Below are 281,846 nucleotides of genomic sequence, written 5' to 3'. Positions count from 1 at the left end.
ATCTGAGGGGGCGGACACAGGCAGGTCTGGGGGCGGACAGACACAGGCAGGTCTGGGGGGGACAGACACAGGCAGGTCTGGGGGGGCACAGGCAGGTCTGGGGGCAGACACAGGCAGGTCTGGGGGGGACAGACACAGGCAGGTCTGGGGGGGACAGACACAGGCAGGTCTGGGGGCAGAACAGGGACGGGGAAGACACAGGCAGGTCTGGGGGGGACAGACACAGGCAGGTCTGGGGGGGGAGGCAGGTACGAGGGCAGGGTGGGGGGGCAGACACAGGCAGGTCTGGGGGGGGGCAGACACAGGCAGGTCTGGGGGGGCAGACACAGGCAGGTCTGGGGGGGGGGCAGACACAGGCAGATCTGAGGGGGGCAGGCACAGGCAGGTCTGGGGGGGGCAGACACAGGCAGGTCTGGGGGGGCAGACACAGGCAGATCTGAGGGGGCGGACACAGGTGCAGGTCTGGGGGACGACAGGCAGGTGGGGCAGACACAGGCAGGTCTGGGGGGCAGACACAGGCAGATCTGAGGGGGGACAGACACAGGCAGGTCTGGGGGGGACAGACACAGGCAGGTCTGGGGAAGGGGGGGGCAGACACAGGCAGGACAGAAGGGAAAGAGGAATGTGATAAGCTGTTTAAAACAAAAAACTGATCCAGGATAATTTACAGGGCTCGAAGGATACAGCCCATAATTATGTGAACTGTCGGACTTCACAAATTAGTTCTTGGTCTCGGTCACTCATTTCTCAGGCTCTGCTCGTTTTATTCTCCTTTTATTATTTATTCATATTCATTCAATCCTAATGGACCAGCTCCACATGCACAGGGAACTCAAGCAGGTCAAACCCAAGAGAATCACAGCAGTGCGCTTCACAGAGCTGAGCTTCACAGCAGTGTGCTTCACAGAGCTGTGCTTCACAGCAGTGTGCTTCACAGAGCTGAGCTTCACAGCAGTGTGCTTCACAGAGCTGTGCTTCACAGAGCTGAGCTTCACAGCAGTGTGCTTCACAGAACTGAGCTTCACAGCAGTGTGCTTCACAAAGCTGAGCTTTACAGAGCTGTGCTTCACAGAGCTGAGCTTCACAGCAGTGTGCTTCATAGAGCTGAGCTTCACAGCCGTGTGCTTCACAGAACTGAGCTTCACAGCAGTGTGCTTCACAAAGCTGAGCTTTACAGCAGTGTGCTTCACAGAGCTGTGTTTCACAGCCGTGTGCTTCACAGAGCTGAGCTTCACAGCATTGTGCTTCACAGAGACTGGAATAACTCCAGGGTCACCGCTTAAGGAAGCACAGGGAAGGCGGGCGACCGTGTCCATGCCACACATTCACTCGTCTCTTCTCTGCAGTAATTCTTTCACTGCACCACATCCAAGATTAACACGGAGACACTGCGAGTGCTGCTTTTTCCAGTGATCGTCGTGGATATCCATCAGACTAATGACTCATTAGCATAGCGGCGGCGGCGCCAGATGCTCAGGACGTGGTTTCTGGCGGTAAGTGGCCTCAAGGGGATAGTCAGGCAGCGGCGCAATTAATCGCTTCCCGCCAATAAGACGGACGCGGGGCGAACGGAGACGGACGCGGGGCGAACGGAGACGCCCGCGTGACTCACCTGCAGCATCAGCACGACGGTCTTCACCGTGTTCCACTGGGACTTCCTGCCGTCCACGATCACAGTGAAGCCCCTGGACTTGCACTTCTCACTGGAGACACACGGACAGGACGTGAAACACGACGTGCACAAGGTCGCGGGGTCGCGCTAGCGTCAACATAGCTGCTCAGGAAGGCACGTTTCCTCTGACACAGACCACAGGGAGGCGCTGCATCAGCCACAGAAAGTTCCCGCCTTCCATTGAAATGAATCAATTTACAATGAAGATGCTTTTTAAAAAATTACTGGTATGAGAGTAATGTGAGGGGTACCATACAAATATACAGAGATATGTCACAATTCAAGGCAAATGTGTTCCAGGAAGACCTACTCTAAACTCTGCAGGATGGATATGACAGACACATCGTTACACACAACCTCATCCCTGAGCCAAGGAGCTTTGCTGTGACATCACTTCCTGTAATGTGCAAATTAGTTCTTCTGCTGCTAACTTGAGCCTTTTAAAAAGACATGGGCCTTTGTAATTCTCCAAATAGGGGAACACACATTTCTTTACCTTACATAACCATAAGTTTAGCCTTGAAAATACTCGGTTTTAATAGCCAAACTGTAAAAGACAGACTGACATTAGATCATCAATTTGCTTACTTAAGTTACTTAGTTTGCTTAGCTGTAATTTGTAACTACAGGATGTTTTGAAATAGATACAGGGTTCACTGATGAACAGTGTCTCAGCGTCGTACACACTAAAGGTATCGTAGAATGTGAATACAAACACAGATAATACTACGGTGTGGTGCTGGAGAAAGACATGGTCTAGGCATGGCATTCAGTTTAAACGGACAGGACTTCCTGCCTGTCTGAATCAGTCGGGGGGGAAAGTGACATTAGAGCTCATTACAAACCCCCCAGCCCCCCAGAGGAGGCCAATCTTCTGAATGTCAGAGTTAAGGCTCAGACCTGCCACGTCAGCGATGATGATGATGATGCTCTCTGACGTGAACACTGAAGAGACGGCGCTAAGCCCTCATAAAACTCTACCCCATCTCTACCCCATCGTTTCTGGAATGTGTTCTTAATTGGTCAGCAGAAAAATCCCAATAGAGCTCTAGTTTTTAGTATTTTTTAAACAATAATAAAAACATTAGCAGACCACCTAGATGTTTGAGGGTGAGGTAGGGGTGAGGGTGGGGGTGGGTTTGTGGGTTGTCATAGATCACAATATGAAAGCGCCCCCCCCCCAATGAAAGACAGATGCATGAGCCCAGGCACAGAGGTTAGTGTGACTCCAGTGTGCTCCATCCATGGGACCTGCACTTCCATTGAGCACACAATCCAACGAGGGTGAAGTGACTATCAGAGCGCTTTTCCCAGAGCCAAAAAGCCTTCCAGAGACGCCACAGATCAATTTGGCTGCACGTGCAGACCTCCCTGCTTGTCTGATGAAAGCTTTCGAACTCCATACAGGGTTCTACTGTCACAATAAACAGCCGTATTTAATAAAAATCAATGAGCAGAGATCTTAGCAGCGTACTTTTCCCTTAGTCTGGAGCACTACAACGACTGCCTGTCTACAGGCGCGTGTGTGTGTGTGTGCACGTGTGTGTATGTGAAACATTAGGGTGACATGCGTGGCAAGGAAGTTAAATTTCCCATGAATCACCTGGGGATGCTGAGTAGGTAGTCGAGCGTAGAGCTGAGCTCCTCCATGCTGGTGTGCTCTGTGCACAGCGGGATGGTCAGAATCAGGCCACTGCGTCTGTCTTTGCCCCCTGAAGCCCGAAAAGCAGAGAGACACAGATAAACCAGCTTCACACACAGACAGACAGACTACAGTACAGCAGAGCATCCCAGGACCACACAGGAACTCAGTACAGCAGAGCACCCCAGCACCACACAGGAACTCAGTACAGCAGAGCACCCCAGCACCACACAGGAACTCAGTACAGCAGAGCACCCCAGCACCACACAGGAACTCAGTACAGCAGAGCATCCCAGGACCACACAGGAACTCAGTACAGCAAAGCATCCCAGCACCACACAGGAACTCAGTACAGCAAAGCATCCCAGCACCACACAGGAACTCAGTACAGCAGAGCATCCCAGGACCACACAGGAACTCAGTACCACAGAGCATCCCAGGACCACACAGGAACTCAGTACAGCAAAGCATCCCAGCACCACACAGGAACTCAGTACAGCAAAGCATCCCAGCACCACACAGGAACTCAGTACAGCAGAGCATCCCAGCACCACACAGGAACTCAGTACAGCAGAGCATCCCAGGACCACACAGGAACTCAGTACCACAGAGCATCCCAGCACCACACAGGAACTCAGTACAGCACAGTATCCCAGCACTGCACAGGAACTCAGTACCACAGAGCATCCCAGGACCACACAGGAACTCAGTACAGCAAAGCATCCCAGCACCACACAGGAACTCAGTACAGCAAAGCATCCCAGCACCACACAGGAACTCAGTACAGCAGAGCATCCCAGCACCACACAGGAACTCAGTACAGCAGAGCATCCCAGGACCACACAGGAACTCAGTACCACAGAGCATCCCAGCACCACACAGGAACTCAGTACAGCACAGTATCCCAGCACTGCACAGGAACTCAGTACAGGTCAGATGCAAGCCAAGAATACAGCCCTCACCCTAGAGAACCGAACCCTCATTAACAAAAAAACAAAAGAAAAAAAGGAGCCCCTCTGACTCAAATGGAGTTAAGAGCAGTTTGGAAACTTGATGTTTGAGTCAGAGGGGCTCCTGGAATATTTCTGTGCTGTGTTCCTTCCTTACAGCAAAAGGCGGTAACATTTACTTCATTTTGCCACTTTAACAGAAGGGAGCCGTAACTCTGTGATGTCACCGAGTGTGAACAACTTTACATAGATATGTAGAGAGCAGGTCGGTACTGATCCAGTTCCAGCTGGTGCAATTCAATCCCGTCGTTAAGAGGCTAGTTAACCGGGCAGTGCTCTCGTGCACAGTTGGGTTGTAATGTGACCCACACGGCCTCTGAAGAGAGGTGTTGTGATCTGCACAGTTGGGTTGTGACCCGTATGACCTCTGAAGAGAGGTGGTGTGATCTGCACAGTCGGGTTGTGACCCGTACGGCCTCTGAAGAGGGGTGGTGTTCTCAGGCACAGTCGGGTTGTGACCCGTACGGCCTCTGAAGAGGGGTGGTGTTCTCAGGCACAGTCGGGTTGTGACCCGTATGACCTCTGAAGAGAGGTGGTGTTCTCAGGCACAGTCGGGTTGTGACCCGTACGGCCTCTGCAGAGAGGTGTTGTGATCTGCACAGTTGGGTTGTGACCCGTATGACCTCTGAAGAGAGGTGGTGTGATCTGCACAGTTGGGTTGTGACCCGTGCGGTCTCTGAAGAGGGGTGGTGTTCTCAGGCATAGTTGGGTTGTGACCCGTACGGCCTCTGAAGAGGGGTGGTGTTCTCAGGCACAGTTGGGTTGTGACCCGTACGGCCTCTGAAGAGGGGTGGTGTTCTCAGGCACAGTCGGGTTGTGACCCGTACGGCCTCTGAAGAGGGGTGGTGTTCTCAGGCATAGTTGGGTTGTGACCCGTACGGCCTCTGAAGAGGGGTGGTGTTCTCAGGCACAGTTGGGTTGTGACCCGTACGGCCTCTGAAGAGGGGTGGTGTTCTCAGGCACAGTCGGGTTGTGACCCGTACGGCCTCTGAAGAGGGGTGGTGTTCTCAGGCACAGTTGGGTTGTGACCCGTACGGCCTCTGAAGAGGGGTGGTGTTCTCAGGCACAGTCGGGTTGTGACCCGTACGGCCTCTGAAGAGGGGTGGTGTTCTCAGGCACAGTCGGGTTGTGACCCGTATGACCTCTGAAGAGAGGTGGTGTTCTCAGGCACAGTCGGGTTGTGACCCGTACGGCCTCTGCAGAGACGCTACACTTGGGAAGCCCTCTGTTTTCCAGCATCACGCCCCCGTGCGTGCGGATCCGCTCCCGCTCACAGAATCAATGCGCCCCATTCAACAGAGCCGTACGTCACCACCAACACACGCTGACACGAGCGGGGTGGGAGTCATGTGACCCACGTGCGCGGCAGGGGAGTCTGCAGTCGCACACACTTGCTTGTCCTGCACCTTCAAAAGGGGATTGCATTAATTAACTGATGCTATAATTACATTACCAGGAGGATTCTACACCAATTCAGCGCTGACTCTGTACGGACTGTATCGGACAGGTCAATCTGCTGGGTGAACCTTACTGTGCATATATTTTTTATGACTCCTGAAATGAGGGTTATGTTTTTTTTTTTTTGGCCTATCCCAGATCCTGCGGTTTGGTTCATAAAACACTGGCACAACACAAGGGAATGTAAGCGATCATGCAGACTAGGCCAGCTGACTACTTAATAAATCCTGGTCTACAAATAAACCAATCCACATATGACATAGTCTTTCTCTAGTAATGCAAAGATAAAATGAGCCCCTTTAAAATGTGAGAAACATTATGGGATCAGGGATTCGAAATTTCAGAGCAAGGGAATATATATATATAAAGATATGTTTAACAAAGGGAGCCCATAGTTTGTTATAGCTCTGTAAAACCAATGCTTAACTTCCTTTTGTAAAAGCCCAATGTAAACCAGCAACTTTAAGTATCAAAGCAGGACACGACACAAAGCACATATCTTCCAGCAGATTCCCGAGGCCCTGAGGCCACCTTCCGCACGTCGCTCAGACTGACCACCTTTCCAGGAAAGAGCTTGAAATGACCTGCCTTACTGCAGCCACACTGTGAGCTCTCCTTTACATGTGAGCTCTCCTTTACGTGGGTCATAGCTGGCTTTCACCCCTCAGCCACACTGTGAGCTCTCCTTTATGTGGGTCATAGCTGGCTTTCACCCCACAGCCCATGTCCCACATTTCATTTTAGTACATTTTCACAAAGCGTTCTTTTGCAAATAAATTATGGTCATTAGGTTTAGTCCATAGTCAGCAGGAAGCCCTGTGGTGGGCATTCACATCACAAGAGGAGGGCTTGATCATTCTCCCAACACAAACAGCACTGCGCTCTAAAATAAGCACAGCAAGGCTTGGAATGCCCTTTGGCAAGTGCTCCCCAAAGATAACTTAACAAATTCTTCAGAAAATAAAGCCTCTTCGAAATGTGCATTCACTGATACACAGAGCCAACAGAAACAAGTAAGAAAAAAAAAAAAAAAAAAAGTTAAAACCATAAACCAGCCATTTTCATTTGTAGCCATTCAGGGGACCTTCCTCCGCCCCCTCCTGAGATGCAGTGTGCGTTTTATGTTGCTTACCTGAAAGAAAGGCCAGTTTTTTCTTCAAGACAGACAGAATGATTGTGGCCTCCATGCTTCTGGGTTTCAACCTTAAAATCCTAAAACTGGAAAAAATATAAGTTCTCACTGAAACATCCTTTTCACAGTGACTGTTTTTTCCAGAAGAATCCACCATGACACCTCACTGCTCTGTCCTAAGTAGGATATCAATCTTCATTTCCAGCTCATTTTCCAATGTGAGTAAACTGATCAAATCTCTTCCGAAGACTTTAAACACAAATCGACATACTTCATGCAGGTGAATTTAAATAAATCTGAGATGTCTCTAAGACTGATCTTGGGTGTCATTTGTATGGTCTAAACACATATGTACAATGAAGAGAATGCAGGAATTTGTTTGTATCACTGCACTGTAATCTGTGCAAGATGGAGATCTTGGAGCAGTAAGAGTGCTCAGTAGGCATGTAATATAGATATATTTCTAGTATGGAAAAGGCAGCTTTTACACACTAATGATGAAATGACTACAGCATTTGCACCTTTCACATGAGCCCTTTTACTTATGTATTAAAATATCTAGAATTTATTCAAGCATCCAGATTCCATCATTTTGGGAGTGTGCAAGTAAATTCTTGCAATAAGTACGTCCATTTGTCAACCAACATGCCAGTGGTGCACTGTATTCTGTAGAATGTATTTCAGGCATGGAAAATCGTCAATTTGCTACAAATCTAAAGACTATTTAAAGATTATTCAAAGAGCCCCACATGCACCTCAAAAAAAGCATCTTCATCAGCAGAAAGCCCCCTTACCTGTAACAGCAGTCCGAAAGTGCACGCACCTTCTCCTTCAAACATTTTCCTCCAGTCCCATATTCTAAAAGAGGGGACACAACCAACAGAATCATAACTCACCATAATAATAATAACAATAATAACAATGATAGAGCTGCACACAGCTATGACGGGGTCCAAGTTGCAGATCCCCAACTGCAGGCGCAAGCAACTCGAAGCAATTCCTAACCCCACAAGACCATAGGAGCACAAGTGGCCAGAGATCATTTGTTCCCACAAGGGATCTCCCAAGTAGATTTTGGGCCAGTGTCCAGAACAGTGAAAATGTAGCCCCATTGGTATGTTAGGGTGTATCTGAGTCAGCCACAACTGCTACTCTTGGACAGGCACTGATTTGATGGTATTTATTTGGAGCTTGTTTCTTGTCGTATGTGTGTATGTCAGTTGCATTGTGCCACAAGTGTATATTAGTTTGCATACAGTGTCCAGAATAGTCCAAATATGGCCCCATTGGTGAGTTATAGGTGCACTCGAGAGTCAGCCTGCCCCCTCCCCCAAATTCACCAATGGGCACTGATTTCATAGTATATATTCACAGACAGGATCTTGACAAGTGCATATGTGAAAAAATACAAAATGGTGGGAAAATGATCCAGACAGGAAATGACATAGCATCCGTGAGAGGTCATCTCGGAGGGGGATTTTACAATCAGACATACAGTTCCCAAGTTATGAGCCTAGACGTATTAGAGTGCTTTTCTTGCATAGCACACAAAGTGTTTTACACAATAAAAGCACATATAAAATACTAACATATACCACCACTGATTACACAATCAGTTTCTGAACTAGTTTTCTTGTGCAATTTAAAACTGTGACCTCAAAAAAAGGCAGACAATTTTAAGAGGACAGAGGAGAAGCCCTTTCTAACGCAATCTGCAGCTACACATGACATGGCTTCAGACTGGACAGCAATCATTAGGAGCTGTCGAACAAGGTGATTTATAAAAAGGGCAACGTGATCTCCAGCTAAACTCCTTAGAATGCAGATTCCTGTGAGAGCCTCCAATAACCAAATCGAACGCACATCAAGCCTGGCACACCAGCCCAGCCATTACTGCTTGGGTAAGACAAGACGAGTAAAACACACAAAGTACTACAGGAGGAAGAATAGCCCCAACCAGCTCTCCCAGAACGCGGGGAACTGTGCAGTGGACGGCCATTATGCCCAAGAACATGCAGAATGACTCTGACCACCTGACCAACTGAAGCAAATGAAACATTATCCACAGACATGAGCTAAAACATCCTCAGCTGTGATTGCACAGAACATGTTCCAGAGGATTTCTTACAGCAGCTGGCCAATAAAAGGCCAAAGTTTAATGCATCCAGCGTAACTCAGAATGGCCCAGGTTTGGATACACTGCGTTTAACCACTAGCAAATCACTGCTAAAATCTGCTGTGCTCAGAAAATTATTTATTTGAGGTGAAATTTAAATTCTGGATATGGCAGAGGTCATGCATGTCATCTAGCCTACATAAGTTGGTCCTCTGGCCTGGGTGAGAGAGAAGACTTTGCTGTAAAACGCAGCAACAACAACAGGCACTGTACAGAGGGGATTCTCAAACAGCTGTTCTTTCATAACCCCTGTCTAAATCCTGGAGGACAAAGCAGACTTTGTGACATACACTACCATTGTATGGTAATATTTGTGACAAAGTTGTTCCAACAAACTTGGCAAATTAAATGCCAAACATGATTCAGAATTTGGCATCAACAGATACTGTCTGTCATTCGCAAGCAGATCACCTAGATTAAAGGCCTGCAGGTAATTGGTCAATCGGTCTCAAAAACCAGTTTATTCTCCTCCCCATTAACCAGAGGACTACGTATTTATACTGCGGTTATTTTGACCACATCTATCATGCCTTGTGTGGGTTTCTCCTATTGAGTAAAATGGTGTTATACGGTACGTACAATTGTCTATCGATAACGTCACGGCTAGATCTAAATGAGCACACATTCTTCAGAAGGGAGCCGTTTCAAATGATTCATTATTAGCCTATACATCTGCCTTTGTCAAATATCTGATAATTAAACAAACTGTCGTTAATGTCTTTCAATAAACATTTCTGTAGCACACACGATACATTTGTATCAAAAGACCTGTGCCTATAGTCGGATTGACGGAAGGGCGCAGTAGCCGCGGAACAAAAGCCGCTGTGTGCCGCTAAAGACCCTCCTCCTCCGCCAACTCATTAACAGAATCGTTCAAATTTCAACAGTAAAATGCCCCCAGACCGTTCCAGTGCGCCCGTGTAAAGGGCATAATTGTGCGAAGCTAAGCCGCTACAGCATGGAAGCAGCACTTCCCTCTGGAACACGAGGTTTAACCACTCCACTCCGAACAGCCATACAACAGAAACCAATTTCACTGGTGCAGCATGCAGACACACTGACCTACATTCTGCCAACTGCGCTTACCATTTTCATTTTCATCGGCAATGTGACGAATAGGTTAACACGGAGGCCAGGTAGCTGTTCGGTTATGCACATACCTCGGACGGCGTGGTCGTTTCTTCTTTATAGAATCTTCCTTTACGTGCCGTGTTAGTTTGGACTGGCTTTTTGTGCGGATACGATCCCGTTTCCTCTCCGCTCTATTCCGCAGAGAATATCTCTCCAGTTGTCAGGCGTTACTTATATTCGCTCGTTTCAAATGCTAATGTTATCATTTTTGCAGACAGGGACAGTGCTGTTTTCACCTCAGCCTGGTCGTAGATACTGCTACTGCAGATGTTTTGTTTTTTTCTAGGGGGTTGGACCCGTCCGATGAAGCCACTCCCAAATGGACAATGCAGGCGTGGAAGCGGCGAGGTTGGGGTAGGAGGAGGATATGTGAACCGCTGGGTCCTCTTCTTGCAGTCCTTTGTTTTTGTAACAGAAACAGACTACCAAAACTTTGGAGAGGAGCTGCATACTAAATGATATTTCAGTTCCCATAAAATCAGACCAGTTACTATTAGTCATGAAAATAGACTGAAATAAAAGTATTTCAAAAAACATATTGCTGATAATTGATTTTAACGACACGTTATCTATTGTATTTAATAACTTACAGCGCATTCAAGGGGAAAAAAGTAAGGCCGTTCCAAGCTATTTACAAAATGCAACTGGTTTGTCAGAATGCATTCCAGTGCATGAGCAAGTTATTGCAGTCTTCTTGGAACTATTTCAGAAATCTCTGGATAGTTGTTCTACAATAACTGCAAGTTCCAAAGTCCTGTAAAATAATTATCAAACGTGTTTTGCTTTGGTTGTATAACACTAAACAGTGTCTTTGTGTATAAGTGTTCCAGCAAACTAAAGTGACCCTGGACCAGCCTTCATTACAAAAATGTTCTGTTGCTGTCTGATCTGAATCAATGAATAACAATAACAGGAGAGTATATGTCTGAAAACTGAAAAACTCATTTGAATGTTATTTTTGTTCTGTGGGACATCACTCCCAAAGACAGTTCATAGGAAAATTGGGAAAGATCAAGCCTGAAGCCCCAAAACACCAGAAAGTTGAAGAAACTCTCCAGAGGCAAAGAAAAAACACAAATAGGAGGGAGAAAAAACTCCCCTGAGATAATAGATAATAAAGGTATTCCTCTGTTTGCCAGCCTGGGGTCAGTAATTAGCACTAGGCTACATGGTAATATGGAGCTACTGGGTAGGCTAATATATGTTATGCAGGTCAGAAAGGTAAGGCAGTGCAGGCCTCTAGGATGCATGATGGTGTGGGCTTGAAACCTTAGAGTATATAATAGAGACAGTAACGCCAATGGAAACCTATGGGGAGCACATCAGAACCAGGAATTACATTTTTTTTTGCTCAACAGACATGCTCAGTTGTGTCCTTGGTCACATGCCTAAATCATGTGTACAATGAGGATTGGCAAAAATAAATAATAAATAAAAAAATTAATATCTTTATCTGTGTGGTAGGAAAAAAATATTTTAACTTAGAAAAATAATAAGTAATTTTTATTCCTAATATTATTCATAGAGTTACCATCAATATTTGAGTGGAAGTATTTAAATTCTGCTGTCAAAAATAAATGGAGCCCAATAGGGAAACTTGCTTTTTGATTGACAATCATCAGCAGGGGGCAACATTACATCCGGTACGGGGGTTGAGAACCGAAAGGAGGCCCTGTCACGCCAAATTTCATCCCCCCTCCAAATTGCATCCCCCTGTTCTCTTCCGGGGTTACGTTTTCAGTTACGTTCGCTGAATGCGTAAGTTAGCGTCAACTTTACTACCTTGCCTGTGTGGTTTCCAAGCATTCTCTGCTGTTTGTTACCGACAGTGAGCGATCACTAGCTAGCTGGCTAGCTAGGAAGATAAGCTATTATATAAGTCCAAGAGAAATCAACTGAAGTCTTTTTAAAGCAAAGTTGTATTGAGGGTGGCTTGGGATGGCGGGGGGTGAGGGAACAGGAGAGGATGTGTGGAAGTGATCATCTGAAATGTCTTTGTTTAAATCCTAGAAGTATAAAACATACATTTATGGAACTTGAGGCTGCTATGAATAGCGGAGGCTATGACATAGTTTGTCATGGTTCTGTGTTTCTGTTTCTGTGTTTCCTTTTGGGCCACCAGATGGCAGCACTTCAGTTTGTAGTTCTGTTTCTTTTCCCTGTTTAATTGTATTATTGCTTTATATTATTCAATAGGGAATGGGAATCGTGGAGCATTCTGGGACGGCTCCACCATCTTTGGAGAATACGAGTTTAAAGGTCTGTATCTGTCAGCCGTGATCTGTCACTGTCACCAGTCATTTCAAATAATTAAATAAATATTTGTTTTAAATAAATGTATAAAGAACATGAAAAACTGAAATGTCTGTACAGGGAAAAGCTCACGAAAGAGGCAAGGGAGCGATATCAGCAAAAACTGTTATTAGTAAATAACATCGACTCGTACGAGTTGCCAAGTTCCGAGTGGTCGACAAATCTTGACAGCTTGCCGCTGATTAGTGTGACCGATGTCGGCGCCTATCTAGTGTTTGGCATTAGCGCCTACACTTGTCAGCAATTAACAAATTTAAATCCTTAGAGGCGCACGTCCAATTCACCAACAGGTGGGTGCAAGACCTTCAAATCCACTGACCAAATGCTGACTATGTCATCATCCGGACAAAGGTAACATTATGTGTATACTTATGCTAGCTAACTAGCTAAATCCCCCATTTAACGTCCATGTTGGAAATGCGTGAAATGTTATTCCATTGTCCAGTTTAAGTTTGGTTAGTTGGTCGTGTGAATGACCGTTGCAGCCAATTACACAGCAAGTTTTTCCGACCATGGTGTGAAGTTGAGTAACAGATTTTTTTTGTCAACAAAAGACTAACGTTAGATAGCTAGCTACTCACCGTATTCTCCAAAGACGGCGGACTTGCTGTTGGTGACGTCACATTCCCATTCCCTATTACTGGTTCTGTTTGCATCTCGTTATCCCTTCCCTGTCTGGTATTATTGTGAATTGTTCTCACCTGTGTCTGATTAGTTTCTATGCCCATCTAAGTTCTCTGTTTCCCTGACTCGGGTGCTGGTTCCTTGTGTTTCTGCCTATGTGTTTCCGCCTGTGTGTTTCTGCCCCGCCCGAGTTCTGTTTCCGTGTTTTTTGGTCTTTTGGAATTTTTGCTGTTTACCCTTTCGAGGAAGTTTTTGTTTTTGTGAGTAGCCCTGCGTGGCTTTGTTTTGGTTGCCTGCTTTTTTGTTACCCTTTTGTGATTAAAGTCATTGTTTGGATTCACCTTTTGAAGTTTTGAGTATTTTCAGACTCTGCATTTGGGTCCTGGTCTCCGTTACCTGACATAATTGGGATTACAAAGGCATAGCTTGGGGAGGAGGGTGGGGATGAATTTAATATCGAAGGGTACAAACTCATTAGGAAGGATAGATCCAGTAAGAGAGGTGAGGATGTAGTTCTCTGTGTAAAAGAAAATTTCAATGTGCTGAAAATTCCAGAAATTGACCAGCTCATACCTAGTGAGGATATCTGGATGAAGCTCATAGGGGAAAATGAAAAGGGCCTTACAGTAGGAGTGTGTTACCGGCCGCCATCTTCAGACAGTAGTGTGAACTCAACACTCTTTGGAAAAATAAAACATGGTTGTCAGGATTGTGAGACTATTATGGGTGACTTCAAATACTCTGCTATTAACTGGGAAATGATGACAGGACAAGGAAAAGTGAGGAAGAATTTTTAGATGTTGGAAATGACCTTTATTTGGCACAGTATGTCTGTCAGCCTACAAGACGGAAATCAATTCTGGATCTGCTGCTATGTAATGATCCAGGCAGAGTTTGTAGTATAGAGGTAATTGAGCCACTTGGGACTATTGACCATTCTGCAGTTAGATTTGATGTATTAAATTAAATTAAATTAACTAGGCCTCCTCTATGACCAGAATTTTAAATTTTAGGCAAGCCAATTTTAACAAGATGCAAAAAAATGTAAGTAATATTGACTGGGTGAAACATCTTAACTGAAAGTCTGAATGAAAAGTGGGGCAGGTTCAAAAGTTGAAGAAGTGCTCTCCCCAGTGGATAAACAAAGGTATATGGGAGAGTTTGAGAAAAAAAAAACTGTAAGATATCATTACAAAATCTTAAGTTTGCGTTTACATTTGTGTTTACATTTGTTACTTTTGCGTGTGTTTCTTTGTTCCAGTCGTCATCTGATTGGTCGTTTCTGTATCTGGTTGCTCGCCTTTAAAAAGTTGCCGTTTACCGCCTACCAGCGAAAACTAGCACTTCGAACTCATGGTTGGTGTATTTGGTGATTGCTTCATTTGACTTTGCGTATTTGACCCTATCTTTGTTTGACTCCGATTCCCGTCTAGCCTTTCTGGTTTGTTTACTGATTTGATCTTGTGTAAGACCACTGACTTGTTTCTTTCAACTCCGATTCTTTCCTTAGCCTGTCTAGTTTGCTTGCCTCGTGATTTTGTGTTTCTGACCATTCACTCTCGTATTCAATTCCGATTCTTGCCTAGCCCCTCTGCTTTGTTTGCTGATTGGATTTCGTGTTTGACTATACGCTCGTTTTTTACCTCGACTCTTGTTTTTCCCTCTGTTCACCATATAATGCTAGTTGTGTTTCCAGCTAGACTAAAAATCCTTCCATCGGGACATAAGTTTGTTATTTTGCTTCGTAATTTTTCCTTTATTGTTTTTGAAGCTACTCTGGGTGGAGATCTAACGCTCGGTAAGGGGGTACGCTATTCGGGCTTTTAGGTTCCGATTATCAGCTAACTGTCCGAAGTTCAGCGTTGAAAGCCACCCCGTGCCCAGTACCCTTCGAAGACTAGCCAGCATTCAGTTAGATATGGATAGGCAGATAGGGACCGGAGTTACTGGTCAGTTTGCAGTTTGTTTCCCTGCCCATTTCCCTTATCATTCACCCTGTTACGGTCTGACCCTAGACCAGGTTGTAACAGATATATAAAAATGACAACACTGAGAGTAATCAGGCGGAATATTGTAATATGTTTGCTAAGGTTAAAAAAGAACTACAAGAAGCCAAGAGGCTCTTTGACAGGCCTAAGATGCAAAAAGTAATTCTAAACATTTCTTTCAATAGTGCAGTAGGGAAAGGAAAGTCAAAGAGGATATCAGGTGCCTCAGGAATGAGGGAATGTTGCTTTCTAAGAATAAAGATATTTCTGATGCCTTAAATAGTTAAATAGTTATTTTGTTGAGAGTTTTACTGGAGAAGAGGTTACTAATAGACTGGAAGGCGTATTCACTACTCAGAATGTCTTATCAGATATTGAAACAGAGGATAAAGAAGTACTGGATGAATTACTTAAAGTAAAGACATATAAGGCAGCAGGCCCTGATGGCATATACAGAAGAGTACTCAAAGAGTTAGCTGGGATAATTTTTAAACCACAGACAGGTATTTTTAGACAGTCTTTAGAAACTAGAGAAATACCTGAGGACTGGAAGCAAGGTAATATAATACCAATATATAAGAAAGGGGACCCTACTGATCCAGCAAAGTACAGGTCTGTCAGTTTAACTCACATCACATGTAAAATACTGGAATCTACCATTAGAGTTGGAAGTATTTCTTGAAAATAGCAACATTGAAAGGGATAGCCAGTATGGTTTTCATAAGGGAAAGTCATGCCTGACAAACCTTCAATTCTTTGAAGCTACCAAGTTTTTTGATTATAACAAGGCACATGATATTATCTACTTAAATTTACAAGGCATTTGATAAGGTACCACATGAGAGACTTGTGTGTAAAATGAAGACAGAAGAAATTAGAGGATGTATTTCACAGAGGATTCAGAACTGGCTGCTGGGTAGAACACAAAGAGTAGTAATAGGAGGGATATTAGCTGAGCACGGAACTGTTGGAAGTGGAGTCCCACAAGGATCGGTGCTGGGACCACTGCCCTTCCTCATTTATATCAATGACCTTGACAGGGACATAGAAATTACATTAGTCAAATTTGCAGATTATACAAAACTGGGAGGCCCAGTTAATGGTTTGAAATCTACTAAAGTAATCCAAGAAGATTTAAATAAAATCCAGAAGTGGGCGGCTGGTAAATGAAATTTAATATTGCCGAATGCAAAGTGCTACATGTGGGAAATAAAAACATTAGGCATGATTACTTTATAGGAGGAACAAAATTGGAATGTGCTCAGTTTGAAAAAGACTTGGGAGTGACAGTTGGTCAAAGCCTTTCAAGTTCTAGGCACTGTGCTGTAGCAGTAAAAAAAAAGTCCAACGGGATGGGATATGTAGCCATAAATACTGAGTATAAATCCAAGGAAGTTATACTTATCTTATACAATACATTTGTTAGACCACACTTAGAGTATTGTGTGCAGTTCTGGGGACCATACTACAAGAAAGATATAGAGGCTCTGGAAAAAGTTCAAAGAAGAGCAACCAAACTGATTCCTGGTATAAAAGATAAAAGCTGAGGAAAGATTTAAGATGCTTAATCTCTTCAAGTTTAGTAAAAGGAGACATGGGTGATCTGACTGAGGCTTTTACATTCATGAAGGGGATCAACAGCGTGAACTACAAGAGATTCTTCAGGTTGAGTTCTGTGTGTAGAACAAGGGGACATAAATGGAAATTTAGCATTATATAAATTCCATACAGACATTAGGAAGAATTATTTCATGCAGAGTAGTCAGTCTGTGCGTTTACATGCACAGTTGAAATCGATCTATATTAATAACTCGATTTGGCCAAATATGAGATTTAATTGGATTACTGTCGTTGTCCCAATATACATGACTTGGAAAGAATCGATTTATTGACCGAGGTGTGTCTGACGAAGGCTTCTTATAAATCCTGCTTCCTCCAATTTTGTTGCAATTTTTTTGAATAGTTCGCCATTCCGCATTTTCCTTCCATCCATGTATTTTAGGATATTTAACTCCTTTAGTTGTGATAGCATGAAGTTGGTCTCCTCGTCCGTCCAGAAATGTGTTTTTTTTCACCATGATACTAGGGAGGGCAAAACGGAGCTTTAGAATGTCGCCAGCAGTGTATGCACGTGAGCTCGACAATGCATTTCTCACAGAAAAGGTCGTTTGTCACCTTTTTTAAGTGCATTACAGTGGTGATAGAAGTGACAATACTGCTTGCAAACTGGGTTGGTCTCTCTGAAAATTCTCTAAACTGGTTTCGAACCTACATAACTGGTAGAACTTTTCGTTAGCCTGGGCGACTACGTGTCTACAACACATGAGTTACCCTTTGGTGTAGCTCAGGGAAGTTGTTTTGGTCCCCTGCTATTCTCACTGTATATGCTTCCATTAGATCACATCATCAACCAGTACAATATAAACTTTCATAGTTATGCAGATGATACCCAACTATACATCTCTGTTGAGCCAATGGAGCCCGACCCAGGTGGCCTCGCTAACTAGAATAGAATTTCTTTATTGTCGTTGTACTGGTGCATACAACGAAATTCAGGAGCACTGCCTGAGCAGAGCTCAAATACAAGATAAAACAAGGTAATAAAAATATGAAAGATAAAAAAAGGAATAATAAAAAACTACATACAGCTCACACGCGTGCACTCACGTGTACACACTCTGACACACATGCACACAAATTCACGCATACCCACTATGCCTACATATGCACTGAATAGCACAGAGTACCTGAATATGCACAGAATAAATATCAGTGTTGCTCAGATAAATATGAATAAATATCAGTATATTTATTCATAGTAATAACTGCCTGTTTGGTGGCTATAAACAAATGGATGAGCGACAACTTCCTAAAACTAAGTGAGGAGAAAACAGAGATACTGTTGCTAGGACCAAAATCTAAGAGAGAAACCCTTTTTCCTAAGCTCAGGGACCTCGCTCCCCAAACCAAAACAGAAGTTAAGTCTGGGTGTCATCTTAGATTCCGACGTAAATTTTAAAGCCCATATTAGCAAGGTGACAAAAACAACCTTCTTCCACCTGAGAAATGTTGCTAAAGTACAGCCGTTTTTAACACAAAAGGATGCAGAGAAATTGGTGCACACTTTTATTACTAGCAGACTAGACTAATGCCCTCTTTGCCGGACTGCCAGAAAAATCAATAGAGAAACTTCAGCTCATTTAGAATTCGGCTGCCAGACTTCTAACAAAGACCAAAAAGAGAGAGTACCTTGCACTGGCTCCCAGTTTCATTTAGAATTGACTTCAAGGTATTTTTACTCACCTTCAAAGCTCTAAATGGCACAGCACCCACATACTGTCACGGTTCGGGTGCTGGGACCCAGGCGCAGAGTGGAAAAAAAAACATGAAACTCAAAGGGGAAAATTAACAAAGACTTTACTAACAACAGGCAAACAAACAGGGAACAAACAAGGCCACAATGGGCAAAAACACAAACTCATAAAAAATCGAAATAACAGAAAACAAGAGGAACTCACAAACACGGGCAGGGCAGAACACGGACAGGGCAGAACACGGGAAGGCAGAGCACAAGGAAAGGTCAAACAAAACACAGGCAGGTAGATATGGTGAAACAAACAGATGTCGGGAACAAACACAAACAGGTAAAAAAACACAGGCAGGTACAAAGGGTCTGAAACATCGGAAACAAACACAGGCAGGTACATACGGTTTGCAACAAACAGAATTCGGGAACAAACACAGGTCAGGAACAAAACAGATCTCTGGAGCAAACACAAGTCAGAACAAACGCAAGGAACCAGCACCCGAGTCAAGGGAACAGAGAACTTAAATAGACAGGGGTAACAAGACACAGGTGAACTCAAAAAACAATCAAACCAAAAAAGGAGGGGATAACAAGACACAGGTGGGAACAATGATAGAATAACGAGACAACAATAATACAATTAACAGGGGGGAGCAGGACACAAAACAGAAGTTCCGCCATCTGGCGGCCCAACAGGGAAAACACAGACAAGAACACAGGACCATGACACATACATCGCTAACTTTCTAACTTTGTATGAACCAACAAGAGCCCTCCGGTCCTCAGGTGCTGACCTTTTAACCATTCCCAAAGTAGGCTACTACACAAAATGAGTGGGGAAGCCGCTTTTAGCTATTACTCCCCAAAACTGTGGAACACCCTACCTAGACACATCAGAGATGCAAGCTCTGTGAACAATTTAAAAAAACTGCTCAAAACCTACCTGTTCAAGCAGGCTTTCAATTAAGTATTTGTTCCACGGTTTTCTGGGCCATCTTTGCCTTTGCTCTTAACTATTGAACTTTTATTACTTTTTAATGTATTTTATGTATTTGTACTGTGTTTTCTTTCCATGTACCTTAAAGGCTTTTATTTATGCACTTTTTAATTTTATTTATTTATTTATTTATTTATTTATTATTTTATTTATTTATTTATTTATTATCTATGCACTTTTACCATCTTAATTGATCTTTTATTTCAAATTTTTAATGTATTTTCTTTTCATGTACATTAAGATAGTAATAAATGCCTCTATCTATGCATTTATTACTATCTTAATTTATCTATATTTTTATGTTATTCAATGTGAAGCATTTGGGCTGCATTTCATGTATGAAAAGTGCAATACAAATAAAGTTTGTTGTTGTTATTATAATTATTATTATAATTATTATTATTATTATTATTATTATTATTATTAAGTGGTACTGTGCTGTTAGCCTTTATTGATCGCTGTACAAGGTCAGTGTGAAGTAGCTAGCACAATCGGACAGCACTAACCCATGAAAATGTACTTTGAATGGTACTTGCTCAATCAAACGGTAAATGTGAAAAACATTCGATTATAGTCAGCGGCACCAAAATTTTCTGTCACACCCTCAATAAACGGCAAAAGTCCCAGTAGAAGATGGAATTAAATCTTTTAAAGTTATATATTTTGTGAAACGTTATCGTTTCTGCTTGGCCACCGTAAGTGTATAGTTACTATGTACATTACGGAATATGCGCAGAACGCCTAAGCCAATTTTTGGCCTATTGAAGCATCTACATGCCATAGTAAATTGACTCCCAACCACATTATCCAGGTATGTTATTCCAACACTGAAAAATTTCAGTTGGGCTACAATGTTTACATTGTACACATTACAAGTCCAGTTTTAGCCAGACTAAAACAATAAATCAACTTTTTCAAACATCATGTGTGGAATAGCCTGCCAGATCACATAGTAGAGGTAGAAACTCTGGGGATTTTCAAGAATGGGCTTGATACGGTGTTAGTTTCTATCTAGTCTGTAGGTAATCCGAACACTGATTTAGTCAGGAAAATGGCAAGCATTGTTGGGCTGAATGGCCTGTTTTCTTCATTATGTTATGTTATGTGTTATAAAAATATCATTATTGTTTTATGGTAAGGTCCGGCACAGTCTTTGGAAAAGGAAGGCAGGGGTAGTCCATGCCTTTATGTGCCACAAAGAGGCACAAGCATTTTATAACACTGATGCCTCTGTGGCTGCTGCGTGCAAAAGGCAAAATTTGGGCGTCATGACAATTGACGTATAGAGGAACAGGCAGGGGCAAGCAGAGGAGGAGGAGCAGCCAGAAGAGGAGCAGCCAGTGGAGGAGCAGCAGGAGGTACCACATGCCTAGGATGTGGACAGGAAGAGGCACTGCCTCATTTGTCCCGTGTTGCTCAACAAACTTTAATTACCAGCCCTGGCACTTCTATGGCATTAGATGATGCACTTATGATAGCCTACTAGAGAATGTATTATTTCGTTGTTTCTTATGTTTTATGTTGTTAATGTCAATATGAACAGCACATGTTTAATGTTTTTATGTGCATGCTTATTGTGCAAAGCAAATTCCTCATGGAATGGAGGCCAAAAGTATACACAAGATGTATATATACAAGATATACAAGAAGTAGCCTTATATACACCTAGGCTAAAGACATTCAAATTCAATTTTTTACAACACAATTCATGTAACCACACATTTCCTGTGTTAAGTCAATTAGGGTATCTACTTTATTTCCATCAGAGGTCATTTCAAAATAATAGCTAACAAACAGATTTATTTCAGCTTTTAAGTACAGATATCAGATTTTCAGTGGGTCAAAAGTTTACATACACTTTGTTAGTATTTGGTGGTATTTCCTTTTAATTGCTTAACTTGAATCAAACGCTTGGGTAGCCATCCACAAGCTTCTCACAATACTTTGCCAATTTTTTTGTCCATTCCTCCTGACAGAACTGGTGTAACTCAGTCAGGTTTGTAGGCCTCCTTGCTCAGACATGCTTTATCACTCCACAAATTTTATATGGGATTCAGGTCAGGGCTTTGTGATGGCCACTGCAATATTTTCACTTTGTTGTCTTTAAGCCATTTTGTTACAAATTTGGAGGTATGCTTAGGATCATTGTCCTGCTGGAAGATCCAGTTGAGACCAAATTTTAACTCTCTAGCTGATGTCTTGAAGTGTTGCTTCAGTATTTCTAGATAATGATCCTCATGATGCCATCTATTTTCTGGAGTGCACCCATCCCTTTTCCAGCAAAACACCCCCACAACATGATGCTGCCCCATGCTTCACAATTAGGATGGTGTTCGGAATAAAAGCCTCCATACCCTTTTTCCTCCATACATAGCGCTGATCATTATGGCCAAACAGTTAAATTTTTGTTTCCTCTGACCAGAGAACACTCCTCCAAAAGGCTAGGTCTTCATCCTGGTGATCGTCTGCAAACTTCATCCTGGCTTTTTTATGCCAGTCTTGGAGTAGGGGATTCTTCCTTGTGCGACAGCTTTTCAGGCCATTACCATGTAGGATTCTCTTAATGGTGGATGTAGATACTTTGGTACCTGATGCCTCCAACTCCTTCACCAGTTCCTTTGTTGTTGTCTTGGGGTTCATTTGAACCTTTCGGCCAAAGTTCGCTCCTTCCTGAACGATGCAGTGCCTGTGTGGTCCCAAGTTTTTTTTTTTTATATTTGCATACAATTGTTTGTACAGATGCTCATGGTAGTTTCAGTTGTTTGGAAATTGCTCCTAAGGAGGAACCGGACTTGTGGAGGTCCACTATTTTTGAGGTCTTGGCTGAGTTGCTTGGATTTTCACATGGTATCAAGGGCAAAAAGGCAGTGGCTCTAAAGGCAGGCTCTTAAATACAGCCACAGGTGCCAATTAACTCCCAATTAACTACCAATTATGACAATTAGTCAATCAGAATCTTTTAAAAAGTCATTACATCAATTTCTGGAATCTTCCAGATTGATTGAAGAGACAGTCAACTTGGTGTATGTAAACTTTTGATACTTTTGAAACTTTTTGATTCTGTTACAGTGAATTGAAGCTGAAATAAATCTGTCTCTTATCGATTGATTTAAAATGACCTTTGATGTGAACAAAGTAGATGCCCTAATTGGCTTGCCAAAAGAAATGTATGGTAACATGAAATGTGCAGAGTTGTGAAAAACTTTTGGCCTCAATTGTATACATATATACACATATATTTAGTCAGATATGTAGTGCTTAGATTATGGCCTTAGAGAGGGGAAACAGTGAATTTGATACAATATTATATTGTTTCTAAGAATGTGGTCTGACCTCCCCATCGCAAGGATCAAAACAAATGTGATTGGGGCTATTTAAAATCCACTGATACCCTAATCTAGGAAGACAATCAATGGGTCTCACCTCCTGCAGAGGTTGTAAATGACAAGGACTCCTACACCTTAACTCGGAATCACCCAATCAGGGCAAACATCCTCAAGCCATGCTGGGTAAGGTATTTAAGATGGCCACAGGAAAACGTGTTGTGTTGGTGTTGGTTTCGGAGCCTTGGAGAAGAAGAGTTTTTCTCTTTTCATTTTTGTGGTGGTTCCTTGGTTGTGTGTTTTTAGCTGGTTTCCTTTCATCCTGTGGCACTTAAACTGGAAGTGGGTAATACTTTGGCAAGGTCTGGCTTATCCATCTCGCTCTCTCTTTCCTGATATTTCCAAGTTAATTGTTCAATGTGATGTCTTCTGTTATTATTATTAAATGAAATCGCATAAAATATATTTTATGTGTAGGTCAAGTGAGGGGTTCTAGCACACAATATTGCTTGTGTTCAGTATTCAGAGTGCTGAACATTTTGAGAGAGAGAGAGAGAGAGAGAGAGAGAGAGAGAGAGAGAGAGAGAGAGAGAGAGAGAGAGAGAGAGAGAGAGAGAGAGAGAGAGAGAGAGAGAGAGAGAGAGAGAGAGAGAGAGAGGTCATGCTTACAATGAGCTCCTGAACCTCTAAATAATTTGTTTGTTTTAAATCAGATAAACAGTTGGAATATACGGTATAATTGGTTAAAAACTAGTAAAGAACAAATCCAAAATAAAATATAATGACAAATTGAGACAAAATTATAGGAAAACAACTTTTACTGACCAGACAGCTAAAGGAAGCTAAGAGAAGCTAAAGCCAAAGCTCAAGCTAAAAAAAAAAACCAGAAAGAAAAGAATAAGAGTATAAAAGGAAAAGAAAAGAGGACATAAGACCTGGGTAAGCCCTCAAATCAAATACTTTGAAAAAGTGCAATTTAATATATTTATTGGAAAAGAAGATAAAGAAAACTAATAAAAATTTAAAAAACTAGCCATTAGCCATTGTTAGCAGCTAATAATATAGTGCAGACAACTAGCCTCCAAAAAGTGCCAGTTGGGCTACCAGTGGCCGTTTAAAATTGTTACATTGTAACAGTTCCTCAGAATGGCTGCAGCAGCAGCAGCAGCAGAGCCCCTCCCCCATCCATTTGAAATTATCTACCCAGAGACACTGACCACTAAACAGGCCAGAAAGAAGTACAAAGACAAAGTACTGAGAAGCTGCCCTGAGAAACTGGCTGCAGATCACGTACAATATGAAGACAGGAGTGTCATCTCAAACCTGCTGTTTTATACACAGCACACAGACATCTGGCATCATGCTTTTAAGCAGTTCTTTAAATTCACTTTGCTGAGAGGCATTTGCAAGGGAAGGCAAATTCTGACTTTTGAAGATGAGGAAAAAGACCCACAAAATCCTAAATTAGCAATAAATATATATCACAATGGAACCATTCTGATTCAGGGCAGCGAAAAGGCTCTCTGCTCATTTGCAAATGACTTTAAGACCATAGCAAAGAGAGCACACACAGATACAGCCAAACAGAGACGCCTGACCCACACCAAATCACCCAAACACTCCATAAAAACCAAATTTGGCCCCAGCCCCAGAAGCCCAGTCCAACCCTCCCCTGCCCGTGCGGAGGATGAGCCCGACCCAGAGAACCCAGCCCAGTGCAGCCTCCACAGCACCATGGCCCAGATGAGGGAGAGCCTTTCCCTGCAGGAGGTGGAGCTAGTGGAGCTGAAGGAGCTGGTGCTGACCCACCTCACTGCCAGCAAGGACACAGAGCACCTTAAAGAGCAGTTCAGCCAGATGAGCAGGGAGCTGACAGAGACACAGAGAGAGGTGAGGGAGCTGAAAGAGGAGGTGAGGGCGCTGCAGGAGGACAGAGAGACTGTAGAGAGGGAGCTGTCCACAGTGAGGGAGGAGCTGCAGCACAGTGACAGGACTGTACAAAGCCTGGAGGAGCAGCTGCACTCCGTTACCATATCCAACACAGTTCACATGGAGAGCAAAGAGGCCCAGACTGAGAGTCCCCCATCCACAACCAACTCCCCCCCACCAGCAGAGTCCCAGGTAAACGCAGAGACAGCCACCAACACAAGCACGCGTACACCAGCTAGCACTGCACCTACCTCCCCTGACCCACACACCGTTCAGGATACAGTCACAGCTGCACAAACCCCAGCAACACAGAGCAACCAGGGCACAACCAAAGCAACTCCAACCTGCACGGAGATTGCTATATTAATTGACTCAAATGGGAAATTCATAAATGAGGAGCAGTTATTCCCTGGCAGAGCTGTTTCAAAAATCTGGTGCCCCACAACAAGAGAGGCCCTAAAGATACTTTCCCCATCACAGCTCGGCAGCCCCAGCCACATTATAATTCACACAGGGACCAATGACTTGAGAGCACAGCAGGAGAGGGTGGCTGGATCCATCAGGAGAGTGGCAGAGAGGGCAACAGAGGCCTTCCCAAACAGTAAAATTATAATTTCCACCCTCCTGCCCCGGAGAGATTTCCATCCCCTCACAGTCCACAAGGTGAACGCTGAAATTTCACGAGGTTGTGCTCTTATGGCCAACGTACACCTGGCACACCACTCTACCCTCGGAACCTACGACCTCCACGACCATGTTCACCTGCACAAACAGGCAGTTCCCATCTTTGCCAAAACGCTAAAGGACACAGCTTTGGGCAGGCCCTCTATTAACACCCCCCGGAACAACAGGAGGCCGCCCAGCACTCATTCCCCTGGACCCCACATCGCCGGACCGCCCAGAGGTCAGCGTATCCTTCCAAGGCCGGCTGCAGCTCGGAAAGCCCACCTACAGGATCAGCAACACCAGCCCAGCCAACCAGGGACGTCTAGAGCCTACCCATCCCACCCACAACATCAGCAACACCAGCCCAGCCAACCAGGGACGTCTGGAGCCTACCCATCCCACCCACAACATCAGCAACACCAGCCCAGCCAACCAGAAACATCTGGAGCCTACCCACCGCACACACAGCATCAGCAACATCAGCCCAGCCAACCAGGATCGCCAGGAGCCTACCCACCGCACCCACAGCATCAGCAACATCAGCCCAGCCAACCAGGATCGCCAGGAGCCTACCCACTGCACCCAATACCCTGGCAGCAGAAACCAGGTCAGCCCAGACCTGGGCTAACACAGCCTCCCCCCGGCCCAGCACAGCAGCGGTACCCCAGCTACGCAGCGGCACTCAGGGCCCCAGGGAACACAGAGGACCTGGGTGAGATAAAAAATCTCCTAAGTCTCATCTGCACTAGGCTGATGAGCTAAAAAAAAAAAAAAAAAAAAAAAAATTTAATTTATGTAATGTACCAATTTTCTTTGTAATTGTTAAAATCACGTGTAAAAAAAAAAAAAAAAGAGAAAAGAGGGAAAAAAAAAACATATATATATATATATATGTTTTTTTTTTTTTTTTTTTTTTTAAGTAGATTAATTTAGTATAAATATTAGTACCGTATCAATAATTATATAAATAATTCATATATTCCAACAATGTTTGCCTGTTTTAAAACAAATAAGTTCCATAAGTAAAATAAATGCAGAAATCATTTTCCATTAGCATGTGGAATATCCAGGGCCTGAACTCCTCTGTTTTTGGCTTAAAAAGTTCAACCCTGGAATTCCAAGAGAGGATAAAAAACATTGACATGATAATCCTTCAGGAATCTTGGTGTAGAGCCGATACCGTTACTCACTGTCCCCCAGAATACCAAGAAACAATTGTCCCGTCAATTAAAATGCCCCTAACTAAGCGTGGAAGAGATTCTGGTGGTATACTAATTTGGTTCAAATCAGAGTTCAAAAATGACATCACAGCAATAAAAAAAATGGAATCACATATTTGGTTTAAAATAAGCAAAAAATTAATTGCATCCAAAAATGATCTATATTTATGCGCAATCTATGTCCCACCCTCTGAATCCCCTTATTACAAGGAGGACATGTTCCCCAACCTCCACAGTGAAATCAGCCATTTCCAGGCCCAGGGAAATGTGCTGATCTGTGGAGACCTAAATGCCCGAACAGGCACACAGCCTGACTACATCAATGAAGACGGGAACAAGCACATATTTGGACAAAATCTCCTAAAAAATGTAACAAACCTACCCAGAAATAACTCCGACCACCACATAAATAAAAATGGAAGACAGCTACTGCAGTTCTGTCACGACCTGAGTCTATATATTGTCAATGGTAGGATACGAGGCGACTCTTTGGGAAGATACACCTGCAGCTCACCTCTTGGTAACAGTACAGTAGACTATATGGTCACAGACCTAGATCCATTCTCTCCAGAGCATTTACCGTCAAGCCACTAACCCCTCTGTCCGACCACAGCCAAATCACAGTCTATCTCAAAAGGACAGAACCTAACACCAGCACCCACAACCCTCCCAGTAAGCTGTACAACATCAACCAATCATACAGATGGGAGACAAACAGCAAGGAGGAATACCAGAAAGCAATCAATAATCAAGAAATCCAGACACTATTAGATACCTTTCTGGTCACTACATACCCTCAAAGTAAAGAAGGATTAAAAATGGCAGTCAAAAATGTAAACAACATATTTAAAAAGGCAGCTTTAATATCAAATTTAAAAAAAAGCATAATGCCCTAAAAAGATCAAAGCAGAAACATGGTTTGACAAAGACTGCAAAGAAATAAGGAAAAAACTTAGACAATTATCTAATCAGAAACACAGAGATCAACAAAACCCAGATTTACGCCTTGCTTACTTTGAGACATTAAAACACTATAAACACCCCTCAGAACCAAAAAAGAACAGCACAAACAGCACAACTTACAATAATTGAGGAGTCAATCAATTCCAACAAATTTTGGGAAAACTGGAAAAAACTAAATCAAACAAAACAAGAGGAATTGGCCATCCAAAATGGTAAAATATGGAAAGATCATTTTGAAAACCTCTATAAAAACATACCACATCAAAATCACCTGGAACAGAAAAAGATCTGTGAAAAACTAAACAGACTTGAGTTAAGCATAAAAGACAATCAGAATCCATTAGACACCCCAATCACTGAGCAGGAATTGACTGACAAACTTCACGTGCTCCAATCTGGAAAAGCCAGCGGACCAGATGGAATTTTAAATTAAATGCTAAAATACAGCAACCAAAAATTACAAAATGCAATTTTAAAGCTACTTAATTTGGTTCTGAGTGTGGGTTATTTCCCTGAAATCTGGAATCAAGGATTAATTACCCCTATATTTAAAAGTGGAGACAAATTAGACCCCAACAACTACCGAGGCATTTGTGTGAACAGTAATCTGGGGAAGGTTCTGTGTAGTATAATAAACACAAGACTCATAGACTTCCTTATTGAGCACAATGTCTTGAGTAAAAGTCAAATTGGATTTCTACCTAAACACCGTACAACTGATCATATTACACCCTACACACATTAGTAGAAAAACATGTCAACCAAAATAAAAACAAAATTTTTGCCTGTTTCATAGATTTCAAGAAGGCATTTGATTCAATTTGGCACAATGGTTTGTTCTACACACTTATCCAAAGTGGTGTAGGGGGTAAAGTATATGATATAATCAAATCAATGTACACCAAAACAAATGCGGAGTCAAAATTGGAAACAAAAGAACAGAATTCTTCTCCCAGGGGGGGAGTGAGGCAGGGCTGCAGCTTGAGTCCCACTCTGTTCAACATTTATATCAATGAACTGGCCAAAGCGCTGGAACAATCTGCAGCACCTGGACTCACCCTTGATGATAAAGAAATCAAATTCCTTCTCTATGCAGATGACCTGGTTCTGCTATCGCCCACAGAACATGGACTGCAGCAGAGCCTGGCTCTAGTAGAGAAACACTGTCAAGCCTGGGCCCTGACAGTGAATATGACTAAAACCAAAATTATGATCTTTCAAAGAAGATCCAGATTTCAGGGAAACAAATACAGATTCAAATTAGGAAATAAAACAATTGAACACAGTAACAATTACAGTTATTTAGGTTTAAAAATAAGCTCAACAGGAAGCTTTAACTTGGCGGTAAATGAACTGAAGGAGAAAGCACGCAGGGCATTCTATGCCATAAAGAAAAATACTCAAATTATACTGCCTGTCAAAATTTGGCTTAAAATATTCCAATCAGTGATTCAACCAATTGCATTATATGGCAGCGAAGTGTGGGGTCCGCTCACAGAGCAAGATTTTGCAAAATGGGACAAACACCCCATAGAAACCCTGCATGCAGAACTCTGTAAAAACATCCTCCATGTCCAGAGGAAAGCACCAAACAATGCATGCAGGGCAGAATTAGGCCAATACCCACTATTAATTAACATCCAAAAAGGGCAGTTAAATTTTGGATTCACCTCAAAAACCGCGACCCCCACTCTTATCATTACAAGGCCCTGAAATACCAAGAGATGAGCCCAAAGAAGAGTCCCCTCAGCCAGCTAGTCTTGAAGCTTAGTTAATTAACCCCTACTAACACAAAGCAGCCTCAAGACAGCAACATACAAACAATTAGAGTCAACCAAATTATAGCAAAACATAAAGAAAATTACATCACCTATTGGGACACACAAACAAAAACACAAAGCAAATTAGAATGCTATCGGGCCCTAAAAAGAGAGTACACTGTGGCAGATTACCTGACCACAGTGAAAGATTCAAAAACAAGGAAAATATTGACAAGATATAGACTCAGTGAACACAACCTGGCTATCGAGACAGGTAGACACCGGCAGACCTGGCTGCCCAGAGAGGACAGGTTGTGCTCACTTTGCGACACTGAAGAGGTGGAGACAGAGCTTCATTTCCTCACAAAATGTGAGAGAATTGCCACATACTGATGACTTTTTCTGTCTTTAAGACGTCAGCAGATGGCAGTAGCCACCAATCAATGTGAGATTCGCAGGCAGAGGAAGTCTTTCTTAACTCGCTTGTCCACTGCATGGTACCAACTCAACTCGATTCGACTCTACTCAACTTTTTTGGTTTTCCATTGGGCAAAAGTTTTTTTTTTTCCTTTTTCTTTTATTAAAGATGATTCATTTACAAACATCAAGGCATATAGATCATAACGATAATAAACATCTCTTAACATACAAGACACACTAGGTAAGAAAGATAAATTATATAAAATAATATTATAATAACATAAATAATAGAGAATAGAAAATAAATAAAAAATAAATTAATAAAATAGAGAAAAAATGCTTTTAATAACAAGTCTGTACTCTTCCATAGTTGTTCTAGGGGTCATCATGTATTTTCAGTTCTTCATAAGATCTGAGGAGAGACTTTGCATGTTTTCCTTTCATTAGTTTTAAAGCACTGAGATGATTGTCCCTTTTAAAGACAAAAAAGAGGTTTAATTTTCCTCCATTTGGATAAGTGGATGAAACATTTCACCAGGAGTATCAGGTTGTTCAATATCAGGTCACTCTTAATGTCCTTCATGTCAATACCAAACACAATATTTTCTCTTGTGAGAGGAGCAAGTAGTTGGATTTTGATTGACAGCCAGTCCTGTAAATCCTCCCAGAATGTCACAGAGTACATACAGTGGAAAAACAGATGATCAGTAATTTCAGTTTCAGTATCACAAAAGCTGCAGTTATTTTGAGTAACATTAAATCTCAGTCTTAGCAGTTCATTGGATGGATAAATATTTGAAGTGGACTTCTTTTGTCTTGGGGCTTACAGGATAAGTAATGTAGTTAGTTCTCCATTTCTGAATGTCTGAATCTGAAAACAGTTGGATGATGGAGTTTCTATTTGATTGTATTGGGTACAGTATATTGTTCAGGTGATTACGTACCAATTTGTTTGAATTTTTCTCACCCAGAAAACCATGCCCATTAAATTAAAGCGCAGGTAAATATATCACACACAACTGTTTATCTATGTTTTGGACTAATAGTCTAACTGAAACAGGGATTGCTTTGATCACTCTATCAAACTGAGCACGTGTGCAAAACTATGTCGTATTTCGAACAGAGGTTTTCATAAGACAGCCAGTGTCCCTGGTCGTTAATTAGATGGGTTATTGACCAAATATTTTTTTCTATCCAATGTTGTAAGTAGAGAGATTCGCCATTACACCACACATATCGGTTGTTCCAAATGGGGTTTGATGTGGGGTGAAATTATGCATGTACATGAGCTTCCAGCATAACAGTACCGGTTTGTGAAATAAGGACAGTTTGATTGGCAATTTTTCAACCTGAAAATCACATTTAAGAACAAACTCTATACCACCCATTTTTTTGAACAAACCTCTGGGGAGACAATACCAAATACACTTATTGTTCAGCAAGAAAGATTTTAGCCATTTTGATTTCAACAGGTCTTACACTACTCTTATATTGTTATGTATGGACCTGCTGTTTACAAATCCTGTTTGTATTTTGCTAATTATTTGATTCAGTCCCCTTTTTAATCTGTTAGTATAAATGTAGGTTAGTAATTTATAATCATTGTTTAAAAGTGAAATTGGGCAAAAGTTATCTAAAATCTTATTATCTTTACCTGGCTTTGGTATGAGTGTAATTATGCCTTGTTTCATGCTAACTGGTAGTCAGAAATTGGTTGTAGCTTCTCTAAAGACTTGGGAAATAAAATTTCTAAGCAAACCTCAAAAGTGTCTGTAGAAGTTAGCTGTCAGACCATCGGGGCCAGGAGATTTATCTCATTTTAAGTGCATGACTGCTTTGTCTCGTTCATCCATAGTAAAATCCTCATCACATTCTTCCCTGAAGTCACTGTCAATTTGAGGAATAAAGTCTTTAATTTTGGCCAAGAAAAAGGTAGAATCTGCTATAGAAAAGGATGAGCTGTACAGATTTTGATGGAATGTACTTATTTCTTTTGCAATTAATGTTGGGTCTGTGCAATCCATACCATTAATTGTAAGAGTTTTGGTAGAATTCCTCTCCTGTCGTTTTTTTTTTTTAGTCTATAAAAATACGCAGAATTTTTCTCTCCTTCTTCAATCCACTTAGATCTTGACCTGATATATGCCCCTTGAGATTTTCTTTCATAAATTCTACCAAGTTTGGATTGTAAGGAAGAAACTTTGTTTTTGTCATTCTCTGTTAAAATTGGGTTTATGGTAATCAAATGTATTTCTTATGATATTTTCTTCTTCCAAGCCGTTTATATTCTTGATATATTTGCTGAAGTAGATTTAATATTGGCAGATTTTGTATTTTAAAAGCTCCCATTTCTGAGTATATGATAATATGGAGTCGTCCTGTAAGACTTCTTGAATAAGGTATTTAATTCCATTACAATATTCATTATATTTTAGAAGATTGGCATTGAATTTCCAATATCCTTTTTTCCTGGCAGACTGTATTAGAGGTGTTATTGATAAATCAATACAGCAGTGATCAGTAAGTGGTGCAGGGGATATTTCACAGTTTGATATTTGACTAAGCATTGTATCTGCCACTAACCAGTAATCTATTCTAGATTTGATTGAGGCATCTGGTTTGAACCAAGAAAACTGTCTATAATTAGGATTTTTTTCTCTCCAAGGATCAAGAAGGCATAAAGTGTTGCAGAAGTTAACCAGTACAGCGTTAGGATGAGGGCCTGTACATTTGTTGGGAGATCTGTCAATCCACTCATCCAGAACCATGTCCCAATCACCACCTATTAATACATTTTCTGTAGCATATCTTTCTTTGAGTTGTAGAACTGTTTCTTTGACATCTACAAGACGGTTTCTATTTTGCGTTGTGTTGCAATAACCATAAATATTTCCCAGAACTGATGAGGAGTTGTCCATATAACACACAGAGAATCCAATGACCATCATTACTAGATTTAGTTGTCACTACTTTCCCCGAACAGTTACTAAACAGAACTGCAACTCCTGCAGATCTAGATGTACCATGTGAAAAGAGAATTTTATCTCCCCCCATCGGGCAAAAGTTGTGGATAGTAGCTGAGGCGGTACCAAAAGGTGACGTGAAAACACTGCAGACCACTGATTGGTCAGAGAGAATCGTCACTAGAATCATCACTACGTCATTAGCGCGCGACACGGGGCATCCTGCACAAACCCGCAATTTTTAAATAGCCAAGCTACTATTATTTATTTATTATATTTAGTCACTGGACTACTCGATTAAATGGCAACCCGCAAAACCACGCCGTGGTCAGTTGAGGAGGTGCAGACATTCCTCGGTTTGGTTGCCGACGAAAGGATCCAGCGAGAGCTGGATGGAGCAACGCGTAACGAGAAGGTCTACCAAGAAGTCTCTGAACTGTTGGCCGCAGACGGCTACCAAAGGACATTCCAACAGTGTAGGGAAAAGTTAAAAAAACTTAAAAGTGACTACAGATCTATCAAGGACCACAACGGCCGGAGTGGTTCGTACAGAAAGAGTTGGAAGTGGTTCGACCAGATGGACGCTATATATGGCCATAGACCGGTGAGTAATGGGAGGGAGGGCGGCCTCGACCCGGCCACGGCTTTGTTGGAGCCCCTGACGGAGGATGGTAAGTTTTTTTAACGTTAACTCTGTGCTCTGCTTGAAATGAAAGCTTTGTTTTCTTTAGTTGGCTGGCTATTGGAAAGGTCACTTCTAACAACCAAGCATATTTTACTCTTAAACGTGTAAAATCAACATGTCGCCGACGACTGCTGTATGCCAACACAAAAGCAGATAACATTAGCTAGTGCTATCGTTGTGCTATGTGCTGTTGTTTACGTTCATTTTTCTATTGTTGTTGTTGCTATTTCGTGTTGTGTTGCAGTAGTTCGTGTAATTAACAAGTCATTTGTATAATCGTTTTGTTCAAGATGACGTTTCGATAAGCGAGGAGGGTTCAATGACTCTCGATGACGCCCCGTTGGTACCAGCAGCAGCACCGACACGGGCAGCCTCCAGCGCCAACATGACACCGCAGCGTGTATTCACAGGTAGGCATGGCAAAACACCTGGAAGTGTACCATTTTACCAGTACGATAAGATCAATTAAAGAGCACAAATTGCAGGCAATAGCGGTATACATACAGTACCCACAACTAGTGTTGTACTTGAACTAATAATGCAAGTCAGCAAAGTAAAAGTAAAATGATACCGTCAGATATAACAGTGTACACCAGAATCTTATATAATATGATTGTGTACTTATACTTAGAGTTGTCTGTATTGATATTGATATAACATCATACATCATCATTTCTCTATGGTACATTGGTTGTTCTCAGACCAAACTCCAATGTAGTTAATATAACAGGAGAAAAAGCTTCAACTCTTCTGGCCTGTAGTCTGTGAATCTATTTTCTGCACTAAAATTAAGAACCTGTGGTAATTGAACATAATATACTTGCATAACAATGCTTTGATTGAAAAGTTAATTGTTTCAAGCTCCAAATTTAGGTATTTACTAAAAAAAAAATTGATAAACGTGCTTTGGTTAACCACCTTTGTTTTTTCTTCATTATTGTCCAGGCAAGAGGAAACGGCAACGGGAACAGGAGCATATGACTGTCCTGAAGGAGATGCAGGCAGCAGATGTGGAGCAGCAGGAGCTGACCCGGGCACAGCGTGAGCGGCATCTCCAGATGGCCCTCGATGATGCGGTACAAGCAAGGGAGCTGGAAGCGGCCTTGAGGAGAGAGGAGAATGCTGAAGCCGCAGCCTTTAATCAGGCCTTCCTCGCTACGCTGAGCCAGCTTGTGCAGGCGTTGAGTGGCCGGCGTGACCCGGTTCCTCCGTCCAAGCATGGCGCCCCGTTGGGACCAGCAGCAGCACCGACACCGGCAACCTCCAGCACCAACATGACACCGCAGCGTGTGTTCACAGGTAGGCATGGCAAAACACCTGGAAGTGTACCATTTTACTTTTATGATAAGATCAATTAGACTCTAACCCAAATTACAGGCAATAGCGGTACACATACAGTAACCACAACTAGTGTTGTACTTAAAATAATAATGCAAAAATACCGTCTCAAAATACAAAGTGACAGTGGTGTGATCAGTAGCAGCAAGTCAGCAAAGTAAGAGTAAAATGATACCGTCATATTTAACAGTGTGCACCAGAATATTATATAATACGATTATGTACTTATACTTAGAGTTGTCTGTATTGATATTGATATAACATCATACATCATCATTTCTCAGTGGTACATTAGTTGTTCTCAGACCAAACTCCAATGCAGTTAATATAACAGGAGAAAAAGCTTTAACTCTTCTAGCCTGTAGTCTGAATCTATTTTCTGCACTAAATTGGAACATAATATACTTGCATAACAATGCTTTGATTGAAAAGTGAATTGTCTCAAGCTCCAAATTTAGGTATTTACTAAAAAATAATTGATAAACGTGCTTTGGTTAACCACCACTGTTTTTTCTTCGTTATTGTCCAGGCAACGGGAAACAGGAGCATGTGACTGTCCTGAAGGAGATGCAGGCAGCAGATGTGGAGCAGCAGGAGCTGACCCGGGCACAGCGTGAGCGGCATCTCCAGATGGCCCTCGATGATGCGGTACACGGGGCTGAAGCGCCTTGAGGAGGAGGAGAATGCGAAGCCGGCCTTAATCAGCCTTCTCTCGCTGAGCAGCTTGTGCAGGCGATTGAGTAGCCGGCTGACCCTTCCTCCGCCCCTGGACTAGAGCTTCGTGCGGTTCTCCGCCGACAGACCGGCGGACTGACCCGGCTCCTCCGCCCCTGGACTGGAGACCGGGTTCCCCCCTGACTAACCCGTTCGCCGGACTAGACCCGGTTCTCCCCCTGGACTAGACCGGGTTCCTCCGCCCCTGGACTAGACCCGGCGGCTCCGCCCCTGGACTAGACCCGGTTCCTCCACCCCTGGACTAGAGCCCTCATGCCTTATGTATATAGTTTGTACTTTGCACTCATTTGTATTTGCATATAACATATATACATATAACATTTAACTCATGTACATAGTTTGCCGTGTTGCTCTGATTTGTTTGCATTTGAAAATTTACATTGTTCTATTTATGTATATAGTTTGCTTTTTTATTTGCATTGTTTGTTAAATAAACTGTTTTGTTACTTGTTACACATGCATTTTCATGATGGTTTCCTATTTCAAGGGCTTTAGCATTTAATTTAACAAATAGTAAATCCTGATAACCTTTAAAAAAAAAACAGTTTGACAAAAACATGGGGGTACATTTATATGTGGAAAGATAGTACAAAAGATTTATGTTCAATACAATTTACAACATGTTAAATACACATGACAGGAAAGACAAAATTAATATTTAGCTATTCAAGTAGTGCATCAGACCCTCTCGTACATCCCTGCCCTCCTCCTCTACACCCTCTAACAGTGCCACCACAGGCTCTGCTGCTGCTGCTGCTGCTGCAGGTGCATCCCACTCATTGTCATAGGCCTCTCCCTGACTCTCGCAAAGGTTATGCAGAGCACAGCAAGTCAGCACCATAGATTTCACCAGTTTGACATCACAGTCATTCCTTTTCATGAGGCAACGCCACCTTCCCTTCAGTCTACCAAAAGCATTTTCAACCACTACTCGTGCTCTGCAGATTTTCTTATTGTAGATCTGCTGTTCTGCTGTCAGCTGTCCAGTGTCAGGGAATGGTGTTAAGAGCCAGTTCTGCAAGGGATAGGCAGAGTCTCCTAGGATGTAGTAACCAATATTCACCCCACCAATGTTCCTGGTGTAAGCTGGAAAGTGGTTGCCACGGCTGGCCAAATCCCACAATGTGGACAGTCTCAGAACCTGAGCATCATCCAAGCTCCCAGGCAGTCCTGCAAACACATTCCAGAAAAGTCCCTTTCCATCTACAACACCTTGAAGGATGATGGAGTGCCACCCATTACGGTTTAAATAGTCACAGTGGTACTCCTGTGGTGCCAAGATGGGTATGTGTGATCCATCAATAGCACCAATACACTGTGGGAGCCCCCACATGTTCTCAATGTAGGCAGCCATTTCTTCAAACTTCTCCTGGTCTGGGAAACGAATTTGTTCCGGTACCAACAACGTCTCTGCAGCAGCACTGAACTCTTGCACACACCGGCACACAGTTGTTATGCTTACTCCGAAAAGATGGCCGACGCTTCTGTACTCGGAGCCGGTCGCAAGCTTCCACAGTGCGATGGCCACTCTCTTCTTTAGAGGTACACACCCGCGGAAGTTTGTGTCCTGTCTCTCCATCACTGGACGCAGTTTGTTGCACAGGTAGATAAATGTTTCCTCGGACATTCTGAAGTTCTGCAGCCACTGAGTGTTAGTGAAGCCGGGAACAATCACATCCCACCACTCGGTAGCTCGGTTGAACGCCCAAACAGACGGTCGGCGGCGGCGACTTTGCAAATAGTGAAAGATCTGAAATACACATACACAGCATACGCATTTTAATACGTAACAGTGGTAGCTAAAAGTTCATTAAATACTTTGTAATACTGGACTGTTAGTTAGTATATAGTGACTGTGACCCTAAACACATATGCTAACGTTAGCTACCAGGTTAGCTTACCATCTTGCGTCGCCTTTGAGAAACCAGAGTCGTCTCGTCGTCTGAACTCTGATGTAAGATTTCCCAAACTCTCCTGTTTTTTTCAGCAGTCTTTTGTCTTACTGCCTTCAGCCTCTTCTGAAACAAAATGTGTCTCCTCGTTGTGACAAACAGCCACATACCGAGAATCAAGAACACCATCCCTTCAATATCCTCCATTGTTCCTGTGTGTCGCGTTGCAGATGACGTCACGGCAGTTTCGGCGGCGTCGCTATGACGACCAGCCACATCGACGGGGGTATTTGCAGTTTAAAACAAAATACCTGGTACCAAAAGCAATTTGAATCTCTTTTCCAAAAGTACGACGGAGTATTAGGGCCACATTGAGGAACCCCCCCCCAGTCTGCGATTGCAATGTCGGTCTGCTCACTCCAGCCAGCTGACAAAAGTTGGCAACCCTGGTCATAATATTTCAAGAACAAAAGACGTAATATTACGAGAATAAAGTCGTAATTTTACGAGAAATATCATAATATTGCGAGAATAAAATCGTAAAATGTAGAGAGAAATTTTTTTTTAGGAAAATATATTACCAGCAACCAACAAAACGGGCGAGAGGACAGTCTAATAATGGCAGCGTGAGCCTGCTTCTGGCTGTTTGTCTCAGGCGTCGTGCCGTATAATGCCACACACATCAGTCAACAGGTAACTTTACTTAATCATCTTATCATTAAACGTTTGATAAATGCGGGTTTGCTTGTTGAGCAAACACAAGTTCACAGCTTCGTTACTCGTTATTTAACGCTACTTCCAAATACGTTAGCTAAATTATGCTAATTTGTGTAGGCTAACTTACATCAACATTGGACAACTTAGCCCAGACGTGTTCCTCGTGTATTACAATTTCATCGAATGTATGATACAAAGAAATGAACTCAGGCTACGGTCAACGTTTGTTGTCATTGCTTGCCCAAAATGAGCAAGACAAATCATGGTATCGTCGTATCCTATCTGCCATGAGCATTAAGAGTTACAATAAATTATAAAACGGGTAGCTCAAATAAAGCAATCTGATTGGTTCATAGCCGTGGTATATTAACCATATACCACGGCTATGATGTTTAATTCCTTTGCACAATTCAGTATCACTCCGCGTCTGAGGAAGGAAAATTAAACAAAAAAAACTGGAGTCCAGTTTAAATTGGAGTGTGTCTATTACTTTCATATTGCCATACTTGGTGGCCGTTTATAAAAGCAATAGCTCACTTCAGGCCGTGATTAATTCATTATAAAGGGACACCTTGTGTTACCCTCCCTTTTTCAATGTCCAATTTCGCAAGTGATGCCAACGCTGAATCACGGTTCTAGTTAGGCTACTGGCTTCATTTAGGAATGCCAACCATACCGCAAAATATGTAGTCGTCCCTTATTTTGACAGTACAATAGGTGCTACGGGACGCATTTTCATCCGTATCTTTGTAAACGATTGCGTTTATATTAACCACTGTTTTGAATACAATTCAATAGATAGCTAGCCGGGATAACAAGTATGTCGTGAGACCATTCTGAGCTAAAACCCAGAATTTTAATATTGGCTAGGGACAAGTGACGGTGAACCTATCATAAAGCTAACTGGCATTCAAACCCGGTTTGGGTCTTGGAGAAGCGTTATGTCTGCGAGACCGCAGCATTTTAAAAAGGAAGACGGCTAGGGAGATTAATTTGATTGAGTTATGGTTTCATGCAGTTTTCTTAAATAATGTAGTGTAAAAAAATGACCAACATTGGTGCTAATTGTATGGTATAAAATGAGAAGGAACTATTTTTCTCGATGGAATCGTTGTTTTCATAGAATTAACAACCAGAGGTTTTTGCTTAACAATGGTGGAAATAGAACGACCAACCAGAGTTTTTGAATAACAACGGTCCAAATAGAACTACCAACCAGAGTTTCGCTTTACAACGGTAAAATAATTGTACTTTGCACAATTCAGTATTTAAAAACTATTTAAATTGGAGTGTGTCTATTAGCCTACGTTCATACTGCCATACTTGGTGACCGTTTTATAATAGCTCTCTTCAAGCAGTGATATATGGTTATTATATCACAGCTAAGGGGTTGTCGACAACGCCAATTAGCTGTGATATAATAACCATATAGACGCTTTCATCGGACGCACGCGCATTGCCAAGGTTATGCGCTTGGCCCTAAGTTAACTTCCGGTCTGTGTTCGTTTATTATTGGGTTTGTGTTTACTGGCTAATATGGCACCAATTACAAACGGAGTGAAAGTTAAACTGATGAGCAGACTGACGTTGGGCTCAGGTTGTTGTGCTGTGGGGTGCAACCTGGAACAAATGCCATTTCGAAAATTTGTAAAAATACATTTAACTTTGTAACCCAACTAGGGAATTGTGAAACGAATTGCTTGAATCCCTGGAATTATTATAGCTGGTGCTTGCCCATTGTTACTTTGTATTTTTGAGAAATAACTGGACATCGTTATCTATTAAAATGTAAGTCCTGTAAAAATACACATAATAAACTGTATAAATAAATAAACCAACTTCATACATACACATTTAGTAATACTATAATACAGCCTTATTTACTATATCAACTTTAAGACAAGCAACACGCTCGTAATTATCTCATCGTGACCCATTAAAGCCAACAATGGCGCAGACGTTGCTTCACACTTTCAAACTGCTTTCCCAACGGCTATTTTGCGTCCTGCGACTTGAGTTACAACAGTGAATATGTACGGATTCCTAGACGTGCTGATAGCGACCACCCTTTCTCATATTAACCTCAAATACGCAAGACAGGACACTTATACAGTATGCTAGCAAATTTATGTTAAGTTCCATTCATTTAGGGTTGAGGATACGCGTCCCCTTAGCAACCAAAAGCTAGCGCTGGACCACCTCTGACTTATTTGCCGGCACAGAATAGAAATCGTGATTTGAAGTGTTGAAAAAATAACCATGGGAGGATAACAAGGACATTTTTTCCTACTTAACTAGGTACAGGTTGTTACCGATATTTCACCTATTTCATATATAGTTGCAAATCAGTTTACGTTTTCCTGTCTGTCGAACGAAGGTGGTCGAATAGGTGCTCTCACTGTAGCACTGACTTTGTTTCAGGTAACAAACTCATGATAAGCGATAGCTAATAGCTAGCTGACCAGTAACAAGCCTTCAATAGTTATGAACAATTAGCTAACTAAATTGATTGTAGCTAGCTAGCTAGCTAGATAAACGTAGCTAACATTGTATAAATTATACACAGAAACGTTAGATCAATGCTAGTAGTTGATACGCTATAGCTACGTTTTGAACGAACATTGTGATACCTGTTTCCAATGACTTGACATTACATTGCCTGATCATTTTTTGTTGTGATAACCTAGCAAGATGACCCAAACTATTAGAGCCACAATGTTTTTCCATCAATGCATGCTATACAAATAAATACCTATAGTAATTGCATTGGCTACACATGCTGCCCAGCACTAGCCCCATTTTGCGTCTCATGTAATCATCGTTTTTAAGCAATGTAATATAAAGAGTGCACGTTTTACACAAGAATGTGCATGTAACCAGAATAGTTATGGATTATGCAAGGAATGTATGATGCTCCGCAAGGTGCAATACTGTCAACAGTTATCTGTTTCTGTCGCTTGTTTTTCTGGTAGTGTAACGTTATCGCATTTGAGTTTGGCCAAGTAACGGTTCTTTTCTTCGACTGGTAACCCCAAATAATACTGGCTTGACATAGTTTTAACTAGCTAGCTAACATAATTTACTTGTTATTTATTTTGCTTGTTATCAGAAATAGTCTAAAGAGACTCTGTTGTTATTGATTGTCTGCTGAAGTCTGCCGGAAGTTCAGTTAGGGCCAGAACAACGCACATGCGCAGTAACGTTTGTTTATGTTGTTACCGTTGAAAACGTCTATAATCTCCCACAGATTTAACCCTTTCCTCTGCCCTTTGTGCTGCTGCTCCTTGCAGCATTTTGCCTGGATGGCGAGCAGTGGCGAAGTGGTTAATCACCTCCAATGCCTCTTTTCCACCAACGCGAACCTAGTTCTGGTTCTGGGCTGGAGCTAGTGCTGGCTCGCAGTTGGTTCAACTTGCGAACCTTCTACAAACTGGTTTGCTTTTCCACGAGTTAGAGAGCCACGTCATTACGTCACTGTATACGTCTCCGCTTTCCCAGCAACATTGCTACCTATTAAAATGTATGTCCTGTAAAAATACACATAATAAACTGTCTAAATGTAAAAAAATAAAATTAAAAAAAACCACAACTTCATATATATACATTGTTATATTATTATCGCCTTATTTAGTCGCTCTAGTTTTTCGCGATTCGGAATTTTCGGAATTGAACACAACATCAAAATGCCGCATTTTCCCCAACGCTGCATAATTTGTAAAAATAATTTGCCGTTTTAGGAATTGCAGCGTCGGGGAAAATGCCGCATTTTGTTTGAGTTGTGTTGAATTCCGAAAATTCTGAATTGCGAAAAACTCGGAATTATCTCATCGTATCCCATTAAATCCAATGGCACAGACGTTGCTTCATAATTTCAAACTGCTTTCCTAACGGCTATTTTGCATCCTGCAACTTGGGTCAAAGCAGTGAATATCAGATTCCTAGACATACTGATAGTGACCACATCGCAAGACAGGACACTTAAACTGTATGCTAGCAAATTTATGTAAAGTTCCATTCATTTATATAGGGAGGTCGATACATGTCCCCTTAGCAACCAAAAGCTATAGCGCTGGACCACCTCTGACTTATTTGCTGGCACAGAAAAAAATCGTGAAAGTACTGAAAAAATAATCACTGGAGGATAACAAGGACATTTTTTCCTACATAACTAGGTACAGGTTGTTACCGATATTTTGCCTATTTCATATACACTCACCGGCCGCTTCATTAGGTGACAGGAGTGGCACCCGGTGTGGTCTTCTGCTGCTGTAGCCCATCTGCTTCAAGGTTTGACGTGGTGTGCGTTCAGAGATGCTCTTCTACATACCTCGGTTGTAACAAGTGGTTATTTGTTTTACTGTTGCCTTTCTATCAGCTCAAACCAGTCTGGCCATTCTCCTCTGCCATCAACTAGGCATCAATCTTCGCCCAGAGAACTGCCGCTCATTGGATATTTTCTCTTTTTCGGACCATTCTCTGTAAACCCTAGAGATGGTTATGCCTGAAAATCCCAGTAGATCAGCAGTTTCTGAAATAGTCAAACCAGCCCACCTGGCACCAACAATCATGCCACGTTCAAAGTCACTTAAATCACCTTTATTCCCCATTCTGATGCTTGGTTTGAACTTCAGCAGATCGTCGCTTCCTATCTTGCAGATAGGTCCTACCAGGTCACCTGGAGGGGGTCTGCCTCTGCTTCTCATCCCCTTGTTTACGGGAGTGCCTCAGGGATCTGTACTGGGTCCTCTGCTGTTCTCCTTATACACCAGATCTCTTGGTTCAGTTATTAATTCACATGGCTTCTCCTACCATTGTTATGCAGATGACACACAACTTTCCCCCCCTTGGCCACACAGGTCAATGATAAGATATCTTCCTGCCTGGCTGACATCTCCACCTGGATGGCCAGCCACCATCTGAAGCTCAACCTCAACAAAACTGAGCTGCTCTTCTTCCTGTGCAAGACCTCCTTACTTCGTGAGCTCTCAATCACGGTTGATGGCACCACAGTGACTGCCTCTCACTCTGCCAAGAGCTTGGGGGTGGTCCTGGATGACCAACTGGACCTCAAGGAGCACATCAAGGCAACATCACGGTCCTGAAGATTCCTTCTGTACAACATCAGAAGGATTCGACCATACCTGACGATGCACTCCACCCAGCTGCTCGTCCAGGCTACGGTGACCTCTCGCCTTGATTACTGCAACTCTCTCCTTGCAAGCCTGCCAGCTTGTGCCATACAGCCACTACAGATGATTCAGAATGCCACTGCCCGACTCATCTACAACCTTCCCAAATTCTCCCACGTCACTCCTCTGCTGCAATCACTCCACTGGCTACCGGTTGCTGCCAGGATCCGGTTTAAAGCACTGACCCTTGCCTACACTGCTGCCAACAGGACAGCCCCCATCTACTTGCAGGACATGACTCGATTCTATGTGCCTGCTCGATCACTCCGCTCTGCGGCAGCAGGGCGCCTTGTAACCCCTCCAACCCGCCCAAAGGGATCACAGAGCTTCTCCACCCTAGCTCCCCAGTGGTGGAACGAACTCCCCGTCCCCCTCCGAACCTCCCTCTCACTACCCATCTTCCACCATGGCCTGAAGACTCATCTCTTCAGACTATACCTAGACTAACCACCACCACTCTGTATATTTCACTCTAAATCTCCCCCCCCCCTTTCATGACACTTGTTACATGTTGCCTCATCCCAGCACTTTTTGGTCATTTGTATTTGTCCTAATACTGTAGCTTATTCTTCTGCCTAGTTGGCTTTGCAGAGGTTATGTCTGAATAGTGTTCACTGTGTGAACTAAACTGTGTTCTTGGCTAGAAATAGCTGTACAAAATAAGTATTGTACCTTACTGAACCTGTGTTTAGCAGTTGTCTATGACCATGAAATGCACTTTTTGTACGTCGCTTTGGATAAAAGCGTCTGCCAAATAAATGTAATGTAATGTCTTGACCATGTCTACATGCCTAAATGCATTGAGTTGCTGCCACGTGATTGGCTGATTAGATATTTGCGTTAACGGGTGCAGTTTGCAGTTGAAGGTAGGTAGACCTAATGAAGTGGCCGGTGAGTGAATAGTTGCAAATCAGTTTACGTTTTCCTGTCTGTCGAAGGAAGGTGGTCTTACTCTACCTGGTGGTCACAAAGTTTTAGTTGGTCTCATTTATCACGATAATCCCGCCCTCAGCCCCTGATGTAAACGGTTCTTGGTTCTAGACATTACATTACATTACATTACAGGCATTTAGCAGACGCTCTTATCCAGAGCGACTTACACAACTTTTTACATAGCATTTTACATTGTATCCATTTATACAGCTGGATATATACTGAAGCAATGCAGGTTAAGTACCTTGCTCAAGGGTACAACGGCAGTGTCCTTACCTGGGAATCGAACCTGCGACCTTTCGGTTACAAGCGCAAGGACCAGCTAAGAGTTGGTGCCACTTTTGAACCAGTTTTCCTGGCCGAGAGCCGGTTCTTTTGCTGTTGAAAACGGAAGAACTGGTTCGTAATTAGGCACCGGCTCCAAACCGGCCCTCGAAATGCCTTTGTGGAAAAGGGGCACAAGTAGAGCCGGTGGATGAGATCATTCTCCTGCACTCTTCCTGAGAGGCAGGTACTATGCTATTTTCTTAGGATAAAAACCTGGGGAGGTTCTGCTTTGCAGAGAAATTGAGCAGATGTGTGGGTTGGAAGCTCCCACACATTGCATTGGGATTTTAAAACCCAACTCATAAGAAATGTGTGTAATGCTGCACCTACATGCTCCTGAGCAGCTGCGATAGAGCCAGCATGCTCGCTTCAGCCTCTAGCACTGAGGGGTATGTGTGTTGGGAAAAGGCTGCTGGAGCTGGAGAAACGTCTTCCTGCAGATACGAAAGATACTTTTGCATGCTTACGCTCCAATCCTGATTCTGTCTAGTCCACTATGATGTCATATAACCAGAAGAGGGTTTTGGATAGCTTAGGATATGACAGAAGGTTTGATTCAGAGTCAGCAGGCTGAGGAGATCTACAGGAGGAGTTTGAGATGAATTCATTAGCTAACATGTGAAACCACTCCCTCCACCTGCCATACCACAAGTGCAGTTTTCTAAAAATAATCTATTGTCCTCCATGACTAAATAAAAAAAAAATGTAGAAAATGGTTTAGAAGTTTGAAGGGCTCGTTGCAGGCAATTTTGGGTGAACAATTTAAAAGTTACTTACTGTTCAGTATAATCACTAGATTGATTGACCGCAATTCACCATTACTCTAGAATTCTGTTTTTTCATTGCTAAAATAGCCACTATTTGGGCAAACCCAGGGTAATATGGGTGTATTAACTTTCTGGCTAGTTTGATACTGTATATGTGGTAGTGATATTTCTCATGAGCAAACAGAAAAAAGCAGTTTCTTAAAACACTAAATTTAATATTGTCTGTGTTCCCCCCTCCAGCCCCACACCAGAGTCTGGTCTCTTTCCTGGGCCTCCACTGAGGCCTAGAGGGGATGGACAGGGGGTGTTCAGTTGGGGGCAGCAGTATTTTTGGCCAATCAATTAAGATTAAGTTAACCTTAAAACAATCTAACTTTCCTTCTTCAAACAGCTGAGGTTGAAATAAGATGTTATTGTCCACGTGGGAGGATTGTCATGTGACTGATGCCTTTTATGCTCTTTCAGATGCAGCGTTGCCTGGCAGCTGACATGCCAGGGATTCTCAGCCCCAGGGAATGGTCTGAGATTGTTTCTCTGTCCAGTAATAAAACCTGTTGCTTTTTTCCCAAACATTTTATCAGAATAAAAATTTCATGAATTAAACTGTCCAGGATTCATGTTTTTCATACAAGCAGATTTCATAGTCTTTGTTTTATATGCTTTGAAAATTGGAGCCTAATTTTCATTTTGTGGACCAAAACTCTGTAGTTATCCTCCGCTGATACTGTTCAAAGAGGTAATATGTGCTCTGAACACACAAAGGGGTGCCCCTTGCCACCGGTACTATTTGCACTGGTAATTGAAAGCCTGTCTGCTCTCTGTACTGTAATCAGCAAGTGCAGGATTCTACCCAGAAGGACATGAAACATAGCTCTCCTTTACATAGACCGTCTTCTTCTGTGTCTCAGATGCCTCTTTTCACACTAGCCTGGCTGTTTCTGAATTAGTTAATTCTCTACATAATCTGAATTTCAACAAGAGTAAATTGTTCCAGATGAATGGCCATGAATCAATGACTCAGTATACAGGATTTCCATTTAAGATGGTGAAGATTCACTTATCTTATAATATCAACCAAGGTATAAATTGACTTTTTAACATCAGTTGAAAGTAAAATGAATGTGATCCCTAAATCATGCTGCCTTTCCAGTCAGTCATAATCGTCATGCCGAATCATTTTTAAACATTTTGGTTCCTTTGCTCCTTTGCTTGATTGTTTGTCCGTTACAATCAGTACAATCATTTTCCCCAAATAGTGGCGAACTGATGCGGGTCTGTGGAAAAGTTTGCCTCCGGTAATGTTTTCCGGTGCACGTTTCAGACCACGACTGGCCAAAACACTCTGATTGGTTGGGAAAATACAACTATGGTTGTCTCCTTCGTTTATGCCTAGAAAGTCAAGGCATCGGCCAGGCTCTATTGGACTGTGAAGTGAAGTGGAGAACTGGGCAGGTGTCTTGGTGAGTGACCAGCGTTAGCTTATAGATATTTAAGCCATAGCTCACGACAGGCCATGGTATATGGTTATTGTATCATAGCTAAGGGGCGTTGTTCGGGCAGACGTGAAGCGGAGGGCCGACAGTCCCTTAGCTGTGATATAATAACCATATATCACGGCCTGAAGTGAGTTATTGCTTTTATAAAACGGTCACCAAGTATGGTAATATGAAAGTAAGACACTCTCCAATTGAAATAGTTTTAAAACGTTTTTTGCGGAGTGATACTGAATTGTGCAAAGGAATTAGACGTCATAACTGTGGTAGGCCTATGGTTAAAATACCACGGCTATGAACCAATTAGATTGCTTCATTTGAGCTACCCGTTTTATAATTAAGCAATAGCTCACGAGAGGCCGTGGTATATGGTTTTTATATCACAGCTAAAGTAGGCAGTATACTTTGTATGAAGTATAACTTTTTGAGCAAAACGAAGCAATCAGAACAACTGACGAACAAAAAGACAGTGTTGTGTGTTCGTACGGTGCAGTGTGCGACGGCCTCCAGGGGTTACGTCACGGTTGAGAGTTTAGAGGGCTGAATTCACATGCTAATGTACGGAGAGTCAACGCCAATCTCTCTTCTGTAGAGATGGGAATTCTGTGAGCTCCCGCATGTTTGATGAATGGTGCTACTCGTTTCAGCAAGTCATCAAAACGCCTAGCGCACATTTGGAAATAAGAGAAAGTGGAGCCCCGGGTCTAAACTCGCATTTGCCGAATGTACAGACAAAACTCTCCATTCTCCGTCCTCCTCTGATTTAGAGGGCAAATGTGCCATCTTCTTCACCTTTTCTTCTTCTTTTGCATAGCTAGATTAACTAAAGCCACTTTAAACTTTTTGTTTTGTGTTGTGATCTCACGTAGCCCTTCTCTTTATACATCCATGGCGTAGCCATGAGACGGAGGTCTGGTTGAGATTCCAGCCCCGGTTAATAGCTGCCTCGTAATTATTCACGCCCCAGTGAAGTGGAGTGACTTTAAACGGTGCGGTGTTCTCATTGAGTATACCGACAACAGTGTTCGTGGGCATTTTCACCGGTGGTTCTCAATCCTGAAGTTCTTTCTTCTTACTTAGTATACTGCCAGCTTTAGTGTGTGTTAGTGTATGTGGGGAACTAAGGCTCAGGACCAGCTGAGTGAGGGGATTGTTTGCTTTGCTCAACTCTTGGTATTGCAGGGCTTTGTATTGATGTGAGTGGCGGTCGCTTTGTTTTAGGTGCTTCCAAAATTGATTGACCTTTTTTGTATTTTGATAAGTAATGGGTATTGGCCTAATTCTGCCCTGTATGCATTGTTTGTTGTGTTTCTATGTAATTTCAGGATATGTTTACAGATTTCTGCATGCAGGGTTTCAGTTGGATGTTTGTCCCATTTGCCAAATTCTTGACTGATGAGTGGACCCCACACTTCACTGCCATAAGAGCAATTGGTTCAATTACAGCTCCGAAGATTTTAAGCCAAATTCTAATTGGAATCTCTACAGAAATTTGTCGTTTTATGGCGTAGAATGCCCTGAGTGCTTTCTCCCTTGGTTCATTCACTGCAGTGTTGACGTTTCCTGTAGAACTGATTTGTAGCCCTAAATAATTGTAATTTGAGGAATGTTCAATGTAATGTGTTCCTAACATGAATTTGTGTTTTGTTCCCTGAGATCTGGATCTTTTTTGGAATGTCATAATTATAGTTTTGTTAAGGTTTACTGCCAGGGCCCAGGTCTGGCAGTATTGTTCTAGCAGATCTAGGCCTTTCTGTAACCCCTGTTCACTGGGGGAAAGGAGAACCAGGTCAGCTGCATAGAACAGGCACTTGATCTCTGAGTTGTGTAGAGTGAGACCAGGCACTGCAGCTTTTTTTAGTATGTTTGCCAATTCATTAATATAAATATTGAAAAGAGTTGGGCTAAGGCTGCAGCCCTGTCTCACTCTACGCTCCTGAGAGAAGAAATTTGTTCTTTTGTTGCCAATTTTTATGCCGCATTTGTTCCCTGTATACATTGATTTTATTAGATCATAGGTTTTACCCCCTACACCACTTTCAATAATTTTGTAGAATACCCCTTGATGCCAAATAGAATCAAATGCTTTTCTAAAATCAGTAAAGCACGCAAAGATTTGTTTTTTGTTTTGGGTTACATATTTCTTAGTTAGGGTGTCTAGGGTGTAAATGTGATCAGTTGTGTGGTGAGTTGGTAAAAATCCAATCTGACTTCTTCTCAAGACATTGTGTTTAGTAAGGAAGATTAAAAGTCTAGAATTAATGATACTGGAAAGAACCTTCCCCAGATTACTGTTCACACAGATGCCTCGGTAATTGTTTGGGTCAAATTTATCTCCACTTTTGAATATTGGTGGTATAAAATGTATCCGGGTAGTAACCTACACTCAGAACCAAATTGAATAATTTTAGGATGGCCAGTTGAAATTTTTTTCTTTTACATTTTAATATCTCATTTAAAATACTGTCAGGTCCAGATGCTTTTTTAGGTTTCTATTTTTTGATTTTATCTTTAAGCTCTTGTTCAGTAATCGAGAAGTCCAATGGATTTTGATTATCTTTAAAAGCCAAGTCAAGTTCTTGAAATTTTTTATTTATATGGTTTTTGTCAGGATTTGCTCCTAATTACACTTTTATTAACAGTGTTTGAAAATGGTTTGTCCAGATATCCCATTACATTACATTACATTGTATTACATTACATTACAGGCATTTGGTCTTATCCAGAGCGACGTAAAACAAAGTGTATAACCATAACCAGGAACAAGTGTGTCGAAAACCCTAGAGAGAAGTACCGTTCCAAGTGCAGGGAACAACCGCATAGTTCAACTTGGACCCTGTAGGTTAAACTGATTAACACTGACACAAACGAGAACAGCAACAACGCAGTCTATGCAAAAATACAAGCAGTAGTTAAGACGAGTGCATTAACTAAGTTACCTACGAAACAGCTACCTAATTACAACCCTAAGCTTACAGTCAATTTAGAGATTACAGGGAGGTCGGGAGGGATGGGGAGAGGTGCAGCCTGAAGAGGTGAGTCTTCAGTTGTCGCTTGAAGTGGGTCAGTGTCTCAGCTGTTCTGACCTCCACGGGGAGGTCATTCCACCATCGTGGGGCCAGAAAAGACAGGAGACGTGTTTGGGAAGTGCAGGTGCGAAGAGGGAGAGGTGCCAGGCGTCCTGAGGTAGCGGAACGGATGAGTCTGGCTGGCATGTAGGGTTTGAAGATCTTGTGGAGGTATGCTGGGGCTGATCCCTTGACTGCCTGGTATGCTAGGACCAATGTTTTAAATTTGATGCGAGCCATAACAGGCAGCCAGTGGAGGGTAGTGAGCAGGGGAGTGACGTGGGAGTGTCTGGGGAGGTTGAAGACCAGACGAGCTCCATCATCCTGTTGTCCATCATATAAGCCACGGTGATGGAACGGAACTCACTTAAATGAGCCAGACTTATTGAAATAAGCCAGGCTTTTCCTTTGTCCGGCTTGATGGAATACCCCCCGGCTGTAACCAGCAGTTTCTTCACAGTTTTCACCCACGCTTATGAGCCAATAACTGGTACTCCACCGCCTTTGTGGTGTCCTCCTGCTGGTGACACTATGCTGCCGTGGTTACGCAAGTCACTTCTATACTAATCAAAATTACGGCTGTCAGCTGGTGATTAACAAATGTACAAAGTATTTTAATAATGATCTGCAGGTGTGTAAATCTGACACTGCACTTTGTGAAAAGATTTTCACCTGGTGCATGAGCCCAAAATAATGTGTATTGAATTTCTAATTATTTGTTTTTTCTTGTAGATTATCAAAACCAATGGAGAAAAGCTAAATGCTCTTGTCGGTCTCTTAAATGCTAAAAACATGTTCCTTTCTAAATGCCAGTCTTACAATGATGGTTAATTTGGTTAAATTCTGTGTGTATGATTTCACCGTGTGTTGTATGTTATCCAGCAAATTAAATCATAAACCTTAAGACTCTTAATTCACTTTGTGAAACTGAAAATTCTGCAGTTTATCCCAAAATCGGGATTATAGTAGCTTTGTCACATCCGTGAAGCATGGCCCAGACTGACAAGCCGTCAAACACGTTTGACAGATTGAATATTTGCCGGTTAGTGTTAGCCGAAGTTGCAAACTGTTTTAGCATACTGGACTATCAAACATTGGCTAGCAAATAAGCGTTAGCTGATTACGCTTTCTGCCAACTAATTATTTGATTAAGTAGGCTAAAGGAAATAGTAAAAATGACTTGGCTACCAAAAAAACGTAAGAGGAGGATTATTTTATGGTCGATCAGTGCAGCTGTAAGTAGCACACGCCATAATGAAATCACTACAAAATGGGATGCCTGCATTTTCTGACTTCGCACAGGTGGACCGTGTACGATGAGTTGGAGCCGCAATGTCAAGGCCAAGAGGTACCACCTCCCACCCCAGTAACCATAAATTGTAGCCCCTACTGTAGCTTAGTCCTCCGCAGTAATCAGGAAGTGACGCAAACTGTACCTCATTGGTCCACAACAAATAACAGTGCCCAAATGACACAATAAATCATGAAATCGGCCCATGGACAGTCATAAGACAAATAAAATACACATATTTTGACAATTTGTTCTTGTGAGAAAACTTTGTATTGACTTTGTATTTTGAGTGTGTCATTGGCCAACAAACTGTGTCTGTACTGTTTTAATTTGAGATTTTTTTTTACCTAATGCCACCATGCTGTCCTGTGGCATGAGACGTATTCAGCATTACATCATCGATTTCTGCACCAGCAATGACCTAATATCACAAAGATCACAAAACCATGTATTGTAAAACTATTTTCTTGAATTAAAGGAAACAACTGAATCAATTTCCACATTTGTATTTCTAAATTATAGCAGTTTAGTTATGTAGGCTAAGGGAAATGTATGACGTCATATTACGGGAACACTGAGAAAAGCAGTAAAATGTGCATGACAAAACACAAAATGGAAAACGCGGTTACAAAGTGCAATATTTTTATAAATTTATGTAATTTCTTTGGTCATAAGGAATTCAGCTAATTTCTCCTTCCCCTCCCAAGGAGTATGCTTTTACATAGCCTACGCTCCAGCACTGTCGCCTTATCAGTTTCAGAGAGAACACACACAATCTCATGCAGTTGTCATGTAACTTCTCTATTCAGTTTATTCAAAGTCTCAGTTTCAGAGAAAAACAGAATTATATCGGTGGTCTTATCTCCACGGAGTTCTAAGCATCCATAATTATTGATCCCCACCCGCAAGGCTTTATCAGCGTCATCACATGATTGCAGTGAATGGATTTCATGTGATTATATGTGCAAAATGAGTTTTGATAGTGAAATTTGTATCAAAGTGGGGGGGGGGGGGGGCTGGCGGGTGTTGGCACAAGGAATACACACAAGTTATACATTCAAATGACAAAGCGCTTCTCGTCACATTAATACCGCTAATTTCATCAACCGGCAGTAAACTGTATCGGAGAAATTAGCCTTTTCAACCTATCATGACACAAAACACTGCACATAAAATTTATTGCCAGTCATTTCAGTGTCACCCCCCTCTGATGGTGTCACCCGGTGCATTCCGCACCCACCGCACCCCCCTAGTGACACCTCTGCAACAAGTTGCCAGTAAAGAACTGGCACTGACCTCTAGGAGAACAGGACTTTACCCCAAACAGCACTAGGACTATGTGTGTGTGTGTGTGTGTGTGTGTGGGTGTGTGCGTGTGTGTGTGTGTGTGGGTGCGTGTGTGTGTATGCGTGTGTGTGTTTGCGTCTGTGCGTGGGTGTGTATGTGTGTGTGCGTGTGTGTATGCATGTGTGTGTAGTGTGTATCTGCGTGTGTGCGTGTGTGCATTTGTGTGTTGTGTGTTGTGTATCTGTGTGTGTGTGTTTCTGTGTTTGCACATGTATTTGTGCTTGTCGGGGTTATGGCCATGAGGACTTCCAGTAAAGTTGCTTAAAAATGTATACAGTGCCAGAGTAATCTAAGGTCAGGCATTGCACTTGATCACATTTCAGCTGGCAGTTCCAAAGGCTGTGAATATTAATTAATCAATTCTGCTTTTCATTTTTCCTGAACATTGGAATTTTTTGTAGAAAATTTCTTTCCATTTGACATGGTGCCACCTGTGTCAGAACAAACATCTGTGCAAATTATCTCTCTCTCTACCTGTCAGAAAAAACATCTATGCAAATCAGCTCTCCCTCTCCACCAAACAAACATCATTTAACTAGGAGGAAGGCAGGTCATCACCTCGCTATATATTAATCAGTGGACTCAAGCGTTAGAGATCAGTTGACTCTGCAAGCCTACAGATGGTAAGATTTCTGATTTCTGGTTATTTACTAGTAGAACAGGGGAGGAGTGGGATTCCAAAATGTCCTTCCTGAAAGTGCCCTCACTATTTTAAGACATCATCATTTCAATTTATAATGAAAATTTAGTCTTAGTACTTTACTTTGAAATGACTTACTTCCAGTCTATTAACCTGTATATTAACTTATGAGAAAGTAGGCTACATTTTACAATGGCTTTAAACAATGCATTTGTGAAGCGTTGCCTACTTTCTCATTGGTTAATACACAGATTAATAGGCTGGCACATTTTAAACCTGTGTATTAACATTGAGATTACTAGTATTACTAGAATTAGTATTACTAGTGCACAATAATACAGTTTAAGTATAGAATTGTGATAAAAGTTTGGCCTGTATTTAACTATCACAGTACAGTAGAGTATTATTGTACACTTGGAAGTTGCAAAACCTTTACATAGATTACTACACTGGATTAAGACCAGTTTAGAGTATGGTGAATCTGATGAACTGTATTTAAATGTAGAAATTAGGGTGTTGAATTTAGGGGTTATGTTGTTCAGCTTAGGAACGATGATTTACAGGGGATAATTTACCAATTACTAAGAGTTCAGGGCTTGTTCAAGAACTACAGTTAACCTTAGAATTGCTTTTCCTTAGCTGAAGTTTGCCAAGGGGATGAAAAGCAATGTGGAGTTAGCTTGTTTTCTGTTGGACCTGTGAATAAAGTTGCATCTAGCTATCAGGGTTGCTAGACGTCTGGTTTTCAAATTATTTGTACATGTCCTGTTTGTGGTCCTGACTGAACAATGTAATGTCAGTCCGAGTAATTAATGGGAAAAATTTACCTGTCGTTTCTAACAATTTTGCGTGTCCATGATTCGGTTGAGTACTTGGGAGTAAGTGGGTGGTGTTGAAGACAGAGGAAACGTCTTTGATAGTAGACACAGGCTTAAAAATCCTGCATAGTATGCCTTTAAAGATACAGACCGATGACAAATTAAAGGAAAACCCTGAATAAATGAGTGGAGAAACACAACAAAAGTGGATGCTTCCCTAATGGTGTACTGCATGATACCATTAAGCTATTAACATCCTATCATGCTCTGTGGCATGTATAAAACTGCCGAGCAGGCCCAGTTGACCTCAATTTTGGCTCAAGATAGCAAGAGGGAAAGTGACTGAAAGAGAGTTCATTATTGGGGCATGGATGGCAGGAGCTTCAGTCACAAAGACAGCTCAACTATGGTGTTTCAATAGGAACAATGAGTGTGACTAAAGTGACATCTGAATTTAGATCTATGGGAAAGACATCAGTAAATAGGGTTGGATATTGTAGTCGAAAGTGCACATTTGATGACTGTGTTGCTCATTCATTAGTGCGATATGTAAGGAGAAACAGAAGAGAAACTCTTCCTCAGGTGACTGAGAATGTCAATGCAGGACCTTGATCAGACTGTGTCAGCAAGCACAGTCCATCGACAACTACATAGAGAGGGATATTACAGTGGCGTTTCAGTGCTCATTACAAAGTCGCATGCATATTTGTGAGTTTAACAGCTTGTTAAAATTCTGAGATTGCAACTGTCGCTGGAGCGAAAACCAGCATGCACAGTGGGCCCCCAGGACTGAGGTTGAGAACCACTGCCTTAGAGAGAAGGGTCACTGCAAATCAATACAAACTCATTCAGAATGTTCACCTTTAATCTATGATGAAACATTTCTATCATGATGAGAATGGTCTCTTCCAGGATAACCCTACCGCAGGGCACGAGGGGTCACTGAATGGTTGAAAATGATGTGAATCATATGCTATTGCCTTCCCAGTCAGCAGATCTCAACCCAATTGAACACTTATGGGAGATTTTGGACTAACATGTTAGACAGCGCTCTCCACCACCATCATCAAATGAGGGAATATCTTTTGGAATAATGGTGTTCCCTCCCTCCAGTAGAGTTCCAGAAACTTGTACAATCGATGCCAAGACACATTGAAGCTGTTTGTGGTGGCCCAACACCTTACTAAGACACTTTATGTTGGTTTTCCTTTCATTTGTCACCCGTCTGTAAATAGCAAATGTAGCACTTTGCCAATGGTCAATGTACTTTTGAACCATGATCTCTATTGTTAAGGAATGAATAATTGATAATTCCATTAACTATATAGCTCACCAATAAAAACACGAGTGACTCAAGAGGCAATACTTTTCCTAACTCCGGACTTTGTGAATGGGTTTCTACCAAAATATGAGAGCACAGAACAATATTTGTTTTGATGGCTGTTAAATTTGGACAAAAATGCTAAATTATCAACACGACCAAGAGAATTTAAAGCCTCTTCCTTATGCCTGCTACTCTTCAGTTGTCTGTACATAAAACATAAAAACAGTACAGATGTAGCCCAAGTCTGCATGCGTGTTATAATAATTGAATGAAGTTTTGTCACGGTTATAAAATAATATTGTAAATTAATCCCACTGGGCATAGGGCATAGGCAAGGCAAATGGAACACAGCAGTAAACTTTTGAAACTGGTTAATTTATTCTTCATGGAAGCATAAAATCATCTTTATCATGCATGCCTATTTCTGACATATTGTGGCTTAAGAGGGTAAATAATTCCTCTAAATATGAAAACCACCTAATTAAGAAATATTAACAGCTTGTTAAAATTCTGGGGTTGCAGTTGTGGTTGGAATGAAAACCGGCATACACAGGGGGCCGCAGGACTGAGTTTGTGAACCACTGCTTTACAGACATGGCAGCAACAACTGATAAACAGAAGAAATGCACCATAGACCTGTCATGGAGTTAAAATCAATAATTAGATGAATTTGTTGATGAATCACACCATATTGCAAATGCAAATTGTTTGGGTGATAGCAGTCATATCTGAAATGTGCATAATGCAGCATGTTGCAGAATAAGATCATGACCTCAGTCAACTTTGCTTGGATAAATAAATGTTAAATATTGGGCTCTTGGGGTGAATTTTTAGGCTATGGATAAAGTACCTATTTACCTACCTAGCAAAAGCATAATTACGTGGTTGGACTACCAGTGTAAGTCCAGCCATTTAATGAAGAACTCATTCCATACTATGGCACTCAACTCAAACTAAAAGAGCATGTGTCCCCAGTCAACCTTCCCTGGATATATGAAGGCTAAATACAATTATTCCGCCTTTCTCCGCATACACATGAAAAGAGAATCTACCAGAGTGATCATTAGTAAATGCAGTCATCAGTCTGTCTGAAGCTGATGTGTTGCTCTTATTGTTCCCGGTGTGTTTCAGGAAGTCATGTGGAGGGTGGTACTCACAGTTAGTCTCCTCTGGTGGGGTATCTGCTCCTCTGAGGCCAAAGTCACCTGCAAGGATAAAAACGACCATGAGGTGGACTGGTAAGTGAAGGTTTTGAATTCTCGCAACAAAGGAAATACCTTTATGAGGACTTTGGTCAGTACCTGTAGTGTAGATTTTGTGTCTCATCCACTGATTTTTCATGTAGACATGCACTGCATTCCAGTAATAGAGAGATGGTACTACTGCAATGCCATCATGTCATGAAGGTTATTGTTATGGGACTTGTGTTTGATGACACACTATACAGCAGAGACAAACAGGAGAGGTGGGTGGGGGGTGAGGATCCTGTTGCACATTACGTTACATTACAGGTATTTAGCAGACGCTTTTATGCCTGAAGGGTTAAAATAAGTTTTGATTGATTGATTTTGATTGATAGACAGTCAGAAATCTGAGAGGGAGACAGACTAGGGGAGACACAGGAGAGATAGATCTGGAGGAATGAGAGAGCAGGGGAAAACCAGGAGAGATAGATCTGGAGGGATAATATAATATAATATGATATAATATCCTTGCATTCATATAGCACCTTTCCAAATGCTCAAAGTGCTTTACAGTCAGGGGGAACTCACCTCACCCACCACCGATGTGTAGCACTCACCTGGGTGATGCATGGCAGCCATTTTGGGCCAGAAAGCTCACCACACATTAGCGAAGGTGGAGAGGGAGAGAACATATTTTAGCCAATTAAATCTGGGGATGATTTTGGTGGCAGTTTGCAAGAGCCAGATCGGGGATTTAGCCAGGACACCAGGGAACCCCCTACTCTTAGCGATAAATGTCATGGGATCTTTAATGACCACAATGAGTCAGGACCTCGGTTTAACGTTTCATCCGAAAGACGGCATCTCCTACAGCACAGTGTCCCTGTCACTGCACTGGGGCATTGGGGTTTATTTGACCATTTATTTGAGATTTCCCCCTGCTGGCCCACCAACACCACTTCCAGCAGCAACTCAGTATTCCCTGGTGGTCTCCCATCCAAGTACTAACCAACCCCACACCTGCTTAGCTTCAGCCATTTGGCAGGAGCAGAGCGCATGGAGGTATGGCTGCTGCCTAATGAGAGAGGTGAGGAAGGAAACACAGGAGAGATAGATCTGGAGGGATGAGAGAGTAGGGGAGACACAGGAGATATAGATCTGGAGGGATGATAGAGGAGGGGAGTCAGACCATTAGGGATACATTTTGGCTTGAGAGGTTAGAGTCTTAACCACTACCCCATTCACAGGAACAAAGATATGTTTTTGAGGTATTGTGATTCCTGGCAGAGATGCATTCCATCTACAGATGATTATGTCATCATGGTGCATTTAATAACTTTGCTGATTTATTAAAAAGCAGCAAATTCAACAAAATTCAACAGGTAAAGCTGAATGGTGCCAAAAGTTTTACCTCCACTTTATTCTCCCGTGATGTTCTTCTCTTGTCTGAATGTTCATTGTCAGGTATATCCTATACAAGGTGCCCAAACTGAACAACAAAGCCCTTAGTGGTCTGGAGTATTTCTACATTGATTCAGCTAAAAATGAATGGCAGTACCCTATCAACAACCCTAAAGGTGTCCTGGCAAACACTCTGCAGCCTCTCCTTGCTCACAAAACTCAAGTGAGAATAATTTTATTATTGTAATTTGTTTTATCTGTTTTTCTGAAAATAAAATCCTTGCTTTAACTGAAGAATAGATATGAGGGGCTGGTACTACTAAGGAGGCCACTCAGAGAATAAGGTCACATCTAGCACATTGAACACACACAAACACACAGACACACCCCAACACACACACACACACACAAACATTACAGTAATGAAAACAAAAATTCTCTGAAACATCCTACCTCTCACATCTTTCCCAGCACCAGGATTGTTTATAGTTTAATTAATCGTATTCCCATTACCTGTTATTTATTTATTTAGTTGTTTTTGTCCCATTCTCTTGAGTTTTGAGGTCATTTAGTTTCTGTTGTCCAGTTAACCCGTGTCTCTGTTATCTGGATTTTTCTCTTTATTTTTCTTTTGGGATGAGATGTTTTAAGGTCCTTGGGGATTTCCTTCCCTCAGTTTCAGTGTTTTATAATTTGTATAACATCAGCTAAAGTTAAACCTAATCCAAAACACACAAGTCAGTAGGCTAGATCCCATCTCCCACAAACAATTGCATGGTTTCTCTCTTTTCCCTATAAAGCAGATCATGAAAATATTTTGTTGTTACTGGAAGTTGCTGTCTCCCCATGAATGTTTGTCATGGGATCCTGCACACTACTAAACTGCTGTTACAGTATTTTTCCTTATGTTTCTTCTGCATCATTTGTAGACATCAGACTTTGGATTCATTTCCTACAATGATCAGCCTGCAGGGTGTACCGCTGACCAAGTTTTTGGCCACAGTAAAGGTAGGTAGAGAAAACATCATTTAAAGGGGAACAGAAGCACTTGGCATTTGGCTCTGGTTTGTTTGCTTTTTTACCTTATATCAGATATGACCCTGCGTTCAAATCTGAAATGACCTGTATTTGCTAGAAAAATAAACTAAAGTTCACTCTCTTGCACAAGAGTGCAGCCATCTTGAAACAAGCCTGGCTGTAATGTAATGTCTTGGCTGCTCAATATACTGCTGTTGCTAGATGACTGACTTTCAAGGTGCTCAACCACTAATTGTTTGGAAAGAAACAAAACAAAAAATGCAAGGATGGTCATTTTGTATTGCCTCGGGATGTTAAAATAAATAAATAAAAATTCCCATAATGTTCAACGGGAGATGGTAGACAGTTGTATGTACACTATATAACCAAAGGTATCTGGACACCCCTTGGTCTTGGGCTGTTTTTCATGGTTTGGGCATACAATCTAGACTGTCAACAGTTTGGGGAAGCCCCTTTCCTGTTTCAGTATGGCAGTTCCCCCAGGCACACAGGGAGGCCCATATAGAAATGGTTTCGTCAAGAATGGTATGGAGGAACTTGATCTACACAGAGCCCCAACCTCAGTACCTTTGAGATCAATTGGAAAGCCAACTGTGATCCAGGCCTAATCGCCTAACCGGTGCCCGACCTCACTAATGCACTTCTAGCTGAATGGAAGGAAATACCTGCAGTAATGCTTCAACATCTAGTATAAAGCCTTCCCAGTAGAATGGAGGTTGTTATGGCAGAAAAGAGTGGACTTACTCCATATTCCCATTATTTTCAATGAGATGTTGGATGTCAGGTATCCACATACTTTTGGCCATATAGTGATTCTGGTTCAGTCAGAAGATCTGCGGTTTGTGGAAATGCTGTCTAATTGTTCATGTTCCCTAGGGGTTGTGATGATGGATAAAAAGGATACTGGGGTCTGGCTGCTACACAGCACACCAAATTTCCCCTACGATAGAAAACAAGGCAAACTCTGGCCTGAATCTGGAGCACAACATGGTCAGACCTTCATCTGTGTAACATTCACCTACAGCCAATTCGATCAAATAGGTAATGTGCTCAGATTAAGTCTTCATAGTTATATATGTATTTTAAATCTTTACAGTGGTTGAATTGAATGTTAAATATCTCCCTTGCTTTACTGTTTCCAGGTAAACACCTCCAGTACATCAGGGCTTTCCCATTTGATTATTTCATCCCAGATGGCTTTCATCCAGTGCTCAACTCTGTTGTAAAACGAGAAGATCTCGAACCAAACAATCCTTTCTGGGACCAGGACCTGATATCACATGGTGACCAAAAGTTCAAAAGCTTTGCAAAATACAGCTCAAAGTGGACAGATGGTGAGATTTCTGCATGTTATTTAAAAATTACTTAACCTTGGTTTAATAAATGGTAATGTATGATAGTTTGGCATATTAAGGTTTAAAATCCTCTTCTGTCTTTTCAACCTCATGTCATGAATGGGGGCGACATAGCTCAGGAGGTAAGAGCGCTTGTCTGGTAGTCGGACGGTTGCCGGTTCGATCCCCCGCCCTGGGCATGTCGAAGCGTCCCTGAGCAAGACACCTGACCCCTAATTGCTCTGGTGAATGCGAGGCATCAATTGTAAAGCGCTTTGGATAAAACGCTATATAAATGCAGTCCATTTACCATGAATCTGGTCAAAACATCATTTTTGCACCATAGAAATATTGCTTGCCTTTGTCCTTCACTGTCCACCTCCATTGCTGTATGCTTAATTCATGATTTTATTACCTCCTGCTTTGACTTCTGTGATTCTCTACTTTACAGCCTCGCTAATACCCTACTGACTAAACTGTGGCACGGTGGTGCAGAGGGTAGCACTGTCGTTCTTCACAGTAAGAAGGGCGTGGGTTCTCCCCATGTCTGCATGGGTTTCCTCCGGGCACTCCGGTTTCCTCCTACAGTCCAAAGACATGCAGGCCAATTGGAGACTCTAAATTGCCCATAGGTATGAGTGCCTGAGTGAATGCTGTGTGTGCCCTGTAATAGATTGGTCGCCTGTCCAGGGTGGATTCTTGTCCCTCTCACCCATTGCACGCTGGGATAGGCTCCACCGTCCCCCATGACTCTGCTCAGGATAAGCGGGTATAGATGATGGACAGACATGCGAGAATACTAACTCACACTAGAACCCGGCAACATATCACACCCACTTGCCTACACTGGCTTCCCATCAAGGCACGCATCAATTACAAAAAATTTTTACTCACCTACAAAGTTCTCAATGACCTGGCCCCTCCCTGACTCACTCATCTGCTGACTATGTACACTCCACCGCGCACCCTCCTACTCACCATCTCTAAGACCCATATTTCTCTGTGGCTGCTCCCTCTCTGTGGAATGCTCTTCCAATGAACATCAGGGAAGCAGAGAGTCTTGAAATTTTTTAAGACCCATAAGTTACATAAGCATAAGTTACCCTTAGCTTCTCCTTTGACTCACTTCGTATCTTGCTCTCCCTTCTGTTCTGTATTACTGTCCTATGTATAGTTTTTGCCATCTGTATTTACTGTATGTACTGCTTTTTACCCTGTAACTTTGTTAAGCCACCATGAACTCTGGAAAGGTGCTATATATATAAATAAAATTTGCTATTGTTATTATTATTGAAAAGCGTAAGGTTGTTTTTTATTGAAAAAACCTTACTTGGCCATGATATTGCCAGAGCAGCAATATTCCATGTGCTTAGGTATGTGATTCTGTGTACTTTCCATTGATGAGGGCTCACACTTAAAATCAGTGCTGGGGATTCATTCTGAGATCAGGTTTTTGTGTTATGAAAGTTGCTGGAGTTTGTTAGATGTGTCAGAACGCCAGAGGCAGCTGTGTGTGTAATTAGGAGATCTCTAGTCTTGTTAGCCTGCTGCACGTTCAGTCGCTGGAGTTTCTCATCTAAAGTCAAAGATCCCAGTTTCAATCACTCTCCCTGTTGATTCTAAAAAAGGGTTGTTGAGGTGGTGAAAATAATGTGAGCTCTTTGGCTGCATTTTTTCGGCTGTGGTTGAATAAAGTACCTACCTACTTGCCTACCTACCAACCAATCTACCTACCAACCTACGTACCTAGCAGTGCCAACCACTTAAGGACTCAATGAGATACTAGCCAATTCCAAAGAGATTCTACAGCACTGAACAAGATAAACATTCTTAATGTCCTCAAAAAAATTTACCAGTACTTCCATAAATTTCTGCAATTATTTCTGCTAAATCGCTGGAAATAATTTTTGTTTTGAACATTATTGTAACTGTTCACTCAACGTTGTGTTTTTACTCTTGTTGCAGCCCAAGATCTCTATTTTCATATTGCCAACGACTTGAAGAGTGACCTGGCTGGACAGAGCTGGAGGGGACGCAGTCATGATAATTCAGACTGTTCAAAGGGGGACAGGGCCGTTAACACTATTGATTTTGTAACGATGACTCGGAACGGAGTGAAGCTTGAATGGAACGACTGCCAAGATCATTCCAAGTGGTGTGTGACTGAAGATCATAGCAATCCATGGACCTGTATTGCTGATTTGAATAAAGCACTAAGCCAGGATGAGAGGCCTGGGGGGGCACTATGCATCAAGAACTCAGATGTAAGAGAAAAGTTCAAGGGGTTCATTGGGCATAAAGAAGACTGTCCACGCAAACGACCTAAACCAGGCTAGCCTTACCAGTCTGCATCACTCTAAACCCTGGTTTCCTCTCCATGGTTTCCTGTCTTTCTTGATTTATCAGCTTTTAGTGATTTTCAATATTCTGCCAAATTCTGAGACCAGCAGTTATCAAAAAGAGGCCAAACACCTATCTGAGTAGAATGAAATGGATGGAAACCTATTGTAACAGTTAGTCTCTTGTTAATGTGATATAGCCTATAGGAATTTATAACTCCTGGAGTATTTTCACTGTTAACCTGTTGTTAATGGGCAATAATGAAATGTAAGTCATGTACTGCCACTGTCAGCCATAGTTTCACCTGAGTGAAATATTGCTCTGAGAGGACCCAAAGGATCCGTCTTGTATGAAATTAATGAAATCTGAGAGAACCACCTCCTTGTCCTCTGAGTTCTGTTCAACTGCACATCACTCTGTGTGTTTCATAACACAGGGTGACCTCCAAATTCCACGGGTCATTAGAGTGAATTTATTCTATTCTATTCTGTTCTATTTTGCTCCTATTCTAAATTCTGTCTATTCTGTCAGCAGACAGCACAGTACAATCTCTCAAAGCGACCCACAGAGACAGGGAATGTAAAAATGATGATGCTGATGTTGGGAATACTCCACGGCGAGGTGTTTGTGAAAGGGTTTTAAGGCACAACATGGAGGCAAAGGTGTGTGTGAAAGGGTTTGAACGCACTGCAGCGGTGTGTGATGAAAGCCTTCAACACACCTCGGAGTGGATTATTCCACTTACACCACCGTCATTTGCTGAATTTATTCATAATTTAATACTGTGGGGCAATTTGCCCTCAAAATATAAAGTTTTTTTAGTGGAACTAATTACAAAGTTGTTTATCAGGCTTGCTACTGTTTCAGCATGTTTCTATGGTTACATAGAAGTTAGTAAGCTGGCCAGGCAGTATATGAATTTAGAATGATGCTTGAACTTCCTCAAAATACTTGAGTAAAACAGCGTTAACACACACCTTCCAGCCAATCTGAATCGAGCATTCACCCAGACCAAGGTATAAAATGATGATAATAATGTGACTTGGTCAGGAACTCAGGAGTGAGTGGGTGGGGTGGAAGACAGAGGAGGAGATTTCTTTGGTTGTAAACACAGGACCACATCAAGGCTAAAGATTCTGCGTAGTACAGCTTTAAACTGCTATTCCCTGACACTATGGGGCACAAAGGAGGATCCCCTGTAGACTTGTGGATTTTGGGAAGATAAAACACCGGTCAAATGGGGGTGTTGAGTAATTAAAAATCCCTTTAATTTTTCGTGATCCAACCCACAGACAGAGCATTTTCTATGGTGGTGTCAATTTCAGACTTAATTTGTTCTGCGGAGTTGGGGAGTAGGGGTAAATAAATTCTTTTATTGACTTTTTATCCCCTTATCGTACTGCTCAAAAGACTGAACCACTACTGCAATGCTTTTGTCAGCATTGCAATGACTAAATCGGGTCGTCTGTGGATTTTTCAAGTTTTCAAGTTTCTTCAACCTGCTTTTTTCCTCACTAATAATTGTCTATTACTTCTCAATTATTGCTTTTGCACCACATCTACCCGCCGTTCACCAAACATGTACACTGCATTATGATGTACCATACACGTACAGTTAACCGGCTACAATATTGCAAAGTCATATGGATTCAACGGGAGCTCTTCTATTATTACCTAAAAAATTTTCTAGTTTTACCAGCTACTCAGTTTGTGGCATAGTGGTAAGTCTCACTGTCTATGGATCATGAACTCACAGGTTCATGCCCTGCCTCAAGCAACTTGTTAAATGTGCTTTTTTGCTCACTAATAACTCTCTATTACTTCTCAACAATTTGCCTTTGCACCACATCTACCCTGCATTCACCGAACGTACACACTGCATTATGACATACCATCTGCACGTTCACTTAACCGGCTACAGTATCGCCAGGCCATATGGATTCAACCGGAGCTTGGCTGTGCTTACTGGCCTGTGTTCTTCTTTAAAACCACGGACAGGTTTGACTATGAAAACAACTGAGGAAACATTGGGTAGCATTGCTTTGGAATACAGCTTATTTAATTCCGATGAGGCAAGATAGCCTATTGTTTGTAGTACAGTAACTTGGCGTCATTTTAATATCAATACGTTTAATGGCAGGGCTAGATTTTGCCGGTTTTAATGAATGAGATATAGACAGTGTATGTCTTGTATGTGTGAGTAACTTGGCATTTCTGTACGTTGAAAACGTTTTTTATGAGATAGATCTTTACTTAGGGTGAGATAACATGGTTCTGTTGGTTGTATCAAATCTTCAAATAAAGAATGTGGAAGTAGCGACATAGCTCAGGAGGTAAGAGCGGTTGTCTGGCAGTCAGAGGGTTGCCGGTTCGATATGCCGGGCATGTTGAAGTGTCCCTAAGCAAGACACCTCACCCCTAATTGCTCCCAACGAGCTGATTGGTACCTTGCATGGCAGCCTTTCACTGCTGGTTTGTGAGTGTGTGTGTGAATGGATGAATGAGAGGCATCAACTGTAAAGCGCTTTGGATAAAAGCGCTATATAAATGCAGTCCATCCATATAATAGTTGAACACAAGACTGCAACCCGCACTAAGAATGTGGACTATGCGATTGTGCGGCATTATGCAGGAGCCAATCATGGTTCCGATTCTTGTTTGAAATTTTTGGGTATAGAAAGAGTGACTGTGTCTTCCAGAGGTGGGGATCTCATTAATCAAATCAAATCAAATCAAATTTATTTATAAAGCACGTTTAAGTTCAACCCACGTTGACCAAAGTGCTGTACAGGCAGGTAAAATCACAAAGTAAGAACAAATCACAGAATAAAAACAGAAACACAGAGTAAAAATCACAGAGTAAAAAGCATCAAAACACACATATAGGCACAAATCTACGAATCACAGGCATAGGCACGCTGAAATCACATCAGGAAGATCCAAACGCTACAGAAAAAAAGTATGTTTTCAGCCTGGACTTGAAGGACTCAATGGAGGGGGCAGATCTAATTGAGTGGGGGATGCTGTTCCATAGTCTAGGGGCAGCAACAGCAAACGCGCGGTCACCACTGAGCTTAAGTTTTGCTTGCGGGACAGCCAGGAGCCCCAAGTCAGACGGCCTGAGGGACCTGAAGGTGGAGTAAGGGGTTAAAAGATCTGAGATGTATGAGGGAGCCTGCCCATTTAGGGCTTTAAAGACAAGCAGGAGAACCTTAAAATCAACTCTAAACCGGACTGGTAGCCAGTGGAGAGAGGCCAGAATAGGGCTAATATGGTCTCTCTTCCGGGTACCCGTCAGGAGCCTGGCTGCGGCGTTCTGGACCAGTTGCAAGCGGGACAGGGACGACTGACTAATTCCAGTATACAGGGAATTACACTATTCTAAGCGGGAGGATATGAAGGCATGGATGACTTTCTCAAGATCTTTGAATGACAGAAAAGACTTGATTTTGGCAATGGAACGAAGCTGAAAGAAACTGGCTTTAACTACTGCATTGACCTGCTTGTCAAATTTAAAGGCGGAGTCAAATACCATGCCAAGGTTTTTGATATAGGGTTTGACAAGGATGGACAGGTTGTCTAGGCTGCTAGTAATCAATTTGATGGAGTCAGGGGGGCCAAATAGGATAATTTCAGTCTTGCTCTCATTCAGCTGCACGAAGTTTTGAGCCATCCAGCACTTAATGTCCTCAAGACAGTCCATGAGACTGTTGAGTTTGCACTGGTCATTTGGTTTCAGGGGGAGATAAAGCTGTGTGTCATCTGCATAAAGATGAAAGAAAATGTTGTACTTTTGACAAATTTGACCAAGGGGAAGCATGTAAATAGAGAATAGAATGGGACCTAGGATGGAACCCTGTGGGACCCCCCAGGAGGGGCAGGCTGGAGGAGAGGAAGAATTTATCATGTTGACGGAGAAACTTCTATTGCTGAGGTAGGATATGAACCAGTTCAGGGCAGTGCCACCAACACCAACCCCACATTGGAGACGGTCAATTAAAATGTCATGATCCACTGTATCGAACGCTGCGCTGAGGTCAAGAAGAATCAGGACGGCACAGTCACCGAAGTCAACAGAGAGGAGCAGGTCATTAGACACTTTCAGCAAGGCAGACTCTGTGCTATGGTGAGCCCTAAAACCTGACTGAAGTGTTTCCAGGATGTTATTTTGGTGTAAGTGGGGCAGCAATTGACCGAGAATGACCTTAGACCTTAGACAGGAACGGAAGTTTAGAAATCGGTCTGTAGTTACTCGACAAGGTGGGGTCTAAATTTGTTTTTTTCAGGAGGGGCTGGACCACTGCGTGCTAGAAGTAGGTTGAACGATACCTGTGGCTAGAGAGCTGTTGATTATAGATAGGATGCTGGGACCAGCTATGTCAAAGACCTCCTTCAGGAGAACAGTGGGGACAATATCAAGGGAGGTTGCAGAATTCATGGAAGAAACTATCTCTGTAAGGGAGGGTAGCATAATGGGTTGGAACCAGTTCAATTCAGATGAACAGGCCAGAGAGACAGCTAGGTCACGAGTGGAGGGGGAAATGTTCATTTTGATGTCCTCAACTTTGCTAACTAAAAATTTTAAAAATTCTTTGCACTTAATTGGAGGCACATCTAAGCTGGTACTGGGGGCGGGACGGATAACAGAGTTAATGGTACTGAATAGGACTTTAGGATTATGAGAGTTATTAGAGATGAGGTCAGAAAAGTATTTTGTTCTCACAGCCTTAACTGCTTCCTGATATTTGAGAAGATTGTCCCTCAAAATGTCAGAGGAAATATGATGTTTATCACGCTTCCACTTCCGCTCTGCTTTTCTGCATTCCCTCCTTAGGGCTCTGGTGGTGTCATTAAGCCAAGGGAGACCTTTAGGCTTGGGCTTTTTCAATTTAAGGGGGGCAACAGAATCCAGAATAGAAAAGCAAGTGGTGTTAAATAAGGAAATAAGTTCTTCAGTGCAGAGAACGGGAGGAGAAGCCTCAATAGTGTAGGTACTGGGGGCAGCTATGAGGGCCTCGGAGAACTTATTGGCAGTCGAAGAGTTAATGTAGCGAGAGTAACGTACAGGGAGATGAGATTTAGCGGGTGAGAGAGGCAAAAATGAATCAAATACAACAGCACTGTGATCCGAAAGACAAGCATCAATTATTTCCATATTGCAAATCGGAAAACCAAACGATAAGACTAGGTCTAGTGTATGGCCTAGCTTGTGCGTAGGGCCAGTGGTAAGCTGAGCCAGATTAAAATATTCAACCAGATGCATAAATTCAACCACAAGAGGCTTAGAGGGACGGCAAACATGAATATTAAAATCACCAAGAACCAGGACTCTATCAAAGTTAGGCGTGGTATTTGAAAGAAAGTCCCCTACCTATTTTTCCCCTACCCCTATTAATGTAACAGTGAATATATGATATGTTATTATAATTATTCGAAGTATGTGGTAAATTGTGCAATGAATTATGGGACTGATGGGAGGGTATTTATATTCCCCCCTGTGCGGTCCTCATACTTGTTTCATTGTTCCGTGGAAACGTCAGTCTCCCAGGTTCATTAAACAGTGAGCTCAGTGCGCTCAGTTCCTTGTTGCAACTGGCCCACTACAAGGTGAGATACCTCAGGGCTGTGTGTGTCAAACACACAGCAGTGTGTTACACACCTTACAGCACATTCATATAAACTAACAGGGCTGTGTGTGTCAAACACATAGCAGTGTGTTACACACCTTACACACATTAATATAAACTAGCAGGGCTGTGTGTCAAACACATATCAGTGTGTTTACACCTTACAGCACATTAACATGAACTAACAGGGTTATGCGTGTCAAACACATAGCAGTGTGTTACACACCTTCTACAGCTCAATATAAACCTGCATGGCTGTGTGCGTCAAACACATAGTAGTGTGTTACACACCTTCTACAGCTCAATATAAAAGGGTTCTGGAAGTAATCATCATTATTTAACAGAATGAACAGCTTCTCAAAAAGATGTTTTGTCAAACTGATGTCAGATTTAAAATGTGTTTCTACCAAGAGGAAGAACAGGAAAATGTTGCTTTATTTCTGCGAAGAAAAATAACTATTTTGCTTATTTTAACCTTCCAAATATTAGTAATATTAGTAATATTTAGGCATTATTAACATTAGTGTTGTATTTAGTCACATTGGAGCCCTTTATAATTGAAGGGGTTTGTGTTTGTGCTCACACCAGTCTCTGCAGTCCAGCAGAGAGCGCTGTCAGTCCTGAATCCTGCAGCTTGTTGTCTCTGAGCTCCAGATCTCTCAGCTCTGAGTGAGGAGAACGCAGAACTGAGGCCAGAACATCACAGCAGCCCTCTGTGAGATTACACCAACCCAGCCTGTGGAGAGACCCCACACACACACAAACACATACACACATACAAACACACGTGCACGCACACACACAGCAACATCGTTACCTATTAAAATGTATGTCCTGTAAAAATACAGATAATAAACGGTCTAAATTAAAAAAAAAAAAAACAACTTCATACATATACATTTAGTTATGTTATTACATCCTTATTTAGTCCCTCCAGTTTTTCACGATTCGGAATTTGACATTTTGTTGAAGTTGTGTTGAATTCCGAAAATGTCACCACCCTCTCCCCCTCCGGCCCCACCTGAGCCAGCACTCCCCCCGCATCCATATTACTAGCGTCAGTGTCCAGGACGAAGGGTAGGGTAGGGTCGGGGGGAGAGAGCACCGGGGCCTCGGTGAGAGCACACTGCAGGGTGTGGAAGGCAGCCTGGCACTCCCCTGACCACACAAACTCTCTATCCCTCTGCAGCAGGCGGAACAGAGGAGCTGCCACACAGGAGAAGCCCCTCACAAACCTCCTGTAATAAGAGGCCAAGCCGAGGAAGCTTTTCAGCTGCCGTGTGGCCATGGGGGTGGGCCAGTCTCAGATAGCCTGTACTTTGCCCTCCATAGTGCTGATGCCCCCCAGGAACGTCACCTCTCTCTGCATGAACTGGCACTTGTCCGAGTGAAGCTTCAAGCCGGCTGCAGCCACTCTCTCCAGAACCCGCCACAGTGTCAAGGGCAGCCTGGAAGGAGCCCCCGTGCACCAGTATATCGTCCAGGTAGACGATGCACTCCTGCCGGGGGATGCCTGCCAGCACTCTGTCCATCAGCCTCTCTAACGTAGCAGGAGCGTTGCAGAGAGCGAATGGGAGGACCCAAAACTGCCATAGTCCTCTGCTGGTGCAGAAAGCAGTCTTGGGTCTGGCTGCTGGGGAGAGGGGCACCTGCCAATAACCACTGTGTAGATCCAGGGAGGAGAACCAGGACGACCCTGCCACCACATCTAGGGCCTCATCAATGCGTTGGCAGAGGGTAGGAGTCTTTCCTGGTCACCCAATTCAGCGGCCTGAAGTCTACGCAGAACCTCCACTTGCCCCCCTTCTTAGGTACCATTACCACTGCCGCTGCCCAGGGGCTGTCTGACGGCTCGATAAATTTTACGACAACGTCGCCATGGCAACCTTTTTGCCTTTGTTTCAGCTATCCAATCACAGCTGCGCGACACTTATGACGGCGTCTGCAACCTTACAAAAATCAGCAGGTATGCGACACCCGTTGGCTTGACGTCAAAACTGTCAAATTTGCATCATTTTTGTCCCGCGACATGTCGCACGACACTTTGTCTCCAGATCGGCTGCGCCAGCATGTCCGCCTCACCACACCCCGCTCCCTCAACGAGGCTCTGCTGGAGGCAGATTGAGCAGAGAACATCCTGGTGGAGCAGCCCAATCCACAGGAAGCCCGGGACCCAACCCTCCTCAGTCAGGCGAAGACCCCTGCGCCCAAACCCAATCCAGCCCTACCCGCCCAAGCAAAAATTGCAGCGGAAAAATTCCAGCGGCAAAAAGAAGCCAGCGTTTTGTACCTCAGCTGCTGGTTTGACAGGCAACCCTGCCAGGTCCTGGTCGACACGGGGGTCACCATCTCTCTGGTGCGGTCAGGGACGCTCCCGAAGACCATGGGCCCACTCTCCAACACCTGGGCGCCGGCTACCACCCAACTGCTGTCGGTACCGGGCGAGAAGTTGGGCATGCGAGGCCGGAAGCTGGTCCACATGAGGGCTGGCAACCGAGAGGAGGTGCACGAGTTCTGGTTAGTCGACATCCAGGACTCGTGCATCATTGGCCTGGACCTTCTGACCCGCTGGGGTGCCCGTGTCGACGTGTCAGCGTCCCCCATCTCCCTCGGCACAGAGACCATGGCCCTCCAGCCAGGCAGGAAGAGCACGCCCTCGCTAACCTCCATGATGTGCTCACTGTGATTCGCCGGGCTGGGCTACGGTTGAATCCGCAGAAGTGTGAGCTGCTCCTAAGGGAGCTTTCCTCGAGCACGTCATGAGCGAGCGGGGGTAGCCCCTGACCCAGCTAAGGTGGCTGCTGTGCGGGATTGGCCGACGCCGGCGAGTGTGGGCGAGCTTCGTAGCTTCCTGGGGTTGGCCAGCTACTACCGGCGGTTCGTCCGAAGTTTCGCCTCCATAGCCAGCCCCCTCCACCGCCTGACAGACAAGGGGCAGTCCATCGACTGGACCAAGGAGTGCGCAGAAGCCTTTACTCGGCTCAGGGCGGCCCTCACGGAGGCCCCCGTGCTGGCGTATCCTGACATCCACCGCCTCTTCATAGTGGACACCGATGCCAGCAACGTGGGGGTCGGGGCTGTCCTCTCCCAGGGCAGCGACAACGGGGAATGTGTCGTTGCTTACTACAGCCGTGCCCTGAGTCGAACGGAGCGCAATTACTGCATCACCCGACGTGAGCTGCTGGCGGTGGTCAAGGCCCTGGGGCACTTCTGACCCTACCTGCAAGGCAGTCACTTCCTCCTGTGCACCGACCACGCTTCGCTCACCTGGCTCATGAATTTCAAGAACCCGAAGGGCTGGGTGGCACGTTAGCTGGAGGCTCTGCAGGAGTACGACTTCCTAGTCCAGGCGGGGCGACACCATGGGAACGCGGACGCCCTCTCCCGTTGGCCCTGTGCCACCCTGGACTGTCGGTACTGCAGGCGCCAAGAGGACAGAGTGTAGCACAGTGGGTAAGGAACTGGGCTTGTAACCGAAAGGTCGCAGGTTCGATTCCCGGGTAAGGACACTGCCGTTGTACCCTTGAGCAAGGTACTTAACCTGCATTGCTTCAGTATATATCCAGCTGTATAAATGGATACAATGTAAAGTGCTATGTAAAAAGTTGTGTAAGTCGCTCTGGATAAGAGCGTCTGCTAAATGCCTGTAATGTAATGTAATGTAATGTAAAGAGGAGCAATGTCAGGATGTCAGGAAGTCCGGAAGTGGCGGTCACCCAGACCAACGGCGAAGCAGAGGAGTGGCTGCCGACCACGCCACAGCAGCTGTGTCAGGAACAAGCGGTTGACGCAACCTTGGGCAAGGTGAGGGGCTGGCTGGAGGCGGGACAACAACCGGCATAGGCTGAGGTGTCGGCTGAGGGGCCCGAGCTCAAGGCGTACTACAGCCAGTGGAGGAACCTTGAGCTGTAGGACGGACTGGCGTATCGGCAGTGGCAGGCCCCCGGGCTAGGAGGCGACCTCTCTCAGTTATTGGTTCCCAGGACACCCTGCCCCCAAGTCCTCGGGCTAGTGCATGGCTCGGTGGGGGCGGGACATTTCGGGAACACCAAGACCCTGTGCCGTCTGAGGGGGCGCTTTTACTGGCCCGCGTGTCGACGGGACGTCAAACTCCATGTACAGTGCTGTGACTCCTGCATGGCACAGAAGGGGCCCACAAGGCACTCTCATGCCCCATGCAGTGCTATATGGTAGGGGCCCCAATGGAGCGAGTGGGGGTGGATGTCCTCAGCCCCTTCCCGGTCACCAAGTCCGGGAACCGGTACGTACTCGTGGCTATGGGCTACTTTACAAAGTGGCCCGAGGTGTATGTGGTGCCGGACCAGAGCCCGGTGACCACAGTGGAGAAACTGGTCGCAGAAATGTTCACCCGTTTCGGGGACCCTGCCGAGCTACACAGCGACCAGGAGCAGAACTTTGAGTCACAGGTGCTGGCTGAGATCTGCAGGCGCCTGGAGGTGGCGAAGACCCGGACAACGCTCCACCCCCAGAGCGACGGGCTGGTGGAACGCTTTAATAGGACATTGTCCACTCAGCTCGCCATCCTAGCCAGCCAGCACCAGCAGGACTGGGACCGCCATCTACCCCTGGTCCTGTGGGCATTCTGGACTGCAGTGCAGGAGTCCAGCCTGTGCATACCTGCCGCCCTGATGCTCAGGTGGGAGCTCCCGACATCTGTGGACTTGGTGTTCGGGGCCCCACCTGAGCCCGACGAGCCAGCTTGTACAGAGGCCAGCTACTTCCGCCAGCTGCTGGACCGTCTCCAAGTCGTCCACGACTTCACCTGCCAGGCACAGGACACCGCAGGCCTGCAACAGAAATGGGTCTGTGACCTGCGCTGCAAGGGACAGGCTTTTGCACCGGGGGACCGAGTTTGGATCCACTGCCTGGTCCGGAAGAAAGGCCTGTCCCTAAGCTGCAGGCACACTGGCAGGGGCCTGGCAAGATCGTGGCACGGCTGGGAAATGTCAACTATATGGTAAATGGACTGCATTTATATAGCGCTTTTATCCAAAGCGCTTTACAATTGATGCCTCTCATTCACCAGAGCAGTTAGGGGTTAGGGGTTAGGTGTCTTGCTCAAGGACACTTCGACATGCCCAGGGCGGGGTTTGAACCGGCAACCCTCCGACTGCCAGACAATCGGTCTTACCTCCTGAGCTATGTCGCCCTCTATGTCGCTCTCTATAGGGTACGTATGCCGGACCGACGGCACTTGGTAGTGCTCCACCAGGACCGGCTCGCACCCTACCGTCCTCTCGCCACTACTGCAGCTGGCGGGAGAAATGCTAGCGGCTCTGTCCCCTCAGACCAACCAGAAGCTGAGGCGGCGGCGCCGGAACCAGGGAGCCGACCGAATCGACAGCGGGACTACGAGGTCAGTCGTGGGTGGACTGCGGGGTCGTCGGAGACTGTTGACCCCTTGGGTGGGGGCTATGTGGCGACCCTAGGGTAGCTAGCTAGGCAGCTAGCTATGATTGCCGTCGCTGGCGCCATGTAAATACTAGCTTGTATATAGCTGTGTGTAGCTAGGTGTAGTTAGCGTGCTTTTGTGTGTTAAAAGTGTAGATATCCATGTTACGTGTGCTTGTACAGTTTTGTTGCGTATCGCATCTCTTGTAGTTGTTGTTGAGTTTCCCCCTTGTTCCTTGCTCCTCGTCTTGTGTGTGTGTCGCAGCTTGGAGCCGAGTAGGCAGGAGCAGCCGCGGTTGGCTAAAAAGTTAGAGCTAGGAAGCCAATCAGCGGCCGCTCTGGCAAGTAAACCTTATTTGCATAGCCCAGTCGATATAAGGGGAGACTCCGAGAAGGGTGAGTCAGTGTGTGTTGTGCCTAAGTGCTGTAACCGTCTGAGAAGTAAACCAATAGTCCTTGTTAGGACTGGTAAAATAAACCGAAGCTCTGTGCGAGCGATTCGTAAACTCCAACTCCTGTCTCTGCCTCCATTTGTCAAGCGTGCCACGATATTGTATGTGAAGCTAGCTATCCTAATATTAATGTAACGTTATACCAGCGACGTTTAGTGTACAGTAACATTACCACGACTACTCTCTTGTTACTACTATAAGCTAGCTCACAGCTGTGTTATTACAGCAAATAGTGGTAAGTTAGCTATAGACTAACTTAGCTATAGCTATAGCTTATAGCATACAGCAGTTTTGACGAGGGTTAGCTAGGAAACCAAACAGCCAAGCCCTTGCTTTGAATGAGCAGTAGTGATATTTTACTATTTGTTTTTCTTCTTATCTATATCTTGTAACTGTTATCTTTGAACGTGTAATAAACTATTTTAATGTAACATTAAGTGTGTTCTCCTTTCATTGTGTTGTACGCCAACAATTTATAGTGTTATTTTATCAATAGCTGATTTGATAGCTCTGCATAATGTATGTATTGTATTTTATACCTTTATTTTATATATTTATTTATTTATTTTATGCATCTTATTTTTACTTTCTATTTTCTTTGCTGAAGTGATTCATTGTACAGCACTTTGGTCAACTTTTGTTGTTTTTAAATGTGCTTTATAAATAAACTTGACTTGGGCTCAATTTTGATTATCGTTTAGTTGGACAAATTCTTATTTGTTAAACGAAAAAACAAAAAAAAAGAAACAACGTATGATCATTACATTTGGCCCACATACAAAGTTAGCAGTGTTTTGAACATGCTGTCCTGTCACAACGGCGGTCGTTTGTTCGATGCATCCTTGCAGTGCGCTGTTAACTTTTGCATTTCGTTTTCAGTATAACTTTTGCTTGTCGGCTAACGTTAGCTAAAGCAAAGACTCTGGCTAAAATACATAGCTAACTGATAACAAAATGTTTGTAAGTTAGCTAACATTAGTGGTAGCTAACGTTATTACTTTTATAATGTTCATGTTTTTAATTAATGAAGGTATGGATTTCTCACACTCATCAATGCTTGTCTATTGTTTCACATCCTGTCAGTTTTGCTAGTAGCAGCGCCATGGCTACTGGCAGATGTAGCCATGGCTACAAGGACGAGTTCTTTTGAATATTCACATATTTACATTTTCAAGGGCAAAAAAAAGCTATGTCTGCGCATGTAACTCCATTGGACTACAATCAGACTCGTCATAAGCAGTGTCACATGGTCCGGGTGTCTGAAAACTGGACTCCGAGCGTTTCTACAGAGTCCACCATCTTCGTGTATAAATATTTTTGGTTGTTGTTGTTGACCAGAATAGTTATGACATCACATTCTAAATAGCAGTTCACTTCCGTGTTTTGGTACAGTAGTTTTCACACCTGATGCAAACCATACCGGAGTACACATGAACCGTTCTCGAGACCACCTTTTCAAGTGGACCCGGGCATGGTTCCTTGATCTGTGCCCGGGTACGGTACACAGTGTTCACACTAATCAAACAAACTGGACTTTGGGGTCAAGTGTACTCGGATCCGTGCCCGGGTACGGTACACAGTGTTCACACTAATCAAACAAACTGGACTTTGGGGTCAAGTGTACTCGGATCCGTGCCCGGGTACGGTACACAGTGTTCACACTAATCAAACGAACTGGACTTTGGGGTCAAGTGTACTCAGATCCGGGCCCAGGTCCCTGATGTGAAAGCCTCCAAAGAGCTTGTCACCACCTGAAATATTGTCTCATTTTCATTGTTTACAGGAAAAAGTACAATATACCCAAAGACAGCCTTTTGATATGATTTAGCTGTTCTGTAATGCTGTTAGTCCTACTATCTTGAACTTTGGTACTGACATAGCTAATCTAAGCAGTACAAGGAGGAAATTATTCAAGATGTCATTGCCTAGTGCTGATAAAGTGCCCACCTCCCCTTCCCTTAAGTGGCTTTTGTCGCAGGCCGCCATTGTAATTAAGAATTTGTACTCAATGACTTGCCTGGTGAAATAAAGGTGAAATAAAAATAAATAAAATAAAAATAAAAATACCCCTTCACTTAAAAACTGTCCCGGTTAATTGTGCTTTATGTTTGCGTGTTTTTTAAATCATGAAATACACTGTGGTGTGGGGATGGCTGGTTTAAGCAGCCACACCTGCCCTGGGTCAAGCTAATTAGACCTGGCTAATTAGATAATTGGTTAAGAATCAGATAATTGGTCAGGCTATATGGACCCGGGACAGGGGTGGCTGCACCTGTGTGTAGCGAGGCAATCAGTGCGCACAGGTTAAATCTGCCATCCCCACCCACACAAAGGAGAGCCTCCCTGTCATGACAGTGCAAACAATAAACAATAAACAGTGCAAGGGAAAAAGTGTTATAACAATATGTACAAGTACTATATGTCTATTTGGTGTCCATGGGGGTCAGGATAACAGACAAGGTCAGTGGGGGACCCGGGCCTTGTTGATGAGGCCAGCTGCAGTCGGGAAGAAACTGTTCTTGTGCCGTGAGGTTTTGGTCCTGATGGACCGCAGCCTCCTGCCGGAGGGGAGTGTTTGAAAGAGTTTGTGTCCAGGGTGGGAGGGGTTGGTCACAATCTTTCCTGCCCGCCTCAGGGCCCTGGAGGTATGCAGGTCCTGGAGGGATGGCAGGTTGCAGCCAATCACCCTCTCAGCAGAGCGGATGATACACTGCAGCCTGCCCTTGTCTTTGGCAGTGGCAGCAGCGTACCAGATGGTGATGGAGGAGGTGAGGATGAACTCAATGATGGCAGTGTAGAAGTGCACCATCATTGGCATTGGCAGGTTGAACTTCTTCAGCTGCCGCAGGAAGTACATTCTCTGTTGTGCCTTCTTGGTAAGGGAGCTGATGTTCAACTCCCACTTGAGGTCCTGGGTGATGATGATGCCCAGGAAGCGGAAGGACTCCACAGTGTCGACTGGGGAGTCACACAGGGTGATGGGGGCGGGTGGGGCTGGGTTCTTTCTGAAGTCCACAACCATCTCTACTGTCTTTAGAGCGTTGAGCTCCAAGCTGTTTTGGCCGCACTAGGACACCAGATGGTCAATCTCCCACCTGTAGGGGACCCCCACCAGAGATTACCCCAATGAGGGTGGTGTCATCTGCAAACTTCAGGAGCTTGACTGACTGATGACTGGAGGTGCTGCTGTTTGTGTACAGGGAGAAGAGTAGAGTGCTGATGGTCCGGGAGTCAGGGACGTGTGTTTCCCCAGCTTCACGTGCTGCTTCCTGTCAGACAGACATTAATAATATCAAAATTACAATATGATCAAAATAGTAATGGCAGTGGATTCTTGTAATCGTAGGTCAAGATTTAATGCTGGGCTTATTCTGATACATCGGTTCCGTGCAGGCAACGCTCAGTTCAACCCTCAGTATGGATGAGTCAATCACAATCTCCTACACGTTCATTCGCCGGTGTGCACGTTAAAAGCAGTTGCGCGCAGTGTGACGTACAACCATTCAGACCAAATTGGAACGAAATAAATATTTTATCTTCTTCTGTGGGACTCAGAAACAAATAGGTGCCTGGAGAGTAATTAGTTTGATGTCAAGAAATTTTAGAGCTTAAAAGTACTGTCCAAAATAATTTAATTTGGCCTGGGTAAATTCCTAGTTTTAAATGGACTTCAATGGGGAAATTTTCGTTTTGGCACCAGCGGCTGATTAAACTGCAATACCTCGAGTAACCACTGGAGTGTATGAGCTTCACGGAGAATAGCAATCCCTGGTCCCCAGGTCTGGGGCACTCCGACCGTCACGGCATCCGTAGAGCAACAGGAAAAATGGCGGCGCAATCCAACGATGCTGAAGTTGAAAATCTGATTAACTCTGCTTCAAAAGAGGAGGTAAAAATTAAACATTTGATTAAACTGAGTTTCTGAATTACACCTTTAACATTGCAAACTATATACTCAACAAGTAAGATTGTATATGCAGTATTAGTATTCATATTGTATATGGTCATTACTGAAAGCTTTAATTGTCCCATGTGTTTATGGGCCTTCTTCCCTCAGAGCGAAGTAAGGCCTCGGTTACTACTTTTACACGGCGATCTACTGAAGATGCTGCTGCAACGGCGTATTTATTCGTTGCGTGTCCGTAAATATATTGCAGACAGTTACATGATTAACTATACTACTAACTGCTAAACTAGGTAGATTACGTTAAGTCGTATTATAGCTTTGACCCGTTTATAAAGTTGTATGTCTTAGCTAGCCAGGTCTAGCTGCATTACTCTTTCAGCGCTGCATGTCAACCAGCCTTAGTTGGCTAATAGTTAGCTAGTTAGATCAGTTGGAACGAGCCCATCGACGTATTTATATATACCTTACTGCCATAAATCTAACGCTATTTGGAGAAGTACACAACTGTGACTACCATAGTCTTACTTCCCATCTTTCTCGAGTTTAGCCGCTGTAGCCAGGCAGATGTAGTTAACTACAACAAGCAAGTTGGGTCTGTGTTATGTTAGCGAGTGACGCTATTTAACACGAAAACAGCAGTTAATAACAAGATTTCCCAGTATTTATTTGTTGCATTGTTGACGCTGAAGATAACGTTAGCTCGCTCTTGGTCGTTGTGGGTTATCAGTCTGTACATGGTAGCTAGCTAATGATGCTGTACCATGCAAACGCTATTACTGCGTTTATAACTGCAATAACTGGTAGTTGACAATATTGACGCTGAAACAATAACTTAAGTTTTTATCACTATTTTTGCCAAATAGTGAGTGATTGCGATTGAGTTTGGTTTGGCTTTTCTGTAGGTAGTGAGCGCGACACACGGTTACGCTGTTGATGTGCCTTTATGCGTGCGACATGTCTTCTCTCGCCAACAGGGTAACGTTAGAATGAGCAAATCGACCTGCGGTAAAAAGAAAAGAAAAAAAAAAAAAAACTACATGCAAGAAAAATGTCTAAATAATTGAATGTGCACCGAAATGAATTAGTAGACAAAAATGTGTGTTTCTGCATCCATTTAATTATTTTTTAAAAATTATTCATTTCTGTATATATTTATTTACCGATTTATATTTTTTGTCCTTATGATAACACGGGGGCTGTCAATCAAAGTATCTCCTTTAGCTCTTGAAAATTTAGTATATTATTCCGAGTGTGTTCTAGCGGGAATTGGATTCTTGGTGACCAAGAAAAACAACAACAACAAAAAAAAAACATCATGTCCCCATCTCTATAAATGTAGCCTAACAGCTGTTAGAGTTATGCTGTCTTTGACTGAGTTACGATATCAGACGTGCTTTTTTCTGTTGTATGTTTCTTAAGAGAAAATGAGAGGGTTGATACCCATGGAGGTCATGGGGACACATGGGGTCAGATTAGGGACTCTAGATGGTGTCAAAAACCATATGCATGTAGTGTCCTTTTGGGGAGACCTTTGACATTTTAAATGGTGTATAATACTTACAAAGAACTACATTTTACGCATCAGTGAATTTGACTTTAAGTTCAGCGGTTTATGGGAAATATGCTCAGCTAATTTGCTTTCTGTGTTGACATGAAGATGCTCCAAGTGAAAAAGAAACAGCCACCCGGTATTGATAATAAGCACATATTAGATTGGTCTGTATCATAGGCTATTTGCCTTGTAAAAGCTTGCTTGGTTGTTGACAAACAAAAGCAGCTTTCTTAATCGTTTTTGATGTTCCCATAACTTAATTCATGGTAAGGCTGCATTCACACCAGATCAGGCAATCCGGCACTTTCCCGCAGGGTTGTGCGGAAGTGTGGGCGTGTCACAACATGGCCCATTTGTGTGACGTCGTGTTGTGAACTTTAACCCCCCGACCATTTCCTGTCCGCTAACTCAAACAAATGTACACAAACTGAAGGAAGCTTCTTGCTATCGTTATTTTGCAGCGTAGACTGCAAGCCAGATGCAGACGTTGAAGCTGGGTACATGAAATAAACCAAGCGAGGACACAACTGGGAGAGTATCATCGTTTGGTCCATGAACTCCATAGTGCTAGGTACAATAAACTAGCATGCAAGAACTGCTAAATAGCTAATCTTTTTTATCCAGCTTAATTCCAACGTTCAGAATTGATATCTAGCTAGTAACTATTGTTTCGGTACTTGTCCCATTACCCGGTACTGTCAAATCACGAACATAAAATCAAATCTTAGGAAATGAATCACATCAGTAATTCATCTGACAGTTGCTCGGTAAACAGCGGACTGGTACGTGGTAATTTGAACAACTTACGTGATTGGCCACCACAGCATGACTCAGGTTGCGTTACGGCAAAAGTTGATTCTGGTTCTACTTCCCGCAGGCCGCTGCGTGTTTTTCTGCACCCCTTGCGGTCCCCACTCCCGCAGCCTAAATGCACTACCCCCATTCAAATGAATGTAAAGACTGCTGTTTTTGCCGCATTGCCTGATCTGGTGTGAATCCAGCCTGAGTTACAAAGTTGCCTGTGCCTCAATGTTTACCTACTGTCTTTTTCACGAATAAAGCCCCTTGTTTCATAATCTGAGAATTTGGCTGGTCTCACATTGGAACCATGTTTCCTTGATGTATGTGCAGAAGTAAACCTGTAAACACACATTACACAGCTTTTACTGGTACAGTTATTCCCCACCTCTATTACAATGGGTATGAATGCAACACCGGATTGCGTGTACTTTGGTTTTAATTGTATCCGACTCCATTAAGTTATAACATAGCAATAACATAACAAGAACAGGCCATTCAGCCCAACAATGCTCACATTTTCATGAGAAAATTGTACCTGGTGCTCTGATTACCTACAGACCAGCAGTGTGTAAGTTGTTCAGTGTGTTGTGCAGTGCGTGAGTTGTGCAGCGGCAGCAGTGTGTGAGTTGTACAGTGTGTTGTGCAGTGCGTGAGTTGTGCAGGGGCAGCGGTGTGTGAGTTTTACATTGAGTTGTGCAGATTTGGCAGTGTTTGAGCATGCTGTCTCATGCAGTCAGTGGTTTGAATGCAGCGACTGTGTTCTGTGTCTTCCAGCCTCCTGCTTCTGTGGCCATGGAGCAGCTCCAGAGGAGCCGGAGCCGGAGTCGCGATGGGAGTCGGAGTCAGAGCCGGGATCATAGCCGGAGTCAGAGTCTGGATCGGAGCAGGAGCCGGAGCCGAAGCAGAGGCCGGAGCCGGAGTCCCTCGGCACAAGGAGACGGTGACAGAATGAGCTGCAGTAAGATTGGTGAGCCGTGGTTTGAGGCGCAAAGCTCTAAATGAACTCTCTCCTCCAGCTGGGGATTGGTTCGTAGTCGGTCGCCTTACAAACTGCACCACACAGTCTGGCTTTAAGTTAATTTTTGATCATAAATGGATGTGTCCACCACTGATATAGGGAAAATGACATATGACAATATATTAGTATAGTCATTCATTGAATAGGGGTTTAGTGGCAGTGAGTGCATGAGGGTTATGGGAGTTGAATAGGGGATGAGTGGCAGTGAGCGGAGGTGGGTTGTGGGAGTTTAATAGGGGTTGAGTGGCAGTGAGTGCTGGAGGGTTATGGGAGTTGAATAGGGGATGAGTGGCAGTGAGCGCAGGAGGGTTATGGGAGTTCAATAGGGGATGAGTGGCAGTGAGTGCAAGAGGGTTATGGGAGTTGAATAGGGGTTGTGTGGCAGTGAGCAGAGGTGGGTTATGGGAGTTGAGTAGGGGTTGTGTGGCAGTGAGCAGAGGTGGGTTCTGGGAGTTGAATATGGGTTGAGTGGCAGTGCATCTGCTTCTTTTTGCTGTACTTTATCAGTCTGCCTTCATGAGTCACACCAGCACACACAGCGCTGCTGCTTTTCAGGCGAAAACGCCTCATAAAAAATTGTCTCTCTTATCACTAAATATGCCTCTGCACCCATATTCAGTCTGTGTTACAGCGACTGTCCAGAGGTTTCAGTGCCCTTTATCTGTCTGTCTGTCAGTTGCAGAAAGCGGGGTGGGCGGCCAGGCTAGCCCGGCAGACGTGGGGAGGAGTGGGAGCTCCAGAGGGGGGTCCGGGCCCAGCGACTCGGACAGCGATACCAGCGGAGATACCGACAGCGAGGAGGGCGAGGGCCGCAGGATGAAGAGCAGCGTGGCCCAGATCAGGGTGAGCAGTGGGGCCGCAATGAGTGTGTGCTGAGTGCTGGCAGTGCTGGGTGGTAGTCCTGAGTGTGTGCTGAGTGCTGGCAGTGCTGGGTGGTAGTCCTGAGTGTGTGCTGAGTGCTGGCAGTGCTGGGTGGTAGTCCTGAGTGTGTGCTGAGTGCTGGCAGTGCTGGGTTGTAGTCCTGAGTGTGTGCTGAATGCTGGCAGTGCTGGGTGGTAGTCCTGAGTGTGTGCTGAGTGCTGGCAGTGCTGGGTGGTAGTCCTGAGTGTGTGCTGAGTGCTGGCAGTGCTGGGTGGTAGTCCTGAGTGTGTGCTGAGTGCTGGCAGTGCTGGGTGGTAGTCCTGAGTGTGTGCTGAGTGCTGGCAGTGCTGGGTGGTAGTCCTGAGTGTGTGCTGAGTGCTGGCAGTGCTGGGTGGTAGTCCTGAGTGTGTGCTGAGTGCTGGCAGTGCTGGGTTGTAGTCCTGAGTGTGTGCTGAGTGCTGGCAGTGCTGGGTGGTAGTCCTGAGTGTGTGCTGAGTGCTGGCAGTGCTGGGTGGTAGTCCTGAGTGTGTGCTGAGTGCTGGCAGTGCTGGATGATAGGCTGGAGTTTGTGCTGACGGCGTTTCTGTGTCTTTTACAGCGTGGGTCTGATGACGGCAGCAGGAACCGACGTAGGAGCTCCTCTGCAGAGTATAGGTACCTGTGAGCCTTTCATCTCCCTGCTCTTCAACCCTTACACTCCTGCTTTCAGTATGTGTTCTTTGTTCCCCTGGATATTATAAATTAGTTAGAATTATGATGTTATTGAACTATACAGAACACCACACAGGTAAATCCATACAGAATACCTCACAGGTAAATCTATACAGAATACCCCACAGGTAAATCCATACAGAATACCCCACAGGTAAATCCATACAGAATACCCCACAGGTAAATCCATACAGAATACCCCACAGGTAAATCCATACAGAATACCCCACAGGTAAATCCATACAGAATACCCCACGGGTAAATCCATACAGAATACCCCACAGGTAAATCCATACAGAATACCGCACAGGTAAATCCATACAGAATACCGCACAGGTAAATCCATACAGAATACCTCACAGGTAAATCTATACAGAATACCCCACAGGTAAATCCATACAGAATACCCCACAGGTAAATCCATACAGAATACCTCACAGGTAAATCCATACAGAATACCCCACAGGTAAATCCATACAGAATACCTCACAGGTAAATCCATACAGAATACCCCAGAGGTCAAACGAGGTTATTGTTTGGTAAAAGTTCAGCATTGGTGAATGTAGTGATGGGTGTGTTCCAGACACAGAGAGCGGGGGCGGTCCAGGTCCAGGTCCAGGTCCAGGTCCCGGTCCCGGTCCCCTCACAGTCAGGACAGGGAGCGGTCTGAGGAGCGGGGGCGTCGTCACGGCAGAGGTTACTATGGCGCCGGGAGAAACCGTGACAGGTGAGAGGGATTGCATTCTGAGACTAAACGTGGGCCCGTCTTACACTCGGCCAGTGTGTCCCAGCCCAAGTATAGCAGCCCACTATGGTCCAACTCATAATTTACGTTACGGACAATCTGCCCTCCGTCTGCGTTTCTCACCTCAGCTTTATTTGGATGGGGTTATGGGGAGAGACGAGATCACAGTACAGAGAGTACCCTGGTGGGGGGGGGAAGGGAGCGAGCCCTGGGCCGCACAGGGCCGGGGGGGGGGGAGCTGGCCCGTCCTGGGGCCCCGTCCTGGAGCTTCATCCTGGAGCTCTGTCCTGGGGCCCCGTCCTGGAGCTCCGTCCTGGGGCTCAGTGCACCGCCCTGAATGGTGGCAGCACTCTCGGCCCTTTGGTCATTGACAAACGTTTAAAATGTGCGCTAAAAGTATGGCACCGTCCCCATCCTGCCTACCTCCCACTAGGGAACAATGAGCAAGTGTAATGTTCTAACAGCACCACAATGTGGTTCATGCCTGCTAGCACACTGTACTACTATTTCTAAACTGTTTGCACACACTTAATACACACTTATATAAATGGTTTGTGGGGAATGTTGGATCCATTTGCATCATTGAAACAGGAAAAATAAAAACCCCTATGAAGAAGTTGAAGAAGCCGCTGTAGACTGTAGGTGAATGGCTGAGCTAGATGTGCAGTTCTCCCCGTTGTGTAATTATTTTCTGCCCTGCTGTATTGGCTGTTCCCACCACGCTCTGTCTAATCAGGTCGAGGGGGCGGTACTCCAGCAGAGAGCGGTATCGGGAGCGCCGCTCCAGCTGGGACAGGGAGGCAGAGCCTCGGCGGCGGGGCCGCTCGGCCTCCCCCGCGCAGAGGGACGACCCCCCCGTGGAAGAGCCCCCCGTCAAGAAGAAGAAGGAGGAGCTGGACCCCATCCTGACCCGCACGGGTGGGGCCTACATCCCCCCCGCCAGACTGCGCATGATGCAGGCACAAATCACCGACAAGAGCAGGTCAGCCAAGATACTCCACTCCATTCCAACACTTACGAGACCACACTATCAAGCACCCTACAGTATAGCATGCCCGCTCTCAGGCAGAACATCTATACAACTTTAAAAAAGACAACCATTTCTGTAAATTAACTTGACTGTTTCCTTAAAACATCTCTAGTGACAAACATTAACAACCTGTTAACGTGCGAGACAGAAACTTTAATGATCACATAATGTTACATTGCCACGGTAGACATGAAACACGTCGCTGCATAATCCTAGCTTACCACTGACCACTTTCTGCGGAGCAAGTTACGCATCACAACTCGGAGTGCGCTTCTTTGTATAGAGGACAACCTTACTGCAGTGCCACTAGCCTTCTTTTCTACCCCGTGCAGTAACTATTTATTCATTCATTTATTTATTTATTTATTTATTATGATTTCTTTTTTGTTGATTTTCCGGAGTTTTCATTGGCCACAGTACAATGATGACATGCACCGAGAACAATTGCATTATCTTTAAAAAGTTATCTAGGGCACATGATGTCTTGTTGTAGACTTTTCGTTCACGTTTAAAGTTTTCACTTTGAAGCTAGCAACGCTATCAGCGGTTGTGCAAATGCACTACATGGCTAAAAGTGTGTAGACACCTGACATTTAAAATCTCATCCAAAATTACGGCCATTAATATGGAGCTGGTCCACCATTTGCTGTTATAATAACCTGCATTGCTGCAGGAATTTGCTTCCATGCAACCAGAATAGCATTAATGGGCAGAATGGGCACTAATTGGGCAATTAGGCCTGGCTCGCAGTCGTCTTTCCAGTTGATCCCAATGGTGCTGGATGGGGTTGAGGTCAGGGCTTTGTGCAGACCAGTCAAATTCTTCCACACCGTTCTTGACAAAACCATTTCTATATGGACCTCGGTGTGTGCCCAGGGGCATTGTCATGTTGAAACAGGAAAGGGCTTTCCCCAAACTGTTGGGGAAGCACAGAATCGTCTAGAATGTGATTGTATGCTGTAGCATTAAGATTTGCCTTCACTGGAACTAAGGAGCCTAGCCCAAAAAGGTAAACCTTTCTATAAATTTAGTATGAATTTATTTAATTAAATTTAATGTAGGCAGTTCTTACCAAATGGAGTTGGGAAGTGTGGCAAAAACTAATGTCAAACCCTGCATTTTTTTATTGGTAAGTAAATTTCCTTTTGAACACATTTGCATTATTCAAAGAGGTTTGACTGAGGTAACTGGAGCTGCGTTGCAATTTGGTTTTAGGAATGGAAAGAGATTTGGTTCGCCCCGAAAGAGATTCAGCTTGAGGCGTAGCACCCCTGCGGAATTGAGCTGAATATGAGAGGATGTCTTTAACGGAGGGGGAGTGGGTGTTTTAAAGGACGCCCTGCCTTATGCTCTCGGGAGTGTGTGAGAAGGACGTTCCCTGTCGGCATGCATTAATAGAGGTTAAATGCTCTGGGTGGCTCGGTGCTTTACATTACATTACATTTATTTAGCAGACGCTTTTATCCAAAGCGACGTACAAAAAGTGCATATTATGGTCATTGGACAACTACAAAACACAGGTTCAGTAAGTTACAATACTAATTTTGTACAACTACTTATAGCCAAGAACACAGTGGACAAACACCTGAGGTCCATACGATTAACATGAGCTCAGCTTCTCTGTCCTCATTTTATTACCCTACAGTGCGTTCATTTAGCTGGTGCTTTTACCCAGAGCAACTGAGCTAGACCTGGCTAACAAATGTGTCCAGACCAGCCAGGGTCAGCAACATCAGTAAAGCACTAAATGCAAGTTAACTTGTGCAGACAGGCTTGGAACTATGGGAGGTGGAGGGAAAGGGGAAATGAGTGCGCGCTTCATCTTTCAGGATGAACCTCAAAATGGGAACATTGCTGTCGTCACACTAAATTTTGTTCCTGCATGTATACGGATGGCTAATTTAGAAAAATACTAAGCTAATGACAGGTTTCTCTAATTGCTTGAATGCCAGTGTGTATTTTCTATTAAAAAGGAGTGGTTTTCCTCTCATCTAAGTTATCGGGAATGATTTGTCCAAATTGTATATGCGCTACCCTGTTACGCATATTGTAGTCTGGGTATTTGTGTTCCCGTCAGCAGCAAAAAACGTTTTTTTTTGGGTGAATTTTCCTCTGAGGTCTTACTTAGCCAAGCAGATATAGAGGTGGTGAAGCCCCTGCAGCAATGTGTCCTCGTGATTTAAAAACTCGTGCCTCATTGAAAGTGGTTACGTGTAGTCATTCCATTTCTCAGTTTACATTTTCATAAAAACCCTTATTTTCAAAAGACACATTGTGTCTGACGTTACGTTTTTTTTGGTCATGCTTCTTGTGGTTCTTTGCAGTCTGGCTTTCCAAAGAATGAGCTGGGAGGCACTGAAGAAGTCCATCAATGGTCTCATTAATAAAGTCAACGTGTCCAACATTGCCAACATCATCCACGAGCTTCTGCAAGAGAACATCGTGAGGGGCAGGTAGGTGCTAGCCCTGTTAGCTTCCCATTCTACAGAATCCTTACAGCGCTGGCCCTGTTAGCTTCAGGGTAAATCCCATTCTACAGAATCCTTACAGCGCTAGCCGTGTTAGCTTCAGGGTAAATCCCACTCTACAGAATCCTTACATTGCTAGCCCTGTTAGCTTCAGGGTAAATCTCAATCTACAGAATCCTTACATTGCTAGCCCTGTTAGCTTCAGGGTAAATCTCAATCTACAGAATCCTTACATTGCTAGCCCTGTTAGCTTCAGGGTAAATCTCACTCCATAGAATCCTTACATTGCTAGCCCTGTTAGCTTCAGGGTAAATCTCAATCTACAGAATCCTTACATTGCTAGCCCTGTTAGCTTCAGGGTAAATCCTATTCCAGAGAACATCCTTACAGCACTAGCCCTTCGGGGTGTCGTATTCTGCAACTCAAAACTGTTTCGGTCTCTGTCTGAACAGTGCACAGCTGGTGTGTTTTTGCCTTTTGATGAGTTGTTTTAAAAATAAAATGTTTTTACTGCTTAGCTTTTAGAGTGGTTTAGTGCAGTGCATTGTGATCCAGAGCAGTTTGTTCCGGGGTGCATGTGCATGTGTATCGTGTAATGGATTGTGATCCAGAGTGGCGTGTGCACGCTTGTGCACGTGTTGGGCAGTGCATCCATTGCTTTGCATGTATACACGTGAGATGATGTGTGTCCTGCAGTGTGGTTCATAGCACTGTGTGTGTATGTGTGTGAGAGAGCGTGTGTGCGCGTGCGCGTGCGCGTGCGCGTGCCTGTGCGTGTGCGTGTGCGTGTGTGTGTGTGAGCGTGTGTGAGCGTGTGCCCATGTATACGCTCCCTTGTGTGTGTGTGTGTGTGTGTTGTGCAGTATATTGTAGTTCAGAGCTGTGAGGGTGCAGTTTGTGTGTCTGTCCTGCAGGGGGCTCCTCTCTCGGTCGGTTCTCCAAGCTCAGAGTGCATCCCCCATTTTCACTCACGTCTATGCTGCTGTGGTGTCCATCATCAACTCCAAGTTCCCCCAGATCGGAGAGCTCATTCTGAGGAGACTCATCCTGAACTTCCGCAAGGGCTACAGGAGGAACGACAAGGTGAGGCAGAGCTAGCCGCTGCAGGGATTTCCACTGCAAAAGTCCACACTAACGTGCTCACTGCAAAATCCCCTCTAACCTGCTCACTGCAAAATCCACACTAACCTGCTCACTGCAAAATCCACACTAACCTGCTCACTGCAAAATCCACACTAACCTGTTCACTGCAAAATCCCCTCTAACTTGCTCACTGCAAAATCCACACTAACATGCTCACTGCAAAATCCACACTAACGTGCTCACTGTAAAATCCACACTAACGTGCTCACTGCAAAATCCACACTAACGTGCTCACTGTAAAATCCACACTAACCTGCTCACTGCAAAATCCACACTAACCTGCTCACTGCAAAATCCACACTAACGTGCTCACTGTAAAATCCACACTAACGTGCTCACTGTAAAATCCACACTAACGTGCTCCCTGCAAAATCCCCTCTAACCTTCTCACTGCAAAATCCACACTAACGTGCTCACGGCAAAATCCACACTAACCTGTTCACTGCAAAATCCCCACTAACCTGCTCACTGCAAAATCCACACTAACCTGCTCACTGCAAAATCCCCTCTAACCTGCTCACTGCAAAATCCACACTAACGTGCTCACTGCAAAATACACACTAACGTGCTCACTGCAGAATCCCCTCTAACCTGTTCACTGCAAATTCCACACTAATGTGCTCACTGTAAAATCCCCACTAACCTGCTCACTGCAAAATCCACACTAACATGTTCCCTGAAAAATCCCCTCTAACCTGCTCACTGCAAAATCCACACTAACATGCTCACTGTAAAATCCACACTAACCTGCTCACTGCAAAATCCACACTAACGTGCTCACTGCAAAATCCACACTAACCTGCTCACTGCAAAATCCCCACTAACGTGCTCACTGCAAAATCCCCACTAACGTGCTCACTGCAAAATCCCCACTAACGTGCTCACTGCAAAATCCACACTAACGTGCTCACTGTAAAATCCACACTAACGTGCTCACTGTAAAATCCACACTAACATGCTCACTGCAAAATCCCCACTAACTTGCTCACTGCAAAATCCCCTCTAACCTGTTCACTGCAAAATCCCCTCTAACCTGTTCACTGCAAAATCCACACTAACGTGCTCACTGCAAAATCCACACTAACATGCTCACTGCAGAATCCCCACTAACGCGTTCACTGCAAAATCCCCACTAACGCGCTCACTGCAAAATCCACACTAACCTGCTCCCGGTGAAATCCCCACTAATGTTAATGTGCTCACTGCAAAATCCACACTAACTTGCTCACTGGAAATTCATCACGGCATATTTCCACTGTAAAATGCTCACTGCAGATTCATCACGGCATAATTCCACTGTAAAATGCTCTCTGCAAATTCATCATGGCATATTTCCACTGCAACAAGTTCACTGCAAATTCGTTGCCAGAGTACTTGCTGCAATGTCACTGCAAAACTGCAATTTCTTCATCATTTACTGCTCTCTGTGGGTGGCAGTGTAGTATAATGGGTAAGGTGTTGGTCTTGTAACCCAGAGGTTCGATTCCAAGGTAGGACAATAGTACCGCAAACTCGTCAACAGGACAACCTGCAGTTGAATCTGAGACCCTTCTCCTTCTCCTTTTTCAGCAACAATGTCTGACAGCATCCAAGTTTGTGGCTCACCTCATTAATCAGAATGTGGTAAGTGTTTGCAGTCCCTCTGACCTACACGCATGAGGGGATGATTCACACGCGTGGCAGGTTTTGAGAAAAAATAAGTGCTTTTTCTTTGTGGGAAGAAAGGCATGCTAACAAGGAGAAACCTTAATGTGCAATTAGGCATTATAGTTACCCAGCATCTGTGCATCAACCGATGAGATTCTGACACGTATCAAATAACATTATAATGCAAATATTATATAATTAGGCATTATAGTTACCCAACATCTGTGCATCAACCGATGAGATTCTGACACGTATCTCCTCCAGTCACATCAGTCAAACTTATTTCAGGGGAAATTATTGGTCAAGTTGCATGACCACCAAGTTTTATCAGTTTTACTAATTTTACTGCTAACTTTTTTATGCTCTGTTGGAGGCTATGCCATAGAAGGTCAGTCGATGTCTCAAATTCCCATGTTCGTGTTAAAGTAATGTTTCACACTCTTGACACGGTTATAACGATAATATTTTGTCTATAAAGTTAGTATTTTATATCGGTAGCTACAATATTGGTTCGTTTCATGTTTTTTCTTTAATTTCCGTGCGATATGAGTTGAATTTACATGCTTTTCCCACCTCAGATTCTTTGTATGCAACACTGATTTTTACTTGGAAAGTTTTTAATTTTAATTTTAATATGATTGAATGTGTGTGGCGGTATTAGCATTAGCGGAAGCAGCCCTAATGATTGAATGTGTGTGGTGGTATTAGCATTAACGGAGGCAGCCCTAATGATTGAATGTGTGTGGCGGTATTAGCATTAGTGGAGGCAGCCCTAATGATTGAATGTGTGTGGTGGTATTAGCATTAACGGGCAGCCTAATGATTGAATGTAAGTGTGTGCGGTATTCAGCATTAGTGTGAGCAACCCTAATATTGAATGTGTTGTGGTATTTATTAGCGTAGGCAGCCTTATGATTGAATGTGTGTGGCGGTATTGGCAGTAGCGGAGGCAGCCCTAATGATTGAATGTAAGTGTGTGGCGGTATTAGCATTAGCGGAGGCAAGCCCTAATGATTGAATGTGTGTGGCGATATTAGCATTAGTGGAGGCAGCCTATGATTGAATGTGTGTGGCGGTATTGGCAGTAGCGGAGGCAGCCCTAATGATTGAATGTAAGGTGTGGCGGTATTTCATTAGCGGAGGCAGCCCTAATGATTGAATGTAAGTGTGTGGCGGTATTAGCAGTAACAGAGGCAGCCCTAATGATTAAACATAAGTCTGTGGCGGTATTATCATTAGTGGAGGCAGCCCTAATGATTGAATGTAAGTGTGTGGCGGTATTAGCATTAGCGGAGGCAGCCCTAATGATTGAATGTGTGTGGCGGTATTAGCATTAGCGGAGGCAGCCCTAATGATTGAATGTGTGTGGCGGTATTAGCATTAGCGGAGGCAGCCCTAATGATTGAATGTGTGTGGCGGTATTAGCATTAGCGGAGGCAGCCCTAATGATTGAATGTAAGTGTGTGGCGGTATTAGCATTAGCGGAGGCAGCCCTAATGATTGAATGTGTGTGGCGGTATTAGCATTAGCGGAGGCAGCCCTAATGATTGAATGCGTGTGGCGGTATTAGCATTAGCGGAGGCAGCCCTAATGATTGAATGTAAGTGTGTGGCGGTATTAGCATTAGCGGAGGCAGCCCTAATGATTGAATGTGTGTGGCGGTATTAGCAGTAGCGGAGGCAGCCCTAATGATTGAATGTGTGTGGCGGTATTAGCATTAGCGGAGGCAGCCCTAATGATTGAATGTGTGTGGCGGTATTAGCATCAGTGGAGGCAGCCCTAATGCTTGAATGTGTGTGGTGGTATTAGCATTAACGGAGGCAGCCCTAATGATTGAATGTGTATGGTGGTATTAGCATTAGCGGAGGCAGCCCTAATGATTGAATGTGTATGGTGGTATTAGCATTAGCGGAGGCAGCCCTAATGATTGAATGTGAGTGTGTGGCGGTATTAGCATTAGCGCAGGCAGCCCTAATGATTGAATGTGTGTGGCGGTATTAGCATCAGTGGAGGCAGCCCTAATGTTGAATGTAAGTGTGTGGCGGTATTAGCATTAGCGGAGGCAGCCCTAATGATTGAATGTAAGTGTGTGGCGGTATTAGCAGTAGCGGAGGCAGCCCTAATGATTGAATGTGTGTGGCGGTATTAGTATTAGCGGAGGCAGCCCTAATGATTGAATGTGTGTGGCGGTATTAGCATTAGCGGAGGCAGCCCTAATGATTGTGTTCTCTGCGGTGGATGCTCCACCCCAGGCCCACGAGGTGCTCTGTCTGGAGATGCTGACCCTGCTGCTGGAGCGGCCCACGGATGACAGCGTGGAGGTGGCCATCAGCTTCCTGAAAGAGTGCGGCCTGAAGCTGACCGAGGTCTCGCCTCGCGGCATCAACGGTACGCCCCACAGCCTTTGTATAGCGCCTTTCATTTCGGGAATCTCACCTCAACCACCACCAGCATGTATCAAGCAGCCTGTAGCGGGACTGATTGATGCCACTGACATCCCACCAGTATGCAGCTCTGAAGGACACTGCAGCCTTTTTTTATATCTGCTGTTCTATAATAATGGTTCCTTAACTTTCAGTGTGTCCTTTCTGTTTTTAGCAATTGCTGTTAATGCTTTTTCTCTGTATTTTATTGAATTCTTTCTTTGCTTTCTCCTGCATGTTTCTATAAATTTTTTCACTAGTCATCTTGTTGTATTGATTGTTTCTCTGCAGCCATATTCGAGCGTCTGCGTAACATCCTGCACGAGTCAGAGATCGACAAGCGCGTGCAGTACATGATAGAGGTGATGTTCGCCATCAGGAAGGATGGCTTCAAGGACCACCCGATTATCCCTGAGGGCCTGGACCTGGTGGAGGAGGAGGACCAGTTCACACACCTGCTTCCTCTGGAGGACGACTACAACCAGGAGGATGTTCTCAGTGAGCTCCGCCCCCTGGGCTGCCCTGCCCACATTTCCCACTCAGCTCTGCCCGCAGCCCCCACCCCTCAGCTCCGCCCGCAGCCCCCACCCCTCAGCTTCCCCCACAGCCCCCACCCCTCAGCTCTGCCCGCAGCCCCCACCCCTCCGCTCCGCCCGCAGCCCCCACCCTCAGCTTCCCCCAAGCCCCCCCCTCAGCTGCCCCCCACCCCCCCCCCCCCTCAGCTGCCCCCACAGGATCTCTGGCCAGTCAGTAGTATTAATCAACTAATCAGTTAACTAAATTGAAAACCCTGTGGAGAAAAAGCATTGGAAATCTGCCAAGGGAACCCAAGGCTCCAAAATGCTGACTGACTTTTAGGGCTACGAACTGCAACACTCTTTTAGTCATGTAAACTGAACTTCCGATGCCAAGGTCGTATTAGCTTTTATTAGTGTTTGTTTTGCTTGCTTGGTGGCCATTTTCTCTGTGTGGCTCCAAAGACAAATGTGTTTAATGTACATTAAATGAAATGTCCATTAGAGACTGTTTGGGTGTCGCGGTTATTGCTAGTTATTGTCGTAATAATGGCAATGCTTAATGCTAACACTTATTGAATGTGCTGTTATGGGAAATTGACCCTGAGTACATCTCACTCGCAGTGGCTTAATTGCTGTAGAATGTGTGCTCCCTAAAAGCAACTGCTTTTTTTCCCCCAGATGTCTTCAAGATGGACCCTGACTTTCTGGAGAATGAAGAGAAGTACAAAGCGATCAGAAAGGGTGAGGGGAAGTTGGGCACGCACGCTTCCAGCAGCGGCTGTTGGCGGCTCGCACCGGTTGCTTCACTGTCGTCTCTTCTCCCTTTTGCACTTTTAGTTTGAATCAAGCGGGTAGTACGTGATGCTTTCACCACACGCATCACAATGCTGCCTGTTTTTAGCGGAAAGAATGGCGGCATTCTGAACAGAGCTCGTAAGGGACTGAGCGCCGTGTGAAGTTCACTGTCGGGTTGAGCCTCAGCCGTTCTGTCCCTCAGTGCTCTCTTTTCTGTTATTAAACTGTGGAGGAAAAAAAAAAATGAATCTTGATCTTGGTTAGCGAAACACGTTAATGTTTACGTGATTGTGATATTTCAGATGGAGTAATAATAATTGTCATAATACTGATGAACCCTGCATTTCTCTGATGTGCAGAGATCCTGGACGAAGGCAGCTCTGACTCGGGCTCAGGAGACGAAGCTGACGGCAGTGATGAAGAAGAGGGCGACGAGGAGGAAGAGGCGGGCGAAGACGGTATGTGCACACTGTCGCAGTGAAATTGTGTTTCTCTCCATGCTTCTTGTTCTGCAGTCTCTGGGAGGGGCCTGCACACTGCTAATTGCTACAGGATGGAAACCTCCCTCGCAGAGATTCAAAATGACTCTCCGAGAGACTAGCCTCCTGCAGGAGAAGTGCCATTTTCAGCGATGCACACTATGGACATTGTGGAGCCGATGTCAATTAAGCGATATTAGCCTTTTGATATTGGCCAGTGCTGATGCCTCCCTGTTTTGCACTCAAACAAATGACACTGCAGCCCAAGCATCTGCATACGTGGAGCTAAGAGATGAGCAGTGTCAACTTACAAAGAAAAAGTATCAATTTATTTACGTAACAAAGTATGTCCATTTTTTATGCTTTATTATGAAGCAGGGTCTAAAGAGTCGTGGTATAGCTTTGCTTGTGAGTTTGACTGGTGAAATAAAAAAGATAATTTAATATGTACTAAAAGATGTTCAGTTGACTGTGATTGGGCTGCTGTTTGAGCTTGACATTTTCACTTCATTTAGAGCATCAGTGATCCATGAATGTTGGGTCATCATATCAGCCATGATCTTAGCCGATTGGGTGATACCCATAAGTTTGTTTTAAACTATTTTCGTCTGATTCTCATGCTGATAATGTTATGCACCTGCAGTAGTTTACTCTTTCTCCTCAACATTCTCCCCTCATGGTCTGTATTGGCTCTAATTTTTGTTTTGCAGATCAAGAGAAGATCACCATTTTTGACAAGACTGAAGTGAACCTGGTCGCGTTTCGTCGCACGATATACCTGGCCATCCAGTCCAGGTGTGTGTGTGGCGCAGATGTGTCAGCAGGGACTGTGACGTGGCCACGAAGGCGTTATTAGAGGGCGCTGGTAAAGGTCTGCTCCGAGCCTAAACTGAGCCCTCAGTCAACATTCAGTTCCTGCTGAAGAATTTCTTGCCCTATTAGACAAACATGTTTACGTTTTTTGGAGTTTTACATTGGAACTGGTTAGACGCATAACTTTTTAGAGTGGCCTAATAAGACATGTACATTTAGAGTGGCCCATAAATAATGGGCTGGCAGTGGAAACCTGAAATAGAGGTGTACTTATACTGTAGTCTGAGGGGTGTAATGGGGTGTGTTGTCTGAGGGGTGTAATGGAGTGTGTTGTACTGTAGGCTGAGAGCTGTAATGAAGTGTGTTGTACTGTAGTCTGAGGGGTGTAATGGGGTGTGTTGTACTGTAGTCTGAGGGGTGTAATGGGGTGTGTTGTACTGTAGTCTGAGGGGTGTAATGGGGTGTGTTGTACTGTAGTCTGAGGGGTGTAATGGGGTGTGTTGTGCTTTAGTCTGAGGGGTGTAATGAGGTGTTGTACTGTAGTCTGAGGGCTGTAATGGGGTGTGTTGTCTGAGGGGTGTAATGGAGTGTGTTGTACTGTAGTCTGAGGGGTGTAATGGGTGTGTTGTACTGTAGGCTGAGGCTGTAATGGGTGTGTTGTACTGTAGTCTGAGGGGTGTAATGGGGTGTGTTGTACTGTAGTCTGAGGGCTGTAATGGGGTGTGTTGTCTGAGGGGTGTAATGAGGTGTTGTACTGTAGTCTGAGGGGTGTAATGGGGTGTGTTGTACTGTAGGCTGAGAGCTGTAATGAAGTGTGTTGTACTGTAGTCTGAGGGGTGTAATGAGGTGTTGTACTGTAGTCTGAGAGCTGTAATGGGGTGTGTTGTGCTGTAGTCTGAGGGGTGTAATGGGGTGTGTTGTACTGTAGTCTGAGGGGTGTAATGGGGTGTGTTGTACTGTAGTCTGAGGGGTGTAATGGGGTGTGTTGTGCTTTAGTCTGAGGGGTGTAATGAGGTGTTGTACTGTAGTCTGAGGGGTGTAATGGAGTGTGTTGTACTGTAGTCTGAGGGGTGTAATGGAGTGTGTTGTACTGTAGTCTGAGGGGTGGAATGGGGTGTGTTGTACTGTAGTCTGAGGGTTGTCACTGTAGTCACTGTTCCTGTAACCTATGGGGATGTAATGTGCTGTGCAGAGCGCTAACTCGCCCAGCTCTTCTCCAGAGGTACGCCATAGCCTCTCAGCTGTGCTGAATCGATTAGCCCACTACTGGTTCCAGCACGCCCTAACTCTCAGCTGTGCTGAATCGATTGCCCAAACGCCCACTCTGTCCACAGGTCCCATAGCCTCTCAGCTGTGCTGAATCGATTAGCCCCACTAACCTGTCCAGCACAGGCCCATAGCCTCTCAGCTGTGCTGAATCGATTAGCCCCACTAACCTGTCCAGCACAGGCCCATAGCCTCTCAGCTGTGTTGAATCGATTAGCCCAGCACAGGCCCATAGCCTGTCTCAGCTGTGCTGAATCGATTAGCCCCGCTGACATGTCCAGCACAGGCCCATAGCCTGTCACAGCTGTGCTGAATCGATTAGCCCAGCACAGGCCCATAGCCTGTCTCAGCTGTGCTGAATCAATAAGCCCCAGCACACGCCCATAGCCTGTCACAGCTGTGCTGAATCGATTAGCCCCACAACCTGTCCAGCAGGCCCATAGCCTGTCTCAGCTGTGCTTGAATCGATTAGCCCCAGCAAAGGCCCGTAGCCTGTCTCAGCTGTGCTGAATCGATAAGCCCCAGCACAGGCCCATAGCCTGTCACAGCTGTGCTGAATCGATTAGCCCCAGCACAGGCCCATAGCCTGTCTCAGCTGTGCTGAATCGATTAGCCCCAGCATAGGCCCATAACCTGTCTCAGCTGTGCTGAATCGATTAGCCCCAGCATAGGCCCATAGCCTGTCCCAGCTAAATTGATTAGCCACACAGGCCCTTAGCTCACTGAGTTAGACTGCATTAGTGCTGGTGGAACATGAGGAGAAACGCATTGTGGGGGAAAATGTATTTGTCAGCGTGTTTGACAGTAAAATGGCATGAGGAAGCGTATGGTCTGTACAGCAAGGCTGCATTGTTTGTGTTGTATTGATTTGCTTGTGATGGCTGGAAAAGGTTGGGGGGTTGGGGCACAGGCTGGGAAGTGTGCAGACATGCAGAATGGGCCTCATTCACAACCCCGTTTGAGTGTAAACTGTGTAACAATGTTTGGGCAAACATTTCCGCATTCGTCATTTTTGTCTTATCTGGATTTGTTCATGGCTGTTTCCTTATGCTAATCATATGAAGAGGATTGCACATAAAATTTACAAACCGAGCATTCATCATCTCATACACCTGGGATATGCACAAAAGGTCTGCACATGCATCATGAATCCCATGTAGGGGCATTTTTAAGAACAAAAATAATTATAATTTAAGAGGTTTTGTGAATGACTGGAAAAATTATAGGAAAAATTACTGTCGTGATGAATTGCAAATGTGTGTACATAAGTGGTGCTCATAAGGCATATGATTAAATTATCATGTTTAATTTTGTTTCCACAGCTTGGATTTTGAAGAATGTGCTCACAAGTTAATAAAGATGGACTTCCCAACGTAGTAGCCAAGTCGTGTCAGCTGTTAAAGTCCCTGCTCTGTTAGGTAGCGATTCCACTGTTCCTAGCTGTGTTAGCACGTCCTCTGGCCTAGCTGTCGCTTAGCTGTGTTAGCACCTGTCCGCATGTCTAGCTGTGTGTTAGCGTTACGTCCCTGTCCTAGCTGTGTTGGCACGCCTGTGTCCTAGCTGTGTTGGCACGTCCTGTGTCCTATCTGTGTTAGCACATCCTCTGGTCTAGCTGTTCTAGCATGGCTCCTGGCCTAGCTGTGATAGCATTTCTTAGCCTCAGCGGCTGCTTGCAAGGCACTGTCATTTCACAGCATAAAGCACTTTACTGAAGCCGTGTTGCTTGTAAGTGTTTAAGAGGGTTAAAGAGTTTTTTGGTTTCTTAACTGGCAGCTTTACCATGGGGGACCTACATTCGTAGCAGCATTACATTACATCATTACATTACAACATAACATAACCATTTTACATTACATCATTACATTACAACATCACATTACCACATTACATTACAACATTACATCACATCATTACATTATCTTAAGTCATATTACATTACATTACATCATTACATTACAACATTGTTACGCTACCATATTACATTACGTCATTACATTACATTATATTGCGTCATTAAATTACAACATTACATCACATCATTGCATTACCATATTACATTACACCATTACATTACATCACCATATGACATTACATTCACATTTCTGATGCTCTTGTCCAGCATGATGTACAGTACTGGAGAATATGAGTATTCCTCTCAGGAAAACAAAATGTGACACAGAGGCCCATTTATATTAAATAAGTATAATTTCACCCTGACACATGACAGTTTTTACTGTAACACCAAGTACCCCACTAATGTTATGGACACTAAGTGTTTTCACTTAATTTTGCAATGTAGATTACAGATAGTCAAGTTAATTATTTAAAATTGAAAGAAAAATGACATCATAAAACTATGCTCCAGCATTGTGCTGAAAATTGTAGGCTAAAGCTGGCAATAAGTGTGCTCGTCTGTCCCGTGGAATGGAGCTGCACTCTGGTGGATGCAGGATTGAGACTGAGGGTGTGCGGGTTTGTAGTGCACTGGACTACTACACACTGCGTTAGGTCGGGGGTTGTCAGTTCCATTCTTTTAGTGCCTTTAGTGCCTGTGTGTGTGTGAAGGTCATTTTTGCAACCAGCTACCCCTGGCCCAATTTAGTTGATTACAACAAAACTAGTTTAACCATTGAGTAGACCATAGTAAAATATTTAAATGTCAGAACACAAAGTTTACCAGCTGTCATTCCTGGGTATATGAGGAAATTGGCTAAAATTTCAGGTCATGTAATTATTGGGCTGACTAATGAAATAAGAGCACAGGTGTGAGTGGATATTGTCTTGTTCACTCCTATTTTCCCTTCTGTTTATAAGGGGATGAGAAAACTAATAAAGAGAACTTGGTTACAAGGCTAATAAACCAGAAATATTATAACCAGCGATATCATGGCCTCCGTAAGTGTGGTTTGGCAGAACTGGCTTCCGCCACTAGAAGGCGCTATAGTAGCATGTTGTGGGGAAGCTGGCTGAATGACCTTGTGTCTGAAGGTCATTGGTGCCTGTGGGAGAGTGAGGGCTGAGTAGGTGAGTAGGATAGTGTGCGGCGCCTGCTGTGGGGGGGTGCAGGCTGTTTCCGGGCTCCCGGTGCGGCGCCGTGTGCCGGCTCTGCAGCAGACCAGCTGGTGCATTTTGGGTTGTGTAACCGCCCTTGTGACGCTACGCCGCTGTGCCTGGGGAGGGAACAGAGGTGATACTTCAGTCACCAAGCAACCGGATGCTGATTGATTGACATTTTGGGCATTTGTGCCAATTGTTTGACATCTGTGCTGCCTTGACAGTTTCCCGTTTCTTAAACGTCTCTGCCTTTTCTGAAACGGTTTGGGGGGGACCAGGGCCTGAGCTGGATGCGTGGGAGATTTGTAGAACTCGGATACTCGTAATGCAGGAAGGCAGTAGACTGGTGTTAAATTAATGACAAGAGCTTAATCTACAGAATTTGCTTTCCAACCTATTTTTTAAAAACAACTTCATATTCAGTCATATAAAATGCTATTTAAAATGTATCCCTAATGGATATCAGGTTTTTAAATGTATGCTGTCAAACTGAAACACAGTAAACTGGTTTGGAGATCAACCTTTCTGACAAGAAGCAATGTGAAATTTGCCTGAAAGTCAAATGTTTGTGCACAAAATCTATTTGCTGTAATAGCCGCATTTTTATGTTACAGGTGAACACATTTCTGGGAAATTATATGTAAAAACTGCAGAGATGAAACGGATTCCTTTGTAAACTTAATATATAGTTTGTAGGAAAAAAAAAAGTGTACTTATGATCAGAAATGTTAACAGGCTGAACAAACTAGAATAAAATGTCATAGCAATCAACATGCATCTCCTTTTGCATTATGGAATTCCTTTGGGGCCAGTATGGCCCTGTTAAATCTGAACCTAGCCCTGTTAAATCTCAGCCGGTAAAAATAATTTCTACACACATTGAGAGGCATTGAATAGGCTCGCACATAAATGCGGAAAATGTGGTTTTGAAGGATACTGTAAATATCTGTGGAACATCTCTCCACACGATTACACCACATGTCCCAGGGTGCCTATCCTTTAGCTGTTACCCTGCTGCGCACTTCTGCAAACCAGTCAGCGCTTCCTGGCCTTGGAGAATTAAAGTGAGTTAAGAGGTATAAACCCTTCCATCCGTTCTGTGCTGTGCTAATGGGTAGCAAATGGAGGGCATTACACTTAAGCCACTTTTTAGAAAGAGCAGCTGCTGAGCAGCGTGCTCTCCATTAAAGGCTTCTCATCCCGGCATTAGACCAGCTCTGCTTTCTTCGTGGCATCACAAGCGCTAAGCTGAGGACAGTGCTGCCGTCCACCTCTCTGAAAACCGTGGCAAACTTAGACGGGCGACAGTCCTGTTCAACCCGTCCAGGATCGACCCACGGTGGTAGATATGAGCCGTGTTCTTCTGGACCGGAGCCAGGCCACCGAACGTGTCCCATCAGCTGGTGCTGTTTGGACCTTGGGTCAGACAGGGAGGGGGAAGGGGCGAAACTTCAGTTTATTTGCATTTTAAATTGTCAGTGTTCAAACACATTTAGCCTGTCAGTAAGAGAACCAATGTTCCGGCACTTTGACCCTTCCCCAGATGAGTGTGTTATGCACTGTGACAGTAAATGCAAATAGGGTTGTCTTCCTATTGTCAGAATACCTTTTTGAAAGGATAGAATTTTTCCCCCTTCATGTAAGAAAAGTGATTTGACACACTGGTGGACTTGTGGGACTTGTTTTTGCTTGTTGTCTAGTGCCGTTTTGTGCAGAAATGGTAATGAGCCCAGTGCATTCTGGGAGTTGTGCGGGGCCGTGTCTGAGCCTGCAGTGAGTCTCTAGGGGGGTGGAGCTTGTTCTGGTGGTTTGAGCGGGTTTGGGGCAGAGACAGGCTGTGGGCATTCAGAGGACCTGACCTCCTGTACTTTGTCTCACACTTTGATCCATTGGTTTTGGGTCCAGCGAATTCCTGACCGTTCATGGTTTGAAATGTTGTATTTATGCAAGTTGGCCGCCTGCTGTAGTGGAACAGATCTGATCGCAGATTCGGTATAGCACACATCTTCCAGTTACGCTTGTATTGAGCCTCCATCAACCCACTGCTGAGCTTGTCACTGACTTCTGAAGGAGCCTGGCTGTGCTCCCTTAAAAGGAGGCCTGACTGTGACATGCCCTTTGAAAGGTGGGCCTGACTGTGACTCCCTTTGAAAAGGTGGGCCTGACTGTGACTCCCTTTGAAAGGTGGGCCTGACTGTGACTCCCTTTGAAAGGAGGGCCTGACTGTGACTCCCTTTGAAAGGAGGGCCTGGCTGTGACCTTGTTTGAAAGGAGGGCCTGACTGACTCCCTTTGAAAGGTGGGCTTGGCTGTTCGCGGGACTGATCACATGCCCCTCCCATGGTGATGGCCGCTGTTATATCACCCGCTGGAGTGTGTGAGCTCCTAAGGCGGAGGTGTGAACAGATGGGCCCGGCTTCACACAGCCCCAATAGCGCAATCTACCAGCCCAGCGCTAACGCACTGCTTCAGCCCCCCCCTCTCTAACGCACTGCTTCAGCCCCCCCTCTAACGCACGCTTCACCCAAAGCACGCTCGCCCTCTAACGCTGTTCAGCCCCCCTGCTAGCCCCAACGCCTGCTTCGCCCTCTAAGCACTGTACCCCAACGCCTGTTCCCCCAGCACGCTCGTCCCTCTAACGCTTCACCCTCTAACGCTTCAGCCCCACGCCTGTTCACCCTCCTACGCACTGCTTCACCCTCTCTACCCGCTCACCCTTCCATTCACTCTCTAACGCACGCTTCAGCCCTCTCTAGCCTCTTCAGCCCCACCACTCTCGCTCCCAAACACGCTCAGCCCTTATGCTTCAGCCCCCCCTAACGCACTGTTCAGCCCCCTAACGCACTGCTTCAGCCCCCCCTCAACGCACTGCTTCAGTCCCCCTCTCTAACCACTGCTTCAGCCCCCCAATGCACTGCTTCAGCCCCCCTCTAACGCACTGCTTCAGCCCCCTCTAACGCACTGCTTCAGCCCCCCACGCACTGCTTCAGCTCCCTCTAAAGCACTGCTTCAGCCCCCCCAACGCACTGCTTCAGCCCCCCCCTAAGCACTGCTTCAGCCCCCTCTAACGCACTGCTTCAGCCCCCCCTCTCTAACGCACTGCTTCAGCCCCCCCAACGCACTGCTTCAGCCCCCTCTAACGCACTGCTTCAGCCCCCCCTCTAAGCACTGCTTCAGTCCCCCCCTTAACGCACTGCTTCAGCCCCCTCTAACGCACTGCTTCAGCCCCCCCTCTAAAGCACTGCTTCAGCCCCCCTCTAAGCACTGCTTCAGCCCCCCAAGCACTGCTTCAGCCCCCCCTCTAAGCACTGCTTCAGCCCCCCTCTAACGCACTGCTTCAGCCCCCCCCTAAGCACTGCTTCAGCCCCCTCTAACGCACTGCTTCAGCCCCCAAGCACTGCTTCAGCCCCTCTAACAGCACTGCTTCAGTCCCCTCGCACTCCAGCCCCTCTAAGCACTGCTTCAGCCCCTCTCCCCCCTAAGCACTGCTTACCCCCTCTAAAGCACTGCTTCAGCCCCCCTCTAACACTCTTCACCCCCTAGCACTGCTTCAGCCCCCTCTAACGCACTGCTTCGCCCCTCTAGCCTGCCAGCCCCCAACGCACTGCTTCAGCCACCCTCCCCCTCTAACGCACTGCTTCAGTATCCACCCCCAACGCACTGCTTCAGCCCCTCTAACGCACTGCTTCAGTCCACCTCAACCCACTGCTCAGTCCACCCCCAACGCACTGCTTCAGTCCCCCTCCCCTCTGTTACATCAGAGCTAACGTTTGATGTCTGCCCTCTCAGAAACACTGGATGTGTTTAGTTAGACTCCTCATGAAAAGCTGTCGTGTCGCTTGTCCTCAGAAAGACCCGATGTGTTTAGTTTGACTCCTCATGAAAAGCTGTTGTCTCGTTTGTCCCCTCAGAAAGAGCTGTGCAACATGATTCTGGACTGCTGTGCCCAGCAGAGGACCTACGAGAAGTTCTTCGGCCTGCTCGCTGGGGTGAGTTCAGCACTAATGCCATCCTCAGAGCTGCGCTGGTCTTTCAGAGACTGCGTTAAATAAAGATGGGGAACACAGTGACCTGTCTGTTTCTCCTTGACAATTGCGCGAAAGATTTGAAAACTGTGGCAGTTTTCTTTCTCATTCATGCATCGTTCCCTCGTTCTGATCTGCCTTCTGGTGCATTGTGTTTGCAGAGGTTTTGTCTGCTGAAGAAAGAGTACATGGAGAGTTTCGAAGCCATATTCCAAGAGCAGTACGAGACCATTCACCGCCTCGAGACCAACAAACTGCGTAATGTGGCCAGAATGTTTGCGCATCTCCTGTACACAGATTCCGTCCCATGGAGTGTGAGCACCGGCCCGATGTTCAGTGTTCCTCGACTGTTACTTATCCCGTGCATTCACATCTTTCTTGCACCATTTAACCTTATTTAGTTCTGAGATCGTTGGTGTTTTAAATATCACTTGGCATTTGCATTCTGTTAAATTGCGTGGCTGAGCAGCAGTTTCTGTCCTACAGGTCATGGAGTGCATCAAAGTCAGCGAAGACACGACTACGTCATCCAGCCGGATCTTTGTCAAGATTCTGTTTCAGGAGCTGTGCGCCTACATGGGCCTTCCCAAACTCAACGAGAGGCTGAAAGATGTGTGAGTCCTGCTCTCCTTCTATTGGGGTTAGCGTTCCGCGCCGTGGCTCCAAGAGGCGCCATTTTTAAGAGCTGGCTGGATGTGAGGAGGTTCCCTGGCACAACTGATTCCTCGGTTGTTTTTATTTTACAGTACATTGCAGTGCTTCTTCGAGGGCCTCTTTCCTCGAGACAACCCCAGAAATACAAGATTTGCCATCAACTTCTTCACCTCCATCGGCCTGGGAGGTCTTACGTAAGTGCTGCACCCTTCGCCTGGGGATGCCCCCTGGACCCCGCTTCAGCTGCTCTCACACTCTCTCTCTCTCCTGCAGAGATGAGCTTCGCGAGCACCTCAAGAACGCCCCCAAAATGATCATGACGCAGAACCAGGAGGTGTCGTCGGACTCAGACTCCTCCTCTTCCTCTTCAGACTCCTCCTCTTCCTCCTCGGACAGCGAGAGCAGCAGCGACAGCGAGAGCAGCTCTGACTCCTCTAGCCAGTCAGACTCCTCCAGCAGCAGCTCAGGTACTGACCAAGCGGCCAAAACCAGACTTCGTTTTTGAAGCTCATTTCCTGGTCTTGTTGTTCCTGGTTGCTCACTAGCACCACTGCAGTTGGCTCCAGTATAGGTGTTTTCATATCTGGCATCCATGTAAGTCTACAGTACAAATGCGGTCAAAATACAAAGTCAATAATTTTTTCTCACAAGAACAAATAGTCACAATATGTGTATTTTATTCGTCTTGTGGCTGTCCATGGGTCGATTTCATGATTTATTGTGTAATTTGGGCACTGTTATAATATTTGTTGTGGACCAATGAGGTACAGTTTGTGTCACTTTCTGATTAGTGTGGAGGACTTAGCTACAGTACGGACTACAGTCTATGGTCACCGTGGTGGGAGGTGGCGCCTCTTGGCCTTGACATTGTGGCTCCGACTCATCGTCCACGGTCCACCTGTGCGAAGTCAGAAAATGCTGGCATCCCATTTCGTAGTGATTTCGTTATGGCGTGTGCTATTTACAGCTGCACTAGACGACCATAAAATAATCCTCCTCTGAAGTTTTTTCGGTAGCCAAGTCATTTTTACTATTTCCTTTAGCCTACGTAACCAAATGTGACAGGTGCTGGTGTTTTGGTCCTCAAGTAGGGCAAGGTCATTTTTCAGTTTTTCACAGATTATGAAAGTGCAGATTATAAACTTTCAAATGATGTTTCATACGTTGAAATCTGAAAATAGTTGAAGATATGCTTATTTGCATGTTGGTACTCCTAAAATCAAGTATCAGAGAAAATCCCCTTGAAAGATCTTGAACTTTTCACACTTCTCACAGGGAGATAATGGGTGGGAACAATAGCTAGTTAACTCCACCCCAACCACTCCCCCACTAGAGTACCTGTCAATCCTTGCCCATTTAGGGATTACCCTATTTGAAGCTTTATAACTCCAGATGTGAACACCACAGAGACTAGAAAAATGTCTTAAATGAAGCAATACATTTGTACCATTTATAATACTAGCTTAGATTACTTTATATTCATAATTTTGTAAGAAATAAAGTGCCACAAATGCAATGGTCAAGGCAAAAAATCAAAAATGAATTTACTCCTTTTTTTTGTTTGCAATGAAATACTGGGAGATTACGGGTTAAAGTATACATGTCCTGGATCAAAAACTTCTTGACCACAAGTTCATAAAATCTAAGGGTGGATATGTAGAACTACTAAAGATCTATGAAGCAAAAACTAAGCAGTGTACCCAGCATCTCCAAATCTACCCAAAATGTCTAAATTATTAACACTGGTCTAAAATAGCTAAGGGTCCAGAAACAAATCCAAAATCTCTCCAAAAATTGTAAAGCATATGAGCCCCTTATGAAGGTTTAAGATGAAACATAGATATAATTTAAACATAATACAAAATTATAGTCACACAATGCTGCACAGTACCTAAATGTGTAATAATTAACTCTTGTATGTATTTCTATACTCTGTACACTCCTATGTTTTCTTGTATGGGAATGGGACGATATGAAAACAATTTTCAGCCGTCCACCACGTTTTGGCAATGTTTCAGCACTCTCCTCATCACTGTTGTATGCGTCACAAAAACTATTACACTACTAACTAACACTTACATTACAGTGTGAAATATCCACATTACGTAATGCCACTAACCTATTTAAAGACACTCAATTTCTAAAATAACGTATATAACCGACATATTTTGAGCAGTAATACTTACATAGCAATGATGAAATCTTATCTATGTTCAGTAGATGGAGACAGACAGTAAATCAATGACAGTTCTATCCGCTTCTGTTTTGCTCCAGAAAACGATGTCAGATAGGTCTATCAGCAAACATATGGCTTAGCTATGCCCAGAAGTCCTCAATAATAATGGTATTTTCCAAGGAATTACGAAAAATCGTTGACAACGTTTCGTTAGGTGCAACGTCTTTTAATGCTACCATATATAGAGCGAATGCCATGGTAAGAAAATGTTTGGTTACGCTAACCTATAAAACGCTATTCCAAAAGCAAAATTAGACATGTTATACATCGTTAGAAAGCTTATACTCTCACCTACTGATTGAGCATCCACCATTGTAGCAACCTCACAGAGTAAACAAACATAGGCTTCTACCACACGGCTTTATTTATGGGCGGTGGCTTGACCGAAACAAAGTGACAATAGCCAACGAAATCAAACATGCTAATTAAACTGCACCTCCATCACGCCTCCAAAACCCGGCTGTAAGAATCACTAAAACAAGCCGACTTTGCTGACAAATTATAAGTATTTAGTGACCCTAAAAATGTTGTTTATTCTATTGAGTGACTTCTTCAACACTTTAACTTTCATAATATGAAAAAAAGGAAAACCGTAAAAAAAAAAAAAATTTTAAAAACCTTTTTTTGCCTCCTAACGCGATTTCAAGATTTGCGACTTGCGGACCTTTTCTCCAGCACCCGTAACAAATAATTAGTTGGCAGAAAGCGTAATCAGGTAACGCTTATTTGCTATATTTGGTAGTCCAGTAGCCTATGCTAAAACAGTTCGCAACTTCGGCTACCAAGCCATTTGACTAGCTAGCTAACGCTAACCGGCAAATATTCAATCTGTCAAACGTGTTTGACGGCTTGTCAGTCGTGTACATTCCGTAAATGTCTACCTGGGCCATGCTTCACAGATGTGACAGAGCTACTATAATCCCGATTTTGGGATAAACACTGCAAAATTTTCAGTTTCACGAAGCGAATTAAGAGTCTTAAGGTTTATATGCTGGATAACATACAACACACAATGAAATCACACACAGAATTTAACAAAATTAACCATCATTGTAAGACTGGCATTTAGAAAGGAACATGTTTTTAGCATTTAAGAGACCGACAAGAGCATTTAAGCCAGTAGTTCTCAGAATCGGTCCTGGGGGCTCCTCATATTGGTGTATTGGCTTTTCTCCATTGGTCTTGATGATCTACAAGAAAAAATAATAATAATTAGAAATTCAATGTACATTATTTTTGTCTTCATGCACCAGGTGGAAAACTTGCTCTACAAAGTGCGTTGTCATATTTACACGCCTGCAGATCAGTTATTAAAATACTTGGTAGATTTGTTAATCACCGCTGAAAGTGTTAATTTTTATTTGTTTAAAAGTGACTTGCGAACGATCGGTCAGCTAGCATCACCCAGCAAGTGAACACCACAAATGGCGATGGAGTAGCAGTTACTGGCTCATTAACTGACTGTGGCGAAAACCTATGGTGATAACTTGCTCGGTTAACAGCAGGTCTACCAGACAGTTAGTTATATGAAAATTAGCCTAGTCAAAAATCACCAGTACGCATCTCTGATTGATTGACCATTAGTGTAGTCAATGTTCTTCCCCTGTGGTTCATATTGCTAATGCGTGAGCTAATAGCCTACCTAGCTCACTGGCAAGCTATGCAAGCTAAGCATATTCGTTTTGCTGAGAAACATAAATTGAAGATAACTGAACATAATTTTATTATTAATGTCTTACATATAACGTGATTACATGACACAGTACAGTCATGGATGGAAATTAAACTCCATAAACATTTGATAATATATCTTAAAGCATAACGGCAGACAGTCAGCTAGCCTGACTGTCATAATCCGTTCAGGTTGATGGGCTTTTCCGCACCGGACTGTCAATCACATTGTAAAAATCACAGAACCGCTGAACTCTATGATTTTGGCTCCAAATCGACAACATGGCCGCGCACGCCACTGAGCTTCAAAACGTGTTTTAGAGACCCACGGAGAGTCAATGCGTGACGTCACAGTAGCTTTGTCCATATTTTTTACAGTCTCTGGTACTGACCCACTGCTCAGGTACTGACCAACCCCTCAAGTACAGACAGACTTGTTAGGTATTGACAAACCCCTCAGGTACTGACAGACTCCTCAAGTACTCACCCACCCCTCAGGTTACTGACAGACTCCTCAGGTACTGACCAACCCCTCAGGTACTGACCGACTCCTCAGGTACTGACCGACTCCTCAGGTACTGACCAACCCCTCAGGTACTGACGGACTCCTCAGGTACTGACCAACCCCTCAAGTACTGACAGACTCCTCCAGCAGCAGCTCAGGGACCCCCCGCCATCCTCATACGGTTCTCTTCCTCAGCTCTGCCAAGTTGTGTTAATTAATCGCCCCGTCATCCAGGAGCTAACAGCGCACAAGTGCCTCAGAGGGATTTGTTCTTTCACTTAGTTTAAATACTGAATCCTTATTTGGAAACCAATCAACTCTAATTACACCTCACCTTTATGACTTTAATTAGACTGTGTCCCAAAATGAGTGATTGTTCTCCCCTATTTCACACATCTCTGTGATCACTCTGCACTCTGTGTGTGTGTGTGTGTGTGTGTGTGTGTGTGTGTGTGTGTGTGTGTGTGTGTGTGTGTGTGAAAGATGGTAAATGGACTGCATTTATATAGCGCTTTCATCCAAAGCGCTTTGCAATTGATGCCTCTCATTCACCCATTCACACACACTCACACACCAAGGTACCAATCAGCTCATTGGGAGCAATTAGGGGTTAGGTGTCTTGCTCAGGGACACTTCGACACTCCCTGGGCGGGGGATCGAAGCAGCAACCCTCCGACTGCCAGACAACCGCTCTTACCTCCTGAGCTATGTCGCCCGAGATCACTGCACTGTGTGTGTGTGTGTGTGTGTGTGGAGCAGGGCACTGTGAGCTTGTGTGTGTGGAGCAGGGCACTGTGAGCTTGTGTGTGTGGAGCAGGGCACTGTGAGCTTGTGTGTGTGGAGCAGGGCACTGTGAGCTTGTGTGTGTGGAGCAGGGCACTGTGAGCTTGTGTGTGTGGAGCAGGGCACTGTGAGCTTGTGTGTGGAGCAGGGCACTGTGAGCTTGTGTGTGTGGAGCAGGGCACTGTGAGCTTGTGTGTGTGGAGCAGGGCACTGTGAGCTTGTGTGTGTGGAGCAGGGCACTGTGAGTTTGTGTGTGGAGCAGGGCACTGTGAGCTTGTGTGTGTGGAGCAGGGCACTGTGAGCTTGTGTGTGTGGAGCAGGGCACTGTGAGCTTGTGTGTGTGGAGCAGTGCTTGTATGAGAGAAATATTCCTCGGTATTTCTAAAGGATCCCTCCTTGTTTCTAAAAAAATGAGATGTAATTACATGTGTAATGCATAATTAACAATAAATCACACATGACAAAGAGAGCAGTGTACTTCTTTATTTCTCCTGACAGCATGGAGGTCATCTTGTGTGTAAAACAGGCTCTATAAACTCCTTTGCTTTGTTTTCCTTTTCTAGCATAATCTGAAGTTTGTTCATAAACAAAAGCTGCATTGTCTGACTTCTGGTTTCATGGTCCCTGGTTTCAGGGAGACACTTTGGTTTATTAAATTTTTAGGGTTGTTGCTCATTCGAACGTACATTAGTTTTTAAAATAAGAATTCATGTCATTTCCGACTGTACAGTTCAGTTACAAACTTAAGTTATAAACTCAACTGTAGGTTTATTTTATCTGGCAAGACCATCCCCATCTTTAGGAAATATTTCATTGTCAGGTTTTGCCTGATTGTCTGCGTGTCACAGATCTACGCTTCTGTAGTTTGATTATTTTATTTGAATTCATCAGGTAGATGTAGTTCTGCTTTTTTGGCTGGACCGCAACAGCGGGGCCAGCCCTACAAATGCGAATGTCTGTGACTGAGTGAGTGACTGAGTGAGTGATGAAGTTACACCATTGGTCGGCCGAGTTATGAAGTTAGATGAAGATGAAGATATACTTTATTGAACCCCGTGGGGTAATTTGTCCTCTGCATTTGACCCATCCTTAGTTACCTAGGAGCAGTGGGCAGCTGCCTCTCTTGTGCTGCGCCCGGGGGCCAACTCCAGTTCTGAGGCAAGTGCCTTGGTCAAGGACACTTGCAGGAGCGCACCTAACATGCATGTCTTTACACCGTTGGTCGGCCGGATGAAGTGTGTCAGGTCGAGTCATATACTAGGTTTTGACCCGGTCTTGTTATTGCTGACTTTGCAAACGAAGTCCAGATTTTGCAAGCCTTTCTTTTTTAGGTCTTAGTTTGTGTACATGAAGCACAGCAGTGCTGTCCCTGAGGGGGCCGAACCGCACCCTGGGCTGAACAGCTTTCCAGCACCACACACCTTCATGGCCTTTTCTTCCTTGTGCAGATTCAGACTCCAGACAGAAGCGCAAAGAGCAGAGCTCCGGGAGGAAGGACAAGCGCCCGGGCAGGATGGCCCGTACGGAGGAGCGCCACGCTGTGAGACAGGAGGAACCTCACGGACCCCTGGACCGTCGCAGAGAGCCCCGCCCCAGCGACCACGACCGCAGTTCCCAGGACCGTGACCACAACCCCAAGGACCGAGACCGCAGCCCCAAGGGCCGTGACCGCAACCGAGACCGCAACCCCAAGGACCGAGACCGCAACCCCAAAGACAGAGACCGCGACCGAGACTTCAGCCCCAAGGGCCGAGACCGCAGCCCCAAGGGCAGAGACCGCAGCCCCAAGGACCGAGACCGCAACCCTAAGGGCCGAGACCGTGACCGAGACTTCAGCCCCAAGGGCCGAGACCGCAGCCCCAAGGGCAGAGACCGCAGCCCCAAGGACCGAGACCGCAGCCCCAAGGGCCGAGACCGCAGCCCCAAGGGCCGAGACCGCAGCCCCAAGGGCCGAGACCGCAGCCCCAAGGGCCGAGACCGCAGCCCCAAGGGCCGTGACCGCAGCCCCAAGGACAAAGACCGCAACCCCAAGGACAGAGACCGCAGTCCCAAGGACAGAGACCGCGACCGAGACTTCGGCCCCAAAGACCAAGACCGCAACCCCAAGGGCCGCAACCGTGACCGCAGCCCCAAGGACCGAGACCGTGACTTCAGCCCCAAGGACAGAGACCGCAACCCCAAGGGCCGAGACCGTGACCGCAGCCCCAAGGACCGTGATCAGAACCGGAGTCCCATAGACTGGGACCGCAGGCCCAACCGGGAACAGAGTGACCGCCAGTCAGATCCCGCCAAGCGGCAGGACAGGGCGAAAAACGGCTCCCACCCCGAGCCGGAGCGAGAGAGACGGCAGAGCCCCGAAGACCGCCGCACGGACAGGTCACCATCTGGAGATAGGAGGCGCAAGGAGACAGACCCCAGGGAGGGGCACAGGAACGGGCTGGAGCGGCGGGCAGAGAGAGCTGATAAGGAGAACAGGCATAGAGACTCCCGAAAGGCAGAGAGGAACAGCGACACCTCCCCCAGGAGGAGGAGATAGCTCCGCTCTGAAAGGGAGGCCCGAGTGACCCGCATGTGGCATTTTTAAAAATCATCTTCATTTTTTTCTGGTTCTTTGCTTTTGAACTAAATCAGGACCATTTTCTCTCACTGAAATGATTTGGTAAAGCCTTACCAAAATGTTTTCTCAGAAGTGGAACCTTCTAGCCATAAGGGTGTTTCTTCTACCATTTTAACTCCTTTCTTTTCCTTCTATATAATGTTTTTGTTGTTTATTTTGGAGATATGTAAAGTTTATGAGTTGGGAAGACTTATCATGTATTTGTAACACAATGCGAATTTGTATGATTCATGCAAATACATTTAGTGATATTTTTGTGTTAGTTAAAACAAGCAAAAGGTTTAACTGTTGGTTGACATGCTGAATTTATTAAAGCTGAGATTTTGTAACTCGTCAGTACCAAAAATTCTTACTGATAATTCTGAATTTGTTATATTTGAGCATTTAACAGGTACACTTGCCCAGAGTGATATTCACTGATGGAAATTTTTACATACCGACTGTTTGTACAGCGTATTTCAGAGTATTTCACAGAAGCAGTTCAGGTTAAGCGTAGAACAGCAGTGGGAGTCAAACCTGCAACCTTTGCTTTACAAGCCCAGTTCCCTACCCACAATACTACACTTCTGCCTGTTCATGGTTGTGCCTGTTTCACAATTCTTTCAGACCAGCCTGCCACCCCCAGACTCTCCATACTATTTCAGACAGAAGCAATGTGCAATCTTTCTGATGGGTATGCTTTTGATGGGTATGGTTTCTTTATGCTTTCTGATGGGTATGCTTTTTGCATGCTTTCAGTATACTTTCTGATGCGTATGCTTTCTGATGGGTATGCTTTCTGGTGGGTATGCTTTCTGATGGGTATGCTTTCTGATGGGTATGCTTTCTGGTGGGTATACTTTCTGATGGGTATGCTTTCTGATGAGTATGCTTATGCTTTCTGATGGGTATGCTTTCTGGTGGGTATGCTTTCTGGTGGGTATGCTTATGCTTCTGAGGGTATGCTTCGGTGGTATGCTTTCTGATGCGTATGCTTTGAGGTAGCTTTGTGGATACTTGATGGGTATGCTTTGGGGTATGCTTTCTGGTGGTATACTTCTGATGGTATGCTTTCTGATGGGTATGCTTTCGGGTGGTACTTCGAGGTATGCTTTCTGATGGGTATGCTTTCTGGACTTTATGCTTATGCTTTCTGATGGGTATGCTTTCTGGTGGGTATGCTTTCTGGTGGGTATGCTTTCTGATGCGTATGCTTATGCTTTCTGATGGGTATGCTTTCTGGTGGGTATGCTTTCTGATGCGTATGCTTTCTGATGGGTATGCTTTCTGGTGGGTATACTTTCTGATGGGTATGCTTTCTGATGGGTATGCTTTCTGGTGGGTATACTTTCTGGTATGCTTCGTGAGTATCTTACTTTCTGGGTATGTTTGGGTATGCTTCTGTGGTATGCTTTGGAGTAACTTGATGGGTATCCTGATCTTTCTGATGGGTATGCTCCTGTATGCTTTCTGATGGGTATACTTTCTGATGGGTATGCTTCCTGTATGCTTTCTGATGGATATGCTTTCTGAGAGGAACACATCTCCTGGTCTTTAGGTCACTTTAGGTCTGGAGGCTTATGAATGTACCTGTAAGTTCCAGCTGTTGGGCTTCACTCTTTTTTTCTTGTTTTGTTGTATTTGTCATGAAATCTGAGGAAGAACAGTTCTCTGATGGTACACGGTGACGATGCAAGTGTTTATTTTGCTGTATAATTTGATAATGTGAAAATGGGACTGATCTTTAAACTGTCAAATAACATGCTTTCATGTCCTAATGGTACATGACATCATGTTTAAGTAGTTTTTCATCCCTCGTTCTGGTTCTGGCTTGTCACAAGGAATCTGAAAGATTAGCTACAGAGCTATCCCCACAGGTTTTAGGTAGACGATGGACCGTTGAACACATTTCACTTCTTGTTGTGGCTGAGTGGGAATTAAGTCGGGTCCAACTGAACTCTCATTGGTCCACAGAAAACCAGGAGGAAATTACAACGAAGTGAATTCAATGTTGGTGCTGGGTGTTGAGCACAGCGACTGCAGAAATAGGGTTTGTAGGAGCAGCATACATGGCTAGGGGTCAGAATGATAAAGCCATTACCTCAGTGGATCCCAACCTGCCACATTCCTGGTTGGCTGATCCACTGCCCATTTGAATTGTGGAAGAATGTAATATGTCTGTTCCACTGTTCAACTGTGTTTTTGTTCTTTTGGGAATTAAATGGTTTCTGTGTCTCATTTCTGTATTGTGTTCCTATCTCTCTCTCTTTAGTACAGTAGTACCCCTAGAAACTGAACCATGCATTTTCCAGGGTTTGTTTTTTTACACCAAATGTATGTTTTTTCCTGAAGTTATTGTTGGTAGTTTTTAATGTAAAATTAGCAGTGAGTAACCTGGCCTTACTCAGGTCTTGCACCACTGTGTGCAGTGTTTTTGTGTAAAATTAGCAGTAAGTAACCTGGCCTTACTCAGGTCTTGCACCACTGTGTGCAGTGTTTTTGTGTGAAATTTGCAGTAAGTAACCTGGCCTTACTCAGGTCTTGCACCACTGTGTGCAGTGTTTTTGTTGTGACGGAACTGGGATTGTAGGTACAGTCTGGCATCGCTCCTCTAATGAAAGACGGACGTCATAAAGATGCAAGTTTTTATGTGGCTGTGGGGTGCAAGTGGGGATGCAGGAGAAGTCTGTTTTCTGTTATTAAGGCAGACTTCCCTTTCAGAGGACTATTGGAGGCAATTAGGGACTGTTGCCGTGGGCAAAAGTCTAGCCTGCTCCTGACTGTGCCCTGAGGTGACCTCTACCTGTCCAATACTGCGGCTCACAGCTCACCTGACACCTTCCTCAGTCACCCACTTTTCCTGGACCCAAGGGCATTTCAAGCCCGTTCTCGCCTTGAAGGGAAACTTCACTTTAACTTCAATTACCTCATACCAGTCTTTCAGGTAAATGTCTTTCATCATGACAACCTCTGCAGCTAGAAACCGACTCTTCACTATAGATGGGTATTCTTCAGATTTTCTGGATACGGCTACTAAAATGATATTTTTAAAATGGTATCTGTGCCTAAATACTGCCTGAACAGATGCATTTTGTCAAATAGAGAAAATGACAATAGTAAAGAACATTAAAGAACAACTTTTTTACTTTTTATTTGAAAAGGCAAAGAATTTGAACAATTTAATTTGTTCAATTTCGCCAGCCTGGGCGTAGTTACGGCCTGGATGGCTGTGGTCAAGACCAGGCTGTGTGCAGTTAAGACCAGGCTGGGCATTATTAAGACCAGGCTGTGTGCAGTTAAGACCAGGCTGGGCATTATTAAGACCAGGCTGTGTGCAGTTAAGACCAGGCTGGGCATTATTAAGACCAGGCTGTGTGCAGTTAAGACCAGGCTGTGTGCAGTTAAGACCAGGCTGGGCATTATTAAGACCAGGCTGGGTGGAGTTAAGACCAGGCTGTGTGCAGTTAAGACCAGGCTGTGTGCAGTTAAGACCAGGCTGGGTGGAGTTAAGACCAGGCTTTGTGCAGTTAAGACCGGACTGGGTGCAGTTAAGACAGGGTTGGCTGTAATTAAGTGCATGCTGGCCTAGGGGTAAGAATAGGCGGGTTGCAGTTAAGACTAAGCTGTGTGCAGATAAGACCAGACTGGGCGTAATTAAGACCAGGCTGGGTGGAGTTAAGACCAGGCTGTGTGCAGGGAAGACCAGGCTGGGCATTATTAAGACCAGGCTGGGTGGAGTTAAAACCAGGCTGTGTGCAGTTAAGACCGGACTGGGTGCAGTTAAGACAGGGTTGGGTGTAATTAAGTGCATGCTGGCCTATGGGTAAGAATAGGCGGGTTGCAGTTAAGACCAGGCTGTGCGTAATTAAGACCAGGCTGTGCGTAATTAAGACCAGGCTGTGTGTAATTAAGACCAGGCTGGGTGGAGTTAAAACCAGGCTGTGCGTAATTAAGACCAGGCTGTGCGTAATTAAGACCAGGCTGTGCGTAATTAAGACCAGGCTGTGCGTAATTAAGACCAGGCTGTGCGTAATTAAGACCAGGCTGTGCGTAATTAAGACCAGGCTGGGTGCAGTTAAGACCAGGCTGGGTGCAGATAAGACCAGGCTGGGTGCAGCTAAGACCAGGCTGTGCGTAATCAAGACCAGGCTGGGTGCAGTTAAGACCAGGCTGTGCATAATTAAGACCAGGCTGGGTGCAGTTAAGACCAGGCTGTGCGTAATTAAGACCAGGCTGTGTGTAATTAAGACCAGGCTGTGCGTAATTAAGACCAGGCTGTGCATAATTAAGACCAGGCTGTGCGATTAAGACCAGGCTGTGCATAATTAAGACCAGGCTGGGTGCAGTTAAGACCAGGCTGGGTGCAGATAAGACCAGGCTGGGTGCAGATAAGACCAGGCTGGATGTAATTAAGACTAAGCTGGGTGCAGATAAGACCAGGATGGATGTAATTAAGACCAGGCTGGGTGAGGGTTAAGACCGGATGTTTGTACCTTGATCTCTTCGGTCTTCATTTGTCTGATTAAATAAATCTCTTGTGGGCTGAGATCACCCAAAGGAGCAGAAGTACAGAGGGAACTTACTGAACGCACCAGACGCTTTTACAAAGACTCAGAGATGCTTTCATTTCTGGACAGAACATGATATCCATTTTTAAAGTAGATTTCCACAGCCGGTTCTTGTCATCCATCCATAAACTCTGCAGTGGATTGACAGGCAGATCTGCCCACTTGTGGGGGAGTTCAGCGGTGCAGGGGGAAGAGGTGAGGGGAACAGCACCATCCATTCGAGCTCTGTGCCCTCCAAAGCCTGGAAGTCTTCATCCTGCAACCAGAGTCGGCTGCGATTGTGTCTGCGAGAGGGAAGTAAAAGGATAATATCGCTGCCTTTCATAAAATTTGCTAAATAAAAATGTGCTTACAGGACAAATGCAAGTGTCCTGAAAGATTTACACTGGCCCTCATTTGACCCTAAGAGAAAATCCTGGTTATCTCTAATGACTAGGGCAGGCACACAGTGGGTTTACATGATGTTTGAAAATCGATTTATTGTTTTAGTCCGGCTAAAACTGGACTTTTAAAAATCACGTAAACATTGTAGTCTGGCTAAAATCGTACTAAGTCAATTTTTTCAGAGTCGGACTAAACCAGATAGATGGGCGATATCGGCATAGGTGTTCCTGTACTGGACGTACTTCTTGGGGTTCATACTTTCTGGTATGGTTAACACTGTTGACGCTTGTAACGTCGCAAATGCTGTAATGTAATATACATGCTTCAATAGGCCAAAAATTAGCCTAGGCGTTCTGCGCACGTCCTGAAAGGTTAGAGGTTCCTCTGCGACAGGTAATTAACCCGGAAATCGAACAGCGAGCGCATAGTCGAGGAGGTATCATGGCGAAAAAAAACACATTTCTGGACAGACGAGGAGACCAACTTCGTGCTATCGCAACTAAAGGAGTTAAATATCCTAAAATACATGGATGGAAGAAAAATGCGGAATGACGAACTATTCAAAAAGGTTGCGACAAAATTGGAGGAAGCAGGATTTATAAGAAGCCCTGAGCAGATCCATGTACGGTGGAAGCACCTCGTATCATTTGTACCAAAACTAAAACGTATAGAATGTATGAAATGTACAGTGCTGTAAAGTTGTCCATTTTGTGTCTTTAATCCAGGCACAGACAACATAGCACAGAGGAAACCAACAAAAGTCCGCCGTTCGACGAGGGCGCCGCTAGCTACTAGCTACCTGTTGTTTTGTTTTGGTTCCACTATGTGACGCAAAAGGTCAACCAGAAGAAAGTCTAATAAATCGATTCTTTCTGAGTCATGTATATTGGGACAACGACAATAGTCCCATTAAATCTCATCTTTGGCCAAATCGAACTATTAATATAGATCGATTTCAAATGTGTATGTAAACGCACTGACTGACTTCCGCCTTATATTGAGCTGAAACTGTCGGACTAGGGAGAGAAACAGATCATCTAGCATTGTGGGTAATGGAGTAGGCCATATAACAAACTCCTTTGGGAAGGGGGGCTCCAGGAAGAGGCAGCAGATGCACTCTTGACACTGCCTTCCAGTGTGTGACCGGTATACGAATCTCTTCGGTTCGGCCCTGCTCTTTCTCGCCGAGAATCTATGCATGCCCCAGTCAACTGGAGTGATTTCAGAAATAAGCAGCAGGACTATTTCTTCACTCATGGATCCATTCCCTCAATATTTCACATCTTGCCAGCTTATCTGTTTATTCTCAGTTAACATGTTAAAAATAGGAAAAATAATAATGAGGCAGTGAAATATTAAAGCTTTAAATAATCAAATATTTTGCAACAGCTCAGTAAGGGATTTCTGAAATTTCATGGAGATCAGTCAATTGAACAGATGAATAAAATTGCATTATTTTCTTTCAAGAAAAAATGAACCTAGGCTATCATAACATTAACATGTTTTGTGTGTGTGTGCACGGTGGGGGGGGAGTTTTTCCAAAATAAATGCCAAGAAGCAATTCCTGTGTCCCAGTATGGTGAAAGTAACATGCTGTAGATTGGGACAGGGAGAAACTTTAAATTATCTGTTGGTGCTATTATTTTTGACCTGACATCAAGCATTAAAACTAGGCCTGGAACAAGCCCTCTTTTTGTGCTAGTATGCCTTGGAGAGGAGAGGAGAGGGGGAGAGAGGGGAGGGGAGGAGAGGGAGAGAGGGGAGAGGAGGGAGAGAGAGGGGAGCTGTAAAGGGATGTAACACTTCAGCGCGAGGAGTTAATTTCAGTAGCTGAGAGCCATTCACGCCCATTGTCTAATTGACAACTCTGACTAAAAATAAGCTGTGCTATTTCTCAGCCTTCTTTGGTGAAACCTGTTTACAATTCCCCACAATTCTAAATATGTAAAAAATTTTCCCCCCTTTTTGCCACTTTGAATGTTGAATTGACTCTTCTGTTTCCTGCACAGTTATCCAAAAATGCAGTAATTCTATACACTGAATAGAGTGGTCATCTTGTCTTCGACATTGTATAACCCTGTGTCACCCTTGTGAAGTGTAGTTACCTGAAACCTGGAATCTCCTGCTGAGGCTTAATGAACAGAATACTCTCTCAGATCTGCACTGACCTGGGGGGGGGCACATAAGACGCTTCCCTGCTGCCTGACAGATTGCACAGCCCTGGGTACCTAAATCATGCAGCCTCCTGCCTTCAGTTCTCTATCCCTCATCCATCTAAAACACCATTAGTGTGTTTTTTAATTACGCCCCTGGCTATTAAAAGGACTGCTTCACATCACCTCTTTCCTGAAAGGTGGCGATCTGATAGATAAGGCCTGAAAACGTGCAGATGATGCTGACAACAGATTTTACTCAGCTATTTATTGTTCATTTTATTTTATTTTTCTTTTGGTGGGGGGGTGGGCTGAAAGATGAAAGAAAGCAGTGATGGTGTAGTGCCACCACAGGGGGGAAACTGCAGGGTGTGGTTGGCCTTGCACAGCCCTTCATTTACACTCTAAAAAGGTCTTTTACTGGGTTACCATGACTGCAGCATGCAATTAACGGCACAGACCTACTTCAGAAAGGGTTCAGTGCGCACAGTACTACAGATGTGCATTACAGCTGTCTGACAAGCTGTAGCTTCAACAACAATAAAGAAATCAGATTACGAGAAAATTTGCAGAAGTGGCCAGTATATGAGTCATTGGTACAGGGGAGTATGACCCTTTATGCAAGATCCAAGCTGGTCAGTGTTTTAATGTCCAGTATCGTGTAATGACTGGTTACTGAATAGTCTTAATCCAACTCCCCCGATAGGCCTATTACGTACATATTAGCCAGCTGCTTTGAGGAATAGCTTGCATCAGCGCCCAGCGTTATCTAATCGCCATCAGCGCTGTTAGCGATCTACTGTGCTCACCTCGCAATGAGTAAAATATACAGTGAGCACCATAATTCATTGGACAGTGACACATTTTTTGTTATTTTGGTTCTGTACTCTAGCACTTTGAGTTTGAAAGGATACAATGACAATGAGGTTGAATTGCAGACTGTCAGCTTTAATTTGAGGGTATTTTCATCCATATCAGATGAACCGTTTAGAAATGACAGCACCTTTTGTACATGGTCCCCCCATTTTAAGGGACTACAAATATTTGTTGAATTGGCTTCACAGATGTGTTTCATTAGGCAGGTGTATTCATTTGTGTCATTAGTGAATGCAGAAGAGAGCTGTTGATGTCTACTCTTGATTCTAGACTTTGCAATTGCCTTTGGAGATTGTTGTTGGGGTGTGACAACATGAGGAAGACAGCAGTGTCGATGCAAATTAAGCTGGCCGTCATAAGGCTCAGAAATGAAAATCAATCAATCACGAACGTTGCAAAAACCCTGGGCATGCCCAAGTCAACAGTTTGGTTCATCATTAACAAGAAAAAAACAACTGATGAACTCAATTATGTCAAAAGACCCGGTAGACCGAGGAAGACCACTGTAGCGGATGACCACAGAATACTCTCTATGGCGAAGAAAACCCCCCTGACAACAGCCCAACAGATCAAAAACACTCTCCTGGATGAAGGTGTAGATGTGTCAAAGTCTACCGTACATAGAAGACTACACCAGCAGGACTACAGAGGGTACACTACAAGATGCAAACCACTGATAAACCTGAAGAACAGAAAGGCGAGATAACAGTTAGCTAAAAAGCACCTAAAAGAGCCCCAAGAGTTCTGGAACAAAGTCTTGTGGACAGATGAGACAAAGGTTAACATGTACCAGAGTGATGGGAAGAGGGAAGTGTAGAGAAAAAAAGGAAGTTCCCATGATCCAAGCAAGTTGGACATTTTTCCTACATAACTAGGCACAGGTTGTTACCGATATTTCGTCTATTTCATATATAGTTGCAAATCAGTTTACGCTTTCCTGTCTGTCGAACGAAGGTGGTCGAATAGGTTCTCTCACTCTAGCACTGACTTCGTTTCAGGCAACAAACTCATGATAAGCGATAGCTAATAGCTAGCTGACCAGTAATACGCCTGCAATAGTTATGAATTAGCTAACTAAATTGATTGTAGCTAGCTATCTAGCTAAACCTAGCTAACATTGTATAAATTATGCACAGTAACGTTAGATCAATGGTAGTAGTTGATACGCTTTAGCTACGTTTTGAACTAACGTTATGATACCTGTTTCCAATGACTTCAGTGTTACATTGCCTGATCATTTTTTGTTGTGGTAACCTAGCAAGATGACCCAAACTATTAAGAGCCACAATGTTTTCCCAGCAATGCATGCTATACAAATAAATAACCTACAGTAATTGCATTGGCTACACATGCTGCCCACTACTAGCCCCAGTTTGTGTCTCTAATCATCGTTTTTAAGCAATATCATAGAAAGAGTGCACTTTTTACACAGGAATGTGCATGAAACCCAGAACAGTTATGGATTATGCAAGGAATATGATGCTCAGCAAGGTGCAATACTGTCAACATCTGTTTCTGTCACTTGTTTTTCTGGTAGTGTAACGTTATCACATTTGAGTTTGGCCAAGTAACGGTTCTTTTCTTCGACTGGCAACCGCGGCTTCGCCTCGGCCGCATCACCACCCCCGTCGTACATTATTTCCCAATAACAGGACCGCCCATCGTGGTTTATTCCTTACATATCATATTACAATACAAAGGTGAATATAAAAAGGGGCCAGGTGAACAGAGGGAAAGACACATAATCACTGCGGGCTCTGGATGGGAATGAACCTCGTGTATGCGTAATGTGTCACTAGCATTTTTGATCATGGTTATCTGTGGACCTGGTCGTAATCTTCACCTCACTTTTGCTGCGTAATCCAAACTGTGGAATGGCTGTGACAACAAATAATCCACAAGATGTTCTTCCCCATCCCACTCTCTGTGTCTGTCCATGCCTCTCTGTAACCCCCTCACTCACACTGCCGTTAATTGCCCCGTCAGCTTAACAGTCCTTCAGGGCTACAACAAGTTAACTGTTGCGTTGGCTAACGCAAGTAGCTAGCTACTGCTCGATAAAAAAATGGAAACGTAAATCCAAAAAAAGGACATTTGGACAACCTCCTCTGCCTCTATGGACCAGCCTCCTCTGGTTGAAAATGTCTAAATAAAATGTAATTTTTTGTGTTTTAAAAGTAGTTCGCAATTGAGCAACCAGGAACAACAAGACCAGGAAATTAGCTTCAAAAATGAAGTCTGGTTTTGGCCGCTTGGACAGAGCCCGTCCTTCTCTGCCCCCCACCACCATAGACACCACCACTTCACACAGACTGCCCTCTTGCTTCCCCTGCAGGGGTCGCTGTTGAAGCATCAGAATTTCAATAATGTATTTTTTCCAAAGAAAGAAAAAATATTTTATAAATGATACTGAGATTCTAATGTACACCTAATTATATTTTAAAATATATATATATCTCTTGCTTAAATAGATAGAAACTCTCTTCTCTATAAGCTACTTGTTTGTTATGACTAGTGTGATGTACTTTAAACTAATGTGTTTTCCGAAATCTGCTCTAAAATACTTCAAAGCTCGCGTTAGCGGTTGCAGCTGTGTTGGAGAGAGTTGCGCAAAGCACTGTAATTCCTCACTGACCAGAGAACTAGCGCAACAGAGCCAGGCTCTACACCGTGAAGATGAGAAAGTAGGACATGTTCATGCGTTCAGGTTGCCCCTCAAGGCCCCGGGATGAGCATGCGTGAAGAGAACCACGACTAACCAGGACAGCACACACCGCTGTCAAACATTCGGAACAGAGTGGCAAGGGGACGCTTCTCTGCGCTACTTGGAAGGAACAAACTCTGTTTAACTCAAGTAGTCAGCGTTTGCACCGTATTTGCGAGAGGTAAGAGGTAAAAATAAAAACAGATCAACCCGGTTTTAATTTTTTTTTTTTAAAAGCAAACTGTACTGACGTTAAGTTGGGGCAGCTGGCTGCGAAGCGGATTTGGACATTTTTTTTAATGAAATATAAGTATAGGCTGTAACAAAGGATTTTTTTTACAGATAGGCTCTGTTTGATGCACAACAACTAAGATGACACTGATAAATATGCTAATTGTTTACTGAAGTTGTTTTCGAATACGTTGGTTATCTGGCAGAAGAATGTGTATCATTGGAGGTCTAAATGTTCTTTTACGGGCTGCATGGACACTAGCCAACATAAATGGCCTTTAGGCTTGCCTACATGTGCATATATCTTGGATCATAAAGAAAAAGAATTGCATTAATCACGACGTAATCTTTCTGAGGACTCGTGACTTCCGCGCGAGCAAATCTGTATCAAAATGATAATGAATTTCGCTCCACCCAAGTTGTCTGCAAGTTGTATGTGTTCCATGTGATTTAAAATTATTCTGTTTAGACATTTCCTGTTTCAGGTATGTAGCCTATCTTATGTGTACATTTGTTTGCGATAGAGGGTTTTAATTAGTTTTGCTCTTTAAGTTTGAATGCGAGCTAAACGTAAAATGTTGCACGTGTTGTTCTTATGATTTCACTGTAATGTTAGTTAAAACTTCATCGATTGCTGATACAGATATGAAAATATTCATTCCGTTGAATTACATTTCGCGATTCGTGGATTTAGTCCACCGTTTTTCTTTTTTTTTCAGTGAAACCGTAATTCCTTCACCATTAAAATCCCAGTATATATTTTCAGTTTTATTTAAAATATTCAAATACGGATAGAAAAAAAAAAAAAATTCGGAGTCAGCTCCCTCTGACAAGCGAGTGGAAGCCGGTTTCCTACCTCGTTCCATATCTCATCATCCGTGATCCGGGGTCGGGCGTACCGCTCTTTCTATATATAGTGAGGGATGAAGCAAGGCAATGTGACCTGTCTTTAAAACCCTTCCTGTTCGGCGTTCATACGTGAATGTACGTGAAACTTTGCAAGCTTACCTTGTTAACTCAAGAATGCTAAGATCGTTGAGTCCGACAATAAAACACTTTGTTTGCTCGTACTGGGTCTTGGTGTAAGCCCCAGAAAATCCATTATAGTTCTGCTTAGACCTGAACAGGCACGTGCTGCCTCATTCACTGAATTGCACATACATTTTCCTGGCACCGTGGATAAGTGGAATGGCTTTGCGCGGCAATGTCTCTGCGTTATCTGCATTATGTGTTGAACAGAAGAGGTAGGAAAATATACTGGCAAATGCCCATTGCTTTTGCAGTTACCTGTGTGAACGTATGTCTGCGAGAGGGTAAAACACAACCTTACATGACCTTGTATGGTTCACACGCTGTTTTGTTATATTTATTACGTTTCTACTTTTATCTGCTTTATTTCAGCGTAGCCTATTAAAATGCGCGTACTTACACAAATTTAGTCAGTTAGCATTTCTCTTTGTATCTGAAGTGTACAATGATAAAATCAGCTGTGTCCCCCGCTACTTATACGTATATTTGGCATCCTAGTTAGTTAGCAATGGATGCAGATTCAATTACAGATTCAACATTGTTCTGTTTGTCAAAAAACATATGTTGTTGAATAGCCTGGTGTGATGTTTATTTTTGTTTGTATTGTACTAATAACTTGTGGGAGGGGCAGTGGGATATCTCACGTGATCACAGTGGCTTTTCAGTTCTCCATGATCCTTATGGGACTCAAGCCCAGACCATCTTCGGCAAGCTTGCCAGCTGCTCAGTTTTGACTGTTTTACTTCATTTTGCTCTGCATGGGACCTCTGGGGTGATCTGCATTCTGAACTTGCGTACAGATTTAGCAGCTATGCGTCACCTGCTCTGCATTTAGCATGTTTGCAGGTTACCTTGAACTGGAACGGAAGCTGCTTGTTATTTGGGTGAAAATGTGATGCATTCAATTGCGTGCAATGGCTTCTCATGAACTTTTAGGCAGGAGTAAAATGCATGCTTATTTTAACATTTAAACTCAATTTTTAACTTAAAGTTTCATTTTCTGTTGCACATCAATACAATGCCTGGATCAATTAAAAAAGTGATCTGGTAAAAATGATCTTAGTTGTGATTAGTTGTTTTCCATAGGCTGGTGAAACCATAGAAAACAGAACAGATTGGTTGCGATTTGCATTAATTGTCTGGTCCTGGTAGCTTCCTGCAAAAAATACAGACATACAGCTGCAACATGAAGGTGCTCCAATGGGATAGCTGCTTCTCTGAGATATTTTGGAAACTGCTGTTCAATTGGACCGCACAGCTTTCAGTCTCTCCACGTTTGCTTTCAGTGAACTTGGCAGTTTTTGCCATTTTTTGCTTCTGAATTATGGGCGTATGTTTCAACATTGTATGTTTATCCACCCGAGCAGCATTGTAAGCACATTTAGTATATGTAGAGTAGTAGCATCATGTGACAGGTGATCTGGATGAAGGAGTTCTGCAATCCACAGCACACAGAAGTGTGTCTATTGGTAGAAACGCAGCCAGCTCAATGTTTAGTGTTTTAAAAGAGTAAGCAGCCACCGAAATAAACCTGACGAGTTCTGCTGTTCGTTGCACAAGGAGTTCGGATGAGACCGAGTGTACACCTCATTTAAAAAAATAAACAACTTGTATACGCTGCCAACTTCATGCCTGTTTACAGTACGTATGAAGGAGGTATGTATGAAAGAGGTGCCCCCTTCTGCAAAAAAAAAAAAAAACATTTAGATTTTTGTACCAATCTTTTGAAATGTTATCTGAAAAAGTCCATTACAAAAATAAGTTAGATGATATAAGTGCAATGATATGTGTTTAAATTTTGCTAATGAAAAAGGGTATAGGCCTGAATGACTGGCTGAGATGCAGAATAATCCTCTGTGCTGTGAGGGGATGTTTTCTCATTAACTGACAAAGTTCTGGAGCACAATTCATCAATTATTTTATTATATTAATTTATCAGATTTGACTTTCTAGATTGTTTCAGCCCTGTGTTTTTGCAGTATAAGATTGGTTATCATTCTGTGACTGTTGCTTAGTTTAGTTTAGTTTATTTGCACGCAGTAAAAGAAAAAAAAAAACACAAAATACAACAAATAAAAGGTTGCCCTTACTATTAGCTGTGTTAAAGGGTTTACCAAATTATACATAGAATTATATATTATAACCACTCTTAGTGAGTCAATCAAAGATCTGTGGTTTGAGGGAATGAGTGGGTCCCGTGTCTTCCTATCGCCACCCTTCCCTCGGATTATTTGCAGTTGCTGAGTTTGCGGTTTTCAACCTTCATCTCTATCTCTCTCTCTCTCTCTCGCTCTCTCTCTGTCTCTCTCTGTCTCTCTCTCTCTCTCTCTCTCTCTCTGTCTCTCTCTCGCTCTCTCTCTCTGTATTTGTATTGGTGCAGTTGCAAGATACAATAGTACAGTGTATCTTGTGTATGGGCAAGTGACTACGGGGTGCAGATATCCTGAGTTCTATGTGTATGTTAGGACCCTGAAACTGCTAGGTGTGCAATGGTTTAGAGTCAAAGAGGAATTCTAGGTTAAAGTGAAAGCAGTTTGTTCTACAGTGTGTTCAATAATAGCAATTTACCATGGTGCACTGCAAAACGTTAGTGAAAATGGCTATATGCAAATGACGTGCAGGCGGTTGTATTGATGAATCTCCTCAAACCGTTACACTTTTCTCCTTATATACCCAAGGATGAAAGAAAAACCCCAAATCATCAATGAAAGACACAATCGCAACAAAATAACAGTCACATCAATTACCCTGTTTACATTATCTCTGTTAGCCAATCAATGTATGGTGACCCTGGTAGCAAAGCTGACTCGATAACAGAAATGTATTCATTTTGGAGTGGAAAAAATCCAAATTGTCTTATTAAGAACAGAATGAGTTGCTTGGAAATGAATGTGTCATTTACAAAATGTGTGTTCCATTAACAGTGAGATTTTCTAACTGTTGAAAGTCAGGTTTTTTTTCACAAGACGCCTGCAAGCCTCGAACTGAGGTGGGACTGTCTGTCTTTTCTCACACTGACAGCAGAAGGCAGGTTTGGACTGAGGGGGTCGCGTCTTTCATTCACGTGCCTTGTGTGTGACTGGAGGGCACATGGATCATTTATGGAGGCTTACATTTTCATGACTGTAAGACTGCACATTAATTAGCCATACAGTCATACCTTCATTTGCTTATGAATGGTGCCTCGGAGGAAAGCCATGTCACCTGAGCCCATGTAGCATTCTTTAATGGACTTTGACTGGAATGCCTTTGCTGGGTGTAGTTAAAGTGAAGGGAGAGGGGGATAGCAGATAGTCATTATCCCAGTCAATTACACATGTATTACCCTTTAATGGTTATGGCAATGACAAGGTGAGAAATGACTCTCCACATTTAGTCAGGCATGGTGCAAAACTGAATAGTGATCATACTTTTAAATGTAATTTTGTCACTGATGTTACTCAGTGGTATTCTCCAATGCGTCTACCAACTCACTCATATTTCTCTGTTGCAGCCAGTTGTGTGCTAACATGAGCGCTGGCTATGCTCATTGTGTCTGTGTGGTTTAGAGACGGCAGGCTGTTCTGTGTGATTTATGCAGGACGAGACCGGAAGCTTCCATCAGTCTAGCTGCCATTTTTATATTTTAGGTTTTTCAGCCGGTATTCAGAATCAGAATCAGAATTATTTATTCGCGAAGTATGATGTACAAATTTGCCTTAGTGCAAGGTGTCAACATACAATCCAATACAAAAAGCTTAAAAAATAGCTTAAAAAGAGCTTAAATAAATAAAATAAAATAAAAAATAATAATAAAATACAATGTAATAAAAATACAATACAATACAATATAATATAATACAATACAATACAGTACAGTGCCAATATACAGATACAGAACAAATAACTGGGTTATGTACACAGTTAAGGTGCAAGAGTGTGCAAATGGGCAGAGTAAAAGTCACAGTTAACAGCACAGTTAAAGTGCGGGTGTGCAAGTGGGCAGGGGGGGATAGAGGAAAGGTCTTTGTTTAGGAAGATTATGGCTTGGGTAAAGAAGTTGTTCAGGTGGTGGTTAGTCCTAGTCTTTAGGGCTCTCACTCTCGGTCTCCGCTGAGAGGGGAGGCGCTGGAAGAGAGAGTGGCCAGGGTGTGAGGGGTCAGCCATGATTTTCCCTGCTCTCTTCCTCATCCTGGAGGTGTGCAGATCTCTGAGGGGGGGGGGGGGGAGCTGGCAGCCAATGATTTTCTCTACATACCGTACTATGCGCTGTAGTTTCCACTTAGAATGGGATGATGCAGAGCCGAACCACACGGAGATGGAGGATGTGATGACTGATTCATCACTTGTCATTCAGTACTTGGCAGGATTGTTTGTTTGTTTGCTGAACAGGTTACCCTACAGGGTTGGAGTCCTGATCTATGTGGTCACTTCTGGCACTACGATCTTTACTTCACTCTAGTGTGTTTTTTCTGCACCTCTGCACCTTGAACTGATGCACTTGTTGTACGTGGCTCTGGATAAGAGCGTCTGCTAAATGCCTGTAATGTAATGTAATGTAATGATTCAATTATGGCTGTGTAGAATTGGACCAGCGGCGCTTGCAACAGCTTGAATTTCTTAAGCTGTCGCGGGAAGTACATGCGCTGCTGGGCCTTCTTGGTTATTGTAGTGATATTCCTGTCCAATTTGAGGTCCTGTTGGATGGTCCTACCTAGGAATTTGTACGACTCCGCTCTGCTCACCATGGTGCCGTGTATTTCCAAGGGAGGGAGTGGGGTGGGCTTCCTTCTGAAATCAATGACCATCTCCACAGTCTTTTGTGTGTTCAGCTCCAGGTTGTTGGCTCCACACCATGACACCAGCTGGCTTACTTCTTCCCGGTATCTGGAGTCATCACCGTCTGAGATGAGACTGATCAGGGTAGTGTCGTCCGCAAACTTAAGAAGTTTAACGGATTCACTGTTGGAAGTACAGTCACTGGTGTAAAGCGAATAGAGTAAGGGAGACAGCACACAGCCCTGAGGGGCGCCAGTGCTGAGAAGGAGGGGGTCTGAAGTGAGGTCACCCACCTTGACGCACTGTTTCCTGTTCCTATTAATCACATCTTGGGAGAGTGAAAGGTACTGATGAAGCACGTTGTGCAAGTATTTGACACGTCGGTGTGTGTAAACATGGTTTAATCTTCATATCTGTTTTACCCTGTTCACTTTGTTTTTGATTGATTTTGCACAAAGGACAAACATGCTCCTGCGTGTAGAGTAGATTTCATCTGAAAATGTAAACTTGGACTTCATAAGTCAGCATAGGTTCAACAGAGAACATGAGCATTTGCCTAATTCTGATGTGTGCTTTATTAGCATGTGGCCACCTGGTGGCCTGGAGTAAAGGGTCTGCTAGCTTAGCAGCAGGTTTACTCTGGTGCTCATTTGTTTTGTTTAGGAATTAACTTGACTGGATTGAGTCTTACCTCTCTGACCGTTCCTTCCAGGTTGCCTGGGCGGGTAAGGTATCACCACCCCGCCTGCTCGCCACCGGAGTTCCCCAGGGCTCAGTCCTCGGTCCCCTTCTCTTCTCCTTGTACACCAGATCCCTTGGCCCTGTAATATCTGCCCATGGCTTGTCCTATCACTCCTATGCCGATGCAACTCTTTCTCTCCTTCTCCCCATCGGACACACAGGTCCCTGCCCGCATCTCCGCTTGCCTGAGGGACATTCAGAGCTGGATGGACAATCACCACCTGAAGCTCAACCCGGGAAAGACGGAGCTAATCTTTATTCCTGCTCTGTCCTCTCCCCTCCTCGACTTTTCCATTTCCCTAGGGGACACCTTAGTGACATCATCACCCTGCGCCAAGAATCTCGGAGTGGTGATGGACAACAGGCTGTCCCTCTCGCAGCAGTAAGCCGGGCATGCAGATTTTTCCTGTACAACATCCGCAGAATCCGCCCCTTTCTCACCACCTACTCAACCCAGCTCCTGGTCCAAGCAATGGTTCTATCCCGCCTGCACTACTGCAACTCTCTTCTGGCTGGACTACCGGCATCTGCCACCAGACCCCTGCAACTCATTCAGAATGCTGCGGCTCGTCTGGTCTTCAGCCTCCCCAGACACTCCCACGTCACTCCCCTGCTCACTACCCTCCACTGGCTGCCTGTTATAGCTCGCATCAAATTTAAAACATTGGTCCTAGCATACCAGGCAGTCAAGGGATCAGCCCCAGCATACATCCACAAGATATTCAAACCCTACATGCCAGCCAGATCCCTCCGTTCTGCTACCTCAGGACGCCTAGCACCTCCCCCTCTTCGCACCTGCACTTCCAGAACACGTCTCCTGTCTGTTCTGGCCCCACGATGGTGGAATGACCTCCCTGTGGAGGTCAGAACAGCTGAGACACTGACCCATTTTGAACGACGACTGAAGACTCACCTCTTCAGGCTGCACCTCTCCCCATCCCTCCCTACCCCCCTATAAATGACTGTAAGCTTAGGGTTGTAACTAGGCAGCTGTTTCGTAGGTGACTTAGGTGCATTGACTGTCTTAACGACTACTTGTATTTTTTCCATAGACTGCGTTGTTGCCGTTCTCGTTGTTAGTGTTAATCAGTTTAACCTTCAGGGTCCAAGTTGAACTATGCGGTTGTTCCCTGCACTTGGACCGGTACTTCTCTCTAGGGGTTTCGTCATACTTGTTCCTGGTTATGGTTATACACTTTGTTGTATGTCGCTCTGGATAAGAGCGTCTGCCAAATGCCTGTAATGTAATGTAATGTAATGTAATTAGCATTTCAATTCTTTGAAAGGGCCCAGGGGCTTCAGCTCAGAACAAGCTGGGAATGAGGCAGAAATAAATTGGCTAGATGTGTCGCGCGTCTCTATGGAGTTTAAAAAAATGAGCACCACAGCCAGGAAAGGACGGTATTGGGAAGGTCAGCTGGTGCGGGTAATTAGCAGCAAGGACAAGGCTGGATGGTGTGGGGAAAGGGAAGGCTTCCCTCAGAGTGGGTAATGAATCATCCCCCTGCTGCTGTTCCTGACAGAACTGGGCCCGCATTATGGGGAAAGGGAACAGGAGAGGGAGGGTGTGTCCTCTGGTGTGACATTACGCTCAGCACTGTGGGCACTGTGGCTAGTGTTCAGCACTGTGGGCACTGTGGCTAGTGTTCAGCACTGTGGGCACTGTGGCTAATGTTCAGCACTGTGGGCACTGTGGCTAATGTTCAGCACTGTTGGCACTGTGGCTAATGTTCAGCACTGTGGGCACTGTGACTAATGTTCAGCACTGTGGGCACTGTGGCTAATGTTCAGCACTGTGGGCACTGTGACTAATGTTCAGCACTGTGGGTACTGTGGCTAATGTTCAGCACTGTGGGCACTGTGGCTAATGTTCAGCACTGTGGGCACTGTGACTAATATTCAGCACTGTTGGCACTGTGGCTAATGTTCAGCACTGTTGGCACTGTGGCTAATGTTCAGCACTGTGGGCACTGTGGCTAATGTTCAGCACTGTTGGCACTGTGACTAATATTCAGCACTGTGGGCACTTGTCGGCACTGTTCGCACTGTGGGCACTGTGGCTATGTTCAGCACTGTGGGCACTGTGGCTATGTTCAGCACTGTGGGCACTGTGACTAATGTTCAGCATGCACTGTGGGCACTGGCTAATGTTCAGCACTGTGGGCACTGTGGCTAGTGTTCAGCACTGTGGGCACTGTGGCTAATGTTCAGCACTGTGGGCACTGGCTAATGTTCAGCACTGTGGGTACTGTGGCTAATGTTCAGCACTGTGGGCACTGTGACTAATATTCAGCACTGTGGCTAGTGTTCAGCACTGTGGGCACTGTGACTAATGTTCAGCACTGTGGCTAGTGTTCAATGTGGGCACTGTGGCTATGTTCAGCACTGTGGGCACTGTGACTAATGTTCAGCACTGTGGCTAGTGTTCAGCACTGTGGGCACTGTGGCTAATGTTCAGCACTGTGGCTAGTGTTCAGCACTGTGGGCACTGTGGCTAATGTTCAGCACTGTTGGCACTGTGCAATTCAGCATGTGCTGCTAATGTTCAGCACTGTGGGCACTGGGCTAATTTCAGCACTGTGGGCACTGTGGCTAATGTTCAGCACTGTGGGCACTGTGGCTAATGTTCAGCACTGTGGGCACTGTGACTAGTGTTCAGCACTGTGGGCACTGTGGCTAATGTTCAGCACTGTGGCACTGTGGACTATTCAGCACTGTGGGCACTGTGGCTAATTTCGCACTGTTCACTGGGCTAAGTTCAGCACTGTGGGCACTGTGGCTAATGTTCAGCACTGGGGCACTGTGGCTAATGTTCAGCACTGTGGCTTAGATATTCAGCACTGTGGGCACTGTGGCTAATGTTCAGCACTGTGGGCACTGTGACTAGTTAGCACTGTGGCACTGTCTATGTTCAGCACTGTTGCACTGGGCTAATGTTCAGCACTGTGGGCACTGTGGCTAATGTTCAGCACTGTTGGCACTGTGACTAATATTCAGCATGTGGGCTATGTGGCTATGTGTTTCAGCACTGTGGGCACTGTGGCTAAGTTAGCACTGTGGGACTGTGGCTAATGTTCAGCACTGTGGCACTGTGCTATATTCAGCACTGTGGGCACTGTGGCTAATTTCAGCACGTGCACTGTGGCTAATGTTCAGCACTGTGGGACTGGCTAATGTTCAGCACTTGGGTACTGTGGCTAATATTCAGCACTGTGGGCACTGTGGACTAATGTTCAGCACTGTGGGCACTGTGGCTAATGTTCAGCACTGTGGGCACTGTGCTAATGTTCAGCACTGTTGGCACTGTGGCTAATGTTCAGCACTGTGGGCACTGTGCTAATGTTCGCACTGTTGGCAGTGGCTAATGTTCAGCACTGTTGGCACTGTGGCTAATGTTCAGCACTGTGGGCACTGTGGCTAATGTTCAGCACTGTTGGCACTGAGGCTAATGTTCAGCACTGTGGGCACTGTGGCTAATGTTCAGCACTGTTGGCACTGTGGCTAATGTTCAGCACTGTGGCTAATGTTCAGCACTGTTGGCACTGAGGCTAATGTTCAGCACTGTGGGCACTGGCTAATGTTCAGCACTGTTGGCACTGTGATTAATTTTCAGCACTGTGGGCACTGTGGCTAATGTTCAGCACTGTGGGCTCTCTGGCTAATGTTCAGCACTGTGGGCACTGTGGATAATGTTCAGCACTGTTGGCACTGTGGCTAATGTTCAGCACTGTGTGCACTGTGGCTAATGTTTTGCACTGTGGGCACTGTGGATAATGTTCAACACTGTGAGCACTGTGGCTTACGTTCAGCACTGTGGGAACCATGACTAATGTTCAGCACTGTGGGCACTGTGGAGTACGTTCAGCACTGTGGCTAATGATCAACACTGTGGGCACCGTGGATTACGTTCAGCACTGGATAATGTTCAGCACTGTGGGCACTGTGGCTAATGTTCAGCACTGTGGGCACTGTGGCTGATGTTCAGCACTGTGGGCACTTTGACTAATGTTCAGCACTGTGGGCACTGTGACTAATGTTCAGCACTGTGGGCACTGTGGCTTACGTTCAGCAGTCTTTCTCATCTCAGCAGTCTTGTGATTTTGTGCCTCTTCCTGCACTGTGCAGATGCAGATGCTCACCCTCACTGGCATGGCGAGACCCGCCACCTGCCCAAACAGCGATCTGAATTCCATGCACACACCAGCCCCCTGCCCGAATTCCCATCGTACATCAACATTTCTGTATGAATTCCGGATAATGCTCCTGCAACACACCATGGCAGGGAGGTGGTGTATACCTTCCGGTTACAGAGTGGGGCAGAGCGGCATTTTCTTGGTGTAGACCATTCTGTAACGGGTCCCCTTCAGGGTTATGGTGAATAGTGCTTCTTCAGTAGTGTTATGGTGAATAGCTGTTCTTCAGTAGGGTTATGGTGAATACCTGTTCTTCAGTAGGGTTATGGTGAATAGATCTTCTCCAGTAGGGTTATGGTGAATGACTGTTCTTCAGTAGGGTTATGGTAAATTGCTCTTCTTCAGTAGGGTTATGGTGAAAAACTGTTCTTCAGTAGTGTTATGGTGAATATCACTTCTTCAGTAGGGTTATGTAAATAGATGTTCTTCAGTAGGGTTATGGTGAATAGCTGTTCTTCAGCAGGGTTATGGTGAATATCACTTCTTCAGTAGGGTTATGGTGATTAGCTGTTCTTCAGCAGGTTATGGTGAATAGCTGTTCTTCAGTAGGGTTAATGCTGTTCTCAGAGGTTATGGTGAATAGCTTTCTTCAGTAGGGTTATGGTGATATCTGTTATTTAGCAAAGGTTTATGCAAATAGGCTCTATTCTCAGTAGGTTATGGTGAATCGCTTGTTACTTCATAGGGTTTGGTGAATTCACTGCTTCAGTAGGGTTATCTGATATGCTATTGTTTCAGCAGGTTATGGTGAATCGCTGTTCTTCAGTAGGGTTATGGTCAATATCACTTCTTCAGTAGGGTTATGGTGAATAGCTGTTCTTCAGTAGGGTTATGGTGAATATCACTTCTTCAGTAGGGTTATGGTGAATAGCTATTCTTCAGCAGGTTATGGTGAATAGCTCTTCTTCAGTAAGGTTATGGTGAATCGCTGTTCTTCAGTAGGGTTATGGTGAATATCACTTCTTCAGTAGGGTTATGGTGAATAGCTATTCTTCAGCAGGTTATGGTGAATAGCTCTTCTTCAGTAAGGTTATGGTCAATATAGCTCTTCTTCAGTAGGGTTATGGTGAATACTGTTCTTCAGTAGGGTTATGGTGAATATCACTTCTTCAGTAGGGTTATGGTAATAGATGTTCTTCAGTAGGTTATGGTGATAATATACTTCTTCAGTAGGGTTATGGTGAATAGCTGTTCTTCAGAGGGTTATGGTGAATATCACTTCTTCAGTAGGGTTATGGTGAATATGGTAAGGTATGGACTGCATTATATAACGCTTTTTCCAAAGCGCTTATCAATTGATGCCTCTCATTCGCCAGAGCAGTTAGAGGTTTAGGGGTTAGGTGTCTTGCTCAAGGACACTTCGACATGCCCAGGCGGGGTTTGAACCGCAACCCTCCTGACTGCCAGACAATCGTCTTACCTCCTGAGCTATATCGCCCCCTAATATGACTTCTTCAGTAGGGTTATGGTGAATAGCTGTTCTTCAGCAGGTTATGGTGAATAGCTCTTCTTCAGTAGGGTTATTGTGAATGGCTGTTCTTCAGTAGGGTTATGGTGAATAGCTCTTCTTCAGTAGGGTTATGGTGAATAGCTGTTCTTCAGCAGGTTATGGCGAATAGCTCTTCTTCAGTAGGGTTATGGTCAATATTACTTCTTCAGTAGGGTTATGGTGAATAGCTGTTCTTCAGCAGGTTATGGTGAATAGCTCTTCTTCAGTAGGGTTATGGTGAATCGCTGTTCTTCAGTAGGGTTATGGTGAATATCACTTCTTCAGTAGGGTTATGGTGAATAGCTATTTTTCAGCAGGTTATGGTGAATCGCTGTTCTTCAGTAGGGTTATGGTCAATATCACTTCTTCAGTAAGGTTATGGTGAATCGCTGTTCTTCAGTAGGGTTATGGTGAATATCACTTCTTCAGTAGGGTTATGGTGAATAGCTATTCTTCAGCAGGTTATGGTGAATAGCTCTTCTTCAGTAAGGTTATGGTGAATGACTGTTCTTCAGTAGGGTTATGGTAAATAGCTCTTCTTCAGTAGGGTTATGGTGAATAACTGTTCTTCAGTAGTGTTATGGTGAATATCACTTCCTCAGTAGGGTTATGTAAATAGATGTTCTTCAGTAGGGTTATGGTGAATAATTGTTCTTCAGTAGGGTTATGGTGAATATCACTTCTTCAGTAGGGTTATGGTGAATAGCTGTTCTTCAGCAGGGTTATGGTGAATATCACTTCTTCCGTAGGGTTATGGTGAATAGCTGTTCTTCAGTAGGGTTATGGTGAATATGGTAAATGGTAAATGGACTGCATTTATAACGCTTTTATCCAAAGCGCTTTACAATTGATGCCTCTCATTCGCCAGAGCAGTTAGAGGTTAGGGGTTAGGTGTCTTGCTCAAGGACACTTCGACATGCCCAGGGCGGGGTTTGAACCGGCAACCCTCCGACTGCCAGACAATCGGTCTTACCTCCTGAGCTATATCGCCCCCTAATATGACTTCTTCAGTAGGGTTATGGTGAATAGCTGTTCTTCAGCAGGTTATGGTGAATAGCTCTTCTTCAGTAGGGTTATTGTGAATGGCTGTTCTTCAGTAGGGTTATGGTGAATAGCTCTTCTTCAGTAGGGTTATGGTGAATAGCTGTTCTTCAGCAGGTTATGGCGAATAGCTCTTCTTCAGTAGGGTTATGGTCAATATTACTTCTTCAGTAGGGTTATGATGAATAGCTGTTCTTCAGCAGGTTCTGGTGAATAGCTCTTCTTCAGTAGGGTTATGGTGAATCGCTGTTCTCTATCTAGTAGGTTATGGTGAATATCACTTCTTCAGTAGGTAGGTGATGGTGATAGCTATTTTTTCAGCAGGTTATGGTGAATCGCTGTTCTTCAGTAGGGTTATGGTCAATCTCAAGCGTTTGTCATGTAAGGTTATGGTGAATCGCTGTTCTTCAGTAGGGGTATATGGGTTGGAATATCACTTCTTCAGTAGGGTTATGGTGAATAGCTATTCTTCAGCAGGTTATGGTGAATAGCTCTTCTTCAGTAAGGTTATGGTGAATGACTGTTCTTCAGTAGGGTTATGGTAAATAGCTCTTCTTCAGTAGGGTTATGGTGAATAACTGTTCTTCAGTAGTGTTATGGTGAATATCACTTCCTCAGTAGGGTTATGTAAATAGATGTTCTTCAGTAGGGTTATGGTGAATAATTGTTCTTCAGTAGGGTTATGGTGAATATCACTTCTTCAGTAGGGTTATGGTGAATAGCTGTTCTTCAGCAGGGTTATGGTGAATATCACTTCTTCCGTAGGGTTATGGTGAATAGCTGTTCTTCAGTAGGGTTATGGTGAATATGGTAAATGGTAAATGGACTGCATTTATATAACGCTTTTATCCAAAGCGCTTTACAATTGATGCCTCTCATTCGCCAGAGCAGTTAGAGGTTAGGGGTTAGGTGTCTTGCTCAAGGACACTTCGACATGCCCAGGGCGGGCTTTGAACCGGCAACCCTCCGACTGCCAGACAATCGGTCTTACCTCCTGAGCTATATCGCCCCCTAATATGACTTCTTCAGTAGGGTTATGGTGAATAGCTGTTCTTCAGCAGGTTATGGTGAATAGCTCTTCTTCAGTAGGGTTATTGTGAATGGCTGTTCTTCAGTAGGGTTATGGTGAATAGCTCTTCTTCAGTAGGGTTATGGTGAATAGCTGTTCTTCAGCAGGTTATGGCGAATAGCTCTTCTTCAGTAGGGTTATGGTCAATATTACTTCTTCAGTAGGGTTATGGTGAATAGCTGTTCTTCAGCAGGTTCTGGTGAATAGCTCTTCTTCAGTAGGGTTATGGTGAATCGCTGTTCTTCAGTAGTGTTATGGTGAATATCACTTCTTCAGTAGGGTTATGGTGAATAGCTATTTTTCAGCAGGTTATGGTGAATCGCTGTTCTTCAGTAGGGTTATGGTCAATATCACTTCTTCAGTAGGGTTATGGTGAATAGCTGTTCTTCAGTAGGGTTATGGTGAATATCACTTCTTCAGTAGGGTTATGGTGAATAGCTATTCTTCAGCAGGTTATGGTGAATAGCTCTTCTTCAGTAAGGTTATGGTGAATCGCTGTTCTTCAGTAGGGTTATGGTGAATAGCTCTTCTTCAGTAGGGTTATGGTGAATGACTGTTCTTCAGTAGGGTTATGGTAAATAGCTCTTCTTCAGTAGGGTTATGGTGATAACTGTTCTCAGTAGGTTATGGTAATATCTTCTCAGTAGGGTTATGGTGAATAATGTTTCTTCAGTAGGTTATGGTGAATATCACTTCTTCAGTAGGGTTATGGTGAATAGTGTTCTTCATGGTTATGGTGAATATGTCTTCAGAGGTTATGGTGAATATCACTTCTTCCGTAGGGTTATGGTGAATACGTTTACAGTTATGGTGATAGTTCTTCAGTAGGGTTATGGTGAATATGGTAAATGGTAAATGGACTGCATTTATATAACGCTTTTATCCAAAGCGCTTTACAATTGATGCCTCTCATTCGCCAGAGCAGTTAGAGGTTAGGGGTTAGGTGTCTTGCTCAAGGACACTTCGACATGCCCAGGGCGGGGTTTGAACCGGCAACCCTCCGACTGCCAGACAATCGGTCTTACCTCCTGAGCTATATCGCCCCCTAATATGACTTCTTCAGTAGGGTTATGGTGAATAGCTGTTCTTCAGCAGGTTATGGTGAATAGCTCTTCTTCAGTAGGGTTATTGTGAATGGCTGTTCTTCAGTAGGGTTATGGTGAATAGCTCTTCTTCAGTAGGGTTATGGTGAATAGCTGTTCTTCAGCGGTTATGGCGATACTCTTCTCAGTAGGGTTATGGTCAATATTACTTCTTCAGTAGGGTTATGGTGAATAGCTTTCTTCAGCAGGTTATGGGTTTGGTGAATCGCTGTTCTTCAGTAGTGTTATGGTGAATATCACTTCTTCAGTAGGGTTATGGTGAATAGCTATTTTTCAGCAGGTTTGGTGAATCGCTGTTCTTCAGTAGGTATGGTCATATCACTTCTTCAGTAGGGTTATGGTGAATAGCTGTTCTTCAGTAGGGTTATGGTGATATCACTTCTTCAGTAGGGTTATGGTGAATAGCTATTCTTCAGCAGGTTATGGTGAATAGCTCTTCTTCAGTAAGGTTATGGTGAATCGCTGTTCTTCAGTAGGGTTATGGTGAATAGCTCTTCTTCAGTAGGGTTATGGTGAATGACTGTTCTTCAGTAGGGTTATGGTAAATAGCTCTTCTTCAGTAGGGTTATGGTGAAAAACTGTTCTTCAGTAGTGTTATGGTGAATATCACTTCCTCAGTAGGGTTATGTAAATAGATGTTCTTCAGTAGGGTTATGGTGAATAATTGTTCTTCAGTAGGGTTATGGTGAATATCACTTCTTCAGTAGGGTTATGGTGAATATCACTTCTTCCGTAGGGTTATGGTGATTAGCTGTTCTTCAGCAGGTTATGGTGAATAGCTGTTCTTCAGTAGGGTTATGGTGAATATGGTAAATGGTAAATGGACTGCATTTATATAACGCTTTTATCCAAAGCGCTTTACAATTGATGCCTCTCATTCGCCAGAGCAGTTAGAGGTTAGGGGTTAGGTGTCTTGCTCAAGGACACTTCGACATGCCCAGGGCGGGGTTTGAACCGGCAACCCTCCGACTGCCAGACAATCGGTCTTACCTCCTGAGCTATATCGCCCCCTAATATGACTTCTTCAGTAGGGTTATGGTGAATAGCTGTTCTTCAGCAGGTTATGGTGAATAGCTCTTCTTCAGTAGGGTTATTGTGAATGGCTGTTCTTCAGTAGGGCTATGGTGAATAGCTCTTTTTCAGTAGGGTTATGGTGAATAGCTGTTCTTCAGTAGGGTTATAGTGAATATCACTTCTTCAGTAGGGTTATGGTGAATAGCTGTTCTTCAGCAGGTTATGGCGAATAGCTCTTCTTCAGTAGGGTTATGGTCAATATTACTTCTTCAGTAGGGTTATGGTGAATAGCTGTTCTTCAGCAGGTTCTGGTGAATAGCTCTTCTTCAGTAGGGTTATGGTGAATCGCTGTTCTTCAGTAGGGTTATGGTGAATATCACTTCTTCAGTAGGGTTATGGTGAATAGCTATTTTTCAGCAGGTTATGGTGAATCGCTGTTCTTCAGTAGGGTTATGGTCAATATCACTTCTTCAGTCGGGTTATGGTGAATAGCTGTTCTTCAGTAGGGTTATGGTGAATATCACTTCTTCAGTAGGGTTATGGTGAAGAGATTGCAATAAAGCAAATATGGCAAAAGAACTAGCACACAGCTCCATGCAAAAGATTTAAGTTATGGATTTCCATTCAAAAAGGTCATGCTCTCTAGCTGGGTGAAAGTATTACCCTGCATGAAGTGTAAATGGGCTGTGACGGCTTGTTTTGGCCAACTTTGTTGCCTGGCCACCACGGTTACAGTACCTAGCCAACACTGTTACAGCACCTGGCCAACTCAGTTACAGCACCTGGCCAACACAATTACAGTACCTGGCCAACACGGTTACAGCACCTGGCCAACACGATTACAGTACCTGGCCAACACGATTACAGTACCTGGCCAATGCGATTACAGTACCTGGCCAACACGGTTACAGCTCCTGGCCAACACGATTACAGTACCTGGCCAATGCGATTACAGTACCTGGCCAACACGATTACAGTACCTGGCCAACACGATTACAGTACCTGGCCAACCATACAGTACCTGCCATGGTTACAGTACTGGCCACAGGTTAGTCTGGCCACACTTACAGTACCTGGCCAAGCATTACAGTACCTGGCCAATGCGATTACAGTACCTGGCCAACACGATTACAGTACCTGGCCAACACGATTACAGTACCTGGCCAATGCGATTACAGTACCTGGCCAACACGATTACAGTACCTGGCCAACACGATTACAGTACCTGGCCAACACGGTTACAGTACCTGGCCAACACGGTTACAGTACCTGACCAAACGGTTGCTTGGCCAAAGCTGTTACCTGTTATTACGACCCCAGTCGTAGGTTTGTGTGTACATTTGTCATTGTTGCATTTGTTTTTTTTTTTTTGTGGTTGTCATCTAATTTGTCATTTTTGTATCCGGTTGCCTGGCTTGAAAAAGCCGCCGTTTGCCACCCTCCCAGGGAGACTAGCTCTTCGAACTTGTGGTTGGTGTGTATAGTGATTGCTTCATTTGACTTTGCGTATTTGACCCTATCTTTGTCTGACTCCGATTCTAGCCTAGCCCCTCTGCTTTGTTTGTTAATTGGATTTTGTTTTTGACCGTATACTGCTCCGGTTAGTTAGTGTGTTATCAGCTGGACTAAAAATACTTCCATCGGGATATAAGTTTGTTATTTTGCTTTGTCATTTTTCCTTTATTATTTTTGTAGCTACTCTGGGTGGAGATCTAACTCTCCATAGGGGGTATGCTATTCGGGCTTTTAGTTTCCGACTATCAGATAACTGTCCGAAGTTAAGCATTCAAAGCCACCCCATGCCCAGTAACCTTCAAAGTCTAGCCAGCATTCAGTTAGATTTGGATAGGTAGATAGGGACCGGAGTGACTATCGGTTCGCAGTACGTTTCCCTACCCGTTTCCCTTATCAGTCCCTGATCCTAGACCAGGTCGTAACACCTGGCCACCGTGGTTACTTGGCTAAAGTGGTTACCTGGCCAACATGGTTACCTGGCTAAAGTGGTTACCTGGCCAACACGGTTACCTGGCTAACGTGGTTACCTGGCCAACATGGTTACCTGGCTAACGTGGTTACCTGGCTAACATGGTTACCTGACTAATGTGGTTACCTGGCCAACACGGTTACCTGGCTAACGTGGTTACCTGGCCAACGTTATTCAGCATACATTAACCATCATAATGCATCAGAATGCAGTGTACATTAACCCTCATAATGCATCATAATACAGCATACATTAACCATCATAATGCATCAGAATGCAGTGTACATTAATCATCATAATGCATCATAATTCAGCATACATTGGCCATTGTAATGCATCGTAATGCACTGTACATTAACCATTGTAATGCATCATAATACAGCATACATTAACCATCATAATGCATTATAATGCACCGTACATTAACCATTGTAATGCATCAAAATCATAACGTCTGATGACTTCATTGCTGAAACCATGACCTGTTAGTGCACTGACGTTGCAAGCATTATGTTATAGCAGTACAGAGAGTTAAGTGTCTGAGACCCTGATTTCAGTAGGGAGGGCGTGCAGTGCAGTGTCATGCATTATAATATGGACATGGCATTCAGTGAACTGTGTAAATACCTCTTTTTGGGTACTTATTCCACTGCTATGTACGGCATTCATGTATCACACAGTTTAAAACTGTGTTGTACTTCTGTACTGTAGTGGTGATTCCATTTTCACTGTGGTCTGAAGAGGTCTGCTGGGTTTTGTTCCACGCTGAATATATACCAAGGAGCTGGTTTCTGCTAAGTAGGATGTTGAGTTTCAGCAGCGAGTTCTCTTGGCTGTTGGATGTTTCCCTGCTGTGCCGGTAATGAAACACTTTCTCAAACAGAGCTGTTCCCCTGCTGCTGAGGTGGAAATGAAGAAGCAGATTCACCCTGAAGAGGTGCCCTTAAAGGCTTGCCCAGTGAATCATCTTGTCGGAAATCACCGAGATGCAAAGCAAACAGTCTTCGAAGGTGCCAGAGTGTCTTTGTGAAGAGTTGGATTGAGGCTTTTTTCAGTCAGGGTGATCCTGACATCATCCCTGTGACTAACATCTCCCAAATATTCTCAGACGCCCCCCACCCCCATCGTTGCGTATGATTTATTTGCTTTGGGTAATTATTTGGTGATCCGGCCTATATGTTTTTGCAGTCGGTAGCCTAGCTGCTGAGTAATCTCAGTTAAGAGGAGGAAGTTAGCATCTGCGGCATCCGGACCGGGAGGTGAAGGCTGCCTTTGGAGAGCTCAGCTTGTGTCTGAATTATCCACTATCATTTATCTCCTGATATAACACCCTAACAGCAATTGTATTTTTATACAGCCTCTGGCTTGTACACCTGGAGAAAACCCATGCTCATTAAAAATGAATGCAGTGCTAACAGTGCTATCTGAACGCAGAGAGTAATGGAGAATTTGAGAGTATGAGAAAAACAAGACACGCACGGAAGTGTCTTTCAGGCTGGACCACAGTCAGTGTATTCAACTTTGTGTCAGGGTTGGATTTAAAGAGCATTCCTATGTGTGATTACATACAAGCAATCCCTCGTAATGTTTTCACCCCTAAATTATGTCAATAAGCACAGAGATGCTCACATGTATGCAATAAATATTCAATTATTACATGTCCGTATAACAGATCTAATAGCCGTAAAATCCTGAAGCGGTGTGTACTGAGAGAAGTCGTATGTCCCCTGTCTGACACTTTGGCGCTTTGTAAGGGAGACCAGACCTCCACGCGTTTGCGTTCGGCACTTTAAATGATGATTCCAGTTTGTTTCCCTGCTCCGGTGGATACTTGATTCCATTTCCTTGACTGACTGTAATATCCTGTAAGAAGTTAGAAGTGGATTATCTCGCTAGCTGTGCCATTAGCAAAAATGAATGTACTGAAATTAAAATGCACAGCGTATAGCTATTATGAATATTGCTGCGGCAAGAACATGATGATTTTGTTTAGGCTATGTTATGTTTACACAATATAATATTGTACTGCTTTTCCCAATCTTGCTGTATGAAACTTTTGGCCCTTGATAGTTGACAACTACATTTTATAGTTACTGATGACATTTGGCTGTAATATTAGCCTATTAACTATACTGATGTTCTCATGCATCATATTTTAATGAAGTGTAGAACCCATACTGTACACTGCACTACACATCACATTACTGTGAATTAAAAAAAGATTATGTATTACCTATTGACCATATGTTACAATTGCATAAGCCCAAATCTATCTTGCCCTTCTGTTGAGCGAGGATAGCTTCATTTCTTTTCTGTTCAGACGTTGCTATGACGCTCTGCTCAGGAATGACATCATCTCTGCTAACATCGTCTCTGGGATTCTGCTGCAGGCAGTGGATTTGGGCTCTGATGAAATAAAGGGAGTGTGCCCATGTTCTCTGTGGATTGGTGGATGTTGGTCATGTGACATACAGTATGCCTCCTTGGGAAACATATGATATGTTCAGGAGTGTTAGTGTTCTTAAGGGTAATAAGTTTTCATACTGAAATGGACAAAGTTCTGACTCAGGATTAGTTCACATGGACAGTTTCATACTCTTTAAACAAGATATTTTACTTGTTTTATTTTACAGAGGCTGAAATGGAGAATGGGGTACAGTGCACTGCTTATTCATATTGATGTAATGGTGCAAGTCAATAATTCATATTTAAATATTGATTATTGAAGATGTTTTGGTATTTGTGGATTCACCCGACTTGTTGTTTCTGTCAGGGTAAATGAAATATAACCTTGAGAATGTGAGAATTAAGAGGATGGATATTATATTGGAGGGTATTTATAGATCCCATTTATTCCCAGGCTTTGTGTCCGAGGCATGCCTGCTCTTTTGAATATCAGAGATAATCATTTAAGACCGTGCACCAGACAGCCGTCATTACCACAAATGTTTATGTAAAACCACGTGCAACTGGGGTTGCCATGCAACTTCGAAATGCAGTCATAAGCTTCTGATGCCACGTTTCACTTTCTTCTATTTTTGAAAAAGGAGGAAAAAAAACGGCAGAACCGGCTGGCTGGCACCATGACTAGCATGTGACTGGAAGCCTGTTGGAGTGGAATTGAGTTGAAAAATCGTCTGTTACATGTCCGTTAATTTTAGAAAAACAACAACAACAAAGAAAGAGAAGTAAAAATGGCTGGCAGCTTCACGACTTCGCTCAAATATGTTCAGTGTGATCATGTGACGCTGCTGTGGGAAGAGAGCGTCCCTCACATGGTCCTCATGCAGGTCCGATGTGGGTGGGGTGGGGGAGAGATTGTCTCATGCAGGTCCGATGTGGGTGGGTGGGGGGGGGGTTGAGAATGTGTCATACAGGTCCGATGTGGGTGGGGTGTGGGGGGTGGATGTCTCATCAGGTCCGATGTGGGTGGGGTGGGGGGGGTTGGATGTCTCATACAGGTCCGATGTGGGTGGGGTGGGGGGGGTTGGATGTCTCATACAGGTCCGATGTGGGTGGGGTGGGGGGGGTTGGATGTCTCATCAGGTCCGATGTGGGTGGGGTGGGGGGGTTGGATGTCTCATACAGGTCCGATGTGGGTGGGGGGGGTTGGATGTCTCATACAGGTCCGATGTGGGTGGGGTGGGGGGTTTTGGATGTCTCATGCGGGTCCGATGTGGGTGGGGTGGGGGAGAGAATGTCTCATGCAGGTCCGATGTGGGTGGGGGGGGGGGTGAGAATGTGTCATACAGGTCCGATGTGGGTGGGGTGGGGGTGAGAATGCACACTCAGGCCTCACGCCCTGCTGAAAGACTGCTGACTGCGTTTGAGGGCTGGTGGTGCAGAGGGTTTATTAGTCTGCATGAGTGACATCAGCTAATAACAGATGAATATGAGTTAATTTGGGGGACAACCCATTACACTGTAGTGTTCAGATATAAAAGGCCACAAACCTCCTCTCCAAAGAATCAGCTCTTATCTGTCATCCCTCCCCCTCTCTATCTCTGTGTTATAATCTGTGTAAGTCCTTTCAGGTGTAAGATCACAAATATGTGATTAGAACTGAACATGCTAATGCTGATGTAACAATCACTACTGGTAATTGGTAAGGCACTGGAATACTAGAATACTGATTTAGAATTTTGAAAAAAAATTTCCAAAAAAAAAAAATGTTTACATTTTTTCCCATTGAAAAAAATGCATCATACGTGCTACTGCAATTTACAGCATGTCTCAATAAAATCCCTTTTGGATTTTCAATGGCATTTCTTTGAAAATGTATTCAACTGAATATAAATAAAGGGCAGCAGGACCAGCGGGTGTGGGGTGATGCTTTGTACTGCTCCAGTATTAAAGAGTTACTGCCTGGAGTAGCATTGCATGTCTTTAGAGTTTATATTCAATGAAGTGCCACCCTATGAATTATGTATGGCTCTTCCTTGGATGAAGGGAATAATTGTTTAGGAAACTGACTGACTGTTCTTCCATTAGGACTTTATTCTGATGCATTATTTTGCTGTGGGTTTCCTGCAGGTTTGCAGGTCATGCAACCTCTCTTTCTGTAATAAAAAAACTGACTGTGCAAATGCATAAATTGATTTGTGGCAATACAGTTGCATGAGAAAATAGAAGTTAGTGATTTTGTTTATTATTTGTGTTTAACCAAGGAAATGTCTGTCGTAACAACATGCCAAACATGCACATCTGGGCATTATAAGCCTGTGTGACAAAGATTATCTTTCTGACTGAGTTGTTTAGATTAATCTGATTGCATGGTGGTAGAAGCACTTGCACAAAGGACTCTACATATGGGATAGCTGCTGGACTTTCTAAACAATGGCTCAGAAATGATTGATCCATAATGGATTACTAACTTGGATATAACTGGAGGTCACATTCCAATCACGATATGTAACAGCTGGTGTTTTGATGCAGTGGTATGATAAAATAATTTATTTCCTGAACTTTATTGTTGTTGTTCTTTGATGCAGCATGCCAAATGAGCCCTGTCCTGTAATCCATTTGGTCTGTTTGTACACAAATGCAAAGTGAAAGCTTTTTGCTATAAGACGCTCCCCTTTTTTAACATCAGAGGCCCAGATTCATTAAGGGTTTACACTCCTTAAAGAGTGCGTTAACAACCATAGTGGTCCGCCATGCTATTGTCATGCAGTAGAGGCAGAAACTCTGGGGATTTTCAAGACTAGGCCTGATACGGTGTTAGATGTTATCTAGTCTGTAGGTAATCAGAGCACTAATTTTGTCAGGAAAATGACTAGCATTGTTGGGCTGAAGGGCTGTTCTAGTTATTATGTTATGGTAGGCTTCACTTTGCTATGCTTTGTGTTACGGGTGGTTCCCCAACAGAGGTTTGAACCCGGGTCTCATGGCTGGGAGTTCTGTACACTAACCACCAACCCAATTGACTAGGAGCGTGGACCCAAGAGCAGAGGAGGCTTGACAAACAAAGTGGACTTTTCAAAAGAAAAGTTTTAATGCAGGCTTCTTTTCCAGAAATACAGGCTTTTACTCGAGACTTATACAGAGGCAAGCAAACTCAAGACTAAGCAATGAACACAACAGAAGGGAGAACTAATATAGGGAAGAACACAGGTGCAAAGAATCACAAATCAACACAGGTGAAAGCAATAAGTCAATCAATCAATCAATCAAATTTTATTTATATAACGTATTTTACAACAGTTGTCACAATACGCTTTGCAGACAACCCTAGCCTAAACCCCCACAGGAGCAAGCCTAAGGCAACAGTGGCAAGGAAAAACTCCCTGTGGCAGATGGGGAGAAACCTTGGAAGGAACCAGACTCAAGGGGGAAACCCATCCTCCTCTGGTCGGCTCAGGGTGCCGACTGATGACCAGCATGTCAGCCAGTTTATGCACAAGATGTGATATGTGTTGTGGCTCAGATGATGGGTGGGGCCGGGTGGCGGTGATGAGGAACAGCAGGTGGTGGCAGATGTGGGCAGGGTGGAGGCAATGACGAAGGAGGGGCTGGACCGCAGAGGTGAGGGAGACCAGACGACTCTCGAGGGACTCTCGAGGGTTGGGGCAAGAGCCCCGCCGGCAGCGTGGGGAAGAGGGTGGAAACGGCAATTAGGGAATTTGCAATATAGCAGACAGTGAGTAAAGTGCCAGTGGTATGTATTGGGGGGACCCCGCCAGGAGTAGAATATGGCTGCATATCTACTAGGACAGGGATGGAGAGCCCATGCGGTCATGAGGGGTAGACAACCATACCCGCCTATCAAGAGCCAGCCCATGTAAAGTCGGGTCACAGCTGATTGACAGGTGACAGTAAGGAAAGGATTGCCACCTACAAAGCCCTATGACTACAGGCTTCTCGTACCCTGTCTCCAGACTACTACTGATTGTAAGCCTGAGCATAGAGGTGCGTTTTTAATCTAGATTTAAATATTGAGACTGTGTCTGACTCCTTTATAAATTTTGGAAGCTGGTTCCACAGTAGTGGGGCCCTGTAGGAGAAAGCCCTACCACCTTTTAGGTTCTTGGAAATTCTTGGTACTACCAAGTAGCCTGCGTCTTGAGATCGGAGTGACCTTGTGGGCTTATAAGGTAGGAGCAGGTTTGATATGTACACAGGTGCACGTCCATGCAGAGCTTTAAAAGTCAGGAGCAAAACCTTGAAGTCTATCCTATGCTTAATGGGTAGCCAGTGAAGCGACGCTAGTACTGGTGTAATGTGCTCATACTTCTTAGTTCTGCTCAAGATACGAGCAGCTGCATTCTGCACAAGCTGGAGACTCTTTAACGAGTTATTAGGGCAGCCAGAAAGCAGGGCATTACAGTAGTTTAACCTAGACGTAACAAACGCATGGATCAATTTTTCAGCATCCCCGACTGACAGGAAATGTCTAATTTTAGCTATGTTGCGCAGCTGAAAGAAGGCAATTCTGGATATGTTTTTTATATGGGTGTCAAAAGATAGATCAGGATCGATGGTGACACCAAGGTCTTTAACGACCATATTAGGTTCAGCCAAACAACCATCACAGTTTAAGGTGAGAGTAGACAATTTCTCCCTTAATATTTTGGGACTTAAAACCAACATTTCAGTCTTGTCTGAATTTAGGAGCAGAAAATTTGAAAGCATCCAAACCTTGATATCTACAATACAGGCCTCTAACCGTGAAAGCGGCAGTTCTTCGCCAGTTTTCATTGAAATATAAATCTGGGTATCGTCCGCATAACAGTGGAACTCTACGCCATGTGCCCGGATAATATTGCCAAGTGGTAGCATATATAGCGAGAAGAGTACTGGTCCTAGTACTGATCCTTGTGGAATACCCTATTTCATTATTGAGGAGCTGGATTCATCTTCTTTTAATTTGACAAACTGTTTCCTGTCACATAGGTATGATCCAAACCATGCGAGTGCCTGTCCATGAAGTCCAACACAGGTCTGGAGTCTGTCCAGAAGAATTCCATGGTCAATTGTATCAAAAGCTGCACTCAGGTCGAGGAGCACAAGAACCGACACAGTTACGGTCGGCTGACAGTAGTAAATCATTTGTAACCTTGATAAGTGTGGTTTCTGTGCTGTGGTGGAGTCTAAACCCAGATTGGAATGCTTCATGGATACCGTTAGAGCTAAGGTATGCACTTAGTTGCTTAGCAACAATTTTCTCCAATAATTTTGAAAGAAATGGAAGGTTTGAAATAGGTCTATAATTTTCCAATTTATTGGGTTCTAGGTTTGGTTTCTTCAATAATGGCTTAATGACTGCCACTTTTAGTGATTCAGGTACGTATCCTGTGACTAGGGATGTGTTAACGATTTTTAGTATATGCTGGCCTAGTACTGGAAATAGTTCTTTAATCCAGTTTGAAGGAATAGGATTGAGTATACAGGTCGTCGGTTTTGAAGACATAACTAATTCAGATAACTCAACCATGCTAATGGGTGTAAAACAGCTTAGTACTGCTGTCTGTAAATCTTCCTGTTGTAACCAGGTGCGGGGCTGTTTATTAACATGAACAGAAATAGTGCATGATGGAGACAGTTTGGAAATCTGGTCTCTAATAGCCTCAATTTTCTGATCGAAGAAGTTCATGAAGTCATTGCTGCTAAGATTGGAGGGATAAGATGAAAACTCTGATGATTGTTTTTTAGTTAATTTATCCACAGTGCTAAATAGAAATTTTGGGTTATGTCTATTTTGTTCAATAAGTTTTGAGAAAAAGGCAGATCTAGCAGAAGCAAGAGCTTGCTTATACTGAAGAAAGCTGTTTTTCCATGCAAGATGAAATACTTCTAGCTTTGTTGACCGCCATTTTCGCTCTAATTTTCTAGTAGACTGCTTCAGGGCCCGGGTGGTATCGTTATACCATGGAGTGTGCTTTTTCTGACTAGGGTTTCTTCTTTTAAGGGGGGCAACAACATCAAGAGTGTTCCTGAGGGTAAGGGTTAGCTGGTTAGTCAATTGGTCCAGAGCGGCTTCATCAGCATTTTCATCAGCCTTTTCTTCTGTGGAGAGAAATGACTCCGGAAGCATATTTAAAAACTTTGGAATAACCTCAGGGTTTACTGAGCGGCTGTAGTAATGTCTAGGCTCTGATACAGGAGGATTTGATGCCTTAATATTGAACGTAATAAGGAAATGATCTGATAGTATAGGGTTATGAGGTGCGATGGTAAGATTTACCACAATAATACCATGGGACAAAACTAAGTCTAAGGTATGGCCACGGTAGTGAGTAGGCTCACAAACATTCTGTACAAAACCAATGGAATCAATGATAGAGGCAAAAGCTGTTCCTAGGGGGTCACCATTTTTATCCACATGTATGTTGAAATCACCAACAATTATGACCTTATCTGCTGAAATTGCAAGGTGTGATAAAAACTCAGCAAATTCCCTTAAGAAATCAGAATAAGGCCCAGGTGGCCTGTAAACAGACACAAGAAAAAAGGACTGCCCGCTAGCACTCTTATTAGCTAGATGGGGCTGTACACAGTTAGTAATAAGAACTTCAAAAGAGGAGAACATATATCCATGCTTAGGCGCTAGACTCAATAAGGACTGATAAATAGTTGTAACGCCTCCCCCTCTGCCTGATGGACGTGACACCTGAGTACCTATGAAACCCACACGAGACGCTTCATTAATCGCAACATATTCATCAGGTCTTAGCCAAGTTTCAGTCAGACATAATACACTGAGATTATGGTCTATTATCAATTCGTTGACAAGATCTGCTTTTGGAGTGAGTGATCTAACATTTAATAGTCCAATTTTTAAGGATGGTTCACTATGAATAATAGCAGTGTGCCGTGTTTTAATGACAATTAAGTTATCCACATCAATTCCACGGTTAGCTTTACGTTTGGCATAGATGCGTGGAACAGACACAGTCTCAATATAACAGATATCAGATTCTAGTTTAAAAGTATTAATTAAAGGGGCTTTTGAAATACTATTTCTGTTAGCTAGCTCTGAAACGCACCTTGCAGACAGAGGCGTAGGGCCATATGTCTGGGACACAGGTATAAAGAAACGAGCAGGCAAAAACATAAGGTTAGAAGCCTGCGACCTGGCCGGTGCCCTGATGGAGTGTCAGGATCTGGCCAACAAAGTCAACAGAACACAAAATACGATGGCGATGTCGCCCTCTGGCGACCCATGGAGGAAGTGGCAGCCACCCTGCTTACAGGACCCCCCCTGCTAGGAACGGCTCCAGACGTTCCCTCGGGGCAACCAGAGTGGCGATGGTTGAAAACCCGGATCAGGTCACGATCCAGGATGCTCATGAAGTGACCTTGAGAAAACCAGGATGTCGTCGAGATAGACGAATATGAAGGTGTTTAACATGTCATTGAGAACATCATTAATGAGGGCTTGGAAAACTGCTGGAGCATTGGACAGACCAAAGGGCATGACCAGGTACTCGTAGTGGCCTGTGGGGGTGTTGAATGCCGTTTTCCACTCGTCTCCCTCCCGAATGTGTTGTAGGTGTTGCGGAGGTCCAGTTTCGTGAAGATTGTCGCACCCTGGAGCAGCTCGAAGGCCGTGGACATCAAAGGTAGTGGGTACCGACCTTGCTGAGTCCACAGTAGTCAATGCAGGGGCGAAGACCTCCATCTTTCTTCCCCACGAAGAAGAACCCTGCCCCAGCAGGCGAGGTGGAATGGCGAATGTGACCCGTGGCCAGAGCCTCCTTGATGTAACTTGCCATAGCCGCTGTCTCTGGGACAGAGAGGGAGAAAATTCTTCCCCGAGGAGGGCACGCACCAGGGAGTAGATCTATGGCACAGTCGTATGGGCGATGAGGAGGAGGGGTCGTGGCTCTCTTCTTGCTGAACACCTCTCTTAAGTCAGAATACTTGGGAGGAACTCGGGATAAGTCGGAGGGAGCAGGAGACTCGAGAGATGGAGAGGATTCAGCGAAGAGGCAGGTGTCATGACACGTGGGTCCCCACTCAATCACAGCTCTGGAAGACCAGTCAATGTGTGGGTTGTGGAGAACCAGCCAGGGATAGCTAAGGACTAGTGGGAACTCATGTGAGTGGATAAGGTGAAATCTTGGATGATGTTGCTTTATTCGAAGCTTGATGGGGGCGGATAGCTGTCGGACCTTCCCTGGACCCAGGGGCCTTCCTTCTAGGGTAGTGATGGTTAGCGGGTGGTCAAGGTTAGCCAGGGGAAGCTTGAGCTGTCTTGCTAGTCCAAGATCCATGAAGTTACCAGCAGCACCGGAGTCCACGAAGGTTTTGAGAGACTATCGTTCAGTGTCCCAGGAGATGGAGGCCACCAGGAGCACCCCGATGACTGCAGGCTCGGGAGAAGTAGTAGGACTCATCACAGTTCTCCCCTCCCTAGATGAGTCTGGGCTTTTCCCGATAACTCAGGGCAGGAGGACTGGAAGTGGCCTGGTTCACCACAGTAGAGACAGCGCCTCTGCCTCATTTGGCGAGCACGTTCTGCCTGTGAGAGTCGGATCCTGCCCAATTGCATGGGTTCCTCAGGGGGTATTGGCAGGGGGCTTGGAGAGGCTTGGGACTGCACTGGGAGCATCAGGGTGGTAGAAGGTAGGTACCCAGACTCCTTCTGGCATTCCTTCTTCCTTTCCCGAAGACGATTATCCACTCGGATGGAGACGTCTATGAGGGCTTCCAAGTCATGAACTGGGTCTCTGGCTGCCAGCTCATCCCGCACCTCCCCTTAGACGCCCTGGTGGAACGCTGCGATTAGGGCCTCTGAATTCCAGCCACTCTCTATGGCAAGGGTGCGGAACTCAATGGCGAAGTCTGCTACACTGCGGGCGCCTTGGCGAAGCTGGAAGAGAGAGTGAATCCGCACAGACTGGAGACTGCTGCTCCCAAAGAGCTGTGGCCCACGCGAGGGCTTTACCAGTGAGGAGGAAGATTATATACGCCACCTTACTGCGGTTAGTGGGAAACTCGGCAGCTTGAAGTTCGAAGGCCAGGGAGCATTGGATCAGAAACCCCCGGGACCTCACTGGATTCCCATCATATCGCTCTGGAGATGGCAGGCGGAGAGCACTGCCCTGGGACGACGGGGCAGGAGCTGGAACCAGAGAGGCAGATTGTGATTCCGGAGCAGCAGGGGATTCTCGGATAGGAGGATGCTGTTGGCATCGGTGAGGGACTGCACGTTGGAGAGGATCTGCTGGAGCATCTGTTCATGTCTCCCCACTGTGGCTCCTTAGCTCGCCAGCACTGTTCGCAGCTGTTCATACTCTGCTGGGTCCATGTTTGGCTTAGTCTTGCTGTTACGGGTGGTGCCCCGACAGAGGCTTGAACCGACCACCAACCCACTTGACTAGGAGCGTGGACCCAAGAGCAGAGGAGGCTTGACAAACAAAGTAGACTTTTCAAAAGGAAAGTTTTAATACAGGCTTCTTTTCCAGAAATACAGGCTTTTACTTGAGACTTACGCAGAGGCAGGCAAACTCAAGACTAATGAACACAACAGAAGGGAGAACTAATATAGGGAAGAACACAGGTGCACAGAATCACAAATCAACACAGGTGAAAGCAATAAGTCAACAGAACACAAAATACGATGACGATGTTGCCCTCTGGCGACCCGTGGAGGAAGCGGCAGCCAATGATTATGTCGCCCTCTGGCGACCAGTAGAGGAAGTGGCAGCCACCCTGCATACACTATGCTGTGCTATTACATTATATTACATGTTATGTTATGTTATTCATTAATCTTGTACTGTGAGAGACGAGCATGCCAGGTTGTGCAGTCAGTAGAACAAGCCCCACATATGGTTGCACACGTGCAGATTTTATATTTAATTTGTTCAGTCCACGTTTGTATCTTAGGCTATGCAAACTGCGCCCAATTCACCAATACTGCAGCCCCTTCAAACCAATGTTGTGCCAATAAGAGGTTTTTGCAAAGGTAGTATAAACACACCAAGACCAGTCAGGTCACTTTACGAACAATGGCTGCTATTATTGCAGCAGGACACAGACATCCTAACCAAAATCAGGCCAGGCCACCCCAGGGAGCGGGTGCTCTGTCATCGAGTGTTTCTGTTTCAGGCCAGGGCTCCAGACTAACTTTTTACATTGGTTGCACTGGTGCACCTAACTTTTTTATTTAGGTGCACCAGCACATAATTTAGGTGCACCCAAAATTTTTCACCGCACCTTTTGGCGCCGCAACAATACATTTTAAGCGTTACTTTTATTGTCAGTTCCCGTACACATTGGTCATTTCTTAACACATTATGTAAATGATTGTAATCAGGAATAAAGGTGCAGATAAATGTTCTTTCTTTATTTAAATCACAGCACAAACAAGAAATCGCAATAACCTCAATTGTTTAAAAAATATACTTAAAAAGTGCTGATGTTTAAAGTGCTTGACAAACTCAAATAAATAAATCAAACTCAAATAACTCGAACAAAAGTGTGCGCTGCTCCCAGAGGAGTACATGGCGCGGTTTCACACATACATGCCTTATATTTTTTCCCCACCCACATTCAGCGAATAAGAATACCAGGGTCAGAGCCAATCAGAGGCAGAGTAGGGGTGGGTCTTCGCAGAATGCGGGTGGGAAAAATAAATAACGCTACACATATACACACACTGTACTACGACGGAGTATTAGGATTTCGAGAATAAGGTCGTAATATTACGAAAATAAAGTCATAATATTACGAGAATGAAGAAAAAAATTAAATTTAGAGAAAAAAACAATTTTTAGGAAAATATATTACCAGCAACCAACAAAACAGGCGAGAGGACAGTCTAATGGCAGCCTGAGCCTGCAATTTCCTCCAAGTCAGTGTGGTTCTTTGGAACAGACAGTTTCTTGCACAATCTTTTCAATGTCCTGATACTTCTGATAATGTGGTGCTGATGTGCCAAAAGATTGTATTTCGTTATTTGTAAAACCTATACTAAAGTATAACTTCACAAGATGCTCCACCTTCCTCATTTTAACGCAGGCAGCAGGCTGCTCTTCTGATATTTCCTGTCTAAAATAACACGTAGCCTAAAATTACAACTTTATTCTCGTAATATTATGACATTTTTCTCGTAAAATTACGACTTTATTCTCGTAATATTACGACTTTATTCTTGTAATATTACGACCTTATTTTCGAAATCTCTGATTTTTTTTCCTGCCACCCAACACCCCACCCCTTTCTCTCGCTCCATTGCTGCTCACAGGGGCCTGCATGTGTAATAACACTGTGTGCTCACAGGGGCCTGCATGTGTAATAACACTGCATGCTCACAGGGGCCTGCATGTGTAATAACACTGTGTGCTCACAGGGGCCTGCATGTGTAATAACACTGTGTGCTCACAGGGGCCTGCATGTGTAATAACACTGCATGCTCACAGGGGCCTGCATGTGTAATAACACTGCATGCTCACAGGGACCTGCATGTGTAATAACACTGTGTGCTCACAGGACCTGCATGTAATAACTCACAGGGACCTGCATGTGTAATAACACTGTGTGCTCACAGGGACCTGCATGTGTAATAACACTGTATGCTCACAGGGGCCTGCATGTGTAATAACACTGCATGCTCACAGGGACCTGCATGTGTAATAACACTGTGTGCTCACAGGGACCTGCATGTGTAATAACACTGTGTGCTCACAGGGGCCTGCATGTGTAATAACACTCACAGGGGCCTGCATGTGTAATAACACTGCATGCTCACAGGGACCTGCATGTGTAATAACACTGTGTGCTCACAGGGACCTGCATGTGTAATAACACTGTGTGCTCACAGGGACCTGCATGTGTAATAACACTGCGTGCTCACAGGGGCCTGCATGTGTAATAACACTCATCCCCCAGTCCTCATCCCCCCCCTCATCCCCCAGTCCTCATCCCCCCCTCAAACCCCAGTCCTCATCTCTGCACTCATCCCCCAGTCCTCATCCCCCCCTCAAACCCCAGTCCTCTTCCCCCAGCCTCATCCCTCTCTCATCTCTCCACTCTTCCCCCAGTCCTCATCCCCCCATCCCCCAGTCCTCTTCCCCCCCCTCATCTCCTAGTCCTCACCCCCCCCTCATACCCCAATCTTCATCCCCCCTCACCCCCCAGTCCTCATCCCATGGAGTCCTAAATAAAATGCCTGATGGAGGGGCTGCACTGCTCCGCTGCCCCTGACTGACTCCCCAGCCACGCCCTTCTACTGCAGATATGCTGGAGAATGTTTCCTGGGCACATGCCTTTGTCCAAGGTCACTCTGTGTTTGAAACAGTGCACCTCACACATATATAATTACACTGTCAGCAAGCACAAAATGAGCACAAGGGCACAAGCTCCCAGCACAAGAAACTGGAAATGCTTCTCCACATTGTATGGAGATCCAGCCTTCCACTGTGGGTCCTGATTAATGTGATCATCCAGAATATATTCAACTATTTTCTGATCAGTTTGGCGCAGTCTGAAGTTGTCTTAAATAATGCTATGAGGATATATGCTGAAATTATGCTTGCTCTTACCTTTGGGACTAGTGGTTTCTGAGATTGGTTCTGGTTGATAGTGTTGAGTAGTGGTTTCTGAGATTCTGAGGTTTCTTGCGCTTCCCGATCATGTCTCCTGTCTGTTTTGGCTCCACGATGGTGGAATGACCTTCCCGTGGATGTCAGAACAGCTGAGACACTGACCACGTTCAAAGGATGACTGAAGACTCACCTCTTCAGCTGCACCTCTCCCCATCCCTCCCTACCTCCCTGTAGTCTCTAATAGGGTTGTAGCTGGGTAAGCTGTTTATCTTAGTTGACTTTGTATTGTACCTGTGCCTACTCAACTATTGCTTGTTTTATTTGCATAGACTGCTTTGTTGCTGTTTTTGTTGTGTTAATCAGATTAACCTAAAGGGTCTAAGTTAAACTATGTGGTCGTTCCCTGCACTTGGAACTGAACTTCCCTCTAGGGTTTTCACCACACTTGTTCCTGGTTTTGGTTATACACTTTGTTGTACATCGCTCTGGATAAGAGCGTCTGCCAAATGCCTGTAATGTAATGTAATGTAGATTAGTTCTGGTTGATAGTGTTGGGTAGTGGTTTCAGAGATTAGTTCTAGTTGATAGTGGGGGGTAATGGTTTCAGAAATTAGTTCTGGTTGTTAGTGGGGAGTAGTGGTTTTGAGATTAGTTCAGGCTGTTAGTGGGGGATAGTGGTTTTTTGGAGTAGTTCTGGTTGATAATGTTGGGTAGTGGTTTCTGAGATTAGTTCTGGTTGATAGTGTTGGGTAGCGGTTTTGAGATTAGTTCTGGTTGATAGTGTTGGGTAGCGGTTTTGAGATTAGTTCTGGTTGATAGTGGGGGGTAGTGGTTTTGAGATTAGTTCTAGTTTATAGCGGGGGGTAGTGGTTTTTGAGATTATTTCCGGTTAATAGTGGGGGGTAGTGGTTTTTTAGAGTAGTTCTAGTTTATATCGGGGGGTAGTGATTTCTGAGATTAGTTCTGATTGATGATGATGATGATGATGATGATGATGATGATGATGATGATGATGATGATGATGATAATTCAATTAAATTCAATTCAATTCAATTTTATTTGTATTGTGCTTTTTTCAGAGTAGAAAAGCAAGTGACAGAGCAAAAAGTGCAAACATAGCAAACACCAGACCTGTACCCCCAAATAGCAGGTACATAAGGTAAAAAACGTTCAGTGGGGAGAAAACCCTCAAACGGTGGCGTGAAAAAACTCCCCAATGGGAAGAAATCTTGAGAGAAACCGGCTATAGAGGGGAAGCCCATCCTCCACTGGCCAGCCTGGTGTAAAGTAGCAGACAGCAAATAAAATGGGTTGAGCAGGTTACAGCTGAAGTGAAAGCTAACAGGAATAGCAGAATACCAATTGGTATAGTTACAATAATGCAGTTTAGTGGAGCCGGATGATGAATCTGGAGCTCCAGGCTACATCAAGGCATGGGCAGGGGAGGAACACGGCTGAAGCATTCTGTGGCACAATAATAATAATAATAATAATAATAATAATAATAATAAATAATAATAATAATAATAATAGTAACCACAAGAATAGTTTTGTGAGTTTCTGAAATTTCAGAAACAGGCACATGAGAATGGTTGACGTGATGCTCCCATGTGTCTGTGTAAACTAATATACTCCCCTCAGTGGCTTTTCAGTTTGTTTATGGCAATATGCTTGGATTCTTGACAAAGGAAAAGGAGATCCACTCAGGCTGTTGTGTGTGTAAAAAACTAGGACACGGTTGATTTTTAAACAGTAGGGAGTCAAAGACGGGCCAGTTGGTATCCAAACCTGTGAGTTTGTTTTATATCTATGAATAGTAAATTATCACATCTCTGCAGAGTGCACACACTGAAGTGTCTATCTTTGAGTCAGAAACGAATGGAAGTGTTTTTTTTCACAAACACAGTTTGGAAAGTTGTCAAGAAGACACTAACATTTGTATTGTGTTTGTAATTCAAAGCTTTGGGCCCATATTGATTGAATCCAGGCCAGTGTTATCAGTGAAGTTACTGAAAGGCCATTTGTTTGATTGCCTTTAAAATACAAGAGCAAATGAGTGTTACTGTATGGGACTGCTGACGCAGAGGAAATGCGATATTGACAGTGGTTCTTAATGCATGTTGTTGATGTTGTGTGGTGTATTTTTTTCATCCCGGCTCTGTCGGGATGGTGCAGATTGATTAAAATATGTCTATGAATATGTTATGAATTCAGCGGTTATGAATCCAGCGGTGTAACAGCTCACGCTCCGCTCATTTAGCATTCGGTTTGAATACCAAACAGTTGGTCTGGGGCAGCATGGTGGTGCAGTGGGTAGCACTGTCTCCTCACAGCAAGAAGGTCCTGGGTTCAATCCAGCTTTGGGCATTTTAGATGGATGAACGATAGTTTGGTCTTTATTATTAGAGATATCAATTATCAATTAAATCGCCAAATTTGCTAATCAATCTGTTGGATCAAACTTTATTAAAATGTACAGCTCACAACCAGATTAAAATTAAGAAATGAATACATATGAATATATATTCAATTCAATAAAATTTTATTTATATAGTGCTTTTTACAGAGAACTGTCACAAAGATGCTTTGAGGGTAGCAAGACAAGAGACAGAGCAAGAAGAGCAAACAGAGCAAACACAGGCCTGAACCCCCAAATAGCAAGTGCATACTTTTGAGAGGAACTCGGCTGTAGAGGGAGGGCCCATCGTCCACTGGTCAGACGTCAGATTTTATATATATATACATATATATATATATATATATATATATATATATATATATATATATATATAATCTGACATCTAATCTAAAAACGAAGGGTCAAACTACCTTAACAAATAAGGAATGTTACAGACATGGAGAGGCTACAGTGGAAGAATCCCTTCAGATACACCGAACAGCGGAAGTACCTGAGTGCGGAAGGGACACGTGTAGTCAAGAGGTTCAAAAAACCGAAAGAAAGCCGGCACGGAAGCCATGTGGGTTTGCCCTGGCTTTACTGGATCTGGCACGAATGGCCTGCTTGCCACTGAGTCAGTATGTAAATGACTGGCTGCTACTGTCGCTGTTAGCTTAGGTGCATGCCTCTGACCATGGAGTGCAGCTCAGAATGGCCGACCCGGAGTGCTTTAGCTTAATTGAGTTCTTGCTGCTTTGGATAGCCAGTGTGCCAGGCAGTGGCTGCTGTGGGTGTGCCTATCTGCTGCTGCCTGTGACTCTGTCCCTGGGCATAATGGCCTCATCTAATATTCATTTGGAACAGAATGACAGAAAGCTAGCCTGATTTTTTTAAGTTAGCATTTTGTCTCCCCATGTTAAGTCTGTGGACAGAGAGAGAGAACAGAGCAAGTTTGGCAGGTCATATTGTATTGTTTCTCAAAAGCAGTAATCCAAAACACTAGATATCCCATGGCTCTTTCGCTCATGACTGGAGGGTGACAGGAATAAGGGGTCTGGTCCCTCTGTTTGGATTTTGTACATCAGGCCCCCCCCCCCCCATACGGTCAGTGGTGGTTGTGCTTCTCAGGAGACAGCCCTTCTGTAATAGGTGAGGAATGCCAAATCTGGCCAATCCTTGCCCATTTAGGCGGTACCGTATTTAAAGCTTTATAACTCCAGGTGTGAACACTTGTTTTGGGTGCATGCTCCCCGCTCTTCTCCTTCTTTTCCCCTCTCTTCTCCTTCATGCTGTGGCCCCGGGTGCATGTCCCCCGCTCTTCTCCTTCTTTCCCCCGCTCTTCTCCTTCATGCTGTGGCCCCGGGTGCATGTCCCCCGCTCTTCTCCTTTCCCCCGCTCTTCTCCTTCATGCTGTGGTGATTGCTGGGCTTTTCTCTGCAGACTTGTCTAGTTACAGAGGGCCGGTTTAGTGTGGAATCACAGGGAAGTCCTGCCATTTGCTATGTGTTTGCTCTGAAACACAGGGGGTGCGACCCAGTACAGGAACATGCATTATCCTTCTCTCTGGTCTGTATGAAATACAGGAACATGCATTATCCTTCTCTCTGGTCTGTATGAAATACAGGAACATGCATTATCCTTCTCTCTGGTCTGTATGAAATACAGGAACATGCATTATCCTTCTCTCTGGTCTGTATGAAATACAGGAACATGCATTATCCTTCTCTCTGGTCTGTATGAAATACAGGAACATGCATTATCCTTCTCTCTGGTCTGTATGAAATACAGGGACATGCATTATCCTTCTCTCTGGTCTGTATGAAATACAGGAACATGCATTATCCTTCTCTCTGGTCTGTATGAAATACAGGGACATGCATTATCCTTCTCTCTGGTCTGTATAAAGTACAGGGACATGCATTATCCTTCTCTCTGGTCTGTATAAAATACAGGGACATGCATTATCTTTCTCTCTGGTCTGTATAAAATACAGGGACATCCATTATCCTTCTCTGTGGTTTGTATAAAATACAGGGACATGCATTATCCTTCTCTCTGACCTGTATAAAGTACAGGGACATGCATTATCCTTCTCTCTGGTCTGTATGAAATACAGGAACATGCGTTGTCCTTCTCTCTGGTCTGTATGAAATACAGGAACATTCATTATCCTTCACTCTGACCTGTATAAAATACAGGGACATGCATTATCCTTCTCTCTGGTCTGTACGAAATACAGGAACATGCATTATCCTTATCTCTGGTCTGTATGAAATACAGGAACATGCATTATCCTTCTCTCTGGTCTGTATGAAATACAGGAACATGCATTATCCTTCTCTCTGGTCTGTATGAAATACAGGAACATGCATTATCCTTCTCTCTGGTCTGTATGAAATACAGGGACATGCATTATCCTTCTCTCTGGTCTGTATGAAATACAGAAACATGCATTATCCTTCTCTCTGGTCTGTATGAAATACAGGGACATGCATTATCCTTCTCTCTGGTCTGTATAAAGCACAGGGACATGCATTATCCTTCTCTCTGGTCTGTATAAAATACAGGGACATGCATTATCTTTCTCTCTGGTCTGTATAAAATACAGGGACATCCATTATCCTTCTCTGTGGTCTGTATAAAATACAGGGACATGCATTATCCTTCTCTCTGACCTGTATAAAGTACAGGGACATGCATTATCCTTCTCTCTGGTCTGTATGAAATACAGGAACATGCGTTGTCCTTCTCTCTGGTCTGTATGAAATACAGGGACATGCATTATCCTTCACTCTGACCTGTATAAAATACAGGGACATGCATTATCCTTCTCTCTGGTCTGTACGAAATACAGGAACATGCGTTATCCTTCTCTCTGGTCTGTGCCAAACTAGGTCACTGGTGCTCAGCCCCAACCTGGGAAAACCATCCGCTGCCAGTGACTTAGGGATCTGAAGAGACTTGCACTTGACTGCATGGGGAGTGACCGGGCGAGGTGTATGCTAACACATGCCCTCCTTGGACAGATGCAGTGCTGCTCAGTGGTGTATTGGTTGTGCTCATAAAGACAGAATCACAGAATGCCTTGTCTTGCGCAGCATGGCAACATGCCCCGCCCCCCGCATGGCTACCAGTGACAGTTGCAGCTGGCAGAATTATAATTCAAATCAAGCATTTAGTATGTCTTCAAAGTTGTTTACTATGCAACACTTTCTGCAGTTATGTTGTTCTCCGTGCCAATGGAAAATGCTAGTGGGAGATGCTTTGGAGTGTTCCCCCTCTCTTCCTTTATGAACCTTCTCTGGTGACTGTTAAATGATGTATCCCATCTCATGTTCTGCTGATTGACCTGCCCTGACATGGGTGGCTGTTAGGCTTAGGGATAGGGTTTGGGTTTGGGTTAGGTTAAGGCTGTTAGGGTTAGGGTTAGGTTAAGGCTGTTAGGGTTTGGGTTAGGTTAAGGCTGTGAGGGTTTGGGTTAGGTTAAGGCTGTTAGGGTTAGGGTTAGGGTTGGGTTAAGGCTGTTAAGGTTAGGGCTAGGGTTAGGGCTAGGTTAAGGCTGTTACGGTTAGGGTTAGGTTAAGGCGGTTAGGGTTAGGGTTAGGTTAAGGCTGTTAGGGTTAGGGTTTGGGTTAGGTTAAGGCTGTTAGGGTTAGGGTTTGGCTTTGGTTAAGGCTATTAGGGTTAGGGTTAGGTTAAGGCTGTTAGGGTTAGGGTTAGGATTAGGTTAAAACTGTTAGGGTTAGGATTTGGTTAGGTTAAGGCTGTTAGGGTTAGGGTTAGGTTAAGGCTGTTAGGGTTAGGGTTAGGTTAAGGCTGTTAGGGTTAGGGTTAGGTTAAGGCTGTTAGGTTTAGGGTTAGGTTAAGGCTGTTAGGGTTAGGTTAGGATTAAGTTAAGACTGTTAGGTTAGGGTTTGGGTTAGGGTTAGGTTAGGTGAGGTTAGGTTAGGTTAGGTTAGGTTAGGTTAAGGCTGTTAGGTTTAGGTTAGGTTAGGCTATTAGGTTAGGTTATGTTAAGGCTGTTAGGGTTAGGATTAGGTTAAGGCTGTTAGGTTAGGTTAGGTTAAGGCTGTTAGGGTTAGGTTAAGGCTCTTAGAGTTAGGGTTTGGGTTAGGTTAAGGCTGTTAGGGTTTGGGTTTGGTTAAGGCTGTTGGGGTTAGGGTTAGGTTAAGGCTGTTAGGGTTAGGGTTTGGGTTTGGTTAAGGTTGTTAGGGTTTGGGTTGTTAGGCTGTTAGGTTAGGTTAGTTAAGGCTGTTAGGGTTAGGGTTAGGTTAAGGCTGTTAGGGTTTAGGTTAGGTTAAGGTTGTTAGAGTTAGGGTTAGGTTAAGGCTGTTAGGGTTTGGGTTTGGGTTAGGTTAAGGCTGTTAGGGTTAGGGTTAGGGTTTGGATTAGGTTAAGGCTGTTAGGGTTTGGGTTAGGTTAAGGCTGTTAGGGTTTAGGTTAGGTTAAGGCTGTTAGGGTTTGGGTTAGGTTAAGGCTGTTAGGGTTTAGGTTAGGTTAAGGCTGTTAGGGTTAGGGTTAGGATTAGGTTAAAACTGTTAGGGTTAGGATTTGGTTAGGTTAAGGCTGTTAGGGTTAGGGTTAGGTTAAGGCTGTTAGGGTTAGGGTTAGGTTAAGGCTGTTAGGGTTAGGGTTAGGTTAAGGCTGTTAGGTTTAGGGTTAGGTTAAGGCTGTTAGGGTTAGGGTTAGGATTAAGTTAAGACTGTTAGGGTTAGGGTTTGGGTTAGGTTAAGGCTATTAGGGTTAGGGTTATGTTAAGGCTGTTAGGGTTAGGATTAGGTTAAGGCTGTTAGGGTTAGGGTTAGGTTAAGGCTGTTAGGGTTAGGTTAAGGCTCTTAGAGTTAGGGTTTGGGTTAGGTTAAGGCTGTTAGGGTTAGGATTAGGTTAAGGCTGTTAGGGTTAGGATTAGGTTAAGGCTGTTGGGGTTTGGGTTTGGTTAAGGCTGTTGGGGTTAGGGTTAGGTTAAGGCTGTTAGGGTTAGGGTTTGGGTTTGGTTAAGGCTGTTAGGGTTTGGGTTTGGTTAAGGCTGTTAGGGTTAGGGTTAGGTTAAGGCTGTTAGGGTTAGGGTTAGGTTAAGGCTGTTAGGGTTTAGGTTAGGTTAAGGTTGTTAGAGTTAGGGTTAGGTTAAGGCTGTTAGGGTTTGGGTTTGGGTTAGGTTAAGGCTGTTAGGGTTAGGGTTAGGGTTTGGATTAGGTTAAGGCTGTTAGGGTTTGGGTTAGGTTAAGGCTGTTAGGGTTTAGGTTAGGTTAAGGCTGTTAGGGTTTGGGTTAGGTTAAGGCTGTTAGGGTTTAGGTTAGGTTAAGGCTGTTAGGGTTAGGGTTAGGTTAAGGTTGTTAGGGTTAGGGTTTGGGTTAGGTTAAAGCTGTTAAATTATGTATTCTAGTCTGCTGTTTGACTTGCCCTGACATGGGTGGCTGTGAGGGTTTGGGATGAATGGCTGTTTCTCAGAGAGTTATGTATGTACAGAGAGAATGATCACTCGGAGATAAAGTAGTATTTCTGTCTGTGAGTGTCCTCCTTCCCTGTCTCTCTCTCTTTCTACACCTCTGTTCGTTTCTTTCTCTAGCTCTCAAGAGAAAGAGAAGGCTCTTGAGTTGTTTTTGTCTGGAGATAGACCCTGATTTCTGGAGATCCAGAAGGCTCTACATTCATCTGCTTCTGGAGATAAACCCATAAGGCTCTTGATTTGTCACTTTCTAGAGATAGGTCCAGAGAGCTCCTGGTCTTTCAGTTTTTGGAGAAAAATCCGGAAGGCTCTTGGTTTGTTTCTGGAGAAAGAGACACAGGAGTTATTTTAGGAAAATTCTTCAAGAAAGCACAGCCACTAGGTAGCCTCATACATTCATTACAATACATTTACATTACAGGCATTTAGCTATCTCTCTTATCCAGAGCGATTTACACAATTTTTTACATAGCATTTACATTGCATCCACTTATGCAGCTGGATATATACTGAAGCAGTACATTGCTCAAGGGTACAATGGCGTGGTCCTACCGGGGCATTCATAGCAGAGCCACTGGCTAGCCTCATGCATTCATAGCAGAGCCACTGGGTAGACTCATGCATTCATAGCAGAGCCACTGGGTAGCCTCATGCATTCATAACTCAGCCGCTGAATAGCCTCATGCATTCATAGCACAGCCACTGGGTAGCCTCATGCATTCATAGCTCAGCCGCTGGGTAGCCTCATGCATTCATACGCTTGATGCCCAAATCCCTGGCAGACGGGTCCCAGGGTGCTCCCCGTATATCCCACCCCTTTAATAAGAGGAAGACCACTGGTAGAAGTGGTCTGAGTCGGCCTGTGAGAGAGTCATTAGCACGTAATTGCCCATGTGAAGGGGAGTTCACCATTGATTTCACTCTACAGTGCAGTCTTCCCTGTGCACTGCTGACCGATCTGGGACCATTACGACATCAGATTAGCACTTATACTCCGGAATTATAGTAGGGGGCTGTGCTTGTGTGTTTGACCTCTCACCTCGGATGGACAATTAAAAAGACAGAAGACTGATGCTAACCAATTCTCCCCTTTGTGTAAAACTATCACCATTTGACTTTTGAGCAATGGGAGCTAATATTGTGGGTAAATTAGCACTATGGGGAGCAGGAAAAGATTTATTATTAGTGTCTGGGGAACACACCAGCTCTGGGAAGAAATGACTCAAAGTCAGTGACAAGCAATAGCAGGAGAGTGAAGAGCAGTTAAAGGCAAACGGTTTGATTTAGAGGACAGTGAACAGTTACCAACTACCAACTGCAAATAAAATGCAACCATAAAAGGGATACATTATTCCAAAGTGTGCACTTAAAAACACTTAATGCTGCTTAAAAATGACAACATATCTGTTGTTGGAGAGAAGAAAAAAGGTTTACAGTGAAATCAGGTTTGTGTGATCCTCAGATCAATGTAGACATAAAATGTAGTTGTGCGGGAATATTCATAAACCATAGTGCATCACACATTTGATTATACTATTTGAAACATTTCCTAAGCTAAAGTCCAGTCTACTGTAAGTGAGGGCTATGCATCTTTATAGTATTTTTGCAAACCTAGAAATGGTTAATTCCCACTGTGTCTCCCTCCAATGCGGCAAATACAAAATAGGCTTTGTCTGGTGTTCGGTTTGTGGGCTAAAATCAATCATTGCGGCAGCTGTCAGTGTTATATATTGTGCTGTCAAAAAAGTGATTTTCTGCTCCTGTTTGCAGTTACATTGCTTTGTTTTGTGAAGATAGCTTCATAAAGCCTGGAAACCATTTCCATCCAAATCTCCTCATGGCCTTTGCCATTAATGGAATGTGTTTCAGGGTGTATTTGGCCCACTTAGCAGATGCAGGAATCCTGCAGTTTAGCACAGCACAGACCAGATAACCCTGTGACTCTGAAAACACCAGATACCCTCCTTTAAATTCACTTCTGTCTCATAGACCATGCTGGCATCTGAATGTGTGTGTGTGCGTGCTCGTGCGTGTGTCTGTGTGTCTGTGTGTGTGTGTGTGTGTGAGTGTGTGTGTGTGTGAGAGAGTGTGCGAGTGTGTGTGAGAGTATTGTGTTTGTGCGTGTGTGTGTGTCTGTGCGTGCATGTGTGTGTGAGAGTGTGCCTCTGTGTGTGAGTGTGTGTGTGTGTGTGTGTATGTGTATGTGAGTATGTGAGTGCATGTGTGAGTGTGAGTGTGTGCGAGAGTGTGTGTGTGTGTGGGTATGTGTGTGTGTGTGAGAGTGTGTGTGCGTGAGTGTGCGAGAGTGTGTGTGTGTGTGTGTATGTGTGTGTGTTTGAGTGTGTGTGAGTGTGCGTGTGTGTGTGTGTATGAGTGTGTGTGTGTGTATGTGTGTGTGTTTGAGTGTATGCGTGTGTGTGTGAGTGTGTGTGTGAGTCTGTGTGCGTGTGTGTGTGTTTTGTATGTTGAGTGTGTGTGTTGTGTGTGTGTGTGTGAGTGTGTGTGAGTGTGTGCGTGTGTGTGTGGTGTGTGTGTGGTGCTGTGTGGTGTGTGTGTGTCTGTGTGCGTGTGTGTGTGCATGTGTGCGTGTGTGTGTGTGTCTGTGTATGTGAGTGTGCATGTGTGTGAGTGTGCGTGTGTGTGTTTGAGTGTGTGTGTCAGTGTGTATATGTGTGTGTGTTTGAGTGTGTGCGTGTGTGTGTGTACGTGTGTGTGAGTGTGTGTGGGAGTGTGTGTATGTGTGGGTGTTTGTGTGTTGCATGTGTGTGTGCGTGTGTGTGTGTGTGTGTGTGTGTGGGGTGGTGTGTGTATGTATTTGTGTTTGAGTGTGTGCGTGTGTGTGTGCGTGAGTGTGTGTGTGTATGTGTGTGTGTTTGAGTGTGTGCGTGTGTGTGTGTGTGTGTGAGTGTGAGTGAGTGTGCGTGTGTGTGTGTGAGTGAGTGTGTGTGTGAGTGTGTGTGTGTGTGTGTGGCGTGTGTGTGAGTGTGTGTGTGAGTGTGCGTGTGTGTGGTGTGTGTGAGTCTGCGTGTGAGTGTGTGCGTGTGTGTGAGTATGCATGTGTGTGAGTGTGTGTGTGTGTGTGTGTGAGTGTGCGTGTGTGAGTATGCATGTGTGTGAGTGTGGTGTGTGTGCGTGTGTGTGTGTGAGTGTGCGTGTGTGTGCGTGTGTGTGTGGTGTGTGTGTTTGAGTGTGTGCGTGTGTGTGAGTGTGTGTTTGAGTGTGTGCGTGTGTGGGAGTATGCGTGTGTGTGAGTGTGCGTGTGTCTGTGTGTAGAAGGTTGCGCAGTACTTTGGGCCTGGGACCCTGCTGTCTGATAACACTTCTCCAGTGCAGCTCAGCACACTTTCCCACTGCAGAGGGTCTTCACTCTCAGTCTCAGTCACACAGGCCATGAACTGGCACGGACACTCAACTGGCCATCATGCCTTGTGTGGGACTGGGGGGGAATTGCTGGGACATTTAGAGAAAGTGTATCTGGGGAGAACAATGCATGGCTGCCCATGGAGGTGAGTGATTCTGTGGCAAGCAGATTTCAGGGCAGAGAGAAGACCATGGTGCCCTGTACACTGGCTTTATTCTCTATCAAATTTCTAGCATCAAATTTAAAACGTTGGTCCTAGCATACCAGGCAGTCAAGGGATCAGCCCCAGCATACCTCCACAAGATATTCAAACCCTACATGCCAGCCAGATCCCTCCGTTCTGCTACCTCAGGACGCCTAGCACCTCCCCCTCTTCGCACCTGCACTTCCTGAACACGTCTCCTGTCTGTTCTGGCCCCACGATGGTGGAATTACCTCCCTGTGGAGGTCAGAACAGCTGAGACTGTGACCCATTTCAAACGACGACTGAAGACCCACCTCTTCAGGCTGCACCTCTCCCCATCCCTCCCTTCCCCCCTGTAAATGACTAAACTTAGGGTTGTAACTAGGCAGCTGTTTCATAGGTGACTTAGGCGCATCAACTGTCTTAACGACTACTTGTATTTTTATTTATTTTTATTTTTCCATAGATTGCGTTGTTGCCGTTCTCGTTGTTAGTGTTAATCAGTTTAACCATCAGGGTCCAAGTTGAACTATGCGGTTGTTCCCTGTACTTGGACCGGTACTTCTCTCTAGGGGTTTCGTCATACTTGTTCCTGGTTATGGTTATACACTTTGTTGTACGTCGCTCTGGATAAGAGCGTCTGCCAAATGCCTGTAATGTAATGTAATGTAGAATATTCCGCTCTCTGCTTTAGATGGGTACAGACAGTGTGCTGAAAAACCTTATGGGAGCCAAAGCTAATGCACTGCAATTCAAGCTGCTTTTGTGTGTTTAACATATAACACAGAACTGTAACAGGGAGACCAAACACTGGGTTTTTCCATGTTTCTTTTTAGGAGTCCTGTCTGAAATGTTCCCCCGCCCTTTATGGTGGAAATTGCACATCAACCGCAGAACTTATAAAAACTATTGCACACCTGTTCTGCGCTTATTAGTCATGGCCAACGGGTCTGGAACATACTGTTCCTGACCTTGAACAGCTAGAGTTTAGTGTGACTGTAGGCATTATGGGGCAGTTAAGTGTGTCTGTAGGGATTACGGGGCAGTTTAGTGTGACTGTAGGGGCTATGGGGCAGTTTAGTGTGACTAGGGGTTATAGGGGCAGTTTAGTGTGTCTCTAGGGGTTATGGGGCAGTTTAGCGTGACTGTAGGGGTTATGGGGCAGTTTAGTGTGACTGTAGGCGTCATGGGGCAGTTAAGTGTGTCTGTAGGGGTTATGGGGCAGTTTAGTGTGGCTGTAGGGGTTATGGGGCAGTTTAGTGTGTCTGTAGGGATTATGGGGCAGTTTAGTGTGACTGTAAGAGTTATATGGGTGGTTTTGTTTATCTGCAGGGGGTAAAGGAGCTGGGGTAAATTTTACATTTTAGTGTCAGTAATAATAGTAATAATAAATAGTAGTAATAAAAAGACTATAATAATAAAAAGACAACATCAAAAAGCTTTGTAAGCAAATATGCTCATGTTTGTCATTTACTGCTGGAGTCCTCAAAGTGATCCTTGTGTCCTTCATTCTGAAGGTATGAAGAGACCCCTCAGTCCCACTCATCTTCTGGACAACGGGGGGATGTGCGCCCCCTTTGGCGCCTACAGGGAAGTGGAGGAGCCTGGCCCAGGCCACGCCCACTCCCAGCGGGAGAAGAAGACGCCGTTCTCCCTGTGCGAGGTCTGCAACATCCAGCTCAGCTCCGCCGCCCAGGCCCAGGTCCACTACCACGGGAAGTCACACCTGAAGAGGGTCAAACATCTTAGCAACGGAGAGGCTCCTACGGCAACTGGCCCCGCCCCCATCCCCGGCCACGCCCCCCTCTCCACCATCAGCACCGGTAGGTGGCGAATGTTTGGAACTCCCTCGTCTGACCGAGTCCCTTCCAGACATTTCCTGGCACAAATGATACGAGAGAGAACCTGGAGGATGATGATGCGTGCTGGGTAGAAAGGGGGAATCCAAGGGGGTTGTGATTGACCAACTGAACTACTACTCACTTGTAACATATGTCAGAAATAGACAGAATTGAAGGCGGTCACTTAGGTTTCCCAAACATGAAGGTCTGAGAGTATAAGCATCTGCTCCAGAGTAATGGAGCTGACATGAGGTCAGGCACATTGACAGTGCGTGCTGTGGAAGGGTTTTGCAGTAAAGCAGCAGTGTGTAGGTGGGTAGTTTTTCTGTTGAAGGTGTGGAACGCTGCAGAGCATGCCCTGGTTTCGGTGCTGTCCAGATGTGAGGCTCTATAAATAAGGATGCTTTTGAAGGGGGGGAACTAATGGAAGAGGAGAGCTTATCTAGGTCTCAGCACTGCAGTCTGAGCCCTGGCCCTAACAGCTGCCGCTGCTTTTGTGGGACGGGGGGGGGGTCAGGTAGGGGGGTCGGGGGTCTCACGCGGAACTCCTCGAACGCAGCGAGACCGCGCTCTCTTCGCCGGCGTGCCGCGTAACCTCGGCAACGTGCCGTTAGGCTGCGCTAGCTCGCAGAAAAGCGCCACGGCTACTGTTGGAGCTGCGGTGGGGGTGTGCGGTGTGGCCACGGGAGGGGGGCGCTGGAGATGACGGGGTGTGTTAGAGGATACAAGCCCATTTCGGCAGACTGTATTCCGTGTGGTGATAGCACGTGCGCATGCCCACGCTGACTGTAAGATATTTTATTTATATGTGGCTGGAAAAGAACGCATGTCGGTTACGAGTAGCTAATGGAAAAAAAGCTGCTGATAATCTCTAACTGTCAAAATTGTTCTCTATTTCTGAGCTGCAAAGACATTGACAGTCTGACAATCCAGAGTTTAAAATGAGATATTTTCTTGATATATTTGTTTTGATGGGAAGTGTCACCTGTTAAAATACAAGATGCAGAGTGTCAGATGAAGAGGCATTATAATTAGCATTAAAAAGTAGGTGTTTGAGTCAGCCTCCTGTTTATGCTCTGGTTGTGAAGAAGCATCTTTCTGCCATATTCCTCTTGCGCTAATTGTACCTGCCGATAGCACTGAGCACTGGATTTTTTTCACTGAATTTCTGTTTTGCCTGCCACTAGATGGCAGCATCAACATTTTCAAAACCATACCTGACAGGGCCCTTTTTGTTGCCAGCAGACATTAGGAAGGTCATGGAAAGGGTAAATCAGTGATTTTTGCTGCGGAATGATGAATGAATAGCTGTGGAATTAATACTGAATAAAACTTTAAAAGTGAGACGTGACAGAGGGTTCAGAAAGACTGTATTAACTTTTGAGCCCAAACTGTTTCTCTTTCTCTTTTCTTAAATTTTGTAGATTTTTTCAGTTTTTTCCAAGCAAGGCATCACAGGGGTCTATACATAAAATAATATAATTAATACATCATGAGCACACTAATTACAAGCAAACATCATCACAAATATTTCATAATCTGAATGAGGGCAACAACAAAAAAAATTCATATATATGAATAAATAAGTTAAAAAATAAATAATAATTAAATAAATAAATAAGGAATGGAAAGTGGGTAGGGGGCAACTTACAAGCTATAGTTATTATCATGGGCATATAAAAAGAGAAATGAAAACAAAAATCAATTAACACCAATACAAGTAATTGCTGTCCATTCTCTACTACATAGGCTGATTTAGGAGCCCACTCCCTAACAAATTTGTCCAATGTTCCTCGCAACACGTGGGTCATTCTCTCCAAAGGAAGCATGGACAATAATTTTACACACCATAATGAGAGTGTTGGTGGGTTTTCGTCTAGCCAAGCATGTAGGATTTAAAGTCGTGCAGCGTACCACGTAATTCTCAGTAGCCTCCTATTTGGGCCTATATTTAAGCCTAAACCAAAAATACATTTTATCGAATCTTTACGTATTCGAATACCAGGTAGTCCCTCTATTTCTTTATGAACAGATGACCAAAGAGAAGAAATTTCACATTTACACTTACGACAATACTGCGTATAGTGGGAGTTATATGTAATATATGAATTATCACATATTGAGTTTCATATGATTTATTTGCACTGGTAATAGATTTAGCAATTTTCAATACTATTTGCCAGGTCTGATCATCTAGATGAACACCTAAGTTACCCTTCCAAGATAATTTACGATTACAGTTTTTTTTTGATTGCTAAGACACATTTTATGAAACAATTCCCCTTTTTCTCAGAACTATTAACACAATCCCAAAACTACACACCAATCAATACAAACCTCAAACATCCATGCCAAACTCAAATTATCTTCTCAAAAACATATACTCTTCCATCAAAATTAAAATTTGCCTTCAGATGGCACACACAAGCCACCAAAAACACAGAAAATGTAGATTACCCATAACACACCAGTGAGATAAATTCAAAGCACTAATGCAAAAACCTTTTATAGCAGTGCGTCAGGAGTTATTTTCTCCTGCTTATTCTGCTTATTTTCTGGTTTTCAGATTTTGATCTTTGCAATGTTACACTACTGAAAAAAAGGGAGTGTGCAAATGTCCAAATATTTTTATTTGTAGTACTGAAAAGTGATTCTGAGTGAAAAGTGCTGTACAGTAAACACAACACAGTTGAAGGAACAAAAAATGTAGTATTTTCAAAGGAGAGTAGCATTCATAAAAGGAACTCAGTATATGCAGCACTATAAACAAAAACAGAAATAAAATCTAAAGAACATATAGTCTGTAAATACACTTCAACATTACATACACCGCATATCCTCTCACAGTAGTACAGCAGATACAATATGTAACAGTACAGTAAATTACAGTACCTGTTTTCTTGTCTGAAAGTATGGACAATGGATGCCACTGTGAAACGATTCAAGTTTGGCTGAATTCTCTGTCCAGCTTCCCTCATCGTCATACCATGCACCAGCACATGGTCAATCAAGGTGGCACGTATTTCATCTGGGAGAAATTGTCTTCTGCCTCTTCCTCTTTGTCTTTGTCTTTGTCTTCTTGATCTTTGGACAGCTTGTCCATTTTGGGGATCCATTGTTCAAAAGCACACAGGCACAAACTGTAGCCCTATTTATTGATCCTGAGATTGTGACCGGTGCGTTAACAATTTTGCTGCCAAATGTTTGCCCCTAGAGAAAGGTGTGTTACCTGAGTTTAGGTTGTGATGACTTGAGTTAACTGTTTTGACTGCTCGTGTTGGTTGCATGAGCACAGTGTGTAACCAGTGATTCATGAGAGCATTTGTTTGTAGAGATTTGCAAAAAAAAAGACAATTTGCAGAATGTGTTAAAACAAGTGAAAAGTGTTTTTAGTTTTGAGAGATGTGTTGGTCCTCTGAGAGCTGAAGTAATAATTTGGGAGCTTTTGCTAATAGAACCAGTTTTAGTTTGTTAGCAATCAAGAAAAACTGTAATAGTCATTTTCTCAGTTATGAACATCTGATCATATATAGGTTATCACTTTCTTGTTACAGTTTTTCTCAATTGTTTAAACACGTTTTCTGAAACTATAGCTCAATTTCTCAAAACTCTACACACAAAGCACAGCAACAGTTAACCTTTTGCCAAAACTACACAAATCTCTTGCAAAATGCATTCATGCATTCAAAACCATGTTCTCTCTTCTAAAAACTGACTTTTTCCATCAAAATGATTCACACAAGCCTCATATGAATAGGTCTTATTGAGCATTGATTTCACACTGGTGCGATAAATTTAATAACACAACCATCAAAATACTATATGTTTTGGCCTCATGAGGTCTTGTTACATATTCAAGTTATACAGTTTTTCTCAAGTGTTTAAACGCGTTTCCTGAAACTATAGCTCAATTTCTCAAAACTCTACACACAAAGCACAGCAACAGTTAACCTTTTGCCAAAACTACACAAATCTCGTGCAAAATGCATTCATGCATTCAAAACCATGTTCTCTCTTCTCAAAACTGACTTTTTCCATCAAAATGATTCACACAGGCCTCTTATTGAGGATTGATTTCACACTGGTGCGATAAATTTAAAAACACAACCATCAAAATACAGTATATATGTTCTGGCCTCATGAGGTCATGTTACATATTCAAGTGTATAAAATCGTGTAAAAATTGCTTATTTTTTATCCTTTTTTGAAGTTTTAATTTTCTTTTTTGAGGGGTCCCAAAATTGGCTGCAATTTTATAGTAAATATAAAGACTGTTGCCATGATACAAAACTGTAAATATATCATCATGTAAATAGTGCATTTGCTAGGTAAACCTAATTCTAATTCAGTATAGTACAGCAAAGTGTGTGAACTGTTATCACTTTGAGTGTTGTTGTTATTGTGTATGATATAATGCACGTTTACTATATTGTCCTGCCAATGAGGTCCAGTTCACATTGCATTCACAACCCAGGTTCTATCATGAGTCATACAGAACATTGTTAGAAGTGTTTTTTCATTTTCCTTATCAGTGCAATTATGAGTTTTCCAAAATAGATAACATTTGTGTCTTCTCAAAACTAGAACATGCTTAGACTGTCAGTCTGGTCAATGGATGTAATGATCTGTTATCATATATGAAATCAATGAACAAATTAGAAAAGGTAACAAAGCAAATCTTTATTTGTTACTATAAAATAAATCTTTGTTCAGTAGACTGCAAAAATAAAAATTGTAGTTTGTAGGCCTGCTGTAAAAAAAAACAAAAAAAACAAAGACGTGATCAACCAAAGTTGCACGTATTTCATTTGAAATATTAGCTTGTCTCCCTCTGCTTTGTCCACCTCGTCCACCTTGTACACGTACACCTCCTCCTCTACCTCTACCTCTACCTCTCTGTGCTGCGTGTTGCTCCATTGTTTTCCAACACAATAGAGGTCACCGGAGGTCTCTTTTATGCTCTGACAGATAATTGAAAAGTTTAGCCAATTGAGTTTGAGCAGGTGTGGCGTGAGTGAGACCAATTGGTACTTAGAGTTTGGCATTTGAAGGCCAGTGTTTTCCATGTGAACAAACAAGGCTTGATTATGAAAATTGTGCTAAATGATGAGATTTTGTGTGTAGAGTTGTGCAAAAATGTGATTTAGAATTGCTATTTGAGTCAAAACAAAGGAATTGTGTTTGGAGTTTCGCAGAAATAGTCTTTGTTGTTGACACATGAGCTTCAAGTTTTCACCATCATGTCCATAGTTCCAGTTTTAGTGTGTAAACATTTGAGAAAAACTGTAAGTGTAGAAGCTTTCATAAAAATATTCTCTAGCAAATTCAAATTTCCACCCGTTTTATAATCAGGGATTGAGTTTAGATAGCTCCTGATTTGTAAATAACGGAAGAACTTGTGTCTGAGGAATAAGAAATTCTTTCTGTAATTGCTGGAATGATTTCAGTGTGTCACCCTCATAAAGTTTTTGAATTCTTGAGATACCAGCAGCCTTCCAGTCCTGCAAACCCATATCCAAACATGTTTCTTCAAAATCAGGATTATTTACGATGGGAGCTAAGAATGAATATTGACTATTAATTCAAAAATGTTTAGAGATGTGCTGCACAGATTTCAAAATATTTTTTGGTATAAAGTTTCCTTTTATTTCCGGTTTTAACTTATTTGGACACACAAAAGGAAGGTCAGAAATGTCAACATGCTCACATCTGATATTTTCCAAGTCCAAAAAAGATGAGTGTTTATATTTTATCCAGTCTATGGAAAATCTCAATTGTGAAGCCCAGTGATAGTACATCAAATTAGGCAATGCTAGTCCTCCCTTTCTCACAGGAAGTTTCTGCAACTTCAGCCGAGGATGTTTATTCTTCCAAATAAATTTACAAAATGCATTATGCACTGATTTAAAAAAACTTTGAGGGAATAAAATTAGGAAGCATCGGTATTGGGTACAGTAAGCGTGGCAGTACATTCATTTTTATAATTTTATAAGCATGACCATCTTTGGAGATCATTTTTAAGCTTAGTCACCACAGGCTGTACATTAGTTTTTTTTGATTGCCAAGACACATTTCTTGAAATTATGCTCCATTTCCCAAAACTCTAAACACAAATGTATAACTGCACACTCATCTTCACAAACTTCAAACTTCCATGTGAAAACCAAACTCTCCACTCAGAACCATGTAATCTTAAACCAAACTTTGCCTTCAGACATCACAAAAAAACCATCAAATACACATACAAAACACACTACAAAATAGCCATTACACACTGGTGAGATCAATTAAAAACACTACCGTAAAAAGCTGTTACTGCAATGAATAATGGCCCTTATGGCTTTCCCCCAGAACAACCTCTTTACATGATGAACACAATATAAAGACACAACACATGTATAAATTTGCAAAATTTTTAATTTACTGTAGTAAAATAGACTGAAATTGACTGAAAAAGTAAATGTACTGTAAAAATATGCAACTGATACATAAAGAACGTAGAATACAGTAAAATAATTTCCATGTATTTACCAATATAAACCAATGAAAAAAAATAGTTTGTACATAAAGAAAGAAATCACATTTATTCTGCCTCAGCATCCCGTCTCTGGTCTGGGTCAGGCCAGAGATTCTCATCAACATCACAGGCAATATTAGCCCTAGCCAGGCAGCGAGGGAAAAAACCGCTTGCATGCCTTATCCACCCCTGGCAAGCCTCAACTGTAATATCTAAACAAGCCTCCTCCATGGCCTGGAGGAGGTGAACACGGATGTAGGGGTCTCGGTCATAGACCTTCCACCGCCATGCCGAAAAAACTCCAGTCATGAACTAGAGCAGCCCGGTGGAAACTGACATTGTCCCAAATGACACCATAGCATGGCTGCTCTGGTTGTGCCGGCTCCCTCTGGTCTAGTCAGTATACATGATCTCGCAGATCATCGAGGAAAGACAGCAGATGCATGGTGTTGTATGGACCAAGGGTGGCATGGCGGTGGAGGACCCCTCGGTGGCTGATGGCAGCACACATGGTCACATTCCCTCCTCGCTGGCCAGGGACATTCACAATGACCCGGTGGCCAATTATGTTCCTCCCCCTTCTCCTCCTTTGGTAAGATTACTGTAAATCCTGCTTCATCAATAAAGATGAGTTCATGAGGAGTGTCTCTGGCATCAATGTCAAAGATTCTCTACAAAAGAGATGAAACTCAGTACAGTAATGACTACTCTGAAACACATTGCATATAGTACACAAAAGTAGGCCATCATATAGCCTGTACTACAGTACATACTGCTGTAATACATAACTGTACTTAAATAGTTGATACAGTATGAAAAACCATACTTGCACATATTCCAAGCGCTGGTCTTTGACTCTATCGGAGTTCCTTTCGAAAGGCCTGTTTCATCCTCAACCTGTTCCATCGAAGAATGCGGTCAATTGTTGAGATGCTGACTGCATCAATGCCTTGGAATATTCCCTGATCCTCAATAACTCTCCTTTGTATCTCACGCAAGCAAATGACATTGTTGGCTATGACCATATTGATGATTGCCATCTGTTGCTCTTCTGAAAATAGCCGTCTTCTGCCTCCATTAGGTGGTCGTCTCTCAGTTCTGCAAAAATAGAAGTACTGATGGGATTACAGTAAACCATCCATTTTACAAAATAGGAGCATACAGTAACTCTAAATTAACTGTATGTGATATGGTACAGTAATATACATTTCAGACAGCATACAGTACAATAGAGCAAACAGCTACAGTACATGTATGTGCTGTAACAGCGCAGAGTACAGCACTCCAAAGTTACAGTCGAGAGCAGTATGTAAATTACCTACCTATTTTCCTCTCTGAAGGTCCGGATAATAGAGGCTACTGTGAAGCGGCTCAGATTCGGCTGTATTCTTTGCCCAGCTTCCCTCATTGACATCCCATGGAGACGGACATGGTCAACTAAAGCTGCACGGATCTCATCAGAAACTATTGTCTCCTTGCCCTTGCCCTTAGTCTTCCTCCTGTTCTCCTGTGTCCTCTTCCTCTACCTTCAGGTCTTTGTGGATCCATTGTTGCAAAACAAGTGAACTGACCCATGGCCCTTTTATCTGTCTATCCTGAGGTTCTGATTGGTGTGTGAACAATTTTGACTCTTAGTGTTTCCTCCTGGGGAATTGTGTGTTAGTTGGGTTCGAGCTGTGATGACTTGAGTTAATGATATTGAATGCCAGTGCTTTCTAAATGAGCACATGGTGAGCACCAGTGATATATGAAGGAATTTGTGTGTAGAGTTTTTCACGAAAAGTTCAACAAATCTGAATCATGTGTGAAAGCATGGGAATAGTGTTTATAGTTTTGGGAAATGGGTCTGTCTTTTGGTAGATGGCTTCATGGTTTGGGATGTTTAGTTAATAGGCCCAGTTATAGTGTGTAAGCGATCGAGAAAAACTGTAAACAGGTGATCTTTCATCAGGGGACTCAAGGTTGTGTTTGAATGCAGTACTAACATGTGCCATTCATACTAATGTATCGGACTGTGTTGATATTTTTTGTGCCCAGACAAAATTAACTTGCCATGATACTGTATCTAACAGCACATTCTTAAAATAGAGAGGCCCATGATAAGCTGATATCCAGGAGGCTCTTCCAGTGCTGTTCCAGGTGATGATTTGTTAATCCCAGCAGGAGGTTATTTACTGGCTGTGTTGCAAACGCACATTTTCTGAGCAAGTGCGCGTCTGACGGAAAGTGATGACAACAGCGCTGTCTGGGAATTATGACAGATCTATGAACCAGGAACAGAGAGTAGGTTCCCCCCAGCAACAGTGGAACCCCACGGCAGGTTTCCATGGCTGCGGTCAGCAGGAGGAAGGGGCTCAGATTAATTAGGTTCAAATTCCCTCGACCCCTTCTGTAGGTATATGATTTAATGCACATTGAGGCAAATTAGGGAGTAGAGTTAGTTTATGTTCTTTATAATTATACGTAAAATTACAGTTTTCCTCAAATGTTTAAACACTAAAACTGGAACTATGCACACGATGGTGAAAACTTGAAGCTCATGTGTCAACAAAAAAGACTATTTCCGCAAAACTCTAAGCACAATTCCTTTGTTTTCACTCAAATAGCAATTCTAAATCACATTTTTGCACAACTCTACACACAAAATCTCATCATTTAGCACAATTTTCATAATCAAGCCTTGTTTGTTCACATGGAGAACACTGGCCTTCAAATGCCAAACTCTAAGTACCAAGTCGTCTCACTCATGCCACACCTTCTCAAACTCAATTGGCTAAACTTTTCAATGATCTGTTGGAGCATAAAAGAGACCTCAGATGACCTCTATTGTGTTGGAAAACAATGGAGCAACACGCAGCACAGAGAGGTAGAGGAGGAGGTAGAGGTAGAGGTAGAGGAGGAGGTGTACGTGTACGAGGTGAACGAGGAAGAGGGAGATGAGCTAACATTTCAAATGAAATACGTGCAACTTTGGTTGATCACGTATTTGTTTTTTGTTTTTTTTACAGCAGGCCTACAAACTGATTTTTATTTTGGCAGTCTGCTGAACAAAGACTTATTTTACAGTAACAAATAAAGATTTGCTATGTTACCTTTTTTAATTTGTTCATTGATTTCATATATGACAACAGATCATTACATCCATTGACCAGTCTAAGCATGTTCTAGTTTTGAGAAGACACAAATGTTATAATTGCACTGATAAGGGAAATGAAAAAACACTTCTAACAATGATGGAACCTGGGTTGTGAGTGCAGCCCAACTATACCTCATTGGCAGGATAATACAGTAAATGTGCAATGTATCATACACAATAACAACAACACTCAAACTGATAACAGTCCACACACTTTGCTGTACTGTACTGAATTAGAATTAGGTTTACCTAGCAAATGCGTTATTTATATGATGATATATTTACTGTATTGTATCATGGCAACAGTCTTTATATTTACTATAAAATTGCAGCCTATTTTGGGACCACTCAAAAAAGAAAATTAAAACTTCAAAAAAGAAGAAAAAATAAGCAATTTTTACACAATTTTATTTTTAACTTGAATATGTAACGACCTCATGAGGCCAAAACATATATACAGTATTTTGATGGTTGTGTTTTTAAATTTATCGCACCAGTGTGAAATCAATGCTCAATAAGACCTATTCATATGAGGCCTGTGTGAATCATTTTGATGGAAAAAGTCAGTTTTGAGAAGAGAGAACATGGTTTTAAATGCATGAATGCATTTTGCAAGAGATTTGTGTAGTTTTGGCAAAAGGTTAACTGTTGCTGTGCTTTGTGTGTAGAGTTTTGAGAAATTGAGCTATAGTTTCAGAAAGCGTGTTTAAACAATTGAGAAAAACTGTAATTTGGGGACTTTCTGTATTATCCACTCTACAAACACTACACACACTGCTAATGCTAACCCACGCTAAACACTCTGCATTATTACACTGTTGCTTTCCTTACTGCCGGTCGCTGAGAGTTACTTGCAGTGAGTCCCAGGAAACAGTCCAGCTTTGATGGGAATGCTGTTTTCCAGATACTCAGAGGGGATGTGATGGGAATGCTGTTTTCCAGAGATTCAGAGGAGATGTGATGGGAATGCTGTTTTCCAGAGATTCAGAGGAGATGTGATGGGAATGCTGTTTTCCAGAGATTCAGAGATGTGATGGGAATGATGTGTTTTCCAGAGATTCAGAGGAGATGTGATGGGAATGATGTGTATTCCAGAGAGATTCAGAGGACATGTGATGGGAATTCTGTGCTTTCCAGGGAGATTTAGAGGAGATGGGATAGGAATGCTGTGTTTTCCAGAGATTCAGAGGAGATGTGATGGGAATGATGTGTTTTCCAGAGATTCAGAGGAGATGTGCCTCTTAGCCCTGCAGTTTCACTGTGTGTCTGCAGATTGGAAGGTGGACTTTTCATCACCATTTTATTCCACTGGATTCTAGTTCCACTTATACGGGCTAATTCTACACCAGTAATTTAACACCTTTCATTGAAACCCCCCCGCCCCTGGCAGTGTGCTGAAGAGACTGTCCTTATCACCAGCGCCTCCTTCGCTGATTAAATCTTGGTGAGCTCAGCAGGATTCAGACCTCTCTCGTAAACCTGCCAATTCAAGGAGCCCAGTATTGGAGCTGGCTAGACGGTCTCAGGGCCTGGCTGTGTGGCACTCTGACAGATGAGGCGCCCTGCAGGATTAGGCTCCGTGAGGCTGGTGAGGCCTGCTTTTTCCACACCGGCACTCCCTAACGGGCCTGCATCGGCCCTTCCAATGAGTCATCTATCAGCGCAAAAGAGAACGGTCCGGTTTCTGCCAACCGGTGTGGAAACCACGGTCCTGACCTCTCTCCTAATGCCTCTCTGGCTGAGCCCAGCGACCGGACGGCTCAAACGTCAGCACTCACCCCCAACCCCCCGCTGGCCCAGTGTCACCATGCAGCTTGTGTTACGGAAGAAGTGCCAGTGAAGAAGCCATCTCACACCTGACACTGACGATCAGTGCACCCCCCGTATACCACCACTATTACAATGTTGAGGACACACAGAAAGGCCCCTCTGGTAATCGAACAATCCCATCCTAGGACTTAAAGGAGTCTGGGACCTTAGGCATTCTTATGTGTGCATACCTAATGAGCCCTCAGTGTGGGGCAAGCCTGTCCGTTTAGAAGGGGTCGGTGGAGGGGGGACCTCATCAGTGCGGCCTGTCAGAACTGTGGCCTTTCCTTCTGAGATATCACAGCAAAGACCTGGAACGGCTGATGACCACAACTGAGAACGCCCACGCAAGAGAGCCGCACTCCGTCTTACAGGAAACTGCAAACCTTCTGAAGGGGGGAGGACCTGTATTGTTTTGCCGTAATTGTGGACAAATTAATTGTGCCATCGATTGTGAACAGGAAGGAAAGACTCTCAGGAAAGACTGTCACCAATATATTACAGTATATTATCTGTCCAGAGGAAGTCTGTGAACAGCAGTGCTCATTGACTGAAGGCTTAGGGGGTTTCTGTGGGTTTCTCATGACACGTCATTACTTTTATTAGGTGACTTAATGACATTAACAGATGGGTATAGTTTAATGACATTAACAGACGGGTATAGTTTAATGACATTAACAGACGGGTATAGTTTACTGACATTAACAGACAGGTACAGTTTAATGACATTAACAGACGGGTATAGTTTACTGACATTAACAGACCAGTATAGTTTAATGACATTAACGGAGGGATATAGTTTAATGACATTAGCAGACGGGTATAGTTTAATGACATTAACAGACAAGTACAGTTTACTGGCATTAGCAGATGGGTATGGTTTTAATGACATTAGCAGACCAGTATAATTTAATGACATTAACAGACGGATATAGTTTAATGACATTAGCAGACGGGTATAGTTTCAATGCACTATAGGATATAGTTTAATTTTAGTTTTTGTTTTTACATCACTTTCCACTTCTTCGAAGTGTACTTTTATCCAGTACTAGATTTGTATGTCATATCGTAATGCAGCGGTGTGCATTTGTGACATTTTGAGACTGTTAATCCATCTCCTTGGCAACTATGCTTACCATAGCAGTTTTAAATCCTGGATTACAGACACCTGTCTGTAGTGTTTACATGAACACAATGGACACATTTGTAATGGGCTCCTGAGTGGACAGCTGGGCTGTGTAGCGGTCCTGCCACCCTCCGGTCACCCTCTCAACACCTGGGATAAATAAAGCTGCCTTCCATTAGATTTTTTTTATGGAGTCATCATTGGTCGCCGTGGGAACAGGTTAAGCTCAGTGTTCAGTGGTGTCAGCGTGTGGTATAATGTCCACAATGCCAGAAACAGCCCTATTTATACACATAAGGTGAACAAAGATATGAAAAGTGTTGATGCTTCCATACCCTGCTAGCCTTTCATATGGACGGCAAGCTCAGAACTTCTTTAAACTGTGTTGTTTATTACCAAACAGATCGGTGTAATTTATTCATTGTAAATAAGAATTTGTTTTTAATGACTTGCCTGGTGAAATAAAGGTGAAATAAAAAATAAAATAAATTAAAAAATTCATGATTATGCCTGGGCTGAGAAAAAAGCTATAGCGATATCGTGTGAGTAATGTGGGGGATCTCTGTAACCCCAGTCTTCTGGGCTGTAATTGGAGACAGCTGTGAACCCCTGTCTCTGAAATATGGCATAATGGCGGTGGTGTCCCTGCGATATAAATCAGGGAGCGATAATCAGACAGATCTTTTGATATTATGAGCTGGCTGACTGATGGACAGCCCATTTGTATGGGAGGCAGAATGTCAGCGCATGTTGCAAATAGTCTTTCTCTGAATGTTCTTTGTAAGGACGTGACAGAGCGTGTCGCTTGTGTCGAGAGAATGACCATTACCAGTCAAGTGCTGGAGGCACATTGGGCAACCAGACACCAAGCACAGGCCTGCCAAATAACTGCAGTCTTACATGTACGTGAAGGACAAGCCAGGATACTGTCAGCTGATGAGAAAAAGTCAACTACAAGGTGATTGAGCTGAACTGAGTTTAAGCTCCGTCTCTGGTCTGGACCGGTTGTAGTTTTAAACATACGCACACTTGCTTCTTTTTTCTCCTGCTGTCAATACACACACAGTACACACACACATACACACCCACACGCACACACATATACATGCCCACACACACACACACACACACACACACACACGCTCACACACACACGTTTGCACACACAGACACACACTTTTGGGTGTGTTTGTAGTGATCATATGTCTGTATGTCGCATGTTTTCCAGTGCAGTAATGAAGTTACTGTGGTTTAATTGCATTTCCCCTGAGAGACGTGTTCCCAGACGCAGCACATCAGGAAAACTAGCCTGGTGAGCTGCAGACCATGGAGCTTTCCACCACCACAACTGGATTACGCACATGTTTAATGGGTCTCAAAGACAACATCAGATTACCTTCTCTAGGCACAATGTGGAAAGCACTGCATCAGGTCTCTGCAAACTGTCATCCAAGCTGAGCATTTCTCTTCTCCGCACAGCTGTTTGCTGTTGGGCTGGTGTTAGCGCTGTGGGCTGACTAGCCTGGATAGCCTGCACGGTGTGCTGCCGATCGGCAGTCGCAGCCCTGATGCTGCGTGGTTCCCCCAGCCGCATTCCTCCTGGCTGATTCACAGTCAGGTGTGGCGTGAGTAAAGCATTATTCCACACTGTAGCTCTCAGCTGCGGGGAGAAGACTATCGGCTTAATTCAGCCCCCCCAGAAGCATGTCGGAGTGACCTAGTTTCCCGGGGGCTGGGCTTAGCCCCGCAGGGTTAGCGTACAGCAGCGCAGGTCTCAGTTAGCGTGTGTCTCAGCGCTCTGAGCCGTGAGCTGTGAGCCGTGAGCTGCGAGCCGTGAGCTGCGAGCCGCGTGCTGTGATCCGTGCGCTGCTAGCCGGGCAGACAGCTCCTGCCTTTGTTGGAGATCAGCACAGCAGGCGTCTGACATCTCAGCCCAAACACAGCCCCTTACACTCTTGGAACATGCTTCTGGGTGAGTCTGTTCATGCAGTCTGCCAGCACGTGTTGTATGCAATTCCAAACAGTGTTCAGAGCCTGTGGAAATACTTGGAGACGTGTTTACAGAGTGGCTCTAGTTAACTAAAGGATTGTCCTGATCTGAGAGCAGTAACTATTTACTATCTTTAGTTAAAGATGTGTGCTTTAGTGAGTTTGAAATACCCAGGGGCTGTTCTACACAAGCCTGTGTTCTAATGTTCTGCGCATGCCTGTGTTCCAATGTTCTACGTATGCCGTGTTCTGATGTTCTACACATGCCTGTGTTCTAATGTTCTATGTAAGCCTGTGTTCGAATGTTCTACGTATGCCTGTGTTCTAATGTTCTACACATGCCTGTGTTCTGATGTTCTACACATGCCTGTGTTCCAATGTTCTATGTATGCCTGTGTTCTGATGTTCTACACATGCCTGTGTTCCAATGTTCTACGTATGCCTGTGTTCTGATGTTCTACACATGCCTGTGTTCTAATGTTCTATGCGTGCCTGCATTCTAATGTTATACACATGCCTGTGTTCTAATGTTCTACGCATGCCTGTGTTCTGATGTTCTGCACATGCCTGTGTTCTAATGTTCTATATATGTCTGTGTTATAATGTTCTAATCATGCCTGTTTTCTAATGCTCTAAACATGCCTGTGCTCTAATGTTCTACACATACCTGTGTACTAATGTTCTAATGCTTGTGTTCTATGCATTTGTAAGGACATGGGATCAGTGCTGGCACATATTTAGTATGGTAAATTACTACAATTAAAGGCAGTCATTCTGAAAAGTGCTTATAATATACTGTAGAACGTACTTGTGTTATGATATGAAAGTTGTACGAGGAAAAAACAGACTAAGCTCAATGCAAGCTTTCTAGATCAACAACAGAACTGAGATGATGAATTATGCCATTGGTATGTAATGTTTTTTTTTTTTACATGCAAACAAAGGTGCCAGATTTGATCAGAAATTGCATTAATATATCATACTTTTTTTATTCACACTTGAACAGATATGACTTGAACATAAAAAAACAAATGCTGTTAATAATTCTGTATTATGAAATCATGGTGCAAGGAATGCCGTTAGACTCACTGCAATGCCCAGTTTGTGTTAATACGTTCATTCTGAAGAGCCCTCTCTCTCAGGAGAATCTTTCTGCTCATTCAGTGAAAAATTTTGCACAGTATTGAAAAGCAGAAGCTGAATGCCTACAGAACCCCAGTGTTCCGCCTGTCTGTAGTCCTACAGAACCCCAGTGTTCTGCCTGTCTGTAGTCCTACAGAACCCCAGTTTTCTGCCTGTCTGCAGTCCTACAGGACCCCGGTGTTCTGCCTGTCTGTAGTCCTACAGAACCCCAGTGTTCTGCCTGTCTGTAGTCCTAAAGAACCCCAGTGTTCTGTCTGTCTGTAGTTCTACAGAACCCCAGTGTTCTGCCTGTCTGTAGTCCTACAGGACCCCAGTGTTTCGCCTGTCTGTAGTCCCAGTGTTCTGCCTGTCTGTAGTCCTACAGAACCCCAGTGTCATGCCTGTCTGTAGTCCTACAGAACCCCAGAGCTGTCTGTCTGTAGTCCTACAGAACCCCAGTTTTCTGCCTGTCTGTAGTCCTACGGGACCACAGTGTTTCGCCTGTCTGTAGTCCTATAGAACCCCAGTTTTCTGCCTGTCTGTAGTCCTACAGAACCCCAGTGTTCTGCCATTCTGTAGTCCTACAGAACCCCAGTGTTTTGCCTGTCTGTAGTCCTACAGCACCCCAGTGTTATGCCTGTCTGTAGTCCTACAGAACCCCAGTGTTCTGCCTGTCTGTAGTCTTACAGAACCCCAGTGTGGCCTGTCTGTAGTCCTACAGAACCCCAGTGTTCTGCCTGCTTGTAGTCTTACAGAACCCTAGTGTGGCCTGTCTGTAGTCCCACAGAACTCCAGTGTATAATCAGGTGTCACTGGCACAATTCTTATGGTGTCTGGGCACTAAAAACACCATAACGCTAATTTGAGATTTCTGTGGGACGGCTGGGGTTTGGTCTCTGTGTCACCGTACGGGTGCTGGGACCCAGGCGCAGAGTGGGAAAAAACCACGAAACTCAAAAAGGGGAAAATTAACAAAGACTTTACTAACAGGCAAACAAACAGGGAACAAACAAGGCCACAATGGGCAAAACCACAAACTCAAAAAATATCTAAAAGCAGAAAACAAGGGGGACTCACAAATACAGGCAGGGCAGAACACGGTCAGGGCAGAACACAGGCAGGCAGAACACAAGGGTAATTCAAACAAACACAAACAGGTCACAAACACAGGCAGGTACATACGGTCGGCGCAAACATACGTAGAAACAAACACAGGAACAAAGGAAATACAGAAACTCCAAAAAACACTAGAAAACCAAGACATGGGCAGGAACACATGGGGCAGAGGCTTACGCACAAACAATCTGACATAACCACAAGGAACCAGCACCTGAGTCAAGGGAGGGGGAAACTTAAATAGAACAGACACTGACGAGACACAGGAGGGCACCATGAACAATCAGGCCACAGAGAGGGAAGGGAAAACGAGACAATCAAGAACCAATAATGAGACAATTGAAAACAATCATATAATTAACACAGGGGGAGCAGGACACAAAACAGAAGTGCCGCCATCTGGCGGCCCAACAGGGGAAACGCAGACAAGAACACAGGACCATGACACTCTGTCTGTGTTCCAAAAGATGTCAGTGGTTGATGGACGCGTCTCCTGCTGTGCTACACTGAATCTAAATGCTAATCTGGTCGCTTCGTTCAAGTCACTCTTCATTTTCTTCATTAAAGATTAATATTTAATTTGCTACTTTTATTCAAGCAGGTAATCATTTGCATAATCAAGTTTAATAATTTCAGTGTACATCTCATCAAATATTAAAGCCTACAGGTTGAATGTATTTTATTGTACAAGGAGGGAAGTAATTCATAGTTGAAGAGAGAGCACAAGCAGTGAATGCATCTGTCCATCTTTGTTATACGCCCTAGTCAGTTATGCATTTATTCATGAATGTGGAATATTAATAAGGTCTGTCTGTCTGCAGTCTTATACTTTGTTTTACTTTCCCATTATCAATCCCAGAGCTCCAGATTTCAGACTAAATAATATTTTTATTTGTTTATTGTTTAAAGCAGAGGTGCACAGCACAGCTCAGCTTGGGTGCTGTAGGGCTGGTGCCTGTGCTGGGCTTTGTTATTACCAGGTACCCAGGCTTGGTTATATAAACAGCTGTGTACTCCAGCGCAGGTTACTTCCTTTATCAGACCACAGTTATATGAACAGCTGTATACTCAGGCACTGGTTACTTCCTGTATCAGACCACAGTTATATGAACAGCTGTATACTCAGGCACTGGTTACTTCCTGTATCAGACCACAGTTATATAATCAGCTGTGTACTCCAGCGCTGGTTACTTCCTGTATCAGACCACAGTTATATAAACAGCTGTGTACTCCAGCGCTGGTTACCTCCTGTATCAGACGACAGTTATTTAGGATTCATGTGCTGCCTGCAGCTGTAGCTGTTGGTTGAAGAAAAATAGAACAGCTTGGATCAAGATACAATTGAACAAATTCAAAAATTAAGAATCCTAATCCTAAACCGGATAAGCCCTACTTACTCACGCTTACTTTAAGCCATCCATTTGTTAAATTTAGGAGCAGTATACTTAGTTAAATCAAGGGAATTTCATTATCGAGCTAACTGTCAACCAACAGGTTTTCCGGCTTGGGAAACAACAGGTTATTCTAGTTCCTGTCTGATCCTTGGCTCCAGTGAAATTCAGAGTAGCAGTGTGGCAGGAAGCAGTGGATGAGCGGGATATTGGGGGGGGGGGGGGTTATGGGTAGGAGAGCACACGGGCAGTCTGGCCAGCGAGCGACGTGGTGTCGCCACGCACAGAACGCTTGACTCCCACGTGACCAATGACACGGCTTTGTCTCTAATCCCATTCAGCAGGGCTGAAATAACCTGAAATCAATACGGGCTGACAAATGATCAAGTTCCTCTTCTCCTACCCGCTCAACTATAATTACATGCCCGGCCAAGTTAGGCTCCAGGACAGAGAATGGCTGCTATTGACCTACATTTGCTATATTAAAGAAAGCCACACCAAATTCACCTGCCGGATGGAGGGAGGCAGAGGTGTTGCTCTAAATCCTGAGGCTTTAGCCCTTCAGAAGTTTCTGTTGCATCTGTCCTTCCTGTTGTTCTTCTGCTCATTTTCTCTTTTAGTCTTCAACAAGACAACAACAATGGACGGAGTGTAGCACAGTGGGTAAGGAACTGGGCTTGTAACCGAAAGGTCGCAGGTTCCCGGGTAGGGCACTGCCGTTGTACCCTTGAGCAAGGTACTTAACCGAAATTGCTTCAGTATATGTCCAGCTGTATAAATGGATACAATGTAAAAAATGCTATGTAAAAAAGTTGTGTAAGTCGCTCTGGATAAGAGCATCTGCTAAATGCCTGTAATGTAATAATAATAATGTAATAACTGTCAAGGTCAGTCCTTTATGGTCAGCCAATACTTTGTATATTACACAAATATGGACCTTCCCACTGGCTGCTGCTGGTTATCTATTTGAAAATGTTTGGCCGAAGTTTTTTGATTATGTTGCCCGAAAAGGGGACATTTTGGAAGACTTTCATTAACCAGGTGTGAAAGCAAAAGCCGTATGAAAGATCTGTACCGAACAGAATGGAGGGAGAGTGCAGTGATGGGAGAGCAGGGCTTATGGAATAACATTCAAAGGGTTAGCACTCTATGTAGGTACACACAACTGTCATTTATCATCCCCTCACAGCCTTGATTTCAATGTTTAAAATACTGATTTAAAAATTTTGTAATACTGACAGACTAATGTATAAATGTAGACAAGCTGTTTTAGTATTTAAAACTGGAATGACAGATCCCCATCCTTTACTGTAGGAAGGATTATAGCAATGTTTAACACTTTGATGAATTATGAATTATCATTTTAATGTGACTGTGTATGCTTCACTTTATCGTCCATCAGCCTTGGTTATGTGATATGAGATGTGATGTGATTTGAGGCTTGGCTGCTTTTGCTGTGAACAGTAACGCATATAGTTCCCATAGCCATTCATTCCCATAATGTTAAACAACATCTGGTGAAGTTCTCCGCTGAAGCAATTTCATGCAGGCTGTTATGAGCCCTGACGACATTTAAAACCTGCACCATGGCTAAGAGGCGTGTTTAAGCTAGCGTTTATCTTTCTTTGAAAAGCCAGCGTGTGGCAGACGTCTGAAGAGGCGGCTAGGGCAGCTTCTGTGTTGGTGGAGAGGGACTGTTATTGCACCAGTTAAGACCCACTTCTGCAGGAGAAAGTGCTGTTAAAACATTAACATTTTAAACAGTGTCAGTTTTCCTAGGAGCCTCTGCGTGGCAGGGAACCCTGTTCTTCCCTTTCCTTTGTCTCCATGGAAACTATAGAGTTAGAAAAATCAAAAGAGCTCTAGGTACAATCAGTCTCTGAAAATGATTTGCAGTGGAGGAAAGACATGCTCCAATGCAAATGTGTTAATGGGCAAAGGCCCAAGCTGACAGTTTTAGCAGCAGTCTTATTTGTTTTAAGCTTCCCTTGGGTTTGCACTTATGCTTCACGCCAGGCTTATTTACTCTGTCCCAAGGGACAAGCTTTTGAGTATGAGATAATTAATTCTGTGTTTATTTGCACTGGTCCTGTAATGTGTAATGTTCTGTTTGTGCTATTAACTGGATGTGCTTACATCCTACTGTAAACCAGGAGAAGGCAAGGAGAGCTGTTTTTACTCTGTATTCCTTTTTTCTGCCCACAGTGACAGCTATTCTCATTTTATTTCCGTAACACTGAATGACATGAGGTTTTTGTGACTTTGTGACTTTTTGTCTTGTCGGTTTGTCTTTATTACATCATTTGGTTTCTGGCAGTGCTTCTGTTGTTTTTGAAACGTATGTGACGTCACATTTGTTATCTTTCTCCGGTGGCGTAGTGTGACAGTCCCTCTGTAGATTGGTTGCGCATTGTCCGTAGGCTCGTCGCCTCAGTTCTTTGTTTACCGGGATCAACATTATATATCACTTTCAGATTTTGATAACTTTATTGACAACGTGACAAATTTTCTGGTAAAGACATTCCCCCTGCTGACCCCAGCACTTCCACTAGCCCTTAATGTTGTCAAAACGTTGTTTAGGCTTGGTGAAATGTGTGTTGTGTGTATTTGGCAGAGGTAGGCCTGGGAAACAGATGTGTATCAGCTCCTCAGTGCACTCTCTCTTTGGCTTTCAAACATAACTCCTTCACAGATGTGAAGGAAGTAGATCCTTGATTTATTTGTTTGTTTGTTCTTTTGTTTCCTTTTACTTTTAAATGCAAAGTGTTTTCAAACATGCAATACATGCAGATGTTGTGCATGCGTACTATTTTAACAGGGAGAGCTTGCAGATTTTGTGTGTTTATAGTGTATTTTCTGGGAGAACTTACAGATGGTGTGTGTTTATACTGTAGTATATTTACAGGGAGAGCTTTCAGATGCTGTGTGTTTATGCTGTAGTATATTTACATGGAGAACTTGCAGATGCTGTGTGTTTATGATATATTTACAGGGAGAACTTGCAGATGCTGTGGTTTTATGCTGCAGTATATTTACAGGGAAAACTTGCAGATGCTGTGTGTTTATGCTGTAGTATATTTACAGGGAGAATTCCAGATGCTGTGTGTTTATGGTATATTTACAGGGAGAACTTGCAGATGCTGTGTGTTTATGGTATATTTACAGGGAGAACTTGCAAATGCTGTGTGTTTACAGTATCTTTACAGGGAGATCTTGCAGATGTTGAGAACTGTGGCGAACGTTTTGCTTCAGCTGTATGGAGGAAAAAGGGTGATGCTTTTAATCCGAAGAACACCATCCCAACTGTGAAACATTGGGGTGGCAGCATCATGTTGTGGGGGTGTTTTGCTGGAAAAGCGACATGTGCCCTACAGAAAATAGATGGCATCATGAAAAAGGGTTATCTAGAAATACTGAAGCAACACCTCAAGTCATCAGCTAGAAAGTTAAAACTTGGTCACAACAGGGTCTCCCAGCAGGACAATGATCCTAAGCATACCTCCAAAGTTGTAACAAAATGGCTTAAAGACAACAGAGTGAAAGTATTGGAGTGGCCATTACAAAGCCCTGACCTGAAACCCATAGAAAAATTGTGGACTGAACTGAAAAAGTGTGTCCGTGTAAGGAGGCCCACAAACCTGATTGAGTTACACCAGTTCTGTCAGGAGGAATGGGCACAAATTCTGGCAAAGTATTGTGAGAAGCTTGTGGAAGGCTACCCCAAGCGTTCGATTCAAGTTAAGCATATAAAAGGCAATGCCACCAAACAGTGACAAAGTAAACTTTTGACCCACTGAAAACCTGATATAGTGCATAAAAGCTGAAATAAAGCTGTCTCTTAGCTATTCTTTTGAAATGACCTCTGATGGAAATAAAGTAGATACCCTAATTGACTTAACACAGGAAATGTGTGGTTACATGAATTGTGTCGTGAAAAATTTAGTTTGAATGTCTGTAGCCTTTAGCCTATGTAAACTTTTAGCCTCAACTGTAACTGTACTCAGACCATCCTGTCCAGACAGCCGAGCAGGCTTCGCTTTGGGTTGTCTGGCTGCTCATCGCTGTCTCTCACACCTTCTCAGGTGGGCAGGGGGAGTATGGATTCACCAAACACACATGCCCAAACACACCAACAAATATGCACTAGCACACACACACACACATGCCCAAACACACCAACAAATATGCACTAGCACACACACACCACCATGCCCAAACACACAACAATAGCACTAGACAACACACACATCACACACCACATGCCCAACACATCACAATACACACACACACACATGCCCAACACACCAACAATGCACTAGCACACACACACACACAACATGCCCAAACACACCAACAAATATGCACTAGACACACACACACAACACATGCCCAAACACACCAACAAATATGCACTAGCACACACACACACACACATGCACACACACACAACACACAACAAATATGCACTAGCACACACACACACACACACACATGCCCAAACACACCAACAAATATGCACTAGCACACACAACACACACCAAACACACCAACAAATGCCAACCACCACACAACACACACACACACATGCCCAAACACACCAACAAATATGCACTAGCACACACACACACACACACACACACATGCCCAAACACACCAACAAATATGCACTAGCACACACACACACACACGCCCAAACACACCAACAAATATGCACTAGCACACACACACACACACACATGCCCAAACACACCAACAAATATGCACTAGCACACACACACACACACATGCCCAAACACACCAACAAATATGCACTAGCACACACACACACACATGCCCAAACACACCAACAAATATGCACTAGCACACACACACCACACATGCACATGCACAACACACCAACAAAATGCATGCACACACACACACACACACACACACATGCCAAACACCCTAGCAACAGCACACACACACACACACGCACAAACACACCACAAATGATGCACACACACACCACACCACACACATGCCCAACACACCAACAAACTGCACTAGCACACAACACACACACACATGCCCAAACACACCAACAAATATGCAGTAGCACACACACACACACACACGCCCAAACACACCAACAAATATGCACTAGCACACACACACACACACACACGCCCAAACACACCAACAAATATGCACTAGCACACACATACACATGCCCAAACACACCAACAAACATGCACATGCACACACACACATGCACAAACACACCTACAAACGTGCACATGCACACACACACATGCAAAAACACACCAACAAACATGCACACACACACACACACATGCACAAACACGCCTACGAACATGCACATGCGCACACACACACACGCACAAACACACCTACAAACATGCACGTGCACACACACACACATGCACACACATCTGCAGACACACATACATAAACACACTCTCACACACATACACTCACACACACGGTGCTGAACATTTCATTCCAGTCCCTGCCTTGTACAGATGAGGCATGCCACTTTTACATGCTGTGTGTCTGATTATCCAAACGGAACACTTGCCTAACATGTCAGCTGTTTGCACATGCTGTCCATTCAGAAATACTGACAAAATGGCGGTACGGTTGATGAAGATCAGAACTGAAGCACTGTTGGGGTTACTGTGCCGTGTTAGTGTGGATTTAAGTGCTGATTTTTTGGTACTGATTTTTAAGTGCTGATTTTTAAATACTGATTTTCTCATGGTTTTTCACATGAAATTTGCCCAGAAATCCAAAATAGCTTTCAGTCAGCAGGATTCTCTGTGCTGCTGGGTCATGTTTGCTGCCCAGTGTGTGAGCAGATGATGCTGGGTAATGTTTGCTGCCCAGTGTGTGAGCAGATGCTGTTGGGTCATGTTTGCTGCTCAGTGTGTGAGCAGATGCTGCTGGGTAATGTTTGCTGCCCAGTGTGTGAGCAGATGCTGCTGGGTAATGTTTGCTGCCCAGTGTGTGAGCAGATGCTGCTGGGTCATGTTTGCTGCACAGTGTGTGAGCAGATGCTACTGCGTCATGTTTGCTGGTGCTGCCCAGTGTGTGGACGATGCTGTTGGTATTTTAGTGCTCATGTGTGAGCAGTGCTGTCTGGTCATGTTTTTCTGCTGCCCAGTCATAGTTTGCAGCAGATTCTGTTGGGTCATGTTTGCTGCCCATGTTTGAGCAGATGCTGCTGAGTATGTTTGCTGCCAGTGTGTGAGCAGATGCTGGGTCATGTTTGCTGCCCAGTGTGTGAGCAGATGCTGCTGGGTCATGTTTGCTGCCCAGTGTGTGAGCAGATGCTGCTGGGTAATGTTTGCTGCCCAGTGTGTGAGCAGATGCTGCTGGGTCATATTTGCTGCACAGTGTGTGAGCAGATGCTACTGGGTCATGTTTGCTGGTGCTGCCCAGTGTGTGAGCAGATGCTGTTGGGTCATATTTGCTGCTCAGTGTGTGAGCAGGTGCTGCTGGGTCATGTTTGTTGGTGCTGCCCAGTGTGTGAGCAGATGCTGTAGGGTCATGTTTGCTGCCCAATGTTTGAGCAGATGCTGCTGAGTCATGTTTGCTGCTCAGTGTGTGAGCAGATGCTGCTGGGTCATGTTTGCTGCCCAGTGTGTGAGCAGATGCTGCTGGGTCATGTTTGCTGGTGCTGCCCAGTGTGTGAGCGGATGCTGCTGGGTCATGTTTGCTGCCCAGTGTGTGAGCAGATGCTGCTGGGTCATGTTTGCTGCCCAGTGTGTGAGCAGATGCTGCTGGGTCATGTTTGCGTGCTCCAGTGTGTGAGCGGATTCTGCTGGGTCATGTTTGTTGGTGCTGCCCAGTGTGTGAGCAGATGCTGCTGGGTCATGTCTGCCACCCAGTGTGTGAGCAGATGCTGCTGGGTCATGTTTGCTGCTCAGTGTGTGAGCAGATGCTGCTGGGTCATGTTTGCTGCCCAAAGTGTGAGCAGATGCTGTTGGGTCATGTTTGCTGCCCAAAGTGTGAGCAGATGATGCTGGGTCATGTTTGCTGCTCAGTGTGTGAGCAGATGCTGCTGGGTCATGTCTGCTGGTGCTGCCCAGTGTGTGAGCAGATGCTGCTGGGTCATGTTTGCTGCCCTGTGTGTGAGCAGATGATGCTGGGTAATGTTTGCTGCTCAGTGTGGGAGCAGATGATGCTTGGTCATTTCTGCTACCCAATGTGTGAGCAGATGCTGCTGGGTCATTTCTGCTACCCAATGTGTGAGCAAATGCTTCTGGGTCATTTCTGCTACAACCGCTCAGACCGAATTTTCAACCGCTCAGACCGAACGTTCAACCGCTCGGTCCGAAAAAGCGCGTCAGCTCCCGCCGAACTACAAGTGAAAAGTGAACCGTGTGAAGGACCAGAGGGACATCCGGTTCCACCATGTTGCGCTTCTCAAACTGGAATCGTTTTCACGATTTTTGCAGACGCAAGTTTACAACAAGCATTAATTGACTGTCCCTGTGCAGTCAGGTGATTGTAATGGAAGGGAATGAACCCCTCTTTTCAGATTGTGATTAAGAGATACAGAATGGCCCCATTCTTCTGCCAACCTCGATGCGCCGAACCATGCGTCTGCATTTAAATTGAATTTTGTGTTTTATTAGATTTTCCCAGAACAGCACTTGCATGTGAGCGGGTGCATGTGTGGACATCATAATGACTGTTCCACAGTAAGCACTTTCAGCAGTTCACACTGATGGAATTACCAGCATGCTTGAGGAAGGCAGTCAGTCTCATTAGTGTGGAGCGATGTTGGGCTCAGGCAAGGATGACCCTGTAAGATGGAGAATGGGTTTAAGCCACTAACTCACCAGGACCAACAGATTTCAGTGACTCATGGGTCAACGGTTAAGCATCTTCCCAGTTTTAACATCAAATTGAATCCATGCAAACAGAATGTACACATACATACACATACACATACACACACTCACACACATACGTATGCACACATACATATACAGACACACACACACGTATGCACATGTACATATACACACACATACATACGTCTGGACACATACATATGCACACACACACATATAAGGGGCGACATAGCTCAGGAGGTAAGACCGATTGTCTGGCAGTCGGAGGGTTGCTGGTTCAAACCCCGCCCTGGGCATGTCGAAGTGTCCTTGAGCAAGACACCTAACCCCTAACTGCTCTGGCGAATGAGAGGCATCAATTGTAAAGCGCTTTGGATAAAAGCGCTATATAAATGCAGTCCATTTACCATCCATTTACATATGCACACATACATACAAATTTACACACGTATGCACGCGTACATTCACACACACACACACACGTATGCACGCGTACATACACACACACACACACGTATGCACGCGTACATTCACACACACACACACACACACGTATGCACGCGTACATTCACACACACACACACACACATATGCACGCGTACATTCACACACACACACACACACACGTATGTACGCGTACATTCACACACACACACACACACACACGCACGTATGCATGCGTACATTCACACACACACACACACACACACGTATGCATGCGTACATTCACACACACACACACACGTATGCACGCGTACATACACACACACACACGTATGCACGCGTACATTCACACACACACACACACACACACACCGTATGCACGCGTACATTCACACACACACACACACACACATATGCACGCGTACATTCACACACACACACACACACGTATGTACGCGTACATTCACACACACACACACACACGCACGTATGCATGCGTACATTCACACACACACACACACACACACACGTATGCATGCGTACATTCACACACACACACACACGTATGCACGCGTACATTCACACACACACATATGCACGCGTACATGCACACACACGCACACACACACGTATGCACGCGTACATTCACACACACACACAAACGTATGCACGCGTACATACACACACACGTATGCACGCGTACATGCACACACACACACACACGCGTATGCACGCGTACATTCACACACACACACGTATGAACGCGTACATTCACACACACACACACACGTATGCACGCGTACATTCACACACACTCACACACACACACGTATGCACGCGTACATTCACACACACACACACGTATGCACGTGTACATTCACACACACACACACACACACGTATGCACGCTTACATTCACACACACACACACGTATGCACGCGTACATTCACACACACACACACACACGTATTCATGCATACATTCACACACACACACACACACACGTATGCACGCGTACATTCACACACACACACACACACACACGTATGCACGCGTACATTCACACACACACACACACGTATGCACGCGTACATTCACACACACACACACACACACACGTATGCACGCGTACATGCACACACACGCACACACACACGTATGCACGCGTACATTCACACACACACGTATGCACGCGTACATTCACACACACACACACACACGTATGCATGCGTACATTCACACACACACACACACACACACACACACGTATGCACGCGTACATTCACACACACACACACACACGTATGCACGCATACATGCACACACACGCAACACACTGTTGGCTGCTCCGGTACTGCGGTGTGTTTCGGAGATGCAGTGCCCTGCATTAGTGTGAGTGTTGACCTGAATACCCTGAACACTGTCCTCAGAAGAATGACTAAACAAGACCAGGTTAAAACCTAGTATATGGCTGGACCAAACACATGTGATCCGGCCGACCAATGGTGTAACTTTATAACTGGGCCAACCAATGGTGTAACTTCACTCAGTCAGTCAGTCAGTCAGTCAGTCAGTCACTCAGTCACAGACATTTGTGTTTGTAGGGCTGGCCCCACTGTTGCGGTTCAGCCAAAAAGTTTTGGGTTCACTTAAAGCAAAACCTCTGAGGTTGATTTGGCTGTAGCAAACGCTCTCCTTTCTGTCAGTGAGGGGATTTCTCAGAATGAAACCACTTAAGTTTAATTCTGCTGTTTCTGCTTAAGGCCAGGACTTACATGGTTTTATTTACATGGTTTATGCACACACGCACGTATGCATGCGTACATTCACACACACACACACACACACGTATGCATGCGTACATTCACACACACACACACACGTATGCACGCGTACATTCACACACACACATATGCACGCGTACATGCACACACACGCACACACACACGTATGCACGCGTACATTCACACACACACACAAACGTATGCACGCGTACATACACACACACGTATGCACGCGTACATGCACACACACACACACAGCGTATGCACGCGTACATTCACACACACACACACGTATGCACGCGTACATTCACACACACACACACACGTATGCACGCGTACATTCACACACACTCACACACACACACGTATGCACGCGTACATTCACACACACACACACATGTATGCACGTGTACATTCACACACACACACACACACGTATGCACGCGTACATTCACACACACACACACGTATGCACGCGTACATTCACACACACACACACACACGTATGCACGCATACATTCACACACACACACACACACACACACGTATGCACGCGTACATTCACACACACACACACACACACACGTATGCATGCGTACATTCACACACACACACACACGTATGCACGCGTACATTCACACACACACACACACACACACGTATGCACGCGTACATGCACACACACGCACACACACACGTATGCACGCGTACATTCACACACACACGTATGCACGCGTACATTCACACACACACACACACACGTATGCATGCGTACATTCACACACACACACACACACACACACACACGTATGCACGCGTACATTCACACACACACACACACACGTATGCACGCATACATGCACACACACGCAACACACTGTTGGCTGCTCCGGTACTGCGGTGTGTTTCGGAGATGCAGTGCCCTGCATTAGGGTGAGTGTTGACCTGAATACCCTGAACACTGTCCTCAGAAGAATGACTAAACAAGACCAGGTTAAAACCTAGTATATGGCTGGACCAAACACATGTGATCCGGCCGACCAATGGTGTAACTTTATAACTGGGCCAACCAATGGTGTAACTTCACTCAGTCAGTCAGTCAGTCAGTCACTCAGTCACAGACATTTGTGTTTGTAGGGCTGGCCCCACTGTTGCGGTTCAGCCAAAAAGTTTTGGGTTCACTTAAAGCAAAACCTCTGAGGTTGATTTGGCTGTAGCAAACGCTCTCCTTTCTGTCAGTGAGGGGATTTCTCAGAATGAAACCACTTAAGTTTAATTCTGCTGTTTCTGCTTAAGGCCAGGACTTACATGGTTTTATTTTGAACGGCACACTTCTTAATTTGGGTTGCCAGTTATGCTGAACGTCAGAAGAAACATGTAATGGCCACAATATCTATTATTCTGTGTCAGGAGGACTTAAAACCAAAATATGTGGGTAATAACATTACACTTTGTGCAAGGCTATTTTAAATTGCTTTAAAAATCAATTCCACATGTGTCTCATAGATGACTTGCACCAAAGATTGCCTCTAATAAATAATGATCGTTCACTGGTCAAAATACATGCTATGGTTATAGGAAAGGATTAGGGCCTTTAATTGGGAGAACAGTTCCAGTATTTACTTCAGTCAGTCTTTTTATCTGTAAGCATGGTTTGATTAGTTACCCAATAAACCATTCTATGTTGATCATTTTAGTTGCAGATGTAGATTATTATTATTATTATTATTATTATTATTATTATTATTATTAATAATAATAATAATAATAATGATGATGGTAATAATAATAATAATAATAATATGATGGTAATAATAATAATAATAATAATAATAATAATAATAATAAATAATGAAATGCAATTCAATATATTCCCTTATCCAGAAAGATGTATATGTGTTCATATATCAAAGATAAAGTTTTAGTGATATTTGTTGGTATTCTACTGTACATGCTTAATGTCTTTATTGTTATTTTGTTCATATGACTGTTTCCCTTTAAGGGCTGGGCTAATCTAATTCATTTGAAACTGACTGCATGACTCAACTCACATGATGAAAATTTGTTTGGCTGTGTTAACTATTGTTGTTTGTGTGTATGTGTGCGTGCGCGCGCGTGCATGCGTGTGTGTATGTGTGAGTGTGTATGTATGTGCGTGCGTGAGAGTGTGTGTGTGTGTGTGTGTGTGTGCATGCATACATGTGTGCGTGTGAATGCATGTGTGTGTGTGTGTTTTTGTGTATGTGTGCGTGCATGTGTGTGTGTGCATGTGTCTCTCTGTGTGTGTGCATGTGTGTGTGCATGCATGCGTGTGTTTGTGTGTGTGTGCATGTGTGTGTTTGTGTGTGTGTGTGCATGTGTGTGTATGTGTTTGTTGAAGGGGTGGCTCACCCAGCCTTACACTCTCATGCACTTCTGTCTCTTGGCAGTATAAGCCAAGAGACAGATGTGAGCTCTCTGGATTTGTGTGTGTGTCTGTTGGTTTGATGGTATTTGGTGAGTGTTTTCAGTGTGCAGTTGTGATTGATGGCGCTGTTAAGAAAGATCACAGAGCTCTCTGGAAGGGCTGAACGTTGAGAGCAGAGTGCCAGTTAGAGTCTGCTGCCTCGTCAGTGAGTGGAGAAGAGGCTCCAGTCACACAGGCTTCAGTGAGAGTGCGGTCAGGCCCAGCACACGCACCAGCACAGGCTCCAGTCACACAGGCACCAGTCACACATGCTCCATTCACACAGGCACCAGTCACTCAGGCTCCAGTAACACAGGCTGCAGTCACACAGGCACCAGTCACACAGGCTGCAGTAAGAGTGCAGTCAGCTCCAGCACAGGCACCAGTCACACAGGCTCCAGTCGCACAGGCTGCAGTCACACAGGCTCTAGTCACACAGGCACCAGCACAGGCACCAGTTACACAAGCTGCAGTCACACAGGCCACAGTAAGAGTGCAGTCAGCACCAGCACAGGCACCAGTCACACAGGTATCAGTGAGAATTCGGTCAGGCCCAGCACAGGCTCCAGCACAGGCACCAGTCACACAGGCTTCAGTGAGAATGCGGTCAGGCCCAGCACAGGCTCCAGCACAGGCACCAGTCACACAGGCATCAGTGAGAATGCGGTCAGGCCCAGCACAGGCTCCAGCACAGGCACCAGTCACACAGGCTTCAGTGAGAGTGAGCCCTCTTTGGGCTTTGGCACAATGTGTACATGCAGTCTGTAGTCCTGGTTGGATCATGTATGCAAGCGGTCTGGGGCCTGTGCTCCCCCTCGCTCCCCCAGATCCGCGAGCCACATGTTGCTCTCCACAGCCCTGTGATAGCCGACCATGTTCGGCTTCGTCCAAGAGCTGATGAGATTCTCTCCATCCGTTCCTGTGGACTTTATCTTTTATTAAATTCATATGAGTGCTCAAAATAGATCTCTGACTTCTTCCGCTTAAGACATCTCTCTCTTTATCTTCCCCCCCTTCTCTCTCTCTCTCTCTCTTCCCCCTTCTCTCTCTCTCTCTCTCAGGAAGTCCGTGTCAGAGCAGTACGCTCCCGGCTCTTGTGCGGACCCCTTCCCTGATGCCGCCACAGTCCGTGTTGGATGTGAAGCCCTTTCTGTCTTTCCCAGTGGACAGTGCATCTCCCGTTGGACTCTTTCCCAACTTCAACACAGTAAGCCCAACTTTACAGGCAATGCATTATGTTCATGCTGTAATCTGGGTCTATATCATAATCGGTTGCAATTTTCTCTGAGCCTAGTGTGCGGTGTGTGTGAAGAACAGAAAGAAGTCTTATGATTAGCTTTCTACATTAGTGCTGACAGCGTTTTTGAGCCTATTCAGCTTGATTCATCATTAATGCAAGAACTTCACAACAGGAGCGTGTGTGTGTGCGTGTGTGTGTGTGTTTCTGTACTTGTGTGTGCTTATGTGTGCTCGTGTGTGTTTCTGTACTTGTGTGTGTGTGTGCTTGCGTGTGTGTGCATGTGTATGTGTGTTTGTGTGTGTGTGTATGTGTGTGTGTGTGTTTCTGTGCTTGTGTGTGTATGTTGTGTGTATTTGCATGTGTGTGTGCGTGTGTGTGTGTGTATGTGTATGTGCGTGTGTGTTTGCATGTTTCTGTGTGTGTGTGTGTGTGTTCCCTCCCCCAAATGAAGCTCTGAAGCCAGTGGGGAAGATCGATTTTCATCTTTATCTCCCATAAGCAGCTTTAGTGGAGACAGTGGATTTCAGGCAGGTTATTAGTGCAGGTGAGAAGGTCTGAAATAGAAAACAGATCAAGGACTTGTGCTCCTTCATTAACCCTTTGCTGTCTCTAATGCTTCAACCAGCAGCATCCTGAGTAGAGGCCAGCTTTAGCTACGCTAGCCTTTCTGCTGACCATTCTCCACTCATACAATATGCTCTTTATCCCCGTTTATGGATCTTTACTGGAGCAATTCAGGTTAACTGCCCTCACCGAGCTTCGAAGCTTGACCTCAGAGTTTAGAGTTGCTAAGTAGCTAAGACCCTATTCTAGTAGTATAAACGTACTACTTGCTTAAACTTGCCATTCAAAGTTAGATACACTACATAATGTTATGATTCGATCCAGTCCATTGTGCACTGAAAATAAAAAATGTATCATGGATGGATGAAAACATTTGTGGATTTCTCTGATGGGTTGCAATTAAAGTTTTTTTTAATTTTTACATTGTCTTGCTTTTGGATCAAGCTCCATCCAATGAGGCATTTGCTTGAACATGAGAAAATGTTTCTTTTATGACTTTTTGCACTTTAGGATGCATTTTGTTGCTGTTGTCAGCAGTTACATAATGAAAGATGACAAGTGAGCCAGTACCTGTGGCAGCCATACATGCCCAAACTATAACACCCCCATCACCATGTTTCACAGATGTGGGGGGGTGCTTTGGATCTTGGGCAGTTCCTTTTGGCCTCCACACTTTGCTTTTACCATCACTCTGATACAAATGTATGTTGGCCTCATCTGTCCACAAGACCTTTTTCCAAAACTCTGTAGCGTCTTTAACCTTTTAGCGCAAAGCCCCTAGTGGTCGGTGTGCCGAGATTACTAAACTTAGAAATTCGGTGCTACTGCAACCAAAGTATGAGTTGAAACAGAAACGCATTGTTTTAGATTCATTAGTAGACCATACACGACATCTATGCCGAATACTGAGTTTTGAAGTGCCGCCATTGTCGTTCTGGTCGTTCATTTAACACGCACCCCCTCCCTGCAGTCTCATCTACAAAACACCCCCCACCCTTGACATAATGGACAATATTGTCTATCTTGGCATTCATAAAAATATTCTTTCACCACTAAAAAATCGTATTCTGTCATAGCCACAAGATAAACCCGACAATAGCGCTAAGATATGCCCATACAGCAGTGAAAATGCTGAATAACGAAATAAACGAGAAAAAGTTTTTTTTAAATGATACCATGTCATTCTACAGTCAATATCTAGGACTAAATATTGAATAAATACACAACCTTACCATTGGCTTTACGCGTAGATGTCCCTTTTGAGACTGAATGGTCATATATTGTCTTGGACAATCCGTTTTGGAAATGTAGGCGCATGTGTGATGCCTGGGTACCTTCCAAAATAGCTGTGCGTAATACCACACCTGTTGTTTACGGCGTCGTCGCCCTTTTTAGTACAGTTTGGCTTGATTGACAATTAATTTATTCAGTAGGTGAGAGTATAAGCTTTCTAACGATGTATAACATGTCTAATTTTGCTTTTGGAATAGCGTTTTATATGTCAGCGTAACCGGAAGTTTTCTTATCCTCGCATTCAATTACGCATTCACGTGGTAGCAGTAAAACAAAGACGCTGCTAACGAAACCTTGTCAATGATTTTTTCGAAATTTCTTGAAGAATACTATTATTATTGAGGACTTCTGAGCATAGCTAAGCCGTATGTTTGCTGATAGACCTAGCTGACATAGTTTTCTGGTGTAAGACAGGAGCGTGTAGAACTATATCATTGATTTCCTGTCTCTGTCTCCATCTACTGAAAACAGATAAGATTTCATCATTTCTATGTAAGTATTACTGCTCAAAATATTTTTGTTATATACGTTATTTTTGAAATTGAGTGTCTTTAAATAGGTTAGTGGTATTATATAATGTGGATATTTCACACTGTAAGCGTTTGTTAGTAGTGTAATAGTTTTTGTGAATCATGCAACAGTGATGACGTGAGAGTTGGAGCATTGCCAAAACGTGGTGGACTGTTGAAAATTGTTTTCATGTTGCCGTCCCATCCCCATACAAGAAAACATACAGAGTACAAAGTATAGAAATACACACAAGAGTTAAATACACATTTAGGTACTGTGCCGCATTGTGTGACAATATTTTTGAATTATTTTTTAACCTGATAGCAATGTTCCATCGTAAAACTTCATAAGGGGCTCATTTATATGCTTTATAATGGACAAAACCATTTTATTTAATTTTGGAGAGATTTTGGATATGTTTCTGGACCACTAGATATTTTAGACCACTGTACTGACTGAAAGCTTGTAATTCCGACTTGAAAATGATGCAAGTGATTTTCTTGAGTCAAAACAGTTGATTTGCAGTGAAATACATGAATATGTTGTGATTCACAGCAATGCACAATTTAGACATTTTGGACAGATTTGGAGACACTGGGTACACTGCTTAGTTTTTGCTTCATACATCTATAATAGTTCTACATATCCACCCTTAGATTTTATGAACTTGTGGTCAAGAAGTTTTTGATCCAGCACATGTATAGTTTAACCTATACATGTTAAGTTTATAGTTTAAGTATATATGCAATCTCTCAGTATTTCATTGCAAACTAAAAAAGTGCAAATTAATTTTTGATTTTTTGTCTAGACAATTGCATTTGTGGCACTTTATTTCTTCCAAAATTATGAATATAAACTAATCTGCGTTAGTATTGTAAATTGTACAAATGTCTTGCTTCACTTAAGCCATTTTTCAAGTCTCTGTGATGTTCACATCTGGAGTTACAAAGCTTTAAATAGGGTACCCCCTAAATGGGCAAGGATTGGCAAGATTTGGCATGTGCGCTAAGGGGTTAAGGTGCTTCTTAGCAAACTGTAACCTGGCCATCTTGTTTTTGCGGCTAACTAGGGGTTTGCAATTTGCAGTGTCTCCTCTGTAGTTCTGTTTGTGATGTATTCTGTGGACAGTAGTCACTAACACATCCATGCTTGCCTCCTGAAGAGTGCTTCTGGTCTGTCAGGCAGGTGTTTGTGGGTTTTTCCTCATTGTAGTGAAAATTCTTTGAGAGTGGAAAAAACACAGGAACTGAAAAGGAAAGTTTAAACAAAAGATTTTACTATAAACAATAAACAAAACAGGGAACCAAAAGGAGGCCATGATGGGCAAAACCAAAAAACTCAAATACTAGAAAAAACTTGACAAGAAAACAAATGACTAGGACAGAAACAGTGAACAGAAACATCCAGGCAGAATACAAGCAGGTCCAAAACTCCAGCAGGTAGAAACACACATGAAACGTAGGCAGGGAAAAAAATGGGCAGGTACATGCGGTCAGAAACAAACACAAGGAACCAGCAACCAAGTCAAGGGGACAAAGAACTTAAATAGACGGGTAACAAGACACAAGTGAACTCAAAGAACAATCAAACCAGAAAAGGAGGGGATAACAAGACACAGGTGGGAACAATGAGACACAAACAGAAACAATAAAATAATTGAAAGCAATAATACAGTTAACAGGGGAACGAGCAGGACACAAAACAGAAGTGACACCATCTCGCGGCCCAACAAGGAAGAACAGAGACAGATACACAGAACCATGACAGTTCCAGACAGTTGATTTTGGTGAGCCTAAGGTTTGGCCTATTTCTCTGACAGATCTTTTCTTATTTCTCAGCCTTGTAATGGCTTCCTTGACTTTCATTGGCACAACCCTGGTACTCATGTTGACACACAGCAATACAGTCTCTTAAGGCAATCAACAGGCTAGAATCAAGATTCGATGCTAAAAGCTCTAAGGAATCAATTGAACACACTTGACTAATCAGAAACATCCATGAAGCCACTTGTCCCAAGCATTATGGTGCCCTCACCTGCACCCTACACATAGGAAACATGAGATTGTGGAGTACTGAGTCAAATCAAGAAAAACAAAATGTCCGTATTCCAAACGTTGTGGAGCTCACAGTGTACGGCTCAAGATTCAGCCGCCCGTGCAGAATGCATTAATCAGTCAATCAATCAATCAATCAATCAATCAATCAATTTTTATTTGTATAGCGCTTTTAACAAAGGAGCTTTGTCACAAAGCAGCTTTACAGAGAACCGGCCCCAAAAGAGTAAGCCTAGGGCAACAGTGGCAAGGAACAAAAGTAATATGGATTGTTTGGTTCTTAGTAACTACCGGCCCATATCCAACCTCCCTTTTTTAAGTAAGATTTTAGAAAAGTTGGTTTTTAATCAGCTAAATGAATTCTTCGCAATTACAATGTGCTTGATATGTTACAGTCTGGTTTTAGGGCAAACCACAGTACAGAGACTGCCCTAGTCAAGGTAGTAAATGATCTTAGAATGAACACCGATGCAAAAAAGCTCTCTGTCCTTGTTCTCTTAGACCTCAGCGCCGCTGATACAGTTGATCATAATATCCTTCTGGACAGACTTGAGAACTGTGTTGGTCTGTCCGGCAGAGTTCTCCAATGGTTCAGATCCTATTTGACTGGTCAAGATTTCTTTGTGGCATTGGGTGATCATTCCTCAGGTGAAGTAGACATAACACGTGGTGTTCCCCAAGGCTCCATCTTGGGCCCTATTCTCTTCAGCCTGTAAGTGTTGCCACTCGGCTGTGTCATCAGAAAGCACAAAATTGATTTTCATAGTTATGCTGATGACACCCAATTATATATCTCTGTATCCCCAGATGATTTTAGCCCCATTGACTCCTTAGTGAAGTGTATTTCTGACATAAATGTATGGATGTCAGAAAATTTCCTCCAGTTGAAGAAAGATAAAACTGAGATTTTAGTCATTGGGGAAAAGGCCCAGAGAGAGAAACTGTCTGTAAAATTACAATCACTTGCACTCAACACCAAGGACCAGTTAAAAAACCTTGGTGTCATTATTGACTCAGACTTAAATTTGGAGGCCCACATCAGAAATGTCACAAAATTATCTTTTTACCATTTAAGGAATATTGCTAGAGTTTGACCGTTTCTCTCTTAGGCTGATACTGAAAAGATAATGCATGGTTTTATTACTAACAGGCTTGATTGCTGCTCTCCTGTCTGGTCTTCCAAAAAAAGCAATTGGTCAGTTACAACTAGAGCCCGACCGATGCTAGATTTTTGGGTCCGATGCCAATCCCGATTTTGGAGAGTCCTAGCCCACCGATTACCAATGTTTTGACCGATATTTTGTCAAAAAGTGCAACATTTTCAAATCAATTTGAAAAACTTATATTTTATTAACGTTTCTATATTTAAGAACATTTAACTTATAAGCAAACAAATAAAAATAAAAATAAACACACAAAGAACTTTTTAGATAGAAAAAGTAAAAGATGATATTAAATTAAATATATATATATATATATATATAAACACCATATTTAAGTGTGTGAAATCAAAATAACTCCACACCTTGCTTTCACTCCTTTCTTTTCCAGCCATCAAAAATAAAATAATAAAAAAATCAGTTTTCCAGTTTTAAACAAGTATTTTTATGAATATTATTATTATTGTTGTTGTTGTTATTAATTTGTTGTTATTATTTCTTAGTATCTATTCTCAGTACATTAATTATATTTTCTTATTTTATTCCTACTACATGATCTCAAAGAGTAAGACTATCTAGCGAGCTTCCCTGTCCATAAGAATTAGGCGGTGAAAATAACTACAATGCGCTCTGACGCGTGACTAGATGACACACTCCCTCGCAATAACGCATTAGCTATTGACACAGCCTCATTATTTCTTATTATATATTCTTAGTAAGTTAAATGAATTATATTTTCTTATTTTATTTCTACTACATGATCTCAAAGAGTAAGACATTATCTAGCGGAGCTAAAGAGTGAATCAAGTGTAACGTTAGATGAAATTAAATTGACTGGATGAAATACGTGAAAAAAAACTACAATGCGCTTTCGTGCAGGTTACCCGCGCTAACTGTTGGTTGATTCACTTCTCCAACAGCAATCCTTCTCTCGTGTTATCACGACAAAGCTAGATAACATGGCTTAAAATGATCCATGTTAGAAGTGTTTTATCTGCGTTTTTACTGTCTGGTTAGCTTGCTACGATGACGCGTGACTAGATGACACACTCGCTTGCAATCACGCGTTGGCTATTTACACAGAATCATATAGTAGCTAATATCATTATCTCAGATAAAAAAGCAAATGTGTGATACATTCAATCACCATTTTATTTTGGCTGGTTATTTATTTGAGAATACAGCGATGTCCTCTGGAAATGTAGATCCTACGCTGCTTATGTGCTCACTGCCACTTCATAAAGGCTTGCTAGCCAGCTAGCTTGCTAAAGTGAACCAAATATGTTAGCTAGCTCGCTTGCTTGATAATGAGGATTAATAAACATAGTGGTCGTAAACGCATTTAATTAAAAACTTTCACTAAATATAGATACCTTCATTGCGGCAATCGAATCTGTGCAGACAAGTCTTGCAGTGGAGAATATTGGATGAGGCACAAGTGACAAACGTCTTATTAGAGAAGTAGCGCGTCAGCTGCTGCAGTTCACACATGTATTAGAGCTCTCTCTACTGGATAATTCTAGTAAATAGCAATTACAACGTTCGAACAGACAAGTACAGATGAATAATCATTGTTTTTTTGTTTATTATACTTATTAAAAAATCGGGGCACATCGGCGGCATAACTGCCGATCCCGATGTTGTCAAAAAAGTCAAATAATGGCCGATATATCGGCCATACCGATATATCGGTCGGGCTCTAGTTACAACTTGTGCAGAATGCAGCAGCACGCGTACTGACAAAGACCAGAAGGAGAGCACACATCACTCCCATTTTAAAGTCCTTGCATTGGTTGCCTGTTAGTTTTAGAATAGATTTTAAGATCCTTTTATTGGTTTTGAAATCACTAAATGGCAATGCACCTGCCTATTTATCCGAGATGCTTTAGGTAGTGCGAAGACCTGACTTGATGTAGGTTTACTGTCAAGGGCTGAACAAAAGCATGAAAGCTTTTAGCTATTATGGTCCTAGCTTTTGGAACAGCCTGCCGGAGAATCTACAGGTTTCTGAGTCTGTGGACATTTTAAAAAAAAATCTTAAGACACACCTTTTTGGCATTGCTTTTACCTAGGTTTTTGCATTGCTTTTATTTATTTAGTTTAGTTTTATTTATTTTATTATTTATTTATTATTATTATTATTATTATTATTATTATTATTATTATTATTATTATTACTATTATTATTATTATTTGTTTGTTCCTTTTCTATCTTTTTAATTATAATTAAAATAATTCTTTTAAATTATTTCAATTATTCTTTGCAATTATTTTCTGTGAAGCACATTAAGTTGCACTTACTGTATGAAATGTGCTATACAAATAAAGTTTGATTGATTGATTGAAGGAAAAACTCCCTGACTGATAACAGGAAGAAACCTTGAGCAGAACTGGACTCAGAGGACGAACCCATCTGCTGCGGGCAGGCACCGGTGGGCATTACCCATCTCTCCTTGTGCTTCTGTTTTTACTATCTCCCTCTCTGTTACCCTTTTTTTATTAACCTAGTTGCCAGAATATAATGTAGTGCATTGCTTGTTTCTAGTTGGCCAATTATGCCTTTTGATATGTCCCTTGCAAAGAACAAACAATTTAAAAAAATGTTTGTTTATTTTGTTTCTTTGCATGCAAAGTTCTGCACAGGCACATTCAAGCAGTACGCAGACATGAAGAGAAATGTTACGTGCGCTGACATGCTTTTTGAGATACAGGTGCATTGCTGCAGCTCCACATAGCTACATAGCCCCTTCATACGCATCACATAAACAGTAATAACTGCCTATGTCAGCAGTTGCAAAGAGGCAGTTGGTGTGCATCACTTATTATGTCATGGTAATGTCAATTGCGGCAACAGACATTAACACACTGTATGACTATCTGCACATGAGCAATTATTACTGATTATGTAGTACTTATAAAAAAGTTATATGACTCTTATGAAGGCCCATTATTACTGGGTATTGTCAGGGTTTTAATTATGTTTGCCTCAGAGATGGACATGCTCCATAACCCTTTGAAATGTTTCTTAAATGGCAATGTATCAAATGCCAAGCTCTATTTGCTGAGCAAGCCTTTTAAGGCTGCTAGGTAAAAAAAGTGTGTTTTTACAGGCTATTACCGCAGTTAAGTTAATATGTATCGCTGACTGACAGTTCACACTCACATCACAGATTAAACAGATGTGTGTGCGAGTGTGTGTGTGCATGTGTACGTGCGTGTGAGTGTGTGCATGTGTGTGTATGCGAGTGTGTGCATGTGTACGTGTGTGTGAGTGTGTGTGCGTGTGTGTGTATGCGAGTGTTTGCGCGTGTGTGTATGCGAGTGTGTGCATGCGTGTGTGTGCGAGGGTGTGTGTGTGTGAGTGTGTGCATGTGTGCGTGTGTCCGAATGTGTGTGTGAGTGTGTGTGTGACAGGACTGTATTGCTCTCCAGAGGGCGGTCTGTGAGTGATTGTGACAGAAGCCTGCAAGTTTATGTGGGCATGTACTCATGAGAACAGTATCAAATCAGTGTGAGTCTAACATTTATAACATAGCGCCTTTATATTACTGTTTCCAACCGACCTGAAAACATTAATTTAATACACTCTCTCACTCTCTCATTCCTAATATTATTGAAAATTTGTTATTGTTTTGAAACAGTTAATGTCCAAATAAAGTGGCTTTTAAATGAAATAAGCCTTTAGGATTAACCTCAGTCTGAGCTCAGTTCCACATACTAACCTCAGTCTGAGTGAGCTCAGTTCCACATGCTAACCTCAGTCTGAGTGTGCTCAGTTCCACATGCTAACCTCAGTCTGAATGAGCTCAGTTCCACATGCTAACCTCAGTCTGAGTGAGCTCAGTTCCCATGCTAACCTCAGTCTGAGTGAGCTCAGTTCCACATGCTAACCTCAGTCTGAGTGTGCTCAGTTCCACATGCTAACCTCAGTCTGAATGAGCTCAGTTCCACATGCTAACCTCAGTCTGAGTGAGCTCAGTTCCCATGCTAACCTCAGTCTGAGTGAGCTCAGTTCCACATGCTAACCTCAGTCTGAGTGTGCTCAGTTCCACATGCTAACCTCAGTCTGAATGAGCTCAGTTCCACATGCTAACCTCAGTCTGAGTGAGCTCAGTTCCACATGCTAACCTCAGTCTGAGTGTGCTCAGTTCCTCATGCTAACCTCAGTATGAGTGAGCTCAGTTCCACATGCTAACCTCAGTCTGAGTGAGCTCAGTTCCACATGCTAACCTCAGTCTGAGTGAGCTCAGTTCCACATGCTGACCTCGGTCTGAGTGAGCTCTGTTCCACATGCTAACCTCAGTATGAGTGAGCTCTGTTCCCATGCTAACCTCAGTCTGAATGAGCTCAGTTCCACATGCTAACCTCAGTCTGAGTGAGCTCAGTTCCCATGCTAACCTTAGTCTGAGGGAGCTCAGTTCCACATGCTAACCTCAGTCTGAGTGAGCTCAGTTCCACATGCTAACCTCAGTCTGAGTGAGCTCAGTTCCACATGCTAACCTCAGTCTGAGTGAGCTCAGTTCCACATGCTAACCTCAGTCTGAGTGAGCTCAGTTCCACGTGCTAACCTCAGTCTGAGTTATCTTAGTTTCCATGCTAACCTCAGTCTGAGTGAGCTCAGTTCCCCATGCTAACCTCAGTCTGAGTGAGCTCAGTTCCACGTGCTAACCTCAGTCTGAGTTATCTTAGTTTCCATGCTAACCTCAGTCTGAGTGAGCTCAGTTCCCCATGCTAACCTCAGTCTGAGTGAGCTCTGTTCCCATGCTAACCTCAGTCTGAGTGAGCTCTGTGCGTGTGTGTGTGTGTGGTAGGGGTGTGTGTGTGGAGGGTTCTGTGTGGTGGGGTTTGTGTGTGTTGGTGTGTGTGTGGTGAGGCAGTGTATGTGTTGGTGTGTGTATATTGTTGTGTATATATTTTGAGATAAGTATGCTGCTGTGGCCTTTGCAGATGGACCCTGTGCAGAAAGCTGTAATTAACCACACGTTTGGAGTCTGTGTCCCACCAAAGAAGAAGCAAGTCATTTCCTGCACTGTCTGCCAGCTGCGCTTCAACTCTGACGTGAGTAGAGCACGCTGTCTTTACCATATGTGTGGTGTGTGTGCGTGCGTGTGGACTTGTACTACTATCTTTGTGAGAACCAAATGTCCTCACAAGGATAGAAAGATGAGGAAAATTATGGAAAGTGAGGACCTTTTGCTGGTCCTCACAATTTCAAGAGGCTGTTTTAGGGTTAGAATTAGGTTAAGGTTAGTGGTTAGAGTTAGGGTTAGGGTTAGGGTTTGAGGTTACGGAATGAATGTAATCAATGGAAATCAGTCGGAAGTCCTCACAAGTATAGCAGTACAATGCTGTCTGAGTGTGCGTGTGTATGTGTGTGTGTCTGTGTGTGCGTGCATGTGTGCGTGTGTCTGTTTGTGCGTGTGTCTGTGTGTTTGTGTGTGTGCGTGTTCATGCATACATGTGAATGTGCTTGCATGCATGCCACACTTTAGTTTAAGTGTAATGATTTAATACTAAACATTGTCAGATTGATAATACTTGGTTCAAATAACTTAAATTCATTTTAAGATATTGGATTTATTTATATTTAATTGTAATTCAGATTCACTATTTAGGGATCACATCCAGTTACCCTGTTACTGTCTCAGCACTCTGAATACTGAACCCAGAATAACCAAAGAAAAACAGAAAGAAACGCTTTTATCAACCTAACACTTAAAAGTTATGTTTGTGGGAATTTACCCTCTGATTAATTCAGATGCCTCTATTTGACTGTTAGAGGACCATTCTGTCATTGTGATAGAGAAACCACAAGCAAGCGTGTATCAGCCATTACAAATTTTAATAAGAGGTGATGCAGAAATGATAAGTTTGATGATAACACTAAATGCTACCCTAATATGACACACAATTCTAACAACTAGATACTAACGATACTACTAAATAGAAACACAATGTGATTTGACGCAATTCCTAACATATATGGCTACGAGATGACTGGCGAGACCTGCATTCAGTGGTATTACAGTATAGGCAGAGGGTACTGCTAAACAGAAGCTCACTAGCCTATGAACTAATACAATTCTAAACATGCAGTATATGGTTAAGAGGAGACAGACATCACAGGAATGGAATTAGCTTTGGCAATAGTTTTGGCACCCCGCTATAGTGATTTACCACAATTAGACTAGTAGATTTATGCTGCCAGTTTGTATTAGCGAGCTTCTACTACTAAAATAAAGGCAAGTTCTTATGCTGTTTACGAGATTAGAATTCTGACAACAGCTGACATCTCCCGATGTGGAATTTAAAATTCTGATTGTATCAACTTGATGTTATTTACAAACTGCGTGTAAAACTGTAGTGTGTGTCTTGTTGAATGACTTATTAAATGATTGTCTTGGTAGATGTTGGCTTCTGAAACTGCCTTTTCAGTGTTGGCATGGCCAAAAATGGGATGTTCCAGAATGGACTGGTACTAGACTACGCCATTTTGGGCCTTGCTCATATGATTTTGCTCATATGTCTGTCATGGTCCTGTTTTCCTGTCTGTGTTTCCCTTGTTGGGCCACCAGATGGCGGCACTTCTGTTTTGTGTCCTGCTCCCCCCCTGTTAATTGTATGATTGTTTTCAATTGTCTCGTTATCCCATCATTGTTCCCACCTGTGTCTTGTTATCCCCTCCTTCTGGTTTGATTGTTTTTTGAGTTCACCTGTGTCTTGTTACCCCCTGTCTATTTGTCCCCTTGACTCGGGTGCTGGTTCCTTGTGTTTGTTCCCGAATTCTGTTTGTTGCAAACCGTATGTACCTGCCTGTATTTTGTTCCTGACTTGTGTTTTGTTTGACCTTCCCTTGTGCTCTGCCTTCCCGTGTTCTGCCCTGCCTGTGTTTTTGAGTTCCTGTTGTTTTCTGTTTCATTAGATTATTTTTTGAGTTTGTGTTTTTGCCCATTGTGGCCTTGTCTGTTCCCTGTTTGTTTGCCTGTCGTTAGTAAAGTCTTTGTTAATTTTCCCTTTTTGAGTTTGCGTTTTTTCCCCTCTGCATTTGGGTCCCCCCTACCCTTACCGTGACAATGTCATGAAGTGAGTGCAGTATGTTTTAGTACTTTAAGATTTTCAGCATATTTTAACTATATCAAGTCAAGGTAAATTGAGAATTTTGATAATCGTGGCATGAAATTTCCATACCGTCCCATCCTTAGTGTGCGGTTATGTTTTGTTTTTGCGCTATGGCTGCTAACTATCAATCACGACATGCATACATGTATGCTATTAGATAAGGTAGAACAAAATCATGCAAGTGATACCCTAGATGTTGAGTGACTAACTCGATGTCTATTAATGTTCTTATTAATGAAACATGTTAATGATTCATGCAAAGATGACGGGCATAATGGCTTTAAAACTGATGACGTTTAATATTTATTCAAGCTTTTTAGTGTACCTAGCAATTGGTTCAGTCAAGCACATGGGTTGATCTTCAGAGAAAGTCAGCCTGCTAGCTAGTATACTAACAGCTGTGCTTATTCATTAAGCAGGCTTATGTTGCCATTGATTGTTGCCATAAAATTGAGTAGCCAATTAACAATGGCAGTACTTAAGACAATATAGGAAGGGCCTATATTAAAACATACATCAAATTATGTCTATGTAATCATCCCTATGGGTAATAGTCTTTGTTGTAATACATAGCTATGTCATTATGTTTTCATAATTTCTTGGATTGATAAAGCAGTCAAAGGATGATTTGACTGTCCTCTGAAATATGTGATAATAATAATAATAATGCTACATCCATTAAGTTTCAAGTTTATTTTATTTATATAGCACCTTTCCTGCAAAAAGCAGCTCAAAGTGCTGTACAAAAACAACATTATCTATACCCGCTTATCCTGAACAGGGTCACAGGGGGTGCTGGAGCCTATCCCAGTGTGCACTAGGCGAGAGGCAGGAATACACCCACCAATCTATCGCTGGGCACACACCATTCACTCACACACTCATACCTATGGGCAATTTAGAGTCTCCAATTAGCCTACTTGCATGTACTTTGGACTGTGGAGGGAAACCAGAATGCTCTAAGGAAACCCACGCGGACACGGGGAGAACACGCAAACTCCACACAGAAAGGCCCCAAGCCAAGATTCAAACCCACCACCTTCTTGCTGTGAGGCAACAGTGCTACACACTGCACCACCATGCTGCCCCATAATAATAATAATAATAATAATAATAATAAACTTTTCATTAAAATGTAGCTGTTCTGGGGGATCCCTCCAATTTTTTTTGCCTAGGGCCCCGAGAAGTCTAGAGCAGTGGTTCTCAGACTCGGTCCTGGGGGCCCACTGTGGATGCTGGTTTTCATTCCAACCACAATTGCAATCTCAGAATTTTAACAAGCTGTTCATTTTTCTTAATTAGGTGTTTTTCATGTTAAGAGGAATTATTTACCCTCTTTAGCCACATTATGTCAGAAATAGCTATGCATGGCATGAAGAATAAAATCCCATTGCGTTATTGTGTTGCTTTTTAAGTGATTGCAAACAATCACTTTGCAAAAGAGGTAACATTTTTAACAGATCAAATTAACGAGGGGAATTAATAGGCTCCTAATTAGGTTCCTGAACACATGTGTTTCAGTGCTTTAAGTGCATAACATTTCCCTTAAACTAATTAGCACAACACAGGTTTGACTCGTTATCATTTTCTTTGTTTTTGAATTTTTTGTTATCTATCAAGTGATTAGATTTAGTGGCCTGGTGTTCACACTTTCCCCAATTAGGAACCTGTTGCTTTGCCTCAGTTTTTATTTTGATTAGTTTAAAAAAATTTTTTTTTTTTTTACCTCTGTACATAATCATCTACAATATAGCACACTGTGAATAAGGGACTTTTATTCTTCATGGCAGGCGTAGCTATTAATAACACGAGGTGGCTTAAGTGGGCAAATAATCCCTCTGACACGAGAAGCACCTAATTAAGGAAAAATAATAGTTTGTTACAATTCCGGGATTGCAATTGTGGTTAGAACAAAAACCAGCATACACAGTGGGCCCCCAGAACCGAGGTTGAGAACCACTGGTCTAGAGATATTATCAACGCATGCTAATAGTCAGTAGTGTTCTACGGGAGTGTCAAGCGACTATCCAGGCACCAAGTTTAACCACCAGGGTCCAAGTTGAACTATGCGGTTGTTCCCTGTACTTGGACCGGTACTTCTCTCTAGGGGTTTCGTCATACTTGTTCCTGGTTATGGTTATACACTTTGTTGTACATCGCTCTGGATAAGAGCGTCTGCCAAATGCCTGTAATGTAATGTAATGAGAAGGTGCTATCTGAGGCTATGAAACAGCAGGAGGTCAACACCTCATGCTTGGTTTACAATGTGCAATCATTTGGTACTATGCCTCCACTACATAAAAAATGTGTTGATAATCCCCTCAATGTCATCTACTGCTTTGATCTTAAAATTGTGGATGTCTGCTGTCTGGAGATCCCAAGCAGAAGTGGGGGAGCGTTGGAATGTTGAAGATAACAGAAACAGGCTCATTTGGGAGAGTGTTGGAATGTTGAAGATAACAGAAACAGGCTCATTTGGGAGAGTGTTGGAATGTTGAAGATAACAGAAACAGGCTCATTTGGGAGAGTGTTGAAATGTTGAATATAACATATACAAGCTCATTTGGGAGAATGTTGGAATGTTGAAGATAACAGATACAAGCTCATTTGGGAGAGTGTTGGAATGTTGAAGATAACAGAAACAGGCTCATTTGGGAGAATGTTGGAATGTTGAAGATAACAGATACAGGCTCATTTGAGAGAGTGTTGGAATGTTGAAGATAACAGATACAGGCTCATTTGAGAGAGTGTTAGACTGTTGAAGATAACAGAAACAGACTCATTTGAGAGAGTGTTGGAATGTTGAAGATAACAGATACAGGCTCATTTGGGAGAGTGTTGGAATGTTGAAGATAACAGATACAGGCTAATTTGGGAGAGTGTTGGAATGTTGAAGATAACAGAAACAGGCTCATTTGGGAGTGTGTTGGAATGTTGAAGATAACAGATACAGGCTAATTTGAGAGAGTGTTGGAATGTTGAAGATAACAGATACGGGCTAATTTGGGAGAGTGTTGGAATGTTGAAGATAACAGATACAGGCTCATTTGGGAGAGTGTTGGAATGTTGAATATAACAGATACAGGCTCATTTGGGAGAGTGTTGGAATGTTGAAGATAACATAAACAGGCTCATTTGGGAGAGTGTTGGAATGTTGAAGATAACAGAAACAGGTTCATTTGGGAGAGTGTTGGAATGTTGAAGATAACAGAAATAGGCTCATTTGGGAGAGTGTTGGAATGTTGAAGATAACATAAACAGGCTCATTTGGGAGAGTGTTGGAATGTTGAAGATAACAGAAACAGGCTCATTTGGGAGTGTGTTGGAATGTTTAAGATAACAGATACAGGCTAATTTGGGAGTGTGTTGGAATGTTGAAGATAACAGATACAGGCTAATTTGGGAGAGTGTTGGAATGTTGAAGATAACAGAAACAGGCTCATTTGGGAGAGTGTTGGAATGTTGAAGATAACAAATACAGGCTCATTTGGGAGAGTGTTGGAATGTTGAAGATAACAAATATAGGCTCATTTGAGAGAGTGTTGGAATGTTGAAGATAACAGATACAGGATCACTTGGGAGAGTGTTGGAATGTTGAAGATAACAGATACAGGCTCATTTGGGAGAGTGTTGGAATGTTGAATATAACAGAAACAGGCTCATTTGGGAGAATGTTGGAATGTTGAAGATAACAGATACACGCTCATTTGGGAGAGTGTTGGAATGTTGAATGTAACATATACAGGCTCATTTGGGAGAATGTTGGAATGTTGAAGATAACAGATACAAGCTCATTTGGGAGAGTGTTGGAATGTTGAAGATAACAGAAACAGGCTCATTTGGGATAGTGTTGGAATGTTGAAGATAACAAATATAGGCTCATTTGAGAGAGTGTTGGAATGTTGAAGATAACAGATACAGGCTCATTTGGGAGAGTGTTGGAATGTTGAAGATAACAGATACAGGCTCATTTGGGAGAGTGTTGGAATGTTGAATATAACAGAAACAGGCTCATTTGGGAGAATGTTGGAATGTTGAAGATAACAGATACAGGCTCATTTGGGAGAGTGTTGGAATGTTGAATGTAACATATACAGGCTCATTTGGGAGAATGTTGGAATGTTGAAGATAACAGATACAAGCTCATTTGGGAGAGTGTTGGAATGTTGAAGATAACAGAAACAGGCTCATTTGGGAGAGTGTTGAAATGTTGAATATAACAATACAAGCTCATTTGGGAGAATGTTGGAATGTTGAAGATAACAGATACAGGCTCATTTGGGAGAGTGTTGGAATGTTGAAGATAACAGAAACAGGCTCATTTGGGAGAGTGTTGGAATGTTGAAGATAACAGATACAGGCTCATTTGGGAGAGTGTTGGAATGTTGAATATAACATATACAGGCTCATTTGGGAGAATGTTGGAATGTTGAAGATAACAGATACAAGCTCATTTGGGAGAGTGTTGGAATGTTGAAGATAACAGAAACAGGCTCATTTGGGAGAGTGTTGAAATGTTGAATATAACATATACAAGCTCATTTGGGAGAATGTTGGAATGTTGAAGATAACAGATACAAGCTCATTTGGGAGAGTGTTGGAATGTTGAAGATAACAGATACAGGCTCATTTGGGAGTGTGTTGGAATGTTGAAGATAACAGATACAGGCTAATTTGGGAGAGTGTTGGAATGTTGAAGATAACAGAAACAGGCTAATTTGAGAGTGTGTTGGAATGTTGAAGATAACAGATACAGGCTCATTTGGGAGAGTGTTGGAATGTTGAAGATAACAGATACAGGCTCATTTGGGAGAGTGTTGGAATGTTGAAGATAACAGATACAGGCTAATTTGGGAGAGTGTTGGAATGTTGAAGATAACAGATACCGGCTAATTTGAGAAAGTGTTGGAATATTGAAGATAACAGAAACAGGCTCATTTGGGAGAGTGTTGGAATGTTGAAGATAACAGAAATAGGCTCATTTGGCAGAGTGCTGGAATGTTGAAGATAACAGAAATAGGCTCATTTGGGAGAGTGTTGGAATGTTGAAGATAACAGATACAGGCTCATTTGGGAGAGCGTTGGAATGTTGAAGATAACAGATACAGGCTCATTTGGGAGAGTGTTGGAATGTTGAAGATAACAGATACAGGCTAATTTGGGAGAGTGTTGGAATGTTGAAGATAACAGAAACAGGCTCATTTGGGAGAGTGTTGGAATGTTGAAGATATCAGAAACAGGTTCATTTGGGAGAGTGTTGGAATGTTGAAGATAACAGATACAGGCTGGTATTCAACAGAAAAGGGGAGGAGCCATTTCCTGCCACCTGTTCTATTTGACATATTACTTACATCCCTTCATCTCCAGTATCACACAGTAATTGTCCATTTATGAGCCCCTGCGCCCCAGAGTCACCCCAGTGAGGTCCATACCTTATGATCTCACATGGCTGTGTCTGCTCTGGCGTAGATTTAAACAGGTGTGGTGATTAAATGGAGGTCCGCTGAGACCCCTCCTTTGAAATGAGCCACTTCGGACAGTCTGACTTGGGTTGGGTGAGGTTTATGGTACTGTGTTCTGTGGAGAAAGGATAATTAAACTTGTTACACTGTCTCAACGTTGATTAAGCCATTCAGTTGAAGATGTAGGTGATCGGTGGCATTGGGCCCAGAAACACAGAATGTGCCCACTGAGAGATTTCATTGGAAAGGCTTCTCATTGCATTTGTGTGTTTGTGTGTGTACTCTGTGTGTGTGTGTGTGTGTGTGTGTGTCTGTGCAGTATGTGTGTATGTGTGTGTGTACAGTATGTGTGTGTGTTTGTGTGTGTACAGTATGTGTGTGTGTGCATGTGTGTGTGTGTACAGTGTGTGTGTGTGCGTGTGTATGTGTGTGTCTGTGTGTGTGTGTGGGTGTGTGTTTGTGTGTGAGTACACACTTGGAGTCTGACATTATGCAGTTGCTGAAATCTGCAATTCGCTAGACAGAGACAGAGCTGCTCTCCTGCTGTGCACATTATTCTCAGATATCCCAAGTGAATAAATAGCTTCTGGATGTTCGCAGAAAGCTCCAACAATAAGGTGTTTTGACAGCCTTGCTCTTCCTGTTGCGTGTTATCTGTTGATACATTTAAAACTTTAAAATGATGCACGGTTCCCAGGGAGAATTAAAATGACTTTACTATTTATTACATATATATTGCACACAGAACTTTTTTTTTTTACTATTGGGTAACCTGAAACCATACTTTTGAGAAACAGCTGCAATAGCTCAGGATACAAATAGCAGTGGAGAAATGGCAGGCCCTTTCTGTATCCTTATAGCAGGTGTGGACAGGTGGAGCAGGTTGCTGACTCTTCAACATTGTTTCAGTGTCATCAGAAAAAAGATAAATATTTTTATCCCAGCGCTTCATCATCTCTTCTCTAGACTGACAGGTCTTAATTGGTCTCAGTCGGCAGACAATATCTTAAAATATTAAACGTATTAGTTTCAGCCTGATGCTGAGAGTATGGCCCAGGTTATGGCTGAGATTGTGCTCACAACCCGGCCCATTCATAGCCATCTGAACCTCTTACTATTTTTTTTTTTAATTTATCAATTTATTACCAGCCAAACTATACTATACTAGACTCTTGTAATCTCTGCATCTTCATAAAGAAAGCAATTTGAATATATCTACAGTGTTTTCGGAAAGTATTCAGACCCCTTCACTTTTTCCACATTTTGTTACGTTACACCCTTATTATAAAATGGATTCAGTTAATTTTATTCTCATCAGTCTACACACAATACCCCATAATGACAAAAACAGGTTTTTAGAAATCTTTGCAAATTTAATAAAAATAAAAAAGTGAAATATAACATTTACATAAGTATTCAGACCCTTTACTCAGTACTTTGGTGAGGCACCTTTGGCAGAAATTACAGCCTCAAGTCTTCTTGTGTATGACGCTCCAAGCTTGGCATATTTGGGGTATTTCTAACATCACATGCTGCTGCCACCACTATGCTTCATCATAGGGATGGTTTGGCCAGGTGATGAGCGGCGCCTGGTTTCCTCCAGATGTGACGCTTGCCATTGTAGCCAAAGAGTTCAATCTTGGTTTCATCAGACTAGAGAATTTTGTTTCTCATGGTCTGAGAGTCCTTTAGGTTCCTTTTGGCAAACTCCAAGCGGGCTGTCTTATGCCTTTTTACTGAGGAGTGGCTTCCATCTGGCCACACTACCATAAAGGCCTGATTGGTGGAGTGCTGCAGAGATGGTTGTCCTTCTGGAAGGTCCTTCCATCTCCACAGAGGAACTCTGGAGCTCTGTCAAAGTGGCCATCAGGTTCTTGGTCACCTCCCTGACTAAAGCCCTTCTGCCCCGATTGCTCAGTTTGGTCAGCTCTTAGAAGTGTCCTGGTGGTTCCGAACTTCTTCCATTTAAGAATGATGGAGGCCACTGTGTTCTTCAGGACCTTCACTACTGTAGAAATTGCAAAAAAATTTTGTACCTTTCCCCAGATCTGTACCTCAACACAATCCTGTCTCGGAGGTCTACGGACAATTCCTTTGACTTCATGGCTTGGTTATTGCTCTGACATGCACTGTCAACTGTGTGACCTTATATAGACAGGTGTGTGCATTTCCAAATAATGTCCAATCAATTGAATTTGCCACAGGTGGACTCAAAGTTGTGGAAACATCAATGGATGATCAATGGAAACAGGATGCACCTGAGCTCAATTTTGAGTGTCATAGCAAAGTGAATGAATTATAGGGGGACAGTAAAAGAGTGGAATTTAAAGAGCGGCAGTTAAAGAGCTGCAGTTAAAGAACAGAAGTTAAAGAGCTGCAGTTGAAGAGCGGAATATAAAGAACGGAAGTTAAAGAGCTCTAGTTAAATACGGAAGTTAAAGAACGGCAGTTAAAGAGCAACAGTTTAAGAGTGGCAGTTAATGAGCTGCAGCTAAAGAGTGGCAGTTAAAGAGCTGCAGTTAAAGAACGGAAGTTAAAGAGCGGCAGTTACATTACATTACATTACATTACAGGCATTTGGCAGATGCTCTTATCCAGAGCGACGTACAACCAAGTGCATAACCATAACCAGGAACAAGTATGACGAAACCCCTAGAGAGAAGTACCGGTCCAATTGCAGGGAACAACCGCATAGTTGAACTTATACTAGTAGTTAAGACAGTTAATGCACCTAAGTCACCTACGAAACACCTAGTTACAACCCTAAGCTTACAGTCATTTACAGGGGGGTAGGGAGGGATGGGGAGAGGTGCAGCCTGAAGAGGTGAGTCTTCAGTCGTCGTTTGAAATGGGTCAGTGTCTCAGCTGTTCTGACCTCCACAGGGAGGTCATTCCACCATCGTGGGGCCAGAACAGACAGGAGACGTGTTCTGGAAGTGCAGGTGCAAAGAGGGGGAGGTGCTAGGCGTCCTTAGGTAGCAGAACGAAGGGATCTGGCTGGCATGTAGGGTTTGAATATCTTGTGGAGGTATGCTGGGGCTGATCCCTTGACTGCCTGGTATGCTAGGACCAATGTTTTAAATTTGATGTGAGGTTAAAGAGCTGCAGTTAAAGAACGGAAGTTAAAGAGCAGCAGTTAAAGAACGGAAGTTAAAGAGGGGCAGTTAAAGAGGGGAAGTTAAAGAGTGGAATATAAAGAACGGCAGTTAAGGTGCAGAAGTTAAAGTGCGGCAGTTAAAGAACCGAAGTTAAAGAGCTGCAGTTAAAGAGCGGAATATAAAGAACAGAAGTTAAAGAGCAACAGTTTAAGAGCGGCAGTTAATGAGCTGCAGCTAAAGAGCGGCAGTTTAAGAGCGGCAGTTAATGAGCTGCAGCTAAAGAGCGGCAGTTAAAGAGCTGCAGTTAAAGAACGGAAGTTAAAGAGCGGCAGTTAAAGAACGGAAGTTAAAGAGCTCCAGTTAAAGAGTGGTTGATTAGATGGCCGGACTGCCAGAATCAGGCTGGGAATTTGGCCAGGACACCAGGGAGCTCTCCTGCACAAACACTTTGTATTCTGTGTTGTAAGTGCAGTGGGATCTTTAATGACCACAGTGCCTCTCCTACAGCACAAGGTCTGCATCACCACACCAGGACATGGGTTTTCTGAGGGAAACTTTGCTGTTCTGGATCAAAATCCCATCCAAGCACCACCAAAGCTCAGGCCTGCTTAGCCTCAGGCTCCAGGCCAGTAAATCGGCTGCTTCTGTTTACCATTGGGGCTTTTTGGACAGTATATTATTCTGTACTTGAGTTTTGTCCTTAATTGCTTTTTTTCTTTACTGCACTGCTTTGCCCGGACCTTTGGACCTCCTGCAGTGAGCAGCAAGCCATAGCCTCAGGGTGAAGCGCTGACTGAGTGTAAATATAGTATTTAACACAGAATCCTCTACTCACTGTTGTTCACAAGCTGCAAGCGAATGGCTTTGTCCCAGAAGTGAGCCTTTGGACACGTGTACATATTTACATATGTGTGTCATCACCGTGTGGGTGTTCATTAGGAATACAGTGATGTGGGATGCTATGGCTTTAACACAGATATGTGCATAACATCACCACTGTAACACAAATACATGCATGACATCACTGCTTTAACACAAATACATGCATGACATCACTGATTTAACACGAATACATGCATGACATCATAGTCTGAACACAAATATGTGCACAACATCACAGCTTGAACACAAATACATGCACAACATCACCACTTTAACACAAATACATGCATGACATCACTGCTTTAACACGAATACATGCATGACATCACAGCTTGAACACGAATACGTGCACAACATCACCGCTTTAACACGAATACATGCATGACATCATTGCTTTAATATGAATGCGTGCACAACATCACTGCTGTAAGAAGTCAATGATGTGAATGTAGACAATTGAACTAAAAAATTGGTACTAAACCTGCAGTAGATTGCAGATATGTAAGAATGCATATATGTAAGAATGTACACAACCTACCGACTCATAAACTCACACACTTTAAGATCACCCATATCCAAGCCAATTCCATTAAATTATGTATTTTGTCTATGTATTTATAAATTAAATTCTAAAAGTACAACATGACCTATGGTTACAACCTGGTCTAGCATCAGACTGTGACAGGATGGAGAACAAAGGAAATGAGTGGGGAGTGGGTAAGGGAAATGAGTGGGGAGTGGGTTTGGGAAATGAGTGGGGAGTGGTTCAGGGAAATGAGTGGGGAGTGGGTCAGGGAAATGAGTGGGGAGTGGGTCAGGGAAATGAGTGGGGAGTGGGTCAGGGAAATGAGTGGGGAGTGAGTCAGGGAAATGAGTGGGGAGTGGGTCAGGGAAATGAGTGGGGAGTGGGTAAAGGGAAATGAGTGGGGAGTGGGTAAGGGAAATGAGTGGGGAGTGGGTAGGGAAATGAGTGGGGAGTGAGGTCAGGGAAATGAGTGGGGAGTGGGTCAGGGAAGAATGAGTGGGGAGTGGGTCAGGGAAATGAGTGGGGAGTGGTAGGAAATGAGTGGGGAGTGGGTAAGGGAAATGAGTGGGGAGTGGGTAAGGGAAATGAGTGGGGAGTGGGTAAGGGAAATGAGTGGGGAGTGGGTAAGGGAAATGAGTGGGGAGTGGGTAAGGGAAATGAGTGGGGAGTGGGTAGGAATGAGTGGGGAGGGTCAGGGAAATGAGTGGGGAGTGGGTAATGGAAATGAGTGGGGAGTGGGTCAGGGAAATGAGTGGGAGTGGGAGGATAGGGAGTGGTAAGGAATGAGTGGGGAGTGGGTAAGGGAAATGAGTGGGGAGTGGGTAAGGGAAATGAGTGGGGAGTGGGTCAGGGAACTGTACTGCAGACCAGTTAATAACTCTAACCTAATCCTAACCCTTATCTGCCTGTACAAATCTAACTAAAACCTGACTAGTCTTTAAAAAGTTACTGGGCACGGGGCGGCTTTGAACCCTGAGCTTCAGGACAGTTAAGGCTTTTATATAGTCTATAAGTACAGGGCGCATACGCTGTGCGGACGGACAGTCCGCAGTCGTTCGCCCTTTCATAGTCCAGTTGTACCACCGCATACCCAAGCCCTACATTTTCCACAATCTTTGTGCGTCGTTTTCCTTTTCTACCGGAAGTTACATACTCTAAACAACATGGCCTTGTCCTTCCCCAGCGTTGTGCTTATTTCTCTTCATGAATTGTTGTTCTTCTGAAAATCTTTATAATCCCGTTGGGATGAATCGTATAGGTGCCTGTACCTTCTCACCTCTTCAGACAGTCTCTCTTCAAATTTCGACTCCATGTCTGTTTTGTGTACTCCGCATTCACTGCACGAAATGCACGTCGATGTGAAACAGTTTCATACCGAGCCATGATTTGTGACACCCGTACGCGCACGCTAGGTACGCGTGGTCACAAAAATTGAGCTTCGCGCGGACATGCCAATGCGGACGTACGCTGAGGTCCGCTATTTCGTCATTTTGTCCGCACAGACCCCAGCGGAGTCCGGTCCGTGTATGCTACGTCTGGACCATGAATTGGCCTTTTGTCTGCAGACTAAGAACCAATTGTCCGAATTGAGTACACCCAACAAAGCTTTAAAATTCTACCCAGCCTTACCTTCAAAAATCATAAAGAAAAACGAACAAAGTAGTGCTCCGATGGAAGGATTTGTAATCCAGCTGGGAACTCACAAACTAACCAGATCATTATATAGCGAGCAGAGGGCAAAACGAGAGTCGAGGTTGAGAACGAGCAAATGGTCAAAGCAAGAAATTCAATCAGCAAACAAAGCAGAGGGGCGAGGCGAGAATCGGAGTCAAACAAAAAGGAAAACAAAGCAATCACTAAACACAACACACCAACCACGAGTATGAAGAGCTAGTCCCCGCTGGTGAAACAGAGTAATCGCAGACAGAAATGCCCAATCTGATGAAAAATCAAAAGAACGGAGCACACGCAACAGAGGCAAATGTAAATACAAAACTTTAACACCATGAAGGACCATATTTACTTTGAAGAGATCCTGTTGCTCTAATTAAGCTTCATGACTAATCTGTCCCTATTTTGATTATGCAAATCTACTGGCACTTTAAGTGGCTGAAGTTGGCATATTAGTTTTTTAAAATCTTTTATTTTAACCAGCTTTGAATACACAAAGGTGTTTGTTTGTTGTGTGGCCACAGTTTTCAACTGATGTAATTAATATTTGACTCATTGGTTTAGTCTACTCTGTCTAAGCACCCAAAATGAAACTGACAAGCCAAGCAGTAGAACAATGATTTAGACTTCCAGGGGCTGTCGGGTTCTGGTTTGACGGCTGGCATGGATCAGCAGCATCAAGTAGCATAATTCAGCATGTCCAGTCAATGCAGAATCAGTCATGCTCACACAGTATTTCAGATAGACACATGTTCACCTTCTGAGAGAGAGAAAGAGAGAGGGTGAGAGAGAGAAAGAGAGAGATCAGTGTATTAAACTGTTTTTTTTTTGGTTGTTTGTAACAGTAATATAAAGGTGTTATGTTGTAAATGTGAGATGGCACACACTGATTTGACGCAAAAGTTCTCGTGAGCATATTGCATTAAGCTGCGACAGTGTACAGGTGTAAGACTGTAATTGTATGCACACATTGTGATACATTATTAACTCCTTGAACCCAGATGGCGCCTATTGGCGTCGTAAAACACTGCCTTTAATCTTCGTTGAATAACCCTATTCTGTTACGAAGCACAGAGCCCACAGCACTGCAGTTATAATACTTGTTACATGTTTCAGAAGTAAACGTATTAGTAGAACTACCACTTCATGCCACACTTCTTTCGAAGATGAAGATGGTGAAAGTGCACTTTCTGGGGATGAAGATGTTTTATTTCCATGAAGGACAACATCTAATTTAGGGAGAAGTGAAACTGAAATCAACACTCACTGTTGTAATGGATTACTTGCTGTTTTTACATCTTGTGTTAAAGCTTGTGTTAAAGCCAACAGTTAGCTGAAGGTATGCCAGTACAGCTGTGAAAAACGCTGCTCACTGAATAACGAAATAAACGAGGAATTTTTGAAAAATTATACCATGTTATTCTACTGTCAATATCTGTGACTAAATACGGAATAATACAACCTTCAATTCGTTTTACACATAGAGATGTCCCTTTCGAAACTAAGTGATCAAATAATGTCTTGGATAATTTGTTTGTGAAATATACGCTCATTTGTGATGCCTGGGTATCTTCTAAAATAGCTGTGCGTAATACCACACATGCTGTTTACGGTGTTGTCGCCCTTAGTAGTACAATCTGGCTTGATTGACAATTAATCTGTCCAATAGATGACAGAATAAGCTTTCTAACAATGTATAATATGTCTAATTTTACTTTTGGAATAGCGTTTTATAGATCAGCGTAACCAAAAGTTTTATCTCATTTTCGCTGCATTATGCATTCAGTCTGTAGTAGCAGTAAAAGACACCTGGCAAGACTTATTGATGACTTTCATAATTTCTTGGAAAATATTATTCTTGAGACAGAAGATGAGAGAACAACTGAATTGCTTTTCTGTCTCTATCTACTGAACACAGTACAATTCATGTTATTTTTGAAATTGAGTGTCTTTAAATTCGTTAGTGGCCTTTTAAAGAGGATATTTCGCACTGTAATGTAAGCGTTCATTGGTAGCTTGATAGTTTTTGTGTTTCATGCACAAGATATGACGTGAAAGTTGGAACATCGCCAAAACGTGGTGGGCAGTTGAATATTGTTACAAATGTCATCCTTCATTTAAACAATTTTTCAAGTCACTGTGATGCTCACATCTGGAGTCATAAAGCTTTAAATAGGGTACCCCCCTAAATGGGCAAGGACTGGCCAGATTCTGATTGTGTGCAAAGGGGTTAAATCAGAAATCAGCTCTTTTGATATTTTATATTTCTCATGTTGCACAATGTGGAACTTCTGCGGTTGTACTTTATGTGTTATAAAAGAGCCGTTGTTGGGGTGGTATATGGGTATGTTATGTGCTGTATTTGAGCTGTTGCTGGGCTGGTATATGGGTATGTTATGTGTTATAATAGAGCCGTTGTTGGGGTGGTATATGGGTACGTTATGTGTTATATTTGAGCTGTTGCTGGGGTGGTATATGGGTACGTTATGTGTTATATTTGAGCTGTTTCTGGGGTGGTATATGGGTACGTTATGTGTTATATTTGAGCTGTTGTTGGGGTGGTATATGGGTACATTATGTGTTATATTCGAGCCGTTGCTGGGCTGGTATATGGGTACATTATGTGTTATATTTGAGCTGTTGCTGGGGTGGTATATGGGTACGTTGTGTGTTATATTTGAGCTGTTTCTGGGGTGGTATATGGGTACGTTGTGTGTTATATTTGAGCTGTTGCTGGGGTGGTATATGGGTACGTTGTGTGTTATATTTGAGCTGTTGCTGGGGTGGTATATGGGTACGTTATGTGTTATATTTGAGCTGTTGCTGGGGTGGTATATGGGTACGTTATGTGTTATATTTGAGCTGTTTCTGGGGTGGTATATGGGTACGTTATGTGTTATATTTGAGCTGTTGCTGGGGTGGTATATGGGTACGTTATGTGTTATATTTGAGCTGTTGCTGGGGTGGTATATGGGTACGTTATGTGTTATATTTGAGCTGTTGCTGGGGTGGTATATGGGTACGGGTGGGTCTTTCAGCTACACAGCCATCCTTAGAAAACACTGACCTCAAAATCAGGTTTCAACTCTAACACCTTATAAGGAAATTTGATGTATTTTGTGAATAATTCGGCTCTTTTGTTAAACTGAAGATATGCTCCCTTTCAGCAATGGAATGGATGAGAACCCTTTTTTGGAGATATAATCTGAAGTATGGAGTATGAGTGCAGTCCTTGTTGCTCAAGAAGTTACTTTAATCACATGAAAATGAAGCAGTGAGGCCACCATGCAAACGAGTTTGAAATTTGAATCAGCCTAATCCAGCTCAAGCACTCTCTCTCTCTAGATCTGTCACTTTGAGACAAGGCAAATCCGTTTTTTTAATAACTTTCCATTCACTGGCAATACCAAGTATATTAATTTATTCCCCAAAAGAAAAAGGTTCTCCTTTTCAGCAGTGTTCTGAAAGAAGCTGACACAGAAGCCTGTGTTTAGCACTTCTGCCTGTGTGCAGGGGACGGCTGTGAAACTTGTGCGCAGCCCGTGGTTCTAGCTCCCAGAACTGAGCCTTATAGCTTCATGTGTTCCCCTTCGTAGAGCCAGGCGGAGGCACACTACAGAGGCAGTAAACACGCCAAGAAGCTGAAAGCACTGGACTCCAGCAAGAACAAGCAGAAAACCACACCTACCAAGGACAGCACCAAGACAATGGGCTCCTGCCCCTCCCCGGCCACCAGTAGCAGCGCTGAGCCTCTGGGTCTGTGTCTCCTTTTATTCTTCCTCTTCAGTACGTTGCTGTTCTGACATGATTTTTCAGACTTTTTGCCCACTGTTTAGTTTTGCTCAGTTCACTAGCTTTTGTGTGTCCGTGTGTGTGTGTATGTTTTTGGTGTGTGTGTTTGTACGTGTGTGTGTGTGTGTGCGTATGTGTGAGTTTACGTTTGTAGTGTGTGTGTGCGTGTGTGTGTACGTTTGTGGTGTGTGTGTGTGTAGTGTTTGTGTGTGTGTGCGTGTGTGTGTTGTGTGGTGTGTGTGCAGGTGTATGTGTGCATGTGTGTGTACGCTTGTGGTACGTGTGTGTGTGTGTGTGTGTGTACATTTGTGGTGTGTGTGTGTGTGTACATTTGTGGTGTGTATGTGTGTGTGTGTGTGTGCGTGTGTGTGTTTGTTGTGTGTGTGTGCATGAGTGTGTGTGTGTACATTTGTGGTGTGTATGTGTGTGTGTGTGTGTGTATGTTTTTGGTGTGTGTGTGTTTGTGCGTGTGTGTGTATATGTGCATGTGTGTGTGTTTGTGCATGCATGTGTGTGTGTGCGTGCATGTGTGTGTGTGTTTGTGGTGTGTGTGTGTGTGTGTGTGCGTATGTGTGAGTGTACGTTTGTAGTGTGTGTGTGCGTGTGTGTGTGCGTGCGTGCATGTGTGTGTGTGTTTGTGGTGTGTGTATGTGTGCGTGTGTGTGAGTGTACGTTTGTAGTGTTTGTGTGTGTGTGCGTGTGTGTGTATGTTTGTGGTGTGTGTGCAGGTGTATGTGTGTATGTGTGTGTACGCTTGTGGTACGTGTGTGTGTGTGTGTGTGTGTGTACATTTGTGGTGTGTATGTGTGTGTGTGTGTGTGCGTGTGTGTGTTTGTGGTGTGTGTGTGCATGCGTGTATGTGTACGTTTGTAGTGTGTGTGTGTGTGTGTGTGCGCATGTGCATGTGTGTGTACGTTTGTGGTGTGTGTGTGTGTGTTTGTGTGTATGCGTCTGTGTGTGTGTATGTTTGTGTTGTGTGTATGTGTGTGTGTGTGTGTGTGTGTGCATGCTTGTGTGTGTTAGTGGTATGTGTGTGTGCCTGAGTGTGTGTATACGTTTGTAGTGTGTGTGTCTGTGTGTGCATGTGCACGTGTGTGCGTTTGTGGTGTGTGTGTATGCGTGCGTGTGTGTGTGTTTGTGGTGTGTGTGTTTGTGTGAGTGTGTGTGTGTGTGTGTGTGTAGGTGTGTGTGTGCATGTGTGTGTGTTGTAGTCTGTATTCCCGGTCACTTGTCTCCCCAGTACTGTCTCTGTGTTCCCTGAGCTGCTTCACTCCCCTGTATTTGTGTGATTTCACTATTCGGGTGGTTCCGGGTTTTCGTGTTTTCCCCCCGTTCTTTCCAGTCTCGCTTTACTTACTTCCTGCTTATTTCTAGTTTTACTAATTTCTACTAATCCCTACTAATTTATAGATTGTAAAGTACTAACCTCACTAATATACTAACATGTGAATATTACTAATGGACAAACACACACTAGTTTTGGGTTTTTGATAGTTTAGATCACTATACTAATACATTAACCAGTCTCCCCTTTTCCATGCTGCGCTGTAGCTCCGCCCCTTTTCTTTCTAGCCTGCTCTAACGCTGAGTTCTGCAATTGCCTGCACCTGTCTCTTGCTCTGACTGCACCTCTCTCTCTCTGCACGTGTTTTACCTGCTTCACCCAGGCCGTCTATTATCATTGTTGTCTATGTGATTCCAGTCCGCGTTTTGTCAGTCCCCTGTCATTGAATTAGTTTTCCTAATGTTCTTCACCTGGATGTTGTTTGTTACTCCTCCCTCACTCACTTAACCCCTCCTTGATTGTTATCTTCCCCAGTGTATAAATGTCAGTCTTTTCCACCTGTTCAGTGTCAGAACGTTGATCGAATTCATTGTGCCGATTGTTAGTAAGCCTTTGTCTATCGAGATTCCTGCGACACCCCTTTGTACGACTTCGAGTTTGCCTGCCCCTTTTGGTTTTGTTTGCTTCTGGTTTGACCTTCGCTTTGCCTTGACTTCTCTTTTGCCTGTCCCTTTGTACCTTCGCCATTCTGATCTCCTGGTTTTTTGATTTTTTGCCTGTTTTTTTCACTATTCTTTTGGAAACTCGTTTCGGCACCGTCCTCTCTCTGATTACCTGGCTTCGAACCTCGGACTGAATAAAGACAACGTTTTTTGGATTTCCCTGGTCTGCGTGTGGGTCCTTACACAGAACATCACAGTGTGTACGTTTGTGGTACGTGTCTGTGTGTACGTTTGTGGTGTGTGTGTCTGTGTGCGTACATTTGTGGTGTGTGTGCATGCTTGTGTGTGTTTGTGTGTTAGTGTGGTTGTGTGTGTTGTGGTGTGTGTTGTGTGTGTGTGTTGTGTTGTGTAGTGTGTGCGTGTGTTTGTGTGTGTGTGTGTGTGTGTGTGTATTGTGCGTGTGTGTGTTGTGGTGTGTGTGTGTGTGACGTGTGTGTGTGTTGTGTGGGACTTTGTGGTGTGTGTGTGTGTGTGTGTGTGTGTGTGTTGTGTGTTGTGTGCACACTAGGCCTGTGATGTGCTGTGTTAGGTGCTACATGAGCACTGTGTGCTGCTGTGTTAGTGTGTGTACATCGGTGTGTGCTGCTGTGTGTGTCACATGGAGCACTGTGTGCTGCTGTGTTGGGTGACTCCATCAGGCATGTGATGTGCTGTGTGGTGACTGCACACTCAGGAGCACTGTGATGCTGCTGTGTTAGGGTGAACCTCACACTCAGGAGCACTGTGATGCTGCTGTGTTAGGGTCAGCCTCACACTCAGGAGCACTGTGATGCTGCTGTGTTAGTGTGAGCCGCACACTCTGGAGCACTGTGATGCTGCTGTGTTAGGGTCAGCCTCACACTCAGGAGCACTGTGATGCTGCTGTGTTAGGGTGAACCTCACACTCAGGAGCACTGTGATGCTGCTGTGTTAGGGTGAACCTCACACTCAGGAGCACTGTGATGCTGCTGTGTTAGGGTGAACCTCACACTCAGGAGCACTGTGATGCTGCTGTGTTAGGGTCAGCCTCACACTCAGGAGCACTGTGATGCTGCTGTGTTAAGGTGAGGGGATCTAGGATGGGGAGTACCGGTGGAAGGAGGGGGCGTGATTGGTTTGAAGTGCTTCCCATGTTGTATGAAGACACACACCCCCACCTTGCCCTAAATTTCCATTACACTGTCTTCCCCTCAGAGAACAGCATGGCCTCCCCGACTGTGCCGAAAACCTTGGCTCCGCCCAAAGCTCCGGTCCCCACGGCGACGGGCGTGTCATTGTCGTCCTGCCTCCCCAGGCCCACGTCCCAGCCAGCACCCAGCAGCTCTCCCGCGGAGGCCGCCAATCAGGCCCTGCTCACAGCCACGCCTCCAACCACGGCCGAATCAGAGGAGGAGAGGGCCAGAAAACTCCTGTACTGCTCGCTATGCAAAGTGGCCGTCAACTCCCTGTCTCAGCTGGAGGCCCACAGTACAGGTGTGCATCCAGCTGTCCTGCGGCCTTAGAGTCAGGCGCCTACAGCCAGAGCTTTTCTGTGAAGTTCGGGCCTGTTTTTATAAATCCTTTTATTCCTCCCTTTCTAGGCTCTAAGCACAAAACCATGCAGGAGGCCCGGGACGGAGCAGGCCCCATCAAGGCCTACCCTCGGCCCGGGGCCAAGCTCAAGGTCCAGGCCGCTGTGATCAAAGGATCCGGCTTGCAGAACAAAACGTTTCATTGTGAAATCTGTGATGTCTACGTGAACTCAGAAATTCAGCTCAAACAGGTAAGTCACTTTCAGTCACTGCAGTGTTGACATTACTGGGACCTCTCATTACATTGCAGGTATTAAATTCATCCGGCATTAGACTGAGAAGCGTTTATACTTCACTACTTTACAGTACTTGTGGTACCTGCTTAACATCTTAACATCCCAACCACATGGGTTAATCCATGCTATTTTACAACTTTTTACACTGCATTACACTACATTACACTAATTTACACTACACTACATTACGCTAATTTATACTGAATAATACTGCATTATTCTGATTTACACTGTATTACACTACATTACACTAATTTACACTACACTACATTACACTAATTTATACTGAATTATACTGCATTATACTGATTTACACTGCATTACACTACATTACACTAATTTACACTACACTACATTACACTAACTTATACTGAATTATACTGCATTATACTGATTTACACTGCATTACACTAAATTACACAGATTTGCATACCATTACCATACCATTACACTGATTTATACAGCCTTATACTGTTTACACTGCCTTAAATTGCTTTACACTGCATTATACGGTTTTACACTGGATCACACTGCTGTACACTGCTTGTAATTAATAATTAAATCAGAACAAGAAAACACGTTCAGTTTTTGCATTGCAGTGATACCTGTCCCTTAACATTACAGTTCCATTGCACTTCTCATCATCATCATCATCATCATCATTATCATCATTGCTGTACATCATATTATACTGCACTTTGTCTCTCTGAACACCACTGTGCGCCACTGTGATTCCTGTTAGTCATGCAGTCACAGTGCACTTATTACAGTGTTTATATATGCTGAATGTTAATTCTTCAGAGCAGCACTGTTCAGTAGCATACAAATCAGCAGCACACAGATCAGCACACAGATCAGCAGCACACAGATCAGCACACAGATCAGCAGCACACAGCTCAGCAGCACACAGCGCAGCAGCACACAGATCAGCACACAGATCAGCAGCACAAGAGATAAGCAGAAAAGATCAGCAGCAAAGATCAGCAGCACACAGCTCAGCAGCACAGATCAACAGCACAAATCAGCAGCACATAGATCAGTATCACAGATCAGCAGCACACAGATGAGCAGCACAGATCAGTAGCACAACTCAGCAGCACACAGATCAGTAGCACAGATCAGCAGCACACAGCTCAGCAGCACAGATCAGCAGCACACAGATCAGCAGCACATATCAACAGCACATATCAACAGCACAGATCAATAGCACAGATCAGCACACAGATCAGCAGCACAGATCAGTAGCACACAGATCAGCAGCACACAGATCAGCATACAGATCAGTAGCACACAGATAAGTGGCAAAGATCAGCAGCACACAGGTAAGCAGCACAGATCAGCAGCACACAGGTAAGCAGCACACAGACCAGTAACACACAGATCAGCAGCAACGATCAGCAGTACACAGCTCAGCACACAGATCAGCAGCAAAGATAAGCAGTACACAGATCAGCAGCAAAGATCAGCTGCACACAGATCAGCAGCACAGATCAGCAGCACACAGGTAAGCAGCACACAGATAAGCGGCAAAGATCAGCAGCAAAGATCCGCAGCACACAGATCAGCAGCAAAGATCAGCAGCACAGAGATCAGCAGCACAGAGATCAGCAGTGCACAGCTCAGCAGCACAGATCAGCAGCACACATATCGGTATCATCTTCTCTGATGTTTTGCAGCACATCTCCAGCAGGAGGCACAAGGACAGAGTGGCAGGGAAGCCTCTGAAGCCCAAATACAGCCCCTACAGCAAGCAGCAGCGCGGAAACACAGCACTGGCGGTAAGAAAGGCTTGTCTAGATTTAGCCCCACCTGGACACATTTACCTCCCACAAGACTCAGATAGACACCAAGCAGTCAGGTACTGAATGACTAATGCATCTGTTTCTGGACTGCTTTTATTGCTGAACCTTTTAAATACAATGCATTTTGGATACGAGTGAGTCTGCATGCTCAAAATGAGTCTGGCCTCATTTATAAACAGCGTCTGACTGGACCACAGAGCTGTCTGTGATGATTCGTATTTATATAATCACACGATGAGAGAAAGCTGAAGTCACAGAAGCACACATTAGCGTGGAACTTCTTTGCATGTTAAAAAGGGCTTAATTTGCCTTTGAGAGCTTTGTGTTCCCAGGAACGGGCTCATAGCAGTTATGGTTTCATCGCTGCTGATTCTAATTTTTTGAATGCTTTTTTCCCTTCTCCTGAGCTGTTTGGAATGCCCAGTCGTACTCACACTGCAACGCTCGTTGCTGCCTCTGCTGTAGATGCAGGGCAGTGCGGACAGGTGTGTGTTTTCTGAAGCAGGTGATGTCAGCCAGGTGTCCAGCAGCCCTGGTTGTTGCTGATGAAACGAGCGGCCCCCAAGCCTCTCTCTGGCTGCCCCTGGCCAGACCCAGGTTCTAGACGAGCTCCGCCTGAAGAACACCTGACACGAGCAGTGAAGCCCCTGATTGGGTGCATCAGGTGTGCTTGAGTCTGAGCGCGTCCGGCGCCTGTCCCGGCTGGGCCCCCTAGGGAAGAGGGGCTGGTGTAAATGAAAAGTGGGAGCTCTGCTCACCGGGATGCTGAGGAGCTGCTCATTCTGCTTTCTCACCCCTCCCCCCCCCCGATCCCGCAGGTGAAACTGGCGCTTCAGAAGGACCTTGCCAAGCCGTTATCCCCGGCCTTCATTTCCAGCCCCTTCTGCCCGACGAGCATGGCCTCCCTCCCCCTCCACGCCCGGCCCAGCACCCCCCTCTTTCAGACGCCCGCTCTGCCCCCCCCCTTCCTGCGCCCCACTCCGGGGCCCATACGGCCAGCCGTAGGGTCCGCCATCCTGTTCTCTCCATACTGACCCCGGCGCAGACCCTGCACATGGCCTGTTCCAGCAGAGCCAAAATGGCGCCTTCCACCCAGGACCTTCATGGAAAAAACACGTAGTTATCAAAGTGGTTTTACCCGCAACTGCACCCATCGATCCCAGCTTCTAGACAAGAGTTTTTGCATCGCATGCAGCGTGTAAGTACTGCAAAGGCATCAAACCTCTTCCTGAATGACTTGAATTTCCAGTCTTCCAAAACAATGAAACGGACACCTCCGACTCCAATGCAGATTTTAGTGTTGAGGAGAGCCTCCCCCCAGACTGAGACGCTACGCAGTTTCAGTCCCAGCTGAATTCAGTCAGAGACGTTTCAGCCTCAGCGCTGTGCTGAATTCTGTAATGCAGGTGAAGAGCTGTGAGCACAGCTCAGCTAAAGCTGACTTATTTTATGTTTAGCCATCTGGATATGGTTATGGTTCGTTCTGGTCTGTTATGGTTTTGCAATTCTTTTTTCCCCCCCTGAAGAGAACGCTCCAGAAAACTTAGGATTAAACAGTTTCTGAGCAGCTGTGCTGTTTCATCAAAGGCTTTAAGTGTTTCTGTGTGCGGTTCAGCGGCGGTGAAGCCTACACCGTCTCTCTGGGCCCTACGGAAAGCTCGTCCCAGCAGAGCCAAAATGGCGTCACTGACTGTTCTTAAGCAGGTTTTTCTGTTCAGAGAACAACATGATTTAGAATTGCCCAGCACTATGAGTCCTGCCTGTTCTTTGGCAGAGAAATGATGAACCTTCTGTGCAGTGTAATGGAGCTGCATTGTGGTGTGACATTTACAGTGATGCAATAATGGGCAGAATCTTAGATATTTACAATCAGAACAGTCTATTTAAAGGCAATAACAACTGTGTAGTATTGGGAGAATAGTACATAGAATATAGATGCAATGGTTCGTATTTTTTTAATTTAAAAAGCAATCCACACCAGGAACGACACAGAGTTGTTCAATCGACTGTAGAGTGTTAATTTAGTGAATAATATGTATGTACAATAGACAATTCTGTGTATAAAAATGTACCTTTTTAATAAAAATATATATATTTAAATGAGCTTTTACTGTGCATTGTTTTTTTTATTAAAATGAATGTGAGTATCAAAGGAGATACTGTGAGGTAAAAGTTTGACTGTCCATGGATTTTGATTTTTGCCTGCATTCCGGAGGAGTCGTAAAGATCAGAAGGCTGTAAACACAGCTGAAAAGACAATTGACCTTGCAATCTGGAGGTTGCTGTGAGACCATCTCACAACCTTTTTACCCCACCAACTCTTGTGGGCTACAGGAACAAGGATAAACAGATGACCAGAACAGTGTCTGTTTTCACGTCATAAAATAACCTAGTCACCGCTGGGTCAGACAGGAACCTGGTTGACCATTACCCACGCTGTGGACTGATGAAAGCATTCTATGTATGTGCATGTAAATAACGGAATGATATGGTAAATGTGGTGGACTGTGAATAATATCACCTGAAATGCAGGGAACACAGTATGTTATACAGATTGACACATTGAGCTGTTATAAGTTGGCGTAGGGTGGTTTATCCCAAGTATGTATTGTCTACATAAGTTCTTGAATTATAGGAAGGACCATCACCTTGGGCCTCCTTATGAAAGTATCTAAGAGACGCATTCCATTGTACAAAGTATCTTATTACTGTCACTAGATTTTTAATGGTTCCCCTGTGCCTACAGGAGAGGGGGAGTATGCTCACTGGAGGAGAATAGTGGGGGTGTGTCTTTTCTCTTATTGAATGGCTGTCTTTATTTGTCTTGCTTTGCAAAATACCTTGTTCACCTTCAATTGCCTATCCTTGGTTATCATCAACTGTCATATTCATTATAAACTCTTTTCCCTCTTCAGTGCATCTACCATACGTGGTTTGCATATACGCTGACCAGGGTGTGCATCCCTGCAAGGACCAATCAGTGTATTGGCCTTATATATGGATTAGGGCATAGTGATAGTGATAGTGATAGATAATGTGACAATATTATGTCCATTTGTTGTTTATTCAGTTGAAAATTAATTGTTCTGAACATCTTAAATTAAAAGCTATTTTAAAAACTTTCCTTCAAACTTCAATCTGAGCACTAAAATTATAGGAGTTTATATGAGTTTACTCTTTGTATGTGATTACTCTTTATCCTGTTATTTATATACAGCTGAAACAAATTTTTACCCATCAAAGTAACTTAATAGTCCACAAAAATTTCACAAAAATTAAAACCACTAGGGTAACTTTGTTTAAATGTGTAATCTGGGCACCCACTAAAACGGAAATAATATTTAAAAACCTCCAGAAAATGAACTATTCTTTTAAAACCCAAGGAGCTTTTTAGAAGCTTTGGAATGACCTTCACCTGATTCTAGCGGAAGGGGAATGTGTTTTGATCTTTGAAGACTTTCTCTGAAGTGACCTCTCCAGCCTCATTCAACACCTGTTCCCAGTAATCTGAGTCTATACCATACCTGAGAACTCTTCTTAAACCAGCCAAAAGGCAGATTGTAACAGCTCATTTGTAAGTTGACATACTAAAATATTGATTGTTAGATTGATTTAATGATTGATTGAATTACACTCAATCAGTCATGGAATCACTGGTGCAACCAAACTAAATACGAAGCTGCATCAGAAAAAATGGCCATGTTGTTTTTTGCATTATGATCAACTAAAAATTTAGTAAAATATATTTTTCTGCTAGTTTTCTACTAAATTTTCCATTTGGATAGAATAGACTCTGTTTATTTCACCAATGTGCTGAAGGACTACCCTATTTGCTCTACTTTGCAAACACATCATGTGAATGGATCATTGTGAGTTCCACTGAACTTCCTATATTTAGAATCCTATTCACCTTACTTTTGCATTGTGGGTGCCAGTTTGATTCCAGTCAATGGACATCTAACACTGTTAGCCAGAATACTGCCTGTGTTCAATTCAATTCAATTCAGTTTTATTTGTATACTGCTTTTTACAGGGAACTGTCACAAAGATTCTTTACAGAGTACCAAGGCAGGAGACAGAGCAAAAACAGCAAACTGAGCAAACACCAGGCCTGAACCTCCAAATAGCAGGTACATAAGGTAAAAAAAACAACTCCCACTTCTTCTCAATGGGAAAAAATCTCGAGAGAAACCCGGCTATAGAGGGGGAGCCCATCCTCCACTGGCCAGCCTGGTGTAAAGTAGCAGGCAGCAAATAGAATGGGTTGAGCAGGTTACAGCTGAGCTGAAAGCTAACAGAAATAATAGAAGACCAAATGGCATAGTTCAGAATAGTGCAGTTTCGAGGAGCTGGATGATGGATCTGGAGCTCCAGGCTACATCAAGGCATGGGCAGGGGAGGAACACGGCTGAAGCAGTCCATGACCATTGTGTGAAGGAGAGGACTGGAGAGATCCTGGGGATTCAGGCTGAGGAAACAGGCTGGAGTGGTCTTTGGACTCAGGGCAAGATAGGGGATGGGAGCCCTATGGAAAGAGACAGACAAACAGAGAAGACAGGGTTATGGTCAGATAGACACTTGATGCTAAACTACCTATTGTGTCAACTCCATAGGGCCAGCTAGACACTTTAGGCTAAGCGAACTAGTGTGTTTGCTCCATTGATGCGAGCTTGACACTTAATGCTAAGGTCCCTACTAAGCCCAGACATCACTGTTTAATTTCATAGATTCTGTGATTATACATGACCATTTGACAGGATTATAGAACTGTAGAAAGGGCTAACTATAGGACTGACTAAAGAGGTGAGTTTTAAGCCTACACTTAAAGGCAGAGAGTGTGTCTGAAGCCCGGACATACATAGGGAGATTGTTCCATAAGACAGAAACTCTGTGTGAGAAGGCTCTACCATCCATTGTAATTTTAGATACACATGGAATTTTCTCATAACCAGCATCTTGTGAATGAAATAACCTTGGAGGAGAGTCAGGAATAAGTAACTCACTAAGATAGTCAGGGCCAAACCGTTTAGAACTTTATACGTTAATAGCATGATCTTATAGTCAATTCTGGATTTGACAGGCAGCCAGTGAAGAGATGTAAGCCCTGGACTGGTATGTTCCCATCTCTTCATTCTAGTAAGGACCCAAGAAGCTGCATACTGTACAAGTTGTAAATGTTTCAAGGCCGAGTTGGTGCAACCTGACGGTACAATGTTACAATAATCAAGCCGAGAGGATACAAATGCATGAACCATTTTTTTCAGTATCCTTGGGGGACAACATCTTCCTTAATTTAGATATGTTCTTTAGGTGGAAGAAGGCCACTCGTATGATATTATTAATGTGGGCCTGAAAGGAGAGATCTGAATCAAAGGTTTTTAACAACTTCTTTGGAGGCGACAGAGGAGCCATTTATATTTAAAGAAGAATGGAGGAACTTATCTCTAAGAGATTTGGGAGCTACTATGAGCATCTTAGTTTTATCATAATTCAACATGAGGAGATTTTGGTTCATCCAGGCCTTTACATCTTTAAGACAGATCTTTAACTTGGCTAGCAGATCAACTTCGCCCGGTTTAAAATGTATATAAAGTTGCGTGTCATCTGCATAGCAGTGGTAGTTAACACCAGTGGCGGACTCAAGTTTGAAGGGCAGGGGCGAAATAATAAAAAGGGCACCTACTGCACGACATGGGGCCCCACCAGCACGCAAAAAGCTATGATGCATCGTGTTTTCTCACTTGGAAGGGCATCTAAGAGGGCACTTCATGAGTTTTTTTCATCAGAAAGGCACCTGTATGGAACCTCAAGTTTATCCCATTGTAAGGGCACCTATATGGCACCACATCACATTTCTCCACTGGAGGGGCATCCATTAGGAAACTTCCCCACATTCTCACGCATGTAGGGACACTCTTTACAGCACTGCATCACATTTTATTCACTGGAGGGGCACTTCTCCATTAGAGGAACACCTAATTGGGCACTTCATCATGTTTTCTCACCTATAGGAGTACCCTATACAGCACTGCATCCCATTTTCTCTATTGGAAAGGGCACCCTTTGGGACACTGTCATGTAGGGAAAGTCAAGTTTAGACCATTGTATGGGCACCTTATAAGGCACTTCATCACGTTTTCTCCACTATAAGGGAACTCATTAAGACATGTTATCGAATTTTCTTGCTCTAGAGAGCACATCATCATAATTTATTGTATGAAGGGGCACCCTAGAGGGCACTCAATCATTTTTTTCCCATGTGAAGGGCAGCCAATAGGGCACTTCCTCTCATTTTTGCCACTCTAGAGGGCACTTTAGCGATTCTTTTTCAACCATGGGGGCACCAGGGGGGGCGGACAACCCCCCTGCCCCCCCCGAGTCCGCCAGTGGTTAACACCATGACTGCTTATGATGCCCCCAAGAGGGCATAATTGTCTTGTGAACAGATTTTTTGTAACACTGAAGTCATTGTGCAAACCAGGGCCTTGTGAACGTTGTTAGAGGGAAGACGAGGCCAATGTGTTGGTGCGTAATGCAAAGTTATTCCTGTCAGCATGCTCTACAGCCTGCAGCTGCACTGTCAGCCTGCTCTACAGCCTGCAGCTGCACTGTCAGCATGCTCTACTGCTGCAGCTGCACTGTCAGCATGCTCTACAGCCTGCAGCTGCACTGTCAGCATGCTCCACTGCCTGCAGCTGCACTGTCAGCCTGCTCTACTGCCTGCAGCTGCACTGTCAGCATGCTCTACTATCTGCAGCTGCACTGTCAGCATGCTCTACTGCCTGCAGCTGCACTGTCAGCATGCTCTACTATCTGCAGCTGCACTGTCAACCTGCTCTACTGCCTGCAGCTGCACTGTCAGCATTGTCTACTATCTGCAGCTGCACTGTCAGCATGCTCTACAGCCTGCAGCTGCACTGTCAGCCTGCTCTACTATCTGCAGCTGCACTGTCAGCATGCTCTACTGCCTGCAGCTGCACTGTCAGCATGCTCTACTATCTGCAGCTGCACTGTCAACCTGCTCTACTGCCTGCAGCTGCACTGTCAGCATTGTCTACTATCTGCAGCTGCACTGTCAGCATGCTCTACTATCTGCAGCTGCACTGTCAGCATGCTCTACTGCCTGCAGCTGCACTGTCAGCCTGCTCTACAGCCTGCAGCTGCACTGTCAGCATGCTCTACTGCCTGCAGCTGCACTGTTAGCATGCTCTACTGCCTGCAGCTGCACTGTTAGCATGCACTACTGCCTGAAACTACAAAACACAGGTCTGATGAAGTTTGTAGCAGTTATTAATAGCCATGAACACAGTAAGTCCAGTCCACACAGTAAGCATAGGCTAGGTCAGAAAGTAATGTTTAGTCAAACTAGGAGGCATGACATTAAGCTACAACATCAAGATAACGATACAAGTACAATACAAGAGGTAGATGTGTAACTTGAAAGTGCTACAGGAACAAAACATTTCTGCTCCTAGTGACCTTTCTGTTCTTAGTAGTGTGGCTTTGTAGGAGTTTCTATTTGGAAACAAACTGAAAGTTATTGTACTGAAATATGTTTGTCCATGTGAGTACATGTTCAGATTTGCATTCGAAAGCAGGAAGCAGTTTCAGAGGTGAGGAAAGAGGGAGGTGGCGGCATCAGCAGGTAAAGAACGATGAAGAAGGTTGTTTTTGGCGGGAGATCAGAAGAGCCATTGATTTTACTTTGACAGTCATTCTGGCAGCAGTTGTAACAGAGGAGTGCATTTTAGAGGAGTGGCTAATATGTGCATAAAGCAGAGTCAAGCTGCATTTGTTTGCACTTCTTCTCTGTGTACAACACTTGTATGGCTGACAATGGACAATGAGCTGGTGACGTATGGCTTCACTGGCGTCAAGGGGGCAGCCTGAATCACACACCCTGCCATTTGACAGGAGGGGCTCATGAGTGAGCCTGGCTAGAGGAAGTCATCTGTCATCCATCTGTGTGTTTCAGTCGGACGAGAAGGAATTCAATATGGCAGACTAAAGTACTCCTAGAATTTATGCCACAAATCAATGATGACCTGTGAAGTTTGTGCAATAAAATCTCATGCAGAAATTTAGGTAATACGATATCTCAGGGCAGTAAATTTCAGCTTAAATTTCAGGTTTAAATTTGTGACGTTAATGATTTTCTTATTTGGTTCACTTGTGACAGATAGCAAGAAGATAGAGTCTGAAGAATACAGCATGCAAAATGAGGCTGCTGATAAAAGACTACAGTGTGAAAATGTCCAGCTCAGGCAAAATTTACAGGCACAACAGTGTTATTATGGGTTGTCTGTGAGACTGTGATGGGTTCTATAAATATCATGCAGCCAGGTCTCATTCTCCACTCCTCCACACAACTCCTGTCCTTTGCAAAGTGAAAGGTCCTACTGTGAATGAGAAGTGACTGTGTATTGTCCAATCAGTACGCTTTCCACATTCTTCAGTTTCTGGCCAATCAGTACGCTTTCCGTATTCTTCAGTTTCTGGCCAATCAGTACGTTTTCCGCATTCTTCCATTTCTGGCCAATCAGTACACTTTCCGCATTCTTCAGTTTCTGGCCAATCAGTACGCTTTCCGCATTCTTCAGTTTCTGGCCAATCAGTACGCTTTCCGCATTCTTCAGTTACAAAGGTTGTTGTCTTTCCTGCAAAAGGAAAGATTTCACATTAAAAACTTCTCTGAAGTTTGTCTGTCTCGTCAGACCAATCACAAGGACTCAAACTCTAAGAAAATCCATGAGGTGCAAGGATGACCACCCCAGAAATATGTCTGTGCAATAGCTCACCCCAAAAATAAGCGTTTTCCTTTTCCCCTTTCTTGCCTTGAAAATGTCCATTTGCATTGCCATCATCAGTACTTCAGGCATCTGCCTAGAGCTTCCAAGCGGTCATTTACAGGACAGCAATTTAATGGAAAGTGCACATCTACTGATTACTGTTACTGTTGCATCTATTGACAGATCGTGAGGTAAAGAAAAACTCAAGTGTGTTTGTTTAAATGGCATTACATAGCAGATGGTTACTCTGAAAGCTGATGACAGTGATTCTTTAATCTAACTTTAGATTTGCACCATGGTTTCAGTATGAGCATATGGTCTTGTTTCTGTGGCTCGCGTTTGAAAAAAATAAGACATGAGAGAGGGATGGATGTGTATGGTGCTGAATCTCAGTAATAAGACATGAGAGATGGATGGATGTGCGTGGTGCTCAGTCACAGAAATAAGACGCGAGAGGGAGATGGATATGCATGGTGCTCAGTCACAGAAATAAGACATGAGAGAGGGATGGATGTGCATGGTGTTCAATCACAGAAAAAAAAGCCATCAGAGAGAGATGGATGTGCATGGTGCTCAGTCACAGAAATAAGACACGAGAGAGAGATGGATATGCATGGTGCTCAGTCACAGAAATAAGACATGGGAGAAAGATAGATGTGCATGTTGTTAAATTAAAAAAAACATCAGAGAGGGATGGATGTGCATGGTGCTCAGTCACAGAAATAAGACATGAGAGAGATAGATGTGCATGGTGTTCAGTCTTAGAAATAAGACATGAGAGAGGGATGGATGAACATGGTGCTCAGTCTCAGTAATGAGATGTGAGAGAGAGATGGATGTGCATGGTGCTCAGTCTCAGAAATAAGACACGAGAGAGAGATGGATATGCATGGTGCTCAGTCACAGAAATAAGACATGAGAGAGGGATGGATGTGCATGGTGCTCAGTCACAGAAATAAGACATGAGAGAGGGATAGATGTGCATGGTGCTCAGTCACAGAAATAAGACACGAGAGAGGTAGATGTGCATGGTGTTCAGTCTTAGAAATAAGACGAGAGAGGGATGGATGTACATGGTGCTCAGTCTCAGTAATAAGACATGAGAGAGAGATGGATGTGCATGGTGCTCAGTCTCAGAAATAAGACACGAGAGAGAGATGGATATGCATGGTGCTCAGTCACAGAAGTAAGACATGAGAGAGGGATAGATGTGCATGGTGCTCAGTCACAGAAATGAGACATGGGAGAAAGATAGATGTGCCTGGTGCTCAGTCACAGAAATAAGACATGAGAGAGGGATGGATGTGCATGGTGCTCAGGCTCAGAAATAAGACATGAGAGAGAGATGGATGTACATGGTGCTCAGTCTCAGAAATAAGACATGAGAGAGAGAGATGGATGTGCATGGTGCTCAGTCACAGAAATAAGTCGTGAGAGAGAGATGGATGTGAATGGTTCTCAGTCACTGAAATAAAACATGAGAAAGGGATAGATGTGTATGGTGCTCAGTCACAGAAATAAGACACGAGAGAGAGATGGATATGCATGGTGCTCAGTCTCAGAAATCAGACATGAGAGAGAGATGGGTGTGCATGGTGTCAGTCACAGAAATAAGACATGGGAGAAAGATAGATGTGCTTGGTGTTCAATCACAGGAAAAAAAAAACCACCAGATAGGAATGGATGGACATGGTGCTCAGTCACAGAAATAAGACATGAGAGAGGGATAGATATGCATGGTGCTCAGTCACAGAAATATTTAATGGGAGAAAGATAGATGTGCATGGTGTTCAATCACAAAAAAGCCATCAGAGAGGGATGGATGTGCATGGTGCTCAGTCTCAGTAATAAGACATGAGAGAGAGAGATGGGTGTGCATGGTGCTCAGTCACAGAAATAAGACACGAGAGGGAGATGGATATGCATGGTACTCAGTCACAGAAATAAGACATGAGAGAGGGATGGATGTGCATGGTGTTCAATCACAGAAAGAAAGCCATCAGAGAGGGATGGATGTGCATGGTGCTCCGTCACTGAAATTAGACATGAGAGATGGATAGATGTGCATGGTGTTCAGTCTTAGAAATAAGACATGAGAGAGGGATGGATGTACATGGTGCTCAGTCACAGAAATAAGACATGAGAGAGTCATAGATGTTCGTGGTGCTCAGGCTCAGAAATAAGACATGGGAGAAAGATAGGTGTGCCTGGTGCTCAGTCACAGAAATAAGACATAAGAGAGAGATGGATGTGCATGGTTCTCAGTCTCAGAAATACCACACGAGAGATAGATGGATGTGAATGTGCTCAGTCACAGAAATAAGTCATGAGAGAGTGATAGATGTGCATGGTTCTCAGTCTCAGAAATAAAACATGAGAAAGGGATAGATGTGTATGGTGCTCAGTCACAGATATTAGACATGGGAGAAAGATAGATGTGCATGGTGCTCAGTCTCAGAAATAAGACATGAGAGAAGGATGGATGTGCATGGTGCTCAGTCACAGAAATGAGACATGAGAGAGAAATGGATGTACATGGTGCTCAGTCTCAGACATAAGGCATGAGAGAAGGATGGATGTGCATGGTGCTCAGTCACAGAAATAAGACATGGGAGAAAGATAGATGTGCATGGCACTCAGTCACAGAAATAAGACATGACAACAACGGTAGGATGTCTCAAAGCTGCCCGTGCTGTTCTGAGGTGGAAGAATGATCTGATCCTCAAGAGTCGTGCTGAAGACTGTCAGCTCATCTGTGCTAAGCTGCCCGGGCCTGACCTCTGCGGAGAAAATATCTGTGCGAAAACTGCTACCTGTCACCAGAAACAACAAGTCCATCCACTGACAGCCAATATTACGTTCCTGTCTCTTACTGCAGAGTGCCACCTGTACTGCCCCTGTTACACAGCAGCCCTGTTACACAGCAGCACCTCAAGTCTCAACAAACATTTATACATGGTCTATACATGTCGCAGGTACTCATTTATCCAGCTCATTCTCATTACAGTTACTACAGCAGTGAGCCAGTGTGACTATAAACTAATGCCCATATAAATCTTTTATGATTGCAGTTATTTAAAATGAGATATTTTAGACAGATATGAGTGAAAATGTCAACGTGTCAACTGGCAGCACTGTCATTACAGAGCCTAGCACTTCCCGCTCAACCCCAAGAGGGATATTGGTGGCCAGGCTTGTGACTCCGTTATGGGGTGATCGGTGGGTGCCACTGAAGGTTATGAACATCTCAGACAGCCCAGTTATTCTAAGGAGGAACGCCAAGCTCACTGATGTCTTCACATGGCTAGCCCTGGAATATATGGAGGCTGTGGATTCTGGCTGGCACAACACTGAGATTGCCTGCGCTAACCAAGTGACTTCTCCCACAGTGAAGGTGGCCCATAGTGCAGACGTTAGTGATGTGCAAGGAAGGCTGCAGCTGGTTCCTCAGGAGGTCAGTGAAGTTCCTTGGTCACGTTGTGGATGAGGCTGGCGTTGCCACTGATCCCAGTAAAGTTGACAGCATTAGTCAGCATTAAGAAATCCACGCAAGATTTGATGGAGTCTGATGGTGTCACGCCGTCACAGAAGCGGATCAGGTCCTTCCTGGGCATGATTAATTATTATTAGCATTTCGTGCCTAACTACTCAGCTATAGCTAAGCCACTCTTCTCACTGTTAGCTGGTCAAAAGCGAAAGGGCAAAGGACGAAATGGAGTCAGCCGTTTCTCTCAGTTTCAGAAGTTGTGCCTTCATCCTGTCTACGGATGCCTCTCTGGACAGCATAGGAGCCGTCCTGTCACTATTTCAGGATGGAGAGTGCAGAGCGAGACACAGGCACAGAGGAACTACCCTACTCACCGCCTGGAGTTCTTGGCCATGATGTGGGCTGTATGTGACAAGTTAAGTCACTGGTTGAAAGGGCATGTCTTCACCGTGTGAGCCGACAAGTATCCACTTACCCACATCATGACTAAGCCAAAGTTAGACGCCTGTGAGCAGCGTTGGGTGGCTAAGCTGGCTTCCTACGAGTTTGATGTGAAGTACATCCCGGGCCCAAAAAACGTAGTTGCTGATGCTCTGAGCCGTAAGCCCTTCATCAATTAGTCGCAAGATCCTTCGTGACCCTTACATTGAGCTCCTCCATGAGGTTGTGTCCATCTCAAAAGATGACGTCCAGGATGCCTTCAGGTGGTCAACCAGTCTACCATATGCCTCCTGTCATGGTACTACTGGTGTATTCCAGAAAAGTCCTAGTCTGTCCAGCTGTGCAGTAAACCAGTCCTTCTCCAGAGATGAAGTATCTGCAATCCTGGAGTCACAAAGCACGTGGGAATCTGGAGTGAGAATTCGTGTCATGGATGTGCTGCAGCATCTGCCCCAGCTGGTCCCACCTGGCCAAGACACCTTGCCTACTTATTCAGAGGCAGAGCTGCGTGATGGGCAGCTGAACAACAGAATCCTGTTCAGGGTGCTGCACTATGTGGAAAGAGGTCATCGACCTTCGAGAAGGGAAAAAGTCAAGGAACCTGTGTTGGTAGTCAGATACCTGGAGCACTGGCAGAAGCTTGTCACTTGCAATGGAGTGCTCTACAGAGGGTCAAAAGATCCGGTATCAAAGGCAAAGCGGCATCAGTTTGTCGTCCCTGAGTCATTCAAAGCCAGGTCCTGAGAGGCATTCATGACAGTGATGGCCATCAAGGACAGTTCAGAAGCCTGAGTCTAGCCCGTCAATGATTTTTTTGGCCACACATTGACAGAGACGTCAAAGACTACGTCCGCCTTTGCCAACGGTGTATTATCAGTAAAGCAGCAGACCCTGAGGCCAGAGCACCTTTAGAGAGCATAAAGACATCTGCAGATCATGTGCATCGACTTCTGGTCTGCTGCAGATGCAAGGAACAAATCAGTCGATGTATTGGTGGTCACTGATCATTTCACAAGGCTGGCCCAGGCTTTCCCTTGCCGCAACCAGTCCGCGAAGCAAGTGGCGAAGCAGCTCTGGGATAAGTACTTCTGTGTCTATGGTTTCCCGGAACGGATACACTCAGACCAGGGTGCGAGCTTCGAGAGTCAACTCATTGGTGAGCTGCTGAAGGTGTTGGGTGTCAGAAAATCTCACACTACCTTGTACCATCCCATGGGAAATGAGAGTGTGGAGTGCTTCAACAGGACATTCGGCAACTTGATCCATGCGCTTCCACCAGATGCCAAACACAACTGGCCACAGGACCTGCAGACCCTGACATTCATGTACAACTGTACAGTTCATGAAACCACAAGCTATCCACCTTTCTATCTCATGTATGGGAGAGTTCCCCGGCTACCCGTTGATGTGATGTTTCAGAACATCTTGAAAGATCCAGAGATCAGCAGCTATGACAGTTATGTAACTTCACTGGCGAAGGGTCTGCAGGAAGCTATGTTGGTGGCTCAGACACACGCTGACAAAGAGCAGAATCGTCAAGTGGAGATATATAATAGACAAGTCAAAGGGGCGCCATCGGCGAAGGAGAGGGGCAAGTGAAAGACAGCAGACAGATGGGAGTCCACCGTCTACACCGTGGTGTCCAAGAACGCAGCAACTCACACCTACAGGATCAGAAACCCTCTGACTGGACAGGAGAGAGTGGTGCATCGAAACCTCCTCATGGTTGCTAACTTCCTGCCCCTGAATGTCGACAGTGCTTTTGATCACACCTGCGCATCCTCGCAGACTGACATTGTCACTGATGTGGGACACCAGCTAACCAACGTTGAACAGGAGGATCCTGGGAACAGGATACAAGACTGGATCACAAGTCTGGCGTGTGACGATGGCAGTGCGCAGACCTGTACTGAAGAACACTCTGTGGGAGTGACGTCAATACCTTTGGAAACGAGTGACAGCCAAGCTGCAACTTCTCTGGAAGACAGCTCTGACCAGTCAGCCAATTGAGATGTTGGATCCAAGTTAGAGAGCACTGAGCACAGTCAAAGATCGTACTCATCTACACACTCAAGCCTTCCTAACAACTCAGAGCACCTACTCACACATGACCCTGAAGTATACTCAGAGCAGTTGCACACACACAAGCCTCAAGTACACTCAGACAGTTCCAGTACCATACATCAGGTTAGAACACATATGGGACACGTTGTCAAACCTGTTAATCGGTTACTATATACCATGTCAAGACAAGACATTGTTAAAAAGTCTCAGTTTACTGTCAAGATTGCCATGTCGGTTTTTCAAGCATTTCAATGAGAGCTTTCATACGAGTTAAGTTCTGAAATGCGACACACATAAGTTAAGGTGTTTGCAAAAGAGTTTCCTTTTAGTGTCATTACGTCACCTTATTAAAATCCAAGTCCATGTTATAGTTTGGTCTTTTTAGAGACTGAGTTTCTGTGGGGTGTAGACCGCATCCTGCTACCAGAAGGTGGTTTGAGATCTTGGCCAGATTTCATTCCTCTTCGTCCCTTTTGGGATACTTTCGGAGTTGGTGTTTAGTGATATACCCATGTCTGCATATCTGAAGAATGGTTTTGTTTCTTCAATTGTCTTGGTGACTGTAATGTGGTACATGTTACTATATTTTGGCGAAATTTAGTGGGGGTGGATGTAACAGTTATAAATAACACTACTAGTTAATGACTTTCTCCAAAATATTGTACCAGTTAAGTGTATTGTAAAACATACAGATGATTTTATCAAGGGTATTTTCAGTTGTATATAAATGGTTATACAGCACCCTCTGGTGGCTTCATGTGACAGATGATCTGTGCTTAGGCTACTAGAGTAGCGCTGCTCCGTGCTCCCGCCACAATCCATTTTGCATTGCAATAGAAGGTACGGGTCAGGCATGCTCTCGTTAAAATGTTATATTTTTATGTGACATATTTTGTCTTATGATGAAAATGTCAATACATTATAACTATTAATGAAGCTAGAACGTAATCTGACGATGCATTTAATGTATTGCTCAAAATAAGTTATATTTTGAAGATTTGCAAATATGCCGTGCTTTGCATAGCTAGCTAACGTTAGCTGCTAGTATATGAAATGGTGAATACAATGCTATAGGCTAATCTATGCCAGTTCACTTTATGTATGATTACGTTTTGTACTTTAAAAGTAAAATCGCTTTTTATTTCATATCATTCAGAGAGAGGATACACAGATCGCCTGTCACATGGACACTCTGTGTTTACATATTATTTTGTCTGTCCAGGTATGTAGCACAATACGAGTTTTCCGAAATATTAGCCAAGGATGAATACTCACTACAGTCTCTGGGACTAGCCTACAATGTGGTCCATAGCCTAGCTAATGTCATGCCGGCAGAGTTGTGTTGCGCTGGAACTGTTGTAATTACTTTTGGTACCGAATGTTCTAAGAAAATGCTTTCCCAGATATTCTTATAACTGTAACTATTTGTCATTGAAATCTATACGATCACTTGTCCACTTGTATATTTAATTGGTATTCACGTAACGTTATTTGAACTGTTATATTACTGCGGAGAATCCATTTTACATTGCAATAGAAGAGGAAGGATACACAGATCGACTGTCATATGGACACTCTGTGTTTACATAGTATTTCGTCTGTCCAGAATAAACCTTGGGAAAGCACATCCTGTGTCCTGACTGTCACTTCACTCACACTGATTGCACCGAAGCGAGACATAGTTCGACCTGGTTACATGAGCTCTATGTAAACATAGTACCACTCTGATGTAAAGGTTATGTCGGTGTTATGTTTATATAATCATATTTTATTTATATAGCACCTTTCATACATAAAATGCAGCTCAAAGTTCTTCACATAAAATGAGGGAAAAAAACAAAGAAGTACAAATAATAAATAAAATAAATAATAATAAAAAAGGATAATAATAATAAAATAATAATAATTTAATATAATAAAACAAGAACACAAATAAGATAGTGAAGAAGTAAAAAGCAAACTAAAGGTATAAAAACAATAAAACAAGAACACAAATAAGATAGCAAAGAAGTGAAAAGAAAACTAAAGGTATAAAAACACAAACACAAATAAGATAGTAAGATCATTAAATGCAAACTGAGGATAGGCTAGGGTAAAAAGGTAAGTTTTGAGCTGTTTTTTTAAATTATCCACAGATTTTGCTTGTCAGATATGTACTGGTAAGGTGTTCCATAGTTTTGGGGCATAAGAACTGAAAGCTGCGTCACCACGTTTCTTTTTAGTTATTGGAACAGTAAGTAGGCCAGATTATCTTAGCATCCTATTTGGAGAATAAAGTGAGAGACAGTCTGTTATGTATGAAGGTGCATTGTTATAAAGAGCGTTAAAAACCAGTAAAAGAACATTAAAATCAATCATAAAAGATACTGGTAGCCAGTGTATAGAGGCTAGTACTGGGATGATATGTTCACTTTTCCTTGTTTTTGTTAGTACTCTGGCTGCTGCATTTTGAACAAGTTGAAGTTTACTAATCCATTTTATTTGGCAGTCCAGTGAGCAGAGCATTACAATAATCCAGTCTTGAGAAAATTAAGGCATGGGTCAATATTTCTGCATAATGACAGATGTGGTCTAACTCTTGATATATTTTTGAGATAAAAGAAGGCAGTCCTAGTGATATTGCCAATTTGGCTTTTGAAGCTTAGGTCTGAGTCAATAATGACTCCTAGACCTTTTACTGCTTGCTTTGTCATATCCCTCTTGTTTTTGTGTTTTTTGTTAGCCTCATGTATCTTGTTCTTTCCTTTCACAATTTTTGTTTTCCCTTGCAGCGTAGGCAGGTCTCGTTGCCAGCTGATTTCCTTCACCTGCCTCCTCAGCATTCCGCATGCTTCTGTCCCTATTTACTCCAGCATATATTCTCGGTTCGCTCACCACTCTCCGCCAGATCGTTGCCTCAGTTTGCGTAAAGCTTCTAGTCGGCTCTTGTTTAAAGTTATTTGCGTTCCCGTCTCATACTCCGGTTTTTCCCTGCTTACCTGCTTTTTCTTTCCCCGTTCGTCGTTGCTTGTTTTTGTGTTCTGGTGCCCCTGTCATTGTCTCCCCAGTTGTCGTGGTTGTGTGTTGTCTTTCGTGTTGTCTGCGTCCTGTCTGCGTTTTCGCCGTTTCCAGCCTGCCCTTCGCCGACCTCCCAGTCCAGCCCTGTCCCAGTTCAGCTCCTGCTCCCTGTCCAGTCCAGTCCTGCTCCAGTCCGGTCCTGCTCCTTGTCCAGTCCAGTCCTGATCCAGTCCGGTCCTGCTCCCTGTCCAGTCCGGTCCTGCTCCCTGTCCAGTCCAGGCCTGCTCCAGTCTGGTCCTGCTCCCTGTCCAGTCCAGCCCTGATCCAGTCCAGTCCTGCTCCCTGTCCAGTCCAGTCCGGTTCTAGTTCTGTCCGGGGCTTCTACGCCTTCTCTCTCACTACCCAGCTGGATCACCAGTTATTAAAATAAATGTGTCTGATTTTTCCCAGAGAATCTGTGTCCGAGTCCTTCATTTGGGTCCACCTGCATTACGTCACGTAACAGGCTTGACTTGTAAAGCAAGATTCCCTAGTCTGCTCAAGATTTTGTTTCTTTTTGCGTCCAAGCCTTTCACAAGTATCTCTGTTTTATCTTTGTTTAGTTTAAGGTAGTTCTCATTCATCCACTTTATAACACTGGTCAGACAGTTAATTAATTGATTTAAGCTCTGAGGGTCATCAGGCCTAAGAGAAACTGAGTATTGTCCGCATAGCTATGGAAATTGACTCCATGTGTTCTAATTACTTCACCAAGTAGCAGCATGTACAAAGGGAACAACAAAGGACCAAGTACGGAGCCTTGTGGCACACTATAAAGAATTTCAAGTTGTTTGGAGGCATGTTCCCGTAGGCTAATGAAAAAGTGTCTATTAGTTAAGTACGTCTTAAACCAATTTAGAACAGCACCTGAGAAGCCAACATAATTTTCAAGGCAGTTTATGAGAATATTGTGGTCAATGATATCAAAGGCTTTTTTTCTTTTTCGCCGGACCCTCAGCCATATCGATGTTGTTATGTTAGTTAAGGTTGGCACCGCTCTCAACTCCCGCCGTACAAACTGTTAGCATTAACGTTATTACTTCCTCAACCCTCGTTACGTGATTTTTTTTAACCCCCACCCACAATTGCATGCAGCCATTCATAGACCTCAGCTTATCAAATAACCAATTAGAGATTGTAAGAGAACATATGACCTATGCGTGATTCAAATCAACGAGCCAGAGCTAGGTATAAAAAGTTTGTTAAAACAATCAACCAACCAGAGAATGAAAAAACTTTTTTTTTTTAGAAAATGCAAAAATGCTAGGGATCGACAGTGAAGGCTTTGAAGATCGACCAGTCGATCGCGATCAAACTGTTGGTTACCTCTGTTCCAGGGAGTCACTTTCATATTAGTTTAGTTAGTTTACTTTAGTTTAAGTTTATTGTCATTCCTTCTCCTTACATGTTATGCAAAAAGCAGAACGAAATATAGTGCCCCCGGGGCCATAGTGCAATACTTAAAAACAGAAAAATTAAACAAGCAAGCAATAAAAACAAAGCACTAAAAAGAGAACGTACAACAATAAAAGCAGCAAACTTAAAACTTCACTTAAGTTGAAGTGTAAAAACAGCGGAGTGTTCCGACTGTTTAAGTGCTGACGTGCTTATGTAAGTCTAAATAACCGTCAGGTAGGACAGTTCAGGAGACCAACAGCCTGTGGAGAAAAGCTGTTTTTGAACCTGGTGGTTCTGGTCTTGCTACTCCTCAGCCTTCTTCCAGAAGGCAGCGGGTCAAACAGTCCTTGAAAGGGGTGCGAGGAGTCCTTCATGATGCTGTGGGCTTTTCTTTTACACCTTTCTGTGTAAATGTCCTTGATGGCGGGGAAACTGGTTCCGGTGATCTACTGGGCCGATTTCACAACCTGCTGCAGGGCCTTCCTGTCTGCAGCTGAACAGTTCCCATGCCAAACAGTAATGCAGCAAGTCAGTATGGACTCTATGGTACACCTGTAGAACCTGGAGAGAATAGATGTGCACAGCCCAGCTCTCTTTAGCCTTCTTAGGAAGTACAGGCGTTGTGCTTCTTCACTAAGGAGGGGGTGTTCTGGCTCCAAGAGAGATTGTCTGTGATGTGCACCCCCAAAAACTTAAAACTGGTATTAAAAATTACACCTCTTCTTGATTTTTTCGGGAACCACTGCGTTAAGAACCGATTTTAACTTATAGTTGAAGTTATCAACCATCTCATAGATGCTAAGAGAGTCGTTAGACATGCAGTCTTGTTGATCAAGCAGGAACATATCAGTGAACACACCTGCTGATAAATTATTAAAGTATCATTTTCTAAAGGTTCGTTGGACAACGTTTTTGACAGTGGCTAAAATAGTATTAAAAAATAGGCTCTGTGTCACGGTGCGGTGAGGACCCAAATGCGGAGGCGGAAAAACTCAAACTCCAAAAAAGGTAAGAACAAAAGACTTTATTAAACAAAAGGGGAACAAAGGGAACAAAAGGCCTCGCAGGGCAGGAACATGATCCGAAACACAACCAAACAACCAACACTACTGACAAACCAACAAGGATCCAGCACTCAGTTCAGGAGACGAGAAACTTAAATAGGCAGACACTGGCGAGACACAGGAGGGCACCATGAACAATCAGGCCACAGAGCGGGAAGGGAAAACGAGACAACCAGCAAACAATAATGGGATAATAGAAAACAATAATACAATTAAGCAGGACACAAAACAGAAGTGCCGCCATCTGGCGGCCCAACAAGGAAACACAGACAGGAAAACACAGAACCATGACACTCTGTGATCTGAGACAGCAATATCAATATCTTGACCTATTTTTATGTTTAGGCCATTAGAAATTACTAGATCAAGGGTATGTCCCCTATTGTGCGTGGGTCCCGTAATATGCTGAACTAAGTCGAAGGAGAGCAACATTTTCATAAATTCTTCTGCTTTGTTGTCAGTAGTGTTGTCAACATGAAAGTTAGAATCACCAGTTACAAGAATATGGTTGGGCTAGTACACCTAGAGGTTGCTCGAGGGATAGATAGAGGATTTTGGCGATTTACCCCATGAGATGCACAATCACAAACGGCAAGCTTACCAAGGAAATAGTTGGAATCTTTTGATAGCAGTATAGGTGATTTAAATCCACCAGGCCACCTGGAGAACCATCGAGACTGCGTGGCAATTATATGACGGTTTAGACACAGGTTAACATTTCCAATTAGCCACTAGTGTTTTGTCAAGCACCTGGACAAAGAGGCTACTCAGAGACGAGGGGTACTATTAACGGAGTAAAATATGTTGTTTGCTAAAAATGAAGCACCCAGCGCACTAGGGTGAATGCCATCAATTTTGTAAAAGGACAAGTCGTTCCAAAAAAGGTTAAAGTTATCGATGAAAACAAAATTTTCATTGTATGATGCACAGGTGGACTGTAAACAGGTGTGGAGGGCTAATATCCTGCTAAAACAATTTACACCCCTCCCAAGGGGAGGGATAGGACCAGAAATAAACACATTTTCCACAATCTTTGAGTGTGTTAAAAAGGCAGGTAAAGTCACATTTTAGAATTTCTGACTTCTGAGCAGAAACATCATTACAACCAATATGAACTATTAGATTGCGGGCGAGAGGGTATTTAACCAGCAAGCTAGGAATGCGCTCAAAGAGGTCACCAACCTTGGCACCGGGAAAGCAAAGAGTCACCACTGACTTTCTCTTTACGTTTCTGATAATGGAGTCACCAATTACCAGGGAAGAGGGAGGAGGTGGGAGCAGCGAGGGCTCCGCCACTGAAGCAGGCAGAGGAGGAGAGTGAGCTCGGGCCAGGGGTTCAGCTGTGGGCCGAGGAGTGGATCCAAGCCCTGTCCGGGCCGAGAGGGAGTTTGGCTTTGGGAGACGAGGTGCAGCCAGATGGGAATTCTGCCCGGCATCTGCTGCAGAGTGGACCGTGGGAGATGGAGAACGCCGGAACTCACCAGAAGAGGATGCAGGAGGTGGAATATATATATATACATGAATTACATACTTGGGTAGATTGTATATATATATATATATATATATTCTTTGTAATTAAATTCAGAAATGTTTGCTCACTGTAATATCTTGGATAAGTTGGGCATGGTGCTGCTTCAGCAATGCAGAACTAATGTAAAACAGTGTTGCAGTGAATTCAAAAGAAATATGAACATGTACTGCATGTGCGTTTATAAGATGTATAACTCAGTTGCAAAATTGCTACTTTGGTAGGTTGGTGATCTCTGCTGTTGAATAGAAATTTGTCAAATAGAGACATCTAGTGGTGATTGGTGGACTTATTTTAACATTAATTACATACTTGGGTAGATTGTCGCCATAGTAAAAGAAAGGCAGCAGTGTAATACAATGGGGAACTTGTCTTGTGATCTAAAGGTCCCAGGTTCAATTCCTGGGTCGACACTGCTGTTGTACCCTTGATCAAGTACTTAACCTGCATTGCTTCAGTATATATCCAGCTGTATAAATGGATGCAATGTTAATGTTCTCTAAGTCACTCCAGATAGGAGCGTCTGCTAAATGCCTGTAATGTAATGTAAAGGGTATCTGGAGGCATCCTGACATGTTTAGAAACATGCTCATGGTTGATGGGATGATAGCACTTAGCTAATCTAAGGCGTATGTTAAACTAATGACAAGTCACTGTTACTCACTGAGCAGTGGAATTAAGGCATTGTGGTGAGATAAATTGGACACCAGCTGTGCACACTGTCACTATCTGATGGAAATGCATAGTACACACACATGAACACACGCACACACACACACACACACATTCACAAACACACACAATCGTGCGCACACAACACACAAACATACACACACACATTTACAAACAAACACACACACATGCACACACACACACCCACACACACATGCATCCACGCACACGTGTACACACACACAAACACTCAAACAGGCACACAAACTGACACACACACAAACGTACACACACAAACACACGCACACATACAAACGCACGCACACTCAAACAAACACTCAAACAGACACACAAACACAAGCACTCTCACAAACAATCGTACACACACAAAGACACACACACAAATGTACACACAACCACAAACGCACGCACACTCACACAAACTAATGCACGCACACTCACACAAACACTCAAACGCACACACAGACACATAAACGTACACATCCAAACAAACACATGCACAATCTCACACACAAACGCACACACACTCACACAAATGCACACACACACAGACACACACAAACGCATGCACACACAAATGTACATACACACAAGCACAAACGCACGCACACACACACACACACACAAATGCACGCACACTCACAGACACAAACGCACACACACCCACACAGACAAATCTACGCACATGCAAATGCGCAAACACATAAACATAAACGGACACAAATACACACACACACACACAACCGTATACCCACAAAGACACACACACAGAAATGCACACACACACAAACGCGTACTCACACAGACACACACAAACGCACGCACACACACCCACACACAAATCCACACACACACACACACAAATGCACACAGACACACAGACACACTCACACACATAAACGCACACACACACATAGACAGACAGACAAACGCACACACACACACACACACTAATGTACATATACACACAAACGCACACAAACACACACACTGTGGTGCCCCGATCCCTTATCGGTGCTCCACGAGGAAACACCAGCAACACCACGGGGGCCGGCCCTATCAGTGCCGCCGACCACTGGGACAAGTGGTGAGAGGCCATTACCTCCCCAACTACCTGTTGGAGGATTTCAGGGCCAGGGAAAGCACTGCGCAGACCAGGTGAGATTCCACAGGTTCAGCACCATGGACAGATCCGCAGCAGAGTGCGGGACTGCGGAATTTTCCACTCTGCTGGAGCACAACTGAGGCAGAATGACAGAGTGGCAGAGTTGCTGGGGCTTCCGACAGAGCCACAACTGGCTTCTCTCCTCATCTGCTCCTGGGGCGGTAACTGGCTGTGGGCCAAACAAATCTCCTCAAATTGGACTCTTGATTAATTGATGTATTGAAGTCTTGAAGTACTGAAGAATTGAAATATTGAAGTATTGGAGTACTGCCTTGCCTGTGCGTCTGGATTCTTGCACCACAGACAGGGGGCTGGAGGACAATAGCCCTAAGGCCGAGGGGAAGACGGAGAAAGGGTACAGCCCAGGACCTCACTGCCCCCTCACCCCCCAGCGACCGTCTAATGCCCTTCTCTTTTGTCTCTCACAAGGAGGAGCCTCAGTGCCCTGGAGAGGAACATTAAATCCTCGACCGGGAAGAAGTTGCTTTTCTCCCCTTACCCTTCCCCAGAAAATTACTTTCACTAAATATATTTTTTTGTTAACCACAGCCTTTGACTCTGACTGCTCTGTTTTCTAATCCTGTTTTGTCAACCGCAACCTCCGCATGGCCGGGTAGTCCACAACACCCACATAAACGCATGCGCACACACCCACACACACAGACACACACAAATGCACACACACCCACACAAACACAGACACACACAAACGTATCCACACAAACAAACACACAAATGCAAACACACGCACAGACACCCACACAAACACACAGTGTTAGGCTGTAAGAGGAGCAGCTGTGTTGGGCTGTTAAAGGAGTAACATGGTGGTTGAATGTGACACTTCCCAGTTGTCTTTAGGCAACAACAAAACAAATGTGCATAATGTTTTTATTATTCAGTCATTTCAATGTACTTTAATAATCTCGAAGATTTTCATTAAAATAAATGTCTTAAGTCACTATCTATCGCTGCATTGGGTAACACAATGGTGATTGAGCCTATGTTTGATATTCATTTATGCTATTGTTATCATAATTCATGATTTAAAAAACTTGGTGTCTGTGGCGACATTCCCGGGAAAAAATCACAAGCGGCGCACAGTTAGTAACGTGTTTTTCATCACCCATCAGTGGTTGGTCCGCCAGAGAGGGTAGGCGGAACTAAGGCAACAGGCTCGCTCTTCAACTCACTTGTGTGTGAGCGGTGTACTGTTTTATCCGGTGTCTGCATGCGTTACAATAACAGAGAAGGGGGGGGTTGGGGGAGTTATGGAACCCTAAAAAGTTTTTCATATTATTTGTTGATGTGGATTTCGTATTACATTTAATGACAACGTAACTTCACTAAATTACATAGCTATTTGCACAGCTAACGCTAGCTACCGGACCATGTCAAGAAAGACAACATTAGTTTAGACAACGTTGTGCACAGTATCCATCTCTCATATCAGGTAACGTTGCATTAGCTAGCTAGCTAATGTAATTAACACAATCTAATGTCGGCTAACAATTAGAAAAAAACGCTAGCTAATGATACCGACCGGTACCGACCTCGCAAACCGTCTCTCGAATGCAATGCTACCTTGTTGCAACGTTGTAGTGTAGCTAACTTAAGGCCAGTTCAGATCAATGATTCGCAACGAGACTGGGTGCAACTTGCAAAATTCCAAGACGTCTGATTGTAAACTTTCTAAAACTGCGCTTGGCAATTTGACAAGGACGGTCTTTTAAAACCTCAGGGCAGGCAACGACTCTGCTACTAGCCAGTTCACACCGCTGCAATTTTCTCTGCAACATTCTAAAACCGTTTTGCCTCGTTGCGAATCATTGATCTGAACTGGCCTTAACGTTACCGTTATTTACATTGCCATCGAGTTCATCAATATATTATAATGATCGGAATAAAGCCGGGGTATGTGGAGCAGAGCCGGGTCTGATTCCTGTAGACGTCATGCAGGAGAAAACTAAATAAAAGAATAGGGCAGTATGGATTAGCATTGTTATTATTTTATTACGCTTCCTCATATGTTCCTTCAGCCTTTATGCCTTTTTGATGAAATATCCTTTGTTTTTGTTTTATTCTTCTTGTTCTGACTGCTAATTTAACACCCAGCTCAGCTTTATTCTCGAACAGTTTAGCTAGCAAAACCAGAAACACCAGGGGTAACATTTTGCAAGGCAGTTGTTTAAAAAATACCACACAACAATCATTCACGAAAAAGACTGCCTATTGTGCACGAGATACATAATTGCACGAGCCACAGTGAATCCCGCAAATTCTTTCTGCAGTGTAAAGATGTTCATACCGGGCAAAAGGTGGAAAAAGAACGTTTGCAGAAATTGATCATCACTAATTCTACCCCAGGTTTGCTACGGCATTTTAACCCGACTCGGCAGTGTAAAGACATCTTGAGTTAGCCTAATGTTAGACAACGAATGAGTATGTACATAACGTTACTTTTATAACAACCCTTTTTTATTCAGTAAATAGTAAGTGTTATAGTTGGCGTGCCAACTGACTGACGTCACACAGGCGACACTGGTTGGATCCGGTTGGATCTATGAGAAGTGAGGTCCAAAAACACACCTGCAATTACCGCTTCTCGCCATTGGCACCGCCATAGAGAACGAAACTGAAATCTTCGAGATTGTCACTTTAAAACATATTTTTCTAAGCCTAAATTTCCCACTATAAAAGTTCACCCGAACCATCTGGGCATGGTATTGAGAACTGTCAGTTAGCTATGATTGACAGACCGTGCCCCGTTACCATAGCTACCCCCATGATACGCGCTCTTTTTGGGAGACTGAATTTTCACAAACTAGCTAGGTTAGTAGTATATCAAGTATCAATAGATAGCTAAGGTAAGGACGTTGACTTACATCCAATTATAATTTTTGCTATCTAGCTTGCCAAGTTAAGATAAAAGCACAACTATAACGTCCTCATAAAAGCAAACTAGCTAGCTAACGTTATCGTTAACATTGCCTTATGAAAGCAAACTACCTAGATAGCTAACGTTAGCTAGCTAGCTAAATGAATATAACCAGAAATAATCTAATAGTCCTTAATGTTATCGTTAACATTGTCTTATGAAAGCAAACTACCTAGCTAGCTAACATTAGCTAGCTAGCTAAATGAATATAACCAGAAATAATCTAATAGTCCTTAAAAGGCACTCTAATTTAAGTGAACCTAACGTTAGTCAAATATTTGCATTGACTTGCCTGTAAGCCAGCGGCGCAAACTATGGGTCTCGCACATAGGCGGTTTTATCATAGGACATAGGTAGCCTACGCAATTGCTTGGGGCCTCATCCGCCAAAGGGGTCTCGTGAATTTGTGTTTCCTTTTTTTATTTTTATTTTTTTATTTATAAAACATTTTTCCTTTCTTTTCACTCCAAACGAATGATAATCTGTAATAGATACAATAAATATATCTACATGTAAATGTGGGCCTATCCAATTAAATATCTATATTTGCCTATATTTATTATCACCCACATTTCAGATTTAATGGACTATTCATTACATTACATTACATTACATTACAGGCATTTGGCAGACGCTCTTATCCAGAGCGACGTACAACAAAGTGTATAACCATAACCAGGAACAAGTATGACGAAACCCCTAGAGAGAAGTACCGGTCCAAGTGCAGGGAACAACCGCATAGTTCAACTTGGACCCTGAAGGTTAAACTGATTAACACTAACAACGAGAACGGCAACAACGCAGTCTATGGAAAAAATACAAGCAGTAGTTAAGACAGTTAATGCACCTAAGTCACCTATGAAACAGCTGTCTAGTTACAACCCTAAGCTTACAGTCATTTACAGGGGGGTAGGGAGGGATGGGGAGAGGTGCAGCCTGAAGAGGTGAGTCTTCAGTCGTCGTTTGAAATGGGTCAGTGTCTCAGCTGTTCTGACCTCCACAGGGAGGTCATTCCACCATCGTGGGGCCAGAACAGACAGGAGACATGTTCTGGAAGTGCAGGTGCGAAGAGGGGGAGGTGCTAGGCGTCCTGAGGTAGCAGAACGGAGGGATCTGGTTGGCATGTAGGGTTTGAATATCTTGTGGAGGTATGCTGAGGCTGATCCCTTGACTGCGTGGTATGCTAGGACCAATGTTTTAAATTTGATGCGAGCTATAACAGGCAGCCAGTGGAGGGTAGTGAGCAGGGGTGACGTGGGAGTGTCTGGGGAGGTTGAACACCAGACGAGCCGCAGCATTCTGGATGAGTTGCAGGGGTCTGGTGGCAGATGCCGGTAGTCCAGCCAGAAGAGAGTTGCAGTAGTCCAGGCGGAATAGAACCATTGCTTGGACCAGGAGCTGGGTTGAGTAGGTGGTGAGAAAGGGGCGGATTCTGTGGATGTTATACAGGATGGACTATTCCACCTTGACCTTCCTGCATTTGCGCCTAATCAATGATGTAGAAATTTGAGTTGCCATCAGAGGCAGAGTCACTATCTTTGCTACCATGAAGCGTTTTCAAAGTGGATTTGAGAAGAGAAATAGGAGGAAGGAAGATGCCCAGTTTAAGGAAAGTTTGCCTAAACTGACGAAATTCTTTAATAAAACAGCCAGAGACTCCACGACGGAGGAGCAACAAGTAGATTATCGACCACCCTAACCGCTTGTGTATTTACTTCGTATTTATTAGAGAGAACTGGACATTGTTACCTATTTAAATGTAAGTCCTGTAAAAATACACATAATAAATTGTCTAAATGTAAAAAAATAACTTCATACATATACATTTAGTTATATTAATACAGCCTTATTTATTATAACTTTAAGACAAGCAACACGCTCGGAATTATCTCATCGCGACCCATTAAATCCAATGGCGCAGAAGTTGCTTCATAATTTCAAACTGCTTTCCTAACTGCTATTTTGCGTCCTGCGACTTGATTTACAACAGTGAATATGTACGGATTCCTAGACATGCTGATAGCGACCACCCTTTCTCATATTAACCTCAAATACGCAAGACAGGACACTTATACAGTATGCTAGAAAATTTAAGTTCCATTCATTTACATTGGGTGGTCGATACACGTCCCCTTAGCAACCAAAAGCTAGAGCTGGACTACCTCTGAGTTAATATGCCGGCACATAAAAAATTGTGAAAGTACTTTAACAAAAAAAAAACCACTGGAGGATAACGAGGACATTTTTCTTACATAACTATGTGCAGGTTGTTACCGATATATATATATTTTTTTTACTGCCTATTTTTTCATATATAGTTGCAAATCAGTTTACGTTTTCCTGTCTGTCGAACGAAGTTGGTTGATAATAGGTGCTCTCACTCCAGCTGACGTTACAACAGGTGTAACGTTAGTTGAAGAAGCTGAGCTAGCTAACTTTAGCAGCCTTACTGCTGCCTCAGCCTGTTGTGCACCCACCACACCTGCTACAACTTCTAGCGTTACTGGCTCTGCTGGTTGCGGTGAACCAGCTACAGTGTGGGAGGAAAGTGCCAGAGGCGACACCGACAGACAGCAGCAGCCCACCACAAACCAGACACCCGCTCGGACCGGGACTTTTACCTCTAGAGAATAGTGGATGTTCGAATGCTTTATCAAAAAGCATGTACTATACTTTTGTCTTGAAAGAATTAAAGATGATATACTTATAATCTTTTTCTTGCCATATTGTCTTCTAACTGCCTAAAGGTCATTTGAAGTTATTCAGTTAGAATTCTCATTTGGATCTGTCCTTTAGTTCTGTGGCTTTGTTAACGGAAAAGAGCTGCCTCCAAATAGTTTTTGGGGCCTCCAAATCAATAAAACCGCCCCTGAAGGGGCAGCTGTGTTGTGCTATTAGAGGGGCAGCAGTGTTGGGATGTTAGAGGGGCAGCTGTGTTGGGCTGTTAGAGGGGCAGCTGTGTTGGGCAGTTAGAGGAGAAGCCGTGTTGGGCTGTTAGAGGGGCAGCTGTGTGGTGTTGTAAGAGGAGTAGCTGTGTTGGGCTGTTAGAGGGGCAGCTGTATTGGGCTGTTAGAAGGGCAGCTGTGTTGGGCTGTTAGAGGAGCAGCTGTGTTTGGCTATTAGAGGGGCAGCTGTGTTAGGCTGTTAGAGGAGCAGTAGTGTTGGGCTGTTAGAGGGGCAGCTGCGTTGGGCTGTTAGAGGGGCAGCTGTGTGGGGTTGTAAGAAAAGCAGCTGTGTTGGGCTGTAAGAGGAGCAGCTGTGTTTGGCTGTTAGAGGGGCAAAAAAAAAAACAACCACTGTTCCTTGCATAGGCAAATCATTTCACTGCATGTCTCTGGTACTGAGGGAAAAGAAACGAACAGTGCTGTTGTGAATAACGCCAGAAGGTGCCCATCCAGGTGTTTTAAAATGTGGGTGATTTATTAGGGATACAGAAGTGTAGGTGTTTTATGGAGGATGCAGAAATGTGAGTGTTTTATTTGAGACCCCAACACAGCTGCCCCTCTTACAGCCCAACACAGCTGCCCCTCTAACATCCCAACACAGCTGCCCCTCTAACAGCCCAACACTGCTGCTCCTCTAATAGCCCAACACAGCTGCCCCTCTAACAGCCCAACACTGCTGCCCCTCTAACAGCCCAACTCAGCTGCTCCTCTAACAGTCCAACACTGCTGCCCCTCTAACAGCCCAACACTGCTGCCCCTCTAACAGCCCAAGTCAGCTGCCCCTCTAACAGCCCAACACAGCTGCCCCCTTACAACCCAACACAGCTGCCCCTCTAACAGCCCAACACAGCTGCTCCTCTAACAGCCCAACACTGCTGTTCCCTTAACAGCCCAACACCGCTGCTCCTCTAACAGCCCAAGTCAGCTGCCCCTCTAACAGCCCAACACAGCTGCCCCTCTAACAGCCCAACACTGCTGCCCCTCTAACAGCCAAACACAGATGCTCCTCTTACAGCCCAACACAGCTGCTCCTCTTACAACCCCACACAGCTGCCCCTCTAACAGCCCAATGCAACTGCCCCTCTAAAAGCCCAACACTGCTGCTCCTCTAACAGCCCAACACAGCTGCCCCTCTAATAGCCAAACACAGCTGCTCCTCTAACAGCCCAACACAGCTGCCCTTCAAACAGCCCAATACAGCTGCTCCTCTTATAGCCCAACACAGCTGCCCCTCTTACAGCCCAGCACAGCTGCCCCTCTAACAGCCTAACACCTCTAATAGCCCAACACTGCTGCTCCTCTAACAGCCCAACACAGCTGCCCCTCTAACAGCCCAACACTGCTGCCCCTCTAACAGCCAAACACAGCTGCTCCTCTTACAGCCCAACACAGCTGCTCCTCTAACAGCCCAACATAGCTGCTCCTCTTACAACCCCACACAGTTGCCCCTCTAACAGCCCAACGCAGCTGCCCCTCTAACAGCCCAACACTACTGCTCCTCTAACAGCCCAACACAGCTGCCCCTCTAATAGCACAACACAGCTTCCCTCTAACAGCCCAACACAGCTGCCCTTCTAACAGCTCAACACAGCTGCTCCTCTTATAGTCCAACAGAGCTGCCCCTCTTACAGCCCAGCTGCCCCTCTAACAGCCCAACACAGCTGCTCCTCTTATAGCCCAACACAGCTGCCCCTCTAACAGCCCAACACAGCTGCTCCTCTTACAACACCACACAGCTGCCCCTCTAACAGCCCACAGCAGCTGTGTTGGGCTGTTAGAGGGGCAGCTGTGTTGGGTTGTAAGGGGGCAGCTGTGTTGGGCTGTTAGAGGGGCAGCTGACTTGGGCTGTTAGAGGGGCAGCAGTGTTGGGCTGTTAGAGGGGCAGCAGTGTTGGACTGTTAGAGGAGCAGCTGACTTGGGCTGTTAGAGGGGCAGCAGTGTTGGACTGTTAGAGGGGCAGCTGACTTGGGCTGTTAGAGGGGCAGCAGTGTTGGGCTGTTAGAGGGGCAGCTGACTTGGGCTGTTAGAGGAGCAGCAGTGTTGGGCTGTTAGAGGGGCAGCTGTGTTGGGCTGTTAGAGGGGCAGCTGTGTTGGGCTGTAAGAGGGGCAGCTGTGTTGGGGTCTCAAATAAAACACTCACATTTCTGCATCCTCCATAAAACACCTACACTTCTGTATCCCTAATAAATCACCCACATTTTAAAACACCTGGATGGGCACCTTCTGGCGTTATTCACAACAGCACTGTTCGTTTCTTTTCCCTCAGTACCAGAGACATGCAGTGAAATGATTTGCCTATGCAAGGAACAGTGGTTGTTTTTTTTTGTTTTTTTGTTTTACCTTTAACAGTTATGTTCTTGTCTTTCTGCTTCATAAATAAAGCATTAGGAGTTGTTAAATACACTTTTTATAACTTTTTAAGTCACTTTGGTTATTATGGCTGCCAACAGGTTAAAATGTACAAGAAGATATTTATTACAATAATTATAAAAATCAACCAAAGACAATTCTATAAATACATATTATACAAATATGTAATAAAAGGAAATCGGGAAGAAGACGAATTCATTTTCATGGGACTGTATATGCTTTCTGGGTATTTGCCTGGCCTTTGTTTGACTGGTGCACTTGATGTCCTGTAGATTAATGGTATTTGTAATTCATACATATTTCGACATATGAATTATGAAAGACAGGTGTGTTTTTTGTGATGTGTTTGATGTTATGACTTCACCAGAACATCAGATGCATTATGTCTCATTGTTGAACACAGGAGGCAGAGGAGAACCCATTCCATCTTCAACACAACTGTATCCTTTGGAAAGGGAGGCACTGGCAGTATATCACACTTTCTCTTTTTGTGTCTTAAAAGAACACCTGAGGCTTCCAACTACTACCCCTCAACTAATACCCCTAAACTCATATCCCTGAACTAATACCACTCAACTAATACCCTTAAACTCATATCCCTCAACTAATACCCCTCAACTCATATTCCTCAACTAATACCCCTCAACTCATATCCCTAAACTCATATCCCTCAACTCATATCCCTCAACTAATACCCCTCAACTCATATCCCTCAGCTAATACCCCTCAACTAATACCCCTCCGCCGCTTCTCGCTGCTGCTTCTTCTCCCTCGCCCTTCAAGCTCTGCGTGTTTCCTGGCTCTGCATTTCATGGCAATCGCTTGCTAATATACCATTTATATTCTTACGTTACAGCGCATTTACATCTTCTAGAGCACTAGCTAGCGCTTCTGCATTTGTTTTTTATCTTATTTTATTTTTTATATGTGCAATCGCTCAGCAATTCAAATAGACTGTCACCTGCTATCCTGCTTCACCCCTCGGCCTTGATCTACGACCCTGTGTGCGTTGTCTGCTCCTCTCCGGATCCCCTGCTGAGTCTCCTTCCCCCGGCTTACTTTTCTCCTGCTACTGACCCCGGATCTGGCCACGTGCTGCAACCTCTATTTCGCCCTCCCGGATGATCGCTTGCCGTGGATTTCTTCCCGTGGATTGCCTATCCTGTCTGCCTCTCCGCCGCCCCGGATTCTGTAGCTGTCAGTCCCCGCACCGGTTGGTATCCGACGCTGCCTGCTTCATCACCCGGATCCGTTCCAGCGAGTCGGTCTCCACTCTCTCGCCCGGTCCTCGAGCTGCTAGCTGTGCTAGCCTTCACGGTGAGTATGCTTACTGCTCCCTTGCTGTGCTGACTAGCTGGCTGGTCGTGGTGATTGGTTTAGCCAGGTTCATTGCGGTCGTCTTACCAGCCGTGTTTGCGCTACCTGATCTGCTCTGGCCCACCTGTCTGGGAAAGTTGGACCCTCGCTAACGTCAGCTAGCCAGCTGCCACTAGCCCGCTATGCTACGGCTGTTGACACAGTCACTTTTTTCTGGTTTTCTTACTCTACTGTTGCTATTGAACACCCGCAACCACGACCGGATTTATCACCCCCAGGTTTCATTGACAATGTTACAGTACAGCCCTTCGCAACTCCTCACTCTCAATTCTCGCTACACTGTTGATTCACTTGTCTTCCTCCGGTGCAAAAAGTATGGTATTCTTCACACCCGATACCTCCACCGGGGGTGTCATCGTAACATACACGCTGTCACTATAACATCAGCTCAATCTATCCCATCCATCGATCACCCTGCTAGGACACGAGGAATCAGCACCTGCCTCGTGGATTATTCGGTTTTGCGTTCATTCCCCACAGCCCCTCCGGTAGCCGAACAGTCAATTCACCACGCCAATTTTGCTTTGCTGAACATTCGCTCCATTAACAACAAATCCCCCCTGCTCCATGAACTTATTATCGACAATAAATTGGACTTTCTTTTTTTGTGTGAGACCTGGCAGCAGCCAGGCGTCTTTTTCTTGTTAAATCAAGCCACGCCCCCAGGTTTTAGCTACTTCTGCAAACCCCGCCACTCTGGAAGGGGTGGCGGCCTCGCAATCATTTTTCATGTTAAATTCACCCCATCCGAAGTCTCCCTCCCGATTTCTGTTACATCTTTTGAATACATTGCATTTAAATTACACAATGTCATTGCTGTTCTTATCTATCGCCCCCCCAAATTTTTCTGTCTGAATTAACTGAACTACTCTCATCTGCCTGTTCCCTGTCTTCCCGTCTACTGCTACCGGGCAACTTCAACATCCATGTCGACTCCACTCAGTGTACACCTGCCTCTGACCTCAATGTAGTCTTGGACTGTTTTAACCTTACTCAACATGTACACTTACCCACACATTCCAAGGGCCACACACTAGACCTTGTCTGTTCTACCGGTCTCAACATCTCAAACCTCACCAGCTCTCTGTTCACTTTGTCTGATCACAGACTGATTAATTTTCTCTTGTCCACCCCTGCCCCTCAGCCCAAACAGTCGCAAACTATATCCTTCAGGACCACCAACTCCATAAACCCTGCCCACTTTTCTGCTTCAATCGCATCTGCCCTACCACTTGACTGCACTGTACACTATCCTGAAGAGTTCACAATTCAGCTGTCCACCACACTATCCAGTACCCTTAACTCTTTTGCCCCTCTCAAAACTAAGCTGGTCACTTTTGCCACTCCATCCCCCTGGTTTACCCCAGAGTTTCGTGCCATGAAACAGACCGGCCGTCGCCTGGAGCGCCTCCACAAAAAAACTGGTCTCACTGTCCATGCCCAAGCCAACCAACTCCACATTCAGACATACAGAGATGCCCTTATCGCTGCCCGATCCTCTCACTATTCCAACATAATCCAATACTCCAACGGAAACCCCCACACCCTCTTCTCCACTGTTAACAAACTTCTCAACCCCCTGTAAATAATACTACATCTGGCTCCCCATCACTCTGCAACTCCTTCCTAGAGTTCTTCCACACCAAAATCACCAACATACACCAAACTCTCACCTCATCCACACCCCCTTCAGATGAACTACTCTGTACTACTGTTGCCACCACAACTCCCCCCCCCCCCGGTTTCACTCACCAAACTCATTTCCTCTGCCAGATCCACCACCTGCTCATTAGATCCCGCCCCCACTGCCCTGATTAAAGCCTGCCTCCCTACTCTCTGCCCTTACTTCACCAAGCTCATTAACCTGTCCCTGACCCACTGTGCTGTCCCCTCCATCTTCAAGACTGCTGCCGTCACCCCAATCCTTAAAAAACCTGGTCTGGACCCAAACACCCTCTCCAACTACTGCCCCATCTTCAACCTCCCATTCATGTCCAAACTTCTTGAAAAAGTTATTGCTTCCCAACTCTGTTCATACATGTCCGACAATAACCTCTTTGAGCCCCTTCAGTCCGGCTTCCAACCCCATCACAGCACTGAAACGGCCCTCACCAAAGTGGTAAATGACCTCCTCCTATCCTCTGACTCTGGTGCATATAGCATACTCATCTTCCTGGATCTCTCTGCCACTTTTGACACAGTCAACCACAACATCCTCCTCACCCGTCTGTCTCACCTAGGCATCACTGGCCCATCTCTCAACTGGTTTCACTCATACCTCACAAATAGGGCAGAATTCATATCCATCCATGGTCACACCTCCGATCTTGCCTCTGTCACACAGGGTGTCCCACAAGGTTCTGTTCTTGGTCCCCTCCTTTTCACCATCTATATGCTTCCTCTTGGCCCCATCCTCCGCAGCTTTGGTCTCAATTTCCACTTCTATGCAGATGACACCCAAATCTATATCAGCTCTACATCCACAAATCAGCCACCCACTGCCATCATTGAAACCTGTTTGACACACGTCAAATCCTGGATGCAACACAATTTTCTTAAACTCAACTGTGAAAAAACTGAAATTATTCTCATCGGACCAAAACCCCAGCTCACAAAACTACATAACTTCTCCCTCACCATTGATGGTTCCCCTGTCTCCCCCTCCCCCCTGGTCCGCAACCTCGGTGTCATACTCGATCCATCCCTCTCCTTTGAAAAGCACATCAACAACACTGTCAAGGTTTCATTTTTTCACCTGCGCAATCTCCAGACTCAGACCCTCTCTCACCCATCCCGATGCAGAAAAACTCATTCACGCCTTCATTTCCAGCAGACTGGACTACTGCAATGCACTCCTCACCGGTCTTCCCTCCCGTCTCCTACACAAACTGCAATTGGTTCAGAACTCGGCCGCAAGAATACTGTCCCGCACATCCTCCCGGTCTCACATCACCCCTATCTTGAAAGATTTACACTGGCTCCCAATCACATCACGCATCACATTCAAACTCCTCCTCCTAGTTTACAAATCCCTAAATGGCCTCGCACCCACTTACCTCTCTGATCTCCTGCTCCCCTACCAGCCACCCAGACAGTTACGTTCATCCACTGCCAGCCTCCTCACCATCATCCCCTCTCAGCACCGTTCTTTTGGCGACCGCACCTTCTCAGTTTCTGCCCCCAAACTCTGGAATGCCCTCCCCCCTGACATCCGTACCTCTGACTCACTCACCTCCTTCAAATCATGTCTTAAAACCCACCTCTTTTCCCTAGCTTTCCCTTGATGTTTGTCCCCCCCCCATTTTTTTTTTTTTGTCTCTGAATTGTATGTTTCATTGTATGTACGTATATATGTATGTACCACTTATTGTAAAGCGTCTTTGAGTTCATGAAAAGTGCTATATAAAATAAATGTATTATTATTATTATTATTATTACCCCTCATCTAATATCCCTCAACTCATATCCCAAAACTCATATCCCTCAACAAATACCCCTCAGCTCATACCCCCCAACTAATACCCCTCATCTAATATCCCTCAACTAATACCCCTCAACTCATATCCCTCAACTAATACCCTTCAACTCATATCCCTCAACTAATACCCTGAACTCATATCTCTCATCTAATACCCCTCACCTCATATCCCTCAACTAATATCCCTTAAATAATATTCTTCAACAGACCAATGACAACAGAAAAACCACCATCACTGCATCATATTATTGCTGTCTTTCTCTCTTCCTTCCCCTCGCTCTGTTTCTCTCTCCCTTCCTCTCTCTCTCTCCCTCTCACATACACACACACATGTTCACAGCAGGCATTTTTCATTTAACTTCTAGATTGCTAGACAGTTTGATTTGGCAAGATTTGTCTTCCTGGCTTTCTGGACACAAGAGATTAGTATCATTCAAACGGGTGTGCGAAACGTTAATTAACTCGGTAGCAGTTCCGTGGAAGGTAACCTAACCCTCCATCAGCTGTTTTTATTTTTACCTTTTTTTTAGTTGCTGCTGCTACATGCTAATGCTTGTACCAGCGACTAGCTTGCCGATTAGTGGGCCTACACAAATCACAATGGGTCAGTAATTCCTTTAGTTTAGCTGTAGACAAGTTGGATCTTGTCAGGAAGCTGGAATTGATTGATAGTCTTTGTGGCAGCTTTTGATAGGAGAAAGAAGACCATAGAAGGTAAGTGGTATTCTGCATAGTCTAATATATTACTGGTGATGCTTTGTCTATGCCTTTGGTTTTGTCACTGAAAATGAGCAGGTCAGTCAGTGCATGTTATTGCTATTACAGCTCTGAGCTGCCACGCTATTGCTCTATTGAGTCACTACAAAGCTGAGTGGTATCAATTCAGTTTGTAATGTTAGGCTTCTGTGTAAGATATCTCAGTGGATTTCTTAGTGCAGGCGATGCTAAATATTATCTCTCCACGTGGATAATGTTGACGTTACCATCCAGCGACTGTTGGATGTAATTTACGCAGTTTATAAAGGCTGCATATCAATTACCTCTGTGCTACCCTACACCTTGTAAGCGCCTGTTGATCATATTATTTGCTTATGCTGCTCTGAGCAATTTAATAATTGGTCTCCCAACAGGATCTCCCCCGTCATTTCTCTTTATGTGGTTACTTTGTCATGCTGCTGTATTAGCCAAAGGTTTTAGCTCTCAAATGGTTTTTATTTCATGAGAAATGAGAAATAAAGGTTTTAGTGAACGTTGACAATTCTGTCACGTTTTTCTGAAAACTCTCAGGTGTTAGGAGGTTGTTTACAACAATGCCTTAGGTTTTAGAATGTTTTTTTAGAGGGTCAAAATTAGTTAACCAGATACACAACCTTTCCCCCCATGTAGGTTCATTCACACCAGGTCTGCTGGTTCAGATAAAACAATATGACTGGTTTCTACCTGCATGTCAGTAAAATGTCTGTGAATATCCCTGCTTTTAATAGTATGCCTTATACATTCATGAAACATGAAAGAAAAAGTCACAAACAAATCATTTATTGTAGATACATCAACGTATTTACCTTCTTGAAATGACAGGAAACATCAACAAAAGTAAATGTATTTACTGACCTCACAATTGGCTTAGCACACATATGCACTCAAATGTGAACCTGGATGTTAGGAGGCTCTACCACAGGGGTGTCACGATCAGTAGTTTGCAGTGGAATGTCAGAGGCTCATAGTGACTGCTGTGTTCTTGTTCTTGATTGGCTGAAGAGTCCACACAGACCATGTTGTGTGCGACACCCTGAGCCTTGAGCTGGCCTTTGCTCTATAGTAAGCCAAAGAGTCCTCAGCAGTCAGGCACAGCAGTGTTTGGATCCTTTTGGACTTGGGTAAGTCCATGAGGAGAGCAATGCAGGTATGAATCCCAAATGGGCTCTACTGTTACACGCTTAAACTGTGGACCTGCTTCCAAAAATACAACATTTGATGGACAGACACCATGTAAACAATCTCAGCCTTTTCCCTGGATTTTTCCTTTTCCGTTTTCTGTTGGGGGAAATAAAAGAACTGCTTCATGATCAGTCTTTATTGCTTACGCGTGTCTGCATGTGAAACTGTCAGTACAGAAATACAATACGGTTCATATATACAGACATATCATGAATGAAGACTGATCTTGGACTAGCGGAGGGAAGCGATAGAAAGCGGCAGGAAGTACAGCGCGCTGGTCAGAGTTGGCTGGGGTTTGAGAATGACTGGCAGGAAGTACAGCGCACTGGTCAGCCTAGGCTGGGGTTTGAGAATGACTGGCAGGAAGTACAGCGCGCTGGTCAGCATTGGCTTGGGTTTGAGAATGACTGGCAGGAAGTACAACGCGCTGGTCAGCGTTGGCTGGGGTTTGAGAATGACTGGCAGGAAGTACAGCGCGCTGGTCAGCGTTGGCTGGGGTTTGAGAATGACTGGCAGGAAGTACAGCGCGCTGGTCAGCATTGGCTTGGGTTTGAGAATGACTGTCAGGAAGTACAGCTCGCTGGTCAGAGTTGGCTGGGGTTTGAGAATGACTGGCAGGAAGTACAGCGCGCTGGTCAGCATTGGCTTGGGTTTGAGAATGACTGTCAGGAAGTACAGCTCGCTGGTCAGAGTTGGCTGGGGTTTGAGAATGACTGGCAGGAAGCACAGCGTGCTGGTCAGGCTGGCTCACCATGGCGTCCTGTTTGAAACTCGCCAGTGCCAGGACATACTGACCTCTGGCCCATTTACTGCAGGTCATTCTGAACCTACAGCTCCACCACTGATAGAGAAAACATTACATATGTTTTATATTACCAAAAAAGAACAACCAGAAGGGAAGTGTCAGCATATTAGATGTTCTATGTTGTGGATTTTGAAAGATACAATACTGTGTAAAAGCTCTGATAAAAGTATGTGGACAAACATAAAATGCGTACCCAAATTACTCACTGATGTCTACAACAACAATAATAATAATAATATCATTATTGTTTTCATCATCATCATCATCATCATCATCATAATTCCATTTTAATCATTAGTAGCAGCACCAGTAGTAGGAGAGGTAGCAATAATATTTGGATAAACAAAAATGAATAAAGCAAAGCCCACACTAGCATGGCAGACTGAAGGTGTTTGTAATGGGGCTGTGTAAGCCTGTCCTGCAGGTCTGGGCCGTGTCTGCCTGTCCTGCAGGGCTGTGTCTGCCTCTCCTGCAGGTCTGGGCTGTGTCTGCCTGTCCTGCAGGTCTGGGCTGTGTCTGCCTGTCCTGCAGGTCTGGGCTGTGTCTGCCTGTCCTGCAGGTCTGGGCTGTCTGCCTGTCCTGCAGGTCTGGGCTGTGTCTGCCTGTTCTGCAGGGCTGTGTCTGCCTCTCCTGCAGGTCTGGGCTGTGTCTGCCTGTCCTGCAGGTCCTGGCTGTGTCTGCCTGTCCTGCAGGTCTGGGCTGTGTCTGCTTGTCCTGCAGGTCTGGGCTGTCTGCCTGTCCTGTAGGTCTGGGCTGTATCTGCCTGTCCTGCAGGTCTAGGCTGTGTCTGCCATGTCCTGCAGGTCTGGGCTGTGTCTGCCTGTCCTGCAGGAGGGCAGAGAGCAGTACCATGAATATTAATGTTTCGCTGCAGCTCACTGATGGACTTATCATTAATATTCAATTATGCAAACATTCTGCTTGCTGACAATTTATAAATTTGCTCTCATTTAACCTTTAAGGCAAAACATATGGATATTCTGCATTATGGTTTTGTAACTGAATAAACAGGACATTTCAGGGCAAAAAAACAAGACTACAGCTTCACTGGCTCTCCTAATTCACAAAACAGTGATTGTGTAACTGTGTTTTGAAGAAAGTCTATATTATCTTAGTTTATCTGAGCTTGAAAAGAATCAAGTTATTAAATGATGTGTGTTAGTAATAAAATGGCATGAGTATTTGCTAAACATCTTCTGAACAGGCAACTGTCCTCCATCAAAATCCACATCACAACAGTGACATCAGCCCGGAAAGCTGGATTTCTTTTGAGCACACCCTGCCCTGGGAATGTTCCTGTCCACTGAGAAGAATCATTTATGTCTGAATTGCCTTCCCGTGTGCCCTGCCCTCCACATGTTCTCCACTCTCACACAGAGTACCGCTGCTGCATTTGCTCTGCTGCCACGTCTCAGAAGAGGAGAATTCAAGTGTCACTCCGACCGCTCGTTCTCGCTTTGCATTTAACAGAGCAGTGTCTCTTATTGGACCAGCCATTCAATTCAACACAAACCCAACCAGCCAATGACACGAGAGGAATGCCAGCTTCCGGTCTTATCACTGAAGATCAAGTGTGTCTGTCAAAAAGGATAATGCTCCACTGGAGTCTGGACAGTGATGTCACAACAAAGATTTTCATGCTCAAACTTAAAATACATTGTTCAGTAAACCTTGGGTCATTAAAATGTGCCTTTCTATCATTTACTGAATGTTTAATGCCAGTGCTCTAACGAATGTTCTATATCATAGATGATCGGTCATTCACACAGGAACATGTATAGCCATTTATCTAAAACACCCTGCCCCTCCTGGTTTAAATGTCAACCAGAAAGAATTAGGAGTATGAAACAGGGATGTGTTTTACCTATATGGTTTTTCCTGCATTGAAATGTCTGCGTTTTTTGTTGTTATATGAATGCCATCTAAAGAGAAAATGAGAGCTGGTGCCCAGGGAGGTCATGGAGAGGGCTTCAGATTAGGAGACAAGGAACACAAGATGGTGTTGAACACCATTCTACTTGTAGTGCCCTTGTGGGAAGACCTTAGGCACTTTAAATGATGTTTAATATTAATTTAATTAATTAATTTTACTCATTAACGCGTTTGAATGGTTTAGTTGGTTGAGTGTTTAATGTTAAATGTTTTCAGCTAATTTTCTTGCTGTGTTGACATTGCTTCATCTTCTGGATGCTCCAAGTGATTAATGGAAAAGAAACCCACACCTGGTCACAGGCATTGATAATAAGCACTTGTTAGATTGGTCTGTATGGAAAGCTATTTGCTTTATTAAAGCTTACCAGGGTGTTTAACAAACAAAAGCAGCTTTCCTCATTGATTTGAATGGTAGCGCGACACTTCATGGTAAGTTACAAAGTTGCTTGTGTGTCAATGTTACATCTTTTTTCACAAATAAAACTCTATGCTTCACAATACGACGATGTGGCTGGTCTCACATTACCATTGGAAATGTGTTCCCTTGATTAACATTAGTATATGCAGAAAAAACCTTTATTTGCACATTGTAAGGGTAGTGATGATAACCGGAGGCAAACAAAACGAGGCGAAGCAGCAGTGAGGTCAAAAAACCTGGCTTTTTTTTTAACAGTGTCAGTTCCCAAATAATGCAGTGCAAAATATATACAGTGAACAAAAATACTAGAAAATAAAAATTGTACCTAACAAAATGAAAAGAAAAAAAAAAGAAGTGTAGTAATTTGCTAAATTTGGCTATGCCTTGTGGCCCAAAGTTTGCTACTAAGATTGAGTCGGGACTGACTGGAGGAACTCTAAACTCCGTGCTTTATACAAGTAGCTCCTCCCCCGCCATAAACCACCATTCTGCATATGTCTAATTCCGCCAAACTCCATTACAAAAGTGATGAGTGAACACAACACAATCCTGACGTGAAGCACAGCTTCTTATGCTTCTTATAAGTTGCATTTATTTGTGGATCAGTTACATGTATTTGTGGATCAGCTACATTTATTTATTTATTTATTTATTTATTTATTAGACAATAATACCCCCATTCATATGCAGCCTACTCTGTTCACAAATCTGTAGAATGGTTTCTCTAATTTGTTGAATGGATTCACAATTGTGTAAATTAATGTACAGGTTATGTAAATTAATCAGAATATGATTAATTAGAATAGAAAAGTTGCAACCTTGTACAACTAGTACAAAGATAACTCAGTAATTACAAACTCTCAAATCTGCAGATTCAGCACTCTTGACTTTTGCAGCAAATTTTGAAGTGAACCTTGAGCAAAAGATTTGCAAACTTGTAAACTTGAAAACTGTAAAATGTGAATGCTGTCATGGAGAGGGGCAAAGCCTGTTCTTCCAGCCAATCAGATGAGCATATTTGGGATGGCGCTATACTATTGTTACTTTACTATTAAGAAGTGAACCTGTCAGCTATAGCCAAACCCATGAACTTGATAGGGTTCCTCTGTGGAGAAACAGACAAGCCTTTTTCTGAGAGTGTAGCTAGCTGGCTGGACTGCTAAATTTGAGCAAACGTTAACCGAATCCACTGGAAAAACCAAAACGAAAAAGGCACTCAAAACGGCTCTTCTGATTGGCCACACACTCGCCGTAGGTCTGTCATTAAGCTATTCCAACAAGCTGAAGGGTACAAGTCAGTTTTGCACCAGATGATACACAGGATAGCATTTGAGAGGCTGCAATGGCAGATTTGAGAGGTTGTATGACTGAGTTTTGTTTGTAATAGTTCTACAGGTTTACAATAATTGTTGTGTGTATTCATTCATTTAGAGATTTGTGAATCCATTCCACAGATTTGTGAATCCATTCTACAGATTAGTGAAACCATTTAGAGATTTGTGAATCCATTCTACAGATTAGTGAAACCATTTAGAGATTTGTGAATCCATTCTACAGATTAGTTAAACCGTTTAGAGCTTTGTGAATCCATTCTACAGATTTGTGAATCCATTCCACAGATTAGTGAAACCATTTACAAATGTGTGAATTCATTCTACAGATTTGTGAATCCATTCTGCAGATTTGTGACAAGCACAAAACCGCCCAAACCCACGTACAAAGTGTCATGAGGAAAACTTGGCTAACTATATAGCTAGCTAGCTATGGCATGTCCTCACCTCTGTAACGTTATTTGTTGTCCTCCGTGTGTCCATACATCTGTATTGGTGGTACGTGCTAACTAGGTTAACTAAAGTAGGCGAAATGCTGACATGTTAGGGTTATCTAAAGTAACGTTAGGTGATAAAGCTGTGCTTAAAAATCTTGTGCCGTTCGAAGTGGTGATTTTGGGAGGTGCACCTGCGCATGCGTCCTACTAAACGAAGCACCACCTGCACATGCGTCCTACCAAATGTTCCTCTCAGGTCGTCCATGAGTGAGTGAGTGAGTGACCACAATTTGCCACGCATAGCCCACGGCGGCAGACAGTCCTGAGCACCGTGGGAAAAATAACTTGGGGTTCCTTGCTTTCTGCACCATCTATTTGGCTCGAGGCGCTTGTTTGCTACCGACAGCCTTGTTCTAATCGTTGAGGACGCAAGGTCTTGCAAAGTGAACGGGTGCACAGTAATGCCAACCTGCAACATTAATGTTGGGTATGCTTGTATGAGCTAGTTCAGCACTCTGGTGTGCCGTCAGGCGAGCTCAGGTGTGCTGTGTGAAAAATCCTTTTTTTTTTAAATGTAATGTTCAAATTAATTTAAAAACTTAAATTAACAAACCCCATTCACAAAAGACAAATAAATGTCACTAAAATGCACATTGCTTAATTAAAACCCCAAAACAACATTTAGGCCTACTGCTGGCACGTGTGGAGGGGGGCTGCAGGGTGTTTATTTTTAATGCTTTTGAGAATGGTGTGCCAAAGTGTGCCGCGGAAAGAAAAAGGTAGGGAAACGCTGAGCTAGTTGAATTGTTTCGCAGAGGGAGGGAAGTGGAACAGCCCTCCTTAAAGTAATAATCTAAAATAATAAGATTTTCATTAAAATAAATGTCTGTTAAGTCACCATATATCGCCGAATTAGGTAACACAATGGTGATTGAGCCTATTATTATATTAATTTATATTATTATTATAATAATAATTTATGATTAAAGAACTGGGTGTCTGTGGCGACATTCCCGGGAAAAAATCACAAGCGGCGCATAGTTAGTGACGCGTTTTCCATCACCCATCAGTGGTTGGTCCGCCAGAGAGGGTAGGTGGAGCTAACGCAACAGGCTCGCTCTGCAACTCACTTGTGTGTGAGCGGGGTACAATTTTTTCCGGCGTCTGCTGACGTTACAAAAACAGAGAAGGGGGGGGGGAGTGTTATGGCACTCTAAAAAGTTTTCGTGTAACATGAGAGGTCATATTATTTGTTGATGTAGATTTCGTATTACATTTTGTGACAATGTAACGTTACTAAATTACATAGCTATTTCCACAGCTAACGCTAGCTACCGGACCATGTCAAGAAAGCCAACAGCTTAGACAATGTTGAGCACAGTATCCATCTCTCATATCAGGTAACGTTGCGTTAGCTAGCTAGCTAATTTAATTAACACAATCTAATGTCAGGTAACAATTCGAAAAAAGCTAGCTACCGGTACCGACCTCGCCAACCGTCTCTCGAATGCAATGCTACCTTGTTGCAACGTTGCAATGTAGCTAACTAAAGGGGCAGGCAACGGTTCTGCTACTAACCAGTTCACACCGCTTTTCTCTGCAACATTCTAAAACCGATTCGTCTCGTTGCGAATCATTGATCTTTTTTTACAGTCTCTGATCTGAACTGGCCTTAACGTTACCGTTATTTACATTGCCATCAAGTTCAACAGTATATTATAATGATCGGAATAAAGCCGGGGTATACGTGGAGCAGAGCCGGGTCTGATTTCTGTGTAAAGATGTCAAGCCGGAGAAAACTAAATAAAAGAATACTGCAGTATGGATTAGCCTCGTTATTATTTTATTACGCTTCCTCATATGTTCCTTCAGTCTTGGTGCCCTTTTTTGATGAAATCTCCTTTGTTTTTATTCTTCTTGTTCTGGTTTTATTCTTGTTCTGATTGCTAATTTAACACCCAGCTCAGCTTTATTCTCGAACAGTTTAGCTAGCAAAGCCAGAAACACCAGGGGTAACATTTTGACTGTTGTGTAAAATATTACACAACAGTCATTCACGAAAAAGACTGTTTATTGTGCACAAGATACAGAATTGCACGAGCCACAGCAAATCCCGCGAATTCTTCTCTGCAGTGTAAAGATGTTCATACCGGGCAAAAGGTGGATCTTTATCCAAGTGTGTGGAAATTGATCATCACTAATTCTACCCCAGATCTGCTACAGCATTTTAACCCAGCTCGGCAGTGTAAAGACAGTTTAAGTTAGCCTAATGGTAGACAATGAATGAGTATGTACATAACATTACTTTTATAACGACCATTTTTATTCAGTATATAATAAGTGTTATAGCGCGTTTCCCAAAGTACCGAACTTCAGTCCCAGGCAACTGCTTTCCAGGAACTAAAAGGTTCCTTCACCATGGTTCGCTTTCCCCAGTGGTCCTAAAGTACCGGAAGATTAGTGCAAATTAGCCATGACGTTTGCGCTCGGTCCATCTGTCATATGATTTCCTTCTGTAACCCATACTAGCACCGAAATAGCCTACATTATTTTCAATAACCGACCAAGCCAGGAGGGGTTATTCACTATAATCAACGGGTTGCCGAAAATGACTTATTGGTTAGTTGTTTTATTGGAGTCTAATATACTCTTTAACACATTCCATACAGCGATAACACCTCTACTTGTAAAAAATTTGCGTTTCAATTACTCGGTCAATTCATTAGGTTATCGCAAAATGACAAAGATTGAAGAACTTGATTGCGTGAATAAAGTAATTCGAGGGTACAGCCACTGTGCTTTCTTGGTTCTGCGTTGCTAGTGCCCCTCCGAAGTGCGAATCATGCTCCATAAGCTGTCCATAGTCTTCCTGTCTTTGCGTGGAATTGAAAAACTGGGTAAATTTGGTATAAATACACCAGTCTGAAAAGCGAGGGAAGATACTGATTAACGTTATTTTACCCGGATAAAAAGTGCGGAAGGTGATTTCCAGTTTGCTTGTACTGTATCACCAATGTTAATTATGCAGAACTACCGCACACCTCACATAACTGTATCAAACGTTTTGAGTCAATTACAACGGGCTAACAAAGAAAATCCTTAAGAAAATATTCAGCAACCAGTATTAATAACCGAATTAATCCGTTTGAATGTTTTGGTAGCCTACGTAATATGCTGTCCCAGCACGAATGCTTAGC

General features: G+C 43.8%; 5 protein-coding genes and 4 long non-coding RNA genes across 12 annotated transcripts in view; 6 read left to right on the top strand and 3 right to left on the bottom strand.

Annotated features, from left to right (window-relative positions):
- Positions 1-10,513, bottom strand: part of LOC135240758 (SEC14 domain and spectrin repeat-containing protein 1) — a 32,657-nt gene extending 22,144 nt beyond the window's left edge. Inside the window, exons 1-5 of one of the 2 annotated variants that reach the window (XM_064310658.1) lie at positions 10,177-10,513; positions 7,709-7,772; positions 6,915-7,000; positions 3,276-3,384; positions 1,613-1,703 (exon numbers count right to left, since the gene is read on the bottom strand). In XM_064310658.1, the coding sequence (XP_064166728.1) occupies positions 1,613-1,703; positions 3,276-3,384; positions 6,915-6,969 (255 nt within the window). In that variant the 5' untranslated portion in view covers positions 6,970-7,000; positions 7,709-7,772; positions 10,177-10,513. The remainder of the gene's footprint in view (positions 1-1,612; positions 1,704-3,275; positions 3,385-6,914; positions 7,001-7,708; positions 7,773-10,176) is intronic. The other variant, XM_064310657.1, reaches the window with a different exon arrangement.
- A 21,944-nt stretch (positions 10,514-32,457) lies between these two features.
- LOC135241248 (uncharacterized) lies at positions 32,458-35,389 on the top strand. Its single transcript, XM_064311468.1, has 4 exons — positions 32,458-33,365; positions 33,670-33,789; positions 34,325-34,678; positions 35,247-35,389. Exons 1-4 carry the CDS (start codon positions 32,996-32,998, stop codon positions 35,387-35,389), a joined length of 987 nt encoding a protein of 328 aa, XP_064167538.1. The 5' UTR covers positions 32,458-32,995.
- An 83-nt stretch (positions 35,390-35,472) lies between these two features.
- LOC135240739 (uncharacterized) lies at positions 35,473-37,661 on the bottom strand. Its single transcript, XR_010325769.1, has 3 exons — positions 37,354-37,661; positions 35,622-37,202; positions 35,473-35,494 (listed from the first exon to the last, which is right to left on the bottom strand). It is a non-coding gene; the product is annotated as an uncharacterized LOC135240739 (long non-coding RNA).
- An 11-nt stretch (positions 37,662-37,672) lies between these two features.
- Positions 37,673-45,880, top strand: LOC135240740 (uncharacterized). Its single transcript, XR_010325770.1, has 2 exons — positions 37,673-38,037; positions 45,743-45,880. It is a non-coding gene; the product is annotated as an uncharacterized LOC135240740 (long non-coding RNA).
- Positions 45,881-52,942: 7,062 nt separating this feature from the next.
- Positions 52,943-62,932, top strand: LOC135240851 (deoxyribonuclease-2-beta-like). Its single transcript, XM_064310854.1, has 7 exons — positions 52,943-53,099; positions 56,390-56,496; positions 57,907-58,066; positions 58,773-58,851; positions 59,758-59,922; positions 60,024-60,215; positions 62,181-62,932. Exons 1-7 carry the CDS (start codon positions 53,097-53,099, stop codon positions 62,549-62,551), a joined length of 1,077 nt encoding a protein of 358 aa, XP_064166924.1. The 5' UTR covers positions 52,943-53,096; the 3' UTR covers positions 62,552-62,932.
- Positions 62,933-77,583: 14,651 nt separating this feature from the next.
- On the top strand, positions 77,584-112,096 carry cwc22 (CWC22 spliceosome associated protein homolog). Its single transcript, XM_064309811.1, has 22 exons — positions 77,584-77,935; positions 81,081-81,273; positions 82,001-82,167; positions 82,784-82,839; positions 83,480-83,623; positions 84,378-84,623; positions 86,996-87,124; positions 88,054-88,222; positions 89,852-89,905; positions 92,182-92,317; positions 92,644-92,850; positions 93,549-93,611; positions 94,025-94,123; positions 94,855-94,939; positions 97,546-97,596; positions 102,443-102,452; positions 103,188-103,265; positions 103,463-103,615; positions 103,788-103,915; positions 104,048-104,149; positions 104,229-104,422; positions 110,599-112,096. Exons 1-22 carry the CDS (start codon positions 77,789-77,791, stop codon positions 111,684-111,686), a joined length of 3,699 nt encoding a protein of 1,232 aa, XP_064165881.1. The 5' UTR covers positions 77,584-77,788; the 3' UTR covers positions 111,687-112,096.
- An 880-nt stretch (positions 112,097-112,976) lies between these two features.
- On the bottom strand, positions 112,977-113,351 carry LOC135240398 (uncharacterized). Its single transcript, XR_010325673.1, has 2 exons — positions 113,230-113,351; positions 112,977-113,093 (listed from the first exon to the last, which is right to left on the bottom strand). It is a non-coding gene; the product is annotated as an uncharacterized LOC135240398 (long non-coding RNA).
- Positions 113,186-113,982, top strand: LOC135240397 (uncharacterized). The gene is made up of 2 exons (XR_010325672.1): positions 113,186-113,223; positions 113,283-113,982. It is a non-coding gene; the product is annotated as an uncharacterized LOC135240397 (long non-coding RNA).
- Positions 113,983-122,373: 8,391 nt separating this feature from the next.
- On the top strand, positions 122,374-238,028 carry LOC135241163 (zinc finger protein 385B-like). Of its 3 annotated transcripts, XM_064311321.1 has the most exons (9): positions 122,374-122,612; positions 168,983-169,288; positions 201,114-201,259; positions 211,821-211,931; positions 229,228-229,387; positions 232,604-232,882; positions 232,990-233,171; positions 234,893-234,994; positions 235,837-238,028. In XM_064311321.1, exons 2-9 carry the CDS (start codon positions 168,985-168,987, stop codon positions 236,050-236,052), a joined length of 1,500 nt encoding a protein of 499 aa, XP_064167391.1. In that variant the 5' UTR covers positions 122,374-122,612; positions 168,983-168,984; the 3' UTR covers positions 236,053-238,028. The 3 variants fall into 3 exon arrangements, with proteins under 3 accessions (XP_064167391.1, XP_064167392.1, XP_064167393.1); XM_064311322.1 differs by lacking the exons at positions 122,374-122,612; positions 168,983-169,288 and adding an exon at positions 183,421-183,866 and having other exon boundaries at positions 235,837-238,026; XM_064311323.1 differs by lacking the exons at positions 122,374-122,612; positions 168,983-169,288; positions 201,114-201,259 and adding an exon at positions 209,221-209,305 and having other exon boundaries at positions 235,837-238,027.
- Positions 238,029-281,846: the final 43,818 nt, after the last annotated feature.

The sequence above is a fragment of the Anguilla rostrata genome, chromosome 15, assembly GCF_018555375.3.
Source record: "Anguilla rostrata isolate EN2019 chromosome 15, ASM1855537v3, whole genome shotgun sequence".
Lineage (NCBI taxonomy): Eukaryota > Metazoa > Chordata > Actinopteri > Anguilliformes > Anguillidae > Anguilla > Anguilla rostrata.
The sequence above is the reverse complement of the archived record's forward strand: the minus strand, read 5'-3'. Positions and strand labels throughout refer to the sequence as shown.

Bases quoted from the DNA above. Each gene is read 5' to 3' on its own strand.
- cwc22 (XM_064309811.1), top strand. From the start codon at position 77,789: ATGAGCTTCACGGAGAATAGCAATCCCTGGTCCCCAGGTCTGGGGCAC. The intron at 89,906-92,181 runs GTAAGTGTTTGC...GCTCCACCCCAG, and splicing joins ACCTCATTAATCAGAATGTG to GCCCACGAGGTGCTCTGTCT. The intron at 94,124-94,854 runs GTATGTGCACAC...TTTGTTTTGCAG, and splicing joins GGAAGAGGCGGGCGAAGACG to ATCAAGAGAAGATCACCATT.
- LOC135241163 (XM_064311321.1), top strand. From the start codon at position 168,985: ATGAAGAGACCCCTCAGTCCCACTCATCTTCTGGACAACGGGGGGATG. The intron at 169,289-201,113 runs GTAGGTGGCGAA...TCTCTCTCTCAG, and splicing joins CCTCTCCACCATCAGCACCG to GAAGTCCGTGTCAGAGCAGT. The intron at 211,932-229,227 runs GTGAGTAGAGCA...TCCCCTTCGTAG, and splicing joins AGCTGCGCTTCAACTCTGAC to AGCCAGGCGGAGGCACACTA.
- LOC135241248 (XM_064311468.1), top strand. From the start codon at position 32,996: ATGGCAACCCGCAAAACCACGCCGTGGTCAGTTGAGGAGGTGCAGACA. The intron at 33,366-33,669 runs GTAAGTTTTTTT...GTTTTGTTCAAG, and splicing joins GGAGCCCCTGACGGAGGATG to ATGACGTTTCGATAAGCGAG. The intron at 34,679-35,246 runs GTAGGCATGGCA...GTTATTGTCCAG, and splicing joins ACCGCAGCGTGTGTTCACAG to GCAACGGGAAACAGGAGCAT.
- LOC135240851 (XM_064310854.1), top strand. The intron at 59,923-60,023 runs GTAATGTGCTCA...TACTGTTTCCAG, and splicing joins CAGCCAATTCGATCAAATAG to GTAAACACCTCCAGTACATC. The intron at 60,216-62,180 runs GTGAGATTTCTG...CTCTTGTTGCAG, and splicing joins CAGCTCAAAGTGGACAGATG to CCCAAGATCTCTATTTTCAT.